General features: G+C 43.1%; 13 protein-coding genes across 24 annotated transcripts; 7 read left to right on the forward strand and 6 right to left on the reverse strand.

The window, feature by feature from the left end:
- The first annotated feature begins 9,895 nt into the window (after positions 1-9,895).
- On the forward strand, positions 9,896-15,209 carry LOC111068746 (SEC14-like protein 2). The gene is made up of 6 exons (XM_022358438.2): positions 9,896-10,551; positions 13,158-13,227; positions 13,295-13,338; positions 13,407-13,524; positions 13,591-14,385; positions 14,452-15,209. Exons 1-6 carry the CDS (start codon positions 10,363-10,365, stop codon positions 14,592-14,594), a joined length of 1,359 nt encoding a protein of 452 aa, XP_022214130.2. The 5' UTR covers positions 9,896-10,362; the 3' UTR covers positions 14,595-15,209.
- Positions 15,090-20,815, reverse strand: LOC111068745 (mediator of RNA polymerase II transcription subunit 14). 2 transcript variants are annotated; one of them, XM_022358437.2, is made up of 8 exons: positions 20,445-20,815; positions 19,811-20,376; positions 19,261-19,752; positions 18,822-19,189; positions 18,521-18,755; positions 17,807-18,409; positions 17,427-17,731; positions 15,090-17,365 (listed from the first exon to the last, which is right to left on the reverse strand). In XM_022358437.2, the coding sequence occupies exons 1-8, from the start codon at positions 20,603-20,605 to the stop codon at positions 15,485-15,487; spliced, it is 4,611 nt and encodes a 1,536-aa protein (XP_022214129.1). In that variant the 5' UTR covers positions 20,606-20,815; the 3' UTR covers positions 15,090-15,484. The 2 variants fall into 2 exon arrangements, with proteins under 2 accessions (XP_022214129.1, XP_022214127.1); XM_022358435.2 differs by having other exon boundaries at positions 17,807-18,454.
- A 3,747-nt stretch (positions 20,816-24,562) lies between these two features.
- Positions 24,563-31,338, forward strand: LOC111068752 (protein snail homolog Sna). The gene is made up of 3 exons (XM_022358452.2): positions 24,563-25,038; positions 28,734-29,126; positions 29,192-31,338. The coding sequence occupies exons 2-3, from the start codon at positions 28,750-28,752 to the stop codon at positions 30,075-30,077; spliced, it is 1,263 nt and encodes a 420-aa protein (XP_022214144.2). The 5' UTR covers positions 24,563-25,038; positions 28,734-28,749; the 3' UTR covers positions 30,078-31,338.
- A 50-nt stretch (positions 31,339-31,388) lies between these two features.
- Positions 31,389-33,181, reverse strand: LOC111068753 (probable protein phosphatase 2C T23F11.1). 2 transcript variants are annotated; one of them, XM_022358455.2, is made up of 2 exons: positions 32,992-33,181; positions 31,389-32,913 (listed from the first exon to the last, which is right to left on the reverse strand). In XM_022358455.2, exon 2 carries the CDS (start codon positions 32,905-32,907, stop codon positions 31,918-31,920), a length of 990 nt encoding a protein of 329 aa, XP_022214147.2. In that variant the 5' UTR covers positions 32,908-32,913; positions 32,992-33,181; the 3' UTR covers positions 31,389-31,917. The 2 variants fall into 2 exon arrangements, with proteins under 2 accessions (XP_022214147.2, XP_022214145.2); XM_022358453.2 differs by having other exon boundaries at positions 31,389-32,946.
- Positions 33,182-38,795: 5,614 nt separating this feature from the next.
- On the reverse strand, positions 38,796-82,123 carry LOC111068797 (homeodomain-interacting protein kinase 2). Of its 3 annotated transcripts, none has more exons than XM_022358524.2 (11): positions 81,817-82,123; positions 76,412-77,122; positions 47,000-47,283; positions 46,612-46,932; positions 45,797-46,548; positions 45,128-45,721; positions 44,818-45,062; positions 44,243-44,749; positions 42,408-43,291; positions 41,998-42,329; positions 38,796-41,889 (listed from the first exon to the last, which is right to left on the reverse strand). In XM_022358524.2, exons 2-10 carry the CDS (start codon positions 76,680-76,682, stop codon positions 42,183-42,185), a joined length of 4,005 nt encoding a protein of 1,334 aa, XP_022214216.2. In that variant the 5' UTR covers positions 76,683-77,122; positions 81,817-82,123; the 3' UTR covers positions 38,796-41,889; positions 41,998-42,182. The 3 variants fall into 3 exon arrangements, with proteins under 3 accessions (XP_022214216.2, XP_022214215.2, XP_022214217.2); XM_022358523.2 differs by lacking the exon at positions 81,817-82,123 and adding an exon at positions 78,460-78,665; XM_022358525.2 differs by lacking the exons at positions 76,412-77,122; positions 81,817-82,123 and adding an exon at positions 47,809-47,960.
- Positions 82,124-82,854: 731 nt separating this feature from the next.
- LOC111068751 (peptidyl-prolyl cis-trans isomerase-like 1) lies at positions 82,855-83,643 on the forward strand. The gene is made up of 2 exons (XM_022358451.2): positions 82,855-83,047; positions 83,121-83,643. The coding sequence occupies exons 1-2, from the start codon at positions 82,968-82,970 to the stop codon at positions 83,566-83,568; spliced, it is 528 nt and encodes a 175-aa protein (XP_022214143.1). The 5' UTR covers positions 82,855-82,967; the 3' UTR covers positions 83,569-83,643.
- On the reverse strand, positions 83,596-84,973 carry LOC111068750 (BLOC-1-related complex subunit 6). Of its 3 annotated transcripts, none has more exons than XM_022358449.2 (4): positions 84,812-84,973; positions 84,302-84,668; positions 83,781-84,237; positions 83,596-83,721 (listed from the first exon to the last, which is right to left on the reverse strand). In XM_022358449.2, the coding sequence occupies exons 2-4, from the start codon at positions 84,648-84,650 to the stop codon at positions 83,676-83,678; spliced, it is 852 nt and encodes a 283-aa protein (XP_022214141.2). In that variant the 5' UTR covers positions 84,651-84,668; positions 84,812-84,973; the 3' UTR covers positions 83,596-83,675. The 3 variants fall into 3 exon arrangements, with proteins under 3 accessions (XP_022214141.2, XP_022214142.2, XP_022214140.2); XM_022358450.2 differs by having other exon boundaries at positions 83,596-83,718; positions 84,734-84,820; XM_022358448.2 differs by having other exon boundaries at positions 84,734-84,820.
- Positions 84,974-86,097: 1,124 nt separating this feature from the next.
- Positions 86,098-221,511, forward strand: LOC111068754. Of its 5 annotated transcripts, XM_022358456.2 has the most exons (19): positions 86,098-86,889; positions 121,420-121,517; positions 128,535-129,399; positions 130,943-131,206; positions 131,266-131,430; positions 187,801-188,250; positions 198,543-198,836; positions 199,335-200,081; positions 201,568-202,275; positions 203,339-203,554; positions 207,512-207,685; positions 207,759-208,713; positions 209,043-209,184; positions 209,340-209,572; positions 209,654-210,108; positions 210,177-210,282; positions 218,425-218,600; positions 218,679-219,106; positions 219,167-221,511. In XM_022358456.2, the coding sequence occupies exons 3-19, from the start codon at positions 128,863-128,865 to the stop codon at positions 220,200-220,202; spliced, it is 7,086 nt and encodes a 2,361-aa protein (XP_022214148.2). In that variant the 5' UTR covers positions 86,098-86,889; positions 121,420-121,517; positions 128,535-128,862; the 3' UTR covers positions 220,203-221,511. The 5 variants fall into 5 exon arrangements, with proteins under 5 accessions (XP_022214148.2, XP_022214149.2, XP_022214150.2 ...); XM_022358457.2 differs by lacking the exon at positions 199,335-200,081 and having other exon boundaries at positions 86,099-86,889; XM_022358458.2 differs by lacking the exons at positions 86,098-86,889; positions 121,420-121,517; positions 128,535-129,399; ... (5 more) ...; positions 201,568-202,275; positions 203,339-203,554 and adding an exon at positions 205,320-206,514.
- Positions 102,030-102,865, reverse strand: LOC111068755. Its single transcript, XM_022358461.2, has one exon. The coding sequence runs from the start codon at positions 102,811-102,813 to the stop codon at positions 102,178-102,180; it is 636 nt and encodes a 211-aa protein (XP_022214153.2). The 5' UTR covers positions 102,814-102,865; the 3' UTR covers positions 102,030-102,177.
- LOC111068756 (eukaryotic translation initiation factor 5A-like) lies at positions 102,960-103,718 on the forward strand. 2 transcript variants are annotated; one of them, XM_022358462.2, is made up of 2 exons: positions 102,960-103,067; positions 103,155-103,718. In XM_022358462.2, the coding sequence occupies exon 2, from the start codon at positions 103,170-103,172 to the stop codon at positions 103,650-103,652; it is 483 nt and encodes a 160-aa protein (XP_022214154.2). In that variant the 5' UTR covers positions 102,960-103,067; positions 103,155-103,169; the 3' UTR covers positions 103,653-103,718. The 2 variants fall into 2 exon arrangements, with proteins under 2 accessions (XP_022214154.2, XP_022214155.2); XM_022358463.2 differs by having other exon boundaries at positions 102,974-103,067; positions 103,158-103,718.
- On the reverse strand, positions 137,744-138,175 carry LOC111068758. The gene is made up of 2 exons (XM_022358464.2): positions 138,164-138,175; positions 137,744-138,097 (listed from the first exon to the last, which is right to left on the reverse strand). The coding sequence occupies exons 1-2, from the start codon at positions 138,173-138,175 to the stop codon at positions 137,768-137,770; spliced, it is 342 nt and encodes a 113-aa protein (XP_022214156.2). The 3' UTR covers positions 137,744-137,767.
- LOC111068759 lies at positions 138,826-139,237 on the forward strand. The gene is made up of 2 exons (XM_022358465.2): positions 138,826-138,837; positions 138,904-139,237. Exons 1-2 carry the CDS (start codon positions 138,826-138,828, stop codon positions 139,234-139,236), a joined length of 345 nt encoding a protein of 114 aa, XP_022214157.2. The 3' UTR covers position 139,237.
- Positions 221,512-222,100: 589 nt separating the features above from the next.
- Positions 222,101-222,861, forward strand: LOC111068772. Its single transcript, XM_022358485.2, has one exon. It carries the CDS (start codon positions 222,318-222,320, stop codon positions 222,765-222,767), a length of 450 nt encoding a protein of 149 aa, XP_022214177.1. The 5' UTR covers positions 222,101-222,317; the 3' UTR covers positions 222,768-222,861.
- The last annotated feature ends 41,346 nt before the right edge of the window (positions 222,862-264,207 follow it).

The raw sequence follows: 264,207 nt of genomic DNA on the forward strand, positions 1-264,207 counted from the left end.
CCAAACACCCGCACACACACACACACCAATACTATCATACAGCTAGGATATGGATAATATGTATTATGATCGACGTAAGCAAATACAGCAAAAGCAACTGCTAATTATTGTACGAAAATTAAAACAAACAGAAATAAATATTAAATATTGAAAAACATTGTGGTTGACATATTGTCACTGGGCTTCAGGCTGGTCTTTTCGGCCAATATATTACAAAAAAGCGTGTAAAAGGCGTATCCTTGCAGCCCTGACGGGTTCCTTGATGGATTCAAAGGATACAGGAGACCCTTCCGCTCACTATAACATGCGTCACCTCCGGATCGGTTGAAAAATGGCCGAGTTATAAAAATTGAATCCTTAATCCTTGATGTCCTTGATGCGAAACTGATTGCAAACGATCGGGGAGATTCTCCTGATCACGAAAAGGTGTGACCCGCCCAAATCGGTTGACAAATAGGCGACATATAGCGTCACAACAAAAATACTAGTTTTTTCTTCCTTACGCTATATCTCGGCCAAATAGGGGCAAATCCTCGAAGGACCAACTTTTCTAGGATTTTTAGGATCCAAACTGTCCATCGGCTAAATTTTTCCCCCGATCACATGGAGGCGTGGCCCGCCCTGATCAAACGAAAAATGGCGAAGGAATAAAGGATTTATAACGATTCCAATATTCTTATTGTCCTTGACGTCAAACGATGGGGGACTTTCTCCCGATCACGAGAAGGCGTGGCACGCCCAGATCGGACTGGTAATGGCCGAGCTATTCGCATTTTAAATAATGCTGAATAATAAAATAATGGTAGTCCCAGATTTCGCCGTTAAAAAATGATGGAGCCACTGTGCAAATAAAAATGTTGTTGCTGCACAGTGGCGCCCCCATTAATGAACGGTGATTTCTCGAACTACCATACTTTAGTTCCATCCGTGGCCGTCGGTCATTGTGGGACGCCACTGTGCAACAACAACGTTTTAATTTGCACAGTGGCGCCCCCAGTCATTGATCCTTGGTCCTTTATAAGGACTCCACAAAATCGAGGAATTACTTCCGATCGCGAGGACACGTACGCGTAGGACACGAATGAAAAATGACAGAGAAAAGTAAGTATTTAAGACTGGGGAAAATATCCCTGATCCTTGGTCCTTTATAAGGACTCCACAAAATCGAGGATTTTCTTCCGATCACGAGGACACGTACGCGTAGGACACGAATGGAAAATGACTGAGAAAAGTAAGTATTTAAGACTGGGGGAAATATCCTAGATCCTTGGTCCTTAATAAGGATTCAAAAAAATCGAGGACTTTCTTCCGATCACGTGGACACGTAAGCGTAGGACACTAATGAAAAATTACAGAGAAAAGTAAGTATTTTAGACTGGGGGAAATATCCTTGATCCTTGGTCCTTTATAAGGATTCCACAAATTCGAGGATTTTCTTTCGATCACGAGGACACGTACGCGTAGGACACGAATGAAAATTGACAGAGAAAAGTAAGTATTTAAGACTGGGGGAAATATCCTTGATCCTTGGTGCTTTATAAGGACTCCACAAAATCGAGGAATTACTTCCGATCGCGAGGACACGTACGCGTAGGACACGAATGAAAAATGACAGAGAAAAGTAAGTATTTAAGACTGGGGAAAATATCCTTGATCCTTGGTCCTTTATAAGGACTCCACAAAATCGAGGATTTTCTTCCGATCACGAGGACACGTACGCGTAGGACACGAATGGAAAATGACAGAGAAAAGTAAGTATTTAAGACTGGGGAAAATATCCTTGATCCTTGGTCCTTTATAAGGACTCCACAAAATCGAGGATTTTCTTACGATCACGAGGACACGTACCACGTCCTGATCGGTCGATAAATAACGGAGTTATGCTTTCGGCCATTTGAGCCTTTGCACCGTGGCGCCCCCTAATCACCTACGGCCACTGATGGAACTAAAGTATGGTAGTTCCAGAAATAGCCCTTCAAAGCTGGGGGCGCCACTGTGAAATTTAAAATTTTGTTGTTGCACAGTGGCGCCCGATCGACCGATCAGGACGTGGTACGACTCCTCGTGATCGTAAGAAAATCCTCGATTTTGTGGAGTCCTTATAAAGGACCAAGGATCAAGGATATTTCCCCCAGTCTTAAATACTTACTTTTCTCTGTCATTTTTCATTCGTGTCCTACGCGTAAGTGTCCTCGTGATCGTAAGAATATCCTCGATTTTGTGGAGTCCTTATAAAGGACCAAGGATCAAGGATATTTTCCCAGTCTTAAATACTTACTTTTCTCTGTCTTTTTTTATTCGTGTCCTACGCGTACGTGTCCTCGTGATCGAAAGCAAATCCTCGATTTTGTGGAGTCCTTATAAAGGACCAAGGATAAAGGATATTTCCCCCAGTCTTAAATACTTACTTTTCTCTGACAATTTTCATTCGTGTCCTACGCGTACGTGTCCTCGTGATCGGAAGAAAATCCTCGATTTTGTGGAATCCTTATAAAGGACCAAGGATCAAGGATATTTCTCCCAGTCTTAAATATTTACTTTTCTCTGTAATTTTTCATCCGATATGGATGTGATAGGTATCCTCATAATAGGCAGGATGTCGACCATCGTTTCGCTTCAAGGACAATAAGGATATTGCCTTTAAATCGCTATAGCTCCGCTGTTTCTCGTCCGATCAGGGCGAGCGACGCCTACCCATTATCGGGAGAATATCCATAATTTCTTAGATTCCTTTTCAAGGACTTTTCCAGTCTATTCATTGTGCAGCCCGATCTGTCCTTAACGAATATTCTTGGCCTCCCGCCCACTCCAATTAAAGCACACATATAAATTGTATTTTTTAATAAATTATACAATATATATTTGATATATACATGTAGCTTTATATAATATTATAGTATAGATTCCGTCCATGTTAGGTTAGGTAGGTTAGGTTGAAGCGGCTGTCGGGATTGTCAGAGACCCGACACACCTAGGCCGGTTTCGGCCCGTTGTGATACCGCATATTACGTTCCCTTCTCCCTCGTGAGACCCTATGTTATCCATTATCCCATCCGGATGCCCTTATGAAGCCTGCGATCCGTCTGGGACTGATTGTAGACATGTCCGAAATGTCAGTTAGAAAAGGAGCGCCCAAGTATTTCAGTCTCCTTCTACTGAGAGCCGGACAGGAGCAGAACAGGTGTTCCACAGTCTCCTCCTCGTCCTCATCTCTACAGCTTCGACAGAAGTCGTTATATGGGGCGCCCAGCCTGCTTGCATGTGTGCCTATTAGCCAGTGTCCCGTGAGAGAGCGTATGACTGAGCTGCACCTACTCCTACTGAGTTTGCAAAGCTCATCGGTGCGCTTCTTATTGATATTAGGCCATGTTTGCCGAGTTATGCGACATAGTGACACGGTTTGCCATCTGTCATTTATTAATCGCTTAAAGTGTTCTTTTATTTTGAGCTTGCAGGTGGCCATTGGCATACGAATATCCTCCTTATCATGGAGAAGGGGGATTGTTGTGCCAGCTCTGGCCAGCTCGTCCGCTATGCAGTTGCCTTCAATGTCCTGATGACCCGGGACCCATATTAGGCTGATGACGAACTGATAAGCCATCTCATGAAGAGATTTGCGACAGTTTGCCACGGTGGCCGAGCTTGATGTTATCGCATTCAGCGATTTGATCGCCGCTTGGCTATCACTATAGATATTTATATGAGTTGCCGCAGGGGCTATTTCCTGAAGACAGCTCAAAGCCTCCTTGATCGCTATGACTTCTGCTTGGAAGACACTGCAGTGATCCGGGAGCCTGAAGGACTGTCTTATGTTCAGCTGTTCGGAGTAGATTCCTCCTCCGACCTTGTTGTCCAGCTTTGAGCCATCAGTAAAGATTCGAATGGCTCCCTTTGGACCAGGTGGTCCCTCAAGCCAGATGTTTCTGTGAGGGATGATTGTCTCGAAGGGGGTATCTGTATACTCCCTCGGAACGCAGTAGTCCGTTTTTGTGGGGACGATTTTGTTTCCATTTAGGATGGACGCATGACCGGTGTGATGTGACACCCATTGGTCAGAGTCTCTAAGACGGATTGCTGCCATTTCTGCCTGCTCCTTACCTGCAAGGTCAAGGCTCTGCAAGCATAGGATAGCATTTAGCGCATCCGTTGGTGTTGTGCTGAGAGCTCCACTGATGCATAGGGCTGCAGTGCGCTGCACCTTGCCCAGTTGTTTAGTGATGGTCCCCTTCGATAGGGCTGGCCACCACACTGCGACTCCGTAGAGTAGTATTGGTCTGACTATTGCCAGGTAAATCCATTGGACTATTCTTGGGTTCATGCCCCATTTGAGCCCAATGGCTTTCTTGCAAGTGTAGAGGGCTATCGTAGCCTTCTTCACTCTGTCTTTGATGCTCAGGTTCCAGCTAAGTTTTTTATCAATTACCAACCCTAAGTAACTGGCACTGTCACTGAATGAGAGCCTACATCCGTTTAGTATTGGGGGGTTGAGGGACGGGATTTTGTATTTGGTTGTAAACAATACAAGTTCCGTTTTAGAGGGATTGATTCCTAGTCCACGCGACTCTGTCCATTCTGAGAGTCGCGCGAGCTTTGCGGTCATTAGATCGCAGAGTGTTTGAGGGAATTTTCCCGAGAAAATAATGGCAACGTCGTCCGCGTATGCTACCACCTTGCAGCCCCCCCCTTCCAGGTCACACAGTATCTTATTGACTGCTATGTTCCATAGAAGGGGAGACAGGACACCACCTTGCGGGGTGCCTCTGTTGACATACCTAGACTGAGTGGACGATCCCATTGATGATGTCACTGTCCTGCATGTGAGCAATTGATCTATGAGCATCATCAAGTGACGATCCACTCCCAGGTCAGTCAGGGCCTCTGTGATGGCTCCCGGTATGACGTTGTTAAAAGCTCCCTTAATGTCTAGGAAAGCGATTAAGGAGTATTCGTTGACTTGTAGAGATTTCTCTACCGCCGAGATTACTTCATGGAGTGCCGTTTCCGTGGATTTTCCTTTTCGGTAGGCATGTTGAGCGCCTGACAGCCACTGAGGATTTATAGTTGTCCTCAGCTGCAGCCCTACTAGTCTCTCAAAGGTTTTGAGAAGAAAGGACGATAGACTTATTGGTCTGAAGTCTTTTGGGGTTGTGTGTGAGGGTTTCCCTGCTTTGGGGATAAAGACTATTTTAGCCTTTAACCAAGCTCGGGGGATTTTTCCCACTGTCAGTATCTTCCTGAAGATACTTTGCAGCCAGTTGATGGCCATATCCCCGGCTTTTTGCAACTGAGCCGGAATGACTTGGTCCGGGCCAGGCGATTTGTAGGATTTGAAGCTGTTTACTGCCCAGCTAATATTCCGTTTTGTGAGGATGTGCCCCATCGAGGTTTCCGGGCCTTCACTTGGGGTGTCTGCCGGCTCGATGGTCGTACACCCAGGAAAATGAGTATCGAGTAGAATGTGTAGGGAGTCCTCACTAGAGTTAGTCCACGTACCATCCGTTCTCTTGAGGTATCCCACCGAGGGGGATGTTTTTGACAGGATCTTGCGTAGCCTTGAGGCTTCTGACGTGTCCTCAATTTCGGAGCAAAATTTGTGCCAAGAGGCCCTTTTTGCTCTCCTTGTTTCTTTTTTGTATAGGGTTAGCTTACTTTTGTAATTTTCCCAGTGCGCTTCCTCGCTGCTGCTTTTGGCTCTGTTAAAGAGAGTCCTGCAGTCTTTCCGGAGGGTATCTATATGTTTAGACCACCAGGGGGGTTTCTTTTTCCCTCTTGGTTTGGTTGGGGTGCAAGCTGCCATGAAGGCCTTGTTGCAAGCTTCCGTGAAATTGTCCACAAGACGATTGAGATCGTCTTGAGTGTCAGGGCATTTTGGGGCTAGGGGGGGGAGTAATTCCTCCATTTTTGCACTATACATATCCCAGTTGGCTTTCCTTGGATTAGTATAGCTAGTGGGTATGGTGCTTTCGAGCGATAAGATTGTCTCGATGTACCTGTGGTCGGAGAAGGAGTGGTCCTCTAGGACTCTCCAACTTTTCATTATGTCTGACAGTTTGTGAGACAATAGAGTGAGGTCAATAACCTCTTGACGGTTTTTTATGATAAAAGTGGGGTCATTACCCCGATTACCGATAATTAGGTTGGAGTTCAGGATGAAGCTGAAAAGTGACTCACCCCTTGCATTTGTATCCGAGCTCCCCCATTGGGTGTGATGAGCGTTGGCATCGCAGCCTATTAGTAGGCTTGTATCCGACCTCTCGCTGTCTCTGGCAATCTTGCGAACGAGGTCACTGGGAGGATCGCTTTCCTCGTGAGCCATGTAGGACGACACCAGGTTTAGGCGTGTCCCTTGTAGCTCTAGGCTAGCTGCCGTATTGTCGCCATTGCTAAAATTGTGGAGCAGAAAGATATTTAGGTGCTTCCTTGCTAATATGCAGGTTCTAATTTTACCTTCAGTTTGGGCTACAATCAGCTTGTAGTCCTTCGTCGCTAATCCACAGACCCTGCCTCCTACCACCCAGGGCTCTTGGATTAGGACTATGTCCCCTCCGCTTGCGACCAAGCGGAGTATCAGGGCAGCGGATGCTGCTTTACAGTGGTGGAGATTTATCTGCAGAAGCCTCAGAGACTTCATTAGAAACGTTCTCCACCACTGTTATGTCGGCGTCAGAGTCGTCGAGTATCTCGTCCCGACACAACGCCTCAAAATCGAGCATCAGCTCCGTCTCTGAGGAGTAGCTCTCCAGGGCCGGCTCCGGCTCCGGGTCTACTTCGGGTGCCTCGATCTCCAAGGCAACGTCCTGCTCAACTGGGTTGTTGACAGAACGCGCCTCGGTCGCTGCGTCCGACTTGTAGACCTTCATGGTCACCGAGCTGAACCCGAAGTTAAGCTCTCCTCTGGCTGCCTCGATCGGGGCTAGCGATTCCTTATTTAGGACTACCACTGCCTGATTTGTGGGGCCCTTTGATGCCTCCACTTTGACCACCCTCCAGTCTGAGGTTGGCAGTGTGGGGTTGCATCTTTGCAGCATCGTGAGGATCCGCTCGGGCTCCTTGAAAGTGGCCGGTACCCATATACGGGCCCTTGGCCTACTGGGCACCTCGCTCCAGTCCACAGCGACGAGCTTTGCCCCGGCGTAGACCTCACCGATTTGCGCCACCGCAGCTTTGTATAGCTTTACGGAGCGCTCATCCTCGCAGGCTACTACCTTGATGCTCCCCTGGAACCATCCCATGTCTTTGCAGACTGGGGGTGGCCCGGGATCCTTTTCAAGAAGCTCGAAGCAGCGGTCGGCCAGTGCCGCTTCCACCCACTTCCACTGGCTTCTGGGTATTTTCCCCTCCGCGCTGCCTTTGTCGAGAACGCCTATCAGCGTCCTCTCCTTGGCAATCTGCGCGAAGGATACATTTGGTGCGACCCTGGATCGCTTCGCGACAGGTCCGGGCGTCTCTTGAGAGCGCTGCCTCTTCGGTTGGGCGGCCACCTTCTGTGGCTCCATACTGAAGTTGGGCAACACCACCGAGGCCCATTCCACTTTCTTCAGCCAGTCTGCTGTTGGACTGACTTCTTGGCTTGTGTTCTGCCGACGGAGTATGTGCCCAGCACTCCTCTTTTCGGCATAACTAAATCTTTTGGTTTGGACGCTGGTTGATGGCAAGCCATCACCCGCCGCTTCACCAGAAGGTTGAGCAGCCGCAATATTGCTTAGCTGCCCTACCATGGTATCAGTTTTGGGTGTTGTCTTTCCACCCATCCCAGGTTTGGGATGGGACCCACCCGGATTCATACCCGCGTCCTTCACCGTGCAGGTCTTTCCTGCGTCTGAGCGGATCGGGCCAGGCCTTTGGGCCGCTGCCTTCTCCCGCTTGGGATTTCTCCCTGCAGGCATTTGGGGAGTGCCTCTCTCGTTTTTGTTTTTGTTGTTGTTTATATTTTCGTTTTTATCCATATAGTTCCCACGAGCTGCAGAGAAGGGGAACGGTCCACCCCGGCAGAGCTCTGCGTTACCCGGGTAAGGCATAATTAGAACAGGGGGCTGCCAGGTCCCTGAGCTCTCCGTTCACGACTGGGCTAGTTTTTATACCGGGCCCCCAGCCAGGCTGACTCTTGGCACGGGTCGAGTGACACCTTAGTCCGACCCGGTGTGAGGTGAGTGTTGGGGCTGGGATGTGGGTAGGTGTTGTGTAGGGATGGGATTGTGTGAGCTACTTAATGAGAGGCGGCACCACAAGCGCATCGTCAGTGTTGCTGCGTCGCGAACACCCGCTGGCTGTCCGGGACTGCTTATTTCGGTACTCTCCCTCAGAGCCAACTTAGTTGATACTCTTTAGGATGCCCGCTTATTCGCAGCTGACCTACCCACTAGGGTAGGCCGTTCGCTATCCGCAACCTGCGACCCGTCCGGTGGCCTCAGCTAGGCCCCCTCTGAGCCACCTCAAAGCCCAATAGGATCATCGGATCCGTCCATGTTACTGCTAAAACAATACAAAACACTATACTATGGTATTAGTTACTGGCATACTTATATAAGTAACATCGTATTATGTACAAATGTTGATTTCCGCTTATTAATAATGCTAAAACGCACGTTTATATGTATTCACACATTTGTGAGTGTGTGGTGTGGCACCCAAATGAATCGTTAGCTTGGCGAACACCAGAGTTCATACGCAGATGAGCAATTATTTGAATTCAATCTCTCAGTCTCTCCCATCTATAATGATGTTACCGTTGGCTGGTAGGGATAATCTACAAAAGGAAAAGATGGGACGTTAAAGGAATTCCAGATGGAAGTTGTTTGTGTTTTGCGCACCTGAAGATTTCAGATCCCCCTTTCGATTGAAATTGTAGACACGTGCATTAATGACACTCAAATCGGTCTAAATGGATTCCCTGTGGAAGGAGACAGTTGTTACACATAGAAAAGATGGTACTTGGCAGTCGATAGAAATCGCAACTTACACATTGATGGCCAACCAGCACACGCGTATGCCACGTCGCACAAGAGGGCGAGGGGAGGGAAGAAGGAGGTGCCACTAGGTTTGGCGCGTGAAGCCCTGGTCCGAGGTGTGTCCCGAGTCCCTGCTGGCTTATTAAAGAGTATCCATTATTAATCCTCTACATCATGATTTTGTACATGAGTATTTTACATATTATTTACATATAGGACGAGCTTTGGTCAGCAAACAAATATCGAATGTGATTCTGACAAAAGCTGAAATGTATGAAACTACCATATACATGTTACGCTAAATAGATAATTAACATTCCTTTCCATGTAGCCGAACTGTCAAAACAAATTAAACTAATTAATTAAATTTAATTTTAACAAATATACTTTCATATACTTCTTACGATATCATGTCTAATAAATAGACCCCACGGTCATAAAATGACTTATCTTATCATTTGCAGGCAAACATATGTGTTTTTTTTTGCATTCAAAACAACTTATCAACTAACATGCAAACACTTCAATTGATTGCCAAAAATACGAGTATCAACTGGCTAAGTACCATCATAAATGGAGGTAATCCAGATAAGAGTTCTGTTAAAAAAAACCGCCCCCACAATTATATTTTGCACCAAAGGTAGGAATATTTTGAAAGATCAAATATATATATATGTATATGTACTTAAAAAACTACTGTTTTGCAGAAGAGTAAGAGATATTCACAGACAACCTGTAGCTTGGAGAGAGTATCCACAAGCGGCTGAGAGCCACTTCTCTCTGTTTCTCTTTTAATCGATTTTTCCACTCAGAGCATAGCAAGCCCATCGGAACGCAACGGAAAAAAACGGCTGAAGAGGCATACAGAGAGAGAGAGAGCGAGCAGCTGCTGGAGCATTGGAGGCAGTGGAGCTCTGGGTTGTTGGGGCATTATCAACAGCAAACCAAAACATTCTGAATCTGAACGCGAGCGCAGTTTGTTGTGAATCCATTTGCGTGCCGTAGTCGCCTAGCGTGGGTCGAAACTATCGTAATTATCGTCGGTCAGCTGAGCCCCGAGTCTCAGTGCCGCCTCTGTCTGGTCTTGGCCATCAATTCACCAAAAAAAAAAACATAAAACACACAACACAAACAAAACACATACATAAAATACTTAAATAATTGCGTTGGGAAATGTGCGGCTAAATGGCAACGTAATCATCGTAACGGCAACCAAAAACAAACGTCTAAATAATAGTAGAAAGTTTTTTATTGTTTAAAAAAGCTCTAGCCCTGCTCTGCTCAGCGGAGCAGCTGCCGAAAATCGAAACCAAAGCATCGCATCCACCGGACTTCACAGCTTGCGTTTTTGCGTGCGATAAAAAGAAAAGAAATTCGCGCTTTTGCCTTTCTTCTTCTTCTCCCCCATTGGTATATGTGTGTTGGTGTGCTGCTGTGCATCTGTGTGAAGAGCAAACAAAATTGGAACCGAATTAACGTCGCTCAGTCGATAAGCCCCCATAAAAAGATACGCAATAAATTTAGTAGTAGAAATAACAATAACAGCATCATGTCCGGCCCATTGCCCGAAATCAGCGCGGAACAGCGCGCCACACTGGAACAGGTGAGCAAGATAATATGAGACGGGATGAGAAGTATCTGTGTATCTCTATCAGCCATCTGTTGGGGAAAGATAAGAATGGGTGCGTGTTTGTTGCTGATTAAAGATAAAATTCCATGGGTATACTTAAGCACTCGAATAGAAGAATATGCTGATGGATTGATGCCCTACTATAAACGATTAGTTCATGTTTATCTATGGAACATTTTAGAATTTCCTAGACCTTAATTAGATGTTCCGAATGACCCAATGCTTCCCTTGGGAATAATTTAGTATACATTATTGCTCTTTAGTGTTTCTGTTGGCGCTCCGACCACAAATCCCCAATGATGTAACCCAATTGATTGGCTTGTATGTTCTCGATTGCGTAAAATAGCCAGTGAGGCATACAAAGCAGTAACCTGTGGAAATTAGCCATTGTTTTGCATGACTTGCTCTTCGATTAGCAGTTTCTGGACGCACTTGAACCACTGTGGCAATACGAGTAGCCGCCACAACAGCAACAACTTGTTCTGGCCATTGCTCCGATGTGGTGGGGTTTGGTCTGCAGTTGCACATGTGTCGACTCATGTGTTCTTGGCTGCTGACTATTGGCTGGCACATGAAAACAGCTTGCGAAATCGAAATGGAAACCGATGTTGTTGCTGTTGACAAGTAAACGACCCAGAATACAATTTGAATAGCCCCAAAAGTGGTTAAAAGGCATCGAACCGGTTGCCAGCAGCAGCTGGAGATTCTAGAATTTCGTTGCATGCCATCCCCTGCTGCCAGAACTGTGGTCCAGATCCCCAGACTTTGCCCTTTTTTAATTGCTGGGAGGGCAGTGCTAAGTGAGATTAGTCATTTGTTATGGCAGAATGACGCCGATTATAGGGTTTATAAATAAACATGAGTGTTGAGTGTTTGTGAACAACTAGGTGGAGAGCAATAACCCAGAACGACACTTCATCCCCTTGCAACCGGAGGGAACCTACAGCCCCGACCCTGTTATCACATAGCCCCAAGTATGTATGTACATATGCATAAATCACCAGAGCAACAGGTTTCATCGGACTAGTAGAAAACGAACACAAAAGAAGAGAAACTTTATGGAGAGTTATGAAGAGTGGAAACCACCGGAGAGATCTTCTCTCATTAAATCGCTCATTTACTTATCCCGAAGCGTTAAATTCAAAGGCAAACAACATTCGCTGCATTCGCCAATCGCCAATCGCTTATAGACATTATTCATGTTAATTCATCAATTATTCATGGGCTTCGGTTCGCCCTAGACTTGCCAAATAAAGTGTCCACTTTCGATAGCTTATCGAATATTTATCTGAGACCTGATGGCTGCGGTGGGTGCTGCTCCAAAACTAAGCTAAAGTCAGAAGCAGTGGAACAAAGCGCAGTGGCCGATAGGCAAGTACAAGCCACAACAACAACAAAAACACAATCCATGCGACGACTTACTGTTTGGATATGAGGAAGTCAAGACAAGCCGCACAGAATTCGACGCTGGTGAAAAACTAAGCCAGCCGTCACCTGGGGGCCAGTCGGCCAGTTGGCCATTCCGCCAGTCAGCACCAGCCAGCCTTCTCCACTAATAATAAAAGCCAAACAACCAGGTTTTTAGTTGCTCTACGAAAAGCGAAAACTCAAAAATAAAAGAAGCGGTTAGCGGACAAACGCAAGACGGCCTCGTTATTGAATTTCAAGTGGTTTGGCCCAGAGCCAAGATTGAATTGGGAAGGGGACGGAGACGGGGATTGAGTGGGAATGAATCAGCTATTACTAAACCAGCCAGACACCAGTCAATTTAGCGATTATTAATTGTGTTAAATGTGCATTGAATGAATGCAAACCAAGGTACGTGGTTCGAGTAGTTAGCCAATGAAATATGTGTCAAGTCAACAAGGAAAAGCTTGAGGTAGAATCGAGTAGAATGTAGTTCAATTTAAATTCTTCATGAACAGCCATTGGGACAAGGGCAACAAAAATTAACAGCAATTAATACGGCAACATTCGTATGGGTAGCCTTTTACACCACAACAAAAATATAAATTATCGCCCCTGATGGAGATAGCAAAAGCAACCGATTTAACTGCAATGAACTGCTGCTACCTGTTCCAGTCTCTTGCAAGGCCTTCTTCGACAAGTCAATCAATAAATTAAGTCCAGGGACTTGGAATGTGGTAGATTAGACTGGAAGGTGCAGGGGTGTGCAGAACTATAAAAATGTAAATATAGCAAAATCAATTTTTAGTGCAACAATATAAAGAGACATACATTTTTGTAATGCTGAAATACGGAAAAAATAGGATACAAATAAGAGCGAACTGGACAGTAGTAGTGGGATGAAACTCAGAATTTTCCAAATCGGAAGAGAAATATACCCGAGCTATAGCCACATGCAACGTTCTTGATGTTCATTCAAACGCTTTGGAACTCGGATCGTGTGTGTGGCACGACCAGATTGGACGTCTTTTTACGTCAGATATATTAAAATACCACGGCATACTTTTGGGGTGGGCTGGTATCTATTGCAAAATAGCGTGTATAAGATACAGATGGGTCTCATCACATCCTTTGGGAAACAATCACTGATCCTCTCAACTCTCAATTTATAGTTCCGCAAGCAGATGGACGATGCGCTCGTCGACACTCACGATGATTACTTCCTACTGCGCTGGCTGAGAGGTGAGTTTGCCCACGAGAATATGTATTAGACATCCTTGCTTACCATTCGAAACTTTCTCTGGAACAGCCCGCAAATGGAACTTGGAGGCAGCTGAGAAAATGCTGAGAGCTGTAAGGACATAATGGCTCAATTACTTCAATTCTATTATTATTATAATTACTTACATTTATCCATGCAGAGCCTGAAGACACGAGCCATGTGGAATGTGGACAACATCGACAAGTGGGAACCTCCAAAGGCTCTGAAGGAGTATTTGCCGTATGGCCTGATGGGCTACGACAAGGAAGGATCGCCAGGTAGGTGCACAATCATTGCTCCGGTTAAGCTATCTGGAGCTAAGATCTTTGGCCTGTTCCTTTCAGTGCTGGTGTGTCCCTTCTACAACTTCGACATCTGGGGCATGATGCACTGCGTCACACGCTTCGAGTTCCAAAAGTATCTGGTTCTGCTCCTCGAACAATTCATGAAGACCGCCTACGAGCAGAGTCTGGATCATGGCTGGAAGGCCCGTCAGCTAGTGGTATTCTTCGACATGCAGGATGTGAATCTGAAGCAATACGCCTGGCGTCCGGCGGCGGAGTGTATCATCTCCACGGTGAAGCAGTACGAGGCCAACTTCCCGGAGCTGCTCAAGATGTGCTACATCATCAATGCGCCAAAGCTTTTTTCCGTGGCCTTCAACATAGTGAAAAAGTTCCTGGACGAGAACACCACCAGCAAGATTGTCATCTACAAGTCGGGCGTGGACAAGTGGCAGCAACAGATTTTCTCGCATGTGAATCCCAAGGGGTTCCCCAAGGCCTGGGGTGGCGAACTGGTTGACAAGCTGGGAGATCCGCAGTGCAAGTCGATGATGGTCTGGGGTGGTAAGCTGCCCGAGGATCTCTTCATCGACCAGAGTAGCCAGCAGAGTGATAAGGACTTCACCGACACCCAGGTGCCTAAGGGGGACAAACTGAAGCTTCACTTTAAAGTCAATCTGGAAGAACAAAAGGTACTTTCCTGGGAATTCCGGACCATCGACTACGACATCAAGTTCGGCATCTACAGTGTGGACGAGAAGTCGGGCGAAAAGCGCAGCGAGGTCCCCTTGGGCACAGTCTACTCCAACGAAATGGACGAGATTGGCTACATTTCCACGCGACCCAACACCACCTGTGAGTACTAGCTGCTCCTCCAACTTTGACGGGAGATTTTTTAACCCAGATTCCTCCATTTTCCAGACACTGTTGTCTTTGACAACTCTGCCAGCTATCTGCGCGGCAAGAAGCTACGCTACTGGGTCGATCTGGTCTCGGACGAGGAGGAGGGCATCTCGGAGCTGACCAACCAAATGGACAACACACAGCTTGCGGCACAGCAATAGTTGGGTTGGGGAGACGGAGACCCCGGTCCGACCAGCAACTAAGCCAAATACAAAAGGGATCAGATAGATATTCGATATATATATATATATTATAGCAACAATAACTAACCTCGGGTGCATCAAAGTCACAATTCACTTGCTAGAGATCTCCTCCTGCCTCCCAGCTACCTCTCTATCTCTGGCAGTCGGGGCGGATGGCAGCATCTGGCGAAGCTGTAAAAAACCATGTGATACAATCATTAGTAACGAAGAAACAAAAGTACGACTCACACTTACCAATACACCTACACCTACACTTAAACCTACATCTAGTTAGTATTTTGATTACATACTCGTACCTAGCCGCACTTTGTATTGTTTAAATGGATCATCTTGGATGTGGATGTGTATTCAGCGGCGTATAGCACAATAAACCGTAAACACAAAATCACAATGCATTCTATTGGCCTGAATTGCTCCCAAACTGGAGCTCAAAACAACAACAAAAAAACACACAATTGGTTACATTTCTTGATAAGTATCAACATTTCCGTTCGCTTCCAAGAATCTCCAGATATCAAGGGGATCGATCCCCTTGTACATATGTAGATCTTCCTGGGAGCGAGCACAGGAAATAAATATTATTTCACGATGTGTATAAACAGTTTTCTCTTGCCACTTTACAAATATCAATATCAATTATAGATTTAAGAGTAAACGGTTTACGGTTCACGGTGTGCGGTTTGCCTAGGAGAGTGCACAATGAACTGGCCGCACTTTCTGCTTATGAAATAAGTTCTTTGTCGAATAAGTAGATGTGCAGCAGTTGGGGGATGGGATCGATCGGGTTGGTCGCCGTTTCTGGTGTCTGCTCACGGCATGAGTGAGGAGGCACGGCGCTTACGCCTTCATCACTGCGGACCGCCGGGATTCGGACCAAGCTGTGGGTAGCCGCCAGGGCCAACTTGTCCTTGGGGTCCCACTTGGGGCTGTAGCTGCTGCATTGGCATCATGGGATTGGGACTGGAGCCGACGACGCCGACGCCAACTCCCACACCGCCGACGCCGACACCCACAGGTGGTCCAATGGCCTGATTGGGCGGCGGCTGGGGCATGTCCGTGGCCAGCTGCAGATTGGTCAGCAGATCCGTGATGGCCGGGAAGAGCGAGCACTGATTCTGCTGCGAATTGAACTCGGCAAAGCGGCGCAGGAGTGTGCTGGCCGCCGTCATCATGGGCGAGGGCACCTGCTCCCTCCGCTCGGCCATTTGGGTGAGGTTCGTTGTAATGTCGTAGACGATGGGCAGCACCAGCGAGGGGCTGTCCTTCCAGTCCTTGCCATTGTACGGGATCTTGGTGATCTGCAGGAAGAACAGTATCTTCATCCTGCCCAGCACCACGCAGGCATTGCCGCTGGGCACAATGGGTACCGCCGACGGCGGCATTCGCATGCACATCTGCACCGTCCACTTGAGCTGATCCCCGCCAAACTCTGGCTTCAGCTCCAGTCGCATGATCTGCACGAAATCCTTGAGCACTTGGGCGGGCAGATTCAGCAGCCGACAGATGCTGTGCAGGGAGTTGGGGCGATAGGGCGGGGCTGCCACTCGGGTGTCGAAGTACTGCTCAATCACCAGGAGATCGTCGGGACTCAGCTGGAATGTGGGCTTGTCGGGCGGCGACGGCAGTTGTGTGATCTTCAGGTGCAGCGTTTGCATGTGCATCTGGTTGAGCATCACCTGGCACTGCAGTCCGTCCACCTTGAACAGCACCACTCCCGGTTCCGTGGAGTTGAGGGCCGTCAGCGACTCCTCGCTCTGGATGTTGCGATGCAGCTGCCGGCGCATGTAGACGCAGCCGAGGAAGCGCTCTAGCGGGCTCATGTCCGTCACATTGATATCCTTGTTCGGGTGCGGGCTAGGCCGGCACAGGGTTTCCAAGGCCTCGTGGGTGAGCAGAGTGGGCACGGCACCAGCCCAAGGTCGGTTGAGGGTGCCTCTCGATCCTCCACGATCTGGGCCACCCGCCACCACGCTGCCTCCCGTGCTCTTGTGCTCCGGACTCTGTCCGGGCCGGGGCGAGGGACGTGGCATGCTTGGGGATCCGGGCCATTGGTTGTTCGCCGGCGACATGGCTGTGAAGGGCGAGTCCTGGTGGCTCTGCATGTACAGCGTATTGGGACCGGGACTGTGTACCATGTGGGGACTCGGCTGGGGATTCAGGGGCGACGAAGGCATCAGTCCGCCCGGCGAGGGATGCGGCATATGCGGAGCTGGCGGCGAGGTCAAGTTAAAGTTTCCATGACTCTGCGCTGCACCTCCACTTCCTGCACTCGGATGGGGGCTGGCGGGCGTGTGTGGGTTCGAGCTGGACGGTGGCGTGTGCGGTGCCGGGAAGCGTAGTCCGCTGTCCCTCGGCGACTGCGGTCCCCTCATGCCAGCGCCCAGGAATGGTGACGAACCGCCCGCACTCACGCCCGTCACACTGCTGGGACCGCCATAGTTATCCTCCATTCCCATGGGCGACAGAGGATTGTCATCCTCGTGTGGCGCCCGTCCCCGGTACGCTGCCGATTCATCTACGTACTTGGACAAGAACGCCTTCAGTCCCTGTATGGGCGTGAACTCCTCTATTATGTTCCGCTCGAAGCGGCTGCTGGCTCCATCCCGAATGGACACAAGACGATTGGCCCGGAAGCGCAGCTCCAGGCAGTATACCGCCTGGTAGGTCAAACGCATTAGGCAGGGCGACTGGGCCAGCATGCAGAACGAGAGCACGGGCACCTGTGGGCGCTAGAGAGCAATACACATCAATGGTAATGGATCAGCTACGGTTCGGAATGAGTGAACTTACAGGAATTCCCAGGAAAGGCAGCACTGGCAGCTTGGCAATGGAGCTCATGGGATAGTAGGTCTCGTGCAGGATTTGTGCAATCTGTGTGAGGCTGTGATGCTGGTTCAGATGCTGCGCCAACTGGTCCCGCATCATCGAGTGGGCATTCACTGCCGACATTCCTCCCACGAAGGTCAAGCGGAAGCCGTGCGACTGCACGGACCAGTAGATGTTGCAGCTAACCTCCTTCTTGGGGCCATATCCCAGCAGTAGATTCATGTAGCTGTAGGACTTGACCACCAGCATGTCACACAGCGGAAGGCGTTCTGGAGGGAGCGCACAAGAGGGAGGCAATTAGTCAAGGGCACCACACCCTCTCCCATATCCCTCTGACTACTCACTGTTTTTCAACTGCTCCGCAAAGTCATGGACCAGCGTGTAGAGGTACACAATCTTGGACCAGTCGTTCAACAGTTCCTCAACTGTTTTCGAGAAGTCGTGATTGGCCTGCTCGTAGGTTAAGTAAACGGTGCGCCGGCTGCCCTGCTCCTTTGGATGGCAGCTCTGCAGCGGAGTGCTGTAGAAGACGAACTCCACCACCCAAATTCTCACTTGGCTGTTCTTGTTCGTCTGCGAGCGCACCGAAATGGAGAGCACACGCCGCATCAGATCGTCCCAGACATGAGGCTCGATCTTGGGGAAAGCGGAGGAGCCGCTCAGCGGCTGAGGCTTGGGCTCGCTGGCAGCACCAGAAGCAGCTCCCTGCTGCGTCTGTTGACCCGATGCTGTGGCCGATTTTCCTGGCTGTGGCAGCGCCAGAATTTTCAGCACCAACGATGTGGCATTCGCCTCCACCTGCAGGCCGCTGTGCGGAATATTGTGCTTAGACAGGGTCTGGGCCAGATTCATAAACGGTATCTTCTCGTCGCACATGGCCACCACGTGCGCCAGTTCGGGTATGAAGTACGCGGGGAATATTGTCTTTTGCTGCTTGGCTGGGGGCGCTAGAATATCGCCAGTAGATTTGCGTTTGTGTGGAGAAACCTCCGCTGCAAGGATATGCAAATGCTGTTAGTAAATCAAGGGCAGTCCCTCTGGGGGTTGCATCTGCTCACCATCCACCTCAGTGCCGGGTCCATGGGTGGCCACAAATGTGTCAAACTCGATGAGTCGCATCAGTTTAGTGAAGAATTTGGGGATATCCGATGGCGGCTGTGCCACCACGGACACCAGCTGCTTGGCAGAATCATCTATAACGTCGGCCTCATCCTTCTGGAAGGCCACAAAACCCAAGTGGAATGTGTATTCCATTTCGTTTGCCATTGTTGCCTTCTCCTTCAACTGAACCACCTGTAGGAGCAAGAGGAGGGGCGTTTTAAGATGCTACTTCCAGGAGATTGAGGGTCCATGGCTTACCAGAATTATATTGGGATGCCTGTGCAGCTTCACGTATATCTTGTGGCGACCCTGCTGCAGCAGCTCCTGCTCGGGCAGCGTGAGGAAGGTCAGCGTATCGGTGGCTGTAGCTGGAAGATGCTGCAGCGTCTTCTCGCACCGACGATGAGTGATCCAATAGCGCAGCTCCGAGAGCAGCGATGGCAGCTTACTCCGATCTGCGTTCAAGGCTTCCTGCATATCCTCCGTGATGGGGCAGTCCAAGTGCTTGGGCACGTGGCAGCGGAACATGCCCGTGTGCGTGTCAATGGTAATGTGGATTTGCTCCGCTCGCAGGCAGGGCGAGAGAACGGGCACCGTGAGGATTGCCGGAGTGCCCTGAAGGTTAACTGCAATGGAGATCATGGAGATTCAGGTTGGTTCCTTCGCTAACGCGGTAACCCCAAACATTTACACTCACAGTCAACATCCTTGAGGAAGGCCTGGAACTCCAGCTTCAAGTCGCTCAGTCTGGACACGGATCGTATGTACACCGTGTGCACAATCAGCCGCTCCATCGATAGATGCTCGGACCGGACGGCGCGATCGGCCACCTCCGCCGACTCCTTGGCACCTAGCGAGGGCACATGAACCACGGCCAGCGGACGGCCGATTTCGCTGGGATCCGACTGAACAGTGAGACGGTAGCCCAGCTCCGACTTCAGGTCCCGCCAGTATGAGACGGTCAACTTAACGCCTGGTACATACTCCTCCACGGTGATGTTGTTGTCGTCCAGCCGCTCGTAGTTCAGGCGGAGCGTTTGAGTGTAGAGCACCTCCAGCTGCAGCGACTGGCAGAAGTAGTGCAGACAATTGTAGACCTCGCTCAGGGCATTGGGATTCTCCACCAGACGCGCTTGGATCAGCTGATGGATGTAGTTCACTTGCAGTGGATGAACAAGGGATTTCCCATCTACCAACGGAGGTAAATAAGTTAGAGAAATGCAAGGGAAACCAATTAAAGAACTTACCTCCCGTCTCTTTATCTTCCACGAGTACATCAATGTCCAACAGACGCCAGGGAACATTCTGACTGTCGCCCATGACAGTGAGCGCCACACTGAACTCGTGCTTCACCTCGAAGGTGACACGACCGTTCTTGATGCGGAATTCCCGCATCTGCGGCAGCAGTTTGCCCGTCACCAGGCGATGCTGAATCACCTGGTTGAGGCGCAACAGGGTCTGCTTCTTCTCTGCCGGCGTGATGGCATCCGCGGGCACAATCCGTTCGCGTATGCAGGTCGGCAAGCGGTTGTAGGTGCCAGTGGTGAGCACCTCAACGGCAGCGGGAATGTGAAAGTTGGGCAAGCGGGCGCGCACCAGTGTCTCGCGCGACATGCGTGCCAACATGTCGGCCGTCTCCACGAACAGCATGTTCTGTTTGTCCAGGAAACTCATGATCTGCGACGATTTGTCGACTTTGGAGACCGAATTACCCCACTTTACCAGCGCATTGAGGCGAGTGAACAAGTGCCGTGTGCGGGCTGCATAATTATAGATTTCAATCTTGCGCTCCATATCTGTTTTTCTCGGCAGCCTGTGTATACAAAAGAATTCGCATTAAGCTCGCATTTCACTTTTCGCATTTCTTATGGGTGTACTTACAGTTCGGCCAGCACCGTCAATTCGTGGTAGGTGCGTTGGATGATAAAATCGATCAGCACCGACATGGACATGGTGTTGATTCTCGGTCCGCCCTCCTGGCCCGCTGGCAAGTAGCCACCAACGCCGGCCATTTGTTCCAGGGGCAGCGGTGTCGGCGCCATGTTGTGCCGCTTGTTGCCTTGATTGCGTGTTTTTCTGGCTTTATCGCCTTTTGCAATGTGTGTTTTCGATTGCTTTCAGTTCCAATCACTGTTATTCATATTTTTATGAACTTTTCCAATTGTTTTCGACACTTTTTTAACCACTTTTCGCGAAAAATCAACAATTTTCGCTTCTTGCTTTTGTCATAGCGATGGTTAGAAAACGATAGGTGCAACTATCGCACGCTCCGCATTATCACGCAATTATGAGCACTTTCGATATCGATAAGAGGATAATCGATAATATAGGCGGTAAAATCAATTAAATAAACGAAAACTGCAAGAAATATTAGAAAAATGTTATTAAATAATATGGGATAGGAAATTGTAAAATAAAAATTAAAAGAAATAAATTATATTCTGGTCAAGCCTCAAGAACTTTGTACCTATCTATGATGAGAGTATATGGTTAATATTCAGGTTAATAACTCAATTCGCTGACATGGCCAAATATAGATGGGAAAGTTCATTGACCAAAGCAAGTTTTCCATTACCATCCAAGTGATGATTTCTGTTTTAGTTTTCCCTAATGTTTTCCGCCGTTAAAAATAAAGAAAACAACAACATTTCCGCTTTTGTTTCTTTGAATTTTGACACGGTTGATGTTTCGCTTCCATTCCATTGCACTCTTCGCTCGAGGCTCGGAGCCGTCAATAAACAGCCACTGCCGCCACTTGAGGCACATGCCACGCACCCACCACCTTCCCTTCCACTCCTCCTCAACGGTGGCCCTTGCCAAGTGGCAGCCACCTACGGAATCGGTTGGCCGCTTCACTTGCTCTTCAAAAAGTTCAAATTTAGCAGCGCCGTGGATTTGGATTTGGAGTTTGAACTTCCCCTGTGCGTGAGTGTGCGCTCGTCGCCGCCTCTCCATGCATCCTCAACTCCCCTAATCCGAATCCGATTCGGAATCCGAATACGAATCAGAGTCCAGTGCTGCACCCATCCCCCCATCCGTCGGTTGTTGTCAGCCTCTGTATAAATAGAACTTTATGATGTTGCTGCAAGCCGCGGCACGATCCAAACTTCAGCTGCAACTGCAACTGCTGCTGCTGCAGCTCTGATTCCTCGCACAGGAATTACACACATATCCGGCCTGGGCCATAGCCGTGTCAGGTGCTGCCCCTCCAGAGAGACAGAGGGACAGAGAGGGAGGAAGATCCATCCAACCATTCATCCATCCGCCTCAACCCTTGAGCAAAAGTGTTGTACGAGCAAAAGGAATTCCTGTAAACAGGATGCTGCATGGAGAGAAGTGGGTGATGAAGTCACACGATGCGATATAAGTTATACCTCTCGAGTACATAATCGCAAAAGATCTGAGATCTCCACTCAAGTGGAGTCGAGTCTTTTGGCTCGTGGCATAATTCCCGAATTCACAGATTTCTCAGATCCAATCCCCGAAAAGATTATCGTTTAATTTATGGAACCGCAACCGCATCATGATCATCCCCCCGAAAGCCTTCAATTAACAATCAATTATAAAATTATTTACAAAAAAAACAGACGAGTCGAAGAAATTGCTGGCAGGCAAGAAAAAGAAATGCAAAAGAGAAGAGAAAAGAAAAGATTTCCCTCTTTCTTTACTTCTTTATTTCGCCTCTGGCTGTTGAATTTCGCATTAAGGCCGATTCCGCTTATTTATTATCTGTGTAAATAATTGGAGAACCTCCGTCTGGCATGGAATTTACGGACGTGGTTGTCGATTCTTCGACACATCGATGTGTGAACGGGGGGCTGAGGATGGTGGCCCCACACTTCTACTTTTACTTTTACTTGTACCCTTGTTGCATTTTACCTACGCAAAGAAACGATCCACCCGATGCCACGTTGCCAGAGATGCCGCAGCAGCAGCAGTTAAAAATAAAGATCCAGGGGCACTTAATAAACGGAGCACAGACGGGGAGATGGAGTTGCTGCCTGCCGCATGGCATGGCAGATCGGCCAATGCAATTGCGCAGCAAGTGAGGAGAGAGTGGAGTGGAGTGGAGCCACAGCCAGAGCCAAAGCCAAAGCCACAGCCAGGGAGCGGGATGGGGGGTGGGAAGGTGACGGTGACGGTGGCCTGGCTGGAACCAGGACGAAAATAGATTTATGGCCGCCAGTCGTTGTCGGTCTCCAGAATGGTATCTCGCTCTGCTCTGGGTGAGGCCTCGCCTCGCCTTGCCTGTCTTGGGGCTTAGTTGCTGTCTGATGGGGGCTGTTGATCAGCAGATCTACCCAGAGGTTGAATCTTGGATGGGGCTGCTTTAAGATGCCATAAGATGGTATGGGACACTTCCTTCCTTTGTCCCAGTCCCAGTCCCTCTCTCTTTCTCTCTTTCTCCTTTTCCGCCTGTCTCTGCCTTTCTTCTCTTATTAATTGCCGTGATTAAAGTCGACGCTGCTGCCACAAAGTGTCTTTAGCACATGTCACACCACACATTGGTCGGCCTCCTACCCCCCATACCCCATGCCAATCCTCATCCCCAGTGGCATTTCCTTGGTCCAAAGCTTTCTCTCTGAGGCATGGCACTGGCCCCCATCTTGACCTTACCATTCAAATTGCATTTCCATGTTGGCGCCAGACAAAGTCGCCCCACCATCCATCCTCCTCGCTGTCTTTCCCTGCCACACCCTTTGGCCGGCTGCTGCGATTTCCTTTGTCTTTCGTGAAGTGCGTGGGCTGCAACTTGTAAAGTGTGAAAATCCAAAAAAGAAGTGCGAAAACAGCACTGCAAAGGGGTGATGGGAAGGGACGGGGATGTATCTCCGCTATCCGCTCTCCGATGTCTGATGTCTCATGCCTGATCTGTAAATCTTTTGTGCAACATCAAAAACCAATTTAAACCAGAACCAACTGTCCCCGAAGCACACACATAAATCATATCGACTATAGAATATAGAAAATGAACCATAAATATGTCCGAACCGATAGCCAAACCCCCCACCCTACCCCTACCTCAACCCTCCCACCACCTGACGGGGCGACATTAAGTTCATTACGCCGGAAAAGCAGAAGGAGAAGGGAAAGCAAAGCTGAAGAAGAGAAGCGAAGACAACAACACCTGTGTGGAATTCGTTTGACTTCTTCAAAGGCCAGCCAGGGGGAGGAATAGAAAAATAGAGACAGAGAGAGAGAGAGAGCGAAAATAGTAGAGAGAGAGAGAGAGAGAGGTGGGTTAAGGGGGGTGGGTGGTATGGGGTACAGGTGAGCGGAATCTATTTTGGGTGTCCGCCGAAAGCACGAAACAAATGCCAAATTGCATTTCACTGCGTCACACGGTAAAAAGCAGAGGGAAAACCATACACAGAAGAAGCAGAAGAGCCGGCAACAGCGTGAAAACTGCCCAACCACGAAGCGCAAGAGTGAGGGAGAGAGAGAGATAGGGAGATCAGCATGGGGGCACGCAAAGGGAAAGACACACACTCAACGCAACACTCTATGAGGTTTTTGACACTGGCTCGTTAGGAGGAAAATTCTGCGCAGTGGTCCTGCCTGTCTGCTGCCTGCTGCCTGGTCTGCACTTACACAAAAAAAAAAAACATTTTTTCCATTTTCAGCAATCAGTGGGAGATACAGTCAGAGACAGAGAGAGAGAGAGAGAGAGAGAGAGAGGGTGCCGGAGCCGGAGCCGTAGCCGTAGCCGGAGCCAGAGAGAGCAGAGAGAGCAGGGGAGAGGAGGCATAATGAAAACATTTACTCGTATTTTCGATTTATTTATAAACCGCACACCGCACACACTTGTTCCGTCCGATCTGCTCCGGTCTCTCCTCTGCCGATCGCCCGAGTCGTCTCCCCAAGTTCTCTCTTCAGTCGGACGATCCTCGGGCGGCAAACAGCTGCTGGCTGTCGTCCACGTCTCTCTCGGATCGTGGATGGTGGCTCGCGGCTCGGTACCGCCGCTGATGTAAAAACTGTAAGTGGCATTCCGTTGAAGATTCAGTTCTTCCTAGGATCTCGTTGCGTTGCGTTCGCTTTTCTTTTGGACAGCGGATACTGCCCCCGTCTGTACCGTTTGTTCGACTGGTTCGATCGGTTTGACACTTGGCGAGGATCATCGAGCACATCGATCGATCAGCACCACCACCACCCACCAGAGAGCACCCCATAACACACACCACACACACACACACACACACACAAACATCGAAGCAAACACTTGACTTGTGATGAAATTTGAAATCTCGAGTCGAACGAGAGGAACAGTGAAACGCGTGTCGCTCTATGTGAATACGGTTACGGATATCTACGATATCTACGTGTGTGTTTGTGGGTCTGTAATACATTATTGATTTGGCATCGACATCTGAATCATCAGCCACCTATACCCCGCCGAGAGGAAAACAAAGAGAGAGGGCGACAAGAAGCGGAATCTGCTGCCCAGAGATATTTTCAAAAAACTGCGTGTGGGGTGAGTTGGCACAAAAAAAGCAAAGAAAATACAATTACTTTTGGTGGAAAGAAAGTGAAAGTAATTGTCGCCCCTTCGAGGGGGACTTTCTTCTAAAAGATTTTCAGCATTTTTTGCCTCGTGTTTTTCCACCTTTTTTGTGGATTACACAATACCATTGGGCACGAGAATGCATAACTATAATTTGTGGGCAGGAACAGCAGAGCCACCACCAAATCGAAGACAAAAATCTGTTTGGCAAATTGGGCCAAAAGATTCGCGTGAATGCAAAACAGTCAAAAGACTGGCAGTGCAGTGCAGACCCCCCATGCCCATCCCCATCCCCATACCCAACCACAACCACAACCACAACTCATTCCGATCCGATACGATACGATACGAAACCCAAAATGACCACCACACTTGTTAAATTAATATTATTATTTCTTTTGATATTTTGACATTTACGTGAGAAATGTTTGCATTGGCAATGAGCTTCTGTGGGGAGAGGGGCTCTCGGGCTCTTCGGCCTCTTGTGCCCCTAATTCTGTGCGATGCGATGCGAAAAATGAAGTCTTTTTCGCCCAGAAAGAAAGCAAGGAAAAGAGAAGTGACAGCTTAGAACGGGGAAATGGTTGCTATTCAACAGAGATATATCTGTATATGTGTGTATCTGCTGATATCTGGGATGATTGCCATTGTCTAGACTCTAGAGGTTGGAAAATGCGTTGTTCAGTGATCGGTAAGCGGTGGGAAAAACTGCGTAGATCTTGGAGGAAGCACAACAACTAATTTGGTCAAAAGATATATACATGCATATGTATGTATAGGGAAATTATCACAAATGATTTACAGGTGATTATACAGCTTCCTCCTTCCACCGGAACGATCCTTTGTGTCCTTTCGTTGTTTATCTCCATGGACCAGTAAACAATCCATCGAGAACTGAACTGCAGTTTGAGGCAACGATTGATGAGGGCCCGCCCCGCCTCTGGCATAAACAATCCAAACAATTCTGAAAGACTGAAAATGGGGAAGGGTGTGGGGGGATGGGATCCTCTGGTCGGGTCCGATCCTCTGCGTGGCATTGACTCTTGAGGCAGAGTCATGGATGGGCCAGACTGGCGCTGAGATTTGTTTATTATGCATTTACATTTTCAAGTTTGAACTAAAATGTAAACTATTCCCGAACCAAACATCTCTCCACCCTTGTCCATCTGTACGCGTAGTCCCGTAGTACCCGTAGTCCCTAGCAAAAAGGCATCTATAAATAGAGATCCATGGGGAGACGAAGAAAATTGTACGACGTTGTTAAGGCCACTGAGGCCACCTCCAACTCGTTGGAACGCCTCTGCACCATTGTTGCCCATTTATCCATCCATCCATCCATCCAGAATTTCTCTCTTTGGCTTTTTGTGTACATTAACAGGACTTTGAACTTTCCTCACCCATTGGCAATGAATGGACACACGGCTACGACAGACAGACGGCCAGACGGACGGACAGAGAGGCCATGCAGTGTGCGCCTTAATTTGCGCAGATCTCTTCGCTGCAGCGGTGGAAAATGGAAAAAACCACACGAAATGTTCATGGAACTCGTGGATTTTCTTTGGCATTGCCTGGGTCAGTGTGTGTGTGTGTGGGGGGGCAGGATGGATGATTCACTGATTCAATTGGAGTGCTGAGAAGTGTTTTTGGGGATCGATCGCCAGCAGTGCCTGTGGTCGCCCCGCGTGTACTTTCCGCTCGTGTCATCTGCGATTACCAATCTGGGATCTGCAATCGCTGCACGGTGTCCGAGGAATTATTAATTAACGGCCTGTCACAGAAACATGCGACATTTCGTTTGCCTCAACATCAACGATTCTGACATCGAAAATATGGCACAGACCCACAGATCGCTTAAGGGGCGAAGAGGATGAGACCAAAGACCGAAAGAAGGCACCCAGCAGCACTTGTCAGCTGTTCCCTTGGTTTTTTCTCGATTTCTTTATTTCGAGGAATGTTCACGAACATAACGCATAGGTGTTCCCATCCCCACATTCATATTTCTTGAGCACAGCACACCGTTCAATGGAATTGGTATTGAAAATGACGTGATTAGGCAGAACATTCTTAATATACAATCTATGTATGTAGATATACAAGAGAAGTGTCCGCGGCAGGCAACCACCTGGGCAGAGTGTGGATGAGGGAGAGAAATATTTGAATAAATGGGCCGCAAATTGCCAAGACACAACTTATGAGATGTCTGGCAACGGCCCACGCACAACACACAACACAACGCCCCAGGGGGGGGCTGGGACTGGGACTGGCATATTGTAGGGGTTTTCCATGGAAAACCACCTTCGCAGCGCGTAGGAGAATTCTGTTTAATTGCCGCTCAACATTTTGATGTACTCCGTCGCGGTGGCACAGCGCAAAAAAGAACACGAGAGAATTGGCAGCTAAGCATGCTCAACAGGTTGCAAAAGTCTGGCGCGGGAGGTTTGGCAGGCAGGCGGCCGGCAGCGGGCAGCGGGCAGCGGGCAGATGTTTAGCCATAGCATCACCCACACGCCCACGCAAATCACGCGGCCTGGGGGCCTCAGACGTCCTCCCTATATAGAAAAAGCAAACAAAGCCCCCGAAAACAGCAACCACAAACAGCAGCCGCGTTATTGCACATGACCTCGTCTTCAGAGCTCATTGAATGAATATCGATTATAATTATTTAGACGATTTCTAGTGGCGGTGGTGGCCTGAAAGGAGAAAAACTTTCGCCACGGATAAACAAATGAACAAGTGCGATTGGATGGGATGGGTTATACACAACAACAATTTGATGGCTTTTCCAAGCAAAACCAAAAATTTGTGGCGCAGGTCTACATTCATATGTATCTGGGTTATGACTACAGTGAAGTCTGCCACATGGTGCCTAGATGGTGATGGTGTATTCCACCTGACGCTGTGTTGCGCCAATTACGTGCGAGATTAATCAATGCCACGACAACATGAACAAATTAAGCGCATTCATTTCGACATAAATTTATATCACATGCGAGTCGAAGAGTAGCAACCCCCCATTCCGCCCAACCCTCCTGCATTCACCATTCCACGTATACGAGAAGTATGAAACACACAAAGATGCAGAACTACGGAACCCATAGAGCCCGTAGCACCCGTAGAGCCAACAAGTGCCAGCAGAATGCAATGCCGGCGATGCTCTGACGTTAATCATACGCCCCGTGTGCTGCTGTCCCGTGTGCTTCATTCCCCCATTCGCCTGACGATGATGATGATGATGCAGACGACTTTGGCTCACATCGTGGCCGTGTGGCCTCTCGGTACACGTCCTTAATTATAAATTGATGAATCTTCAAATAAACAAACAAGAATTATGGCGCTTACCCTTACCGGTAAAAACAGAGAGAGAGAAAGAGAGAGAGAGAGAGAGAGATGGAGATCTATGGCCCAAGGGGTTTCTGATAGCGGAGAGTGATAGATGTGCTCTGTGGATGCTACTACACATCTATAATATCCACAGATACATCTCTGTATATCTATATCTGGCACTCACTCGCGTTGTCGTTGGTCAATTGGGTGGGAATGACGCATGTTTGTTCGCATTTAGCAGGTTGTCTCGCAGGCCCCAGCCGCAGCCTCATCTCTACCTCTTTGCCGCCCAGCCAATGCCATTTGCATTTCATCATAGAAATTCCCTCGTTTTCTTGCAGACATAATTTCATCATCATGACAAAGGACCAGCAGGCCACTCCCATACCCGAGGAGCTGTACAATCTCACACAGCTGGCGGAGGTCACACTGGCAGCGGGTCCATTGATCACCGACGCAGAGGTTAAGCCCCACTTCTATGCCTGTTCGTCGGACGACGACTCCAATTACTACAGCCACAAGGTGTTCGATCGCAGGAAACTGCGGCGCTGCACCATCTCCGACTCGAACTCCTGCACGAGCAGCAGCAGCAGCAGCCACCAGTCAGGGGAGCCACAGGAGCAGGAGCAGCATGATCATCAGGAGCAGGCCGCGGAGGACGAGCACATCTGTCCGGAGTGCGGCAAAAAGTATTCCACATCCTCGAATCTGGCACGCCATAGACAAACCCACAGGTAAAGGAGTTGCCCACACCCCCCCAAAGATCTGCCCAAACTAATCTGTAAATCCTCTTGCGTAGGTCAATTATGGACAAGAAGGCACGCCATTGCCCCTACTGCGAGAAGGTGTACGTGTCGATGCCCGCCTACTCGATGCATGTGCGCACCCACAACCAGGGCTGCGAGTGCCTGACCTGCGGCAAACGCTTCTCCCGCCCCTGGCTGCTGCAAGGCCACATCCGCACCCACACCGGCGAGAAGCCCTTCAAGTGCAGCGTCTGCAGCAAGGCCTTTGCGGACAAGTCCAATCTGCGCGCCCACATCCAGACGCACTCGAACACCAAGCCGCACTCGTGTTCCCGCTGCGGCAAGGCCTTCGCCCTGAAGTCGTATCTGTACAAGCACGAAGAGTCCTCCTGCATGAAGAACCGCAGCGGCAGCAGCAGCGGCGGCGGCACAGGGCGACCCCCTGCATCGCCCAAACGGCAGCAGGAGGGCAGCTCCAGCTGCGGTTCCAGTTCGGGTTCGGTTTCAGGCTCCCCCTCGACGGTGACGGTGACGACGACGATATCTGCCCCTCCGGTGGACTCCGCAAAGTCCACGCTGGCCAACAAGCTGCTGCAGAAGGAGAAGGAGCGACGGCAGGCGGCACTGGCATATCAGAGCTATCCGTTGGAGGACTATGAGCACTTCAAGCGGATCAATGTGATCCAGCCAACGGCTCTGCCACATCCGAGTGTGCTCTACCAAGAGTTGCACCCGCTGCCCCTGGTCCTGCCTCTGTCGCTGCCCTACCACTACCCGCACGTGCCCAATCCACCGAACCCGCCCGCAGAGGGTGGTGGAGTGGCCAGCACTGGGGCACAGGAGCAGCCGGTGGACTTTTCGCCAAAGAACAACTTTACGCACTCGGCCAAGACAAGTCCCTTTGAGCTGACGGGCAGCCTGCGAGCGATGGTGGCATAGACTCCGGGAATCACACAAAATATATCCAAGAAAAAGACACCACAGAGAACGAAAGAACTTCAAGAAGAAGCAAGGATAGCAAAGCAAAGCAAAGCACCCACCCCCATCCCCAACCCCACCAACGTCCAAGGCCATTCATTTTCTTACTGTAGTCAACGAATATGTGATAAAAACAAAACCAAACAAAACAAAACAAAACAAAAAATGCAAAAGAGCTAACGTACCATTTAGAGAGTAGATGATTCCAAAGAGAGAGCACCAGCTGATCCACAGAGACAGATCACTCCAAACAGAGAGCGCAAAGGAGTAGCAGATGGAAGTTATATACACACAATATATACATATATGTATATAGATAGATGTATATATATACATGTAGACAGGGATCGATCCGATGGCCCCGTCTAGGGCCGCGATCGTTTGATCTTCACTTAGTTGTAATGAGACTTCTTTAGAGACTTGCCAAGAACAACGACAAAAAACCAGTATTTTTTTTTGATAGCACATACAAACAAATACGATCGATCACACATATATGTAGATCCAGAGATACAAATACCGTGCACCTGCGATCAACGCCACACACAGCAAAGCTAATTTTATACACACATTTCTTCGCCACATAATCATAGCTCTAGAATTTACACATAAACCACTGAAAAATTATATTAATCATTTCGCTATAAGGCATTGAGGATTTGGGCTTCCTGCTTCCCGCACGGAAGTCCATCCAAAACGAGAGATATCTAGTCTTTATCTTAAAATTCAGCGCACATCTTGTGGTCTCCTCCACATGTGTGCGTCACTTTATTTTAAGCACTCTTACGGCCGCATGTGGTGCAATAATTGACATAACTATATAAACACCAATTAGCCCCTGGACACACATAGCCCCTAGCTATATATACATATATATTTATACATATATCGCTTATTATTTTGTAGCACACTTTACACATTACGCGTAGTTATCATCGAGGGAAACACGAGAAGCACACTGCATTTTCAATACTCAGCCAACGACTCGGACCTACAGCTAATCGCACCAAAGATACATACATACATAATATACCTACTATATAGAACGAACATGTGCATATACTCGTATATTATATATTCGTACTTAACATATACACCCTATTCTATATCGCATATACACGTATATCTAGTTCTTAAAATTGTATTATAGATTTGCACATTTATTCGAATTAAACGAGAGATCCAACGATCCCTGAGTAATGAACACACAAATGGTTTTTCCATGGATGAAGCTTATATGTACTTCCATTTGAACAATTAATTTATTAAATATTTAACGAAGGAACTAAACAATTTTGGTTGAAAGCGGATTGAATGGCCTTTGGTCTGTATTGCTGTGGCTGAATTTTGGCAATAATCTGGCAATGTGTTTGAGAGTTGACTTGTTTTCCAAGGCTAAAGTTGATCCTTTCATTTGATGTGTATTTAATTATTAACAAAGCAACTGCCAAATTTGGAATAAAATCAATGTGTTGAGTGCGGATTGAATGGCTTTGTCCGTGTATGATCGTGAGTATCATGTGTCTCGTATATGCCACCAAATACCCTAGCGCTAATTCTTGTGGGTGATTTCTGGTTCGTTTTGGACAGTGGATTTCTAAGCATAGAGCTGAACTGTTTATTAAATTATTAAATTAACGAAACTGCAGAATTTTGAATAGCCGTGTGCAGTGAGCAGTGTGTGCTCTAGGTGTAAGATCCCGTGTACCCTACGCATCGTATATGCCAGCCCAGCCCTTGTGTGTGTGTGTGTGTGTGTGTCAGTTGTCATAGCCCCAAAAACAAACCTCATTTTGAGTGATTAGATGTCATCCAATAGGGATCTGGAAGTGCCCATAACGGTGGGGCTCTTATTGATGTCGCCCACACCATCAACGTGTTGCTTGGTGTCGCCGCAGCGTGCCACCAGGTCCTCGTATTTTTTGTCGTTTAGAAAGCAGACCAGTATGGCGGTCATGTTGTCGCCTCCTAGGCCGGTCACGTTTGAGTCGGTTGCCAGGCAGCTGTTCAACAGCTCCTCGCAAATGCACTCCGGAGACATGCCCGAGCCGATGCGCGTGCGCACAAAGTCAGCCACCTCCTGATTGGACATCACATCCCAGATGCCATCGCATGCGAGGACCACAAACTCCCAGTCCTCTGTAAGATCCGCCACTTCCACGTCGGGATAGGCGGTGACGACCTGCTCCTCCGGCCGCATATAGAGGTTCCGCTTGTACATAAAGTCGCCAAGGGCCCGGGAGAGGGCCAGACTGCCATTGACGCGATTGAGCTCGACGAAACCGCCACCGGCCAGGATGCGGCTGCTCTCCGCCTCGTCTTGGGGCTTGTGGTCCACGGAGAGTGCGCGCACCTTGCCCCCAACGCAGGCAATGGCCCGAGAGTCCCCAGCATTGGCGCAGTAGAGACGCTGATCCTTGATCAGCACCACCACGGCAGTGGAGCCGGCTGTCTTCTGTTGCCAGGATCCATTCTGCAGTATCTCCTTGTCGAAGTCGAGGAAGCCACGCTTCAGGGCCACCTCCACGTTGTTGTCAAAGTACTCCTGCCGCTTGGTAATGAACTGATGCAGATGCAAGCCCGCAAATTTGGCCACACCGGCGCCACCGTGTCCATCGTAGACTCCGAAGAACGCTGCTGTGGGATCCTCTGGCAGCGAGAGGATGTGGGTGTGGGCATCCTCCATTTCGATGCGCCAGCCCTGCATGCTGCTGGAGCCCACGCGGTAGGCACCGTTCTCGCACTCGGCCGTGTTCTTGGTGGTCACCGGCTCCGACAGAGTCTGCCCCATAATGTACTTTAGAAAGGGACACGAAGCCATAACACAAGCCTGACTATCTTTTGCGATCTGTGCTACGATAAATTCCATACTCACTCGTTGATGTCCTCTCTTCTGACCTGAACCTGATCGTTAACCACACACAAAAATTGTTTGTTCGGTGGAAAATAAATTTTGTAGGGTTTTTTTTTCAACTTTTCAGTTAGCCAGGACACAACTAATACTTTTTGGGACTACCACACGAATGCGTAGCCAGACTGTATCGACAGGGCACACTTTTCAAAGGCAATGAAACGAATCAAAAGCAAAGACTTCTATGTTTATTCACATTTTAGACGTGTCCGAGATAAAAAGCCTTTGATTTTACTGCCCCAGCGCATTAATGTCTACTTAGAATAAGAGTTTGGAAAGACATACCTTTGAAGAGTCGAAGAATCCTGGGCTACTCAAAGTAGCTGTCCAAGGGATAAGTTGAGTTGGACATCGGGCAATGAACTCCTGGAAATGGAAAAGGAGATTTTACATATAAGTAAACAACAGCGCAAGAGTAAACAAAGAATAAATTAATAATAAAAATTCTCTACAGGCAAAAAATATCAAATATTTGTATAAGAAATTTGTTTAAAGTGAGCTTCCAATATTTGAAGAATTTAGTGGGAAGCTTTACTTTTAACTTACAACCTATGTAAGGCGGATAGTCATAGGCTATAGGCTGTTCTTCCCGGATCTTCCTTTTCCCTTTTCTTATTGCACCATTGCACCCATTACATGAAAAATCCTTTTTAATTTTCTTTTGATAATTTGTTTTGTATTTGTTTTGTTATTTCTTTGGTTTTTTTTTTTTGTTTGCTTTCTTTTTCTTTTCTTTTGTATTATTTTTTTTATATAATTATGTTTCTTCTTTCAATTTGATAGCTTTTGTTGCCATATACACAAATACATATATTTATGGTATATACGACATATCGTGCATGTACATATATTCTTGTTCATTTCATATATAGACATTGATTTGTAATTGGTTTTAATGTTGCATTTGCATTTGCTGTTTGTTTGCTGTTGCCGTTGCTGTTGCACTTTGCTGTTGTAGATTACTACACGTTGTTTATCCTTTTAGGCATATGTACGAGAGTATGTTACGTTAATTATTTTATAATTTGTGGTACGGATGGCTATGCATCCGTATCTATGTTTGTGTGTAGATGAGTATAAGTGTAACTGTGTGTCCCGCTAGTGTGTCTGTATTCTGTGTGTGTGTGTTTGTGTGTGTGTGTTTGTGTGTGTGTGATGCTTAGATATAGGCATTTCTACATTCACAATTCTTAATTAAGTAATCCATTTCCTGGTTGTATATATTTTCTCTTTAAAGTGTAAAGACACTAAATTTCACAATGTTCGATTTGTTTTTCTCTATTTTGCTACAAAGAGACAAGACGAGGCCCCCCCTCCCACAGAAAACCCCACAGTGTGTGTGTGTGTGTCATGTTTTTTAGGAGGGGAGGAGGGATTTTTCCAAGCCCAGAACTAGCCGAAAATCAATTTGAGGGGAAATTCGAATTCCCATTCCCCCCCCGGGGGAAAAAACGTTTTTGGTTAGTTGTTGTTGTATCTTCTATGTGTTGAATGTTCTATGTGTTTTGGTTTTTGTTTGTTTGTGTCTTTGAGTATGTAAATAATTTACGAAAATGTCTGATTTATACTATATATATATCGTATGTATACATATATAATATCTATATAGATATAGACGTATTATAAAATCTCTAAACAGCCATAAAAGTCAAAAGTTCTTATCATATCTATTCTATCAATTATCTAGACGCGGTCACACACACTTCCACTAAGTGTTCTTTTTTTTAACTGGAGCTTACACATGGAGTGGAGTTTATTATCTCTATCTTTGAAATCGGAACTCGATTGTTATAGGTTTATTTGTTGGTTAGAGGGAGGGAGTAGGGAACTATACATAAATACAAATGTTGCTGTTCATTGCTTCGATTTGGGTTTTTGGTTTTTCTTTGGTCTCGATACAATATTATTCTCCTACGATTACTTGTATTCGATAAATTAGCCGGCGGCCTTCTCTGATCCAAAGGTACGCATATCTGATTACGATACAGACACATATACATATATATATATTTGTTTGTATATATATATATTTTTTGATTCGCATAAAACTAAACGCTAATATCGATAGCCTTATCAATTACAATGCTAAATGTATCGGTGTGCTTGGTTTTTGATATAAGTTTTTGAATTTCATGTTTATTTCCGTTTCGGTTTCCGTTTCCCTTATGCCTAAAAACAAGATGGACACCAAGTAAAAACATTCAGTACACATTCATAGAGATACGATTAGAATACGTAAAACGTCGATTAAAGTACGATTAGAGTTGTGATTCGAGTTGTGTGGTGTGTTGGTGAATATTTGTGGAGTAGATGGTTATTTCTGGGTGAATTGTTGATAAACTGTTGGTGTATTGTTGATAAAGTGTTGGTGATGTTGTCTTGTTCATGGATTTTGGAAATGATTAATTTCTAATTTAATTTCCAATTTATTCCTTCCATTCCTTAAGGATCTCTTACGCGTATCCACAGAATCTAGAACCCTGACAAAATCAATGATTCCTAATCGCAATCCTAACAAGGCTAGATATCTATAGATGCTAAAAGGAGTGTGTCCAAGAGCGAGTACTTATATGCATGGAGGAATATGACTTGGTGCCCTTGCGAAAGGAAATCCTCTATACTATTCATACTATCCATTAGTGTATGTTTGAGTGTTTAGTAGTGTCAGTGTTTCTGTGTGTGTGTGTGCGATCTTTGATTACCCGTCATTGGTTTACTTTCGAATGCAAAGCCATTGCGCTTGCGCTATAGTAGGTTATGCTAAACATATCCCGTTTTTGAGTAGAGATCTACCACTAATCGATTTCGTATATAAAAATATTTAAATTCTTTAATCTGAAACTGCGCAATCGCTACCATCGCTACAAGTACATCTATACATTAATCGTTTATTGTAGCAAATCCCATAAAAGGTGCTCCCTTCTCATTCTCTGATCGATCTATTAAAACCTATATGTATTGTTTCGATTACGTTTTGCATCACCTGCAATGCCAATACATATCTTTACATTCGCATCCGCATACTCTATATCTTTTCTCGATTTCTGCCATTTTTTTTTGGTTTCGAAATCAGCAAAAGGTACAATCATTATTTTTAAATTCAATATCTTTACCGTTTTAGCCATAGTACTCGTATGTGTGTGTATATGTATGCTTGTATATGTCCGTCTATGAGTATGATCTCAGCTCTAGCTGCTAGTTATCATATATCCGTGTATATATATATATATAACGTATGTATGTATATTGTTGTTGTTTTTTTAGGTAGGAAATATGCTAGTCTTATAAATTTCACACATCAACATTTTTCGGTTATCTTTTCCTTTTCGTTTTGTTAGGAAATAATTTTGTATTTAATAAAATATATATATATGTATGTATATATCCATTGATTTATCCATTTTGTAATATGTGTACATACGTGTTATTTTTTTCGAGTGTTTTGTTTATTAAAAAACATCTAATTTCAATCCGAACCACAAAATTTTTAAGAGAGTTTGTTGGAGAAAGTTCTTCAAGTGAAGGAAACACGAAGATTATATCATATCATATACGTATCCATCTATATATTACTGGTAGATTAAACCTAATTACGAAGCTTAAGTTATTACTAAAGCATTATGCTATAAGGAGAAGGGCCCCCGCTATTCGATTCTGCTGCTGTCCTGACTTGCCTGAATCCAGCATTCAGTTCAGGTTCAGCGCTTTAACGAAACGAAATCTAATTATGGACGGGTAATTATCAATCTTGTTTGTCAAAAACATCGTCGTACTCCAACTATTCGTATCTGATAAATCTGCTTTTTGATTTCCAGTTCGGGTTTTGTACCTCTCACTTTAAGTGTACTTTTACTGATTCCATTTATGTTGTGTGTTCTGGTAAATGCAAAACCAAAAATACGATTATTATTACTTTCCAATAAAAGCTCATCAATTGTTGGTCAATTAAGCAACATCGTGGGGCCTTTGGGGGTTGTTGTTGTTCTTCGGGGGGAGGTGTTTGTGTGCGAAATCAATCTATATAATCTGCAGAAACCTGGTTGGTCTTTCAACTAAATCCTAAATCAGCTGAAGCTTTACACTAAAACTAAACCTAAACCTAAATTGTTTGCACAATGGCATTGTTTGTTTGTTGCTTGTTTTTGGGCTTTTGCTATCGATAGTATTGCACAATATTACGATTAATTATTATTAAGTTTTTTTTTTGTTGTTTGTTTGCTAAACATTAAGATTTTTACTCCATTCGTAATTTGGTGGGATATATGTTGTATTTGTTGTTTCATCATTTGGTGTTTGGTGTTCTTCAAACGAAATGTCATGAAAAATAAAGGATAATTCAAGGAAAATAATAAAACCAAAAACAGGGATTCCATAATTGCGTTATGAATATCGGTTTATATATGTATTTTGTGGTAGGACATAAGTAAATGGTAAGCATATATATGTATATATATAATTCTGGTAATAGTAAGTAAATATTTATATATTCATATGGTTTATGTTCCATTATGCATTATATATGTAATGTATGATTGTGGACCATTATGGACCACAAAAAACATTAGGCAAAAGAAACGACACACAAAAAATAGTACAAGTCAAAATGTAAAGGTAAAGTTAAAGGTAAAGGTAAAAGTAAATTTTATGTGTAAAATGTTAAAATAGTCAGATAAAGGCAACTCATCCTATCAATGCAGATTATGATTATAAACACAAGTACATAAGAAATATTGTAGTAAACACCGTTAAGCATTAGCTTTAGCTTTATATATATATATGTATATATCATATTCATATTAATATATTCATATCGTAATCGTATTCGTATCGTTATAGTTACACATCATTTTCTACTGCTATCTCTTCATGCTGTTTTGTTTTGTTTTATTTTTTGTTTCTGTTGCTGGAAATCGAAAGGACGACGAGTACAAATATTAAGGCTACACGTTAAAACATTTTCGCATTTCTATTATATACGTATATTTAGAGTGTTTAGTGTTTCCTGGATTTGGATATCCTTCTCTTCCTATATTCCTATAACGTTTGCTCGCTTAAATGTCAAATTTATCATACAGTGTGCCACAAAAGTCTGCAGCTGTCTCGTGTATCGAGTGTGAGTTTTTTGTTGTTAAATATAAATTGAATTTTGTTTCTTTTAAATATATGTAAATTGAATTTTGTTTTCGTTAATTATCAATTTAATTTTGTTATAAATTTAATTTGTTTTGTTTGTTTTGTAAGTCTATTAACGTTTCGTTTTTGTTACATTTAAAGCGTTCTTGATTTGTTTTTTGTTTTCTTTTTCTTTATTTTCTTTAATTTCGTTTTTCATTTCTTTGTTGCTGCTCCTAAAACATTGAGTTGTTCCATTACAGATACAGATACATTATTTAATTGTAAGATATACACACACATATAAATATGAACAATATATGAACGTTTTACACACACCGATTGACAGGAAAAAAGTGCAGGACGAAAAAACACAGAATCGACAAAACTTTACGTTCTCTCACTACGAACAGGGGTTGGATACAGCATTTATGTTTATTCCTATTTTGTTGTTGTTAATTTATATTTATTTATATTTTGAATGGTCCATAAAATTTCTATAAAAAAAGAACTCATCCTATCCCGTTTTCCGTATATCTAAGAATCTTTCTGAATCTTCGTTTTACAATTACTTGAATTTTTTAATTGGTTTTTGCGTTTTTCTTCTCATTATTGTTTATGACAATCGTTAGCTGCTTGTTTATTGCCGTTTATTGTTTTTATACACAAAATATATATGCATTGTATATACCACATCTAGATCTATATAGTACTTATATATTGTATGTACTCGTATATATTCACAACACTAACGTTTTCTTAATTACCGCCCCTACACAATGCTAATTACTCGTAAATGTTCCTTCTTTCGTTTAATTATAAACTACAAAAAGTTCTGTTTTTTTTCTCTTGTTTTAAAAAGTTTGTTTAAAAAACGATTGGTTTATTTTTTGTTTATTTTGTTGTTCTGTTAACGCTATTGAATCCTGCACACTAATTAGATAACATATATTGATGCATATAGCTATATATATCCGTTTATCCATATATCCATTACGTTTGTTGTATTCATAATTTGTAGTTTAATTTCTAGACGATGACGACGACTGGCAAAACGCTCCTTTCCTTCTTCATCTCTTCTACTATATCATTATCTTTATCGGTATCTTTATCAATTTCTTTGCTTTTTGTTAAAAACTACATCACAATAATTATATGCTAGATCCTTTCAATTGGAGTTTTAACTCTCCCTAACCTTCTAATCCCGAAAATGGTGCTGTACTAGAAGGGTAGAAGGGTGGTTGGTTTTTAAAAGGGGCTTAGGGGTTGCGGTTAACTGTATCTTTTGTAACTGTATCTTCTGTATGTTTATTTAGGAAGTGCCGCCCTCTCTAAGGGATAGGAAAAAAAGATTTTGCATGCGCAACGACACGTTTAAGTTTAGGTCTAACTACAAAATACTTTAGGAAACCTATTTAACAAGATTTTTAAGTTTACAATAGTTTATATATGTATCTATATGGTATATAAGATTTAGTGGGTGTAAGTGTGTAAAGTAAGCCAGGTTTTGTACATATCAAAATTGCGTGCATTATTTACACAAAGTTGACCCAATCATGCCGTTGATCCCCTGCCTTTATAGCGGTACTAAAGCCTAACTTGAATTTAGGTTCCAGGTTTTAACTTTTCGAAAGAACATAATTTTTAAAAGAACAAATTATAAAGCCTAAAAATGTTAATCGATTATTGCTAGATTGCTTGTTATTTTTGTTTTTTTTGTTTTGTTTTTGTACTTTAGTAAAACTTTTCCCATAAGTTTATCGACTACATAATTTCAAAGGTCTTTGCTTGTGCCGTATGGGGGTGAAGGGTGAGTGCTAAGAAAACATAGTTAAAAGAAGAAAGTCTTCTTCGGATGCCGAAGCATTTGATACCCTTGCAGATCGATAATTTTAAAATAATCCGGTAGGCAGCAAAGCCAAACAAACCGAGGGGCACTGCTGCACGTATAGAAATAATTCTAATCAAGAATACATAGTACTTTAAAGGGGATAACAGATGTTTTCTTTTCTGTTTTCCAAAAACCTTTTCTTTTTTTTCAGCAAGGGGCATTCAAAAATCATTAATTATATTCTTGAGCTTTAAAAACTAATAAGGGTTATTGACATTCAATCCAAAGACTGGCTAAAAGCGCTCTGATGCGTCTGATGTGCTCAGGGCTTAAAACGTACAAAAAAAACTCTTCCATCCATCAAAGTGCTCTCTCACGCTCTAGTTACAAGATACTCTTTTCGTATTTATATATCGATATATATGTACAATTGTTCCTATAATTATTTGTGGGTTTTAACTTAATTTAGAATCTTTATTTGTTAATCGTATTTTGTATATTTTTGCATATTTATTGCGGTTATTTCTATGAGTGTGTTTACGAGTGTGTATAAAAAAACTGTCGCATTCATTGCCATCCTACTCCTACTAAGTCCTACTGCTAGATATCCTTTTTATTTCTATCAGCTATTTCCTATATATATATATTTATTTATTTTTAGGTTTTTCTTCGATTCCTAGGGTCTATTTAGTTATTCTTGCTTTGCTTTGTTGTTTGCTAGTAAGGTTTTTGCGGTATTTTCATTTGTTACTCTACAATTTGTTTACGATTTCTATAGAATTGGTTTCTTCCTATTTTTGTTTGTTTTCTCTTTTTTCGTTCTTGTTGCTTGTTTGTGTAAAAGGCAAATTGCATTAACATTGTATTGTTTGTTACTGGTTGTTGGCTGTTGCTGTTGTTGCTGTTGCATTTTGTTTTTTGCTTATTATTTTTGCTCGTATTCGTATTTCGTATTTTGAGGTACTTTCTAAGAGTCTAAGGAATTTCTAAGCATTTTGTTTGTTAGTGTCGCTGGCGTGCCATTAAATTGTTATTGTTGTTGTTGTTATTGTTTGATATTGTAGTATTCATAATTATAGTATTACATATGCGCATATGTATGTATATAATTTATAATATATGTAGAGAATATTTGTATGTATCAATAAAATATACACAACACACATAGAGAATGAAACGCTTTCGTTTTTTGTAGAAGAGGGGAAAAAAAACAATCTGAATATACAGATAAAACTACACACACATCTAATATATATATATAGATATATAGAGAATACATATGTATATATATATATATATATATATATATATATGGAGAGAGAGAGAAGTGAAGCTCTATGGGCTCTATGCATGTCTTACACTTGCGAGCGTGTAAGAATGCTTCTCTTTACATTTACAATTATAATATTATAAAACATAATAAAACTGAATAATCGTAAAGGTTAATCCAATGATGTGGAGTTGCTCTCCCCCAAATCTCCCAAATCCTCCAATCGAAACAAATAACTTTTAAATCCACAGACAACGAAAGAACTGGCGACGTGGCGATGATCTCTGTGGGTCTCTGTCTGTCTCAATGCTTGCGGCGAGCACTTCTGCAAAACATGTTAAATGCCGCTGAAGATGTTGTTGCAGCAGAAACAGAGGCTGCTGCTGTTGTTGTTAGTGCTGCTGCTGCTTCTGATGTTGTGGCTGCTGCCACTGAAGATGTGACCGAAGCTGCTGCTGATGTCTCTCCTGATGTGATGGACTCCTCGCTATCCGCTAGCAGCATGTTGCTGTTGTGTTGTATTATCGTCTGTTGCATCAGTAGCATAAACCACCAGCATTGTGTCAACTGTAGCTGCTGTTGCTGCTGCTGCTGCTGTAGCTCTGGGCTTTGGTTATCCACTCCTTCCTCAACCGAGGCCACAAACGATCTGCGAATGAATAAGGATACACAATTGAGTCAAGAATTCCCTTCCATGATGTTCCGACAATCTCAATGGTTTAAACGCCTTTTAATTGTGACGGCATTTTCGACTCACTCGAGCGCTGAATCATTTAAATGAGTTTCTTGAGCTCTCAAGATCTCAGATCATGATGACGGTGTTTGCGGTTTGCGGTTTGCTGGTGGTGTCACATCTCATCTCATCACATCTCCCTCTCTCTCTCGTCGCGTCTCGTCTCGCCTAACCCTCTGTTCGTTCGTGTCACCCACTTTCGTGGCTCCCTACTCAGCCCCATACCATATGTTGGTGGGCGCAAAGTGCGCCGCATGCTTGCCGGCGGCGGCTACCTGGGCAGGACTGAGTGGTCCAAATTGGCTATACTGCGTGGGTATCTGGATGTGAGCTGGCAACGGATGCGATGGTATCACCTACAAAGACACAAGGAAGCCCTTCATTAGACCGCAAGAATCTTCAAAGAAAGAATTAACTAATCTCCTGCCACTCACCTGACGACTGCTGCTGTTGTGTGCGGGTGGTGGCGCCACCACTGCTCTGTTGGCGTACGCATAACTGGGCGCCGCCTGCGACACAAACACCGTGGGACGGCGATAAATGTCGCCCTGCGCATAGATATCCGTTTGCAGCATGGTCGCCGCTGCCGTGGACGAGGGCGAGCCGCCCAACGGTGTCCCAGCCTGATGATGATGATGGCTGTGGCTGCTGTGATGGTGATGCGGTGCAGCTGGCGGCTGGGATAGCACACTTCCTGGCGGCGGCTGCGATGGCTGGCGGTAGACCTGAGGTGCACCCCAGGAGGCCGCTGCAGCCGCAGCACTAATCGACGACGATGACGACGACGAGCTGCTCTTCGAGTGGGCCAGGGGTGGCGCCACAGCGGGTGCCACATAGCTAATGGGCGCAGCCGAGGGTGCCTCTCGCTTTGGATGCGCCAGTGGCGGTGCAGCCGAGGAGGATGTGGGCGCCCACGAAGAGCGTTTCGTGTCCAACTGTTGCTGCTGGGGGGCATATTCCGGATAGAACTCTGCCGGTTCCTGCTTTGGCGGAATGTGCGGCAGACTGGCGGATGGCTGCGGCTGCTGCACTTGCACCTGCTGCTGCTGTTGTTGCGGCTGCGGCTGGTAGTTGCATTCGCTCTGGGCCATCGCTAGGATGCGTTTCTTTTGCGATTGTCCTGGCTCGTACTTGATGTTGGGCGGCGGCTGTTGTTGCACCTGCTGCTGCTGCTGTTGCTGTGGTGGCTGCTGCTGATGTTGATGGTGCTGCTGCTGCTGCTGCTGTTGGTGATGATGATGCTTGGGGCTTCCTGCGGCAATGGCCGCCGCTGCTGCTGCATGATGGCGTCGACGGGCATCCTCCGGATCGTGTTCACCTACGGTTACGCATGGAATTACTAGCTGGACGTGCGATGACTTATGGCTGCGACTGAGATGCTGAGGCTGAGACGTAGAGACGGATAGGGGTAGGGGTAGAGGTAGGGGCACGGGTAGTGGGACAGGGGCAAGGAGAGCAGAGGCAGAGGCAGAAGTTTGGGATTGGGAGGAAGCAGCAGAGGATGATTGGGATTGGGATTGGGACTGGTTCTGGGATTGACTATGATGGCTATGATGATGATGGTGGTGATGGTGGTGCAGATGCTGTGGCTGTGGCTGTTGCTGCTGTAGCGATGGCTGGTGATTGGAAGTGGAAGCAGAAGTGGAGGAGGATGATGTCGATGATTGATAATGTGAATGCGGCGGCTGCTGCTGCTGCTGATGCTGTTGCTGCTGCAGATGCTGCTGCTGCTGCTGCTGCTGCAGATGCTGAGGCTGAGGCAGAGTCAAAGGAGCTTGTGGCAGAGTCAAAGGCTGTGGCTGTGGCTGAGGCAGAACATGAAGCACAGGCAGTGGCTGATGCTGTTGCTGTTGCGAGCAGGAGGCGGCTGTGGCCATATCAAGGGCTGTGGCTGTAACTGTTGTTGCTGCTGCTGCTGCACCAATCCCGAATCCCGTATTTCCATTTCCATTTCCACTTCCATTCGAATGCGGCTGATTATTATGATGGTGGTGGTGGTGGCTGTTATGATGAGGATTGCTACTGTTGCTACTGTGGTGGCTACTGCTATTACTGCTATTACTACCCTTACTGCCGCTGCCACTGCCACTGCCACTGCTGCCGCTGCCGCTGCCGCTCCCCAATCTGCTCGAGGAGGAGGCCGAGGAGCTTGTTGCAGTGGAGCTTGGTGGCATGTGGCCGGAGCTGATGTTATTTGCGCTGTGGCTGTGGTGGTTTTGGTGGCTGTTGTGGCTATGGTGGTTTTGTTGGTTGTTGTTCTGGGCATTACCATAATTGATCGATTGCTGCTGCTGTTGCTGCTGCTGCTGTTGCACGTTGCTCTGGTTGGTGCTCCTCTGGCAATGCAGTGGCACAGACGACTGCTGCTGCTGCTGCTGCTGCATCAGACTGCTGCTCGTCTGCGACTGCGCATGCGCACGCTGCTTCACTGGCGCTGCTGTCGTTGCACCATTATCCCCACCCTCATCCTCGCTATCCGAAATGGTAATCACTGCCGTCGGTGAGGGCGTATCATGGATGGTGATCGTCGGCTGTTGCTTCACATGCGACTGCTGCTGCTGTTGCGGATGCTGCTGTTGCTGCTGCTGCTGCTGCGGCTGGTGCTGCTGCTGCTGTTGCGGATGTGGGGCATGTGTGAGCGGCTGCTGGTAGCCTCCATTCGCCTGACAATTGCTCACAATATGATGGCCGCCCGATGAGGCGCTATACGGCTGCTGCACATGCGCCACTGGTGCGCCATGATGATGATGCGATCCGCCCGAACTGCTGGGAATATCTACAAAACGAAACACAAACAAAAAGGTTCATTAATTCACATTATTTAATCCCGTATCAATCACTCACTGCTCGCAGAAACTCCTCCTCCTCCGGATGAGGCCACCACTGATCCACCCGTGCCACTGCCGCCACTGCCGTAGTTGCCGCCATAATTGCAATTGTGATGCGTGTGGTACTGCGGCGACACGTGAGCCGTTCGCTGATAGCGCTGCTGATGCGGCGGTGAGCTCTCCTTCACGCGCTTCTTTACGGGCGACAGCTGCTGGTGTTCCTTCTTCTCGTGACGCGGCACGCGATAAGAGTTGCCCTTGCTGCAAGTAACAGAAGAACCTTAGAGGGGTTTCACTTGGGCATGGGCAGGGGCTGCGATACTCACGCTAAATGATGAGCCGGCGATTCCTTTTTGAGATCGTTGCGTGGCAAATTGAGATGATGCTTGGGATAGATCTCCTCCACATTGAAAAGCGGCGTTGAGTCCACAATCAGCGAATGCGCTGGCGCCTGCTGCGGCCACGAGGGCACCAATGCCATCTGCCTGCCCGTCTGCGGCCATGCCACGCCGCTCGCCTGCACTCGATTCGTGAGCAGCATCCTCTGGCCCGAGGTGGGCTCCACCATCGACACGGGCACTGGCACATTCACATACTGCTGCGGTGGCACTTGCAACGGCGGCTGCATGGTGGCACTGCCCACCACGACATGCTTCGTGGGGCTGGCCATCGCCTGGTACGACGGCGGGCAGAGAATATTCGACACCAGCTGATGCTGGAAGCTGTCGGTGCGCGCCTGCGGATACTGCCGCGCGACACTTCTGCCATTGTAGATCTGATAGAGACCCTCGTAGGCCAGCGGGCGGCCATCACGCACAAGACGTTGCACCTGACTGGTCAGCTGATTGTTGATCGTAAATGTCATGTTCTCAGTGCTGCTGGGCACGAAATTGGTGACCAAAGTAGAAGCAGGTTGTACGCTGCAAAGAGAAAAGAGAAAATGTAGAATCAATCAATCAATCAATTGGAGAGAGATCTTAGAGCTATTATCTTACGTATGGAAATCCCCGCGACGACACACTTCCATCATCTGGACAGAGGCCTTCACATTGTTGCAGTAAACATAATCCACCAGATGCGTGAGCCGTGTAAATGAATGATTCAATGCCTCAGCGGGGGTCAGACGTCGCTCCTGGTCGATGGTTAGCATACGCTTCAGGAGATCTATAAACTCCCTGCGATCGGTTTTCTCGGCCAACAGCTGTCCCCCTTCCAGATCCGTGGGCACATTCACCTGCCCAATATCATCCAGACAATTGAAGATGTACTTCCTTGCCTCCTTGCTCTTCGTATTGGTCTCTGCCTCATGCTCTTCGGTGGTCTTGAGCCGCCAGAACGGATACGTCGAGTCCACATCGCGATAGAAGAACTTTGAGGTCTTCGAGGCGCTATTCAGCATATGCTCTGTGGGCAGACCCTGCGTCTGGCTGATGTACCTGATCTGATCGAACTCTGAACTGCCGGGATACAGGGGCCAGCCCAGAAAGAGCTCCGCCACCACACAGCCCAGCGACCACATGTCAATGGCCTCACAGAAGGGCAGTCCCAGTATAATCTCTGGTGCACGATAGTAGCGCGACTGCAGATACGTGTTGCACACCGTTTTGCTCACATGCGAGGCACTGCCAAAGTCTATCACCTTGACGCGATATGGCTGACGCACTGGATCCACGAGCATTATGTTCTCGGGCTTCAGATCGGCATGAATCAAACCCAATTGCTTGAGTTTCAACAGGGCCGTCAGTACCTTGAGGGAAAAGCGAGCGATAAGTCATTGATTGTTTAAAGCTATCTTTACGCTATAATTTACCTGCTCCAAAATGGGTCTTATATACTTCAAAGGCAGCGGCGAGAACTTGTTCTGCTTGAGGAAATCGTACAGATTCTGCTCGAGCATCTCGAACACCAGACATGTGTGATTCTTGTGCTGAAAGCACTCGAAGGCACGCACAAAATTGAATTCGTCGGCATTCTCCTGACTCAAGCGCGACAGAATGGACACCTCAATCTGTCCCTGACGTGCATACGACGGATGATTCTTCAGTATCTTAATGGCAACGATTTCAGAGGTGCCACGCTTCCAGCATTTGACCACCTGACCAAAGGTGCCACGTCCCAGGAACTCAAGGACCTACACAAGGGGATAAAAAGAAATGTTTAGAAAACTCCCCAAGGATGTATCGTCGCGGATTACCCACCTCATATTCCGCTGAAAGCGAATACAAGACCTCGTGCTGCACCAATTGATAGTCGCCATCGGCACCACTGCTCGACCTTTTGCTGGGGGGCTGCGTATTGGCATGGCCCCCCGATGTGGCAACCTTTGTGTGCGCCGTCTTGAGGCTGTTGCTGTGGTGTGGCACCTGCTGTTGTTGCTGCTGCTGATGGCTGCCTCCTTCCTGATGCTGCTGCTGCTGCTGTTGTTGCACTGCTGTCGGGCCGTGGCTGATGTTGTACGAATCCACGCAGCCGCAATCGCAATCTGAAATGGCAGGAGGATATATATTGAAATAGAAGTAGAGAATTCATTCGATTTAAGCTATGATCTAACTTGGGGCACAACCTTTTCTCAGCAATCTTCTAAAAACCAGGGAAATCATTTTAATCTTTTTTTTTTTGGTTCTACTTTCTTTCCCTCTGTTTTTGTTTCTATTTATTTGTCTCCTTTGTGATTGTGGAAATTCTCCTGTGGAATTTCCGTACCTCACAATCGCATTGCCTCAAAGCAACTGAAAGCCACATGCCCAGTGCCTCATTCTGCCCCCAGACATAGTCATATATAGAATAATATATATATGTATTTAATGCACTCAGCGGACAACATTCGCGACTTGTCAACGCCACCGGCACCCCCCAACAAAGAAAGAGGAAGGCAATGCCATTTAATGGGATGATTGTCATACCACGACGGGGTGGCCATGTCGCACTTCTGGCCATCTTTTGGCGTTGTCGTTGATGGGTGCGTTGCCAATGAGGAAGAAAGGTGTTGGATCTCCTGTATAATTACCCTTTATATAGATATAGAGGTATCCAATGATGGCAGGAGAATCGACAGCAGTCCAACAGCAATCAGTATATTTCTGTGCGCATACCGGAATCTGTACGCAGCGGTACATGTTAATTTTTTGTAAGGGTATGCCCACTTTTTGAAAATATACTTTGATTTGAAATTGATATGTATTTTCAATGTGGAGGGGGAGAATGTGTGTTGAAGGAAGAGTCTACGGGGTTTTCCGAGTTGGGAAATACATATGCTAGATTTCTAACAGAGTAAATGGATCTCTAGAGAAGGAAAGGACCTTCAAGCAAGACCTCAGGGCAGAATGCACAAAAATGTTTCGAAACGTTTAAGGAATCCCCAAAAGATATTTATGGCCTTTTTTAATATTAGAAAATCCTATGCAGCTATGCCAAAACCTTGCAAAGGGGAGAACTACTCTTAGTCAACCTTTCGAGTAAGTTCTCCTTGAAATTCCAAGAAGTGTACGATGCTTGTATTTCTGTATTTAGAGCATAAGTCATATCCCTTTCATTTAAGACTACCGGCAAGGAGCCATTAGTCCATGTGAATTTGATTCTTTTGTCGAGCAATTAAAAGTTTTCCATAACACTCATTCATTCATTAGGGACATTTCTGTCCAATTTTGTAGCTATTCATTCAGTCATTTAATTATTCATTCATTTCGATTGGCATTCATCCATTCGTGTGGTGATGGAAATATCTAAATTTAGAATCATTTGAGTAGCGCCCCTCCCCTGCCAAATTCCCTGGGCAACCATTCATGGCTGCTCCTTCTGCTCCCTGCCATAACCGCAATTCCCTGCCTTTCTTTCTCTCTGGCACAACAGGCAGCCCGCCTGCCTTCCCTTCCTGCCACACTCTATCCATCCTTTTGCTTGACCGACTTCCAGGATTCGCATAACTTAATTAATTTGCGTCAAAGGACATTTGATACGAAGGCGAAAGGCATAAAAATAGCACCGCACAGCAATGGTTGTGGGTTGTGGTTTGTGGTCGGAATAAAGTAGGAGAACTGGAAGGAGCAGCAGAAATTTGCAGGGAAATAGGAGAACTACACAAGAGTTGGCAAATTAAAGCAAAAGGAGAACTATAGGAACTGTAGGAAATCCACAGGAGTACCCACTCCCATAAAAGTAGGAGAAGAAGAACCACGTTGGGTTCCATCAGTAGAAGCGAACACACGCACCGCACCGCACCGCACCGATGTCGGCCAATTACAGGGTATATATACTATAAAGAGGACAACGGACTGGATTGGATTGCTGGAGGAGGTTCGTGTGGGGGAAAACCCAGAACTGGACGCAGGTCGTATAGAAGGAGGGTAACGCAATCAAAACTAAAATTAAGGACACACGCGATGCGATGGTGGAGGCGGAAACAGAAGTAGCAGCAAGAGGAGCAGTAGAGGTCGCAGAAGCGGCATGGAGAGAAGGAGGAAGAGCCGCAGGAGCAGCAGCACGAAGAGCAGGAGACGGAGAAGCAGTCGCTGGACGGCTGGTGGACTACGACGACATTTGATGTGTGTAGTGGAAATTTATGGTACAAGGACCAAGGGAGGGGCAGCATTAAATGAAAAACTAAATGCAATAAATTATGCAAAATGTGGGGGAGCCCAATGGCGGGCCAGTGGGAAAATCGAAACTGAAATAGAAATTGAAAGGCGAATGGCGAATGACGACTGTCGATTGGATTGGGGAGGTCATACCTGCGGGCAAAGTCAACGCGAAGGTCAAACCAGAGTTCGGGGGAAGGTCACACAGAGTTCGAAGAGGGGGATTAGAGGCTGGCGCAAGGTCATCCCCCCAATTGGCAGCACTACACTTTATGGGGCAGCATCCTCGTGGCAAGGACTTCTTGCACAACGCATCACGTGGCAGCTGCAGCAGGTAGCAGCAAAGCAGCATCAAAAGAAACCTCCCCTTCTGTCCATCTACCCACCACTACTGCCAAAGCAACAAGTTATATGAATGCCACACACACACACACACACATACACAAACACACAAAAGTTTGACATCATTATTCTCTGTCCCCGCCTCGCACCGTCCCGCTGCCGTTACGCTGCACACGTTACACAACACTGCAATGGGGCATGTGGCACGGGGGCAAAACAGAGAAGCCAATTTCGTTTACGCAAATCTCAGGCCACAGTCGCCACAACCACAGAGCCACACACAGCCACACAGCCAGCGGTGGGCTGTTGCTGCTGATGCTGCTGCTGCTGCTACGTCAAACAAAGCTGCAACGTGACGCAGTTTTAGCTAACAAAATGAGTTTGAATCTGAATGTGAATCCGTATTCGAATTCAAATCTGCTGCTGTTGCCTGTGGTTACCACTGCCCCGCTTCCCTCCTCCGTTTGTTGCATAAAAGATTCAACCAACTGTAAATTGAAAAGTGCATCAAAGGCCCGAGCAGGCCGCTTGATATTGAATGATTGTAATGTGGGGGATGCCCCTTGCGGCATGAGGCGTTAGATCACAATCAATCGGGATTCCCAGAATATTATTTCATTTGAATTTATTCAAACAACTTTAACACGATATTTATGCCTTAAGCTCTCAAGATGTAATGAGTCAAGAGTTAAAAAAAAAAATCTATAACTAACATTCAGGATTTTTGGGATTCGGAGATACAGATCCCATTGAGATCTTAAGAGTTTGAAGAGTTTTCCAAGAAAATGCTGTAGCTTGACAGATCCTATAGACAGCAACATACGTAGTATGTATATATTTCTTAAAAACTTTATCAAAGGTTCTTTAAATGATTTCTAAGAAAATAATAATAAATAATAATAATAATAAATAATAATAATAAATAATAATAATAAATAATAATAATAAATAATAATAATAAATAATAATAATAAATAATAATAATAAATAATAATACATACATATGTATATACTTTATATACGCTTTATAACTCTCCATGGCATAATAATATTGTCACAAATGAAACCCGCTTTGTGGTCTCTCTCTTTCTGCTTTCTGCGAACACTTGGGAATATGTGGGGCCTATGGTTTTTTTTTTCGTTGCCCAGTTATCGCCCTGTTATCGCCTAACCCCCTCGTGTTATCGGTTAATTGTGGAATTGTGGAGTTTTACATGGAAAAAGAGCTGATAAATGTTCACAGGGCGGGGACCTTTTTTGGGGGCTACGTTTGGTTTTCAGGCACACAGGCACACACAATGGATTTGTGTTCACAGATTGTTTGCTGTACGAGTAATTGCAGTAATCATATTGCACAATTGCTATATCAACTACTACGGCTACGGATTGCAGCCAATTAAAGCCTAATCCCAGTGCACACATGGCCCCCCCCCACCTCTGTGTGTGCTGCCACGTGTGTTGCGGTCATTACTCAATTTTCGATTACGAAACGGAGAACAGAGATGATATTGTGGCATGGCAATGATGGTTAGAGATTATACATGATGTAATTGATATGGTATCTACTATAAGTTTATTTATTTATTTTATGCATTGTTTTGGCATTAATTAAATTAATTTAAAACAAGAACCTATATATTTTCGAGAGAAAGTTTTGAGAACTCTATTTTATAGGGGAGTACCTCCCCCTACTACTGCACATCCCATGGATGGCTAACCGAAGCCCCTAACATTTATGGTCTCCCCCATCCCAAATATTTCCATTACCAAAAATGCAAATTTTTAGCTTTTTTTCTTTCCTGCATTTTGTTGTACCACAAAAAACAAAAACCAAAAAAAAACCTGCAGTTTAAACTCCACGGAACGGAACAACGGAAGTGGCAACAAAGGCAACAACAACAAATTATGTTTTTGTGGAAAAGAGAGACACGAAATACCAAATACTCGTACAACTCTTTTTTTGTTTTGTTCAAAACGGAAGCGGAAAGGCGCTAAATGAAAAAAGCGAAGAAAAACAAGGTAAAAAACAAATTACAATAAGTGAATAGATAGCAGATGAAGGAGATGAAGAGGGAGAAGAGTGAGTGCATGGGGAGAAGAGTAGCTGGAGAAAGAGAGAGAGGAGTACCTGGAGGAAAAGAGTGTCGAACAAATAGCTGGAGGAAGAGACCGGTAGAGTGTTCGAGAGCATACCATACAAAATCAACAGGTTAGTTGGGTTCGTAGTCGATTAAACCTGAAGTCCGGGGTACGGGGTCCATTGTATCTGGTGTCTCGGGGTCTGGGGTCTGGAGTCCGGGATCCGTGCTCTCTCTGCTGCAGTGCGTCGCCGCATATTAAATGCGCTGATTAATCGAGGCAAACAATAAACAAGGGACGGAGCGACAGACAGACAGGAGACGGAGACGGAGACAGAGACAGAGAGACAAACAGTAGAAAGACATGGAGAGACAGAGAGGTAAAAAGACAGAGCGCGATGGAGATGGTGAGGTAAAAACGGGGGCAAGACACAAGGAATGTTGGTGCTGAGGCACAGAGACATAATGGGGTATTCAGGAGGGGTTGGGGGCTCCGCAGGGGGAGCGGGTGGGGGCTGTATAAATATTTGTCGCTGCAATGAGAGCAATGCACGGGCAAGCATTTCCACTTGTCAACGCACCTGACGATGGAGCCAAAAGCAACAGCAACAACAACAGTAGCAGCAGAGGAAACAGAAAGAAAAAGAAAAACAGCAGCAGCAGACAAACACGAACATTCATGCACAAGCACACACACACACACACACGCTCATGTATACAAACAAGATATATTACATGGAAGGGTAAGGCAGAGAGTCTCGCGGTGCATGTTCTTCTGTTTGTTAAGTTGGAGCTTAACCGAAAGCAGACTTTGACTGGCCTTATCTTTCTTCTTAATATGCCCTGCACCTGCACATTGCACACACAAACAAAAACAACAAAAACAAGTTCCACAAGCAAAGAACAAGCAGAGCCGTCAATTGCTCTGCTGCGACCTCTCTCTGCCCATTACTCCTCTCGTGCTCTATCATTCTACCTCTCTACCAGTTCTCTCTCTCTTTCCTTCTCTCTCTCTCTCTGTCGCTCTCGCGGTCACGTTCCATACAATCTTGCAGAAATGGGAGCAGCAGCAGCAGCAGGCGGCACGGCAGAACGTGCAAGAACAACGGAGAAAGTTTGCGCTCAGCGAAGAAGCAGAAGATGGAGACGGCGGTAAAGGCAAAGCAATTACAGCAGCTTTCGTTCTTCTGTCCGCTGTATCTCCTCCTCCTCCTCCCCCTACCAACACTTGTTCCCTTCCTTTCTTCAGCTTCTTCGTGTCATTATTATCAACGTTGTTGTTGGCTGCTTCTGGCGTTGCATATTTTATGGCATTTTTTGTTGCATATTCAACACTTGATGCCAAAACATTTGCGTACACTCTCTCCCCCTGCACTGCCCTGCCGCTCACCCAGCCAGCTGCAGCAGGATCAAGCTATATTAAAAGGAAAGGTACAGCATTCCCAGAGAGATCAAACTCTATTTGGCAAACGAGATTTGCATAGCTATGTTGAGAGAGCGCAAAGAAAGAAAAAGAAAGACAACAGTTGGCAAACAAATTGCTACCTCACCCTCTATTTAACACACCTTGCGTTAGGCAGAACAAGTTAAGCCAAGGACCACAGCAGAAGCCACAGCTAAGCTCTCAAAGATGCAGAAAAGATTGAGACCACGACTCGAACAACAACAACAACACCGACACCGACTCAACTCACAAATGCCAAAAATGGCACTCGTGCAACAAATTGCAAACAGCATGTTGCAAGAAGAAACTAAGAAAAAGAAAAAATATATAAGATAAAAATGTCGCCATTTGCCTTTCTAAAAAGAGAAGGAGAAGGCTAACACAAAACCCACATGAATGTTTTTTTTTTGGATTGTACTTTCACAATGCAGAAAAAAATTAATAAAAAAAAAACAAATGAAATAAATACGAAAAAGATATGGAACCAGTTCAGAAAAAAAATATTCAAAAGAAAAAATATCAAGTGGCAAATGAGAGAGGGATAAAGATGCAAACATAAAGAGATCTTCAGTTGCTCTATTCATCAACACAAGCAACAAGATGTTTAAGAGCTGAGGCTCTCTCTCTCAAGATCACTCAGGGGACATCGTTAGCTCTCAAGGGATGGGTATGTACAGTGGGGAGCAAAAGTGAGTACATACTCAGTATCACCGACTTTCGTCGCCCATAACAGCTAAACGCATAAAGCAAAGCAAACCAAATATTTTTCATATATCAATTACTTTATTCTTAGAAAATAGGTAATAACAACAAAAACAGATGGGAAGCTTACATTGAGAGAAAAATAGAAAACCAAAACAACTCGCATGTACTCAGTTTTGAACTTTTTACAAACATCTAAGAAAATCAATTAAACTTAATATTTTGTCCATAGACCCTTATGAGAAATGACATTATTAATACGCTTTGGCATACTCTCTACCAAGTTCTCAATAATGTCTTTCGGAATACGATTCCATTCCATCTGTACACGGCCCCAGAGGTCGCCTAATTTAGATGGGGCTGATTCGTACTGCCCTAGCCGTCGTTTCACGATTGACCATAGGTTTTCAATCGGATTGAGGTCGGGACTTTGAGCTGGCCACTCCATCAACTTAAAACTTTGATTCCCTAGCCATTCTTGAACAATTTTCGCTGTGTGCTTCGGATCCCCATCTTGTTGAAAAGTAATTTATGCTTCGGAATAGGCACATTTTTCAAGAAAATTGGGAAGATGGGCTTGCAAAATTTGTAAATAGTCCTCTTTTCGCATGATCCCATCTATTTTTTTTAGAGGACCAACGTTCCACCATGTAAAACATCCCCATACCATGATATTGCCGCCGCCACGTTTCACGGTTTGCTTAACATGATGTCTTTGCAGTTTTTCTCCGGGCCTACGCCAACAATACTGCTTTCCATCCGATTGATAACGGTTGAATTTTGACCCATCAGACCAGATTACGCGTTTCCAGTCATCCTTCGTCCAATTTTTATGCTCCCTTGCAAATTTCAACCTTGCTTTGACATTTTTTTCCGACAATGCTGGTTTTTTTTTCTTAACGGCTGCAATGTACCCAATGTTGTGAAGCGCTCTTCTGGCTGTCGAGCGACTAACATTTTTGTTTATTGCCATAGAAGCATCTTTTGGTGTTAGTAACTTATTTTTCCTCATTTCCGAAATCATAAGTCTAGCTTCTGAGTCTGTTAACTTCTTAGGGCGGCCTTGGACTTGCTGTTTGGGGACAACATTACGCCTCTTTTGCACTCTGATCACCACCGATTGACTAATTCCATGCTTTTTAGCAATAGTACGTGTCGAACAGCCACTATTAGTAAGACACACAACACTATTTTCAATTTCAAGAAATAGTTTTCTCATTTTCAGGCACAAAGTGTAAAAAAATTTTGTAAATTCAATAAATCTGCACCGACTTTTAAGAAGCACGTCTTAAATTAAAGTATGTATGACAAGAACACAAAAAGAAGAGATTTAACTCTAAATCTTCAAGCTTTTTGCTGATAAAAAACTTGAGAGCGCGAAAAAAAGTGCAATAGACGAAAAGTTCAGAACTGAGTACATGCGAGTTGTTTTGGTTTTCTATTTTTCTCTCAATGAAAGCTTCCCATCTGTTTTTGTTGTTATTACCTATTTTCTAAGAATAAAGTAATTGATATATGAAAAATATTTGGTTTGCTTTGCTTTATGCGTTTAGCTGTTATGGGCGACGAAAGTCGATGATACTGAGTATGTACTCACTTTTGCTCCCCACTGTATGTACCTTTTTGCGACTACCATTGTGGGTGTTCGGGCAAGAGAGCTTGCCCCCATAGATCTCTAAATATATGTATGTATAGCCCATTGATTATCCCTCTGCTCTTTGTAGACCATACTTCGATTCTTCAATGATCATTTCAGGTCCTCCCACTTAATCGATAGATACCTATGTACGAGTATGTACTCCTCAGTGAAGAGTCAAGTTATACTGGTTCTTTCTACGAGAAAAGATCCCCTCCCCTGACCAATACTGCTTTGAAAATGTGGCTAATGTTGCATAGCCCCCCCACATGCAACATGTTGCCAGAGGAAACATAATTTAAATTTTGCAAATCGGAAGTTCGCGTTTTGCCCATTTTCCACGCTTGGCCAAATGGAAAATGCAATAAATCAAATGAAACAGCAGCAACAACAACAATAGCAGCAACAATAGCAACAACAACAATGCCGCTTGAGTGAATTTCTTGTTCAGCGCTTGGCAACAATATGGCGAAGAGCAGCAGCAACAGCGGCAGCAGCAACAGCAACAGCAACAACAGCAGCAAGCAATGCGCCATGTTTCGATTTGCTGCTGCACTTGTTGTTGTTGCCTTAATTGTTTCTCTGCAGCCAACGGCGCTGCCTTTGCTGCCTCCGCTGCTGCTTTGTTGTTTTAATTTTTGTAATTGCATTGCACACTTGATTGCATGCAAGAGACGTTGCGACGTCGACGTCAACGTCAACAGCAACAGCAGCAGAGACATCCCCCGTCGCCTGCAATGACGCCAATAAACAACCAGCGCCCCAGCAACAACAGAAACAACAGCAATAACAATAACCACTACAACGCCCCCCAGCGATCTCTCTTACTGGTGCTGGCTGGATCTCTTTGTCTCTCTCTCTCTCTCTCTTTTAAGTACTGACTAAACGAGTCAGCATATGATTTGCAGTAGGTGTATCTGTGATTCATACATTCCCCTGATTCCACATTATTTGCTTAATAAATCGAATGATGTTCAGTCGCTGTAAAAAGGGTTTTATCCACGTATGAGGATGAGCCTTCTCCAAGGCTCTTTTGAAGCAACCTACAACGTTTTTCCAAGTTCTTTACTTGAGCAACCTACTCGGGTTTCTTTCTTCTGCTATTGAGACAAAAAAAGACACAGAGCGAGAAGATAGATAGAGAGAGAGCTGCAGCTTCAGCACTGCACAATCCGCAGATTCAATTACAAAAACAATCAAAGTGATGGCCTTTAAAGAGTATCGTTTTGTTTTTTGCACTTTAACAATAAATAGGCGTTCGTCGACGGTGGCAGCAGAGTGAAATTTCCAAATGCAATTTAAATTTAAATTGCACGGATCTACGGCAGTATGATTTTGGGAGAGTTTTCCAAAGCAGAGAAAACACACAGCAGCAGCAAAAAGCAAAGGTGGGAGGGGGAGAAAAGTTAACATAAATGAGGTAAAAGCATCATTCACCCACACTCCTTCCCTCTCTCGCTCACCCACACACGACAGCGCGCATAGTGCCAGCTCTTTCCCACAGCCAGACAGATTGTGGAACGTATGTGGATTATTGGACTGTGTGAAAGCTTTTGAATGCCAACAACTGCCACCCGCTACAATCCTCCGCGATCCCTCCCTGCCAGTCCACCCGCCTGCACAAACGATCCGCTTTGAGCATTCATTTTGATCTCTTTTTTTTTTGTGTGGCTTTTCTCTGGTTTTTTCGGTTAAATGTTGCATGCAGTTGACAAGACGACAGGCGGCAGCAACAAAAATCATTTCAAATTAAATGTAATTCATGGCAAATGCGAAAAAAAAACGCTACAAAAAAACCCAACGAAAATAACACAAAATTAAAGGGAAATTTGTGCACCGTAAAATTTTCATTGGGTGAAAGTTTTTTTGGCTCCTCACAATGATAAGATCAGACATTTGAAATAAAATGAAATGCCATTGCCGAAAAGGCTCGAAATTGAATTGAATTGAATTGAATAATGAATGAGTGAATGAGTGCTTTAGGGACGTGAAAGCAAAAATCATGAGTGGGTCTCAAGGGAGATCTTGGAGTTCTTTCATGAAAGAACCTTCAAATGAAAGATTCAATTACGGCAGAGCCATGAATAAGTGTTTAATTAAGTGAAAGATTCTAGATTTATTTTTGTTTTCAATGAGTTGGAAATTAACACAATTGCAGAAGAAGGTTACGGATCTTTCTTCGTAAGGTTTTACGCTGATTGACGAACGTAAATGCAACTCTTTAATTTAGATCCAAATCCATTATCTATTAGAAAATAGCATGATGAAAGATTTCTCTATGTAAACTAAACATTAAGCGATCGTTATACGATCCTTTATCCAAGTACTTTCTTTGAACTTATTTATTTTCTGTAAGTCCCCCCTCTGCTCACTGTTCTCACATTCCACATTCGAGTCATGTACTACAACAATAGAGTTCTCTAGTAAATCTTGAGCATTGTAATTGAGAATTCTTTGCTGTTTTTCTCTATAGTTTTTTTTTTCATTGCGAGACGACTTTATATCGAAGTCAACAAAATGTTGACGACCGCTTAGAGGTCGCTTGGTTCCGTCTGCGGCAGCAAGAGAATGACAACAGCCAAAGCATAAACAGAGAGAACAAAAAAAAAGGGGTACGACGGTGTTGATACCCTTGCAAATGGATTTTATATAAGTTAGACACTCAAATTAATTATTAATCCGATTTGGATTATTTTAAATCGATTTTATTCCCTGAGACCATTAGCTGAGATTTCTAAAGGGTCAAAGATACCCTTTTCTCTGCATTTAAAGGGTATGTGACAAACAGTATACATAACTCTTGCAGCGAGCGGCGACGACAATGACAGGCAGCAGCAGCAGCGTCGACGTCCTTCAAGCGAGCATTAGAAGCGTAACGAAGCGCCGCAGCCGGCAGTCGGCACTCGGCAGCGACGTCAACTGCAATGACCTAAAGTAACCCACAAGGAGAGGGAGGGAGAGGAGGTGGATAAGGCTAACAACAGCAAACAAGCGGGCGAGCGAGAGGGAGAGGGAGTGAGACGGACGACCAACGAAGAGTATTGCACAATGCACCAGCGGCAAGAGGTTGTGGGAAGGGGGCAGCCGACAGCCGACGGAAATGGGCGCTTAAAGTGGGCGTGCCAAGGTGTGTGTGAGTGTGTAAGAGTGGGTGGAAAACAACTTTAGAACAAAAATAATATAAAAAAAAGAGCCAAGAAAAAGGTGAGCAATGAACGTTGCCAAGGCAAAAGAGGCTACTGCGGGGGTCTAATGGGTGAATTATACAATATTCCCATATATTCCAGGGTATTTTTATAGCTGACATGACCAGCGAAGCGGAGTTAACTTCAATTGAGGTCAAAAGCACTTGATGGACAGGGCGAGCGAGAGGGAGGCCATGTCCATGGCAGGCGACAGCAAAGCAGCCTCGAGAACAAGCTTTAGTCAAACGAAGGTAAGGCAGTTGCAGGAGAGAGAGTGCGTTCCAGAGAGTGACATACAAAGAAGGCTACCCAGACCTAAGGAGCCCCGACTGCCTGACCTTTTTCTTTTTATAACTTGCTTGAGACGCGACTTGAACAAGAACAACGACAAACATAAATAGCATCAGAGCAAACCAGGCCTCTCTCTCTTTCTCGCCGTCCTGCACTTCGCTCGCTGTCCCCCGCGCTCTACCAACGTCAGACAAACAGCATCTACCCCCCACTACCTTTGCCTGTGCCCACACTCTGCTGTGCGTCAAGTCATCATAATCATCGCCATTGTCGTCATCATCATCATCATCATCGAGTGAACTGGAACAACGACACTTTGTATGGCAACAACAACAGCAACCACATACATTTGCACATATGTATGTACATATCTGACGCATGCGAACGCAAGAGGAATGGGAAAACACATACAAAATGCAATTGCAATGGACGAGACTCATTACGGTTTATCATTTACACTACTTGCATTTATTCTGCTTGCATTTACTCTACCTTGCATTTAAACTACTTGCATTTATACTGCTTGCATTTACACTACTTGTCTCTAACTGCTTTAATTAAATGCTGGATATCATTGCCTTTAATTAAATAAAGCGAGATTCGTTTGGGTAAAAATACAATGTCAAATGAATATGATGCAAGCATGCCTCACAATCATTCACTCTGTCATGAGTCCAGTCATGCAGATTGATGAGCAGTTGCACTACGAGTAAACAGCTTTGGCTTTGGTTCTTTCTCTCCCTCAGCAATATGTAGACGAGACTCGCACATATGTAGATCTCCTCCATCATTCACTCTTGCATAATTTCATGTGACTACTTGATTATTCATCGTTTTCCCTCAACTCTTTTATTTTCTATTTCATATTCGGATCCTTTTTCTTTTGCGCCATGAGGGATCATTAACGAAAAAGGTATCAAATTTTGGCATGCCATGCCATGCCCCATGCGCCTCCTCTAGCCTCACCTCGCCTCTCTCATGGTAGTTCCAAAGTTCAAGCCAATCCCACAGTCAAAGACGGTTCCCAGCAGACCCGAAAAAAAAAACCTCAAACGATTTCAAATTTCAGTTTCCAATGTAATTTAAATGCAAATACAAAACTGCCTAAAGAAGGAAGGGAACGGAAAGGAGAAGCCAAAAGCAAATGAAGACAGCGGCGACTGGCAAGGCAGGCGACGCGACGCGACGGAGCAAAGGAAATGAGGCAAAAAAGGGAAAGCGTGTCAATTTGATTGAAAACACACACAAAATAAGCGCAAAACAACAAAAATAATGATAAAAGACACACGTAAATGAGCAGCAAATTGCAAGAGGAGCGGGTAGAGGGAGGAGCAGGCAAAAAAAGGGGTTCCAAATGAAAGGAAAAGCCAAGCGGAGCTGAAAATGAGAAATCACGAATCAACGAATTAGCAGCCACTGCGTAAGGCAGAAGCAAAAGCAATGCAAATTCAAAGATACAAAAAAAAAAATGCAATGCAAAAGCAAATGAAAATGTGCAATGGTGCAATGCAATTTAAATGAAAATACACACAAATTTAAGATTATTGATTCACATTCCATTGATTTGCTCTTGTTGTGTTTCTCTCTCTCTCTTGATTCCCCTCTCTAGCGCTCTGTCTCTTTCTGCTGTTCACAATTGAAATCGCATTAAGCTAAAAAAAAAAAAAACAGTAGGAGAGGGGCAAAGAGAACAAGCTGAAGCAAAAGCAGAAATTCGACTTTGTCCCCAACAGAAAAATCTCGGTCAAAAGCGACAGACGAAGAGGGGAAGAGATGCATGCCATGCAGCAGCAAAAGCAATTGGAAAATATTTTGCAATCTCTTAAAATGGAATTCTTTTTCAGAATTTTGTCTCAAAAAACTCAAATGCATTCCTCTTTTGGCTTGTCACTCATGGGGGCTGTGGGTTGTGGGTGGCGTGAGCTAATTCGTTATAAACTACGAAATTAGGATATGAATATTCGAGAAAATCATCATCAGTATTTATCCAATATCATTTATTAGCAAAGGAAATCCTCCTTTCTTTACATTTATTTACTATTTTATTTTATTTCATTTTTTATTATCATCTACCATTTCGTAATCTTCATCATTATCTGTTAAAATCATTCTGTACTTGTTTATCGTTCCTCTCTTCTCCTCCTTCACTATCATCATTCATGCATGTTGCAATATTTGCTATTTGTGCTGAAATTTTGTCATTTCTTGTTGTTGTTTGTATTGGTTTTGCTTCTGCTGCTGCCTTCTGCTTCTGCTTTTGCGGTTAAAGATGATGATGATGATGATGATGAGAGGAGCCGCAAGTGCATGTCCGAGTGGGAGAGTGCAATGACATTACCATACACAACATCTACCACCCGCTATGGCTCCCTGCCTCTCCAGCACAAACAACCGCTAGGTCACTTCTCATACTCTACCCGCTTTGGCTCTCTCTCTCTCTCACCACTGCATCTGTCTCACCTCCCACCAAAGTGAGAAGAGCTTTAAACGGTTGCTGTTACGGTTTTGCGTTTACTTTTTGGTTACTTTTCGCACATGGAAAATAGTGAAGGAGGGGGATCTCGAGGGTAGGAGAGTAGTGAGTGCGAGAGAGGATTGTCTGGAGAGGCAGTACATATATGTTGGATGCCAAACAGACTCATAGCACCATTCCATTGAAATTGCAATTTAATTGCAAAATGCATTCCCCTTTTGCTGATAAGAAAGGGTCGGGCAGTCATATTTTTGCAGCTGTTAATGATTTTTCTGCTTCTGCTGTCATCGCATGATAACGAAAATGAAGGCACGTTCAATTCTTATCTGTTTGAGGAGTGATAAGTAGGGGTACTCACATATATTACTCTTGTTATACTGTAGGAAACTTTTCCAGAAATTTCCCTCTTTAAAATGCTTGAAATTGGACATTTCTATGAGTTCTACGCGAAATGAGTTATGAGAGGGGCCTGTCCGCTGCCACTCAAACGACATGAATTGCATGATGAATTATTCACGTTGCTGATGGGCCTAGCCTCATTCCTGCACCTCTATCCGCCCCTATTGCACCCTGCCCTCGCTAGCGACCCTCTTCTACTCCTCATTCACCATTTTCTCTCCTTTCTCTCTTTCAATGGAATGGAAAAACAAATCAATTTCTGGCTCGTGTATCTGTTTTTCTGTTGAATATAATAAAATATGGATCAGTCGATGCAATGTTGAGGCTGAAAAACAACAAGTTGTTTTGTGAATTGTGGCGTGGTGCGGGCACAAGAGAGGAGGGTACAAGTCGATTGGTATTGCCTCATGGTCCCTGTTCTCTAATTAATATTCTAGCAATTGAAACGCTCCTCCCCCTTTGGGGTAGCACGCATTTATAATTTCCCATCGGTTTTCATATCGATTAATGGTACCAGAGTATATATTCCATCGATTCTTCTGTTTTCTTCGTTTCCGTCTGCTGATTTTCATTCATTTCCTCCCCATATTTTTTCCACATGAACTTTTATCAATTTCTAAATCTCTTAATTCCTTCTTTCTATCTCTCTGTTCTTTTAGCACCTGCTTTCATTTAATTATCCGTCTCATAAATATAAAAATATCGAACAACTACGCATGAATCGAAGGGTAAAAAAACATTCCATTAATGAGAAACCAAAAAAAAAATTTAGGAACATCACGACGTATGCGCAACGAAATTCGAAATTATTACTCATACGCCAGGGTGAACAGAACAACGCATAAAACGCACAAAATGTGTTTCATTTCAGGCAACAGTGCCATAAAAGCCAACAAAAAGAAGAAGTGAACGAACATGCGCGAAAGAGGAGACGAGGAAGAAGAGTGGAGAGGGAAGCAGTGGGGGAGAAAACATGCATCAGCAGGGGGGAAAGGCACCGAACAACTAAACGCAACATTTAATGTTACGAGCCGCAAAAACGCGAAGAGAAAAACAAGTTCAAAGACCCGAAATTGGGAGCCCCCGAATTGACAGAACTTCCCTCCTCACCTAGAACCAACAACCCCCTCCTTACAATTCCTATAAAAATGGGCGTGTAACTCCGCCCCCAGAGAAAATAGTTCAACGGAAATGGAAACTTCAAGTCCGGGGAAAATGTATAACGAAAATGAATTTGAACGAATTTTTGGGAATGGAATTATAAGCAGATGGCACACGAGGCACACGAGGCAAGGCAAGGCAAGGAGCTAGAAGGATTAACAGTAGCAGAAAGTAGGGGCAAGAAGAATAGGAACTCTAAGAAAAGCAATCCCCTAATAGAAAGGCTCCCTGCCCTGCTAAGTATGGGAAATTGAGTGGCCGGCAATCAAAATCCCATAAAAATATGTAGGAGAAAAATGCTAAAATAAATTTGAAAAATTCTTCGAAAAAATTAACATAAAAATGAAACAAAAACAAAAATAACAGTAGAAGAAGATATTCCAGATGAGGATAAGCAATGAGCAGGAGCAGCCACTAAAAGATGGAACTAAGATTGTGGTAAGGAGCGCAGGTCCTCAAGGAGCAGCGGCACTCGATAGAAATTCCTCAAGAACCAGACAAAACAAGCCCCCCCCAGAGAGAGACAAGAGGCAAACGGGCTTAGCAAGGGGAAGAGGAATGGCTAGAGAAGGGAAGATGAAGAGCACAGGAAGAGGAAACACATAAAGAAAAAACAGAAGGAAAAACCCAAACAAAAAATGAACACAAACTTTTTGCGCTGTTTGTCGAAATGGGGAAAAACTCTCAATGACATTGGTGTAGGTTAAGGGCAGGGGCCACAGAATGGGGCATAGGCAGGGGCTGCTGCTTGGGGGCGCCACAGACCAGGAGGCGTTGGGGCGTAGTGGCGTTGCGGCTATGGAAATGCCAGACTATGCTGACATCATGGTCTATAATCCATTTTTGGGGGTGGAACCACAGGCTGAGGCAGGACACAGGCGACTGGCGGCAGTATGGGTAGTTTATGTTGCAACATTTCGCTTCACTGAATGTCCAATGACTAATAGAAGAAGATGAGTGGGGGGCACAAGCAGAGGTAGAGGAAGCAGTGTAGCAGCTACAGAAACACAGACAAAACAAAAACAGAAAGCCATAAACGAGGAATAGAAAGAAGTGCCAGACTTTTGGATACCCCGTAAACCCTGAAAATAAAATGCAGCTACCAAAATTGCAATCAATGTTCCCAAAAGGGTGAAAATACATTGGGGTGACATTCCCAGAAATTCCAAGAAATAGAATATTAATCTATGTCCAAAACAAAAGCTAAAGCATAAACCCTCCTTTACAAACCGTTGGTATTGGGGCAGGGTATTTGCAACAGTTTCCGAATGGTGGTGGAGGCGGAGGCATCGACGCAGGCAGTGGACATAACAAACCATGAGTCAGAGACTCAGTCAAGTACAGCGCCAGAAGAAGCCCCTGCCCACAGACCCCACCTACCCGCCCCATCTACCGAGACAGCAGACAGCAGAAGCAGGGGCCAAGAGGGGGCAGGCGACAAGTTTCAATTGGATAAATAGAGTGGGAAGAGCAAAAAGACTGTAACAGAGAGAAGTGATTGAGGCGGAGAAGAGTGGCGACTGTGGCAGCGGAGCAAAGCGACTGTGGGAAAGAGAAGAGAACCGAGAGACTGAAGGAGAAATAAGTTGGCTCCCATTCAAAGTAAAGTTTCCACCTCCTTTCCACTCCCTGCTATAATCGCTGCCTCATCTCTCAATGCAAACCAGAAAGAGAGACAAATAAGAGATAGAGAGAAAGAAGCAGAGATACTCGCAGCTAAAGCCATTAACATAATTCATCGCACAACAAATAAGCATTCATTTAATAAATTATACAAAAATGTAAAGCATTAATTTAATAAATTATAAAATTATACAAAAATGCATAATTAATGTTGTGGTTTCTATCTCTCTCTCTCTTTTTTGCAATTACAAATTACAACAAAAGGCAGGGATAAGGAGGAGCAGAGAAGAGAGCGAAAACGTGGATTCTTGTTTTAGATTTATGGAATACTCAGCTAGAGCTGTGGAATTTCTCAGAGTGGAACGGGAAAGCGGATTAAAGATTACTGAAAGATTTATAGTGGGCAAACTATGAGAGAGAGAGAGAGAGATGAACCTTATGGCAGCCTAGCACTTGCATTCCACACTTTATCTCTTCATCGATTTCACTTGTATTATTTTAACGATGCAATACACGATGGGCATGGCATACACTACGAATATCTATAACTATATTTTTATAGTATCTTTATCATTTAATATCTGTATTTATTCCACTTTTTTATAGACTTTAATCATGAGTCAAGCCCCATAAATAATTCAAACAAGATAAGATGATGTACTTTGTTTATGAGGAACAGCGAGTAGGGCATTAAAATGCAGTGAAATATTTCTGTTTGTGTTCACTAAAGCCCAGACCCCACTTTCCTCAAACCCTTCCCAGTCCTTTCAAACGAACTTTTACTGTATTACAGTTTGCATTGTACGTATAACAGTTTGCCAAACCATCCCATTCGGTAGCGTCCAACCAGCTGTATTCCAAAATAGATTTCCAACGAATAGAAAATAAGAAAATAAAGTAAAATAAGAACATAAATGCAATCTACATCCAGGCAGGCGCCTCACAAAAGGAAAATGATAAAAATAATAATAAGAAGGAGAGACAGGAGCAGCAGAAAGCGGGCGAAGGGGGCTGTCCGGGGGGGGGCTTGGGGAGTAGAAATGGCAGCCAATTCTGTAATTAAATATGCAAAGAAATTACAACAAAAGCCACAAACACCAACAACAGCAACAGCAACAAAAACAACGATTGCCCTACTCAGCGGTCAACAACAGCAGCGACAGCAACGACGACGCCAACGTCAACGTCTCCCCCCATTGGCGCCGTTGCCCCACCTTCTCGATGGCAGCAGCAGCAGCAGCGGCAGCAGCGGCAGCGGCAGCAGCAGCGGAGAAATGCGTGCAACACACAAAAAAAGAAACTGTAAAAAGAAGAAGAATAACAAGCACAAGCACAGAGTAGAAGCAGAAGCAGCCGAAAGGGGAGCAAGCAGAGAGGAGAAGACCAGAGGAGTGGAGGCTATGTTGTGGCAGCTATAGAATATTTTCAACTTAATTACCAAAAAACCAGAACAACGGACGAACCGAACGGTAGACACGGGAGGCACCTTTCGCTCACTCGAAAAATATTGTAAAGGCGTGCCGTGCCCCATGCTCGTAAGCATTCATCCATCCATCCCCTATACCATGTACAACGGAGGCAATTTTCATTTTAAATATTTAAATTTTAGCCATTTAATAAGACAGGAATATACGAGCACATTGTGCATATGTACATATTTATGTAGGATTTATGATGAAAGATGTACGATATTCGAGGCATGCCTTAAAGCAGAGACAAAACTGACAAAACCAACAAAAGAGATGGCCGAAGCTTTGAATACCTTAGGATATAATATTAAATTGTTGAAAACTATTTAACGTTTGTATTTCTACACACACAGCGAACTTTTATGGGTTGAAAACTGCTTAAAGCAATTACTAGCATACCCTCTAAAAAAAAAAGAGTATACCAAAAAGTACAGCCAACAACCACAATGTTGGCCAACTGCAATTTTTTGTTCTTTTATTTTTTTGGTACTTTTTTGGACGAGAATGTTGTTCCCCCCTGCTCCACTGCCACTGTATGCCCTCTTGCTGTTCTTCTTTTCTGCAGTCTTTTCTTAAGTGCATCACCAAACCAGAGAGAGAGAGAGAGAGACGGTTGGGGATGGATGTCTCGAGATGGGGTAGCATTTCTGTCTCATAACTTTTGTCGTCATTCCATTGCTTTTCCCACTTTTGCCGCAAGAATTTTTGTTGCTTATTTTCATATTTTCATTCACGAAATATATTTATTTTATGCATCATTTAAGATTTAAAGATTGGGGCGTCGTTAAATTTACAAAATTTTAGTGGGAAAAATAAAATATTTTACTAGAAGATGCAGCAAAGATAAATGCTCTCTGAACATAACTCAAGGCAGAAGTAAAAGATCATAGCGGAAACCTTATTTTTTGGCATTTGAGCTGAAGTTAAACCCGTTGCCTGTAGCTCTCTCGCAGAACTTCCCCTTCCCCTTTGTTCGAGTGGGAAACCTTGAGGCAAAACCCACTGGCAATCAATCCGAGTACTGTGCAGCTGATCTGTGAAGCACATCCGATTACATGGAAATGAAATCGACAAATCTAAAGACAGCTAAGGCGACAGACGCTACCAAATCAACCTTGGCAGCCGCAGAGCAGCAAAAAGCTAGACAAATTTGTCTAATCTAAATGAATATCAAAATCCATACGACATATCCGGATAACACAACAAATAAAGCGAAATACTGTTTTTTATGGTAAAGTTATAGTGTGTGTGTGTGTGTGTGTGTGTTTGGCATAAAGATAAATGGAAAACCAAAAACCAAAAAAGCAACTTTAGAGGGTTATCCATACATCGGCAAATGTATATGATACGACGCCCAAGCGCACCACAACTGCGGTATAATAACAAAAAGTAACAATAATTAATAATAATAGCGGAGTAAAAAACAGTTGAAAACTTGTTTTTGGCTTAAAAGGCGGCAGGGTGACGGGGGTGAAAGGGAGGGGCATAAAAATAGCAACAGCAAAGGCAAACGCCAATACAGGCACAAACATCAGCCATTAGTCATCGAATTTGCAAAGCCACAAAAGGGAACTGGGGAATAAATAAACACAGCTAGCGGAAAGCGAGAGGATAGGGGGGCGTTGGGTGGCAGACACACCTGTAGAAAGCGAAAATGACAAAAACACAGAGCCACTAAAGATAGTTCGATAAGCGAAATAATTGAAAAGGAGAGCAGAGAAATAGCAAAGCAGCGAAAGAGAGTGGGCAAGGGACAGAGAGACCTTTGATTAGATCTCTAAGCTGTTAAGCCGAGTGGTAGGGAGAGAGAGAGAGAGGGAGAGAGCTTTGCACAATTAAGGTCTGGAGAATAAGAGAGAGTGTAAAAGGCGGGGGGCAAAGGCTGTAATCCTCTGTACAGTACAGTAAATTACTGCACTTAAGGCAGAGGCAGTGACAGTGGCTCCTCGATAAGTCGATGATAATCTTAATCCATCTAAATGATATTCAGTAAAATCGAAATTCCCCTAACTGCTATGTTCCTCCCCTATATTCCAACCCACAAAATATCTTCAAATACTGCAGCCATTAGCTTTTTCTTCTTTTTACCCAATTTAATATCCTCTCCAACGCTTGACTTTATCCCATTTTCTTGCTCATTCCTAACATATTTCCCTCTATTTCTATCTCTTACTTCATCAGGCTCTCTTTGCGCTTTCTTTAACTGTCACCCATTTTGTTTATCTCGTATTGCCCACAGCAGGGCAAAAGGATTTTAATAGAAACGACACCCACAGGCGACCGGCCCTCGCAGCATGCAAATGGAATTAGCAAAAAGGCAAAGGCAAACCGAAAGAGGAAGGGAGAGAGAGAGAGAGAGGTTACAGACAGATAGAGACTGAGAGAGTGAGAGGCACGTGTTGCGGTCCCTGCATCTCCATCTCTTTTGTATCCCAACGATGGTTTGCACCCAAAGCGTGGGTTTTTTTTTTTGTTTTTGGATAATAAACCCCCATCCCCACCCAATCAACAGCTTTGCACGTTGATTCCCGGCAATGGCCCAAAGGCAACGGGGTTTTCAGAGTACCCTTTCTTATGTAGAGAGGGTATTTCCTTTTTTCTGCTCAAATTTATTCTGTCTGCATGGAGATTTCACTCTCTATGTTCTCGTAGAAATTATCCACTAAAAGGTATCCAAAGCATTGTTTCCCAGCTCGCCGTTTCGCTTTTTAAGCCTATCAACAGCCGCGCAGTTTGTTTTTTTCCGGCTTTTCAATTGACTTTCTATAATTGCGTTTAATGTGTTGTGACGGGTGACGCGCGGTGGGCGGCGGGAAAGACCCCTTCCATTTGGTGGGGGGGGTAGTAATACCAATTACGCTTTGAATCATTCCCTACCCTACCCTACCCCACCACCATTAGCCACTCTCTGGGGACGTGGGTGGGTGGGTGTTGTGTAAGTTTCGAGAATTTCTATTTCTGTACTTTTATTATACAATTTATTTTTGTGTGTGTTTTTTTGTGTTTTTCTTTTCACTTATCGCACACTTTGTTGCACACACCGCCACCTCCCCACACCCCAGCCAACGGATGCCCTTGGGCTTAAGCAGCTTTTGATATTATTTAATTTGATTCTACTTTCATTTCGATTCATTCCTTTTGCACAAACATTCCCTGTGCCTGCACTGTTCCCGCTTTCTTTATCCTCTTGTTCCCTCTTTCTTTCTTCTCCTATTTCTTCTCTCTTTCCGCTTCTTTATCCGCTTTTTTTCAGGTGATTTGCGTAATCTGTGCCCCACAGGTAGGACTGCCAAAAAAAAATACAAAAAAGTCTAAAAAAAAAAACAAAAAGAGAAAAACGAACGAAATTTCATTAAAAGTTGATTGATTGAAATAGAAATTAATGAATAGAGAATGAAACCCATATGGGTATAGAAGCAGAGGATTTTGTATAGAGAATTGAGGGAGAATACGGGGATATTTAAAATAGAAATTTATGAAACGAGAGAAGGACTTTGGGACATAGAAATTTTCTGTATAGAATATAGAAGGAGAATAAGGGAAGATTATACAGAGAATTAATGAAAAATAGTTGGAGATTTTGGAGACAATTAATGAAGAATAAGGGACGATTGTTAAAAGAATTGGCGGAAAATAAGGAGAGATTGTAGACATTATGGATACCGAAAGAGTAAGAGTATCCTAGTAAGAGTATGCTCATAAGAAAATAGTGTATATGGAATGTAAGCAGAATAGGAGAATATTGCGTAGAATACAGAGATACAGAGAGATGGTCTGGGAGTGATCTCTATTTAATTTAAAAAACCTTCCCCCCTACAATTGTCTCCTTTTCATTCAAAAATATGTTTTCTTTGATCAACCGTTTTATATATGCTTTTTTCCAAAGAATCTCTCTTTCTTTTCTCTTCCAATTCTCACACTTCTGTGCTTGACAGAGATTCTCCAGTAACCGAGGGTTACTGTACTTTTCACATCAGCATTTCGCTTGCTGCTTCTCCGTTCCCACAATCATTCTTCTCTCTCTTTCTCTTTCTCTCTCTCTTTTTTTCATTCTCTCTCTCTTTCTCTCTGTTTTCTCCCCATTTCCATTCCCTTTTTGATGCAGTTTTTTTTATATTTTTGTTGTTGGTTGTGTGTTGTGGGAATTGTTCATTAACACTTGTTAACCCAATTTAGATTCAATTTCCATAGGCAACAATATCGCACACGTCCGCGTGTATCTGTATCTGCAACTGTACATTTGTATCTGTATCTTTTGTGGCTGTAAATGTATCTGGAATCGCTGTTACTGCTGCTGCTTGTTGTTAAGCGAGCGACTCAGAGGCCCTGCATTGTCACACGCACTCGAAATATACAGAAAGCAACAACAAAATAAACACAGATATAAAGATACAAAATACACACACACACACATAAAAAAGATACAGATACACAGATACAGCTAAAGCTACAGAAGAACGTATCGCAATAAAACAAGTGACGGCAGACATTGACAGCCCGCTCGACAATCGCCGCGCTGCCGCTCGACAAAATAATAATAAAAAAAAAAATAACAAACAAACAACCTCAAGGTTTACCGCTTCCCCAAACGAGGGTTAAACCAGACAACGGGGGGAACAGAGAGGGTTAACAGAGCCAAAGAGTGCAAAAGAGAGAGCCCTACATAGTGTAAAAGAGAGAGGGAGAGAGAGCTCTATCTGTAACCAATGCGAATTTTCTTTCAGCTGTTTTTTAAAGCGCGTTTTTCTGTTGGTTTTTTCTTGTGTCCGTTTTTTTTTTTTGTTTTTGGTGAATGATGAATTTCAAGTTTGACCTCCATTTGTCGCCCGTTCCATGCTTTAAGCGAAGATGCAGAGAAGCACAGAGCAACGAGAGATTGAAGTTTTATTTTCAATTAAAATACAAAAAACGAAAAATAAAAAAAAATAAAAAACTCCCCCCAACTTTGTGACTGGAAATTGTATGCTTTGTACCCAAGAAACAAGTTCTCGAAAGCCCCCGAAAACTGGTCCGATTTCTCAAAGTTGTTTCTCCAATGATGAAACGAGTGAGCGCGAGTCAGAGATCTCTCAGAAGAAACAACAAAATAAAGTGGAAATCAATGTTGCTCTCGTGCCAGTACCCAACCATAGAACATCGTGTTGCCATCCCAAGGAAATATCATATTTTGGCAAAAACTCACTTAATTACAATACAATGGAGGCAACCAACAATCCCATCAGCAATTTTCGTGGCTTACCTGCAACAACAAAAATAAAATATTTTAATAATAATCACAGAAAATTGCACAAAAATATAATCTTAGCGGGAATGCTTATATAAATATAAAAGTTGCCCTCTAATTGCTTTGTTTATATTTTTGAAACCAGATTTGAGATTACTGTATAGCTTATTCTCTCATTACGCACAGCATTTCCATTTCAGAGACCCCCATTTGCCATTAATGTCGAGTACTTTTTCTCGTTTTTCTCTGCCTCTCTCTCTCTTTCTGACGAGGCTATTTCAGAGTCACCTTCAGGGCAAAAAGCTTTCCATTCATCGTTTTGTTAAAACACACACACACACATTTGCATGCCCGTCTGTCGTCTGGACCTCGTCTAGGTTGACCCTATCAATCATATATCAACAACAATATAATACAGTGAGAGCTCCAAGACACAGATTCCATATTTTAAAGAAGTTGAAGCAAGAAAATATATATGTATATAGATTATAATGCTTCCCCCCAATGGAAGCTTTCACTGTATGTCCACTGGGGGCCCCTCCCCCTCGGAGTGCTACATAGTCGCATTTTAGCGGAATGAATTTAGGGAAAAACGCGAAAAACTAAATAAAAAAACAGAAGACAGAGATAATTTTTGGGCCTTCTGCTTTATCTGGTTTTATCTATCTTTTGCTTATTGCCTCCTCCCCATCCTCTCTCCCTTTTCCCAATCCTTTTGCTTTGGGTTTAATTGAAATGTTTGTGTATCTGCCAGATACTGCTACTGGGACAGCTGTCACTGTCCCCCTCCTCTTTCGATCGCTTTATCTTTGTATCTATCTCCCTTTGACCTTCTCTCGTGCCTAGCCAAGAGTTCGATTTCCAGTATCGATCGCCAAGAGAGAGATCCCCCCTCCACCTTGATTACCGTGAATCCCAAATGGAATGTTATTCATTATTCATTTGCAAGGCCTATGACTATATTCATTGGATTCACGCGGGTTTTGGGTCGGTCGTTGGCTCACGTTGTGCTCTACGGCACTACGACTCCGATTCGGAGTCCGAATCTGCATGGCAGTCCGAAACTGAATCTGAATTACATTTGTTTACCGTTTTGTCTGTCTTCTGTTTTCGGTGTGTGTGCTTGGAGGCCCTACGATGTGCTACGTGATTTTTGGCATGGAACTTTTCAATTTACATTTATCTCTCTGCCTCTTATCAACCTATATGCCACTGTCGCTCTTTCATGTCTCTTTCTTACCATTTACATATGTATGTATGTACATGCCAAAATGCAAGAAAACTCAAAAACAATCTTTGAAAAGCAGTTTATGTTCAAGCAGTTCGAGAAGAGGGATTCTTGAAAAAGCATTGGTAAACGGAGTAGCAAGCAGTCGTCAAAGCATACGATTGACATGTGAGCTTTGCCCTTTATCTCTCCCAATGCTCCCTCTGTCTGTCTAGTTCTCTCTCCCTCTCTTCTGCTGGCTTCTGGTGCGTGGGCTGCGACTCTGCCGCCTATAATGTCTTTGAAGAAACCTTTGCTGCTGCTGCCTTCGCTGCTGCGTCGCTGCTTCTATACTTTTGTGGCTTTTGCTTTTTGTGTGTGTCGCCGAAAGCACACGAGCGAACGCACGCACACACACGTTCACACGCACGCCCATAAACAGAAGCAGGGCCTGGGCCGCCATTAAGGTATCACATAACCAACAAAAACAACAAGAAGTCAAAGGAAAACATGGGTGGAGCGGAGAGGAGGGGGACCGGTAGGGAGAGAGCAGTCGGGAACTGCTTTAATGAGAGATGCACGCGTGTACCAATTTCCCTTTTGGGGAACCTGTGTGTGTGAGTGTGAGTGAGTGAGTGTGGAACCTGTTTGCCACCTCTTTTGAGCGGTGGAACCTGTTTCCCGAAACAGACATACTCCCAGCAATTACAGGGTGTCTTATGCTCACGCTCTCATCTCTAATATTTCACACGCCATGCTGACATCAATGGCAGGGCATACAATGAAATAACGACATCAATCAACAAGGGGCCAGCCAAGCAGAAAAGCAGCAGAAGGCGCTGAAGCCTGAAGCCAGCAGAAGGCATCGCAGCAGCGGAGGAGCTGCAGAAAGCAGTGGAACAGCATAAAGCGTAGTCACAGCAGCAGCCACCAACAAGGAGGCAAAGTGAAAGATTCTCCGTTATTAAAGCTGCCCAAAAACAACTGTAAACCAGGCTAAAAAGGAGAGCAGAGCAGGCTTCCCACCGGTTATAGATATATGTATGTGTGTGTGTGTGTGTGTGTACAGAGAGAAATTTCTAAAAAGGAACGCCTACGCGGACAGACAGACAGAGTGTGGAGCAGGAAGAGAGAGACAGAGAGGCAGACAGATGATGGCCCACCGGGTGCCTGGGTTCGGTCGCGCAGCTGTGTCTAGGCTCCTTTCACTCCCACTCAATGCGATCCACAGGAGAGGAGAGCGACAAAAGAGAGAGACGAAGGGCAAGTTATTAGCAGAAACGACAAGATTTATGAGCGAAAGTCCAACAACAAAGCAAACGTTGATCTCCAGAGAGAGAAAGAGAGCCAGAGAGAGATGGGGAAGTTGAGAATGTTAAAGCGAGAAGATAATTGGGGCAGGGAATGGTAAATATGAGGTGGTTGGAAAGAAAGAGAGAGAGAGAGAGAGAGAGCGCGCGAGTGGATAAGAGAGATCAGAGATTACCAATGAAGAAAGTAATGTACTTGATTTTAAAAGAAATCTGTTAACTGCCCTTTTGGGTTCTTTCTTTGGTTCGGTACTTGGATGATCTGTTGAGAGGGAAGTCTTGATCAAAGTTGAAGGTAAAGCTGGGAAATGCACTAAATTAGCCAATATAAAATTATTCTTGATTCGCAACTACGGATATATCTTGTAAAATTTCCTCTATCCAATGCTAATCTTAGCTTAAAATTTTCCTTCAACAAAGATTTTACGATTAAAACAAGATAAACTACAATTTCAATTACTTTTTCACTAAACTAATAATGAGATCCCACGCCCATTCGTATCTCTGTCTGAAAATAATTGCCAAACATTTCCACCCACCAACAGCGAGCGATAAGATAATGAAAATATTAATAAGATAAATGGAAAATGCGCTATAATCCACCAAACAAAAACAAATGATATATCAATTGGATAAGCGGAAAATTCGCATACAATCTAGATTCCAGAAAGATATGGGGAAATATCAACAAGATAAGCAAAATATACAATACATGAAATTGTTTTGGCACAATAATCCACGCATATTAGGGCATGACTAACTAACTGATGGATATCTCTGTCTATCTCTTGTCAAACAGTTCCCTTAGCGATAAATAAAAGATTTCCGTATCGAAATCGAATAAACATAATGAAAAATATTGGAATACGACTAAACCAAAACTACAAATCCAGATAAACAAAATCAAAAAAATTACAGAGAAAAACCCAAAAAAATGGCACTGAAAAAATTCCACCAGACTGGAAAAGCGAATGACGACAGAAATAACAACTACAGCAAATATTTTTACAAGTCGCAATAAGCTAAAAGTAAATATGTATAGGGAAAAGAAAAAGAGAGAAGAAGCAGAAAGGGAAGGAGAAGCAGCACAAACAGGAGGAGAAGAAGAAGGCAAATTTAGATTGGGAGACAATTGGGGTGGTAATTGCGTCCGCTGGAATTTTCAATGAGAAACGGAATGGAATGGGTAACAAGAGTGAAGAGACCTTCCAGCTGTACGAGTGTATGTGTGTGTGTGTGGCTGTGTTTGGGAAGCGTGTGATATATCAAACAATAAATCATTATAGTCATAAAAAACTCACAAAAAAAACAGGCGAATAAAGTAAGGCAAAAAACCAGCAGAAGGAGAGGACAGAACATTCAACAAAGTAGAAACATGAAAACATCATCATCAAAATAAAATAAAAGATAAAAGTCAAACTGCTTGGTCTGAAAGAAGATCGATCCTACCCAAGGGTGTTACATACACATGCATACATATATATATATGTACAGAGATACTACAGATATCTGTCATCCAATTTATTAAGCTACAAAAATAAACACCTTTAACTACAATTTGCTAGAGTTTTGATTGAATTATATTTAAAGCAAAACTTGTTTTTCTTACAAAAAACTTGTTTTTCGAGTGAATATAAGGATCCCATTTGGATGAAAATTTAGTAAGTGATGTAAAAATATATTAGAATTCAACTCCCAAAGTTTTATTGAGTTATCTTGAGATACAAACAAAATAAACCCAAGAAAATCAACAAGAAATACGAATTAGGTGATTGTACTGGGGGGGGTGTCAAAAGCAGCTTGGTGGGGTGTAGTGAATGGAGGGGAGTGTGTGTGTATGTCAAATGCTGAGACAGACATGTTTGAGCATGCAAACGTAATCAGAGATAGCGTGGAAGAGTAAGCCAAAAACGGAGACAAAATGAGGAGAAGTCTGGGAATGTCTCTGGGAAAGAGAGAGAGCAGAAAAGAACAGACCAAACCATGTGAGCTGATGGATGTCTCTCTCCCTCACACTGTCAAGTAACCAAGGCGTCTATTGTGATAATCAACAATGAAAAAGGGGCAGATAGGGGAGTGGAACAAGTATACAAAGCAAAAGCGATAAGAAGCAAAATAAAAAAGGAATCAGCACAGCAACAAAATAATAAATAAATACATATACTGCGGCGCTTAATAATAATATTAATACAAAACCCACTTTCGATTTGCTGCCCACAGCGCGTGTCTGATAACGATTACTCAAGCCAAATGAAACGATTGTCAGCAATCGATAAGTGCTATCAGTGGAGGAACATCCAATCCACAAAGGAAATTAAATGGAATATTCGGATTATATTCTTATAAATAGTATATTTACTTGTTCTATCTTTTTCGTCACCCAGGCTGACTCAGGCTCTCAGGGAAAAACACTTTCAAGAAGTGCCAGGACATATGCACTGCTTTCAGTACTAAATAACACTACAGTCGTCTCTGTCTTGCACACAACTCACCTGTTTGACGTTTTCGCTTGATTGTTGCTGCCGCTTCCGCTGCCGCTTCCGCTGCTGCTGCCGCTGCTGCTGCTTCTGCCGCTGCCTCTGCTTCCCTTTGCTGCTGTCTCTGCTCCTGCTCCACGACAAATGCCGTTAGATCGCTGCTGTAATACGATCCTTCGCCCAATTCCAGTCCTAGACCCAGTCCCACTCCTCCTCTCACTCCCACTCCCACGACGGCAGCGTAGTCAACGAAATCGGACGCTCTTAGCTGGTGGGACGCTCTCATTGGCGCATGCTATCCCGCTCTGACTAATGGTTTGGGTGTTCGTTTCACTCCTCTTCTTCTGTCTCTCTCTCTCTCTCTCTATCACTGTCTCTCTCTCTCTCTGTCGTCCTGCTTTTGCTCTGTTCACACTCAATGGGATCGCATTGGAGTGGTTCTTCGAGCGGGCGGTCCTTTTCTTTTTTCTTCCTTACAAATTCGTTTTGTACAAAATTTTCTTCTTGTTGTCGCGACGATTTCCTTTTGACCAAATAATTGCAAATTTTGGTATTTTCGACAACTATTCATTTCCTTTCTTTGGAATTTTTGTTGGTAACTTTCTTGTTTTCTTTTTTTTTTTGGTGGTTGATTAAAATTTGATACGAATACGAAGAATTTTAAATATATTTACAAATAACTTTTTATCCAAGACAAAGACAATTTTTAACAAATTAAAAGAGAATCTGCAAATAGACAGAAAGAGGAAATATTAGAATTAGTACACGAAATATTTCTGTGGGAAAAATGAATGAAAAATAGAATCCACCACAAATCACATATCACACACACACACACACACACAAAGTTATACACACCCTCCCCTACGCCGTCCACACCTTTGCACTTAATTTATTTCAGAAAAATTTCCATTCAAATGTTTTTGTCCAAAACAGCACCCAAAAATAAATTACTTTTTTTATATTTCTTTTTTTTGCGCTTGGGGAAGCACTAAAAAAACTACGCAAAAAGCGGACAGAATGTGGAAGGGAAGCCACTATCAAAACAAGCCAGAGAGAGGGGCAGGGGCAGGCAGCAGCAGCAGCGACGTAAGGCAAAACCGCAAACAGGCAGAAAGCAAAAACAGAAATTCTGGAAATTACGCACTTGGCCCAAAGCACACACAAACAAACACACACACACACAAACGGGGTGCTGTGGCGCCTGAGACTCTCGTTGTTTTCTACGCACTTTGATATCAATAAAATAGAATTCCCGAGAAACCCTCGATAGTTCGACAAAATCGGCAACTTTTTCATAAACAAGCCAAAAAGCAAAAGCAACAACCAATTCAAAGGCAAACAACAAAAAGCCGGTTCCAGAGTTTATTAATGCCTCCTTCTCTCTCTCCCGCTGCCTCTGCCTCTCTCTTTCTCTGCTGCATGGAAAGAAAGACTGAAAAAAGAGTAGACAGAGCCGGAGGAGACAAAAACAAACAGGCACAAACACAAACACATGCAAACAAAAACACACACGCATTTACATATTTTGTAAAGTTCTTTGCAGCGCAGCCGGCAAAGAACAAGCAGAACAATCCAGAAGCAGAAGCAGCGTACTAAGCCGAGCTTAAACAGGGATTGGGGAGAGGAAAAGCAGATCTTAAGATGTGTCTAGGCAGTTCCTAGTCAAAGCCTAAGCAGTGTCTAGACAAATCCTAAGCGTAGTTTAAACTTTAAAGCAGTGCCCCTAAGCAGAGCTTAGGCAGTAAAACACGTTCAATTTTGTTGTTTTTGCACTCTGTCGACCGACCATCTCTCTATCTATCTGTCTCTCTCTGCTTTTTTGGGTGCAACTAAATTAATATTTATATTTGTTTGTTGATTTGTTTGCGGGGGGAATTGCAAAACATAAAAGGTTTAAGTCGTAATATTTAATCACTCTCCCGCAGACACAGACACAGAAACAGAAACACACACACACTGTACACTGTACACATTGCAGAGCCAGAGAGACACCTGCCATTGGGCGACACCTTTTTGGCCGGAATTTCTGTTTATTTATGAATTTTACTTTGTTTTTGCACCTTCTTCTGCACCGACTTGCTTTTTACTGCCGCAGCAGCAGCAGCTTCCAGGCAGAGGATACACGTACACGATGATTTCGTTTCTCTCTCTTTACACAATCTCTCTGTTTTTCTTATTTCTTCTTCTTTTTCTGGTTTTGCTGCCGCATGCCGCTTGCAACGTCCGCTTGCCACGCCGTTTGCTGAAAGACTCTCGACGGTGGCTGGCGACTGAGGTTTAAGCCCCAAAGGCCCCAGAGCTCTCGCTCTCTCTCTCTCTCACTGGCTCTCTCTCTCTCTCTGTCTGGATAGGCGCCGGCGCAAGCTTCAGTTGCTGTGCTGGTTACTTTTTTAAATGCCTCTGCTGCTGCCTCTGCCACTCTGGTGCTGCCTCTGCCCGGGGGACGAATCGCGAAATCACTTCTTTTTTTTTCCTGCTGCTTACGTGGGTGCTGCCCTGCTCCGCCCTTCCCAGCGCACCGCACTGCACAGCCCAGCCACCCATCAGCGTGTGAGAGTAGCTCCATTTGACACGTAAGGATTTGCGTCGGCAGCGACGCGGACAGCGAGGCGGCAGGCAGCGGTTGGCGAGTGGATTAGGGACAGAGGCTAAGAACCGGCAAAGGGGCGGGGCAGCTTGCAAAAATAGTTGCATGGGTTAGAGGGGGCGTGAGAGCGGCCAAGGAAGGTGTGGTAGTCGTGGGCAGACTTAATTACTCACACACCCGCACACACACTCACGGGGGTGAATGTGTATGTGATTGAGTGAGTGTGGAGCATATTTTTAGACCAAAAGCAAGAAACAGTTATAGTTTCACTCTCTATGTAGCTAGAGGTAGAGAGAGAGAGAAAGAGGGAGGGAAGAAGGATGAAGAAAGAGGGTTTAAGTGGAGAAGGGAGCAGGGGGAGAATGGACGACCAACGCGGGAGCGAGCTTAGGAGCGATGCCAGGAGGGTCATAGCGGTAGAGGCAAGAGTCCTAAGGCAACGTGGAAAATCATGGGTTTTTCCCTTTAAAAGATCAAACGAAACATATGGATTCCGCCCAAGGAGAAGCCACGCACTAACTTGTTTCAATTTGGGGTTAACAATGGGGCAAAGTCATGCGGTTCCAAGGTGGGAACTGCCCAGAAGAGAGAGGTTCCACGAAGAGGGATGGGGAAAGGAAACATACAGTAGATATAGAATAAAATGAACCATTACGGAAGCTGAGATTCCGTTTAAGAGCTACTTAAGGGATATTTCCAACCTCCAAAATATCCTGGGAATAGGGGCTCTAATAGCCATCACAAATTGTAACAATACGGGAGATAATAGAAGATACAGACTTATAGATTGCCTGCAGAAACCCTCTCTCTATTTAAAGAGTAAGACATTGAATGGACCCACATTATTTATACTATTTCTCATATCACACATAATCTAGAAATCCTAATGTGGACATTTATGAACAATTTTTTTTTGGAATAAGAGACAGCAGACAAGCAGAGCCATTAGACCCTAGAGATCTCTGCACTGATTGAAAATCTCATTCAGGACAGAGAAATCTGCAGTAGTCAGCCGTAATATGATCCACAAAAATTGCTTAATGAGTAAATATCTGGACCCGACTATTTGAGTTGCATTTACCAAACAGAAACCTATACCATTTCTATATATAAAGCTAGGATTAATTGGTTTTAATTTACTTTATATGGTTCTCACTTTATCATAAGCAATCGAATTCTTCCCCATTGTTTTCTGATACGATTTCCTATAGGGTTTTCTCCGTTTATGGTGTACTTTCCCAAAGCAATACGAGTAATATGTGAAATTCTCTATAGATTTCAGAGTTTGTTTAACTCTGGTTTTGATATCCCACGATGTATTCGGATATTTGTATATTTTCCTTACTCGAAGGTTTCTCGTTTTTCTCCTGCTCTCAACAGGATTCCCTACGGTTTCCGACTTGGACCTCTAGGGGATATGCTGATAACTCGGTTACAGTTTCAGCTTAAACGGGTTTACTGCTAACGTCATCACCTCTTTCGGCTTGCCTCGCCGCCAATCTACTCCTCTGTGTGCGACAATCCATCGCCTACGCCGCAATTCAATCAACAATATGGAAGACAGCAGTGCCACAAGCAGGAGGGGGTATAGCAGTGCAAGAGGCAAGCAGTGTGTAACAAGCAGTATGATGGACAGCAGAGGGGGGGCTTCAATTACAAGCCAATAAAAGCTGGAGAACCACTATCACCCATTGCCACCCCCCCCACTCGGTCACCCACTGGTAATCTCATTTGTGGAAAACTTTCCAACAGCTGTTCAGCGCGAGTGAGGGGGCGGGGGTGTAAGAGAGATACGGTAGAAAGAACAGGGACACTCAACATATGGAAGCTCTTCAGAATGCTCCATTTTATTTTTTCTTGTGGAAAAACTAATTGACAGCTGCTAGAGTGGGTGGGGAGGGGAAATCAATGCGGGGAAAACCCACGAGCAGAAGGACCGTACTTTTCCCGCCCCCTCACCCACTCGTTAAAGTTGTGCAACAATTTCCCTTTAAATGATTTACATGTAAAAAACAAAAAAAAAAAAAGAAGGAAACCAGCGCTGTAAGCAGCGCAGTCAACGCAGGCAGTGACTGCGACTGCAAAAGAGAGAATTTCGGTATCCTTTGCATGAATGAGTGTCAGTCGACGCCGCGCTCGCTCTCTCTGGTTTTACTCTCCCTAAAAGTGTTGTTGTTGTGAGAGCAGCCGGCGGCGTTTCTTTGATGAATCGTCGACATTTGATGATGATGATTATGGTGACGCAGCGACTGCTGGAGGAGTAAGAGAGGTGGGGCGGCGGAGACTAGCCCAAAACACACACTTACTCACTCTCACTCCCATCCAGCCAACAATAATAAATCCCCAAACACACAAAATACGGCAGTAAAGTAAAGTACCAAATGTGAATGAACAAAAAAAAGTCCCGTGGCCACATGGCTAACGGTAGCTTGGGTATTTCAACACAAAAAACATCGTTCAGCAGGAAGAAGGACCCGCATGACAGAACCACACTCTTTCCATATGGCACCTATTTTTAAAGTGTTTATCTTTGCCAGATACCCTCTGTACACCATATTGTTGCTAGAAACAACAGACACAACAATTTTTCGGGGCAAAACAAGTTAAAAATGCAATTTAAAAGTATTTTGCTCTCTCCCTCTGACACGCTACGTGCGCTACTTAAGGTTCATCGTTTTCAATTCAAGAGTTTCTCTCTCGCTCGTTCTCTCACAAAACAGCAACAAAAAAAAAAACTCACACACATACACATGACAAACACACAGCACTTGCTAGCTCTCTCTTCAATCAGTTTTTGGTTTTGGAAAAATTTGTGGAAGTTTTTGCTTACTTTTTGAGGTTTCATTGAATTTCCATGTTGTGAAGAAAGTGTAGTTTTAGATTTATTTTGGATTATAAAAACACACTCGCCATATTTCCCGTCTCACTCACGCACCCGTATGTGGCACATTGAAAATTTGATATTTTCATTCGCACTCTCTCACTCACTCTTCTTGTGGTAGTATCACGCGCCCGACGCGTTCTTCGGGAATCAGTTTTCAGTTCATTAAAATTATAATATTTATTCGAATTTCTTTCACGGCGCGTCGCGTTGATATTTTGTTGGATTACGGATTTTTAGAAGCGCCTATCGCCTACCGCGCCTAGCGATGGAAATTGTATATATAATACATCGATATAAATATTACTGACAATATATATTTGTAGGCGATATTTTTTGGACTGGCGAAAACATTAATATGGATACTTTTTTGTTCTATATCATCATGAAATCTACTTTCATGCATTTTAAGTAAATCTGCATTATTGATCCGTTGTTTCACGGTGTAAGATTAGATGTAAAACAGTCTGATAATACTTATCGATTTACAGGGCTGGACAAACGGTATTTTTGTGCGATAACTGCAACTTATTAGCGTTATATTTTCAAAATATAACTTATTTTTATTTTATTTCCACCTGTACTGGTGTTCTAAATTAAGTTATGTTCATTTGTTAAATAAGTGAAGCGTCCATCCAACATCAAACAGAAACGACGACCTGAGAATCAAATCAATATGCACCCTCTCTACGTCACACACCTTGCTATTTTTTTTAGATACTGAACAAAAAATACCACAACTAAAACGTCACCTTCTTATGCCATCCTCCTACATAAACGCCACAAGCAAAACAAACGTAATAGAATAAGCTATTTTTTTTCTCGGTTTTTGAGGTTCCAGTCACACTCGACACAAAAAATCAAGTGAATTTATTTTTCCATATATATACTTTTGAAAATGACCGCCAACCTCATTTAGAGCACAAAAAATACTGACACTTTTCGCATTGACCAATTTCATATCACAAAATATCATGGTATGGCAGCCCGCAGCAACTACGAATTGCACGTGTCTGGCAACGCCACAAAACGACGTCACATTCGTAAACAATTCACGAATTTCGCGAAAATTTTGTTTGAAAACAAGAAATAATCCGAAAATGCTGGCCCTGCCTGATCCCGCTGCTGGAGCCATACCCGACAAGGCGTGGCAGCCACATTTTGTGACCTTGGAAACGAGGCAAGTCCGGGAAACTTTTTTCTGTGCAAAAATCGAATAATTTTCTTGGGGTTTTTCCCGCTTTTCCGCACAGCATGGGCGAAATTACTGTGGAACTGTACTGGAAGCATGCCCCCAACACGTGCCGCAACTTTGCCGAGCTCTCGCGCCGGGGATACTACAACAATGTGGTTTTCCATCGCATCATTCGCGATTTCATGATTCAGGGTGGCGATCCCACGGGCACTGGACGCGGCGGGACCTCCATCTATGGCGCAGAATTTGGCGATGAGCTCCATGGCGACCTCAAGCACACGGGCGCTGGCATCCTGTCGATGGCAAACAGCGGCCCAGATACGAATGGCTCACAGTTTTTCATTACTTTGGCGCCCACGCAATGGCTGGATGGTAAGCACACGATCTTTGGCCGGGTGTACACGGGCATGGAGGTAGTGAAGCGCATTGGAATGGTGGAGACGGACAAGAACGACAAGCCAGTGGATCCACTGAGGATAGTCAAGGCAAAGGTGGAGAAGCTCTGAAGAGCGAAAGGAAGGATTCTTAGGGTGTACTTTTGTAATGTTACTTTATGGAATGATTAGAATGACTAGAAAACACACACAAATCCATGGTTCTGTTTGCTTAGGGTCTACATAATGCTGTCCAGCGTATCCACCAGTCGCTTGATCTCTCTGCTGTGGGAAGGCAAAAAGTATCTCTAAGATATTTATATGCAGAATACCTAACGACTTACATTCTTTGGCCTAAACGCTCTGTGGGCTTCATGGACTTGGTTATCTCCTCCGTTTTGGCCAGCAGCTGGTACTGGCATTTGATATTCGCATCCAGCGTATCCGTCAGCTTGTTCACCGCATTCTTGTGCACTTCCACATTGTCCGCCGTGATGGAGGAGATGGAGTGCAGCAGATTGCCCAGGTTCTCCAGCAGATTATCCACCGAGGAGGCCAGATATTGTGCCTCCAGCTCAATGTCGCTGAGCACATTGCCATCCACCTCGGGGATATTCCGCGACTGGAGAAAGCGGCGCGTGAGGATGCCTTCTCCTCCACCAGGGCCCATCGATGTGGAGGGCGTCGTATGCTCCGAGGAGTAATCCAAGGGCGTGGCAGCAGCAGCCCCCTCGCGCAGCTTTTCCTCCAGATTGTGGGCCACAAAGTGTCGCATTTCACCAGACTCACCATACGGAATATCTGCTTGAAGGACACGAAACTATTATAGAAATCGATGCAAGACGAGACCAAGAATGTCACTCACTGGTCTCTGACTTGCCGCGCATCTGGAGGGGCTCGCCGGAGCTGTCTTTGGAATTGCTGTCATCGTCGTCGCCCTCTGGCGGATCCTCATCCTCGCCAGAGTCCAGATTCACGTAGCTGTCGCCGCCGCCCTGGCCGGGAAGGCTGTTCGTGTTCCCCGCCGTTGGGGTGATGTCCTGCAGGACGTGCTCGGGCACTGCACCCGGATATTGCGCCAGAAACGGAATCTCTGTGTAGGAAGAAGCGGGTGTGGCGCTGTTCGTCCGCTGTGTGTGCTCCCCCTGGTCGTTCTCCTCCTCCGTGTAGCCATAGCGCGGTCGGATGGGTATGTCCTGGCTGCGGTGTGTCATGGTGGCTGCCCCAGGATTCTGCCAGGGGCGAACAAATGGTTCAAATAAAGAAAAAAGGAAAATATTTCAGAATAAAAACAAACTTTTTGGCGCGGAGTGTGACCAGATGTGGCGACTGCGCAATTGCAGCAATATGCGGAAGAATTTGAATATTTATTTACATTGCGTTGTCCTTCGTTTTCATTCGACTGCCTTAATTAAATTTAATGTTTTGCACTTTTGTAGCTGGCTTGCACTTGTTTCCTTCCATTTTTAATGAGGGTGTGAGTGTATGTGCCTTTTGGGCTACAAGAGATAGAATATTTCTATGTTCCGCTCAAGATGGGAAAATACCATCGGTTGCTTGTCTAATATGTATCGAATATCATTCCTGATTTTGGTCGACGGAAAATTTAGCGCGTCTGAGTACTAGGCTCTAATCTGAACAATATCCGAAGAGAAGGGATAGTAATCTCGAGTTAATTAGAAACCGGTAGAATCTGCAGCCATAATCAGTAAGAGGACCAATCTAACCAAACCAAAACCAAAACAATCACATTCAAATGTTCCTCCTTAAAATCTATTGCAATCGATGTGTCGATTAAGATATGATGGATTTAGCGTAGTACTCACGTCCGAAAAAACACCTCGCGATCAGAATCAGGGTTGATATTCGTATGAAACCGATAAGACATTTTTTACGGCAAAAACTGTTTTCTAGGCTCTGTACGGAAGGCAAGTACTTAGATCAACAAAAAAAAAGGTCGGTATATACTGGAAAAGTATCTGAAGTATTTGCTTGTTTTTTTGGTATGTTTCGACCCACCTCGAAAATTATATCAATTTGATATATTTTGCCAGCAAACACGAAGCAAACATTGCAATAAGAGAACAAAAAACCAAATTAAATATTTAAATAATGAAGACAAAAATAATCTAGTTAATGCAGTATTATATGAATAACAATTATGTGGATATTATAATATATAACTTTTATTAATTTTCATGAATATAAAACATATTTTGTTTGGCACCTCTAGCTCATATTTAAACGAAAAAATGAGTAGGGAGAGCGGTTTGAGTGCTCGGGCCTCGTAAGGACCTCATCCTGGCCCGGGAGGACATGACGTGGGTGCGCGAAATCCCCCACGGTGAGTTATGTGGTGAGGTGGGTATTTTTCTTGAAACCTCTGAATTTTGTGAATACGTCACACCTCATACCCTTATCCTTTCGGCGGAAATGAGTCCGGAGAGCGTTTCAAAATTTTCTCTCTTTTCAGAAGTGAAGAGAGCGCTTTCGTGGTGACTTTTCGTGGTGTGAGCAACATGTATCTTACGGATACGTAAGAACGTAACGTCATTCCATACGCGTTCCCGTAAGATACATTTGATTTGTATCAGAAAATTTTTAGCAACATGGGCAAATGTTGTGCAGCTTGTTGTGGCACGAAATAAGCAACAAAAATTTTTAAATTTTGTTGCGCGAGGTTCGCGTCGCGCGTGTTTCCCAAACGGCCATACAAAAAATATTAATTATTAAATGGCACAAGTGTTTACACCTGCGGAAAAGTTAATAATAGAACAGCAGCATTAAACGCCAGGCCGTCAGCGGCTAAAATCGTGTTAAATGTATTTCGCGCTTTTTTGCCGCTAGCGCTTGAATGCCGCGTGCCGCAGACTGTGTTAAATGTTTTTCGAATTTAACAAACAATTCGTTTGCGAGTGTATGTGTACGTAATTGTGTGTGAGAGTAATACAACAAATGTTTAAATGTTGTGTGAAAAGTAAAGGAAGCAAAGGCAAAATTTACCCGTGTCCGCGTATGCATGTGCATGTGTTCATGTTCATGTGTGTGTGCAAGTGTTGGCGTCGCTAAAAAAAATGTGCATGTGAAAAGAGATAAAAAGAATAGTGCCACAGAAATCAGCAAAGTAGCTGAAAAATAGTCAATAAAATCCAACGAATAATTGGCAAATATCCTTGATAAGAGTGGAAAAACCATCCCCGAAGATAATAAAAACGCGCACACACACACTCAGCCAAAAGAAGAAGCAGAAGAAGAAGAGAAGCGGTGCGTTGCACACTGTGTATGTTTCTGTGTCAGTGTATTGGTGCATGTGGAAGTGAAGCAAAAAGTAAAATAAAAAATTTTGCTTTTGCAAATATTGTATTTGCCGCCGGGGTACAAATTCCAATTGAATTACGATTAATTCTCCCAGCAGCCCCACTGCGCCTGCGTGCCGTCGTCGTATCGGAAAATGTAAGATTTTTTTAATGGTCCATAAATTATGCTAAAAGTGCCATAAACTTTTATGGTAGAGCGCAAAAAAAAAAGAAGAGAACTTTTTCTAAACTCTCCAAAAAGGAGAATGTTTTTTGCCAGTGTGTGTGTGTGTGTTCTTGGTTTCCACTTTTGCTGTTGTTTCTCTTGTGCATTTGGCTTTGCTTTGATTACACTTTAAGAGGAAGGGTATGATTACTATAACAATGTTTTTGCAACTCTGAGTGAAGAAAGTCCGTGATCGAGACCAACAAGTTTATTAAACATACAAATATTCTTGAGGAGCAGTCGATCTCTCATAAAGCTGGCAACGATCCTAAAACTATTCACATTATAACGAAACTCAAAAAGCTAATTTAGACGGACGATCGGCCATAGGGTATCAAAAACTTCGACCTACTCACTTTCGTGGTTCTTTCTTCTATTTTGTTTGTTGCTGGCGGGCGCAACTCTTGTGTTCTTGACTTCTTTCCCAGTTACGCTTATTCGCTCGCTTTTGTGCTGTGCTTCTTTTGTCTGGGCATTAACGATTCTTCTCTCTCTCTCTCTCTCTCTGCTGCTGACTTCTTCTACTCTTTCTTTGACTTTAACTGCAAGAGCAAGAGAGTAATGTGTGATGCAGTCGTCAGGAAGCAGCGGCAAGTGTGTGTTGGAGGGAGTGAGCAAGATCGTCACATTTCTTGATTCTCCCACTCCACTCTACCTACCTTCAAGTGCTTTCCCCCCCGCTATCTACATTTCAATTTCATTTCATTTCTTTTGCTTTTGATTTCGTGTTGGTATTTGTGTGCTTTTGCTATCTACCGTTATGTTTCGATTGCGATTTCGTAATAAATTTTGCTGTGGGAGACGGACCGCCGACTGCGATAATATTTCGCTCGCTCTCTTACTCTCTTTATGTGTGTGTGTGTGTGTGTGCGTGTAACTGTGCATATGCGTGGGCTGCGCGATTGATGGCTTTGGAAGTGGGTGTGGAAGAAGGAGAAAGATTGTGACATAATTGCAGAAGGATTTGTTATTGCTTTTCTCCCACCCTGCATTTCCTCTCTCTTATTGCCCATTTCCACTTCATTCAGTCCTTTCTAGCAATCTCCTCTTCTCTCCACTTCCCTCTTTGTCGCTTGCACTTTTCACAAACAAAATTTGAACGATTGTTCCTCTCCTCTCTCTCTGTCTGTCTTTCAAGTGCTGTTACAGATTTGAATTGCATTCCACTTGAGAGGAGAGTATACGAGAGAGAGAGAGAGGAGTACCGTTCCAATTCCCAGAGGCGACACTTGAGCAGAGTATGTATGAAACAGAAGGTAAGGAAGTACGAAAAACACTACAGCTGAATGAGACAGTACCTTACCTTCTTTCAAATATACCCTGCATATGCTCCCGCATCCTCGCTCTGCTGCATCGCTCCCTTGCACTCATCTTATTTATTGATTTTCATGCACTTTTTCCCGTTTATGCGGAACTTGCTCTCACCCACTGGCGCACTCTACCTCCATCCCCCCTCTCTAACCTCGCGAGTGACCTGCTGACCCCAACAGACAAACGTTTCCCCCATTTCCCAGCTACCCCTCCTCCGTTTAGCCTCGTCCTCTGAGCGCCTTGGGGCGGGGTTAAGGCGATGCCTTGGAGCAGATTAAATGCGCGCGTCTTAATGCGATTTGCATTCGTCGTCGTATATTTCCTTCTCTTACTCTTTATCCATCTCCCCCCCTCCCCTCTTTCTGCCCACATTTCGTGCCTCGTTTGGGGTCAGGCGCCTGGGAAATCTAATTGAGGAAATTCATATTATTTTTCATGCGCCGCTCTTTTGCTCTTTCGTTTTGGCTGCATTTCATTTTCCCTTGCCACCGACGTCTAACCCCTACCCCGACCCCAACCTCAAAGTGTTTTTTTTTTTTCCGCCGGCTCACGTGCCGGGGGCTTGTTTGGGGGCATCACCCCTCCGACCATCCCTAGGTCGGGTCCAATCCATGTCCATATGCGTGTATAATAGACAACTCTTATGCACCCACTCTTCTATGATCTCCTTCGTTTTCTGCTGCTCTTTCTTGCTCTTTTCGTACTCCCTTTTTCCCTCCTCCTTGGCTTTTAAGATAAGCGTGTTAATGGCTCATTAGCAGTGGGGGCGGATCTTTTAGCCATAGTTTTAAGCCAAATTGCTTAGCCGAAACGAAAATTAACGAGTTTCAGCCGTCTCCCCTCGCTATATTTATTAAAGAAATATCAAAAATCATCCAAGAGGAAGTTGAACATTTATTAAAATGATTATTGAAATCTTTTCCACTTCGATTAATGGAGGAATAATGAAAGAGACCTCCTAACTGTTTTTTCCTCCTTTCCTCTGGTAAAAAATTAAGGTCAGAAAAACAGAATTTGATTCCAATAATCATTTGGAGTGTGTTTTTCTTTTCTTTTTGTATTTTTTGGGGCGAAGGAATGGGAGCGGGCACGGAATGAGAAAGAAAACTTTTGTCAGATCATCTCACAAATTTCCTAAAGATTTTGTTTGTGTTTCCTGCTTTGGAATGATTCTCCAAAAATGAAGGGAAATCGTTTAGTTTTCACTTATTTTTATTCTTTGGATATTTGGGAGTGATTTTAGTTTATTGATGAATGCTTTTTCGACGGCAAGCAGAGATAAACAGGATAAACAGGAAGATAACAATTATCAAATTGGAGTTTCCTATTTAAACTCTCTCTCTATCTCCATGCAACTTTCTCTATCGTTTCTTTGCTATGCATTTGTTTTCCCCTTCCCCTCTCATTGCTCACACTCACCCTATACGATTTTGGGGTGGTAATTCTTGTGTCCCTTTCATCCCTCTGGCTCTGTATTCGGCCTGTAACTGTTATACAGTCATGCAGTCATCTGCTCACTTAGAACCCCACTGTTATAATTACTCTTTGTGTTCCGTTCTCCTTCTTTTCCGTATAACATTCTTGATCACTGACTCATATTCCTTGGCTGAACAAATTCCCAGCATGAGATCACCCCAATCAGACATCTCTCCCTCGTTCTCTATATCTGCTTCTCCTTCGCTTTATGCTCTGCTTTCTCCTCCTCCTTCTGTTATCGCTGATGGATCTTTTCATTAACTGTTTCATGTCGTAACTCCGCCTCCTCCACTGAATAAAAAGAAGAACTTTTCACATAAACATTGCACAAAATCTGAACATTTCGTAGATTGCATAAATATTTTATTGCGGAAATCTTTCGTTCCATTAGATTCCACGCCCGCTTCTCCTTATTCTCCATCTTCCACTTCCACTTGTGCTCCCTATTCTACCCTATTCTGCCTCCCTCTCCTGCTCTCTGTCTCTCCACTTTATACGCCCTCTCCCTTCTATTAAGTGCTTGCCATTTTGCAATCCTCAAATCAAAGTGCTGCGATCTGTTCTTTATTCTGTGTACACATTTCAACTATCAAAAAAGCAGAACTGTATTTCTTCCTCTCTCTTCTACTTCCACTCCGTTCCGATTCCAATCTATTAGTTGCTTGTTCTTGTTCTTATTGCTATTCCACTTTGTGTGGCTGTGTTTGTGTGTGTGTTCTTGTGTGCCAATATTACAGTATGGATGGGAAATGACCCCGTTTTTATACCCGTACTCAAAAAAGAGTTAAGGGGTATATTAGATTTGTGGTAAAAGTGGATGTGTGTAACGCAGAGAAGGAAAATTTTCCGACCCCATAAAGTATATATATTCTTGATCAGCATCAATAGCCGAGTCGATATAGCCATGTCTGTCTGTCCGTCCGTCCGTCCGTCCGTCCGTCCGTCCGTCTTGTTGAGCGCCTGGATCTCAGAGACTATAAGAGTTAGGGTAACCAAATTTGGTTTCCAGACTCATGTGATATCACACTGCTACAAGTGTATTTCAAAATTTCGCCCCGCCTCCTTCCGCCCTCACAAAGGACGAAAATCTGTGGCAGGCACAATTTTAAAGATACGATAAAACTAAAAACGCAGTATCGTAGAGAATGCCCATATCTACCAGATTGCCAAATCTGAATCAGATCGGATCATAATTATAGCCAGAATGAAGAAATTAATTTTCTGTTGCTTTCCCTGCCCCCCCTCCAGCCAACGACAACTCAACTCATTTTCCATCTCGCTCGCACACTCTGCCGCGTTCAGTGCGCGAGCAACCCCTAGCGGAGGAGATGTAGAATCTAATTGAAACATGTACAATATACATGTTAGATGTAGAATATACATTGTATATGTAGATGTAGATAGCATATGTAGCAAAAAAATGTAAAATGTAAACAATTTTTTTTTTCTAAAATTCTTAAAAATCATAAGCTCAAAAATGTATATACTGACTGAGTACGGGTATAAGTAGAGTCGCGTCCCCAGAAGCGACTCACACGTTCCTTCTCGTTGATTGTGTTTATAAAAACAAAACAAAAAAACAGAACATAAAAAGTATTACAGCTAGGGAAGTGGAAGGAAGGGGTAAGAGTTGGTGGAAAAGAGAAGATGAGGCACCTGACCTAATGAAAGGTGTAAAATGAAAAGCGAAAAGTGTTTCCCTGCCTCGCAATCGATGTTTCCATTGTTTTGTATTTTGCTTGCCTTCAAATTTGTCCTATTTTTGGAGTGTTTGGAAATCTGTTTCTTTGCTGATGTTTTGTTGTTTGTTGATTTCTTGATCGATTCTGTTGCTGTTTTGGTTTTAATTTGATTGCATCATATTATTCAAACAGATTGATGTGTCTGAATGTATCAATCATTAATGGATTTTCCGCATTTGTTAATTAATTTTCCTTTGATCTAGATGGAATCTAATTTTTCCCCGCAGTATAACTTTTACTCTTTCCTTTATTTTTAAGATTTGTTTTTAGTGGATCTTTTTTTTGAGTGTCTAAATATTGACCTCTCCCCCGCCTCGGGACATCTCTGGCTACTCCTCCTTTTTCCATTTAATTTTTCTTAGTTTTTCTCAAAAAAAAAAAATGAAAATCTTTATTTTCCCGCCTAACGATGTCCGCATTGTTTGCAGCTCATTAATTTTCCCCAAAGGTTTTTCTCTCCCTCACTCTTTTGATTTTTTATCTGCATTTCCGCATCGGGAGTTTTTTTTGTCTTTTCGGTGTTTTTCTTGTTGTTTCTCTCATCTTCTTTGACGCACACGAAACATGCAACAAACAGTTGCATGTTTTATGGTGGCAGCAGCAGTGAGTGGGGGTGTGTTGTACGCCCCCACAAATTATGTCCAACAAATCTGTGGAGGAAAATCTCTTTTGGCCACTGTGTCAGCAGCAGCAGCAGCTGCCGGTAAGTCCATCATTAAAAGGCGGCAAATTAATTTAGAAACAGATCTTTAAATTCCACGACGGAACTCCATTTACATATAAGACTTGTGAATCTGTTGTGGTTTTTTTTGCATCTCAAATTAACCTTGAAATCTGTATAAAAATAACATTTAAGACATTCATTTGGAAAACCGGTTCACACACATTTTGTTGTTCAAATAAATAGTTTCGCATTTTTTAGCGTCTCTCCGAGCTGAGTGGAGTGGAGTTTTCGTGTTTGGGGAGTGGTCCGTCGGTCGCTGGCTGTGGGGTTTGGTGGGGATCTTGTTTGCTTTGTGTTGACTAAGCGGATTAAGATTCTCTCTACTTTTCTCTCTAGTTTCTCGACACTTTGCCATCTGCCATCTCATTAAGCCAGTAAAACGTTCATAAAAGTGGAATTTGAGACTAGCATTTGGGTAGCGTTTAGTAGAGAGTTTTAAAATGATTTTAAGTTGCTCACAGAATATCATTCTGAGACGATAATGTCTAATATTTGTGCTTCAGCTTCATTTCCTCTAGCTCGGTCTATCTGTTGCCTTATTCACGTAAAGTCCCATTATATATGACTTGTGCTATCGATTGATCCCCTGATAACCCCTCATATAAACCTTAACCCTCAATACCATTATCCATTCACACATAATTGTAATTTTCATCAATTTCCAGTGCCTCATTCTTTTCAGTCTCCTAAGGGTGAACTTCTCTTTTGCGTTACTCCTCTTTCTTCTTCTTTCAATGCCGCCATAAATGGGAAAAATTCCTGACTGTCAGAAAAGGGAAATTGCAGTAAATCAAATGATTTTTACTTGACTTTTGAGAATGGAGTATAAACGGGGAAAATATCAAGCAAAAGTGAGGATCATCGGTTGTATTTATTCCGATTACATGTCGCACATGTCGACTATTTATAGCACATCCCACTCCGCGCTCTTGTGATCCCTTCTTGTACTCCCCGTTTTCGTAGCCCTTCCTTATAGAATCTCCCCTCTCCCCACCCACTGCCATAATCGTTTCTTCTTCTCGCTTATCGCATTGTGGTTCATTAAAATCCCAAGACGCAGCGCACAGAGGCTCTGGACAATTAAACGATGGAAGGAAAATGAGGAGGAGGAGCAGAAGAAATAGAAGAAATAAAAGAAGAGAACAGAACAGAAAGAAGGAGGAGATGGATGGATGGATGGTTGAACTGCGTGCGTGCTCCCCTTGCCCTTCCACCCCCAGTATAAATTGTGGCAACTTCTTCTTCTCGTCCATCTTCGAGAGTTGATAATAAAAATTCTTCATGCTCTTCATCATTTCGAGGCGCTTCGTTTGGTGCGCGTTCTGTTTCTGTTCTTTTCTGTTGCAATCTATTCATAGAGTTAGAGTTGTTGTATCTGCTGGATGTTGTATCTGTGGATGCCTGCCTGATGCATGATGGAATGGAATGGGAATGGGCTTTGGTGGGGTTTATTTATAGATCGGTGCCACTCGGCACTCGGCAGTTGCATTTTGCCTTTGAAACGTATCTCTGGCAGATACATCTGCAAGACAGAGAGAGAGTGACAAACAAAGATACCCTTAGATACATGGATGCAAAATATATATAAAAATAACTTAAACCAAAAATAGCAACAACAACAAAAAAATACCAAAAGTACAGTGAAATATTTCCTAAGCGGATTCATTTTAATCCTTGAATCTTTGTGGATTTATGCCTCAATCTCTCTCAAGCGAAACGTTTGATTGTTCCTCTCAGACGAGTCTTCACTGTACAAAACTCCTCTGAATACTTTTGCCTCTCGCTGGATTTGGCACCTTTCCACACACAAAAACAACACGAGAATCCCCCACTGCTGCCACTTTGCGTAGCCCACAGATACTTTTGCTTGCGGCAGGCAGCATTCCTCACAAGTTAATCACCTCAATTAAGTGTCTGACTAACACAAAACACAAACACACACTCTTTACACTCTGGATTAAGAATTACACACAAAATAGTCCCATCTTAGATGTACCCAAAATATTTAGTTGTCGAAACTTTTTGGATTATCTTTTAAGCAAAAATGCAGAAATAACTGCCACCATCCATCCATATAGGGAAACCATGGGAAAAGCTTTGTTGAAGATATCCCTCTCTTTTTTTTGGTATGGGAATTCAGAGAAACTTGGTAAATTTTTGGTAAGAAAGATTGCGAATATTAGCACCAAAATATCTAAAGTTTTTCTCAGGATCTTTTTTTTTTCAAATGATTGGAATTTCAAGAAACTTTGGTAAGGAATTGGGATGAGTAAAAATACAAATAGACCAACAATGGATACAGATAAATGGTGGAAAACAGTTTAGTATTTTTATGGATAGAAATAAAACCAGAAATCAATCGCCAATCATCTAATTTCTTGCACCTTTCTCCCCGTGCGCTAATTTAAACCACAATTAATGCAGCAACAGCTCCATCTTGCAGTGAATGAATGACTCAATGACTAAATGAATCACTGAATGGAATCCATGGAATACTCCCCTCCCCGTAAATCCGTAAATTCCCCCAACGACTGTTTACACACAAAAGCACTCACACTCCTCGTTCTCCGATTGCACTCGTAATTACCGCGAAAGGAACAATTAATAACACCCAAAGAAAACTAACCAAAGCAAATGCTTTAAGCCAAAAACAACCCGAAGAAACCAAATGAGAAAATGAGAAAAGTAAAAGTCCCTCCCCCCCCGCCGCAAACGAGGCAACGACTGAAGTGACCTTTGAGGAGAGCCGCCGACGGCTCCTCCGGCCACAGAGCAAAGAAAAAACCTGGTCCAACAAAAATTTCCGAAATTCCCACACACAAAAACGGACCCAAAAGATCGCTTTTGCTGTCAACTGAAGAATTTTCTTTTTATTTTTTTGTGTTTCGTTAGCCAAGCGAAAGTCGACGGCAGGCAGGCTGGCAGGCTGGCAGGCTGGCAAGGCTCTCCCTGCTACCATTTTCATTGATTTTTCTGTGATTTAATGCGGGTCTGCGGCTTTTCCTTCTCCTCCTGGGGAAACCACCTCCACCCCCTCCAAAGATCCCGATTTGCATATCGCTATGCACTGATCATCGGCCAAATAAAAATTTATGCAATTAAGCAAATCGGATGGTGGATAACAAAAGACGAAGGATCCGTCCGTCCGTCCGTCCCTCCTGCCACCCCATCGAAAACGGGTGCCCACCGATTGCCTCCTTCTTCTTACCACCCCCTCCTATCACTCTTTCTGTGTGTCTCTTTCTATTGTTTCTCCCTTTCATGTGTGGAGCGTGTGTGCTTATCGGGGAATCATCGCTGTTGTTTGAGCATTCGATAAATGTGCCACAGTTGGGGTAGGGGCCAGAGATGGGAGCGCGCGAGCGTGACACGACGCGGCAGGAAACTGAATGTTTCCGATAACATTTTACATAATAATCCACTACTAAAAAGAGTGTATTAATCTTTTAATTTCTCTAGCAAAGACTGCATCTTTGATATATTTTTCCCACTGCCCACACCCTCTCTCACGCTCCCATCGCTAATTTGAAGCCTGAAGAGACTAGACCCTGTTTACCGTTAACCGCCTTGGACCCACCGCCGTCGCACACGAGGGCGTTACGCTTCGCCGGGCGATAGTCATCGCATAGATCGCTTTGGCTCATAAATTAAATTGGCGGAGCTGCTGCCGCCTGCCTGCCCCCCCCTTTTAGCCAGGCTTAGACCTCTGAGCAGCATTTGTTAGCCAGCTCTTTTGTCATGTGAGTGTGGGCGGGGCATGCAGATACACAGATACATAGATACATTTGTGGGTAAGGTAACACGGTGTCCATCAATTCTTCACTTTACTTTCATTTGAATTTTGTTCGCAGGAGACTTAATTTTCATGCTTTTCTCGCTATCTTTCTTTATCTTTTATTTTGGGGTGGGTGTTTGGGTGCACATTTTCTTGCGGATTTATTTATACTTTTTTCCTGCAGCCTGTTCCATGTGAAAGTTTTGTAGCTGCTGCTGCTGCATGCCACAAATTGCATAGACGTGCGAATGTTGCAACGATAGAGTGTCTGTCCGATGGCAAGGGGCAGCAGGACGGTCTGCACTGACGGTCTGGTCACCTGTCCCTCGGTTCGACATTCATATTTCATCGAGCATGGGGCATGCCTGCTGCCCCCCGAAGGCAGGACAATGAGAGTGGAGTCTCCACTCCATTCGCAGTCCATAAATCCAGCAAATGAGGCAGTCCATCTTGTGGCATAGACGATGGCTGCAGAGTAGTGCTAAAACAGGCTAAGGATAATGGGGCAGCTTTCAAGGCCTGTCGAAAGCTATTTAGCTTAAAAGTAAATTGAAATTTTACCCCCCTAATTGTGGGGCGAGGGCAGGGTTAAGATGTGTAGCAAGAGGAAGAAGTACATAAACGGAGGATTTTTTAAGGATGGGGAGAGAAAGATTGGGCATTGCTTAAACCAAATAAAAGATCTGTATGTTCTTTAGTTTATTGATAATAATTGTTAGACTATTTTTATGAATTGCCTTAAGTGGGAAATTTTGGCTCGGAAAATCAGTAAAAATATTAAAGTAATTAATTGGAGAATGAGATTAATGATACATTTTCTTTCTTTTCTTTGAGTTTTGAACGAATGATCAAAAATACTATCTCTGAAGGTGCACCTAGTTCCCCTTGACTGTTTTGTTCTATTCCAAACATATCTTTAAAACTCGTAACCATAAATTTTCCCGCCTTTTACCACTTTGCACTCCATTTTCAGCACTCCCCTTGCTAAACTCCTCTCGAACCACCGAACCACCGAACCTTCAATCATTCAATCATTTCCCATAATTCCGTTCGCGTGTACATAAATTCTACCTCCCCGTGGGACCCAACCAAACCCAACCCAAAAGCCCAACAAAACCTCCACTTAACCTCCATTTCCATATCCATATCCATTCCCCCAACGCAAAGCAAAGACATAAACATCAATTGAGATTTGGCTTCAAACATTGGCCAAGCCAACAACTTATTAAGACTGAAAAATGTTGACAATTGACGGATTGACAAGAGGTGCAAGGAACGCCGAGAGAGGAGACGGAATGGCCTAGGGAGGGGGGTAGAGTTGGGGTGCTGAGAGGGACAGAGCGCTAAAGTCTGTCAGTGGTTCAACAAGCGGTTTTTTTTTTTGCATGGCCCCTCCCGCGCTACCCCCTGCTTTTGTCTCGTGTTTCGCTGTTTTGCGGTTTATCTGTCCCTACCTCCTCTCCTCTGTTTTGGTGTCCCCCTGCCTTCATACAAATTGGTGTCTCTCCGCCTCACTCTTTTGGTGTCCCTCCTCCCTCCTCCCTTCAGCCATCCACCCCACTCAAATTGGTTTTGCTGCCATTTTCAGTGACATTAATTTACAGTTTGACAAAAAAGAGAAAAAAAAGGAACAACAAAACTCATTAAAGAAACATATTGAAAGATAAGCGAAGGCAACGACAGCAAAATGCAAAAGAACTTGGAGACTTTTATGGCAAACAATTTGTGGAGAGTTTTTGTTTTTGGTATGAAAATACTTGCAAACTAAAAATTAAGGCTACAAAAGAAAAGGGATAAATGCTTTGGCCTGACGGATCCATAGTTCCTACCGATTATATATTCTTTGTATTATCTTTGGTTGATTCTTTGGAGATGGGTTTCGTCAGATCTAAAACATCTTCGAATGAGTTTTTTCTTCCAAATGACTTAGTACTGGTAAAAATTTTATATGGTGCTTCAATCTAGACAGTTTCGGTATAAAACTGGGACGATTTTTCTTGTTTACCCTTTTGACAATTGCATGTAATTGGATGCGCACATTAGTTCCTCATCAGATCTTGAATCGATCATAAATTAGCAGGAAAATAATATTTAATGGTTCATGCAAGAAACGAAAGTTAAAATTCAATCGAAGCAGAAAATGCAGGGAGAGGGAGAAAAAGAAGTAGACGAAAGACAGAGGATAAGCATCCCGTCAGCTTTCATTCAGAGCGTCCTCTTCTGCCTGATTAAGCAAAAGGAAAGAGCAGATAAGCTCTTGCACACGCATACAGTTACAGAGACACACCTACAGAGGCCCACATTATGCAATGATCTGTCCAGTGCTTGCGCTCTGCTCTCCCACTCTCCCACTCTCCGCATCGCATTCCGTTCTGCCGCTTCCCTCTCTTTTTGCGTTCTCAGTCTGTCCCGCTTTGACTTGTGTTCAGTGAAGGAAATGAGGTGAATGCCTTCTTAGCAGGCGACAAACAAAACAGAAAACCAGCGACGAAGAGTGGCTAAAGTGGAAGCGGTGGAAGAAGAGGGCCGGGCCTGCTGCCCAAAGTCCATAAGCCATGCGAAATCGATATATTTCAGGGACACCTCATCCCACCGACTGCCCCCTCTCCACTCTACACTCTTACATTGCATTTTATTTTGTTTCCTGTCCTGTTCTTGTCCATATGCTGCCTATGCTTCTACTGCGCCTCCCATTTTCTTGAAGTGCAATGCGGTTTCAACAATTTTGTGCTCATTCAGGGTGTTGCCAAGGTACATTTAAAGAGGGTTTGACACTATGACAATAGATGCCTGTACGCTGTGACACTCTATCCATCTTTCGCTCTCTCTAACTAAAACAAGAGCCTTCTAAATAATATACCTTGGTTGCCATACTAAAGGAGGAAGGGAGAAAAGTCCAGCGTCCAGCTTAGGATTAGAGTGTGAGAGTGCCTGCTAGGAATACGAGGAAGAGATAGAGGAAGACAACTGCTAGAGGAGGGCAAGGCGCGAGTGCTGCAAAGAATGCAAAGACTGACGTAGGGGGGAGGGAGTATAAAGAGGGCGAGAGCATGACTAGTTTCGACTGCCTGTCGCCTGCCGTTTTGGTGGGGTGGGTGGGTGACTCACCCACAGAACATTTGCGGACAGCTTGCAGTTTATTTTTCTGCATTTGTTTTTGCTTGCGAGAGTGTTTACTCACGTGTGTGTTCTCTGCTCTCGTGTGTGTGTGTGTTGGTGTGTTTGCAAGTGTTCTCTTTCTTGTGGTCTGGTTTTCTGGTCTTCCATGTGGTGTGGTCCTTTTCTGACACACGTGGAAGCCACATCAATCCATCAGCCGACTTGTTTAAACGTGTCGCTTGGGGTCGCGCCTTCTTCTACGACGAGCAGATGCAGAGAGATGGATGGCAACGACTGGAGCATACCCTGCAGCGAAAGAATTGACTGATTTAGAATGGATTTGAAATGGTTTTTTCCTACTTAATACGTAAATTACTCTCTCCTTTAAGAGAGACTTTGTTCCTACTACCCTACCCTCGATTATTTCTGCATTTCTACAATCCCTAGCTTACTCTTTCAAGCTGCACAACAGCTCCATACAATAGACACAAAAAACTATGTATACTTTCACAGCAAAACAACCTCAAAGACATTGGAAAAACTTGTTCTGCCCACCGTTTTTTGTTTCTTTTTCTTTTTCAGTTATTATCTCTCATCTTTTACCGCCTTTTTCCTCATCGTTGACTTTAACTTTTCTCAAGCTTTTACACAGAGTCAGTCAGTCAGTCAGTCAGTCTCCTGCCTGCCCCTTGGGGCACTCAATTATCTGCACTTGTCACACACACAGGAATCCAGATGGTGGCTTTTGAGGCCCCCGGGATAATGATGATCACTTAGCACATGATCCATTCGGATCGGAGATCTTGCAGATCTCAGAGAGAGAGAGAGAGACAGAGAGAGAGAGAGAGGTAGTTTTCTCCCGGTGATGATGATTAGCAGGCACTTTCATACATAAATTCTGAGTTTTATCTCTGATTTAAGACTAAAAGAAAATTGCGTAACGGTTTTCTTGGCAGGTTTTTCATCCAGCTTCTTCCTCCCCCCCCCCACCACGCCGTTCCAGAAAACGCTAATTGCTGTGAGCTGCTCATAAAGTGGGAAATGTTGCAAGAGTCGTTATGGGGGAGTGGAGCAGCAGAGCAGCGGAGCAGCGTTGGTAGAGTCTCTGTGTGGGGTGGAGTGGGGTGCTGTATACCAAATTATCGTTAAAATAAATGTACGGTTTTGTTGCCTTTGGTTAATGCAAATATCCCCACCCCTCCCAACAAAAAAAGCCTCCAAAATGCTGACGAAAAATTGCAATGATTTGGGCTCCAGAAAAAAAAAGGGGGAAAGCGATCCTCCAACGATTGCCGCACCAATCCTTCTTCGGTTCCCCACTGAACCTCATTGGATTCTCCATCGATTGCTGCTCCACAGTACCCCACCAAAATCGTATCGTATCGAATCGAAATCGGTCTGATGGTCAAGCCCTTAGCCCGAGGCCCAACACTTGTTTTTATTTTATTTTGGGGCCGTTATTTTTTTGGTTTTTTTTTTTTTTGGGAAAGCATCGAATCATTGATTGCATAAGTAGGACAGCAGAAGGCGTGGCACTGGAATTTGGGTTAAAAAAACAGAAAGGGGAAGCAACAGAAGTTGGAGGAAAAAGGTGGATCCACAAGAGATGGACAAGGAAGAGGGAAAACAGAAAGGCGACCCACAAAACGAGGAACGAGGTGGTGCCTTGCTGGTGCTGGTGTGGAGAAGGAAGTGATTTATGTGGAGAACTCTTTTTGGGGAGCATAATGAATACATATCTGTGACCCATTAAACAGCACAAATCAACTCCCACATGTGGGAGGAAATAACAAATTCCCCAAACCATTTAAATGTCACGAGAATGTCACACCACAGATCGAAGTGTGGAGGCAGGCGCCTCCTTCTGTGTTCCCTAGTGAGCAAATGTGTTGGCTGTCACGCCCTCTTGCACCTATAAAATGAAATGAAATTCTTCGAGAGTTGAAAGTTGCCACCAAAGTGTTGCAATGGGAATGGTTTGTGGATTTGCTGTGGAGTCGGATTCGGATTCGCTTTGGTTTCATTTCGGTTTCGTTTTAGGTGTGGAATGACACTGTGAGATAGGGAATGTATACTGTGGAGTGGGGTCTGGGGATCGCTGAGATGGCAAATTCCTTAAGGGGAAGTCAAGATTATTTATGGACCTGGAAGAGCAGTGAATCAGTGGAAGTCCGAAAATATTTAACAGTGGATTTTCACTATAAAATTCGGCCTATAATAATCTCTAAATGTTTACCGATGATATATGAAATTTGTAAAGGAATTTTCAGCTATATTTTGCATCTCTAATGGGTTTTATGCGTGTTCTATACGGTATTCCATGGTATTATATCGATGGGGAGAGATCTTTATTGGATTTCTAGCTATGTTTTTGCTATCCCATAGTTTATACTGCATAGTTTATCTATTTTGATTCCTTTTACTTTATTTAAATCCATATGCCCTTCAAATTCATAAATCTAATTAAAAATTCTCTTTTCTTTTGCTTTTAGGTAAGTAAAAACGATGACCATTTTTCAACGCAGAAAAACCTGAAGAAAATCATGTGTACTTCCGTCTTTGTTGGAGCTCTCTCTGCATAAGAAAAAGCTGTCGCTCTTGTGGACAGGTAAACGACATAACGCTAATGTCTTCCCTTTACCATTTTCCCCCAAATGCTTTTGGAGATGGGAAGACAGACGACACATAACGTGGCCGTAGGCCGGATATAGCAATAGTAATCCATATGATAATATTATAATGATAATCGTATGTAGATTTGTATGGTCAACCACCATCTATATAGGGAGTGTAGGAAGTCATAACTTTTGATGTAATTGAGGATGTTAGCAAATAAAACTCAAAAAAATGTGTGGGAGAGATTTTTAGATATTTATACGGAATTATAGCGAATTTCCATTGAAAATAAATGGGAAAACAAATTAAACTCAAGCACTGTGGGGGAGATGGTTAAATTTATTTTATTTTTAAATATATTTCGGTGAAATTATAGCAAATCTTCATGGAAAACGAATGAAACTCCAAAAATGTGGGGGTTCCAATTGGTTCCAATTTTGTATTTTTTTTTAGAGGAATATACTTACAGCCAATTTTCATTCATCTTCTTTCATCGAATGATAAATGGACTTTGTTTTATTCAACTTTTTCTTGCCCATCAACGTCACTGGTGTCCTATACGGATCCGGGGGCAGTCGCAGTCTCCGCCGCTGTTTGACTTCTTTGGCCAGATCCTTGTACACTTTGCGCCGCTCCCTGTCCATGCGATGCCACATGTCGCGGGCCACACGTTGCAACAAAACCAAATCCTTGAAACTCAGCCTGCGATTGTGGATGGGATACTCGTCCTCCAGTAGCCCACGCTGCCATTGCTGATCCAATTTCATTTTGTAATACGATTCATACATTTCGCGTACAAAATTCTGAAACCCCGACGTTTCGCCATGGATGACAGTGTCGCGATGTGCCACATGTTGCAGGGTGGTGTGCGTGAATGCCACATGACGACTGAGGCGAGGCGCCAGAGTTGCCCACATAGAGGAGGCGGGTCCTCGTACACGAATTTGTGTCTGGGGATAGTTCCATTGGATGGTTCCAGTGTGAGGTTGGTGTGCCGGTACGGTTGGTGTTGTTGTTGGTGGATTGGCTGCCAGAGATTCATCTGATGTGCCATTAGCACGATTCACCATGGAGTCGAGCATACGCCAAGCGGAGGAAAATATGTTTGCCATTTTGCCTGAACGAGGAAAGCAAATGATGATTGAATCATCAGTGCCTACTTTGTTGCACCAAAACTCCCCCTACAAAAATATATTTTTGGATGTATTTTCCGTTTAAATCCGAGTTTACCTTGACTTTTTATTCAGTTGTTTTGGATTCGCAAAAGTAAACTCCCTTCCAGATTTAGTTTAAACATAAACACTCGTACGAACAGTTCGGGGAGCTATTAAAATATTTTTTTATTTTTTCAACAATTAAAAAAAAGGTAAATTCTTTTTTGAATTTTAAAAGAAAATTTCCTAGAAAATATTCTTTCTTTTTCTTTTTGTTTTTTTGTTTTTGTTTTGATTAGCAGTCAGTCCCTGTGATGGCTGACGAGCATGACAATCAATTTGATACGGTGGACTCGGGTGCCTCCAAGACATTTCCCATGCAGTGTTCGGGTCTGCGCAAGAACGGATACGTAATGCTGAAGGGACGTCCGTGCAAGATTGTCGAAATGTCCACCTCAAAGACGGGCAAGCATGGCCATGCCAAGGTCCATCTGGTGGGCATTGACATCTTCACACAAAAGAAGTACGAGGACATTTGCCCGTCGACACACAACATGGATGTGCCGCATGTGAGGCGCGAGGATTTCCAGTTGACGGACATTAGCGACGACGGCTATGTGACCCTGCTGTCCGACAATGGGGATCTGCGCGAGGATCTCAAAGTACCGGACGGCGATTTGGGTTGCAGCCTACGAGAGGACTTTGACGATGGCAAGGAACTGCTGTGCACTGTACTGGCAGCCTGTGGCGAGGAGTCCATCATTGGAATGAAACAGAATACCGGATTGGACAAGTAGAATATTAAACAAAAAAACCAACAAAAAATCCAGAAAAAGAAACAAGCAAAAAAAATGAAATCACTTTCGGCACGCGAAGGTGTCGAAGAGACAACTTTTCGAACTTTTGGTACACGCGGCACACTTAACATTTGGTTTGTTCTTTGTTACTAAACAAATTTCGAAATAAAATATTGTATGCCGAGATGTTTGCTCGACGAAATATTAAGATGGAATTTGTGTGTTTAAATGATCTTCTAATGAGCTAGGGCATGACCTACCATGCCCTAACGATTTACAAGTTCTCCTTAATAGTTGCCAGAAATACCAAGACTCTGTAACCAAAGTGCAATCCCCCGCTTTATCTACAGCGAAGATTTCAACTATTTATCAGACAACAAATCCATTTACCTTGCCCCAAAGTCCCACATTAAATTAATTAGAGATCATTAGAGTGCGTTGTTTTCCCCCTCCCCCTCCCCCGCCCTCTCTCTCGCTCTATCTCTCTCTTTGGTGCTCTGTTGCACTGTGATCTCTGATCTCTTAGGGCGTGTCAGGGTCGTAGTCGGTTATGAAATCGGTTTCAAATCGTTTATCAAAGTCGAATTTTGTTGGATTACATTTGATTTGTGGCTTTGATGGTGGGGTGTGTGGTTGTGTTCCCCTGGCTAGGTTATTGACCCACTAAGCCACAGAGCAAAAGTAAGCCAAAGACGTTGTCTGGACGCCAAGATGGAGTGGAGCCACCACCTGAACAAATTTTTCGTAGTTTTATTTGCAGTTTTTGTCTTTTGTGGTGTGGAATGGAGTGGAGTGTCGTTTCCCATTTGCATTTTCATTAATTTTCTTGCCAATTGTGGAATTTACCCTATCAAAGGGGGCTATTATGACTTTGATGTGAGGCTGGGAAGGTAGAAAGGTTAAGCATTTCAGAGATGTAAAGTATAGTAGATAATCCAATGAAATTTCTAGATATAAAAACAAAAACAAAAAATTAACATAATCGGATCCTATTTAAATTTCAATTATAATTTTAAATATTTTTAAAATAAATTAACGGTATCAAAAGTTTCGTTTGCCATCTCTGGACTTGCTCTCTTATTTACCTTTTGATGGCGTCGCCCAGGCGGCTCTAGGATGCTCTCTCTCTCTCTCGCTCGCTCTCTGTCTATTTGTCTCCTTCCTCGTCTCTTCTTAGAGCCTGAGCCTGAGCGTGTGGTAGGGAGGGTGGGGAGCGGCGGAGATCATTGGGGAATTGACAGCCGCCGTTCGTTTTGCTTCCTTGTTTGCCAATTGCATCGCCAAAACGACTCTTGAAATGCATTTGCATGAGGTCTCCATGCAGGAATGATAGAAGGGGTGGTGGCAGGGGGTAGAGTGGGAGGCAGCAGCAGGAGACTCTGTTGGCTAGACAGACACTCAATCAATCATTCATTCATTCATTCAGGCAGTCAGTCCGTTGTTCATTCAATCATTTGCCTTCCTGCCCTCCACTCCACTCCCCCCCCTCCCTGTTTGCTGATTCATTTATTTACCTTCCTTCCACTCTTCCCCCCTTTGGCTGCATCATTTATTCGCCTTCCTTTTCCCCCTTTTGCTGCTTCATGTATTCGCCTTCGTTTCCCCTATCGCTGCTGCTGAGCGTCTCATTCATTCAAATTTTTCGTAACTGTTTTTTATTTGTCTGTCTGGCAATTTGACATTTTCAGTTAGCTCTCCCGCTGCACTCTCCTTCGCCTCTTCCGCTTCGCTAGCCCCTCTCCTGATTTTCTATTACTCTGCTGCCCCTCTACTTGCTTCTCTCTCTCAGTCCCTCTCTCTGTTGTTCTCCCTCTCTTGTAGGTGTGTTTTTTGAGCTTTTTTTTATTTGGTGCGTGGTCTCCTCCTGCCCCCCCTCCTTTCGGAAAATGTCTTGTCATGTCTTTCGGTTTACTGCAATAAATTTGCTAAAACAATTTAATATGATTTTTCAACGTCTGTTTTCAGGATTTGTGGATTGGATTGGATTGGATTGGGGCAGTGGGCACTCCTTTCAAAACAGAAATCACTGAAATCGAAACCCTGGGAACACTCGTATCGCTGCTGAATGATGTCAGAACTTTTGTCGTGCCCCTAACCCTGTACCCGCCCTCCAAATGATCCCAAAAAAACCCCTCCTAAACCACTCTGAAAGAACGAACCCCCTCTCCTGGTACCCCTCTGACTGATCAGAAGTAACAAAAAGAAACCGAAAAACAAATTGAAAAATGGAACAAACAAATGGCGATATGTTGACAGCGCGCTCTCAATAGGTCCGCTGATGAGGGCGGAAAGCGGTAATTGGTGTTGACCAGCAGGGGGTTAAAGAGAGAGAACTAACGAAGGAAGGGGAGTAAGGAGAAGGGAAGAGAAGAGAAGTGTGTACGAATGGGATAAGCCCAACCCGCATATCGTTTGCTCGAGTTAAAAGTCACCAGAGGAAGTACAGTCACATTCTGCTTTATTCGATTGCGTGGGGTATTTATAAGAATTGCTTAAAAGATTAATGTAGGAATTATGTGAGTAATTGATGGATATAACTGGTTTCAAGTGGTTACTAAAAGATAAAATTATTTTAAATACAGAAATAAAAAGAAAACGATCGATCAAAATTTCTTTCTTATGAGTCGTTGAGAAGAATGAATCTAACGACGGTGTTAGGGAAAAAGTGTTGCTTCCAAATTAAATTCATTCAAAATGGAACACCACAATGTGGAAGGGAATTAGTTTCAAAGTTTCGAAAACTGTATAAAATTTGCGTTATATGTATATTCGCTGGGATATATTCAAATTATGGGGATTCCTCTCTGTACCTCAAAATTGTTGCAAAAGCCTTAGGAAAAAGATTTCTCAAAATTAGCAAACAATCAAAAAAGATAATAAATACATTTTGTGTTCCATATTCCCATAAAAGTTGCAACGGCCTCATTATCTGCCCCTGCCTCTGTTGCAACACCCCCTCTCTGCCGCATTGTGCGTGTTATTGGATCGCAGACTTAAGGAAGAGACTTGACTTGGCTTCGCTTTTGCCTCTCCGCGAAAGCAATCCAGAGATCACTCCCTCCGGCTCTCCCTACCTCTGACTAACCAACTGACATAATTCCCAAGGAAAATGTTAAATGCATTAACAACAACAGTTATGTCTCAATTATTGCCCCCCCAAAACCAGTTTACAGCTGCAGAAACAGAAGAAAAAAACCAGAGAGGAAAAACGTCAAAAGAAAACTTAAATTAAACTTTAAGAAGCAGCAAAACAATTTCCATTACAAAAACAACAATTACGAATGGAAGGGTAGCTTAAAGAAACGAATTGCTAGATACCCTGGCATATTTTCTATGGGAGCTAAGCTCTTCTCACAACCCATGGGATTGATTGATTGATGCTTTTTGTGTCAGTGATTTTAGGCCTTATTCGGGATAAATATTCAGAATTCTCTTTGCTTTCCAAGCATCTTCTAAAAATCGCTATACCTTCTCCATTAAAAGAGTATAGAAAAACAATAACAATTAAAGCAAACAATGTGGAAAAATGGCAACAAAAAAGGCGGAGAGGGAAAAACATACACGCAATGCAGTTTTTCCAGCTTCCCATGCCCCATGGCCCAAAAAAACCAGAAAGAAAAAAAAAACCACCATGTTAGCATTACATTTTCAATAAATTAATTTCCTTTTTGTGTAAAAGCTTGGGAAAAATCTAAGGATGCAAATTGTTTGGAAAAAAAGAAGAGGAAAAAAAGGATGTTTTAGAGATAGTTTTAATAAAAAAAGAAATGAAAATGAGGTTTAGAGAGGAGGTTTTCATAGGGTTTAGTGGCACATAGAAAGGCTGAAGAAAAATGTTTCCAAGGAGGTTTTCGGAGGTTGGTTAAAGTGGGAAAGCCTTTAACCTTAAGTTGTAGGGGGGTATTTTTTTTTTTGGTTAAAAGTGCCACTTCGTTGAAGAGTAAAGAAAAACCCACGCAACGCTGACGGCCTTAATGGAGACATTAAAAAAAGGCTTCCTTCCCCGCTGGCTTTATCTCTCTCTCTCTCTCTATTCCTCTTCATATGCTGTTGTGGCGTCTAAATTGCTTTTAATGGTCACTTGTGGCACTTTACTTCCCCGTCCTATGCCCCATCCATGGGATCCACTGCACTTTTCCATCGTTTGAAACTGTCGCAACTTTGTTAAAGTTTTTTATATTTATGTTAGGGACTCTCCTCTATTGCGGGCTTTATTTGTCGTCTCCTACTCATTGAGCACTCGCACGCACGCCCACGCTGTGTTGTGGGGCCCTTCCTCCTATGCCTCCGGCCTGCGTGTCTGCCTCTTTTTCATAGACTATTAAATGTTGCACTTTAAAGTTCTCCCTTGGCTTGAATGTATGAATGTCAGTGGAGCGTGGAATGGAGCTCTCTATACTTAGCTCTATTAATATTAATGTAGAAATGATCGAATAAAAACTAGACAAATACTAACAAGAATACTATACTATACTTATTTCTATCATCCAGGGTATATATCTTCACCCATCTCTCAAGATATCTGCACCCATCTCTCATCCACCTTCCTATACAATTTTTTCGGTGAATAAATATCTTTATAACTCCTTATCGGTGTCTATATCTCTGAAGGTCCCTCCGACCTACTGTTGTATTTATTTATTTTCTATTTCTCAACTATTTCCCTGAATTAACAAATATCTCTCATTAAATCACACAAACTAAATGAATTGCAATGCAATCTCTCCAAGCGAATCAATATTTCGATATTTAATAGTGATCTACATGGGCTCGGCCCCACCTTCCCTTCATGATAATTTCAGGGTCGTTCCGCTTATGCCGTCCGTCCGTCCAATGCTCTTGGCACGCAATTAGCATTTGAAATTGAATTGAATTTTCCTCGTATGCTTTTGAGACGTTTGTCTGTCTGGTTAGTCGCTTGGCCAACAACTCTCCGTTTTTTTTTTTTTCTGTTGTCATTTGAATATTTCATTACCAAAGTCAGGCCACGATATCTCGTACCCTACGAAGTTTTTTAATGGTTTTGGCTTTGAGCCAAAAACTATTTTTCAAATGTTTATCATCAGAAATGACTTTGATGGGGAGTCTTCTTACCAAAAAAGAGACGTGATATTGTAGGTTGATATGGTATTAAATTACTGAGTGAAACTTTAGAAAGATTTTTAGCTAAAATTTCACTTGAAAAGGTTTTGGCCAGAAAATGTGCTGAAGATTTCTCAAGAATTTTGTAGGGTCAACTCAAGTGCTTACAGACGAGTAGGTACATATGTATGTATGTATATATTTCATTTTGATGGGATACCAAATCGGACTCGGCTTTCCTTCTTCCTCTACTGGCAGCAGCAGCAGCAGCAACCTGTTCCCAAAAGTAAACCAAATCCATTCATCAACCTGACTGCCACACACTCCTTCTTCTTCGCCAGCTCACGCGTACACTTCATACGGTGGTACCTGTCTGCCCACAAGAGTTCACTCCACTCCTCAACACTCCTCAACACTCCTCAACACTCCCCATCACTCCATTTCGCTCCTCAACACTCCACTTGCCACAACGTGCGCTGCACGCACTTCCCATCAGAGATAAAATATAAAAAAAAACCAAACAAAAAATACAGCCCAAAGACCGATAATAAAAACCAACTTTCCAATTGACCCAGTTAACACCCGGGACTTGCTTAATCTGCTTGCCTTGCCGCTGCTGCGAAATGGAACACAATATTTGTGGGGGGTTAACCCTTATAGAAAGGGGGGAACCTTGTAAATCTTGCAGTAGAAAGATTTCCCCATGGACTGTAACTGGAACTGACAATTAATTAGAGAGACACGCGAGACAAATGAATAAAATTAATGAATGATAAGTTTATCAAGTGAAGATCATGCGGGGAAAGATTCGTTGGTTGCATCATTAGCACTTGACGGGGAGATTTATTTGACGGGGAAGCCTATTGTATTTTTTTTTGGGCAGTGAATAAATCAGAATTAGGTAACTGTGACAGTGAAGTTGAGTGAAGGGAATGAATTAATGTGGAAAGGGAAGCTAAGCTATGACGAGGAAGCGGAGTAGAAGCAGAGCTCTAGAAGAATACCAAATAAATACTAGAAAATGATTACTTAGCAATATGCTAGAAAATTCTAGAATAATATGTACTAAAAAAACTATAAAATTCAAGAAAATATACTAGAAACACAGTAGAGGACCAATGAATACAAAAAGAAAATCAGAAAATACATATAGCTAAGAAAATCCACCTAGAATAAGAAGCAAAGAAGAAGGAACGAAAAAGCTTTCATCCGCTGAATATTCAAAGTGCATTTGGGGAATATTTGGGTATTCCAAATAAAGTAATTAAAGTTTTGCCCCGAACCAAGCACCGCCACCATCACCTCACGCTTTATCGATTACAAATCAAATTCTAATTGAAAGCAAAGATCAGGGCGGTGGTTGCACTCGCTCTCAATCTCCCACCTATGTCTCCCCTTCTCTCTATCAGTATTATTGTTACCGTTAGGCAAACACCGATGGATGAGTGGGCATTCGTTGCATTTGAGGGAAAAAAAAACAGAGATACTCGCATGGAAAAAGGTATGCGGGGGTATCCATGACTGCATTTACACTCCCAAAATATAGCTGAGTAATGGTGTAATGCAGAGAGAGAGAGAGAGGAGACGCGGCACGCCTCGGGACCACCCTACTCCTCCCATATTAAAGCGTGTAATTAGTTTTGAATAGATATCTTGTTCCCTCTCCATCTATGAGAAATGGGGGAAAGACTCAGAGTGAGTGACGGGCGTGTGTTTGTGTGTGTGTGTGAGGTTGGGGGTCAAGTTCATGTTCATGTGGATTCCTAGACGACTGGGGGGGGGGTACTCCATTTCCATGGCAATAGATGGATAGAATACTTCAATGTTTATCCATCAGGCGAGGCAGAGTTTTCCTTCCCTTTCCCAGAGTTTACTCCAAGCTAAAATCAATAGAAATTAGTCGACACCCGACTGACAATGCAACTTCTTCCCCATCCGCAAAGGGGATACAGAGGGTGTTCTCTCAGCACTGCAGTAAAACTTTAGCCCAGCTGTCAGGTTTATGACATTTGATAGGAGGAACATTGAGGGTGGGAAATCACTAAAGAAAGAAGAGACATGCACCACGCCATGACTTTGACTTTGATTAAATGGGGAACTCCTGTGAGAGACATGTGTGTGTGTGTGTGTGTGGAAGCCATTCAAGTTTTATTTGGGAAAACTTACAATGGCCATCGGCAAATGGGAGAGGGAGGGAGGGAGGGAGAATATCCTGTTTGCAAATTCAAACAAAATTCGATAAAAACCTGCGAAGAAACTCTGTCCTCTAGGGAAATCAATTTATAGATAAATTTAATTAATTGCTAAGCATTTTCGGATCATTTCTGATCATCAGTGCAATCTTTGGCCATGTTTATCATTTGTCTGGCACTTGTCTGTGTCTGTTGTGCCTGTGGTCCCAAAGGGTCTGGCTGTGTCTCTCCTGCTGCAACAATCAACCAAATTAATTAAAATTGTTATTGCAACGGAGGCCACAGAGGTAGCTGCAGCAATGGTAGAGTGGCAGTGGCAGTGGCACTGGTACTGGCAGCGTGGCAGTTGCAGCATCACGTCATGTCGCTTAAAAACGTCATTAACATTAACATTAACCTAAAGCTCTCCTCAAACAACAGGCGGACTTTTCACCTTGGCAAACGGAGATGGAGCTGCCGAACGGAGTTCGCGACGGATGACGGGGGGAGGGATTCAGACAGCAATTTTCGCAAACGAGACAGAAATCAGACTCATTAAAGCTGCCACAGAGAGAGTCCAATGAAATGGAAATGAAAATAAGAGGCCAGGGAAAAGCAGCAGCAGCGGCAGCAGGAGGAGGATTTGCAGTCGAAAAATCAATGCGGGTGTCTGCCACACAGCTTGCGTCTCCGTGTCTCCTCCATTCACTTGTCGCTGGCTGGCGTTGAAACAGAAGCAGCAAAACCATAGAGCTGCATAGAGTGTGGCATGCAACAGCAACAGCAGCCAGCAGGCAGCAGGCAGTGGGCGATGGCTACTGTCTCCTTGTACGTCTCCGCCTCCGCTAACTCCGCCTCGTTTCAGTGAAACAAATGTGAAATGTAAATTTTCATGTCTTTTGGAAAGAAATGAAATGGAAATTTATATATCATGTAATTTGGTTGCCACCCACACTACACACACACACGCGAATTTTTTCTCTGGCGCCAGTGTGACCATGCATAAAAAAAATAAAATGCTAAAATGTCAAATTTGGACTTTGGATTTTAAGAGAAAATCGCATCGTTTTTTATCGCTCTTTCCCCCCGACATAGCCATCAATTCTGTTTGCACATTTGACTTAGATTTCCCCGCACACAACCTTAATTTCTTTTGGTGATTCTTCAATTTTCACCTGCCATGCATTTTGCTGCATTTTCCGGTCGTCTGTCTGTCTCTTCTTTTGGCCACAAATTTCACCCATCAGCCCCACAAACATAAAAAGAGTCTTGACAAATTAATAAAAAACCCACTTGTCAGGTGGCTTTCCGCGCAGGAAAAGGAACCTCGCGGCGACTCATTCACTCATTTTGGTGATGGTGCCACAGGTTGCCAAATGCAACAGACAGACAGACAAGACAGACAGACAGACAGACAGACAGACATACAGAGAGACAGACCGACCTCTCTGGTGGTTGATCTTTTGCAAATTGCATTCTTAATGGAGATTGTCCCAGCCCCCAGGGGCTGCAAGTGCGAAATGCAAATGACTTGGGCAGTGCCACATGCAGCAAATGGTTGAAAGGAGGCATTTCGAGAGTTGCTTTTTTCGCAGAAAAATAGTTTGAAATGATAGGTGCAATGTTGCCAAATTTCACAAGGAATGTTGGATCTAAAAAAAATAAATAAAAAAAGTGCAAAAAAGTTAAATGAAAATTTGCCAGCTTCCATCAAAATTAGAATGGAAAACCTGTGAAATTTCAAAGCAAATTTGTATATTTTTTCTCACTATATTCTTCTCAATTTATTTATGTTCACAAAAAGTTCGTACGTTGCCGAATTTCATTGGAAAGCATAGAAATTGAAAATTTTCCATATTTTAATACAATATTGAATGTTTTCATGAAATATATTATGCAATAATAGATTAATGATTTTCGGTTTCACTTCACTGCAGATTTTTCCCTTCATTGTTGCCCATTTTTAAAGGAATTTTGTCAATTTCTAGTGGTATGAAATGCATTTGCCAAAGGAAAGTTAAACTTTAGGGCAGTAGCATTTCCAATTCTCTCATTTGAAGCAGGCAGACTGGCATTCAACTTCCATTCCCCCATATCTCGAGTGTCATTAAGTGCAATTTGAAATACTTTCAATCGAAATACCAACCGCCCTCGCATGCAGACAGCTGCTCTCTGGCTGGAATTTTCTCTGGCTTCGTTGTTGTCTGATTTATGACCATTTAATTACCATTAAAACAAATGGCAAAAAATGAAAGATTAACAATGCAAATTGCCAGAGTGAAAGACACGAGAGACAAAAAGACAGACAGAGCAAGACAGAGCGGAGAGAGAGAGAGAGGTAAAAATCAAGTGTCTGAAACGCCATCTAACGGGCAGGTCGTTGAACGTTTGCTTTGGGGCATGCCGTGTGGTTGCACAGCCAAAAAAATATTAACAATATAACAGAAAACATTTCTATGCTCGTAATTTTCAATTTGTTCTGTAAAATAACAAAAAATGCTGAAATAGTAATCGAAAAACTGAACAATACCAGAACAATTTTGGACTTCCGAAAAATAAGAAAAAAGTCTTCAATCAATATCAAAATAATCTTTTTTTTCAATTATTTATAACTACAAAAAAATATACAAAAAATACTAAAAAAACTTGAAAAATTCTGGAAAAATACTGCAATATTTATCACCAATTTTGCATAATTATCACAGACGACTGTTGTTTGTGTTTTTAGTTGAATAATGTGTTAAATGTTTGCTATATTTATGGGTATGAGCCACGCCTCATAACCCTCATAACCCTCATCCCCATGCCCGATGCCCCACTCCGCTGATTACCAACTGGAGAGCCAGACACAAGTACCGCTAATTAAAATTCAACGTTTTAAACCCCTGCTCCCATGTCTGAGTTTAACTAATTTTCGGGGGTAACAAACAGCAGTAACAACGAGTCCAAAACAAAACAAAACAAACGTCAGTGCCGCCGCCGGCTTGCTGTAAACTTGGCTTAAACACGCGATGGCCGCGAATTTTTTGTAGCAGGGAAAAACAAGATATAGAATTGTGGCTATTGGGAAGACGAGGGTTAAGATACCCTTTAACAGAATTAAATATTTTACCTTATAGATTAATTGTTTACCAAAAACGAAGCTGCCCGTTGGATGCGTGCCGTTTCATGGCTCTTATGACTCAAGAATAAATACTCTATAGAGCATTAAATGCATGCCAAACCTAGGCTTAAAATCTTCATACCCTCTCCCTTTAAGGGTAGTTACGCTTGCATGTCAGAAGACCATAAAAAGGATAGTTCCAGCGAGGGAACTGCAAACGGGACAGGACAGGACAGAACAGGGTCTAGGCGGCAGCATTGACATTCAGGAAGGACACATGTGGGTGCCCTCTGGGGGGAGTTCTACAGAATGGAAATAGCAATATTGTTTGTCCAGCTGTTGTCCAGCTACAAAACAATAGAGCTTTCCCGGCAGACTTTGAAGGAGTGTGAAGGTGACCCAAATTGAGTGGTGACCCATGAGAAACTTCGACAGATTTCACTGAACCCCAAAATCAACTCCCAATCAACTTTAAGCCATCTGAAGTTCAGGCTCAGGTTCAGGTTCAGGTTCGCAGAGGTGTTGGAGGTGCACTCGTATTCATGTTTATGTTTATATTCATAGCTTAACCCCCCATAATCATGGTAATAATCATAAGATTATCCATTCGTAAGTTACACTTTCGACTGCTGCCCAATGGTTGTTCACTCTCTGAATGAATTGTGAAAGTGCTGAGAGTGAGATATGAATGTATCTGCTAGATACATTACATTCGTATGAATATGCACTTTTTTTTTTATTCGGCACGTACACAAAGAGAGCTACGAATTGCGTTTGCTTTTTGCCCCGCCAGCCTTGAAGATCAGACAATGAGATCTTTCTTTGTGCGGGTTTGGGAGATGGATGGGGAGGGGCTCTTGGAGGATGGAGGATTTTGTAAGACACCTGAGGCAACGTCGTCATCGTCGTCGTCGGCGGCCGTTGCATGTCATTTTCTGACGGTATCTCAATAATTCATACGCAATTGTATTGAACAATAAATTAATCACACGAACAACAAGCTGCCCCGAAAGAAAAACAAAACAAAAACCAATGCGAGAGAGCCACCACAGCAGTGCTGTGACAGCACACATGGGGAGACTCTTTTTATTCCAGCCCGGATAAACGTCATATAAAACAATAAGCGGAAAGAGGAGATGATGGCGTGACACGATGGGGATAAGGCAGAAAAGATTAGAAGGAGGAGAAGCAGGAATGATAAAAAGATTTAAATTGGGGATCTAGGGTATGGGAAAGGAAGCTGCCAATAGCAAGGAGAAAATAATAGATGGGATAATAGATCATTGAGGGCGTATCTTTTTACGTAAAATTATGATCCAGAATTGAAACTTTTAAATAGAGTATCTTCCCTTTTCGCTGTAAAATCTTTTGCTGTAATATGCAGCCAAATTAGTCGCAACGTTTTTGTCGTGCTTGCAACTCTTTCAGTTTGCTCACGCAACCATCTCTGGGGCTGTGCCACAACAAAACAGATGGACATTTGGCAGAAATGAATAAATATTTATATAGCAAACAACACACGATCGGTCCGAGAAATGTCGGTGGAAATTAAAAGAGCAATTTTCCAATCCAAAAACAAAAGAGGCAAAAGAGTGCTGCAGCTGGAGGAGGAGGATGAGGAGGTGGCATGCACCATGGCACCAAAGGAAGCAAAGATCAAACAAAGATCGAACGTGTTTTGGGTGCAAAAGTCAATTAATCATTAGAGAGAAACAAAAAGCGATTCCATGTTGCAAGTTGCAACTTGCATGTTGCATGTCTCTCGCTCTCTTTTTCGCTGTGACTGTGGCTGTTGCTGTCGCTGTTGCACTGATGAGGAGGCACACAGGAAACATTTTTGTGTGGCCAAAGTAAAAGTCCAGGCAGTCGGCAGGTCTGTGGCGCTGCTGCCTGTGACAATGGCAAAGTTGTGCATTTTCCACAATTAACGAACATTTTCCAGATGCCAGGAACACGCTCCAGGCTATCCTAGCTCCTGCGATTCTCCTCTATGTGGAAATTCCAACAAGTATCTCAATTTCAATGGTGTGTGATGGTGGTGCACCTCTGATGAGGCTCTGACTCTGTAAACTTGTTTGTTCCGCAGTGCGTTTGATGCCTTTTTAATTGCTCGACTACTTTGTGTCTCTGTGTCGCTCTATGTACGAGTATCTGTAACTCTGGCTCCCCTTTATGGCCAGCAATCAGAGCAACAACTGCAGACATATACGCATGTATCTAGGGTGCCCACATGCCACCTTTCAGAGTCTGAGAGTCGGTCAAAACCAGAGCCACAACTCACATATCAAGTCGTGAACGAATGCGGAGAGGAGTTTACATAATCGACAGCCAAGCAGCGACCTAAATGTTGAGCCTAAAAATCATAAAAGAAATAAAACTGGACATTAAGTTATGTGAGATGACGAATTTGAAGTCAAAAGATTGCTGAAAGCTTGCAAAAAAAGGCCTAAAATATAAAGTTCAGAGAGGAAAACTTTGGCGTAATAAACCATTAAAATGAGCATCCAAATAAATAAAAATGTGAAGATTATAGAGCAAAATAGCCCCCCAAATGATAGATAGAAAGAACATCCCTCCAGATATTAATCCCTGACAGATTTATTCAATCAAAATGTAGATCAAATGTCAATAAAGATCGCTTAAAATATTATCTGTAAAGGTTCAAGTTCATTTTAAGCGAATCATAACCGATTTGGAGACTTCAATCAAGCAAAGAAACAACGATCATTTGGTGTCAATAAAGTTCACCAATAAATCGAACATTTCAATAATGAAGATCACCAAGAACTAGAAGATCAAATGGAGAATAGAAAGAGTATCATTTACAGCTTTATTTCGAAGCAATGATCATTAGTTTTAACTGCAAACCGAAGATCACTTGAAGATTATCTTCCACTTGGCAAACACAACTGCCATTCAGTGTCAATGTTGTGTGTCAATTCGATTCTGTTAGACCCAATTGATTGTATCTTAATGTGAAAGATCACTTCAGATCACCGCTAACTTGATGGCCCATCTGTTTTCCATCGATAGAGTGATGTTATCGCTTTGGCTTGAAGTTCACTTCGGGGGCATCATTAAGGAGACTGCCATAAAGAGAGGACTAGAGCCCACTCGAAGATCAATCCAATCACCAATCACCAACCACTTGTGAACCTTTCACACTTTGCTTTGGAAAAGCAATTGAAAATGAAAACGAAAGTGAGGATCGATACGAGTGCTCGCAAGCAAACAAAAACCAATACAAATCTCAGCTCTAATTGTTTGGATTGTCTTTCTTTATGGCTTGTGTCGCGCAGCTTGATGTGATTTTAATTGAGTTGCGAATAAAAATAAAGCTGTAAACATATCAATTACCACAGCGCCCAAAGCATAAGTTTTGCCCCAATTGTTGGAGAAACACAGACATTACTATATACTTTGTGTGTGTGTGTGTGTGTGTGTGTGTGTCTGTATGGATTTTTCCCCCACTCTTACGCACGGGAGAGACAGTACAACGATCTGCAAGATTTATCGTCTTGCAGTTAGGTTTATCCTCTCTCTCTCTCTCTCTCTGCTTGATGCACTGCTCTGTCTCTGTGTCTCTCTCTTTCTCTGCATTGGATTCTCACTTTTTCTTTCGCTATTTCTACAACTTGTTGCTGTGGCATTTTATCAAAAACGAATCTGTGGCATTTCATTCGGAGTTGAAGTCGAGTCGAAGTCGTCGGAGTCTTTGGTGCCTGCCTCGAATGCCGAATGCCAGCAGCAGCAGCAGCCCACACATCTCCTCAGCGGCTTGACGACAGTTTTATTTTTTATTTTTAAGGCATACACTTTCTGTAGGGGCATGGCGACTTTTGCTTGGAAGTTTTTAAAGCAAAGATGAAAGTTTCAAGATTTAGATTTCCACATTTAGATCTCCAGTTGGATTATTTAATTAATTATAATCCGCCTAGGAGAAGAATATGTTCTTACAAATAAAATACAACCTCTATTGAAGGGTATATCCAGCTGCTGTCTTACCCCTAAGCCGCTTTTCCTGGTGTCTTTGAGTTTATTTTTTTTGATTTTCCTCCACCCGACCTCCCCCCTTTTCTTTACACTTTCCAGTAGCCAAAGAGACTTTTGTCATTGTTTTTAAGCCATTGAGAAGTTGCCATCGCATCGTCTCCATCGGGTCGGGGGGACTGTGGGACTCGCGTCATAGTTAAAAAAGTATTTTATCTATGGATTGTCAATGCATCTGTATCTTTGTATCTGTCATGCGTGTGTGTTTGTGTCTCTCTGTGTGTGTGTGGTTGTGCATTGTTTTTACTGCTTTGAGACGAGACTTTCGTTAAAATGTGGCTGCTGCTGCTGCTGCTGCTCTGTGACTGACTCTGAAAGTGAATCTCAAATCTCACTGGCAGAGAGGAGAAGCCAAGGATGGTTTGTGGCTCGTTTGATGTGGTGGCACCCATGGATGTCGTCGATGTACATACGTCAACAGAATTTGCTAACAAGGTCACAGAGAGAAAGACGCTGAGAGACAGAGGGAGGAGGGGGGGGGGGTTTACCTGCCCCAAACAATGTATCTTTTGAGTTGCATATCTGATAGCCAGCATCTGAGTGGAGACGGAGGAGAAGACTCTCATTTGGTATTGGGGGTTTGTTTGTTTGTTTGTTTGATGATTTTTTTCTGGAAAAGATTTCAAGACTTTTGCCAACGCATTTCACTTTCTATTGCATTTCGAATGCATTTCTCTCTCACTCTCACACCACACGTCTTTCTTCCTCTTTCACTTTCGTTTCGTTTCATTAATGAATTTCAAGAGAGAGACAAAAAAAACTGATTCTTAATTCTTTCGAGGTGGATATCACATGTTTCACCTTTTTGTTTGTGCTTATGCAACCACAACAACAGTGTGCTTGACAGAATTTCTGGTTACGCATCTCTGCCTCTTGGTGGGGCAGATTAAATTACACGAACAAAGAAATAAACAAAAGATCTTTTAAGAGGCGTTGGATAAGTAGAAAATGTGTGGAAAGCTGAGTGTGTTTGCTGTTTGTTGGTTTGAAGAAGGCTTCTAGAATTACATGTAGGTACTTATCTAATAACGAAGGAGACGCGGGAGCAGATGGAAGAGATAATGTGAGCGCAGTTGTTGCTAGACTTTGCCTAGGAATGGGTATAAGGAATGGGTAGAAGAAGGTACAGTAGGTGTTAGGTGTAGGTGCTGATTTCTCCTCCTGATGATGATATTTCTTTTATTGCTTTTTTTAGCACCATCAAATTGAACATTTTCTCTCTAATTTTTCTTCGATTAGAGCTGAAACTATTATCACTTATGGCATTCAATTGAAAAACCCACGCAATCTCTGCTCTTTGAGCAACCCTAAACCTTAAGCATAGATTTTACTCTCAAACTATTAACACTTTTTGTTGCTTCAGATGGGGTTTAAACACCCACTCGATTCCTTTGTTTTTATCACTTGTTTCTTGTGTTTCCCTCCCATCACACTTTTTGACATGTGTCAAAATCTTTTAAAGCTTCGACAAGAAAATGTTTAAATGGATTTTTTTGTTACCCATGGGGGTTTAGCAGCACTCGTACCTCCCCCAACATCCATTCCCCGTTTCTATTGGGGGTTCCACTGGGAAAGGGATCCAATTATCGCCTGGAGACGTTGTCGTCGGTCGTCATTGTTTTCTTCTCGTGTTGCTGCTGCTGGCTGCTGGCTGCTGCTGTTGTCGATCGCTGACGATCGACGTTTGTGCCCATTTCCGACTTTAACAACTTGACCACAGCGGTGCCCCCTCTGCTAAGTGTGCCTTCCCTCCCCGCTCCCTCTTGCATCTACCATCTTTTGTTGTTTGCCAAAGTAAAAACCGCGTTGTGTTTTTTGGTTTTCGGGTGGTTTTTCGTGCAAATTTTCGCCAAGTTTGCAGTTAGTTTTTGTTTGTTGCTTTTTTACAAATTGCCTGTAAATGATATTTTCACAACTCGCGCGCATCGATTGACTGCAACAGAGACCCACAGACCCCGGCACAGACCCTCCCGGCTGCCCCAGTACCCCGTTAGCCTCCCCGCCCCATCCCCCCGAATAGTTCCAGAAAAGTGAGAGAGTTCGTTGGGGTTAATGCGACCAATAAATTGTTGTTTGGCGATTTGTTGCTGATTTTACTCGGTTTTCTCAATGTTTTATGAGCCATATTTTGTCTATCTCTCTCTCTCTCTCGTTCTCTCTCTGTGGGTGAATTTTCCGTCTCTCTCTATTTGTGTCTTGATTTTTTTGATATTTTTTTTGCTTTTGTTTTTTTTTTGGGTCTTTGGGGGGAGGAATTGATGTTTTGTTGAATGTCGAAAGCCTAACGGCAAATGACGAGAAATATTGAAATTTTACACAGAAATTGTTTTCAATTTTCATCGACATTGTTCAATTTTTCATGATTTTCCAAACTTAATGGAGTGGATATGGAGTGAGAGGGGAGGTGGTGGGGTGGGGTGGTTTTTCCATCACAAATTTGAGTGCAAATATAATTAATGATAATGAATTGTTGTGTTGCTGTGCCGCAGAGACGCCCTCGGGGGAAGTAATTTTTGCTTTTGGTTTTGTTTTTGTGGTACTGAGGAGGGGGAAAATGTGTACGAAAAAATGTCGTGCATCGTTTTGAAGGAGGTTTGTGGGAGTTTTTTGTTTTTGTTTTTGGGTGATTTTCAGTTGGTGTAGCTGATTTATCACTCGAGACAGGCCTGAGAGATCTCCGGCGACTCCACGCTCCACTCTCTGCTGAGGCCTAAGGAGAGTACCACAGCGAAAGGTTGCCATAAAAACAAGAAAAGGAAGGCATGTCGTTTTGGGGGATCGAATATATTGATACCCTTTGTAGAGCGATGGTTTCTGGATAAAAAAATTGCACCGAAAGATACTAAAAAATATCTGAAAATTCTAGGAAAATTCCAGAAAAATGTATAAAATTGCCTGCGTATGCTTATTAAAATAATACCCATATCTGAATGCTTTCCTGCTGTTTGCTAATAATCATCATACCCCTAACCTCGTTTAGGGTATCCACAAAAAATGTTGCTAAGCAAATGTTGCCGAGAGTAAAAGTTGATGGTTTATTATGCCTCAGTTTTTCGCGGTTTTTGGTTTTTGTTGTTGTTGTTGTTGTTGTTGCTGTTGTTTTTGTTTTACTTCTCCTCCAACTCCAACTGCGTCTCAACTGCATTATGCAATCGCTCCCGCCAAGTGCTAATATCACAAACATTGGTAAACAATTTTCCCCCTATTTTCCACTCGACTCGACTCCACTCTCGTTGTTGCTTTTGTTGTTGTTGTCATTTGTCAAACTCCATTTCCGCTCCATTCAAAACATTTTCACATCACTTTTGCTTATTTGTTTTAACACGCATTTTCCTTCTCTTTTTCTTGTGTCTCGTTGCAGCATTTGGAACGTGCGATTCGAATGGCGCCACAAAAATCATTGATTGTCCAATGAATTTCGACTTTCGCACAATTTGCGAACATTTCACACTCGATTATGTGAGTAATTGTCTGTTAATTAAGTTTTACATTGAGATATAGTTGATATAGTAGAGAGATACTCACAGAGAGGAGTCCAGAGTCGGAGTCGGAGTGGGGAAGGGGAGTCTCTCTTGTCTCGTATGCTGTAATTCTTCTCTCTTTGTGTAGCTGTCATGCAGGAATAATAGATTTTGAGTAGCTTAACGAGCTGATGATGGGGTTCATTAGGTGGCAATGGGGGTATATGGCATTGCCATGAATGAATGGGAAGGCTTTGGATCTTGAATGGAGAATAATAGAGGAGAACTAGTAGGCACTGGAGAGAGAGAGGGCTAACTACTTTGAGGACCGTATTTAGTACTGGAAGTAGGTCAATGTCAGCGTCAAGGAAAATTAAGCGAATAGAGTGAATGATGGGTAATGGAATGGGGATTAAATGAATGGAATAGAAAGGAGTGAAATGGAATCAAAGGCATGGAACAGCAGAATAGAATGAAAGGAAATTAATCAATTGAAAGAGAAAAAGAAAATGTAAATTTTATAGGAAACAAGTGGAAGTCGACTGAGTTTTTAATATGTATCTACAATAATAACCAGCCGATTGTTGTATCGGCAGTATTAGAAATCGGAGACAGACGGCGATAGAATCAGCAACTTAAAGCAATTTAACAAACATCATTGACAACTCATTTTCATTAAATATTTAACAACAAATTCGTAATGGAAATAAGGAACTTCTTTTCCAGTTCTTACGCCTTCTTTTTGAGTGTTTTCCATTAGTTTTTCAATGCTTTAAATTTATTGTCCATTTGTTTGGATTCCGTTTCCACATTCTCCTCCTCCTTCTTTTACAGTTGCTAATTAAGTTTTTTGTTTCACTTCGAAGCCATATCATAAGTTATGTTTTCTTTTCTTTAAACCACTAATTTGCTGGCCTCTTAAATTAAGAGAAGTAGGCAGCCTGATGTTGCGGAGGGGAGGGAGTAGAGCGGAGTGGGACTATGCAACAGAGAGGTGTGGCCACAGAGTGCGGGAGGTGGTGGGTTATTTACAGCCTTGCCACCTGTCACCTGCCAGTGTTGCCTGCCGCCTGCTTTGCGATTAGGTGGGTCATAACAAACGACTTCCCTCCCTAACAAGAGGCGTGGCCAAAAATCGGGACTAGTTTTTTCTGTTTGGAGAGCCTCCCGTGTCCCCCCCCCACCCAAAAATAAAACTGATCGCAGAACATGTGGAAAACGTGTTCAAACTGCAAAAACAAAAACAAAAACAAAAAACACAGACGAAACACGAAACATTTATCATATGCGCAGGAATGCCATAGATAGAGTTGGGGTTCAACAAAAATGTTTATAAACTGTAGACAAATTTTCCAGCAATAGCAGCAGCAGTAGGTGGAGAGGGGGGGTTTGAGAGGGTGGCTGCCTCGTTGGGAGGTGGCGACACTATGTTTGCATGTTCCGTAAATTTGTCCACTCCGCCAAACTTCACGATAACTTTCGTTTTTTTTTTTTCTTTTCGCTTTGGAGCACTTCTCTAATTGCTTTTGCACCGCCGAAAAAATCTACAAAGGAAAGAAGAAGAAAAAAAAAAAGAGTTGCCTTTTGTCTTTTGTATTTTTTGGGGATGGGGGCAGCCTCGGTCCTTGGTACTCGGCTCCGTGTCCATGTTCCATGTCGCCATCTGTCGCCCTCTTTTTGCTGTTTCTGTGTTGCAGTTGTCTCCTTCCACCGTCCTTTGTGGCATGTTGCATGCACATATGTACATGTGTGAAGGAGTAGCAAGAGAAGACGGAGAAGTGGTTAAAGAAGTCAGGGGACTGGGCATCGGAGCAGAGTTCAGGACAAAGGCGAAGGAAGGTATTCCGAATGTTTTCATTTTCTGTCTGACATTTGGCACAAATGTTTGGAGCAGTAGAAGAGATGGATGGGAGGCTACCCTAAGCGAAAGAAGAATATGGGTTGGGTCTTCTGAAGAGAAGCAGCAACGGATGGAAAGCAACGAAAAAATACGATATTGGAAGGATAAATGAGTGAGAGAATGAGTGTCAAAGTAAAACTCTGTATATATCCCCTTAGACATTAATCTCCGATATCTATCTCTGCCTTCCCATCGCTAAGTCTTGCTACGCTGACCGATAAAACGTTGTTACAGGCAACACGACAGACAACCGCAACAAATTAAACAATTCATTGTCTTTGGAGTATACACCTCTACTCCATAGTCTCCTCTCCCCGTCCCCTCCACCATTCATGTCTTTTGGCCACAATTAAACTAGGCTTTGGACCACATATTGTGATTGTTTTTGTGGTCAAAACGTTGCGGTTTGCTCCAAAGTAAACTCTCCTTACAGTCTCTCTACCTAGCTCCCCTTCCTCCTCCTCTTTCCACGGATTTCTACCGCCCCTTCCATCCGCCTCCCTCCATCGATTTCTACCTCCCCTTCCATCCGCCTCCATCCTTCGGTCTTTACCTCTAAAAAGGTTTCGCTCTGTTGCTGCTGCTGCTGCTGCTGCCGTTGCTGTTTTTGTTCCTCTGTGTTGTTGGTAACAAGTCAATATGGTTATTGTCGCCAGATTGTTGTGGCCTGCCATTTGGCCATTTGGCCATTTGGCGATTTGGCCAGCATTCACGTGTGCCAAAAGTAACGCCGTCTCCTTGCCCCTTTACCCTCTCACTCGCACGCTGTGTGTGTGTCTCTGTGCAGCATGTGGCATGAAGCAGTTAACAATTCATTAGGTGTTGCAGCAGCAGCAGCCGCAGCAGCTGTTGTTGCCACTGCTGTTGCTGTTGCTGCTGCTGCTGCTGCAACTATCTTGGCAATTGTCAATTTATGGCATGTTGTCTGCCTTTGGGGGTCTCCTGCTTTATCGTCTGTTGTCCGTCGTCCGAGTGCCATGGTTCAGGCCTAACAACTTGGCTTCAATGGCCAAAACTGTGGCTCGAATGGCGATTCTTGGAAAGAATTCTGCAGCCAGCCACAAGTTGCTGGTTGCTGGTTGCCTGCTCTAAACAATATTTTAATTATGCTTTTGGTCTGTGGAATGTGGATTGTCGTTGCAGTTTGTCTGTCTGTCTGTCTGTTTTCGAACTCTTTTTAATGGTTTGGTTCTTTATTGCATTAGAGGCAAGATCCGAGACTTGTTGCCATCTCTACAGTCTCCTTTATACCATTAGAGATGAGAGGAATAAAGAAGAAGAGACTCACGCTACGAGCAGTCTTCTTGGAGTTCTTCTGCCATTTCCAGCACACTCGATCTTATCTCAGTTCATTCGTTGCTCATTCGCTCCCAAGTGAATCGATGACTAAATTAATGGCCGAAGTCGAAGTCTTATCTCTGCTTTCGGGCCAAAGATAGTGCCATTTTTTATACTATAGTATAATTGATTAGCTTTTAGTCCCACTCGAGTGTCTCCGAATCAGCGCCATCAGCGCTATCTAATCTACGCAGAGAACTCAGACTCCACACCCCAAAAACCCATGGGAGAAACGGAATACGAGTACAGTGAATGGCTTTCAATTGCTTGTGCACTTGATTTTGATTTGCTTGGCCTTTAATTGAAGCTTACCAGCGTGAGAATATACCCAAAATTTAAGTGAGTTTCACATCCGTTTTTGGTGGGGATTCTGTTCTCGTTTTTCATGGAGCTGAAAACAAAAAGCAAGGCAAATAATGTAGAGAACGGAAGTAAATGAAGATAAAAGTGTAGACAATACGAGAAATGAAATGGAAATGGGGTTTGGGCTAGAAATAGCTCTCGCTCTCTCTCTCTCTCTTCTATAAGAGATCCCCAAATAATTAAGAAATTTAAACTCCATTTCCTCACGGAAGTTTTCCCCCCATCAATGAAAGAAAAACCAGCCTGCAAAAATCGCTAACACAAAATGTAAACTGGAAATGTGCAATTTCCCAAATGAATTGGAGTTCCATGGGGTCCAAGGGGAGCCGTAGCCCCACTTCAGCACCTCTTCTTGCTGCAGACTTTCGTTTAGTCATTCGACTATTCCCCAACGATTTTACATGCAAAAAGTGTGTGGAAAATTTGCATAAAAGGGGGAGCCCTGACACATAAATCGGTTAATGCCTCTGTGGCTTCATTACATAATTATATAATTAATATGCTCAAGAGCAGCAGAAAAGCAAATAAAATATAATACGAAGATTCTTTGCTCAAAATAAAGAAGCCGATTAATGGATTTATAAACGAAAGCCCCATGAGTGCCAACATATTTAATTTACCATTGAAATACCTAACAAAAATACGAATATAAAAGGCATGATACCTAAATTTTACAACTATTTTAAGTTTGAAAAGTACATACAATATATAAAAATATTAAAAATTTCAATAAAAAAATCGAAAATGTAAGATTAAAAAAACGACCCCTTAATACTACAATAAAAAAACAGGGAAAAAACACCAAACTAAATAAAAATTGTTTTCGCCCATTATGCAAATCCCCAAATATTTAACACTTTCAACTTTAGTCCCCAGATAAAATCTCTGTTTAAATACAATTTTATTTAAAGACTTTTGTTTGGTTTGTCTTTGGTTCGGGTCTTCCTCTGCAGAGGGTCTTCTTCCAACCACACACCCCTTTAAGTGTCTTACATAAGACACCTGTAAATATTCGGTAATAACTCTTGTAGCCTCCAAAGGTTCCATAGAAAAAGAGCTCCAACCGAAGCCAAAGCACAAGCCAGCCAAAAGCAAGCATGTTCCACGTGTGGCACATAAAAGTAGCCACACAATAAGCCCACAGCAGAGCCCAGAAGAGACAGAGGCAGAGGCAGAGAGACCCTACACACAGAGACCTCAGAGACCAGAGATCGGGGGACCGTAGAGACCCCAAAGAGCAGAAGAAGCCCACCAAAGGCAATTAATAGACAAAGAAGAAGCACAAAACGCACACACAAGAGGAAGCAAAAGTAAAGAGCAGACAGAAGAGAAGACGAGACAACGAGACAGAGCTTAAAAATAGACAAATATTTTGCGTAGACAAATGAAACCAAAAATGAAGTCAACAAATATGTGGATTGTGGTGGGTTGGGGTTGGGGATCGTTGAAGTTGGGTTGGGATTGCAGGTACCATATTTTGTTATGCCAGACACGAAGTTTACGAGAAGCTCGTAAATCTGCCAAACGCCACAGAGAGGTATTATTCATTCATTCATTCATTCAGTCATCGTATCTGATTATAACACAAAAGAAGGCAGCGAATGATGACAAAAGAATCTATTTCAAGAGTCGTCAAAACTAAATCTTATTGGGTAAACAAAACTTTCGATTTCCATGGGTGGCATTGCTCCGTAAATCTTTGATCTATCAAGACTTCAACTTGGAAATGTTTGCTAAATAAAGAAGGGAGTTTAAATGAATGAAAGAACATTGTTGAAGTATTTAAATAGTGTGTTGTTTGTGATACCAATTAAACCAATATTTAATCTCAAAATCGAACTCTACAATCTCTTAAAATCAATGGGTTTAAGCTCCTTTTTTGGTAGTTTATTTTCTTGAGATTATTATTGGTGCAAAGACCTGAGATCTGAGACCGAGACCTGACTTTATTTACAGCTTTTTAGCATTGATTTGTGTTGCTGGGCACGCCCTCTGCCTCCATTCACCACCCACTTTTGTTGGCAATTTTATTTTATCATTTTTCATTTTCATTTTTTTTCCATTTGCCCCGCTGCTTTTGTCTCTCCGATCTTAGATCTCTCTGTGAGATCTGGCTGAGGCGGCTCTTAAGTGGCTAAATGAACGGCTAGCAGGCCAATTTTGGAGTTGGACAAGGTACCAGCACCGTGCAGCATGCCACCATGCCACTGCCGCCGCCTCTGTGCACTCAGTGTGTACGAGTGTGGTGCCTGCCCCCTTCTGACTGATTTGCATACGAATATGGCCCACAAGTGTTTTTGTTTTTTTGTTTTTGCGACTAATTTCGTATGAAAATTTGATTGCTTTGCTCTGCGATTAGAATCGTGTTCATTGTTTATATACTACGTACGTACCACCTCCTCCCACTGCTACTGTTGTCCGTCTGCGAGAGAGCGGCAGCAGCAGAGTCGTTGACCAAAAAGTTGCCACGAAAATTAAGTAATATTTGCATTCGTAATTATTATGATTCGAGCTTCAAGAGGTGGAAAAAGGGAAGGGGGTGGGGGGACTTGAAGCCATGTTATTATGCAGTTATACCCATTATAGAAGTTGGCTTTTAATTGCAGTTTACGGTTTCTGTTTGCTGTTTACTGTTTGCTTTTGCTGTGTGTTTCTGTTGTGGGTGTGATATGGAGATTGTAGATATATACCGACTGCAGAGAACTTAAGTTCTTGTGAGACTTAATTAATGCTAAAGTGGTTTACATGCAGAGAGGGTTCTTTCATAACCGCAAACTGTGTTGCAATATCTGATAAGAGCGGGAGCAGTTGTGGCTGTGTGTGCCCCCAGCAATGATATGGTAATGTGATATGATGTGTGCACACCGAAGCAGCAGACTGGCAGATAGAGAAATGTTTGTTAATTAAGAAATTTCAAGTTTTTGGGTTAGTAAATAATGAATGAATAAATGTAAAATATTACAAAAAATCCTTTAAACAAAACTTGTATTAAGCATTTTCCCAAACAAAACATTAACGAGCTTTAAAAAGTCTCTTAACACGAGAGTTAAATGGATTTCCTAAGAAAATATCAATCAAAGATTACACCTCTTCAAAGGGGAACAAGAAAAAGACTATAGGAAATTATTCCCATTGCCATTCGCTTTCATCTTTTTTCCACATAATAATACCAATCATTAGTAGACGAGGGAAAAATGGTAAATGAATAACTGCTGGTGGGGCAGCAATTATGCTGCAGAGAGCCCATTCACATGTGGCACCACATGCGGTGGTGCATCATAATCATCAACTGGGGGGCAATCATCATTAACAGAAGAGACCAGAGATCTATACATTCATACATCCATATCCCTAATTTTGTTGTGATTTCCTTTCCACTAATTTGCAATTTCTTCTTCTCTGTTTCGATTTCAGTGGCATTAACATACAAAAACATTTTTATCAAAATAACGAAACAAGTATTTTGCATAAAAACGAACGGGAAAGGAAATCGAAAGGAACGAAACGAAACGCGAAACTGTACCCTGCTCCTCCCCAAACCAAGGTCATTGTCATAACCAGAGAGCGGAACGCTGGCAAACGAAACGAAACAATGGGAATACGAGGAAGCCATGCAGACATGCAAATGTTGAACGAATTTTAAGCTGAAGTTTAAGCCAATTTACATAATCGCCAACACAACTAACACACACAACACATGGGAAACGCTACCAAAAAACGAGCTTAAACAGAGACCGCAACAATGGAAATGCAACACGAAATAAGGCAAGAAACAGGTGGAGAGCAAAGTATAGAAGCTGCAACGACAGAAACAGAAGCAGCAGCAGTAGCAGTGATGCCGCCTCCAATAGTAGAGGAAAGAGCATCAATAAGCAACCAAGAGACTGAAAAAGCGGCCATGATGAAGGAAGGACCCTTCGATTCATCCACAACGAAACCCATGAAATTCGATAGCAGCATTGCAACAGCAGGGATGATATTTGCAATGCCAGCCACGCCCCCAAATAGAGGGGCAACACACTTAACCACGAAATCTGCGAGCAATAGTCGCAGTAGTTCCCTCAAGAAACAGCGACGTGGAACAAAGGGAAATGGAACTGGAACGAATGGTAATGGTGGTGGTGCCACTGCCGGCCAGCCATTGAACTACTCGAAGAACAGTGGCAAACAATCACAGTCGATGACGTCACTGCAACCGAACGAAGAGGAGCATCAGGAGCATCGACGTGATGTCATTCAGGCGAAGCTCCATATGGAGCGGCCCTACAACAGCCTCAAGGTGAGTGAGCGAGCACCTGGAAGTGGGAATGGGAATGGGGGTACTGGAAGCGGCATCAGGTGGCACGCAGGTACAGCAGTTTGTGCCTGTTGTGTAGGCTGTGCCGGCTGCTTGCATAAATTTGCAATTGATCTGTGGACAGACTCAAGTGACTAAAGAGTAAGCTCTCGCTCCGTTCCGTTTCGTTCCGCACGCTAACGAGTTTCTGTTCGCTTAAAGTGACAGCGCCGCAGCCTACCGTTAGAATGAAAATGCTCTTGTTCTTGGTCGCCTTAATAGCGTGTGTGTCGCCTGTGTGTGTGTGTGTCAACGGAAATTGCTTTAATAAATTATTAATAAATTTCATTATTAGCATGAACCAAAAGCCTGTAACGGTTACGTGTGCAACAAAGTCAGTGCCAGTGGCGCCACAAACTTGCAACGCAAATTGCTGATTTATGCTGAAAACTGGAAAAATAAATGATGAAGAGTCAACTAGGCTGCCTTTAGTTAATGGAATTGGCGTTGTGATGGAAGCTTGATTCATCAGTAGATTGCATTGCACGAGAATGCCCATTAAATGTTGATATTCCAACATTCAAAAAGGGAGACTTTGAAGCAGGGAATGTCAATTAGCTTTTCACATTCGACAGTCCAAAAGCAAGGCTGTACCCTTGCTTACCCCGTAAAGTTCTTCTTCTCAGTTTAGGTTTTCATCTCTATATATAATGCACATTATATATAGAAACACTTTTGAAACACTGTTCCTAATGGCTGCATTCCCAAAGTAGGTACAGTCTACTCAAAACATAGGCTGCCTTCCCCCAGATGTCGCCGTCCGTTGCACATTCCAAATGACATTCCAGAACTCTATTAAGACCTCCCACCAGTCTGCAGTCAGTGGCTTATGCAAATCTGTGGAGTGTCGGCATTCCACACACCAAATATCAGTTCCCACAGCCCGTGCTTTGATTTACTTATAGACTTGTAGACCGCAGAAAAAACCATTTCAAGGCTGCCCCAAAGACCACCCCACGTCGCGCCATATGTCTCTGATCTTTTCTTAGTCACTGAGTGTGTGTGTGTGGGGATTGTGGACTGTGCGGATTAGGGGGCTGGGAGTTCGCATGAAATGCGAGTAGAAGAGGGGATACCAGGTGGGGTACCTGGCGCTCTGGTAGTGGTGGTGCTGCTGCTTATTCATTTAATCAATTACTCAAATCAGCAGAAAACAAGCCCCAACGATTCGGAATCTTGCTGAATGAATGACTGATTCCATGTCGGATTTCAATTTCAATTACTGCTGTGGCTTTGCTTTCTGGGACGATTGTGTAAATAAGGAATTTCCTTGCACGATTTTTCTGCGGGAAAATCAATGATTAATTAATTGCGCGCACATTGCAATTTGGAGCGCAGCCAAAACGGGTTTAAGATGGTCGGGGAGCATTATGTTTCTTCAGCCCATATTTGGAGGCTTCAAATTACTTATTTATTAACAACTTTTTTTGTCTCCAAATGCACACTACTCTACCGCTCCCTCTCTCTCTCTCTTTTCTTTCCACAGAAAAATGCACACAGTGGTGGCAAGTACGGCAACAAGATGCATCGCTATTCGTGGGGACAAAGCAGTCAAAGCAGTTCCACCAGTCTGCACAGCAGCGCCACCTTGGGGCTGGGTTCATCCGGCAAAGACGACCTCTGGGCGGCCATACAAACGAACTACAATTATATTATGGACACGAACCTGCTGGACACGTGCAAAGAGGCCAGATGTGAGATAGAGGGCGCCAGCACGGTGCTCGAGAAATCCAACGAATGTTGTTTGAAGGTAAATAAGTGCTTTGGTCGTGAAGTATGCTATGGAAATTAATTTGGAATTATTTATAGATGCTCGATGAAACCCAGCGACCGGATGGTGTTCTCTGCGAGGATCCCAAGGAGCTGCGTCGCTGGCTGCGCGAAATGGAAAACAAATTGGAGATTTCCCCCACCATCACTGAGCTGACTTTGTATGGCAATGCGGAATTGCAGCGACATTTGGCAGTACACTCGGTAAGTCCGACTGCACTTTTTTCTGTAGCATACTTTTGGTCGTGAACCACAAATAGAAAATGTAGAAGATATGTAAAGTAGTAGACGTAAAAACCGAACTTAAATTGCAAACATTAAGTAATATCGTTAAAAAAAAAGGCGTAACAAGTTTTTACTAAAAACCAATATTGAAACACATTAAAATCTGAAGGCTTAGATAGTTTTTAAATTTATTTTATCAATTAAGTGTGGCCAGGAAATGTAGAATGATAGTAAAATTGAATTTTAATTTTAAAATCAAGCGAATATCAATTTAACTAGTACAAAACTCGTTTTTTAATTAAAAATGTATTAAACTGAAATTCCACAAAATTCAAATCTTCAATTTCCGTTATTCATGGAAAGAATTTCACAATTTTTGAGGTTTTTTTTTTTAATGAATAAGTTCCAGAAAAACGTTAAACGTTTTCTGTGGTTTTTCATGAAAGTTAAGGTTGAAACTTTCAGAAAACCAAAAAAATTATACATGTATCTACTTTAGACCTCTAAGATTTTGATAACAAGCCAAAAGAAAGCGAAAAAAAGATACTAATCGCCGAGCTGGCTGGTGGTAAAAGTGTAACAAAACATGAAAAAGAAACATTGTGTCTTGTTGCAGCAGGCAACCCACAAAAATTTTACGCATTTAATTTTCATGGGTTTTCTTCAAACGCCATGACTTGCGGGTTTTTTGTTGCTGTTGTTGTTACTGTGGTTTTTCCCCCGCCCTTCAATTGCTTCCGTTAGTGCGTGTGTTTGTACCCGCTCCTACCCCCCTGCTGTGGCAATGATCGCTCCACTCTCCCTTCACCCCGTTTTGGCATAGATGTACCCCTCTTTACTGTCTTCCCTCTCCACGCTGTTTCGGAGATTGTGTAACTCTTATTTTTTGTTTTTGTTTTGGGAGACTCAAATCCGTCAGTCATTCTCATTTCCTACTCTCTTCCGCTGCTCAATTGAAGCCGTATGCCCCTTTGAAAATTCAGACAACACAAAACTTCCCTTGTTTTCTCCCAATTTTCGTTACGAAAATTTATTGAATTGAAAGTGAAAATTGCTTTGGAAATTGGAAGTCGAAGAAGAGATAACCCCAGAGCTTCCAGAGCCTCTCTTTGGCGCTGTGATGATAATTGGCATTCGGACGTTTTTTAACACCTTCAAAATTGGGGGAGTGTGCAGTTTGCAGTGTGCATTGGCGGAGTGGAGTGGAGTCTGGGCTTTGAATTGGCTTTGATTTAGGGGGATCTTTATCTCTGAACAATATTGGTTATATGCCAGACAGACAGACAGGCAGGCAGACAGACGATCGGAAGGGGAGCTGTGGCTACCCATATTATGCAATTGTGCGGGGGATCGCGCGCGTGTGTGTGTGTGTGTGTGTGCTCCGCCTTTGGCTTTGATTTATGTCGGTTTTGATTTTGATTTGAGCTTTATTGACCATGACGGGTGCCTCGCATTGCATAAGAATTGGGGAGGATATATCATGGGAAACCTTGGATTTGAAGGAGAGAAAAGCATACATTTAGTAGCAGAAATTTCCACTAAGAGCTTTCCCTTTCTTCCTGTTTTGATAACCTCCCCTTTCTGTTTAGTAGTTTCTTTCTCTTCCTGTTAAAACTTCCTTTTTAGATACGAATTTTACATTTTTTTAATCCTAATTTCCTTCCCCATTCCTGCACCCACTTGTAGAGAGACTTTTCTTTGACCCATTCCCAACACAATTGTTTTTCTTTTTTTGGCTAATTGAAAATTCCTTTTCCCAGCTTTTTTTCAATGGAATTCCAGCCACACATTTATGTAGCTCCAATCAAAAAAAAAAAACGCAGCCACTGGAGCCACGAGCCAACTGAAAGTAAAAAAAAAACAACAACAAAAAAGATTAGTTTGCAAATCGAAAAGCGATCCCCTTCGATCGATGCTGCAGCAGCTCCTTTTGCCTTACCCTGATTTACGACAATTGTTTTGTCACGTTGTCGATTGAAAAAAAGTGAAGAAAAAGAAGAGAAATAGAGTAGAAATAGAGGGGGTAAGAGAGGCGAAAAAGATTCAAAATAGAGGGGTATAAAGAGGTGCTATACCGAGTGCTATATAAAGTGGTTAGAGAGGGGCTTTCAGCGGGGGCTGCTGCACAAAATGTCAATTGCCCAAAATGGTTAAACATATTTCCAATAAGTGGTTTGGCGTTTGTCTCTGTCAATTGTTGGTAGTAGCTGCTACCGCTGTTGCCGCCGCTGCTGCTGCTACCTCTGTTGCTGCTGCTGCTGCTGCTGCAGTTACAGTTGCTGCTGGGGCTCCTCCCGGGGGCGTAGACGACACGCATTCAATGTCCAAAGTCGTAAACTAGAGTTCCATTTTCAAAAAAAGAAATACAAAAAAAAACTGATCGAAGCAATCAAGCCCCAGAGCCAGTAAAAGGAAAGGCAGGCAGTGCCCGGGAAGATTGAGATGATCTCAGTAGTTGAAAAGAAACAACAAAATTTGTCAGCTGCCGGACAATGTCGCCGGACCATAACGAGATGTAAGAGACGAGATGGAGTTCCCAGAAGCCAACAGATCCAGATCCCCCAAGGTGCTGGCTGCAATCTCCTTTTTTAATTGTACACCGAAACCCCCCCCCCCAAGCAGAGCTTAAAGCTAAGGCAATGGGAATGAGACAATGAATGGTGAAGAAACTTGAGTTATGTTTGGATTTGTAGGGGATTATAGACGGGGACGGGCAAGTAATTTGTGTAGGGCTCTGCAGATATATTTATTTCAAAGTTAGGGAAACTCTGAAAGAAAGTGAACAAAAAATACTTCTCCTTCCTCAAGTGTGTCCTTTCTTCGCAATGGCCACAAAGGGGTTAACTTTGAGTTGGGGGCAGCTGCAACAATGGGTTAAGTTTGTGAGTTAAGCACTGGCTGGTTCGCCTGTTCTGCTGCTGCAAGTGAGGCGTAAACAATCATGTTGCATGTCGCATTGCCACCGAACGAAAGGATGTCTTTGTTTTGAACCAACTAAATGGTCCAAAAATGGTCAAGACAAGACAACTGCAAACCAATGGAAAAGCCTTAAAGATAAGCAGGGGAAGCACGGGAGAGAAGAAGAAAAGCCCCACAGCAGAAAAAGTGAAGGTGGCGCAATTTAGGCTTTTTGGCTTTGGCTTTTGTCTGGAAGATTAACTAAGACCCAAGACCAAGGCCCAGAGACAGTTACGACCATAATCGCAATGACAATTTACTGTGGCCATATTGCGGGAGTGAACGGACGGACAGACAGACAGACGGACAGTCGAGGAAATGCTCCACTTTATGGCAGTCATAATTTCCATGCTTTGCAATTCGATTCGATTTTGAGGCGATTCGATTGGGTTTTTAGGATTTTTGCCTCCTCGTTGTCCGATTCTATCCGCGCGTCCGAGTCCAAGTCCGAGAGTTGTGTCCATTGTGTTTTTTGTTTGTTGCAGAGGCAATCTCTCCCTCGACCATCGAACAGATTTGCATAACAATTGGTGGCTGCATGGCTATAACCTTTCGCCCAATAAGTTAGCCAAAAGACTGGACCTGGGGTACCATATGGTCTCTGGTCTGGTCTGGTCGCCCAGCAGTTCAGTTGTTAAATGCCGCTAAATGTTGAATGCTGGACTGCTGGTTGCTGCTTGCTGCTTGCTGGTTGGCAGTGGTCGCGCTGGGCGGCAATAAAACATTTACCGAATTAGTTGGAGTGTAAAATCCACTTGAAATTCAGTTACGATTGCAGGAGACTGCCTGCCGTTTCGTTTCGTTTAGTTTAGTTTCTTCGTTTCAGTTATAGTTCAACTTTCGCGTTAAATGAACCTTTAAATAAACTTTCCATTTTATATATTTGCCATCATTCAACGAGGCTACGGCATTTTCCAAAGGTAGCATCGATTGCACTTTTCCAAGGAAACTGCAGTTCGATTGAAAATTTAATTGAATGAGAAACGTTTTGGCTGAGCTTTTGAATGAAAAAGCTACTGAAACAGGCGTGGAAAATGTCTATAAATATGCGTAGAAAACTGTTTTAGAAACTAACTAATCCGAAGGTCTTTTTAGAATACTTCTTGGAATTAAAATTAAAGTTAAATTAAATACAAAAATTTAAGCTCTATATTGAGTAGAATTTGCCATTGGTCACAGTCAAATAATTTATGGTATTTTTTTTTGTAGAGTTGAAATGTGTTTATCGAGCTATAGAAATATCAATGTCACAACTCTCGGACTTCTATTGCAACCAAAATGGAACTCTCAATCCAATATTTGACAACCTCTCCATCATAGACAGTACAAACAAAGCCACTGGCACTTCAATCTTACATGTTAAATCCTTACTTCCAGCCGACACTTCTAGCAAATCACAAAATCCGCCTTTAATCTGCTCATATCTCGTCTCTCTCGAACAATCGAATCTCCAAAAAAAAAACCTTTCTCCTACTCTTTCGATCGATTCACGCCCAAAAAACCATAAGAGAATTGAGGAGAAAAGAAAGAGCGATAGAGGAGGGAAGGAGGTAGGGGCCTCTCTACTCTCAAGTTCAATTGAGTTTCACTTTTTGTTCACTCTTCTCCGATGATTATAAAATGTTCGTGATTTAAATTAACAATTAAAGCGGATAATTAACAAAATGAAAACAAAGGCAACGAAAAGGCAACACCCCCTAAAACGAAAAAGAAAAAAAAACAAAAAAAGAAAAAACAGAAAACCGAAAGCCAAACGAAAAAAAAATATTATTATAGGCCATAGAGTGGATGTAATTTATCACAAAAAAAAAAAACAGAAAAACAGACAAATCTGTTGTCAGAGTCTCTGTTAGAGTCTCGGATGAAGTCATTACCACAGACCAATTCCACATGGAAACCTCAACAAAGGAGACTCAGACCCCTTGCATGATGTGGAAGCGGATCAAATGATTTCGTCATTAAACAGACAAACGGAATTACACACCTTTCTGACAACCTATCTCTGTCTCTTTCTCTTAATAGAGCAATAAAATTGCCGAAACTTTTAATCGAGAGATCTCTCGAAAATTTATATAGAAATAATAGTTGAGGAAAAGCATGGAAATGAAACCGAATTCAAAGCTAAAAACCAAATAAAATGTAGATGAAAAACCTTCAGTAGAAGAAATCGATTTAACAATAAATCTTTTTGGCAATAGGAAAAAAAAAAACAGAAACAAAAACCCAAAGGCAACCAAAATCACACCACAAAAATGAAGTTTTACTTTCGAACACAATTTATTTTGATTTCAAAGTATTTTTCTTTGAGTCGTTTTTCTAGCCGCAGCCCCAGAGCCGCAGAGCTCCAGACCCGAATAAAAAAACAATGAAAAATTCATGTACAAACCATTCATTCAGGTTCAATCATTAACACCAGTAGATCGAACGGGGCGCGAACGCTACTGAATCGGTGAATCGTTGAATCGCTGAAACGGGGGAAAAGGGAAAGGCATACAAGGCTTTTGAGCCAAGAGTCGAGGAGTCGGTTTTGAAGGCTTTGTCGCCACTTTAATTGGCTCAAATTAAAGACGATCCAGCGGGGAGAATGAACATCGTGATGATGATGCCAGTTGGCAGAGGCAGTGGGGCTGAGGCGTAACTTTATTTCGCTGATTAATGAAGAAATTTCCTAGCCCGCCGTCACAGTATTCGTCTTCTCCCCATATTTTGTATTTTGCCACCTTGTTAGCGGCACCACACTACTCATTTATGTGTGACTTTTTGTTTTGTTTTGCTGTTGTTTTTGTTGCAAATAACAAAATGACTTTGTGGCAAATTAAATTTAACAAAATGTCCCATAAAATGATGCGAGAGATGATGGAAACTTCGCATGCACTTTTGACATTCGCGGGTTATTAAATGTGTGAAAAAAACTATGGAGGAGATTGTATATTTGGAAAGTGATTTTCCCTCATTTCAATTTGATTTTGAATCCTACAAAAAAGAGAAGATTTTGCAGAGGATTTCATTAGCTTTATTTCAGATGAGAACTTTATTCGAAGTTCAGAGAAAGGGGCTAAAAAAATTAAATGCAAAGGAATTTACATGTATGTTATGTGTGAAGAATATTTTCAGGCAAACGAAAATCTCAAATAGAAATTAATGGCTTATGGGGAGGAAAACTTCAAGAGATTCACTTGAAGAGTGTAATAGGTGATTAGTGGAATCTTTACAGCTTTGAAGATTTTTTCTTTAGCTAAGAAATTAGTTTCTGTAGCTTTCAGATGCAGATCTTTGAGAAGATGCACAAAAAATAAAGCAGTTTCTTGGTTTTATGTTAATTGTAGATCATTTATTCATTTCAAATCGAAAGTACTTTTTAACGGTGGTAGATCTGATGGCCATAAGCAGGGACTCCATAGGAAGGCACTCCATGGGAATGAGCATACGATGGAGCATAGACTGAGGCCTGATGGACCACTGGGGAGTAGGACTTCAGCACAGGAACATGCTGCACCACGGACACATGCTTCACGACTGGGACATGCTGCACGACTGGGACATGGCTGATGACAGGCACTTGCTTGACGACGGGCACCACCTTAACCACAGGTGCAACAGCCACTCCGTAGTGGGAGTGGGCGGGTTCCAGATATCCCGGAGAAGGAGCTGCCGAAGCAATGGCTACCAGAGCAAAGATGAGAGCACACTGACAGCAGGAGAGGAATCAAATGTTAATCGATAAACCAAAGGATTGCTCCTCTAAGATACTTACAATGCGGAACATGTTGACGAATTGGTTATGGAATTTTAAGTTCTTGTAACTTGTGTGGAAGTCGAATAACTGTTGATGTTTGACCATCAGTTTAGAGTCTTTATATAGTAGAAATATCGCTTGAACAAAATAATCATAGGCGCCACGCGACAAACAAGTTTGTCCAATCACAAAAGTGTTTAAATCTGTTGTTTCCTTCCGTTTCGTTGAGCTTTGATCTGTTTTCCCCCTCCCCAAAGGTGATCTTCAACATACACTTTCCTTTGTCATGCCATTTAGGCATAATCCCCTTCCAATATCACGTCCCAATTGTCTGTGTGCGGAGTCTTTCAATAGTTATGGAAAAGGTATTGTCATTTTATAGATCGTCGGCTGTTCGAAGACGATGCTGGCCATCGAGAACCAAGGCCATGAAGACGATGGGGCGCCTACAATTTGTGAATACACCTTCAGATTGATCGACAGATAAATCTATTCGCACAATTAAACTACAGAATTAAGATACAAAATACAATTAAACTGGTTTGTGCGTGCAGCCAGAAGTCATATTTCTGGCCATATATAATCTTCGACTTGTGGCTAAATCAACAACAGTCATCAGACCTCTACAGAAGTAACAGCAGCTCCTCCGATCTTGAATTTTAAATTCCCACATCTTCAACATGTTCCGCATTGTAAGTATCTTAAGGGAGCAATCCTTTGGTTTATCGACTAACATTTGATTCCTCTCCTGCTGTCAGTGTGCTCTCATCTTTGCTCTGGTGGCCATTGCTTCGGCAGCTCCTTCTCCGGGATATCTGGAACCCTCCCACTCCCACTACGGAGTGGCTGTTGCACCTGTGGTTAAGGTGGTGCCCGCCGTCGTTAAGCAAGTGCCTGTCATCAGCCATGTCCCAGTCGTGCAGCATGATCCAGTCGTGAAGCATGTGTCCGTGGTGCAGCATGTTCCTGTGCTGAAGTCCTACTCCCCAGTGGTCCATCAGGCCTCAGTCTATGCTCCATCGTATGCTCATTCCCATGGAGTGCCTTCCTATGGAGTCCCTGCTTATGGCCATCAGATCTACCACCGTTAAAAAGTACTTTCGATTCGAAATGAATAAATGATCTACAATTAACATAAAACCAAGAAACTGCTTTATTTTTTGTGCATCTCCTCAAAGATCTGCATCTGAAAGCTACAGAAATTAATTTCTTAGCTAAAGAAAAAATCTTCAAAGCTGTAAAGATTCCACTAATCACCTATTACACTCTTCAAGGGAATCTCTTGAAGTTTACCTCCCCATAAGCCATTAATTTCTATTTGAGATTTTCGTTTGCCTGAAAATATTCTTCACACATAACATAAATGCAAAAATATCTGGCACACAAATGTGTTTTCTTGTAGCTCTAGCTCTTTGCTTTTGGGGAATGATAAAAGCCAAATGTGCCTGGCCGCTCCAGGCACCCAGCGGATGGAAAGATACATAAAACGTCAAAGATACAGATGCAACTGTTGGAAGAGGCATGGAATGGCATTTGGCAAAATCTGTTCAGAAAATGGACGCTTTGCAAGTGATTGAAAGTGATTAATGAGGGGAAGCAAAATACATACACATATTCAAAAGGAAGGAGTACGTTGAGTGCACTCTATGTGGCGTATCTATAAGATACATTTTAAACGGTAGTTAAAAATCTTCTGACCAACACGCAAAGAAGGAAAAAGAGTCGGAATCTCTGGCAAAGTGAAATGTCTGCCGTTGGCATTGAAAACAAAAAAAAAAACTATAAAATGAAAATCTCTTTTGCGCCCCCCTGCCTACCCTCTGCTGCAATTTCCCAACGTTTTGCCCCCCTGGATTTTCACTGGCTGCTGTTGCTGCTGCTGCTGCTGACCCACATTTTGGCAGACAGAAAAATTTATTTGCCTTGGCTTTGGGCTCTAAAGAATTGTTAACAACAATTTAGTAGCTCTTCCACATCCACACTCTCTTCTCTCTCTCTGTCTCTCTCGTCTGCTAAGTGTATTTTATTGTTTGCCAATTGCTGTTTCTGTTGCTGTTGCTGTTGTTGTCTTGTTAACGCTTTTTATAGCCCGCTTTTTGCTTTTCGGCCAACTCTATTTGTCGAGAGTCTTTCTCTCTGGCTATAGGCTATAGGCTACAGGCTGCTGCTGCTGCTGCTGCCTCTGTGTCTGTGTCTCTCTATGCAGATGTATCTTTCAGATACATTCATTAACTTGTTTGCAGTTACAGTTGCAATGTGCCCCTCCCCTCCTCCAATCTCTTCTGCTCCCCCCACCACGCCTCCTTCTCTTGCTAGGTGATTTATGCTTTGTCCAGCTTTTGTTTGTTGTATATTTAGACATTTCCTATATGTTGTCACCTCAATTTTTCTTTGCTTTTTGTTTTTCTTTTTCTCTCTTATTTTTTTTCACTTTATGTTGCTTTTTCTAATTTTTTTGTACGCTTTTTTGTAATGCCCCGTGCACTTGCTCAACTTTTCTGTGGATTGTGTTTGATATACCCTGTGCATTAGAGGGAATTATGATTGGGAGATGATGTTTGTTGCATTGAGATGGCTGCACATTTGATCTGATGGCAATGAGTGACGTGCTATATTCTTTAGTTCTTAGTTAGGTAGAAAGACAAGTCGTTGAGTAAAACGTTATAGAGTGCACTTAAATATGATTTTTAGAATATAGAACAAATTTATCAATGATACAGTATCATATAGGAACCATCTGCTGTAATTCTCTTTGTGGGTAAAACTTTAAACTAGCTTTAGCTTCAGCAGTTTCTTTCTTTCAGCAGTTAATTTTCTCTTAGTTGAAATTTTTCCCTTTAATAAGACATGCGCGGTCTTTCAGCAGCACCCCTCGGCTGCGACCTTCGCCTAGGTGTCTGATTGTCCCGCACTGAATCTCCTAGGGTATCCATTGCTTCGGCTAGCAATTATATTTTTCCTTCTGTTCATTTTTTTGGGTTAATTAAAAAACACAGAGGCAATTGTGCAGTTATGACTGGAGACTGGAGAGTGGACGCGGAAGAGAGTGTGGGGGGGGGCAAGCATTTTGAATGTGTGAACATGGAAGATAAACCCACTCTTCCACTCACTCACTTCCCTGCTTCCCTGCCCCTCCCATTCTCTGTGAACACCGAACATCATTTCGTTATGAACTATGAATATGCATTGGCGCTTGATGAGGATGGCTATGGCTCCAAAGAAGAAGTGGAAGGCGTGTCCCAGCAATTAGTTTGAAGCCCAGGCCCTTCGATGATGCCTGCAGGGGCATTTTGGCACGTTGTCAGAATGGACAGAGACGTAGAGAGAGAGAGAGAGAGAGAGAGAGGGAGAGGGAGAGGGAGTGGGCGGAGAAGTGGAACTTCTATCAGGGTATGGCATGGCAAAGGTGGAAAACTTGTTTTCTCCACACCCCAATGAGGGAAAACAGGGCCCTCTAACTTGGACATGGAAGAAGCTACGTGACTAGCGAAGATCCTTTTGCCATCTATTGGAACTTTCGGCTCTCTCTCTCTGATCAGCTTTTCTCTTCTTTAGTCTCTCTCTCTCTCTCTCTGATCAGCTTTTCTCTTCTTTAGTCTCTCTCTCTCTCTCTCTCTCTCTCTCTCTCTGTGGTGCTCGTGTTTTGTTTTAACAATCTAGAATATGTGTATTGGCCAAGTTTAGAGACGGCTGCCGCCACTCCATTTGGTTCTTTGTCATCCATCTGCCTGTTGCGGCTTACAAATAAGGGAAAAACTAGTCAGCCTCTGCCACAGCACCACAGCACCACAGTTTACCCCTCCCTCCCCCGAACACTGGCTTCTTGGAAAATGCAGAGGCCAACGAAAAGAATCTCTTCTATTTCCCTGGGAAATATCTGTGGCATTTGAGAGTGCGCTGAAGATTCTTCCTGCTCTCGTTTCCATCGGAGAGTCGTTGTATCTTTTTATGGCACTTTGTGATCTACTTTGTGGAGCCTCACTTTTCGAGGAGGAGACGTCTCTAGTCTCGGTGTCTTTTGAGGCACGCGTGCTAAGACCATGCCACACCACACCACACCACAAATCGATGCAGGAAATCCGATTTGTGGTAAAAGTTTTTTCTCTTTCTTTGTGGCACTCCACTCCACAGCACTCCCCCTCTCTCTTATTCTCTCTACTGCTTTTCCTCATTTAACTTTTGCTTTACTTTAGTAAGCTGTCGTTTAAAGTTGTTTGAACTAAGCGGAAAAATATGTGCAAAACGCTTCGCTTGTGTGGCTTCTAGGAAATCAAAGACCTCCATTGTAGGAAGTGGCAGGCAGCAGGCAGCAGCAGCAGCAGTGGCGAGGCTCCTCTGTGGCTAGGGCCACAAGGGTTGCCGTTGGGGTTAATCGTTGCTAAATGCCACATGAGAGGTCAGTGGCTTACCATGGGACTATAGACTGGGGATATTTGAGATGGTTTGGCCTAAGAACTAATGGAGTGATGAGAAATGTTGTTGCGGTGCGAAAATTAATGGACAAAAGTTTACAGACAAAGGAGAGAAATGCCAGTATAAGTTTTCTAAAAAATACCCTAGAATGATTAATTCCAGTGCAAGGCGAGAGAGTTTAAATATGAATAATAAAATAAATCTTTGAGGAAAAAAAAAGAAAATTCTTTAAGCACTTTTACTTGAATTATTTATCTTAATTATCTTCAAGTTATTCTATTTTTCTGATCAATGGATATTTCTTTCTATCAACAATGAGATCTTTTTGGAGATCATTCATCAGTAGGATGTTTAAACTCGGTTCTCTTTTCTCCTATATATGTATATCTCTCTTCTGCTCTGTATAAGTTCTGTCATCTCTCCTGTAGATTTGTCTTCCTTCTCATGCTCTTTTTTCTCTTTTGCAGATTTCTCAACCATCATCTTAGGCTTTCATTTATCCCATAGATCATTGTACATCCCCTCTTTCTCCTTTCGAACTGCAATCATCATTAAAGCCAAAAGCCAAAAGAGCCTCCTCCTTCGACAATCTGATCGATTTATGCAAATGATACTCTAATCTTTGGGGCCTGCTTTCCTCCACTTTCCTCTAATCTGTGGGGCCAGCATTTCTCCACTTTCCCATCAAAGAATAAATATCCATTCGTCATTATGGCAAACAAAGATCTTAGAGAGGATTCCTCTTTCGCTCATCGATCGATGGATCGTTCGTTCGTTTGAGCGTCTAATGATGTTTACCCTCATTTATCCTGACTCCTGCCGCTGTGATGCCTCTCAGAGGCAAGTTCAAGCGATCTATGATTCTTGTGCCTCACCTCGAAAGACTTCTTGTGATGCCTCCTCACACTCTACACTGCAAACTCCACACTGAACGGGGCAGAGTGGGTGGCGGGATCCTCCGTTATGTGGAGAGGCCTACAGCTGCAAGAAATTGCGGCTTCAACACTCGACTCAACGTGGCTTAATGTAAAGTGCCGCTAAAGTGTACGCGTGGGTGGGCCTCACAGACGACTCTCCTGCACTGCACTCCACTCCACTCCACTCCACTCCAGACTTTGCGCTTCATTAACACCAAAAAGACTTTTGCTTGACTTTGGGGATCTCTTTCTACTTCTTTTCTTTTCTTATTTTTTGTGAACGATTAATCTTAAACCAGAAGGAGCGCCGCCACAGAGAGAGAGAGAGATATCTCTCTGCAATAATCCGCGTTTTGTGTCTGCAATTTGCGCGCATTTTGCTTTGCATTATACCAAAAAAAAAAAAGAAATAAATAGAAAATAAAAAAAAAAGGAAAAAAGGAAAAAAGGAAAAGATTCTGGTCACAAAAGGCACAACTCATTTGCCGCTTTTCACACCCTTGAAGTGAAGTTTTCTCTCACTTTTCTCTCGGAGGAGGAGAGCCCCGTGTACCCAGCCGCGTGCTCATAAATCATTCAAGCAGTCGGTGGGGGCCTCCCCAGTGGGCGTCGTCCAACGTCCATTAGAAGTGTGCGAAGGCGCAATCGCTGTGGCAGTTGCAAATGCAGCTGTTGGCCCCAAAGTGCGCGCCATCAGCTGCAAAAGTAGAAAAAGAATTGAACGAAATCACAGGGAGTGCAATTCGAAGGATTGTAAAGAGTAGTTTTCAAAGACTATATATTGTTCAAGAGATTGTAGAGCACTGGGTCAAGTCAGTCACTCAATCAGTCAGTCACTCACTCAATCCATTCAGTCGATCATTCATTCTGTGTGCCATTCAGTGAAGTGTGAAATTCTATGGAAATTACTTTATTGTTCGCTGATTGAAATCAATTTGGCGTGCGAAAAGCATTTTAAAACCACAAAGATTGAGATCTCTAGCTATAGATATGCATATCGCTCTCTCTCTCTCTTTCTATCTCCAGATAGCTCCATAGACTTCTCTCTATGCCTCTCCACTGCATATCTAAACAGATATCTTGAATCTTGCTAATCATTCTGGTTCAAAAGTTCATTAGACTGTGGGATTATATGGCTGCGAATACGGAGGGTGGGGGCTTGGGAGTCGAGCCATTTTTGTGTGATTAAGATTGTGTAATCGAATCGAATGGAATCGCTGGGGCGGAGTCTGGGCTTGCATATCGCAGCAGAAGGTGAATGGGGATCAGTGGAGATTTTTGGCCAAACTTTTGATTATGGTCCACAGCCAATGAAGTGCCAATGAATGTTGCCTGCGGTTGGGAAATCTTTACGATTGGAATGGAAGCTAAGAGTGGCTCTTGAGATCTTTAGGATATTGGGCTAGGAATTCCTCTTAGTAATGCTGGAAGGTCTTAAAATTCGCTTGCGATGATAGGGTCAGGTATGTCCGTTATTCCATGTGGTTTCCTGTGAAGATTTATTGCTGGAAAGTTAAGGAATGCAGTGAAAGGAGCATGAATATCTGCCTGAAAAAGTGTGACCCTGTTTTCACACCGTTTTTATTTCTTTAGAGTGACCATGCTATTCTAAGATACATTCTTCCCAGATCATTCCTTCATTTCATTAGTTTTGGGTTAGGGTTAGCAAATGATTCGTCACAGATTTATTACCGCCTTTCCCACTCGTCTTTTACGAGTATTACTTCTATTTCAACTTTATTTTTATGGATGCAACACACACACACACACACTCTGCTCCACATTATGCAACACACTCGGAACGCAGAAAGCGTTGCCAATTATCAAATTACAATCGCTCTGGCCCCTCTGGCAACCACACTCTTCAGTGCACTATACTGCACTGCTCTCTCTCTCTCTCCTCCGTTCACCTTTCTGTGGGCCCAATCGATCAGCCAATGGGCAATAACTCTCCAGCCAACGCAACTGCGGCTGCACTTCGATTATTACTTTTATTGCCACAGCAGCAGCAGCAGCAGCCACTCGTTGCATGCCATTCCGCCTCTTTGGTGTTTACAGAAGTCCGTCCCATGGTCGATGACGATGATTCCCCCTTTCTATATTCTTTCCTTCAATTTTTGTTCTGCTGCTGTGAAGTTGTGAACACGCAGAGCACAAATGAACGAGAGAACGATGGAAAAATGCTCGCGAAAATGTGGAAAATTGTTTGGCCCGGCCACAAAAATTATGCCTCGAAATGGAAAATGGGAAAACGCATTTTCTGTTATCATTTGCCGCACATCTTGCCGAAAGAACATGAAAGTTGCTGCCTGTCTGTCTGTCTTAAACATTGCTTTAAAATATTTACTCTATCATTTGTGAAGAGAGTTTTGGCATTTAGAGACGGTTTTGCTTCGTACTGAGAGTGAGGATTATATAAGACCATCGACTAATGAACGTTCTAAAATTGACTACGCTATGTGGGGATGAATTTTCTATTTTTATCGATAGAAATTGAATTGCAATCGAATTTTATTCTTCGTTCTTTCAATAAAATAATAAGTTTAGTTTATTTATATTTTTTTTTTTTCAAAAATGCTCCTATTATTTATCGAGTGCTTACAGATTATTCATAGATAATTTACTGATTATTTGCAGATGAATCTAAAAATAATCAATTATTTTCTCTATTATTTATTCTCTAATCTCTCAAAATCATAAATTTCTTTCACTATAATTTCTGTTTTTATTGCTTCTGTTACTATTACTCTTCATTCAAGAGTATCTATCTCTTCGCCATGGGTTAAATACTGTTATATCCTTGTTTTCTTACCTATGTTTTCATTTTCCGAATGGCAGGCAGGCAGGCAGGCCAGGCAGGCAGGCGTGCAGAGGCCGTTCAGGCAATTCACTTTTCCGTTTATCATGAGTGGAAATTTAAGTTATAGAAAGAAGAAAGCCATCTGCAAGAATTGTAAAAGTGGCTCAGAAACAATCCTCGTTTGCTGCCTCGCAGCCGCCTTTGGAAAGTGATTGCAATCATGGTCACAAAAAAAATAAATAAATAAATAAAAATAAAAAGAAAAATATACGAAGAAGAAAAAATTCAACATTCAGCGGGGAGATTCAGCTTCAGCGTTTCGTGGGGTTCATAAAAATCGGGCATAAAAATCTTGACAATTAGACATCAAACTGGGTGGCAGTTTTCAATGGAAGTTTCCTGTGCCACAGGAGAAGGAGATACAAGATACATGGGACTCTGTGGAGTAAAGATACTTCTCTGTGTAGTAGTTACCCCACTTGAATGTATCTCTGGGATGAGTGGGTGAGTGGGTAAGTGGGTGGAGAAAGCAACTGTTTTGCGGGAGACAAAAGAGCAGCCACAAAACTGTAAATGCTGCCATCAATTAGACTTCCATCTCAATGGTTCAATGGTGCGGAGGTTGCAACTTGCAAGCGGAACGAAACGGAACGGTTGCACGGTAGAAAAGAGACGAAGAGACCGGTGACCGGAGACCAGAGACCTTGCGCTTCAAACTTCAATTAAATGCTGAAAATCGTGCATAGACAATATTTATCAATCACCATTATTCTAACTGTATCTTGTCGCTCTCTGGCCACAAGACGAACGACAACGAAATGGAATGAGAAGAGGAGAGAGGATAAGGTAGCAGAGCAGAGCGGAGACTTTGTTATGTATTTAAAAAGGAAGCTAAAGAATTGGTCACGGGGGGAATGGCAGCTTAGAAGAAGAACAACCCTAAGGAATACTAGCTTAAAAGAGGTATCTGTAAATTGGTTGGTACTATAATTTCTAGATAATTATTTGTTCTTGAACAGAAGAATAAACATTAAAATTTAAAGTGTAATATCCCTGAAACTGAAATGAAATGTTATGATTCCATTCCATTGCTTGCATTCTTCGCTTTATGCTCTGAATAATCCTGCATTTAAACATTATTCGTGCGTGTCACGCACTCATCTCTAGCACGCCCATTCGTTGCTACTGGCACCCCTTGCTTCATTCCGCTGCCGCCTCAACGCTGCCACGCTCATAACGAACGCAAAGTTCACGCTGTAGTTCAGTAGAACAGACGGCGAATGTCAGGAGCAGAGGCTACGGCAGGGGTCTATAAATGGCGGATGGAGAGGTGGGTCTCCGGTTGGAGGAAGGAGTGCTGCTGGAGGGTTAGAAGAGCATCCGAAGAGGTAAACGGTGGCTGCCACTGCTACTGCCACTCTGGGTCTCCCGGTGCATGCAACAATGAACTCTCGCAACTTTTTAACTGTTTTCATCGTCGTCGGAACCATGGTCGTCGTCTGTTTTGCGATTTGTGAAAGCTTCTGGTTCTCTACTTCTGTTTCTGTTACTGCTGCTGCTGCTGCCTTTGGAAAATGGAAAATGAGTTTGCGTTTGCGTTTGGCTTCGTCTTCGGTTTTGTGGTCGTCACGGCTCAGTGGCTGGTTGGCCGGGCCAACAGAAGAACAGCAGTTCAGGCCGCAGCAGTAGCAGCAGCAGCAGCAAAAACAATGCATAAATTGTGCGCAAGAGGCGACATTTTGGCTAGACCAAAAATCAAGAGAAAACTAGTTCAAACGATCATGGAGACAGATGCAGTGCAAAAGAGAGAAGGAGGCAGGGAGAAAGATTCACAGAGATCAAGATGTGGAGAACGGGGAGAGGCAGCGTAAAAGATATGCAAATTTTATGATAAATTCTCGTATCTACATTCTCCTCAAACACCCAAAACACCTCTCCCCTTCCCCTTCCTCTCTGTCGCTGTCTTTCTACACGCAATACGAATTCACTAATTAAATCTGGAATCTAATCTGCTAAATCTGCGACTCAATGATGATGCATTTTGGCCATGTTCCCATGTCAAATGTTGGTCTAATGAATGGCTCGAATGACCCAAATAGATATAGATATCCATCTTTAAGATGCGCTTCTAACATCCGGAATGTATAAGCCCCCCTCTTAAAGCGTTTCCTTCTCTATATGCCTGCCCCCCTCTCTATAGAGTTGTCTTCTCTATCATTTTTCGCTCGACTTCAAAAAGAGTTCAACTAATTTATGTTGTTTCCTTTTCTGTTTATTTTCAGGTAAGCAAATTGTTCCAAATGCAGCTTTTACCCACAGCTGATGATCGCAGCTCTTATAAGAGTGTGGCACGGGGCTATACGAGTATGTTATATATATATTTTATGCCACCACGTAAGTAGCACGGCCATAAATCAGGCAACATCTGGAGACGCCAGTCCAGGGCATGGGCTTTGGCTGTGGCGGAGGCCTGCGACCGTTGGAGAGAGGTCTGCCCATAAACCGAGCCTTGATGATGTCAATATTTTTATTATGCAAAACCCTTCAGCTCTACATCCGACGTTGTGATGTTGGACAGCATGTTTGAGAGAAAAAGGTGATGGAAAGAAGAAACTATCGAAAGTGAGAGGAAAGGGAATGTTGTAAGGCCTTTCTTCCGCTTATGGATTCTCTTTGATGTGGCTTGTAGGTTCTTCCAAAGAATATAGTATATCGATATAGTAGAAATAGAAAATATACAAGAGCAGGGATCCAAAGAAGTCTTCAATCCATACTCTAAAGATTCGTTCATGCATCTATCCTTTATTAGTTTTCATTTCTCCAGGATCATAGATCATCTCTCTTCTGGATGATTCTTACTCATTCTGTCGTATTCCATCGATTACCTTCGATAGTTTTAATGTTGTATCGTTGCCATCGATACAATTCGACCTTAAATCGCTTTGCTCTCTTAAATTCCTTTACTTCTCTGCCTCTCTCTCTCTCTCTGTAATTGATCGATCTTCGGAGATCTTTGGGCAATTTGCTTCGAGTCTTAGCGCACCTTTGACAAATGGCCGTAAAATGCATCAACATTTTATTGAGATTTCCCTTTTTCATGTGATAATCATTCATTGTGTTTTGTTTTTTGCGCTATAAAACTTTTGTGGGTTCGAAATGAATTTTACGCATTTTAAAAGGTAGTTTTTCGAAGGCAACGACTGAGAGATGAGACCGACCGACCGTCAGGAAATGTTTTTGTGCAATGTTTTACAGGGCATTATAAATAATTGGTCTTGTTATGAAATTAACATAAATTTTGATTACGGTTTGGTTTCGGTTATGGGCTTGGGTTTCGGGCTATCAAGGGAGATTCTTCTTTCGAGAAGGCCCCCGCGCGAGTATCCATCATTTGTCAAATCAAATTATATTCCATTTTTCGTGTATTTTTCTGGTCGTTTTTTTCGCATTTTTTGTGTGCTGTCACCGCCCGCGGCTGCTACAAAATTTGTTGGCCCTTCTCCATGAGGTCTGTGTCTTTTCTTTTTGTGGCTTATAATTGAGGGAAATTAATCAGAGGCTGGTCTGTATATCTATACATATATACTTATATATATAACTATTTGTTGCATAAGTTTATGGTTTTTTTTTGCCATGTGTGTAGTTGATTATTTTGTTATGATAATAGACGAGTTGATAGCTTGAAGATCATTAGTAAATTTGAGGGAATTAAAGAGAAGAGTTCAAGGTGTGGCAGCGGTGGGATTCCGATGGGTTTTCTTTTGTTCGGCCATCCATTGTGGAAAGGTATTTGAACTAGAGTTCAGTTTTGAACCCTCTTTTATCTTACAGTATGACTTCATAGACATCCTAATTGGTGTAAATATTCCTCAATTGTCAGGTTTCATACTTTTATTATCATTTTTCATTCTTCGTTCTTTTATTTTCATGTTACAAAGTATCTTTTTTCCTGTCTCGAACATTCTAATTGCCTTTCACACCTTGAAAAAGTCAAAGACCTTTGACGCCCGGTCCTGGGAATGCACCGCGGCATTCGATATTCGTAATATTTTTTTTCTGTTGCTTTTCCATTTTCCTGTTTTGCTAATTTGCGAAATTCTTTCCATGCCAACGTTTGGGGTGCTGGTGGGGCGGCACCCACATGCACGGCTACAGATACAGATAAAATGTTGTGGCATATTATCGAAGCTACTTCCTGAATGTGTGTTTGCACAGAGGAGCAGGGGGAGGAGGTACCCCACCCCTCAGGGTCCCATAAATACCCCAAAGTGCAGGCGAATGTCACGCAAACCCTGCCATAAAATGTGCGGGATACATCGGAACTCTAATGAAAACCCTGCAGAATGTTGTGATACATCGAGCCACATGTTGAGATACAAAAGTGTATAGATACACACTGTGTTGCAGCAATATGTTGTGCCACAAACTGCATGAAGCAAAGCGGTCGCCACGGCGAATTGAACTTACGGCGAATGTATCTTGCGGCCTCTATGGGTTTCGCTCTTTTTCTATCTCGGCTATGCTCTTTTTCTCTCTCGCTCTCTGCTGCAGACATTTGCCAGCAACATGTGGAAGGTTTAAGGCAACATTTAAGCAGAATTGGCTACAATTTGAGTACCCTAAAGAAATATAAAATTAAATTGATCCAAAAAGATCGTCCCTACAAAAAAGTCATTGATAAATTGGGCGCTTCAATGCCATTTATTGAAACGAATCATGAAAACAGAATTCTTTCCTAAATTAGTGCATAAAGGGTATTGAAATTTCCAAACACAACAATAGGTGGCACGTGCAACCGGTTCTGCCAGCAGCATGAGTACAGACTACCAGCAACATATGAGAAGAACTGCGCAACATTTGCTACCCCTGAAAAGGCGATTCGTGACGTTTGTAAACAAAAGTCGCCGGCCCAACGTATATATTGTCGATCCGAATAGCCGAGAGAGGTCTGAAACACGCGAGCGCTCACTTGGATCCGACGGATACACGGAACGCGCTGCCACCTTCATTTCTCGCACATGAGATCCAACGAGGAAAAAAAAACGCGCGCGCGTAACTCGTCTTTTTCGGGAAGATATTTCTAAATGAATTTTTTCACACGAGTCTATCCCAATATTTTCAATTAGACAAAAGTGCCAAAATGTGACAAAGTGAAATAGTAAATAATATTGCAAGAAGACGTGTATTTTTGTATGCATTTACCGGCATTTAACGATCGCTTTGCTGAATTTCCATCAACCCAATATAAATGATATTTACTTTAATATTTTTGAATGCTTGAAAAGTGCAGCTTGTGGCTGAAAATATTCTCTGTTTAAACTTTACACAGATACGCACTCATACATTGAGATATACAAACAAAAAACATTTCATATACAACAACAACAGCAACAACAACAAAAAGAAGATATATCACAATATACCGCCGCCTGCATTTTTGTACAGCGTTCCGTCCATTCTCTCGCCCTCTTCGCGCGTTTCGTATTCGTTTTGTTTCGTTTGTGTTTGTTCATTCGGTGCGGTTCTGTGTGTGTGAGTGTGTGTGCAAAAGTATCTGTGTTGCGCAGCTGTAACTGTGTGCGGGCACTAGAGTATCTGTGTGTGCATGTTGTGTGCGCAAAACACTCGGACCTAAAAGGTAAACTACCTACTTTGCCTGCTTTGTGTCGTCTGCCCCGAAGCAGCCGCAAAAGTGTACGAAAAATATACCAACAAACAAAACAAAAAAAAGCAACAAAATCAAGAAGAGAAGAGCGTGCAAAGGAACGAACGAACGAGCTATAGCGAGCGAGAGATCCTGAGAGACGACATATGGAAGATATTATACAAACACATTACTGAAATCAAAGCAGCATCATCTTCATCTCCATCTCATTCCTCTGCTTCAGTGTGTGTCGCGTTCTGTGCCCTGATTTACGGCCTCTTGTGGCACTTCCTCTTTTATCGCGGCATCTGCTTTGTGCCCTGTGCCTGTGCCAGCGCCTGCATATTCTTCAACTTCGTCTCCTTCTTCAACTTGTGGATACTTCTTCGATTACTCAACACGAATTGGATTTAACAAAAGCAGCAGCAGCAGCTACAGATACAGATACTTTGTGGTATGTCTTCATTCTGGCATCAACTCTTTTTCTTTTCATTTCTTTCCACCACGTTTTTCCCATGTTTTATTATTACTTATTCTTTGGGGCATTTAGCAGTTTTTTTTATTTCAAGCATAATAAATTAAGAATAAAATATGTGAGGCACTCGCACACAGTTTTCTTAGTCTCTCAGTTCTCTAGGGTTATAGTTTTGCTTTTGCTTTTTCGCTAATGACTGCCTTTCGTATCGTCTTGTCTCGAATCGTGAGTGTTGTTTTTCTTGCTATTTTCTCTCTGGTTTTTTACATTTTTCTATATATAAAAACCATCATGTGCGAGCAAAATTTAATTATAAAAGTGACAAAAAGCGAAAAACACCAACACAAAGATACATATGTACAGATATACGTATCTAGAAGATACATATTTGTGAGTGTCTGTGGCCGCTAGCCGGCAATTTAGGCAACATTTTTGCTGACGATCAAAAAAAGTAGAGGAAATAAATAAAAGAAAAAAAGACCCAGAGGCCAATTTATGGGTTTTTATTTGAGTATATTCTTGGCGGGGTATTCTTGTGGTTCTTCTCTTCGAGGAAGTGTCTAATTAAAGTGTAGAATGTGGAATATTAATGGGGGGAATATGGAATATTATTATACAGAAATGTGGGTTATGGGATGAGGAAAGAAAAACAGGAAGGATGCTCTCAACGAAGATTTGTTGATTTGTCCATTTGTTCTCCCATCGTAAACATAAAAGAAAGTTATCCAAAATAAAGCTCTTCCAATATTATTTTGCTTGGAAAAAGTCTGCCATTTGTTCTCGTAAATCAAAACCCTTAAAAAATACAATAGCTTAATTAAAGCTATCCTGATTTTTATACGCCATATGCTGGGCATTGATTCCTACTGTAATTCGATAAACGCTTTGGTAATTTAGCAATTTTTCAGCATAAAGGATATCCTATCCCCCAGCTTAACCCTTAACCAAGAGCTTAACCCAACAATTGCCACAGGCCGCAGCAGCAACCCCAAAAAGGGAAAAAGGCAATCCCGACAATTGTGTGTATATAATTTTTACGAGTACAAACCAACAAAATAAACTTTACTTCCCCATTGCCACGGAAACATCTGTGGTTTTTCGTCTCGTTTGAGGTTGAGGTTGAGCCGCTGTGCAACAGAAATTTGCAACATCCTGTTGCACAAAACATCCCAGAAAGTGTGGCAGAGAGAGAGAGAGAGAAAGAGGAAAGGACTCTTCCTGACAGAACGAATGACAGTTTATAGTCGTATGCTAGTAAAACTACGAGCAAAATGTTCCCCTTCTCTTGTAGGAATGGAAAGGTTTTTGCAGCTGCCTCGAATTGATGCTTTTGGTTCGGTTCGGTTCTGTTCATGATGATGATGATGATGGTTCTGTTGCGTGTTTGGTTGGGACTTGTCGGAGGGTTGAATTGGATGTCCATCCAAATCCGTTGTTGGTATTGGCACAACAATAACCGAACCGAAAGCAATTTAATTTGATGGCTCAAACCTGCCTGAATAGTGGAGGAGGTGTTCGATATATTGGTGGTTGATTCAGGGAAGATTGGAGTAGTGGGGGAGTGTGTGGGAGTGGGTATATCTTTCAACAGCTATTTCCTATTGATTATTTTATTACCACTCTTCACCACACACACACTCCATGACACTCCATCCACTTTTGTCTAGAATACTATGGCACTTTCTTCACCCTCCTTTCCTGAAGAATACTCTGGCAGCTACACTCCACCCTCTATGCCTTATACCACCTATCCTTCCTTTACTGTTGGATTTTCCTTAATTTAATTTTTTTCCTGGCGATTCTCCATTAATATCTAAACCAATTTTCGTTGTCAATGGTGCCACAAATTGTTGCCCTTTCCACCGAAAAATTTCCACTTGCTGCTCTCCTCTTTTAAATTCTGTTCAGTTTTCTCTTCTCTGTTGTCTTTTTTCTGTTCTCTTTTGAGCTCTGGATTCGGTTCTGTTCACTAATTTTCGTGGTCTACCTTTATTCTCTTTATCAGCTGCTGTTTATCGCCTTCTTTTGCCACTCTTTCGTCTCTCTGCCTCTCTGTGTGTTTCTGCTTATTGAATTTTCGGTTCTCTTCTTTTGAACGACGACAAACTCGTGCCTTGCGTCTGTTCTCAGTCTTTTTCTCCTCTCCGATGCTCCTCTCTGGAACTCCTCTTTGAACTTCGAATTGATTTTTGTTTTGAGGCCAAAACTTGTTTCGTCTTTTTGGCCAAAAACAAAACTTGTTTTAAGGATGTTCTTAAAGCTGCAGATGCAAAGTCTTGAAAGCCTTTTTTATGTCTCATTTTTGCGGAAGGGTTTCAGTGGAATCCTCCTCTTAATGGACCAACAGATGCGTTTGGGGAATGTTGTTGTATTATTATTGATGAAATCTTAAAAGAACTCGTGTCAAAGTTGCTACCAGATGCTGTACGAAATATCTGTGTTTCTTGAAGAAATTGTGATAAAAAGTACAAGTATCTGTAGCTTTAAAACACATAGAAACGAATGCTAACTGTACAATATTTGTACTTCATTTCGATGACTCTTTTCCCTCTTTTCCACTTGGCTCCCTCTTCCCTGCACACAAATTCAATTATCATCAGCAGATGTCCGTGTGTAAGCATTATCCCCCGATCTACCTCTGACATCTCTCGCCATTTCTCTGTTAATTGCAATCATCTCTCTCTCCCTCAACGTAATGACAGTTTTTCCTCATCCTCGGGTGCGCATGTGCCCAACACGTGTCCACCGACAGAAAGCACCAACAAAGAACGTTTTCCGTCATTTGCAGAAATGAAAAACATTTCCAGTTTTTCTTTCAAAAAGGGAGAAAAAGAAACTTCTTCTTTTTCCGCAACTCAAAGATATAGATAAAGCGGGTCGTGGATGCGGGGCATAAAGAATCTCCAGCAGATTCTCAGTTTTTATGACCAAACCAAGGCAAACCAGTCGACAGAGTCGACTGTTGAGAAGGAAGGAGGATGAGAGACTCTGGCGAGATTTATGAAATTTCTGCAAGGCTGACAAGTTACAGCCTTTCGGACCTTGTTGCAACGTTAATGAGATTTGGTTTATGGATCCACTGCTGTATCCTCACAGCGTGGCAGCAGCAGCAGGCAGGCAGCAGCATGCGATGCAATGTTTGTTCATTACCTCATTAACATAACAAAAGTTTTTCTCACTGTAAGAGTGAGATTTTTCATTGAAAGGGGTATGGGCTTGCCCCCGCTCTCTTCATCGTAAAAAGGGGAGTGGCCACACTTTTGACATTGAAATCTTTTTTGGGATGGAAAAACTAATTCAAGCAAATTGCCTACAATTTCCAGATTAAATTACGAATAAAACCACCTACCAAAACACAAAAAAACAAAAAAAAACAAAAGAAAAGTGAAATCTCCTAGCAAAAAAAAAAGGAAAACTCTTTTTGTTTTTCATTGGGGGGCACTGAGAAAAATGAGGGAAATTGCAGCAAGCAGCCACAAATCAAATGAATAATCATATGTCTCGAAGAGAAATATAGACGAAGCTCGTGCTTTCAATTCAAATTGACGCCCCCACAGATCGCTGGGTAGTTTCGTTTTGGGGCTCCTAAAAGACCCCAAACGAAGCGCCTCCCCATCATCCTGCTGCAGCCACATCCTCCTCTTAAAAGCCGGGTCCTCCTCCTCCTCTTAAAAACTCCTTCAACTTTGATTTGTTTTCAGTTTCGATCCAACGATCCATCCATCCATCCATCGATCGACCTGCACGTAATTTCATTTTGGTATCTAGGTTGATTTTGCGGTCAGAGCAATTTGGTATGGTCTCATTATTTTGTTAATAATCTTTTCTATATAGCAAGAGTATATGGTAGCAGAAAACTTTGTGGATTTTGTTGATTGTTTATAGCATTTTGTAGTGGCTAGCTGCATTAGGGTTTATTATATTGCCAAGTTCATGATAATGAAACGTTTGGATCATAGAAAAGGTTAAAGAATCCGTTGGCTATGCTAGGGCTTTGATTGCAGGATATGTTTAAAGAGATGTCTAGCCTATAGATCGTATAAAATGTGAATTAAATTATATAGATGTTATGGAATATTATGGCAGTGCTAATTTATATTCTTATTCAAATTCGTCGTTCTAGTTCAACGAGAATTAATCTATTTCAAAGTTGTGCCTTGTGCACTCTTTCTAGTTGCTTTTCTACCTTCTCCTACTTCTCTTCCAGCTCAAATCTATTTGTTCGAACTTCAGCTTCTCTCCCATTTTCCATTAATCATATTTTGTTCACAAAATCTTTTACAGATATTTGATTGTTTATCGCTTAACCTCTTTAACTGCTTTCAATAGCTTAAGTCTTTCATCTCTCTGTAGCTTTAAGCTTCTTCTTTAATGATTTTAAATTTCTGCTTTGACATCTACTTTAAGCCTCAAAGGCTTGGCTCTCTCCCTCACCTTCTCTGTAAGTCTCTTGGGAGTGCTTGCCTCATCAAGAATCGATTAATTGTTTAACCGATTTGTTTTGGCTTAATGTTGCCTTTGGCACTTTTTGAAATTCGATTTCTGTAATCGATTTCCATCTCCTTCCTCCTCTTGCTGCTCTGCGATCTGTCTCTATGTCTGTGGCTCTAATTAGTGCAGCTCCAACGAGGGAAAACTAGTTTCGATTGCCACACGAAATATGTTGAGAACTCTGCTGCTGGTGCACTGCAACATGTTGCAATGCTGCCACTGCCTGCCTGCTTGCCTGCCCCTGGTGGCAAGTGTGAAGATTGAGGGGGGCGCCGTCCGTCATGCGCTGTTGCTGTTGAACGCCAAAACGCGTTCTTAACGACGACCGACGACCGACGACGACGACTACGACAATTCCAAAGAAACAGCTGAAACGTGCTGAATGCAGCTGTGGCTCCTGGTTTGGGCTCTGCTCCCCTTCCCTTGCCTACCCTCCTGCACTCCCCCACCCACTGCCTCCTGCCTGCCACAGCAATGAAGTGGAGAGAATCCAATTGCAAGTTGGAGTCCGCATTCAGAGAGTCCCCAAGTCCAACTCGCGAGTCCGAGTCCAGGCCAAGGCAAAAGTGCCGGTCAGTTCTCTTCTTTCGCGGTGTTCTGTGCTCTGGATTTATTGCTGAACGACGCGACGCCGCAACGTCGCTTGGGGAATGGGGCATGCCTCTTCCTCTATATATATATAAATCTAAGGTCAATGGCTTCTTCATTGGACAACGACTGCTGCTGCGGCTGCCGCTGCTGCAGGTGGGGGAAAATGAAGCGCGAATTATTATTTTAGCTTTGGCGAAATGGAAAATGTTGTAATAATAAAGTGACGCCAACTCCATTACGTGTGGCAAGCCCAAGCCCCTTCCTGTAACTGTGGATGTGGCTGCTAGTTGATAGCTGTTGCCTGTTGGCCCAGCCTTTCAGTTCAAGCTTCAAGTTACATCATTCTTGGTGGCACAGACAAACATTTCCGTTAGAGCAGCGAAAAACACGCAATGCCCCAAACCGAACACCGAACACCGAACCTCGGAACCACTTCGAAAATGAAGTAAGAACAGACTTAAGCTTAAGCGTCGCTGCCTCCCTGCCACACTGCCACTCTGCCATCCTGCCTCGATTAGTGCCGTGCCTCTGCTTAGCCTTCGTTTTTATAGAATGGTCTGTCTGTCTGTCTGAGTGTCTTTCGATGGTTACCATGTTCTTGGAATTGGATCTGCTGTTGCTCATAGCCATCGTATAGCTGTAGAATCGTAGTCTCGCAGTCTCGCAGTTGTATAGTAATTCAATTAATTGCGAATTGTGTCTGCTGCAGTTCTGGATGGGTAAACATCACAGCTACGATGTGGATCGAGAGGTTGTAAATGTCTAAAGATGAAGATAATAGAAGGGGAAGCTCTAGATTGAGATTTACCAAAGGAAGCGGGCAAGCTTAAGATTGAGATTGAGATTGAGAGAGATTGAAGATTCAATGATTGAGATGTACAGAGGCCAAAGGCAGAGGTGCTGAAGTAGAACTGTTGTCAGTCATGAATATCATGAATATTTATTCCAAATGGAATCTCTTTTGATGGATAGCTATGATTGGTTTATGGAATCTCGGAAATTGCTGTCGGTGCTTTCAGAGTCAAAGATTCGAATGAGGATTACAGTTAAGAACTGAGAAATTTTATTGAAAGATCTTTGGAATATGAGATGAGGCTTTCCGAAGCAACAATTCATTCGATTCTGATGAGGAATATTCTGATAAAAAATAACTCCTCTTCATGAATGGTTAAAATGCCATTTGATTTAATTATAGGTTACATTCCCATTTCCCCTGGTGTTCTGTTAATTTTCCCAATTGCTTTTTATGATTTCCACACTTTATCTACATTACTTTTCCATTTTCCTGGGCCTCTTTCCATATTTGCTTTTATAATAACTCAGTTAAATTATATATAATTTTATCTAATCAGCGACGCCTCTACTTTGTTTGCACTTAATGACTCAATTAATGTTCTAACTGTCTATCTGTCTGTCTGTCTGTCTCTGGGGGTGTCTCCGCCTTTGGTTGATTGATTGGAGATTTCTTTATTATTATTTAGAGAAGTCTTCAGAGAACTTATGAAGAAAGAAAGGCAAGGGGAGAAAGATAACTAAATAGAGAATATGGGGGAACTGATAACTGAAAGCTTACATGAATCAGAAAAAAGATTTCGAGTTTTGTTTATTTTTTTTTAATATTGATTCTAATTTTTTTTTCCCCCTCTGCATCTGTCATAAAAATGTCTTAATCTTTTAAACCTTTTGGGATTTTGAAAGCGTTTGCTAATAATATGGTTAAACGTGTTTTCCGTCATGAAGCAGTGTCCCTCTGTTCAAGCACAAAAGAAAGTTCTCTCCCACTAAATTCTCAATGCAAACACAAACATCCCTTTAGGAACATGGAAGTACTTCCATTTGTATGACATTTGAGTGACACTTGGCACTGGGGAGCTGTCCAAACAAAAGATCAACGCAGAAAACCCAAACAAAAAGCCAAACAAAAATCTCTGGCCATTAGTCAGCTTTAAGCCAAAACAATCAGCATCCAAATAGTTTTACGATCTCCATGGCTGCTGTCGGGCCATAAAGAAAACTCCCCTCCACTCCCTCCCCTCAAACATATGCACTGCTCTCTGACTCACCTTTTTTTTTTATATATGCGATGTGATGTTGTGTGGGGCATAAGCTTTGACCTCTGCGAAATAAAAGAAAAAGAAAAGATTTCACTTTTTAGTCTGTTGTTTTTTGTTGTTGTTTTGTTTTTTGGTTTTTCTGAGACTGGACTGAGTTGGGGGTTGGGGGCTCGCGCGCGCGCTCTCTTGTTAATTGGTTTATCACGCAGTCGATGGGGCACTGCCGATGCACTTGCCGCCAATTGGCATGAAAAACACTTTCGTTTTCCTTACAACGAATTTTGGAGTTTTTTTTTATTCGGGGGAAACAGAAAGTCAACCAATGTTGAGTTGAGAGAGATAACAAACATATCATACAAGAGGGTCCCCCCTTTCCCCCTTGCTGTGAGTGAAGAAAGGATGAATATGTTTTTATATAAAAATGCAACCGCCTGAAGGTTGATCTGTTCGCTGGGTGCCCCTTTATTTTTCTTTTCTTTTTGTGGCATAACTCTTGAGGTAATTGATACCCTTTTACTCCCTTTTGATTATACACATCATTCGTATACACGTAAGGCAGGATATCCCACCGCAATGCAGCACTTTAAACAGTGCGTTTCATAACAACAAAAGTGGCTGCAAAGAGTGAAAGATTTATTATTGAAAGTGTCTCGGAAATTGGGTCAATTATCGAATTAAAGGAAATTTTGTGGCATAAATCATCGAAGGAAGTTGTCGGTTATCAAACTGAGACTTGAGACAATTATCGCATAAAAGTTTCTCATGTATAATTATGGGAGTAATACCCAATCAAAAGAGTTGTTAAACCATTTTCGAGTTATCATGGCTAATCTGGGGTGAGAGAAGGAGAGCGTGCACAGGTAATTTGGTTGGAGTATTTGGTGCAGTATCTGTCATAAAATATTCAAAAGTATAGGCCCCAATCCATAAATTTTTAATATTTCTTTAACTTTGTTAATTTTTCTCTTAGGTTAATCCCTTACATTTATGAACCATACTGTAGTGTGCCACATGTTGTATATAGTTGTATGATCCACGTATAAAGATATTTTTACTTCTGTCACAAGTTTCTTTTGCTTGTTTTTCTTTTTTTGGTTTACCACAAAAATCTGTGGCTTGCGATCTCCTTCGCTCGCCTCGGGCTCTGCCGCATGCCGCTTGCCTTCTGCCTTCTGCCTCTTGCCTACTACCTACTGCATCTTGCCTCATGCCTCCTGCTGTGAGCCAAAGTTTTTGCATAATTTCTTTGGGGGTCTGTAAATGAAACAAAGACATCATCGATATCAAATGCCAGCTTGAGACAGAGACAACAGAGCAAAGAGAAAAAGAGAGGGAGAAGAGAGACTTGGGTGGAAAGAGGCAGCCACAGAAGTGGGGAGAGCAGACAGCAGCAGAAGGGGACAAGATGTGGAGAAGGAGACTACTTCGAGAGAGACGGCAACAAGTTGTCTGGCTTCCCCTTTCATGTAAAAGATATATTTTTCTCAAAGCGCATGAGAAATGATTTTTCAGTTTTCAGACTTTGGTTTTTAATTGCTCATAAAAGTTGCAAGTAAATGGTATATTTAAAGAAATACGCTCCATATATGTATCTTTCCGTTATGCTTGGCCACACCCCACAGATACATTTGTATCCATTAGATACTTGAAAATTATACACCAAAACGCTTAAGCTTAAGCTTAAAATTCAGCTTGAGCCAACATTCATTCGATTAAAGTGGCGGGAGTGGGCTTTCAGTAGTCTGTGGAGTTTTTTTTACTGTCGTTTCCATTCAAATTGTTTGCAATTTTTATGCTGATATTCGATCGCTCTTTAACGGTTTTTTTCCCAGTGTGTGTGATAATATTTACTTTTTCCCCACCAAAATATTTAATAATGCAAACAAGTCTGGAGGAAAACTGCATTCAAGAGAGCGATGTGGAGAGATGTGGAGCCAGCGCAATAAAAGCGTCAATCAAAGTGGCCGACATGAACGTGAAGGCATCGGCTACTGCGGCACTTTTGATGGCCAAAATTAAATGGTTTTCAAGCGGGGTGAGGGAGAAACATTCATCAAAATGAAAGTAAAATCAAAGCCACAGCTGTTTGACATAGATCAAAAGTGGAGATGAATCCCCAAACTTGTTACTGAGAGGGCTGGTCTATAAAACTGCTTTAGATAATGGCCCGAATGGTGTCCCCTGTGATGTCTTTTATGATGTATGACATTAAAGGCTAAACAGGAAAGAGTTGCAAACAATCTTTTATGATAGGAAAAGGAAACTTAACTCTAGAGAGTCTTTCTTAATGGTATCCACTACTTTGTGCATGTACATTAAGTGTACATCCAAGAAGATAGATAATCCAGGGTTTCAAAAAAAAAAACTAATCAAATGCAGGACCTTAGAGATCTCTTGTTCGAATCTCTTATAGTTTTGCATTGAACGAAGACACTGGGAGCTAACGAATTAAAGGATGTGGAATGAAATTGATATCCCTCTGTGATGCATACCAAAAGAAGAGTTTTAAAATATTTCTAGATCGACTTTGTGACGTTTTTGTGTATTATTTCCTCTAAGAAGTCAAACAAAGATATAGGAATAGGTTAACTTTAATAGAAACACTGAATCTACTTTATAATTCATTCGCTCAAGATGAATTTAAAGATTGTTTGCCTAAAAGGTTTTGTATGCCTCTTTCCACATAGATGTGGTACAAAGATATTCAACATAAAATAGGCGCTCCTCAAATGTTTGCCTTTGATTTTAAATCATTCGACGAAGCACATTAGGATCGTGAATCATCTATTAGGGTTAACCGATCTTTACCCTATTAGAATTCGATTCAATTTGTGGGCGTTGGGCTCTCTTACTGCGACTCTCTCTGCGGCATCTCTCAGTCTCAGTCGTTTATCAAATTTGTTTTTTATTGGCTCTCTAGACTCAACGAAGCAGAGCTTTAATTTCTGTCTCTGTTTCTTGCCACTAATTAAATTAGTATAAAACTTGCGGCAGTTAAACAGCCTTTGACATCATAAAACTTCGCTTTAATTTGTGTCCAAAGTGCAGCCAAACTTTGGCCCCATATTCAGCAGCTAATTGGGGCTACCGGCTTATGGTTTTTGAGCTGTAAATGTGTGGCAGAGCCCTTGGATGTGCAGAAGGCGAAATGTGTGGCGAAGTTTAAAAGAAAAGCAAAGCAAAACTAATAAAATTCTTTCTCTTTTTTTTCTCTTTGCAGGTAAGCAAAAGTCCATCAAAAAACCACACACAGAAAAATACCCCCCCCTATATTTGTGAGTATTTCCACACTCTAATTGTTTTTTTTTTTGGCCAAGAGTCGAAGTGACTCGAGACGTTGTTCGGTTCGATTCGGGCCGTGGCCAAGCCTTTTGTTTTGTGGCAGAAACCGCAGCAGAAATGCGCACAAGAAAAATTCCATGGAAACAATTTTGTTTCTCCATGCAGCGGCAGCGTCAGCGGGCTTTTAAACGGCTATCGATACCAAAAAGTTGGGCAAAAAAATTGTGTGAGCATTATTATGTGATTTTCCAGCTGCCCAAATCAGCTTCGATTTGGAGTTGCCGACAAAGCCGACATTCCCCTCCACCACCCCCCACAGACAGCAAAGATATATTGCGGATCGTGTTGCAGCAACAAAAGCGAAAGATCTGTCATAACTGTAACTCGATTTGCGTGCCACAGATCCGGCCGTTGGAGGCTTTTCAAAAATCTAATTAGACAAAACAATGGGCCGCTCATAATGGCCATAAAAGAACAAATTCTGAGACCAACAAGAGCCGCCGTTTTAGTTGTTTTTTGGAGCCAGGAAAGTACCGCTTTGCATATGCAAAGAACAGCAATAAGAAAAAAAGTAGAAGGAATGGAAGGGTCTGGTCTGTTCTGGTTTGGTTTGGGGTCTGTGCCACAAAACGCGATCCGTTGTATGTTGTAGCAAAACCAAAAACCAAAAGCCCCGTAAATGGCTGATGAGGCCACAATACTTAATTATGCCGTTGCACAAAAAAGAGTACAGTAGCGTTGTTGCCTCTTTTGTTGCTGCCACAAGACACGGATCCGACCTTACTTCATTTGCAAATTGCGGCAAGACTTCAAAAAGGGGTGGAGCACGGAGCTTGTGGCAGCATGGCAGCAGGCAGCGTCAGCGGATACAAAGAGAGATTGTTCCAGATTTTTTTTTTTTTTTGCTTTAAAGTCAAGTTTTTGATGCTTTAATTGTCACTTACAATGCCACGGATGGGGAGACCCTTAAGGTTCGTTCGTTTGTTCATTCGTTCGGTCTCCCTGCCACATAAAGTAGCTCGTGTCAGTCATGAGGTCTTCATGGGATCACTACCCTGACAGACGGTAGTCTTTGGAGGCATTCACAGGCCACTGAGGTAAAGGGAAAGAAAGATTGGGTGAAACGGAATCACTGACAGACAGTAGTCGTAGAGGGAATGACAGAACGCATTATTATGATCTCAAGCCATGTGTCATCGTACCAGAAGGTACAGCAAATGTACCACTGAAAAATGATTTATTTTGGAGCTCTAATTAAAGTACAAAGTTTCTTTATTATTCTCCTAAAATAATCTCTTTTTCCCCACTTGTTTCTCTACCACTTGTTTCCCACTATATCATCCCTACCGCTCCCATCTTGCATTTAAGCATATTTTCCCCTATGTTTTCCATGAATTGCCCTTCAAATTGCACCCCAGGGCACATCTGTCTGTCTGTCAGTGTATCCTCCACCCCCTGCTGTAAAACAGCAGCTGTTCTACATATCGAACCACTAGTTTCTATGCCATTAACAAACTGTCACAGTACTGTTAGTAGGGAGATACATTATAGAGATATTTCAACTGAAACAAATGATTTGATTTCATCTCTCATATTACAGGATGAATTTCATGCTTCAGGGAGGAGGGAAAAGAGCTCTAATGGGGGGCATTCCACACCACACACACCCACAAAAAAACACACACTGAAAACTGGGTTAATGAGTGGGTTGCCTGAGTACCATTCGTACTCCCAGATGATATCCGTTCGTACTACGATTACTCTATTCCAAATTACTCGTAAACCATTCGTACCGTTCGCTACCCGCGTTACGCTCCAAAGTTGCAACTTTATTGCGGTTTCCGGTCGCATTATGTCTACTATTTCTTTTTTTTTTGAACTTTAACATAAATTATTTTTGGACGGGGAAAACTTAAGTGCTTGAAAAACTGCCCACTGTCCGCTGCACAGGTTTCCCTGCCTCCCCCGAATTGAGTGCATTTGCAACCCTCAATAATTCCACAAACTGGCTATCACGTCATATATCATGGCCATAATGAGATATCCCTTCGGTTCGGTTGTGGCTTATGTGACCAAAAGCAGGTGCTGTGTCTGTTTTTCCTGTCTGCAGTGCGACGTGAAATTCTGTAAATTGCCACTTAATTTGATTTGATTTCGTATCTCTACAGTTAGATAGGATTATGTTTGTTTGTTTATATAATTTACTATTGATTTTTTGATAAGTTTTTGTTACTTTGTCCAGCTGATAATGGATTGCTGCCTGATAAAAATAGGGCTAGGCTTATGAGCAATAGAAATATGATATCATGGGGAACGGTTCCTGGGGAAGTGGGTTATTCGTAGCACTCTGAAAATAGCACAATAGTTCAATGTACTTTCTAGGGGAACTAATGGGAAGTAAAGTTCGAACTGGAAATGAACTTAGAATGAAATATTTCAAGTATTCAAATTATGATATTAATTTTGTACATACAGTGTAGAGTGTAGAGAATAGCCAACCAATGCTTAAAGATATGGAATGGAGATCTAAAGAACGAAATAAACATGAGGATCATTTAATAGAGACACAAAAAAATACCATGTAATGGAGGAACAATTCAAAAGAACAAAGCTGTGCAGAATAGCCGTCCCTCAAGACATTTACATTCCTCACAACACTCCCTCCCATTCATTTAAGACTCCCCCCATTCCCTTCACAGTCCTGTTACTTGGTCTTCTGTTCTCTTCGTTAATACACATATAATATGCAGCAGTGAGTGGGGCAGAGATCGGACCCAAAACATTACACACAGCACATGCCACACACTCATTATCATGCCCATTCCACCTATGCCTGTACCCATTCCCCCCATTCCTATACCCTCATTCCTCATTCCAATTTCCATTCCATTCCTCAAATTCAGTTGCCGGAACTCAGAACACAATTCTTTCTCTCTCTCTCTCTCTCTCTCTCTGTCTCTGTCTCTCTGCAACTTTTTCTTTCGTTCCATTTGGTTGAATTTCTCCCCGGATTCTCTGGCGGTACGTACACCCTCTCCACCTCTCTTTTAGCCACCTGCCTGCAGTTTGCACCACCAACTGCAGCAAAAACAACAACAGCAATTACAGCAATCGCTCGCATAGTTTTTCCAACACACACACACACACACACCACACACGAAAAACAATTTCCTTTTATGGTTTTTCTATTGTTTTTTCCACTGTTCTGGAAATTAAATTCCAAGCTAAAGAGAGTTATGACTGGAGGGGGTGACAAGCAATTTGGTTACGACTGTACCGCCTGCACACGCTCCTTTTTTCGGACCTACCCCTCGTCCATCTGATGATGATGATGATGCAACACCCCATTCATTGATGAGGCGCCGTTTTTCCATAATTTTCTTTCGTTTTTCCTTCATGCTTTTTTTTTTTTGGCGGGGGCAAAAGTTCATTGCCGCCTTTGGGGCTGTGTCGCTGCGTTGACCAAATGTTTGGCTGCATGTTTTTCTTTCGCTTAATTACCTTTGTGGCCAAAAAGAGTCATGGCTTTTACTCCCCCCTGCCCACACTCTGGTAGCGCGTCTCCTTTCCGGGGGGGAAGGCCACGCCTGCATGGAAACGCACTTGACGTTCGTGACCTTCGCCGTTGGCGGGTTTTCCATCAGTTTTTCGATGGGAAGTTCAACGGAAGCTATTAAGGAAAAGTCAACACCAGGGAACGGGTACCGCTAGTCCCCCTGGGAGGCTCTCCATCTCTCTCTACTCCCCCTTTTGTACCTCATGGAATGAACATTACTTTTGCATTTTTGAAGATGTTTTGCCAGCGATAACCCCACCATCGCCGCCGTTGCATTGCCAAATTGCGAGAGAAGCGAATCAGAGGGGCGGGGAAAACCAGAAACAGAAAACAGAAAATCGAAGAAAAACAAAAAAAAAACCACAAGTCAGAGTTTTTCACTGTTTTTGGCGGGGGTTTTCTTATCCCCTTGGGGTCATCTCTCTCACTATGCGACGCTTGAGTGGAAAATTAATTCGGTTAACCCCTGTCTTCGACACCTCCCACTTTTGGAGGTCTTCCCCCTGCCACCACCCCTTTCCTTCCACCTGATGAAAGACGACACTGACAATTGGCTTTCACTATTCCACTATTTTGGGCTTAAGCCGTAAGCTAATTCTCCAATCAATTTCGAGTGGCCTTTCGGGGCTTTTAGTGTGCAAATGACACTGAACCTGAGCAACCCTCACACAGTCCTTAATCCTCCCTCAAGGTTCGGGTCCCATCTAATTATGCAAAAACCCTAAAGAGTCTTAAGACTTGAGAACTGACTCTTGAGTCGATGGATGGATGGTAGCCCAAAGGAAGCCCAAAAACTGCGAAACGAATCAAACTAAATGATGATGGGTGGTCTTGCCTCTATAGTTTCATTCATTCCCCCCTATTATTCCATCATTTTCTCCTTCATTTTCCCCTCCCCCAATTCGTTTGCATAATTGAGGGTGGTCTATACAAAGAAAAGCGCCTCCCGGAAATCCATCAACTGCCAAGTGAAGTTTTATTTTTGCGAAAAATTCACGCGCAAATATCTGCTGCATGCAACAGTATGTGTGTGTATGTGTGTGCCCCTGCCACCCACTTGAAATATGTGGAAAATACTGCCATGCGGAAATGCTAAAATGAAAAGCATTTTCATTTAGTGCAGAGTGTGAAAACTGTGCTTGAGAAGTTGCTTGAAACTCAAACAAAGAATGCAACAAAAATGAGGAAAAAGTGGAGTAGAAATTAGGGAAAAAGAAGGGGTAGAAATTGCGAGAAAAGAGCAACAAAAATGAAGACAGAAGGGGTTTAAAATTAAGGCAAACGAGGAGTAGAAAGGAAGTAAATTGGTAGGGGATATGTGGAAAGAAAAAGTGTCAAATAATTGAGGTAGAAGAGGACCGACCTAGCAAAGGAGAAAAGGAGAAACAGAAATGATTAAAAGACGAGCAAGAAGAGAAGTAGGTCTATAGATTTAAGACTTTAAATGTAGTCAACGATTTGGAATACGTCGAGGCGTTTAAAGTGGAAATTAACGTAAAAAAAAGTGTTAGAAAAGTATCTGAAAAGTTGCTATAGGGAAGTCACACTTAACAGGTGCTTCTAGCCAGAGAGGGGCGCCCAAAGGCGAAACCTTACAAATTGTTGGCCTCTGTCCCTCAATTGAAGTACCTGACATTTGGCCCCGAAGTGGAGTGAAGGAGCAGTTTCCAAAGAACTGACTTCGCTGCTCCACTGTTTTTCTGATGAAATTCCATTGCAAACGAAGAAGGAGGATCCCCGCCCCAGCAGAGACTTTACACCCAAAACCAGCATTTGAGTTGATTACAGCGATACCCGGGAGAACCAGATCGGATTGGATTCTCTCTTGGAGTCTCAGAGCCTGGCATTAGGCGTTCATTCATTCAACCAGAGGCGTGAATTAGTGTCTGTCCGCTCGTTCAGAGTGTAAATTAGTGTACGGCTACTGGAATTGGCACGAGAGAAAGAGTGCAGCTCCTGCTAACGAGCCGCCTTGTCTTGAGCTTTGAGTTCAGGCTTCGAGGCTTTTGGGAGTAATTTTGCGCCCGTAATGAACTCTAGGAAATGCCTGCAGCTGGAGGAGTAGGAGATAGGAGATCGAAGAGTACGTACGATGGATGATTGGCAATCTCTCTTTTGAGGGGAGACAATTGCTTCCGCTTCGAGGGGTCTCTGGGTCTCTTTCGGGCTGGTGTCATTGTGCGAGCGAGAGCAGATTGCAATAAAATTTTCACGCGCCAACAATTGCAATTTGAAGGCGTGGAAAACATAGCTGTTGAGATGTAGAGAGGTAGAGAGGGGGAAAATTACTATCCTGTCAAGTGAACACAAAAAACTATGCCACAAAGCCCAGACATCGACTTGCAGCCCCGACCCCGTGTATTAGAGCCTAGACTTGAGCTCCCAGCCACCTGCTGGCCCCATCTACCAATTGTGTTTTTTTTTCGGTAATTGAAATTCGTACCATAATTAATTTCCTTGATTTTTTCCGGTTTTCTTTTAATTGAATAAAAAATGCATCGAATGCGAACATTTAACAAAGTTTTTCATAATTAAAAGTGTATTTATTAAAGAAAAGGAAGGAAAAAAGAAAGCTTGAAAAATGGGGGAAAGTCTAGACATGGCGTGGGTGGATACTCCTGTATTTTCCGATGGGTAGAACTGGGGAAACTCCGCGTTTCTGTTTCGTAATTGTGGGCGTACGGCCATCTTATTGTTGCCAGCCCAAACTTCAACTTCCTTTTGTTTCTATCTCAAGCATCAAGTTCTAATTTCAGACTTTCTCTCAGCCCAGCATCTCTTTGTTTTGTTAATTATAACCACCCTTTCCCTTAAGTCTTATCCCAAGCCTAACATCTATTGCCATTTTTATCGCGATGCTCTTGAAAGGCGAGGCCTTTGCCTCATCCTCAATATATATATTTTTTTTTTTTTCAACTTTTGTCTCAAGTTGAAGGCGCACATAAAAATTGATTGAAGGGGAGCGGCTTTATATTTAAATTTATAATAATGTGTAATTGAAGAGAGGATCGTCAGAGGATAGGTCTTGTTAGGAGGAGTCTACTGTTTTGTAAGGGTTCCTTATGCAAGTCCATAAATATCTTGAATTAAATGAAGATTTCACTTTGGGGCTTAACCATTTCCTATATATGTTTCTATTAAGGCGGAAAGCACAAACCTCTTTTTTAAAGCCCAAACGTTTTTCCAGCAAACATTATAAACCCATCAAAACCCATCAATTCAAGACCCAATCCCCCATTCGGAACTCGAGAAATGCGCAATCGTCACGCAATCCCCACAAATGACAACGTCATGGAATGGAATTGGTATTGGTATTGGGGGAATACATACAAATATGGTAGAGTAGATGTGGCGGCATAGAGGAGCTTCTTCCAGCCTCAAAATGTTGCATGTTGTACGATTATCTGTGGGCAGATTGTTAGGTCTACCCCACCTCCTTCTCTCTATCCGCTTTACCATTTTGAGTGTTGAAAACTTTATTATGCCTGTTATCACTCTGGCAACACAAGGAGGAGCACGAGGTGGAAAGAAAGATTAATTTGTGTCTTCGACAGCTCCAGCTACAGCTTTAAAGTTAGCTCTGGGGAAACGCATTTCCAATGCTTCTTTCATACGGAAATGCTATACGTGGGTGTCCCCCCCCAGACGAAACAATAGACTGAAGGCTTGGCCTATGGTCTTGGTCTTGGCTTTGGGACTGGGACTGGGTCTGGGGTTTTTGGAAGCACATGTGTGCTCGTTCCCGTTCCCTGGAGACCGACCCTATCCTATCCGAGGCCTGTGGGATGATGTTGAACCAACAGAAATGTTGGGAAATCATTTAAAAAATAATTAAGCCTCATGTCGTTGAACACGAACACAGTACTCGTAAACATAAAAAAAAAAAAACAAAGAACCAGAGAACCAGAGAACCAGAAGTACAACCCACATATTTTTGTTGGACTTGTGAGCAAATGATTTTGTTTCAATGGGGCCTGACATGTGTTTGGCTTTTGGTAAGAGGAGGAGATATGTTGTACTCCCTAATACGTTTTTGGGGTAAACTTTGAGTGGATTGGTATGGATTTTTAGGGGGTTAACTCAAGTTCTACTCATTGCCTTGGCATGCAATTTTTTAGTTGCTTAGATAATAGTAAAAGTAAACTTTTTCCAGACTTTCATTGAAATCCATCGAGGAGTTAGGTTTTAGACAAAACACTAATGGGGTAGACTCACGAATTTAACACTTAACTCTCTTCCAATAGTGTTCTGTAGCTTCCTTCGTACAAATTGCGCCTTTCCAACTCTTTATTTTCAATGCAAAACTTTTGACAATCCTCAATTAGAAGCCTCTAAAAAATCATGGAATACCTCTAAAACAGAGTCTACATCCTAGAGTAAAAAAAATTTCAATTAAAAAAACGTTAACCACCCACTGGGGCAGCTGGTCGACTGTCATCTCCCGACTGTCAGCGTCTCCTTTTTTTCGGGCTTAAACTTTGACTCTATTTACGGATTGGCGTAATTAAAGTGGCCAGAGAAAAAGATTGAATATATTTTTTGCACCGCCAGAAGAGACGCTTCGGAGTGCAGTGGAGTGGAGTGGCATGCAACATGCTGCACAGTTGCACATTGAAAGTTGCAATTGCAAATGGGAATTGTACGGGTGGGGGGGGAGAATGGGAATTGCAGCGAATCGTGGCAATAATTTATGACTTTTAATTTGTTTGCCACTTGCCACCAAGATTTATGGCCAATGTGAAGAAATTGAAATGCAATCAGAAAAATATTATGTTAACCCCCTGACCCTGTCGTGGAAAAGCCACGAACCGAATACAGAATTGGCGAAGGAAAAAAACAATTTTCCATAGCTGTCGCATAAATCAGCGGAGGGTCTGCCTTTGCCTTTGCCTCTGCCCTTTTTCCTTAGGATTTCTCACTTTTTCCCTCGCTCTATGAAATGATTGACAAGCCATGAAATTAGTTTCAAATTTTGCTGACTATTCGAGGGATTTCCCCTTTTTTTTTGTTTTGTTTTCTTGGCTCTCAATTGAACTTTGAACTCTGATCTCACTTCTGGGGAGAGTTGTGGTGTCCTCTCGTCCTGCCCTGGCCTGCTGTGTGGAAATCACTTTTCACTGAAAGTATTTCTTATCATTTGTGTGATTCCGTGGGTCAAAGACCTTTCTTCCACCCATTCCCATAGCTCATGCATGAATGATCATCGGAGGTCTCGATCTCCCACCTCCATGTGAATGCCACCCAATGCGGGATGTCTCTGTCTCTATCCATCCTCCATCTCCAAACTATTTCCTCTTTGCGGCCTTGGCGCTGCTGCAGCCGGGAGCTTCCTCTTCTGCTTACATAAACAATTTGCATTTTCCCCTGATCAGTTTTTCGCGCGCTGTTATGCATACGAGTGCGAGTACGAGTACGGGTAGTACGTCTTTAGCCATGAGGGAATGTCTCACTCAAGTCGTCTTGTCTTGTGTTTTGTTTCTGTTTTGTGTCTCTGTTGAAGCTGCTGCTGCTACTGCTGGTGTAACAATAAATTCGTAACATTTTCAAGGAGTTTGTTTTTGCGGGCCAATGGAGCGCATCAGAGCGAAAACAAAATGCCATTCAAAAACGTGCCTGGGAGTGGACTGGACGTAAACCTATGGGAAAAGCAGCAGGTGTTAGAGAGGGCTTAACAGATAAACTTTTCAGTGTTTAGAGAGGGTTTTAGGATGGGTGCAGTGGAAGAAGGGACTGTATGATGAGAGATACCCTCAAAGAGAAGATGTTAGAAGCCTACCTGGTGAAAGACTTATGCTGCAACTCAATCTTTGCATTCCCAAAAGCAATTCCAATTTCCAATCAAATTACTGCCCCAATCGAATGGTTGCATATGACAGACAGACCTTTCATATGCCCCCAATCTTTGCCTGAACTCTGATGATTTATGCCTACCATTAGGAGAGCCCCACAACTCCCACTAAAACTCTTTATCTTATCGATTTTTTTTGTTGTTGTGTGGCAGGAAATGTGGGGCATAGTTTCACGCTGCTGTTGGTGCTATTGTTGTTGTTACTTTTTATCGATTTTTATTGAGTTACAGAGCCGACATTATTTCTGTATGGAACTTTCTATCGACAATCTGGGAAAATGCATTCCATACTGCATGAAAATTGGGCCACATGGGGGAGAGGAAGGGGCATATAAAACCGCAGGCCACACAAAACAACAACAAAAACAACTAGAAAAAAAATAACAAAAAAATCGAAATTCGTCGCGTGCCCAAGTCGCGTCGTCTGTCTGTGCCCCTATGCCCGCCACGTCACACACCCTCTACTTCCAGCGCCCTCCCACTTGGAGGCAATGCTCCACCCGCCTGCCCTCTCCAACGGCTCCACCCACGCGAATGTCACGAGCCAGAAAATTGGGTGAAAAGTTTTTCTCTCTACGCCTCAGTGGAGATACACTGAGTCGTACATAAATTTCCCATACTTGAGTGGAAAAGCTTTTCTTCGTTCGCTTTTCAATTAGCATAACAAACTACCTCCCCCCTCCAGTTCTCTTTCCCTCTTCCTTGGATTCTTTGTGTGCTTTTTCCCATAATAAAAAGAACGTCTGGGACTTTTGGGGGAGCTGTCAATTCTGTGGAGAGTGGGAAACACACACACATATTTCCATCTCCAATTTGGAAACTGGAGTAAGCCAAACAAATCATTTGTTTTGTCAGCTAAACAGAGAGAGAGTGAGAGGGAGAGATGTGTGTGTGGGGAGTCCCCTATTTAGTCATAAATTATATATTTACGAGTATAAAGGAAATCCCTTTCCGATTCTTGGGGCGTGTAGTGCTTCCATAAATTTCCCTTTTCTTTTCCATTGAAAAAGTGTTTCACTAATTCACTTTCTTCTCTTCTTTTTTCTCTTTTTAGGTAAGAATCGAAGACATATGACAGATCTGTGGCTATAGCTGATGTTCATTCAGATGTTGCGCAAGTTTTTTCCAACACCAAAAGTGGATGGCAAATTTTCCCATTGGTTTAACTTTTTGTTGTTGTTGTTGTTGTTTGTTCGTTTGATTTGTTTCCGCAATTAAGGAGCCAGCCATTTCTCATGTACGAAAACTATCAACAATATTTTCGCCTTCATTTCTGCAACTGTAAAAGGAGTTCGAGTGTGTGGCAGCAGATTTCCTTGGCTCTCCTCTTGAGGGGGTGTCTCTCTGTGTTTCACCCTCTCATAACTCTCCGCTAGTGTCTCCCCCTCCCCTCATAGCTCCTCTCATTAATTTTCCACTCCAACGTTTTGGACATTGCGTGCAAATTTTAATTTTTCATCGCAATTTAAAAAGAAATAAACGAAACGAAATGAAATGAAAGAAATACTGGTATGAAATACTGTGAGACATTTGCCAATTGCCAATTTTCGTTCAAAAATGATGATGGAACCGAGATTAAGGATTACTTCGTCTCTTGCGAAAATTGTTGAAATTTTCATTTCATAATTAACATTCGTTGGCTCATACGTTGTGGATTCGTTGATTCATGCCTGCCTTCCTTCGTTGATTCATTCATTCGTTTGCGTTATTCCCTAGCCTTTTAGTCGCTTTCTCTTGCTGATAGCTGATATTGTCCGAGTGTCATTATTTTTTAATTGTTGTCATTTACTTTTGGGGTTTTATGGCGCTCTCATATGTAATATCGATCGAATGTTGGGTAATCAATGGGAAAGGAAGAGCAGCAAGGGAACAAGTCTTGACATCATATATAGATTGATGTGGTAGGAAATCGTTTTAGGGCTTAGTAACGTCATAAATTATTGTTAAAAGATAATAAAAAAGGGCAAGAAAATATAAAAGAGATAGAAAAAGATTTTATATAGATTGAAAACTATATTGTTGGAGGGTCAACTCTAAATAAATGGCGTGGATCAGTAAATTCATTGAATGACAGAAGAAGTCAAGTATATGCTTATCATATCATAGTTATCGTTCTTCATTCTTGTTTGGTTCCTGCCTTAATTTATTTTAAGTATTGAATGACATCTAGAAGTAGCTGTATAAACTTTAGCTTAATCATTAGCCATTTGCTATACAAACCACGAGCAACAGCAGCCTGGAAATGACATGCAAATGATTGCCTTAGGTCTTTAGTTCCCTTTAATGATCATTGATTCAGCGATGTGATTATTCTCCGATCAATTGGTTGCCAAAGAAGAGGCAACCATGGGCATACCCCTCCATCCAGCCAGTCCCTATGCCATTCCACTCGTTTCAGCTGCAGAATGGGATCTCTCTTCACTTCGGAATGGGCTCTGGGAAATGCCAAGAAGCATAAACAAAGATCAAAATGGTTTCTCCCCCCTCTATATCTGTCTGTCTGTCTCTGCCTCTGCCTCTCTGAGTGCCTCACTTTCGTTTGGCTCCAACTGTCGTCTGTCCATCGGAGGCAGAGTCTGTGGACTGGACTGCTGTCAGATTGTGTATCTCTTGGGTTTGCTTTTGCTGCATTTGCTGTCTGTCAAAGGCAAAAAGTGCATTTCGATATTGGAAACAATTCGAACTTTTGTTAATGTTTGAACTTTTTCTCTGGCGCTGACTCTGCATCTATCTCGGTCTCTCTCTCTCTCTCTCTCTCACTGTCTTGGTTTTCTGTGTGTTTTTCCTGTGGACTCTCTTCCGGCAGTGCTACAATGTTTTTGTTGCATCAGTTTCTGTCTCTTGTCTCTTGGCTTTTGCTGTAGTAGTAGTTTGTTTTTTTTTTTTTGCTGTAGTTTTTCCTTTTAGTTGAAGGCTGTCAAAGAGATTTTGTCTCTTGGCGATTTGCTATGTTTGATATGCCAAAAGGTTTTTTCTTTCATTCCCCCATTCCCTCCCTCCATGCCATCACCCAGGTTTTCCACACTTTGGTTTTTTCTTTGGGTTTTTGGATTTCCTCTTGCTTTGGGTCCAAAGAGTCAACGGATTGAGTCACATCACGACTTTTGGCACCTTACCCACCGAAAAGTCTTCCCCACATTTGCATTTCTTCGCACCTGGTGCCTATCGAAGTGGGTGAAGGGGGGGGAGTTGGTTTTGGGGTCTCTCTTCCCCGTGAACTCTGCTGCTGCTGCGGCTGCTGGTGCTGTGCTGTGCTGTCAGGGTCTTCGCCGCCTAACCCTCATATTTGTTACGATCCTTACGTGACAATGGCAACGGAACGGGGCCCCCATTATCATAAAGTCAACGCCACATGAAAGCCAAAAAGGAAGGGGGCATAATTGAAATCCAGCAACAAGTGGCAGATGGTCAGACTTTCTAATATAAACAGGAGGCAGGCAGCAGCTATGTTTCTAGTGAATATTCTTATTTTAATATATTGCAAATAATGTATAGAACGGGCACACTGCAGCAGTGTACTTTTTTTGCGGGTCTGGTCACATTTCGTTTCCCAAAATAAATCAACAAAAATCTGACAAGAACAGACACTGAAAGCGGTGATTCATCCCTTTGAAGTTTATACCACAAGTGCCACAAGGTGCAGCACTGATTGTTTTTATGCCACTTGCTACTACTTCCCCCTCACAACAACAACAACAAAAAGACATTCAATCAAGTCATAGACATTTACAGACAGACAGAGTGCCACACATGGAAGGAAGGTGTGTTTCCACCTCCAACTCTGCCACATCTCCTGCCTTCCACTGCCTTCAATACCTCTCTTCTCAGCCACAGATACTTGCAACACAGAGCAGAGCAGTGCTAGTGCTGCTCCCTGAAGTCTGGCTGTGGCTCTAGCTGTGTCTCGTGGCTCGTCGTTTGGTTTCATTTTATTCAAATTGGCAAATTGGTAATAAAGTTTTTCCCAATTGCCGAATGCCGCCTGCTCATAAATATTGGTTTTTATTTCCACACACAGCCACAGCAGAGTGCCCCAAGAGTGTGGCACAGAGTTTTATGAACTTGGAAATAGAGTCCACGAGACAGTGGAAGTAGCAGAAGGAGGAGGAGGAGCAGCAGCAGCAGCAGCAGCAGGAGGAGTTGGAGGATCAGTGGCGGTGGAGGTGTTGATGTGTGAATCTGAAGGCGTCGTTTATTGCGTGCAAATTCAATTGAATTTTGAATAAGTTCGAGGTTTATTGGGGGATCTCTAAGGAAGATCTATGGCGACTTTCACTCTGCCAGAAAGCCAAAAAACGTTGACAAATGAAGCAGGGAAAGATCCATGCAAGAGAAAGTTTATTACAGGAATTGGGGGAGACCCGATTTAGATCATTCTTCTACGGATTTTCCCACAGAGTTTTCTCTTTCCGCTTGCCCATGCTATTGAACTTCAACGATTATGATCCCTGATCGACGCCCCTGTGTTAAATTATTTTATGTATTGTTTTTTGTTTTGTTTTGCGGTTAAATAATGTCGCCAAAGGTCAAAACCACAGAAGACGACAACTAAAATTTTCAAGCCTCTGTGGTAGCAAATCACGTTCCATGCAATGGGGCAGGCGAGAGATAAACATCATCCGAGCCGATCGATTGATCATCATCGAACCAAGGAAAGTGTTTCTCTGACCATAAAACGTCATCGCTGAAGCGAGGAGTGGGGGGAGGCCTCGACGAGACCTCGAGCTGAACTTTTACTTTGCGGTCGATTGAACGGTCTACACCCTTTTCCAGCAGCAGCAGCAGCATCAACAGCAGTGGCAACAGCATCCACATAGATGCTGCTGATGGGTTGGGATGTTCCCGTCGTCCACTTTTCCTTTGGGCCTTCCTTCCTTTCATGCTTTTAAAAATCAATTTTTAGCCTTTTAGCCCATCGATGCGATCCGGGCCATGATCGTGCTACGATCTACAGGTGCTGCCTCTCTCACATGTCCAAACATCATCATCATTTTGCGATCACGGCTCTGGTTCGTTTACTTTTCGGAAGTACTGGGATGTTTAGGGGCAAACCCTGTTGTTGTTTGTTGTTGTTGCCTGACCCTCCACCTCTCCCAGGAGTTATGAACTTGTTTGTGGCTTAATGAGTATTACAAAAGCAAAACACAAAAAGGGGGAAGGTCCCATTGGGGAGGAGCTGTGCCGCTTCAGGAGGAGGTTGCCCCGTGACTCTGCCACTCCGACTTGTGTGCCTTTTCATAGCTTCTGGGCATTGGACAGACCGACCCCATCGCAAATTGAGGTGTCGTAATGGCGGGAAAAAGACTCTTCGATCGGATGCCCAAACCCATATGTCTGCCCCATCTTTTTTCGATAGTGAAAGTGGAGGCTGTCTGTCTGTCGCGGATCTTCAAAAGGCTTTTCTTTTTCTTGTTTTTATTTTTTCTGGTGGGTTTTAGCCCGTGGATATCCCACAGCCCCTCCCCATAAATTTATCTCTTTCCCTCTCCCGCCTGGCAAAACAAAGAAAATGCTCGAAAATAAAATAAAATAAAATTCATTTGCAATGCTAACAAAATAGCCAAAAACATTTGTTAGCCAATTTTTCATTTGTTAAACTTTTAATTTGTTTCCTTTTTGTTGTTCCGTGTGTGTGGCCCCAAGGGATGGGGCATTGCATTTTACGATTCGACCAGAGTACACCAGAGTACGAGCGGAGTATTGTTTGTCGGTTTATCGCCAGTCGGTGATCTTTTAGAGGCAGCTGCTGCCGTGGGTAATTATGGTTAGGATTTGTCTTATTTTATGGCCCCTCAATATGGTTAAATGTCATTTGCGAATTGTTTTTGTGCCCAAACAGGGGGCTTTACCGAGTGGTTAATAGAGGATCCAGTTGTTTAAATGGTGAGGCGGATGGAGGAAGGATGGTATCTCCTCAAGTCATGCTGTAGAGTCTGATGGCAGGATGGAATAGACGGGAGACATTTTGGGAGTCACGTTAAAGAGGCATAAATACATCGAAATTCAATGTTTGAAGAGAAATTGTATAGAATATTTCCCCACTTGCATTTCTGCCAATCATTCACAATTTTCTTTAAAATAATTTATGCACCTTTCTACTCGAATGAGGATCTACAATATTCATCCCTTCATTGCCATTCAACATTTCTTCAATATCAGATCCTTTTATGGGCATTTTTATAGCCTTTGCCCAACCCTTTAATACTCCTTTGCGCAGGTTTCTTTCTTAAGATGGCTTCCAACCCTTTTTCTCAGCATTAAATTTCAATTATTACCCACACACACAAACACACACAGAGAGTAATTACCCTCCAGAAACTCCTAACCTAACCTGCTTGGGAGTATAAACCATATAACCCGCTCCCATATCATTTTCAGGTTTAGGTTCAGGTTCAGTTTGAGGTTGAGGTTCCATTACTGCTTTCAGCTTTCTATTTATTACACAATTAACAAGTCGTTAAGGATTGGGCTTTTCTTTTGGGTTTTGCTTTCTGAGATTTTAGCGGTAACTGATTTCCTTACCGTTTTCCGCCTGAAACGTTTGGTAATAATCTCATTTTAATTGCCGCCGGCATAAAACCTACCGGAGGAAAAAAAAAACAACGAGAGAAAATACGACCAAAAAATACTCACTAGTCGTTGACTGCCAAACGAAAGTCGCGTAATGAACATTTCATTTGGGCAGAGCGTCAGTTTTGGTCAATGGTCTTGCAGTAGCCCAAAAAATATGCCCCCAAACACGGAATGACCCCTAGCCAGAGAGCACCAGAGACCCAGAGGATGAGAAACTGCGGTGTGCAGACCTCTTAGCCTCAAAGAGCAAGAGGTGTGGAAACCCCAGACGACCCACTAAAAAGGGAGCGAGAGGTAGAGGTGTGGAAATGCACCAGCAGACAGCAGACGACCAGGGGCCTTGGGGCAACGGAACGATCCTCTCTACACTCGTAATTGACGCCTCAAACTTGTAACTACACATATTCATGACCTTGTCTGTGTGTTCGGCTTGAATTTGTTACTGGCCCACACAGAGCATCATCTTAATTGCACTTCAGAAGATGGTCATGAAGCCAACAAAACAAAAACAAAAACAAAAAAAAAAACAAAAAACAGTGTTAATGAGAGACAAGTTTGGTAATCGGATAGTTTTTTTTTGACCACAACATTCCTCACTCTCCACTCGAGTGGTGTCAAATTTTGATGCCCTGATATATGGGTTAACAGGTTCAGTGAACTCTCCTACATGGGAGAGTAGTAGGGTTCCCATAAAACTGGAACACACATCACTCTGCAGCACTCAATCCTCACAATAGCCAAAACTGTCAATCGAATCTCCCACTCCTACTCCACATATCCAACGCTCAATCCAAATCCAAACTCCATATATAAATCCCCAACCAATAAAACATGTCAAATGCGGCACGAGGCGAAAGTAAATCAAATATTTTGAATTATTGAGGAAAAATCAACAACAAATTGCCATTTGTTTAAAAGGCAAAGCCAACCATTTCCAGGCTAATGTTGCATGTTGGTTGGCTGGTGCCTGCTGCCTGCTGCATGCTGGAACTGCAAATCCAATACCAAATCCGATTTCGTTTACAAATCCAATTGTTAATGGCACAAACATATTTCATGATTGATTTCCCAGCACAGCATTAAGCCAGCATTCCCCCCTTGCCATCAACCCAAAAATGGTCACAAAACAAAGCGGAACGAGAAGGAACGTGTGAGTCGTTTCTGGGGACACGACTCTACTTATACCCGTACTCAGTCAGTATATACATACACTTTTGAGCTTATGATTTTTTAGAATTTTAGAAAAATTTTACATTTTACATTTTTTTGCTACATATGCTATCTACATCTACATATAAAATGTCTATTATACATCTAACATGTAGATTGTACATGTTCCATTCATATTCTACATCTCCTCCGCTAGGGGTTGCTCGCGCACTGAACGCGGCAGAGTGTGCGAGCGAGAAGGAAAATGAGTTGTGTTGTCTCGTCGGGATGGGGAGGGGAAGCAACTGAAAATTAATTTCTTCATTCTGGCTATAATTATGATCCGATCTGATTCAGATTCGGCAGTCTGGTAGATATGGTCATTCTCTACGACACTGCGTTTTTAGTTTTATCGTTCTTTAAAATTGTGCCTGCCACAGATTTTCGTCCTTTGTGGGGGCGGAAGGAGGCGGGGCGAAATTTTGAAATACACTTGTAGCAGTGTGATATCACATGAGTCTGGAAACCAAATTTGGTTGCCCTAGCTCTTATAGTCTCTGAGATCTAGGCGCTCAACAAGACAGACAGACAGACAGACAGACAGACAGACAGACGGACAGACAGACATGGCTATATCGACTCGGCTATTGATGCTGATCAAGAATATATATACTTTATGGGGTCGGAAACGTTTCCTTCTCTGCGTTACACACATCCACTTTTACCACAAATCTAATATACCCCTTAACTCTTTTTTGAGTACGGGTATAAAAAGCGAAAAAAAAAAAGGAAATGTATTTTCCATAAATACAAAACGCATTTTCTACAACAACAGCAACATTTTTGTACAGTTCACTTGGGTCACAGACATGACCACCAAATACCAAATGGACGACTAAGAAGAGGGAAAATCTGCAACCAGGTGGTTGCTGGCTTTTCTCTAGCTTTGTATGTGCCACTGAAAGTATCTTTGTATGTGTGTTGTCTCTGGTTCAATTAGAGCTGAATGGGATCCATGTGTCATCTGAATTTCTGTATATTTCTGAGTCTATAATTATGCATGCAATTAATTGGACAATTTTCGATTTGGAAAAACGATTTTCGTCGCTGAGTCGTGAAACTGATCTTAATTGCTCTCATTGCTGCAGTTCTATTCGATTTTCCAAGGTTTTCCATTGCCACAAGGGATTGTTTCACAATGGGAGTGGAGAGAGAAGGCCACCGCCATCTATAGAGATTTGTTTCGAGAGATTCTAAAACGGTCACAGGTCACACACAGCTCCACCAGTGAGATGTCTGAAAGAGGGAGAGCCGATAAGAAGGCTATAGATTCTGGATGCTAGTGGAATTAATTGGCGCTCAATGATTTAGTTAGAACTTTGAGAGATTTATGAGTGATCTTTTGTGCTTAGTGATCTTTTGAGGGTCATAAAAAACGGGGAAATGTCAGGGGAGATACTTATGTGTTCCCATAAGCGAAAGGGAACTCCCATGAACACACCATCTCATGGGAGATTTGTCTTTGAAGTTCGATTTTTTGGGCATAAATATAATGAAATTTTTACTTTGGAAAAATCATTCCCTTCGCTTTTAAAATCTTTCTCTCCTCAAATTTAAGCTCCTCTTTTTCTGACATTTTCACACCATTTTTTTGTTGTTTTGTTAATTTCATTGAAAATAATTATAGAAACAGTTAAAGTCTCTTGGCTCTTGGCAAGCAATTTCATAATCAGTTTTTCCATGTAACATGTTTCTAATGAGAGCGACCGACCACAAAAGCGATAGACACAAAAAAAAAAACTTGTTCTCTCTCTCTCTCTGGGCAAAGAACGTGATGCCAACAAAAGACCAAAACCGAGACGACCATCACATCTTCCCTGCTTCGCTCTCTCCCCGGCTGCTCTTCTCTATGCAGAGATATCGCTTTGAGAGTAGTTGAACGTGACACTCGGACGTGATTATGTCAACCGTGTTTGAGCTAAAAAAAAAAACACAGCTCCCCCCTACCAACTTAAAGCCTCCTTCTATCTGTCTGTCTTGCTGATGGTGTTATATGTGTTACTCAATAGACCATGCGGGGCTTTAACTGTGACTCCAAGAGAGAGGGGAGGAAGCAGCAGCCTCTCGACTTCACACATTTCTGTGGCAGAGTCGAGAGTCGGGGCTTCGGTGTCTCGGACTTCAAAGCGGTTTGTCCCTCCTGTCCAGGCTAATTCTCAATGCATTTGGTCACAGCACGTCGACGGCATCAATTCCACAAGAGATATTCTATGGATGGAGGTTGCAAGAGATATTCTATGTTTGAAGAGGAGAGGCTGGAGGAGAGATATTAAGTGTAAGAGGATGTTGTGGCATCTTCTGTAAAGAACTGTGAGAAGTTTTCTGGGTCATCCGCTGATTAATTGCACTTTTGGGGTCGTCTTTCCTGAGAGAGAAGAACATATACCACTGGAGAAGTCTTCACAGCAATAGAGAGAGAGAGAATTTTAGAGCTGGTTTTCCAGAGAGAGACAGAGAGATACCTCTCCATAGAGACCTCTTTTCGGCCTCTTTTTCGTACTCTTTTTCACGGAGTATCTTTTCCTTTCCGTTTGTCATTTATCTTTATCAAACTTTTCTTCTCTCTGCTGTTTCCCTATTCTCAGTCTGTCTCTCCATCTCTCTCCTTCCATTCTCTCAGGTAATTAGAGTCGTTCGACTCTATTTTTAGTCCCATTTTGGAAGTCTTCCAAATGTCGTGACTACTTTACATAGGAAAATGTTTGCAAAAACAAAGCAAAAACGAAGCCAAAATTTAATTTATTTTTTCGTTCGTGTGCTCCCAATTTATGTGACATCTTGAAAATGTTCTCAAAAAAAATTCAGACAGTTTTTTCGCTGAGGAATTTGGAGCTTGTTGTTTTGTTGTTGTTGACTTCCTGCCTTACGAAAATTGGCAATAAATTTGGATACCTTTGGGTCGTTAATTTATGGCCTAAAAGCGTGCGTTCTCGGTATGAATTTTGATGGTTGATTTTTATCGAATTTTTTACAGACATTTTTGCTAATGTTTTTGAATTTTTGGTAAATTGTTTTAGTTTTGATTCGAAATTTTAAGGATTTTGATTGGTTTTCGTTAGAAAATAAATTTAATATGGCATTTTAAGCGCTTACTCAAGAAATATTTCGGCAATAGAAGAACACTTTTAACAATAACAGAATTTGCAAAGTGATTAAGAATAATTTTTTAGTCGATTTTTAAAGCTATTTCTTTTTTATGGCTCTTAACTTTTCTGATTAATAGAGTACGAAAATTCAATTAATTTTTAAAGTTTTTTTGTGCCTTTTGGACTTCGTTTTGGGTGTGACTTTTAATCGCTTATTTTAGCAGACATTTATCATTGTCTTTTTACACAATTTTTCGTATTCATTCTTTCGAGTTCTATTCATAATCCAACAGCACAAAAGAGAACCAAAGAATGGGGTGGAAATCAGACGCTGAATCAGAAGGCGTTGCCGAAGACCCGAATAAAATGTATAGAAATACAAATTGTAAAATGTAAAAATTCGAAGGAAAAAAACGCGGTCGAGGTCACGCACTGACATTTCCGATAATGAATGTACGATCTCTCGTAGAGTCTTTTAGTAGTAGTATTTTATGCGATTGCTCAACCTCTGGTCATTCTTGTGAGTCAACGAACCTCTGGCATAACACACCACACCACACGCCGCCACACCACAGACAGACAACCGAAAGATACAGAGCTACAGATACGTGCCCCGCACAAAACAGTTGTTGTTTCTATTCGGATGTGTAAAAATAGCCGCCTCAACGCATTAGAAGAACTTAGTTTTTTTTTCGGCCTGAAGACGCGCGCGGCTAGGCGTTTGGAACATTTCGCATGAATAAACAGGGAACAGAAATGGGTAAAATAACCAGGAAAAATCCATTGGACTGTGCATGGGACACGTGTGCGTATGGTGCGTCATGAGAGCGGTGGCTAGACTATCGAGGGGATATATTTTGGTGTGTGTTTGTGTGCCCCAAAATGTGTTGCAATTTCGATGATAAAACGACCAAGAAGAAAACTAGGAAATCGCTTAAATAATTAGTCAGAATAAGTCATAAGAAAATTTAAGGAAATTTGTCTAAATTTTTGGAAAATCAAAGTGGATTTTGGGATGCAGATCGCCTAGAGCGAGGTTTTTTTAGGGAATTTTTTGATTGGAAAAATTAATGTATTTTGTATTTAAAAAAGGCAGAAATGGTTGGAAAAATTAGGGAGAGATCGTAAGTGCAAAGCTCTCCCAGAGAATGTCTTCTTTTGGTGAGTTGATTGGTTTAAACTCTATTAAGCGGATCTCCAGCCTAACGTGTTAAACTTTCACTCTATATTGCCCTTTTTGTGGGTGCTTAAAAGCACTTCTCCGACACTTGTATCATTCTACCAAACACCTGTATCTTTTAGTGTCCAATCATCACTTGAGTTTCAAGTCCTTTTTCAACACTTTCACACCACTGTACATTCACTTTTTCTGCAACATTCTCTCGCTCCGAATCTCCTCCGTGTCTCTCCTTCTTTGCTGCATCAGATTTCAATCTTCGAGAACTTTCGCAGTGACTTTGCTTTGACTTCAATTTGTTTGCCTTGATTTCTTTTATTATTTCCCGTACGCTACCCAATAATATCTTGAGACCTCTTGATTTCTAGAGCTGTATGTGTGTGTGGATCCCTGTCGTCGTTTCAGCGGCAGATTAGTCACGAACTTTGCATAAAATTCTAAATTCTCATATTTCTAGCCTTTCCCTTCTTCCGCTCCTCAGACCTCAAAAACCTCAAGTGGGTGGCACGCCACAGAGCCACAGAGCGGCTCCAGTTGGAGTTGCATTCAAAAATTGCGCTGCTTAGAGTCGTGCAAAGATTGGGAGTGGTTCCGAACCAAAAACAAAGAGAAAGGCGTTCCTCCAAAATAACAAAAACAACAACAAAAAGACACACAATGTTGCCATAGACATAGACTTTTGCCATAGGCTTTTGTCTAGAGGTTGGGTCTGGTCTGGGGTCTGAGGTTTGGTTTCGGTTTCGGCTACGGAGGTAGGTTCTCTCGGGTCTTTCATTCTGGTAATGAGCCTCCAACTATCGCAAATAGGCAAACAACCCACACCTGCCTCTTGGTTGCTTCTCCCCGCCATAGAGTGGCGGCACTCCTCCCGCCACTTTTACGAGTACTCCTCCACATTCAATTGAAGTCTTACTCACTTTGGGGGCGCCTCTTCTTCCACAGAGGCAGAGGTCTCCTCGTCTGCTATTCTATGGCAGAGAACCTCTTCTTTTGGAGTTCAGTTCTGTGGCAGAGAACCTCTTCTTTGGCGCATCTGCCAAAGCTCTATTCTCTGCCAAAAGACCTCCATACACGACTCTTTAACTGTTGGTTAAAGTTGCCTTCATTTATCTTAAGTATTTGCCCAAACAAGCGGCAGGGACAAGCCAGTGCCAAGCCCCTAAAAGCCCCCACCGAGCCCTCCCCTGCTGAATTCTTTTGTTCTCTTTGGGTCTTATAATTAGATATAATGATAAAAATCATAATGCAAAACAATTTTCATGATGCAGAAAATTGGTTGAGGCCTATAGAAAAAATATCAACGTGTAAAAAGTAAACAAAAATAGATTTTAAAATGAAAAAAAAATACTGGATGGAATTAGGGGGGAAACTGTTGTAAAAGTAGAGATTGATAGATATAAAGAACGAGGAAGTGCCTGTCTCTGAACGAAATGGAAACATGTGTGGTAATTGGAAAAGTTGTGAGATATTTCTATCCAAAATTACATGAAAAAGATACGATAGATGGGTCGAATTTTAGATAAAAGAACAGGAAGTGCCTTTCTCTGAAGAAAGGTTAAACTTTGAGTAGACTTTACATAGGAAAACGTAAGGATACAATGCCATGGATAATGTAGAAGAATATTTGCTCTAGTTTAGTATAGAACTAAGTTGAAAGAAGACTTTGCATAGAAGAAAGATACAATATTTTCAAAGCTTTCTACCAAAAAGAGTTCCACTTGAACTAATCCATATTATAATGACACTTTAGAGACTTTCAGGAGATACATTGCCACAAGTAAAAGTAAAATTGACAGCATTTCAGGCTGAAACTTCAATTGAAATTCTCTCAATATAATTAAATTTAGGCAAACAATTTTGATGGGAGTAAAAGTAACCAACGAAAATGCAGTCTGTAGTCTGTGCGGCTGCAGCCTGTCAAAACTTTCCCGCAAAAGTCAGGAGCCAGAGACAAAGTCAGGAGGCACAAGTGTCAGAGGTAGTCTCCTCGTAGTCGTAGTAGTCGAGGCAGTCGTAAGGCTTCCCCATAAATCTCTCAAGTGGCGTCGCTTTCTCGGATCATTCTTCAAACCCAAAAGTGGCAGATAGAGGTAGAGAGGAGTCTGTGTGGCAGAGAGAGAGAGAGAGGAGTCTATGTGGCAGCTGCCTCTTGAGTGTCAATTTTGGCCATTAGACAAAGTAAATCAAAGGAAAATCCGAGGAGGAAAGAAGGAAAAGCTACAGCCATAGAGCTGTCCAAAGAAATCATTTTCATAAATTTGCAAATTTCCCGAATGCGGCGCCTCAATATCTTTGACATTTCAATTTGTTTTTCAAAGAAAAGGGGACGGGGAAGGGTCTCGTCTCCCAATAAAGATCTCAAAAACAGGTGAAAATTGAAATTTATGTTTTGATTTTTGGATGGAGGAAGGAAGTAAGGGGAAGGCTTTTCCTTCGATTTGTGACTAAGGATGTGTCCGTGGGCCATAAATAACGACACTTTGAGGTGAAGAGGTGAGGTTGCGGTGTATTTATCGATTTCTAATTTCAAATTTTGTTGCACCTCCTGGGGCCATAGGCAGGCATCTATCTCTCTGTTGGTTTTTGCCTTATGCAAGAGTTCAGGCTTTGGGGTTAAACTGTTTGTATGGAGATCAATGTCCAGATACGATGGGAGTCGGTCTCTCCCTCTGTCTCCCTGTTGCTGCCACATGTGTGGGTGTCATTGGCATGGTCACGCCCCAATCTTTTGGTGGAGTCTCCTTCACCTTCCTACTCTGTGCGTCAATTGTCTTGTAATTATTTTTGTGATGTTTGATAAATTGAATATCGCTCTGCAGCGTACAGGAAAACTATTGCGAAAAATCTCTCCTCCCTCTATGATTAATCGTGGAACAATGGCTATAGCTGTGTCTGGCTTGTGGCTGGTGCCTTATGCAATGCGTGGGATTTCTACGGGTTGACCTTTGTCTGTGGTTCGAGGTTGGAGGCCCCCGGCAGCAGCTGTTAAAATGACAAATGAGCGATGGATAATCGCTGCACAGATGCAAAGGAAAATACTCTTGGGAGGTGGATGAAAAGTAGGAGGAAAGCGAAGAAATCAGAAGCAGAAAGTGGAATCTTCGAAGGTAAGCAAAGAGGCTGAGGGATCGCTACAAGCCGAAGCTTTTTACACGCGAATCCCAGGCAGAAATGCAGCCCAACCGACGGGCGATGGGCGCTGCCGCATGACGCATAAGACGCGTATTTGGTAGAAGTTTTAGGGAAGTTTATATATAGCTATGGAAGCAAAGGAAGTCTGTACGGTCTGTAATCCAATTAAAGATAATCCAGATGTCACCGCATAATCATTTAAGGAGTGAATGTTCGTTCGTTCCATTCGCATGATATTGACTACCTTTCTCCCCTTGAATGTGCATCTGTCTCTCCCCCCACTCGAATGCCTAATCAATTAGCTGTTTGGGCATATCAACCAAATGTCATGTTAACTTACTTAAACCTCAAACGTTAACCTCAATGGACACTTTTTCTCATTTCTCTTTCTCTTTGTGTGCTTCCAGGTGTTGTACCATGAAATTGTATCACACGCCCGAGTGGTAAGCTCTTGCATACGTGCCGCCGAAAAGGAACAGCAGTTGCAACTGCAACAACAGCAGCAGCAGCAGCAGCAGCAGCTACAGATCCAGCAACAGCAGCAGCAACCGGCATCACTGACCAGCAATTGCTCGAGTGAGTCGGCGGCCAGCGATTCGGCCACAAAGTCCAGCAGTTTGAGCAGTGGCTTTGCCTCTGACGCTGCCGGCAACACACCCGTCGTTGGTGACACTGCAACAGCAGCAGCAGCAGCCACAGCTGCAGCAGGAGCAACAGCAGCTCCAGCACCGCCGCCGCCAAAGAAGGGCGAAGGGAATTTGGAGAGGCTGAGGGATCGCTATCATTTGCTATATCTCAAAGCATTCGAACTGCAGTTGTGCCTCGATAATCTACTGCGCAAACGTAGCTCCACAGCGGTAAGTACTTTCTATAGATCCTCCCTACACCCCAATAATCATAAAAAAGAGAGTCATGCGTGACACTTTTTCCCTTCTTTATCGAAATACTTTGAACTTGATTTCGATATAAAAGTATAAGTTCATTTCGGTGAGGAAATGCCCTTGGAAAGAGACTTCTTCACTTTGGGATTAACTTTGAAGAGGGGGCTGATGAAATGCAGGAGGAAAAGCAATTCAATTCGTGCGCGCGAGCATACCACAGATTCTTGGAAAGAAAGAAAATGCATTTGGCGCCGCTTTCCTCGCTGTCTGATCGCCTCTGTCGTTGTTGTTGTTGGAGCCAATTGTGGAAATTTCTAATTACGTTTTTGTATAACTCCCATTCGGAGTTGATTTAATTAATTCATTTAGTGAAAATGCCGGCAATGCGACAAAAAATGTGTATCGGGAAAGCTGTACTGGCTGTATAAAGTGCAACTGCCACTGCGATTGCAAGTGCAGCAGAGTTTTCCCTCTGTGCAAAAGAAAAAGGTGTGTGCTGTGTTGTCTGTTCGATGGTTCCTGTTCGATGGGAAGAAGATTTCCAGATGACGAATGTCTAATCTAATTTGAAGAGAAAGCTCCCTGGCATCAAGAAGGGATTCATCAGAGTTTAGAGAAAGAAAAGCCATGTAAAATGTTTCTTAGCTACTGATCTACTCTTCCTCTTATGTAGCGCTTCCTTTCCCATTTCGATAGAGCGAAGGTCCACCTCTAATCTTGGGACAAGCTCTTGTAACACATTCTCCAAAGAAAAAGTCCCCTAACTACTAGTTAACTCTTCTTAATACATTTTTAATAAATTTTTGCCCGAATCTCTTTCATAATTTTGATGAAGTTTTATCCCCCATTTATAAGTAAAATTCCCTTGCTTAATTTAAATATTTAAGAAATCGCTCTCTTGATATAAGAAGTTCTGGGTTGGAATATACAGGTCAAATGATCTTCATAAATGCTTCCCTTAAAAGGCAACTAAAGGCAAAACTACGTAGTTTTGTTTAGTTCCTGTTCTATATTGCACTTCCGGTTTCCTCTCTCTCTTTCTGTTCTATATTCTCTTTTTATTCTAACTTTTACTGATTTGCTGGCCATTCCTCTTTGGGGCATGCATCCATCCCATTCCCATCCGTTTCGTGCTTTAGATCCAAGTGAAAGTCAATTGGCCTTATAGACGAACACATTGGCCCAGTTTTTGTCCGAACGATCGTTCAGTGTGGATCCTCCTCTTTTCTTGGCTCTAAACGTTTCCTGGTTACAGTTCTCTCTCCCCCTTTTTTCTCTTTCTCTCTCCCTGTTAATTGTGTGTAATTTACAGAGAAGGCAGAGTGCAAAATGCTCTGGCCTCGTGCCTTGTAAATCATTTGAGACACGCACTGGATGTGGAAGCCACAATTGAAGCAACCATCCAGCAGCTGCAGTAGCAGCTTCCTCTCTGACCCAAACACACGCTCGGCCTCGGGTCCACATCGATCCACCTTCCTCTATGGGCCACGTTCCTTCCTCTATAGGCCACCTTCCTCTTTAGACCGCCTTCCTCTGCTATAAGCCACGTTCCTCGCTGTGTACGGCGGCCCCTCTGGCTGTGGAGCAGTTCACATTTTTTTTTTTTGTAAACCGCTTCATTTGTGCCTGGCCGCCGGTGCAACGGCCACCATTTACCGCCTTCTGCTCTGCTCTGAGATTTTGGTTGTTGGCCAAGAAACAATTTCATTTTCTGCACTGCACAGCACTGCACTTTCGGCCTCTCTGATGCAATAATTTGCATCCTCCTCCTGCTCTCCGCTCTCCGCTCGCTGTACACCCGATCCCATGGATAATTTGTGGCTGCATGTGGGCGCTCCCAAAGCGGGAGATTTGCTCTACATTGGCCATGCCCCCCACTCCATGCCACTAATTTCTGTCCATAAAGGATAAGCTTCATCAGCAGCCACAACCACGGCCTCGGCTCGGTCTCGGCTAAAGACTTCAAACGAAGGCGACGACAACTCCTTAACAGCCGGAAAAAAGTGCACCAAAAACGGACCAAAGGGGACTGTGTGTGGGACATATTCGTAAATGTCATACAGTGTAGGCACACTGAGAGAAAAAGTTTTGGCATGAATGTTGGAGATTTTTTTGGGTGAAGATTTTGGAGGAGGAACCGTTAACATGTGGAATATCATCAAAAGATGGCGCAGATCTGTAAGAGATCTCTCAGAAATTTCTACAATTAATATTGTATAGTTTCTCCAAGTTTCTCTCAGTGTAGTGCTTTAATCTTGAAGAATGTATGTAAATTATAATGAAAGATAAATCCTCTATATTGTGTACCGATTTCCAAGCAGAGTTGTCACATTTCTCTCAGTGTTTCCAATTACGGGGTATATGTCTCCCCATCTTTATGCCCTGAAAATCTATCCCCCTTATACCCTTTATTAGCTGAGGGGTTTTTTTTTTAGCAGCTGCCATAAAGAAATATGTTTATATAAAAAATATAAAAATCAGAAAAGCAGTAAACAGAAAAGAAAAAAAAAAAGCACAGCTCGGGAGAGCGCGAGGGTCGAAAAGTAAAAGTGAAATTTATGCGCCCTCAACTTTAGAGTTCACGAAAGTCAACTCCGAAAAAAAAAACGGTAGACTACTCTGAAACACACAACAAAACCGACTCCAAAACCAAATGAAAGTGACCGAAATGAGCAGAGAGCAGAGCAGAGCAAATGAAAATAAACCAAATCAAATTTACGACGTGCCTGTGTCTGGACTACGAAAAAATAACTTTACTTTTAATACTTAATTTTTTCTGCAGCACACCGACTGACATTTATAGTGTTTGGTTTTTCGGTTTTCTTTTTTGGACTTAAGCAATGGAACTGCTTTTTTCCTTTGGCTCTTCCTCTGTTCCTATTCCTTCGCTGCTTCTATATTATTTGCAATTTTTATTGTTCCTCTTCTTTCTGTAGTTCTTGTGCTTGTCAGAGACAACGACCATCTTTGAGATCCAAATCAGCACCCAATACTCTCTTCAGTTTTTTTATTTCTATGAAAACTTATGATAGGATTTTGCAGAACTTTGGAAATATACTGTAGAAATATGTTAAATTATATCCTATAAAGTTTGATGGTAATCTGAAAAATATATCCCTTTCTTTATTTGCAACTTCTTGACTCTAGAGCAACGTTACTTATATGTATGTACCTGCTCTTAAGGTAAGGGTATTCCCATTCCCGAACAAGTTTTGTTAAACAAATGCAATGGAATTGCATTGAATTATGCCTCATTATTGTTATGATTATTATGATTTGTGTGGCTGCTTGCTCTCTGCTCGCTCCATTGCTGTGGCTCCACTCCACTCCCCTTCCTTCAATTATGTTGTTTATTCTTGGGAAATGTTATTTGTTTTACAGACCAAAGATTGGATGAATGGTGGTGGGGGGATTTTCTGTACGGGTTGAAGGTTAAAATAGAGTGTGGGAAACATCTGTCGATCTGTATGAAAGGGAAAAGATATCTCATTCTTTGTGGAAAGCGAAAAAAACAATACGTAGCCTTGAGGTTTTGTCATGACTTTAGCCTTGAGGAAATTCTGCTAATTGTTGGATATATCTCCACCTCCATTCCTCTCTCAGTAATTAACGTCTATCAATAGTGAATAGTGAATTTTCTTGAATATTTATACACTTAATTGGCCCATCATTTGGTTGGTTTGTTAACCCATCAAGACATCAATCAAAGAGCGGCATAAATCAATCCACAAGTCGACTATCAGTCTGCAACTCCACGCCCCAAAAAAAGTCTCGAAAGAAACCCCACAAAAAATATGCAAATTTTGAGTTTTGGGATTTTGAACCACGAAACGAGGCTTTAAAATGAGTGAATGCAAATCGCATAATAATTGACAGAGTGAGTGAGAGCGAGATACAAATGATTGTGGCGGGGGGATACCATTTAGCCTGGCTGGCAGTCACGTCGCAATCGAATCGGAACTGCAATTTATGTGCCTGTTGAATTGTTGTAATGTTTACACATGTTGCTGGCTGCACGTTGCACGTTGCATGCCGTCTCTGTCCCGGAAAGCTGCGAAAATTCAATCACAATAATTATGTTAAATAACCCCATTGAATGCAAAGCAAAGTAAAGGCGTGGCCACACCCCCAAACATTAACTGCAACACGGAAGACAAGCGGGGCAGCACACAATGAGGCTTACTTTAAATGGCAAACTAAAACTAAAACTTTGTATGTAAAGTTTTTTTTTTTGTTGGGTGGTGGAAATACTATGTGTAATTACTGCCCCTGGCTGACGTCCAGGTCTCACTTTCATTCGGGGTCCAGTTGCTACGTTGGTGAAGTAATTAGCCGCAAGCTCGTTGCAAAAAAAAAAAGATTATAATAAAAGTGGTAACAAAAAATAAATAAAAAAAGTTTTGGGCATCATGAAAAACCTCTAAAAGTTGCACAATGAAAGAAAGACTAACTTTTGATACTCTTGTAATTGGAGCTGTACCTATAGCAGCTAAAAATCATTCGATTAAGCTCATATAATAGCTGTACGAAGGAAAGCATACCTTGGATATACTGGATATTCCCTCTATATATTGTATACTTCTTCTAGTGAATATATATGCAAACGCGTGCTCCAAATGAACATACCCTCAGCATGAAGGCCCCTATAAATGGATAGCTTAAAAATGGTTTTATAATACATGTGCTACAAAAACACTCCCCCTTCTATCACTCTTGCTACCACAACACTCTCTTTCTGCCTCTAGCTCTACCCCTCCCTTCTATCTTTCTCCCTCTCTTTCATTCTCTGTGGCTTAGTCCAACTAAAAGCCACCGTTAGTTGATCTACTTTCTGGCCAAGATAATGACAGATTGCTGGACCAACAATATTCCTTTGGGGCCTGCTGCCGCCTGCCTGCCTCATGCCTGATGATCTCCTGGCTTGATCTTGTTTTTCTACCTCGGCTCTGTGTTTTTCCTACGTTTTTCAATTACCGCAGCTAATGTTGATTCCCACTTAAATGGTTCATTATTTTATGGTTCGATGGGTGGCCAATATTCCCCCCCTCCCGTCTATATATAATCGATAAGAATTGGAATTCTTGAGGCATTTTTGTCCTCTGTTTTTTTTGTTTTGTTTTTTTTTTGAGTCTATGATTTCTTTTTGTTGGCAAGTCTTTGATTTCTTTTTGTTGTGTGGATTTTTTATGGATTTCTGGACAGCTTTTGTTGGTCAACAAAATTGATTTATGATCGCCCCACAATGTGGGGAGCGCAGCGGAGCCATAAGGAAACTCTAGAATAACAATCTTGGCATCAATTGCCATGCCATGCCAGCAGCTGTTGTTTTAAACGCCGACGATTTCCTATACAGATCGAACAAAAGTTGAGAAATTACCCAGCAGGAAAGTTGGGGATAGCGAAGAAGGGGAAATTGCCCCTCCATGAGAAATGCTAACAAACGAGAGCAGAGCTATATGACTGTAGAAAAGCCAAAGCCAAAGCATGTTGCCACGCGGTGTGTCGCCGGGCGTCGTGTGGCAACATCTTTGAGACATCTTCGAATGGGGGCCGCCTGCTGGTGCTGCTGCTGCTGGTGCAGCTTTTCAGAGTCCCCTATTGACATTTCCAAATGTCAAATTGCGACTTTTGTTTACTGCCATTGTGTTTCGGCAACGCTTTTTTGATTCAACTAGCAATTGTCAATTTTTCATTTTCATTTGAATTTGAATTTCCATTTGCTTGTGGCAGTTTCTGCAATGCATGCAACCTGTGGCTATGGCCATAAATCAAAGCAACACCTTAACAAAGTTAAGAGAAGAAGGAAGCGAATCTTTGGGGTACTTTTGCGTATGAGATACCCTTTACCAATACAAAAATGTATCTCGAAGTGATTACAAACAGAACTTCCCAGGCCTAGTAGAAGTCTCCACATAAAATATCCTATTCATTTCCCAATAACAGGGTACAAAGATCTCCTACTACCCTGCCGTTTGTACCCCTCCTGCAAAGTAAAGTCCATAAACAACCTGCAAATTATGAGCAATTGCGTGGCTTAAGAATCGGGCATTAGCATCACTCTGCGTGGGCTCCGCACACAGGCGTGGGGGCAACACCCACGCCACACCAGACCCCGGACTTCACTCCACTCCACTCGACTGCAAACCATTGCCTGCCCCAAGTGTGTTGCCGGCAACATGTTGCACTGTCAACATATTAGGGTCAAAGAGGCCTTTGTGGAGAACAAGAACGATCCAAGCAAGAGCCATGGAGGCAGAGCCAATGCCCAGACGTGAAGTGAAAATATGCAAACTATGGCCAACGGCCTGCCTGTCGATGTCGCAGATGTTGCAGACAGAGATTATGGTGGCATGGGGCACAGCACCAATGAAGCGTCGGGGAGAAGCCTCTCTTTCTGTCTGCCTTTTTTCTTTTTTGCTAAATTTAGCATCTAATGCGATTTGTAATAGTTGAGCTAAATTGTGGGGACGTTGTCCAATGTTGTGGCTCTGTTGTTGCTGTACCAGGAAATGTTTTGTGCAGCCAGCACCACCAGATATCTCCAACAGCTCTCCCCCAGCAGCAGCAGCAGCAGCGGCAGCAGCAACAATGAAAGTAATAATATTGTCGCTACTACAGCGGGTGGGGATTGTGGATGTGGGGTTGGTGGTGCCTGCTGCTTGGTGCATGTTGCCCGTTTTCCATATGACTTGAAAATGTTCATGTTGCTGCATGTTGCTCATGTTGCCTGTTGCCTGTTGCCTGTGCGGGTTGTCAACGCTCCTCTGTGTTTGCTGTTATTATTGCATTTGGGTGTCTGCAATTTTTGTCGCGCCATTCGAGTGTTTTTGGAGTTTTTGTGCTGTCAAAATTCATTGAATGGTTTGTGTTGGCGAATTAAGTAATTGTTGAGAAATTATGAATGCTTTGCAGGAAGAGTGGAGTTAACCATGGAATAATGCTGGTATTTATCATATATGTATATATATGTCTGCCAAAAATGGAGAGGGAATTAGACATCCATCTATCTTCATTGCAGAACCATAAATAAGCCCCAACTGACACCAAAACAGACCCATAAATACGCTTCATTAAGTATCAACATTAATTTTTAATATCTCCAATGAAAAGTTCCACCATAAATGGAAAATAAATGCATATCTTGGCAAATGCAACTCACGTTTTTATGGCATGATAATTATAGTCATATGCTAATGAAGATTGTGCACCACGGATTCGTTCCCTCCGACAACCAATCGATGACACGAAAGCATTTAACAATAATTAATCGCTGGCGTGTGTGAGAAATGCATAATTTTCATATGAAATGAAAATGGAAGCAAACAATGAGTGGAACACACATAGACAAAAAACAGTAGCAATTGTTGTGCATTTTCTCACAGTTTTCCCCCACAAAACGTATCGATTGTTATCGCTCTAGTTTATCGCTCGCTCGGCAATGACATGAAAATTGTGACACAGCACACAGAAATTGCGTGCGTAGAGAGAGAGAGAGAGAGGAGACAGAGATCTAAATCTCTGGGAAATCTCTGAATGACAGTTCCAGGAGAGAAACTACTTTTTCGAAGCGGCCTGTAAATGAGGTGCTAAGCGATGGCCCCAAGAAACGACGACACGTTCATGGGGCACATGACGACGTGCCTTGGGGTCTAGTTTCCTCCGCCCCTGCCCCCAACTTTATATCGAAATGAAGTGGTGTTCCCTTGAACTTAATTTCCAACTAAATGCGGAACACAGAGAGAGAGAGAGAGAGAAGGAGAATGGAGAACCCTCTTCAACTGAAATAGAAATGGAACTGGAAGGCGTTACCATCTTTTGATGATCTTCTCGAGGTTGCACGCCCTTCCTACTCCTCCCAGAGATTGTTCTCCTCACTGCCTCCTAGAGCTTGTTCTCCCTTCTGCTTCTCCCTTCATCCTCCTTAGTGTTCCTCGTCTGATCTTTACATAAAAAGAACATAAATTTGTGGTAAGCCCAAACAACCACTGTGGGCAGTCGGTTCGTAGCTAAGATTGCTGGAGATTTCAGGGCCTTAACTAATCTGTTTTTGAGCTCTCATCCGTGTACCGTTTGTCAACGGAGTTTTTCCGCTTAATTTGTACTTTATTGAGATTGAAGTTGAACCAAATTGGTTGGAGATTTCGATTGAGATGAAAGCGTGAAGAGAGCGAAACAGAGAGAGATATAAATTAGAGATGCTTCGGTTGGGATCAAAGATTGCATCACACAGATGCGGGTGATATGATAATTTGGAGAAAGTCTCTAGCAAACAAGTTGGGGGGGAAGATATTAGGTTCCTGATCTAATATACAATTGGTGGGGGAAACGTTGAGTTTTTGATGGAAAGAGCTTTAGTTAAGATCTAGTATTGTAAAAGAGAGCATGTTTAAGTAAGAGTGGAACTAATTTGTCATAGATATAAGAGATCTGCATTCAATATCTGAGGGAGTCCCCAACTTATCTGCCAGTTTTATCCAAACCAAACAAAAGAGGTTCTTTAGCATTTTGATGGGAAATTCATAGACCCTGTACAGATCTTGAACTCTTTACCGATTAAATACCGATTTGCGTAGTTCACTGTTTATCCCATCATCTCCAAAGAGAGGGCGCTGTCCATCTGCCAGTCTTTTTTGTTTATTTGGGCTACATTTCACCTCTTTTGTTGGTACTAAAATTCTGTTGCCTTTTGTTGTTTCACTTATAAACAAAAACAAACGAAGAGGCGCCACAACACAAAGTGGAGGGAGGAAGAGTAGCAGCAGCAATTCCTCCTACCATAAATCATCTGGACAACTAGGTACATAATCTGTGTGTGAGGAGGAGAACAACTGCCTGTCTGCTGGCTGACCTTCGAGGAAGCCTTCAAGTGGAATTCTCAGAAACATTTCCCACCCGAAAAACTACACCAAAAACTACACAAAATTACGCAAATCCGAAAAAGTAAAAAAGGCAAAACAGCGAAACGAAAAAAAAACATAAAATTGTTGAGCCAAAAACCATCTGATGGGGCTATAAAAGCCATTTACAGTGCATACCATTCCATTCCATGCCGCAGCTGATTGCACAGATCGTTTTGAGGGATGGGGTAGATCGGAGGGAGGTCTTTTCAGGGGTTAATTGTGGAATTTCGTATTTAAATTTTAATAGAGTGTTGAGACCAGTGGTTTTACAGTGTGTAACATGGAGCTGGGGATGGAGATGGAGATGGCGATGCGAATGGTGTGCCATGAGGTAATGCTAATGCGGATAGAGCAAGGTCATTCGAGGTTAGCGCACGGTGAGGAGGGATGGGTGGGGTGGTATGGCAGACTATACTATTTCTCTTGTAAAAAGCGTACACATACATTTTTCAAATATTTACCCACCCCAAGGCCTCTTCAGACGTCTCCTACTCTCAGTGCCCACTGCCACATCATGAGTGGGTGTGCACATAAAAAGAAAAGCGAAAATTATGAAGGGAAAATGTGTGAAAACGAAGCTAGAAATGCTCTATCTTTGGAGATTAAGAAAAGGAAGGAAGCCAATGAGTATGCGAATATCAAGCAGAAAGGCAGGCAGCCGACAGACGGAAGCTGCTTTATGACGCACTACACTTCGAAGAAGAACATGAGGAGGGGGAAACAAAAAAATAAATAAGGTTCCACCTATCGATAGAAATTCCTACACTAAAAGCACTCCAAATATGTATAGGTATCCACCATGGAAATAAACTTGCAGAAAGAGTATCTATAACACATTTTGCCGCCTCTTGTCTTGGGCTTATCCCACCATCTGTCTGGGGGGCAGACAGCAGACAGCACCAAGTGGTTGGTGTTTTGGCCTGTCCACCCGCTGATCCAATCCGCAGTCCAATCCAAAATCTCTCGTCCAAGACTCTTTCGTGTGTCGACAATTGAAAGCAATTATAATTTTAGTCAACATATGGAAGAGGAAGCTCGCTCAGTCAGTGAATGGTTACGTGATGGACAAACAGGAAAAAAGCACAAAATGTGGGAAGGAGACTGTCCAGCAGCAGCAGCAGCAGCAGCAGCAGTGGTAGACTAGAGTAGAGTAAAGTTTTTCCCAGCAAAAGATGAAGATCAGAGTTTTTGCGAGAGTTTTTTGGCCAATTAAAAGTTGGCCAGACTCATATTTGTGCATACAACTTTATTGCATTGCTAGTTTTAATGAATCTCTGTCTATCCCACATGACGACAAACCCACACAACAAACTTTAACTAAAGAAGCCCAATCTAATGAAAACCCATCCATATATCTTGATATTACAGAATGGTTTGGACGACGACGACGAGGACGTGGATGAGGACGACACCGAAGACGATTCATTTGGCTACGAGGGCGAGGGCGATGCTGCCACCGAAGACGATCTGAATGAGGTCAATTCCGATCTAGATTTGGAACAGGAACAGGAACAGGATCAGGGACAGGAGAGTGAGTTTCTGGAGAACTCTCTGCCCGAGTTGATACTGCAAAGGTGCCACGTTGTTGCGGCCACCGAAATTGTCACACAGTCGTCGCACATCTCTCAGGATCAGCCACGCGATTGTCTTGCATCCCAAAAGGTAAATGATGAGTCCCCTTACACCCTTCCCACCTTCCTATGCTGCCTTGATGATTTGCATATCGTTGTTTGTTTGTTTGTTTGTATGTAGATGTTTTGTGTGTCTTGTTGTTTGTAGTACGAGCAGTTGTTGCATGCCTACTCCTCCTCCTTCTACAGTACTGTCAACTTTTTTTTTTTCGAATGCCATGAACCTAACCCACAACCCACAAGCCAAAACCCGATCCTTAGCCAAATACAGCAAACAGTTATACCCCCAAAAAAGGAAGCAAAGAATACTTAACAAATGATCTGAAGATCTTTCCAGCAAAAAAAAGTAAAAAACGAATCCCAAAAGCACAAAAAACAAAACCCAAAAAAAAAAAATACCAAGTTGGCAGCACTCTAAAGGCAGAGAGAGAGAGCATGTGTATATACCACCCTCCCTCCCCGTGTGTGTTGCATCTTCCCCCTTTGAATTTAACATCCATCCCCCCCGCTCTCTTGTTGTTGTCTGTAGCCCGGCGATGAGGCCGACGAGGAGCTAGAGGAGGAAGACGACGACGAAGACGCAAATTTGGGAGCCGATGTGGTGGATTTTTTGATTGGCAAACGCTCCGGCTGCTGGCATCCGCATCCCCATACCGCCCATACCAAGGGGGCAGCCACCTTAACCGACTTTGAGGCAGACTCCGAGAGCAGCGATCTCGAGCAGGTGCAACAGTTGAGTCGCCGCGGCCTGGGCATATGTAATCCCCGCAGGGCGCCACCCTTGATAACACACGTAGAAATGTCACAGAACGGCAACGGACTGAGCAGCAGCTCTGCCATGCTGCAGCAGCGTCATAATTTGGGCAATAAAATGCTGCCCATTCAGATAGCCAATGGCAATAATGGCAGCAACAAGTCGTCGGGGGGCAAGAGTATTGCCGTGGCCGTGATCACGCCCAATTCGCACGGCAACACCAATCACGCGCACAGTCACAGTCACGGGCATGCTGGCCATGGACATAGTCATGAGCTGAACAAATCCCCCTTGGGGCTGCGGAAGACGACCCATCGTCATAATGACACATCAAAGTTCAATAGGTCGAACCGCAAGTCGAAGAACTGCGCCATCTTCTACTTCAAGCATTTGGACACGGACAACGAGCAGTCGGCGGCAGCGGAATGCAGCGATCTACCCAGCGAAGATGATCCCTGTCTGCAGCAGCAGCAGCAGCAGCAGCAGCAGCAGCATCAGCATCAGATTGGAGGTGGAGGCGACGTAAGTGAAACCCCACACACAATCTATGGGTCTCAATCTTTGGGTGTCAGTCTTCGAGCTTTTGCTCTGTCTGTGTCTGTGTGTCGGTTATGGGTCATCATCTGATCATCACAGGAAAAAGGTGTTCCGTCACGTCTGTCTCCATCCAAATGGATGGAGTTGGAGTTCTCCCTCGTCTTCCATGGGCCCACTAATTAGCATGCTTTTCGCTGTTTCGCTTGTTTCCTTATAAGCAACTAAACAAAACTATCTATCTACAAGACTAACTTCTACTATTGTATAGTTTTTGGCATGCCTAACTAATTTCTTAATATAATTGATGTTCCATTTTACGGTAGTCTTCATTATGAAAAAAACTAAAACCAACACCAAAACGTCGCTCGAATCATTAATCATCTAACCAAAAAAAGATAATTTTTCAAAATATAATTAAAAATATCGTAAAAAAAAGACAACCTAAAGCAGAAAAGAAATCTACAAAAAACAATAATCTTTAAGCCTGAAGAACATTTCAGAGGGAGAAACAAAGTAAATTTTTGATTAGTTAAATGAGAGCCAGAGATCTTTCCGCCCATAGATGATCTGATAGCTTGAGTAACCATTTAGCTTGAAGATTTTTCTTGTGAAAATTGAGAAGTACTCGTAGATATCGTAGATCGATCAAAGCATTTTCTATAGTTATTTGCATCATTCCCTTAAAGATTCTTCGCCATTTTATTTCTATGAATTCTTTAAAGAAATATCTTTCGCAAAAATAAATTCAGAAAAAGATCATCTTTTGGATTGGATTGGATGACAATCAAAAACAAGTTTAAATAAAACCCAAGTCTGAGATCTTCATCAAGTTGAGGTCTGTTCGCCGCTTGAGGTCTATCCTAAGCTTAGGGTCTGCCCCTAACTGCGAGATATCTCCCTCTCTACACTCTTCAGCATTCAGACGTAATTTGTTTGTTCATCTGTCTGTTCTCTGACTTCGCACAGAACTCCTACTCTGTCCACAGTTCTCTCCTTCAGTCTTCACTCCTCCTACTCATCTATCTCCCCCACATCCAATGACAATGACTGACTTCTGGGGTCGTCACCATCCCAAATGGAAATAAATTGCCAGCAAAGACAAAGTCACAGACAGAGAGACAGACAGACAGAGAGAAGAGAAGAGGCGTTGCCTCATGTCCTCTCAAGTCGCTGCGGCGAGTTGCAGCTTCAAAGCTCATGTGCAGCAGCACGTTGTAAGCTGCAAGTGCGCCTGCGCCTGTGTCTCTGTCTGTGCCTCTCGTACAATTTGCCATTTTGCGCAAGTAACGCTAATTAAACTTCATTTTCTACCACTTCATCTTCAGGCTCAGCCTCAGCCTCAGCATCAGCCTCAGCTTCTTTTGCTGTTGGGTTTTTCTTTTGGTTTTCCACTGATTTTAATGTTTCATTCCGTTTCCCTTTCCCACAATGCTCCTCTCTATTCGTGTCTCTATGGATGTTGCACATATAGATACTGAAATCGGCTGATGCCTCATCGGATGACGACGACGAGGGCTGGCACTACACTGCAACTGCCACAGCTGCCACAGCAGCACTGGCAACAACTGCCACAACGATTGTCGATGGTCTGCAGTCGACGGCCGTTTCTTCAACAACTTCTTCGGGGGGTAAAGTATCGCCCAGCGACGACTCTGATAAGGAGAACAAGGAGGCTTTGGTTTCGACAACAACCATAACAGCAGCAGCAGCAGCATCAGCAGCAGCAGCAACAGTATCTGCAACAGTTGTTGCCACAACAACTGTGGCAACAAGCAGCAGCAACTACGACAGCAGCAGCGCCTGCTCCTCGTCCAACTCGAACGGCAGAAACACAGAGACCTCGGCCACCTCGCGAGTCACTCAGATGCAGCGCCCCATGGACCTGGTCATGCACCATCAACAGCAGCAGCAGCAGCAAAAGTTTCAGATGCAGATGGAGTTCCAATCCAGCGACAGACACATCATTAGCAACAACAATTGCTACAGCCACAGCCACATCCACAAAGAGTTGGATTCAGCCAACAACAATGAGGATGGGGCACACGATGTTGCAGGAGATGCAGATGCCGATGCAAATGGATATGGAGGAGCAGAGGTGGAGCTACATCGGAAAATGGGGGGCGGTGATGAGACAACTGCTGATATGGCAAATGGAAATGCCACCAAATCTACTCATCAGGTAAGTGATAAGAAGAAATTTGTTTAACCGGGTTGAAAGATAAAGATATTAGAGACCTTGTATAAAGGAAATATTCAAAGGGGTATAAGCAGGGATAGAGTTAACTTTAAAGAAAATAAATCAGCTATTAATGAGGGATTTATGAGAGTGGAAGGAAGCTAAGAGAGTGAGTAGTGGGAGGATCATCTATCCTTCGAATATTTCCGTCGATCTCCTTTCATCCACGAACGCTTTGCTCGACTCTCGGAGAACCCTCCTGAGCTCTATAATCTTGCAGTGTCCAGCCATCTCTGGCTGCCATTTATAGACCAATACAAATCGAATTCAATCCTACAGACTAGAGCCGGTTCCCACAGTCAGTCAAGTGTCTGGTCGCTGCTCAAGACTGTCGCTCTTTCGGCCATGTCTGTGTCTGTGACTTGTGTCAATAAAAGGGGAAAGGAAAGGCAAGGCAAGGAAGGGAGGCCTTTGGAGTGAAGTAAGAGAGGAGGTGGCTTACAAAAGGAGCTACATATATAGTATGTATAGCATTTTCAATAAATGGTAAACCTCGGCGAATGATTAAGCAGTTGGGTTAATGAAAGCGAATCATGCACCGACTCCTGCCATTCAAAATGGGAACAAGAGCCACTGCAGGGGATAAGAAAGGAAAGACTGGGAGACTTGGGACTGGTACTGGGACTGGGACCTGCCTCTTCGATCGATGACTACCGACATGCCATGTCGTGGTCCAGGAAAAACGTTCATTTCGGAGGCTCGGGAAATTGAAAATTGAGTTGAGCACGTCAAAAATGGGAAAGTACTCTCGTGTACTCTCCGTACAAAATTACTTGGGAAACGTGTGATTTATTTCTTCATTCAAACCAAATGAAACGAAACGAAACAAAACAAAGCCAAACAATTGAAAGGGACAGTACGAGTAGACAGGGATTTATTTAAACCCGTACTAGGGAAATTGCAAAGGAAACTGTCAATCTTTTCTTTTGGATGGAGATTGAGTCATGATTTAACATTACATTTTCCTCACTCTCACTCACACTTACTCTCTTTCCTCTCTGCACAGATGAGCAGCCAGCAGCAGCATTTCTATAGCCGTGCGGACATTTGCAACATCAGCGTGTGGCCCAGCGAGGCAGCAGCAACAACAAGTTGCACCACCAATGGCAATCGGCATTTGCCACCACGATCCCCAGCAAAGTCTGCGAAATCATCAAAGTCGCAGGCCAGCAGCAGCAATGCCACCTTGTCGGCATCCATGATGCTCTCCTCGCCAGTCAAAGTGAGTATCTGATAGAGGAAGGAAGTGGAGTGGAGTGGAGCTTCCTTTTCTTGGCGTCTAAGACGCTTTAGCATTATGGCTTTCTCTGCATTGCGGGGGAATTCCAGGGCTCTACTAGCTGGGTGGGTTTCTTCTTTTGATCTGCCAGCGGCTTCTTAGTTTACAATTTCATTTTCTGATCGATCCATCGATCATTGGCCTATCGAATGGACGCCTTCAATTCCGGTGGTCCGTCCGTCCCCACTTCAGTTGTGTGCGTGTGTGTGCTTGCGTCTCAAATTTCTCTAATCTCCTTTTGTGGTGAACGTTTTTTTTTTTTCGTGTAAATTCGCTGGTAAAACATGCACGAACATATCCCTGGCAGCCGCTGACAACTTGCTTGCCATTTAATGGAGTGTAAGCGATCATCATCTCATCTTTGAGTGTAATGCGATCTATGGCTCAGTGGAGCAGAGTCAGCAGAGTCACCAGAGTGTGGGTGTCAGTCTCTCCCACTCCCACTCCCACTGCCACTGCCACTGCCACCCCCTCCTGCTGTGTGGCCTGTGCCTTCCATCTATCATTTGTCGTCGCTGCGTTGTGCCCATCAATGTCCGTCGACCAACGTGTTTGACACTGGACACTCTCACTTTCCTTTGCCTCAGCGAACTTCCCCAACTCCAGCTCCAAACCACAACATGTTGCGCATGCTCTTGTGTATTCGCATTTGCATTTGCATTTGTCGCCGTTGCACGCAATTTTCTCTACCATCCGCTGCTGCAGGCAGCCGGAGGGCAGGCCAGTCTGTGGCAGGGGGAAGGTGAACCGAACCGAACCGAACCACACCACTGCTACGCATGCAGTGCAGTGCGTTGATTTATTGAGAGTGAAATTTTGTGCAGCTTTGATTAATTTTGACAAATTTAAAGCGAACCCCAAACCCAAAACCCAAAACCTGAACTCGTAATACATCAAGTCAAGTCAAGTCACCTTCTCTCCCCCAGAGATTGCCCCGATAAGGAAAAGTCATGCGGCAGAGCAATGACGTTAGAAATCATTAATACCAACCACAGCACTAAAAATTCAATTATCTTATCGATGGACACAAATGATTTGTGTTTTTTTTGGCAAATTAAAAAGCAGCAAAAAGAAAGAGATACAATAGACAATGAGGGAATATAAACGATTACAGTCGAGAGATATAAACATTTATTGTAGAGAGAGAGAGAGAGGCAGAGATTATAAAGACATAAAAGAATCAGAAATTTATGATATGTTGTGGAGACTCTCCCATATGTACGCGTAGTGGGAGAGATGTTTCTGCAGGGATAGTTGAAGGAGAGACCATGATGGGGGCTCCACTCTTCTTATATTGCCTCTTGTAGTCTCTCCCCCCTTCCATGGACACACGGTCACTGCTAATGGCAGTTGCTCTCAAAGATTTACCCGATTTCACATTGATTTTTGCGCTACCATTATCTTATCTAGCTGTCGCTTGTCCCGCTGTTACTACTCCCTCCCCCGCCGGTAACACCCCTAGCCCCTCTTGGGGCTATTATCAAACGCATTTCGGTTCGACAGTTTATTTTAATTCGTTTTAACTGTGCCTGAGCATGGCGCATGGGATTGGGGGGCGGCCATGTAGCTGTCGGAGTGTGAGTGCAGTAGTCCGTCTGGCAGTGCTCCACTCCTCCCTCCCTCCCATTCCAGAGCCACAAGGCAGAGCAATAGCCTCTCTCTCTCTGTCTCTCGCCCGCTTGCTCGCTTCAGTGCGATTCGCAACGTTGGAGCCAACGGACGGCAGACGAAACGGTTAGCGGACGAGAGACTCTCCCAGATACTATTCGCAGTCGCTGTGGCAGTCCTAGTCGTATTCGCATTCGCAGATGTAGCAGATGAAAGCCAACCAAACAACAAACAATTGTTAAACAAAAAACTAACAATGGAAAGCAATAAAAAACAGTAGAAAAAGTGTAGATTTGCATTAAAACAAATACAACAAAAAAAAAGAGCGCAAAACCCCAACCGCTAGATAACCCCAGTGCTTGTGCAACTGTAAATATTTCAGAGTGGCCTCAATTTTAAATAATTAACGCGATTAGATTTGCCAAAACGAAAAGTAAAAGAAACAGAAACAAAAAGAGTTGCTGTGCGTATGGCGATCCATCGACAACTACTGTCAATGCTTCACCGAGGGAGAGATACTACTGCCAGGAGTAACCAATAGAAGGAGCTGCAGATAGATGCTGACAGTTCAAGAGTCTCCTGTCTCTCTCTCTCTGTAGATACTTTCCAGTTTTGGGCCTTAATTGGTGGCTTCATGCCACAGACTCGCATTAATAATTGCCTTTAATTATCGCAGACGCCCAATCGCTGCTGTTTTGTTCCCCTCCGCTTTTCGCTCTCCGCCGAGCAGCTGAGTAACTGTGAACCGTAAACGACGGCTGTTTTCACTTGCGGACCATTCGCGCATTCGCATTAGAAAATTGTTTCCGTTTTGCCACAGAGCTCCAGTCAGTAGTAGCCAGTGGCCAGTGGCTGCCAAACATCCCTCGACGGTATTACTGCTGTTTCGCGTGCCGCTTATTGCCGCAGGAAGTTGTTAATTAAATTAAGCCCAAGATCAACATTAAACTCAAGTGTAGACAGTGTTTCAACTTCACTGAATGAGTGATAAAGATACATCAGATAGAGATAAAGATACACAAATAAAGTTGCCCACAGAAATACAACAGAAAAAAAAACACAGCCATCAACATCTGTTTTTGGGGCAATAAAACACTCTAAAAAGAAAAAACCTTCAAAATGTTCAATTGCCCCAAGCAAAAAAAAAACTAAAGTGAAATACGCCTAAAAAAAAACTATCAACAAACTACAACATTTTCGTAATCCAAATGGAATAATTAGCCATGGTTGATTGGATTTCTATTGGTGAAAAAAAAAAACAGGGAAAACTACGAGTATTTTGAATTTCGATTTTGGTAAGCAAAGTAAAGCAGATCAAATTATCGTTGGGTTTACTTTTTGGGGTTCCCAAACCAATCCTTATAAGGAATGAAGTATGTATAATGTGGAATGGGGTAGGGAAACAACCTAAAGACCATCTTGAGTGTAGAATTTAACATCTAAAATACATAGCCAAGTAATTACATTTATTCCCAAGTAATCCACTTTAAAGTCACAACATTAATAATTGTCCCTATTTCCACCTCCTTTTTCCACTTGAACATTTATTTTCCTGTCTTATATTATGTTCAGTGCCATTCCCACACACACACACACATTTCTGTGTGCAATACAAAAGACTTTTCCTGGTATTGAATCCACGACCCACTCACTTGATTGATGAGTGAGCCACCCACTAAAAAAAAAATAAAAAACGAGGAATAAATAGAACTCTAGAGGGAGATAAGAAGTCTCAGTGGAAATTGCGAATTCAAGTCTCCACTTTGCACTCCCCCATTCTCACACTCTGCGCACTCGTCTCCACTCTGTTTTGCCCCCTCTCCACTCTCCATTGAAATCCACTCTACAATAATGACGTTGAAGTGCACTATAAATGGGTGACAAAACAGCGATGAGGGGAATGAGTGAATGGTTTGGCACGATAAGAGAATGCCTCCCACCCTGATAAGGCATGGCATAGGCTCTAGCTCTCCCTCTCTCTCTTTTACTGTGCACTTCCTCTCCCTCTCCTCTCCCACTCTTCTAGTGCACTTCCTCTTTCTTGTACCCATTCACTCTCTCTCTCTCTCTCTGCCTGGGCTATAGCTATAATATATTTTCCGATATTAGTCAGCCCCATGACTCCACTGAATCAACAGGCAAAGCGGCAAAGACTCTGCGATTTGCCACGCTCATTAATTTCCGACCTCTCGACGTACTCACTCACTCCATAGCCTCTGCTGTAGCCTCTCTATGACTCTAATTTACCATCTCTATAACTCTACAACTCTACAACTCTGTGTCGCTCTTTAGGTCTCGCATGATTCAATCAAGCAGCTAGTGCTGGAAGCCGAGCATCTGGTGCGCGACGCTCAAGAGGCCGCTCTGAAGACGCCAACGAAGCAGAAACATTCCATCATCCAAATCTCGTCGACGGTCAAGAAACGAGAGGTCCACATGCCGCCGCCAATCAAGCAGCGCGTAGAGGTGAGTCCAACGAAGAAACCTTTGCTCCAGAACCCGAATCTAATGCATACTCTTTCCCGTGATCCCCTTGCAGGAGTGGCTGGAGCATCAACCATCCACACCACAGCTGCTGACACGCAGCCACACCCATGAGCTACTTCCTGGATGCAAGCCCGACGACTGCGAGGCTTCGGGAGAGGCATCCGAAACGGACTCCGTGCCACAGACAGGAGTAGGAGCCGCTGCACTCAATGGCGGCGGATCGGATACCTCGGAGGGCTTCACCGATTCCATAGCCACCTGCATGCAGACGAGCACCAATTCGTATGGCAACTCCACGGAGAGGATGGGGGGATCTGCAGAGCCCATTGGGCAGCCTGTCACGCCCCTGGGCTTCGGCAGCAGCAATCAGAGCTTGAACGTAAAGATTGTGAAGCGTCCGCAGGCACGTCGCAAGTCGGAGCGTCCCTGGTCCGTGTCCTGCCTCTCGCAGCTGACCACAGACGCCGCCGGCCACCAGCTGACGACTGCAATCGTCTCGGTGGGACAGAATGCCCCGCCGGGCCTGGCCAGCCACTCGATCAGCGAGAGCGCTTTGGACTCGCTCTCCCCGGGACCCAGGCCACGGGCGGCCTCCTCTTCGGGCACCGGCAGCAATGCGGCCCGCAAGAGCGACAGCAAGGGATCCCTGAGACGCCGAAAGGCACGCAAGAAGCGCATCTCAGCTGCCTCCGCAGGCAGGAAGTCGGATTCCGGCTCCGAGGCTGGAGGAGGGGATCTCACGCAGACTCTGATGAAGTCCTGCGAGTCCATGTCCTCGCAGCAGCTGCAGGAGTTTACAAATGCTTTGTTGAGCATCCAGAAGGGAGCTCCAGGGAGTCCCAGGGCAGAGGGTAGTCTTCTGGTTGAAGGCGATTCGGAGTCACAGCTGATGTTGCCGAAGTTCCGTGTGGGTTCCTTCACCACCGCTGGCCTAATGGCCACCGATACGAGGCTGGGCGCACTGGCAGCCCTGTCCAACTACATGAACGAGGATGAACAGCAAGCAGGTAGGAATAGGCTACGGAATACGAAATCCTCCGTTTAAGGAATAGCTTAAGGAATCACACACTTTTATCTCTCTGTCAATCTTTGTTCTCTCTAACACAAGCACCCAAGCCGGTAAAGACCAGGCCCAAAGGTACAGCCAATGCACCCCCCATAGAAATGCAAACGTTCCCTCAGTTAACCCCGATGTACAGTGGGCGCTGCATGGGCATTCATTGTACATCTGTTCACCCACCCCTTTGTACCCATCCATCACATCTGTCGCATCCATTAAATCACGCCAAAACGTAGCCAATTATTACAATTATCATATCATTGCTCGCCCGCACAGAACTCAGCACTGAGGATCATCACAGCAGCATCTCGGAGACCGCCTGGGACAACTATCAAGAGAAATACAACTCGGAGAACTATTCCGAGGGCTTTGATTCAGATGCGGCCCGTCGTCTCTTGGAATTCGGCGACGACTATCGGTGAGTGTGCATAGAGAGATGAGAGATATATGATGAGAGCTGAGAGCTGGGCGCTGAGAGCAAGATGACCTTTGAAAGCTTGCCAAGAAAACTATTTATAAACGGCTCAACGGATCCCATAAATAATCCCATCTGATGATGATCCATTCCCATAGCAATTTCATCGACTCGCAGTCGGACGGCTGCAGTTCTTTGTCGGCGGCCAACAATCTGGACTCGTTCTCACCGCCGCGAATGGACTCGCTGCAGAGGCACGAGCTGAAGCCGCTGGCCATCAATCAGGAGACCATCAGCAGCAGTGTGGATCACGCCCGCCGCCAGAGAGCCCTGGAATTGCAGTACGAGAGGCGTCGCAAGACCCTCGAAGTGAGACGCAAGTCGTGTCAAGGTGAGCAGAACAATACAGCACTCTCTCTCTCTCTCTGCGGAGACCAGCACTAACACTCCACATCTGTGCTGCTCTGCTTAGATATGGATGAAACCATTAGCAATACACAAAAGGATAAGGAGCATCAGAACCTTCAGGCACAGCCTTCGCTCTCGGCCTCTGCCACAGCCCTGATGACGCCGCCGGCGAATCAGCAGCTAAATGCGCGCACCGAATCCGTGGGACGCAAACTGGACTTTGGCGCTGGTGCCGGGGCAGGCATGAGCCATTCGGCCCAGTCCCTGCTCCGTCGCACTTCGGAGAGCGATACCTCCACCAGGAGACGCCGCACAGTGACCGCCGATGAGAGGCGTCGCTCGTCGCGGAATCTGGAGAAGTGCATCAAGCTGATTCCAGCCTCGACAGGGTCATCCAGCAGCGATGACTCCGAGGACGGGGAGCAGGAGATGCGCTCGCTGCTGCAGCAGAGTCGCGATCGCTTGGAGGACACCAGAGCTTTGAAGATCAGATGTCATCTGCTTCGACCAGAGGATTATGTAAGGAATAAGCTGAGGATAGCCTCAAGGGAACGCCCAACTAATTTCGATATCTTGTGGCCTTGCAGAATGAAATCATCAACACTTGCCGCGATAACATTCGCTGCCTGGAGGCCGTGCTACGCGGTCCGCCCGGCACAGTCCTCTCCAACCAGTGCGCTGGCCAGACAAAAGGTGAGTCCCAGCAGCAGCCTCCATCATCATCATCAACATCATCCGTGAGAAGGCGAAGGCGCCAGCCCTTGGCTGTCACACCCGAAGGGGATGCCGATGCAGAACCAATGCCCAATCCAGGTGGATTGTTAACCATCGCCGAGTGCAAGTGTGCGCCCATTACCCGCTTTGTGGCGCGACTCCTGGAGTTCGTAATGGACCTGGGCAATCTGCTGGAGCACTTTGCGCTCTACAGATTCCTGGCCGGGACTCTCAGGTCGCTCTATGCGCTGGTCAACCGGCCAATGGGGCCGCTCGAGCGGCTCTTTGGGGGCCTTAGGGGTCTGCTGTGAGCACGAATACCCCACAACATTCGCGTTGGGGGTCTTGGCCAGGCTTTAAGCATGAACCGAATCTGTATTATTTGGATGTATTATACGTGGATCCTTAAACCATTATACGATATACGATATACAATATGATATATGATATATTTAAACGAATTTTGTTGCTGCATTTGACAAAACGCATTTCGCATCGAATCCACCACACATTTTGCCTTATCTTTTCTCTGTTTAATTTTATTATTTTTATTTTTAAATAATTTTATTTTTGTTCAATTATTTTGCTGATTCTTGCGCATTTGTTTTTTTTCTTCTTTCATTTTTTTGGCAATAAAAATTACGTTTTGAGCATCGAAACACCAAAAGCAGAACTAAAAAAATTGTTATAATTCCTTGTTACCAGAGTTATTTTTCGATATTTATCGATAATTTCTTGATATTTTCTGATATTTTTGGTGTTTTGTCATACATTTGTCATCCTTCTGTTTAACTCCATGTAGAGCCGCCTAATGCCTGTGTGTTTTTGTCAAATGTCTTAACAAAATTAATTTAACTATCTAATAATAATCATCGTTAAACTGTCTGTTTAGTTTGCTTTGAGTTTAGTTTGATCATCAATCGTCGTAGAATAGCACTAATCGAAGTACGTACTTCCACAAAAAGCGGTAATGGGTCGAACCCTATATAAAAACTTGTACTCGAACAGATCTTTGTCTTAAGTTCTAGTTTTTAAGTTTTAATTTTAAGCGTTTAATTTACACTTCATTTGTATAACGACCTCTAAAGCTGTCAGTCCGCTTAAGAGCTGTAAAGGCTATCCGTTAATTGTTAATACTTCCATAACTATTGCAATTTCCTGTAAGGAACAACCCTACTCTGCACCGTCACTCCTTTACTAGATTTCCACTGCTGTATTATCAGAATCGTATGGTATTAAGGGGTCATATAATCGATCCAGCCACACCTCATTTAACAGTTTATACATTTAGCACAAGTTTACCCTATAAATTATTACGTTTTTCATTCAAAAAAAAAAAAAGAATATATAAATAGCATCAGGATATATCCTCCATAGTATAGAAAAAGTTCCACCAAAGAAAACCTTTTCTACCAACATTCTACACGAATTCTACACGCAACTTACACGTCGTCTACACAATGGTTTGAGAAGTGGCTAAAGTTTTAAAAGCATTTTCCTCATTCTTTGAAGTATTTATATAGTATTTAGATTAGTCCCATAAATCTGATTAATAGGGGGAGGGGAAAATTCTACCTAGACAGCCAGCTGCTTAATTTTGACCCCTCCCAAGAGCAAATTTATTTTTGCCCACTGACGTCATATGGTACATACAAGTCTTCTGGCAGCGCAATAATGTATAAACAAATTTGCTTGAAGAGGGAAAAATTTTAAAACAAAGAGCAAACGAGGGCTGATTGATTAATATTTTAGAGGTGTGAGAGTAAAGGAAATAAAGAGGTTTGCTTCAGAAAATGCCCAGAACTGTGGAGTTGGGAGGTGTTGTTAGCTTACTCTCAAACTGTAGCAGTAGCTTTTAAGCTAGCGCTAGATGTCGCTTTGACTAAAGTTACCAGTGAGCATCGAACTGTCGCTTAAGCTTTTGAGCTTCGATATCGTCATCACAATATCTCTCTCTCTCTCTGTCTCTCTCTGTCTCTCCATGTCTTGCTGCTGTTGTTCCTCATCTTTTTCGTTAGAAATGACGTCGTCGCTTTTGGTTTTTGCTATCGCTAAGCTGCCGAAACTAATAAGCGGACCCTCTCTCTCGCACACACACACAAAAGTTTACAGAGAGAGAGCCGAAACAAGAGCGTGTGACAAAGCCAAGTTCAAAAGTTATGTTCTCTCACGCTTTTTCCATCTGTCTGTTGCCTCTCTCCCTCTTGCCTCTCTGGACGCCACACGTCCACCACCTGAAACGCTGCTGCTGCGCCAAAAGCAATAAAAAGAAATAAGTGTAACTGTGCTGCCAGAGAGCTTTGCTGTCTGTGCCGCCGCCTCTTCTCTGCCCGGCCGTCATTCAGTTCTCGGCGCGCGATTCACGCGGTTTATTTCCCTCCCATGTCTGTCCCCACATAAAAACTTTAACTGTGCTTCCGCGACATTTTCGACATTTTACCAAGAATCTCCAAACATATCCTTCTCTTTGGCATAACTCGCGAAAATAACTGTGATACAAAGAAAAGCATTCACCAAAATCCTCGCCTGAAATCCATCCTATTCTTGCCATTCATAAAAAGTCGCGTGCTTTACCTTTTAACGCGTATAAGAGTTGTTTCGGTCGGGTTTATAAGAGTTACGTAGTGTTTCCTCGCGCCGTTAACTTTTCGAGGTCGCGTAAACAAATTTCCCAACACTTCTGCGGGGTATTCAAATAGTTTGCTGTTTGTGTGCGGAAGATTGAAAGTAAAATTGAAATGCTGCTTTCAAACACAAATTGATTACGAAAATTGATTTCAAGTGCTGTTCGAAACAAAAACAAACAAAAAGTGGGTCACACAGCAAGGAGAGGATAGCAGCAGCAGCAGCTGCAGCAGCGGAGGCCTTCGCTCCTTCTTCCTTACACTTCCTTAGGTGGGGGAGTGAAACTTTGAGAGCGAGAAATAGAAGAGAGAGAAAGCTTTTCGCCATGACGAAAGTTAGTGTGGCCGTTCAAACGGACCTCTCCGAAATGCTCTTCTCCGCCAGCTCCTCCGCCAGCAGCTCGCGCTCCTCCTCGCAACAAGGTAAACAGAAGGTGAAACCCTCGCAGAAAGAAAGACAGAAAGAGAAAAGAGTTGGCGCTCTGCTCTGTCCATAGAGATGTTGTGAAATGGAGTAGAGTAAACATAATTGGGAAACAGGTGTAAACGATGTAGGGGAATGTATGGTATCGCATAGACGATGATGAGTAGAGATCGTACACAAAAGATAAGAGCGCAAACGAGGCAGAGATAATTGAGCCACTAAAAGGGGGGAGGTGGACTGGGACTGAGACTGGGACTGAGACTGGGAGATGACGAGTCTGAAGATACTTTAGTGGAATGCGAAGAGATAAAAGAGAAACAGACATAAGTATGGCTAACTCATTAGAAGAACTTAAGTACAGGGAAAGCTGTACTACTTAGAGCAGAGCTACCATGGGCGGACAATCTATTGAGTGAAAACATTTCTTGTGGGAGAGAGGATCGAGGGAATCCGAGAAAGAAAGCTATTATACAGCTATCCTCTTATAGAGCCGCCACTGTACAACACTTGTAAAACGCTTTCACAATGCAGACTCCCATCTGCAGGCAATATTTACAGACACTCATCCCGAAAAGAGATCCACCAGCTCTGTTATGGATCATAAATCCCGCACTCGACTTGATGATATTCTCCCCTACACTCTATCCGTTCTCTCCGCTCCATCTGTTCCGCTAGCAGTTGCGTTATTCCTACTGTAATAATTCCCATGATCCAAAGAAAGCTTGCATCACTCAGACGATGATTGCCTCAGCTTCTGGCTACACCCAATGACTGCTTCAGTGGAGTGTTCTGGCAGACACATTGACCGACTTCCAGCACTTGGCCGGCCATCTATAAGCCATTTTCCATCCCATGCACAATACAAGCTGCCAAATTGGGTTGCAACTCCAACAGATACTCGCCCCTTCCCCGCCATAACAGGCATTGACTGCTAATTAAGGTTAGGTTCTGGCCATGCACTTCATGCTTTGCCGCTTTGCTGCTCCTCTGGCCACACTCATTAACGGTAAACACGAACAGGGCCACACTTTTATGGGTAAGCGTTTCGTTTCGCTTTGAAGTTTCATAAGAAGTTGTTTTTGCATTTTGGAGCTGTGGCGGGGGGGAAAAACAGGAACCGGTTGCCTCAATTAGCTCATAACTGACGTCCCAGCCTCTATATGGTGTCTGTATTGTATATCTATGTATATATATCTTTCCAAGTTCAAGTTCCCTGTTGTCATTCGATACCATTAATTATTCGGTTGTGCCCCATTTGTGGTTGACCTTCGGTTCATTAGAAAAGTGAGTTCCAACGAAATATCGAAAATCGATTCGATACCAGATCAAACTTCTCTTGTTTTGGGTTTACATTAAATAGTTCAATGCGATTCTTATGGAGGCAATGACCCTTACACACACACAGACCTTTCCATTTGCATTTTGCCATTTCCGTTTATAGATTCCTGCTCGAATCGGGAAATTTATGACTTCAGTCATGCAGAAACAGAAACCTCCACCAGACTCACATTTTCATTTCCATTCGCATCTCTATGCTAATTTTTCAGCAATACGTTTAAGATTCCCTCTCTCTTTCTCTGTCTTTCTGACTCTCTGATTCTATAATCAGCATTTAAAAATATATTTTACTAATTGTCTATAATTGTTGGTCTCTGAAAGGCAACAGAGCAACAGCGGCACAAACAGAACCACATAATTATTCAAGATTACGAGTATGTTTTTTGGCAAATATTTTGAGCTTTGACTTAGGTCAGCCACTGTTTGCACGTTCCACTGTCAGGCCCCAGTCCTCAGTCCATTCGTTTGTTCGTTTTTGAAGGTAGTTTCTCTGATTACCTCACCTTTCTGGCTTTTTGTTTGCTGTTCTATCTTAAGCCAAAATAAATACCTTTTGAGGCATTGCATTCACCGATTGAGGCGGAAAGTAGAAACTGGCACCACGCCCTTTTGTCGCATTTTGGGCAGGTCGCTGAGGCTGATGGCCCTTTGACACGCGATTGCTTAAAGCAATCAAAGAAAGGATGGGATGTATTGTATAAGGAAGTTTGAGGTAGTTAGCCAAAGGAAACTCTGTCGTTCGGATTGAAAACAGGGTCTGATAAAGGTCTATCTGATGAGCACAACTGCTGGGGAAACTTCTCTCAGGCTACTTTTAAGTCGTTTACACTTCCAGAGAGCAATAAATCGCATTTAAAAGAGTCTTGTCTTATATTACTCGTGTAATAACTGAAATATAAGTCTCGACTGAATTGCATTCGACATCGGATTGTTCTCTCATGGCGACACCTCGCTCTATAAGTACTCGTATTCCTCCCACACAACTAAATAAATTCTCATATTTGAACTGAAACTGTTGCCAGCAATTGCGGCACACGTCAACGACCTTGGTGCATCAGCCCCTCGCCCCTCCCCTTTGCGGTTTTTGCATTTTCATTTGTTTGCTGTTTTTATACCCGTACTCAAAAAAGAGTTAAGGGGTATATTAGATTTGTGGTAAAAGTGGATGAGTGCAACGCAGAGAAGGAAACGTTTCCGACCCCATAAAGTATATATATTCTTGATCAGCATCAATAGCCGAGTCTATATAGCCATGTCCGTCTGTCCGTCCGTCTGTCCGTCTGTCCGTCTGTCCGTCTGTCCGTCCGTCCGTCTTGATGAGCGCCTGGATCTCAGAGACTATAAGAGCTAGAGAAACCAAATTTGGTTTCCAGACTCATGTGATATCACACTGCTACAAGTGTATTTCAAAATTTCGCCCCGCCCCCTTCCGCCCACACAAAGGACGAAAATCTGTGGAAGGCACAGTTTTAAAGATACGATAAAACTAAAAACGCAGTATCGTAGAAAATGCCCATATCTACCAGATTGCCGAATCTGAATCAGATCGGATCATAATTATAGCCAGAATGAAGAAATTAATTTTCAGTTGCTTCCCCTCCCCCTCCCGCCAACAATAACACAACTCATTTTCCTTCTCGCTCGCACACTCTGCCGCGTTCAGTGCGCGAGCAACCCCTAGCGGAGGAGATGTAGAATCTAATTGGAACATGTAAAATATACATGTTAGATGTAGAATATACATTGTATATGTAGATGTAGATATCATATGTAGCAAAAAAATGTAAAATGTAAAATTTTTTTTTTTTCTAAAATTCTTAAAAATCATAAGCTTAAAAATGTATATACTGACTGAGTACGGGTATAAGTAGAGTCGCGTCCCCAGAAGCGACTCACACGTTCCTTCTCGTTTTTTTTTTTTTTCGTGAAAAATGTATTTTGCATGTCAGCATAGAGGCTTAAAACAGCAAAGAAGAGAGCGAGGAAAAACAACATATTTTTGATGAAATTGAAATTAGTTTCGGTTGGGTTGGGTTTTCCCTGAATATTAATTATACAAATACATACATAAACCTACACCCCCAGCCACCCATTCGAAAATCGGAAAAGTGCAATTCATTTAGTTGCTTGGATGAATGATTATCGCAAGGAGAAAGTCTCGTCGGGCCAGTCATCTCTATTTCAGCCCGGTTAATGGCTAATCAATTTTATGTGCAATTTTTTCGCACTTATTGCTGGCAGGTGCGTCCACAGCTGTGGCGGTTAGTTATCAGGGGGGGAGTATCTGGAGAGGATTACTTAATATCTTTCTGTCCGAAAGCAGGTGGAGTTGAACCCCTCCAACCGAACCCTCCCCCCACTCGAACGTGTTTGATCGCGTACCAGATTGTGTAATGCAATAAAAGTGCGTGGAGTGCGTGGAGTGCATGCTGTGGCTGTGGCTCTGTCTCATACATACATCAACCTCGAACTTCCTTTGTAGCTTCCCCTGTCTCTCTCTCTCATTCCCTTGCTATCAGCCAACCAAGTCGAACTTTGTCTGTCGAGCCTGTTTTGATCTGTCACCCAACCAGCTGGATCCCCCCGAACTGATAAAGAAGAAGAGGCTTAGCGTGCCCCAACCACCCAAACCCCAAGCAAAGTGCGTACATACATCAAAGTCGTACCCCATACATATATCCCTCCCTGTCCCTCACGATCTTGCAGTTGGTTGCGCTCGACTTGCTCTGTGGGCTGCACTGCATTGTGGGGGCTGCATGCAACGCGTGGTTGGATCTGTGGAGCTGCAACCAAGTGCAGCTTAGTCGCGTCTGCACTGAAGTTCAGTCAACTAGTTTGAGTTTGGCTGCGAACACGTTCGGTTGTGTGTTTTGTACTTTAGTACTTGGGGCAGTACTACTTGATCCCACTGGCTGGACACTCTGCCTTTGCTTATCGTAAATCAGTTAAAAAAAACACCGTTTTTGGCTGGCCTCAAGTTGAAAGTAATTTGTGCACATTACGCACTGCAATTCAATTAGCCCGAAACGCAGGCCTGGGCCAGGCACATGCACTTTTCTTTGGCTGTGGAGCAACAGCTGTTCTTTGTTTGATCTGCGCCAATCGAAGCTTAATTCCACAAGAGTCATCTGTCCCTGTCTCTGTCGCTCGCATAACGGGTGAGTGAGTGTTGTTGTTGTTGTTGCTGCTGTTCTGAGCGTTCGATGTCAAACTTGTCGGTTGGTCTGATTGCATTTAGATCAAACCAGTCCGCCCTATGTTCTGATCACATACAAAACCAACGCAACCCACGATCCACAAATTGTTCTGATCAAAGCGGAAAAGGTGGCCTGGACAGAGGGGGAAGGGGTAAACCATTCAACCAAAACTTTTGCAATTTGCTAAAATGGTTTCCAATAAGACACAAATTATTTCAACCGCAAAAGCAATTGAAAACTGTTTTTCCTGCTGCAAATAAAGAGTTTTCACTTTTCTGCAGCAATTTTCCATTTTCAAGCTTTTAAGTGGAAGGGGGGGGGGGAGTGGTTGAGTAGGGGGAAAAGCGAAAGGTATTCATTACAAAGGGCCACAAATGGAAAACTTAAATGGAAATGAGATTGGAGACCAATTAGAAGGCCTTTCTCTCTGTCTCTCCTTTCGGGTGCACTCTCTTAACCGTTAACTCTCTCTCGATGCCACCCCTAACCCACCACCACCACCACCAACCTCATCCTCAACCCCCGTCTTCTCTTGCAGATCTGCTGTCCGCCTGGGAGGATCTACTGTCGTGGAGCGAGAATGCCTCTGCCGCGCGTCGCCTCCAACAGGAGATGAGCGCCTTGAAGCAAACGCTCCAGCGATTGGGGGATAAGCCCACACCGGAGTTGCTGGACACGGAGCCCGCTATTCAGATAGCAGTGGAGGCCTTGAAGGTACCTCAACCCACACATTCAAATCTCTATGTGAGCTCTCATTTAATCCGTCTCCGTCTTTCCCTCTCTATCCCGCAGTCCGAACAGAGTCAGCTTTCCAGCTACCGCACACACATGCTACGCCTGAACGCCTCCGTCCACAGCTGGCTGACACGCCAGGAGAGGCGACTCCAAAGCGCCCTGGAGGAGCAGCACGAACAGAATCCAGCACAGGAGTCCGAACAATCAGTGAAGGAAGAGCCATCTGGCATGAAGGAGGAGCTCCCAATCGAGCCATCCACCAAGAAGGAGGAGCAGTCCGCCAAGAAAGAGCTCAATGGATCGGTGGCCATCACCGTCACCGACAGCAATGGCAACCAGGTGGAATCACTGGCCACTGGCGAGGCCTCCACGTCCACTGGCGCCTGGGATGTCCACTCGCTGATGTCCGCCGAACAGGAGTTCCACAAGCACCTCAAGAACGAGGTCAGCGACATGTACAGCGCTTGGGATGAAGCGGATGCCAGGTACGTCCTATCCACATTATATCTCCCCACAAAAATCTCTAATTATGGAATCCTTTATAGAATCAACACTCAACTGGAGATGCTTACCGCCTCATTGATTGCCTGGCGGCAGCTGGAGTCGGGCTTGAGTGAGTTCCACTTGGCTTTGGGACAGGATAGAGGCACCCTCGCGGGCCTGGAGGGAGCCCTGGACAAGGGACAGACCACGCCCGTAGAGCTCGCTCAGAACGTGAAGCTGGTGGCCAAGCTGCTCTCCGAGAAGGTGCACGTCAGCCAGGAGCAGATGATAGCTGTGCAGCAGCATCTGGACCCCAATCAGCTCTACCACATCGCAAAGTTCACGGCGTCGAATGGTTCCCTATCCGATTCGGGCATCTCTGATGGTGGCGCCACCTCCGATGGCGGTCTCTCTGAGCGGGAACGGCGTCTGGGCGTGCTGCGGCGTCTGGCCAAGCAGCTCGAACTGGCTCTTGCCCCCGGAAGCGAGGCCATGCGCTCGATTGCCGCTCGAATGGAGAGCGCCGAGGCGGAGCTGAAGCACCTACAAAACACCTGTCGGGATCTGATTGTGCGCACCGCTGCCTCCCACCAGCAAAAGCACCACCAGCAGCAGCACCAGCAGCAGCAGGTGGCCCCCAAGGCCAATGGACATGTGAAGAAGGCGAGTCCCGGCAAGGGGCAGGGGCAGGCGCAAGAGAAGCCGCAATCCCCGGGAAAACGCAGAAATGCGCGCAAAGCTCGTCAGGCACAGAAAGTAGGAGAAGATCAGACGGCAGACCATTCAGAGGAAAGCCAGAAGAAAATCCTGATCCTGACAAGTGGTGATGGCGGCGGTGACCCCTCCGACGATCCCTCGCTGCTCCTCAGCCTCGAAAGCGGGGATGAGAATGGCGCCACCGATGTGGACGAAGGAAAGGTGCCACCGCGCGGCTGGGCGTGGCGCATCGCCCGTGCGGCAGTGCCCATGCAGCTTGCGCTCATCACGTTCTTCTGCGCTGCTTGCCTCATGCAGCCCAATTGCTGCGACAACCTCAACAACCTGTCGATGAGCTTCACCCCGCAGCTGCGGTACATCCGCGGCCCGCCTCCAATTTGAGCGCCAGAAAGTCGCGTGCATCTCGTTGTAGATTATGTTACGTTATGTTAAGGCACTTAACAGTAGTAACAACTAGGAGTGGACACTGGACGGTCGCCCGCCCGCCCGTCCATCCATCCATGCATGCAACAACCGCCGCATTCGACGCGCAGCTCCAAAGATGAGCTCGCTAGCGTTTTTAAACGCCCGCCCAGCGGCAGTTGACGCGTTTTTAAACGTACTGTGGAAAACGCAGCGCTTCTCCGGAGAGGGGACAATTTTTATATGTCTAATTATAGATAGTGGTCGCGTATTGGAACTTTAGTTAACACTAAGAAAATATTGTTTGTAATTTCGGTTAATTTCGTACGCGTTTAGGTTGCGATTTTTGATGAATGATGAACGATGAACGATCTACGATCGAAATGAACGAGTGATGATGAGTGATGGAAAAGCTCAAGCAAAGCAGCAAAACAGTACTTATGAAAAACTATACTGGAGAGCCGCCACATATCGACTGCCGCATGAAAGGGAAACCCGAGAGGAATCCCAACAACCCAAGGAACCCTTAAGAATAGGTGTATCTGCCAGGAGCCAGTGGAATCGTCAAAACCACGGAGCCAACAGGAAACCCATATACACCATATATGGCGATAGATCCCCCAGTTAATATTTATATGAACAAATTTAGAGCAGTTTTTGTAGACCCTTTTTTGTTTGAAAAACACTAAAGTGCCTAAGAAATGCGAACTGTGAAAAGGAAAGCCCCCCCAATGGGGAGAGAGAGAATATCCCTAGGGAGAACAATGAAAAAGCGATGATCAAAAGAGAGCAATTATCCCAGGCAACAAAGCAAAACGGAAGCTAAATGCCACAACACTAAAAGCGAAACCGGAACCAGAAGTAGCGCTGCAACTAAAGTGGGAAACATAACTGGAAGAAAAAGTATCTCTAAAACTGGAACTGGAACCAGGAAGTATCCCCCAAACTGTTTGAAAATCGATAGTTTCTATTTTTATATGCAATGCAACCTTATACACACACACCATCCCCCACCCCCAATCGATCCCCCTAACTTTTATGTCTATTATATTAATAGGATATAGATAAACCTTATAAGATTTTGCAAAACAAAACAGAAAAAACGTTTAAAAAAAGTATAATTTCTTAAGATCGTCTTAAATTATGATTTAGTCGAGTTCTGGCAGTTAAATTGTAATCTATCTGTAAGGTTTTCTATACTCTGTGCGTTTTCAAAACTTTAATGGCAGTAAAACAAGAACAGAATAAGCAAAAGTTGATGAAAGTTCAAGAATAAAAAGTATTTAAATGAAAGAGAATTATGGATGCCTTTTGAATACCGCTATGAAATGGTCCTGGAACCTGGAATAGCAGGTCATGCGCCGATCTGAGTTCATTTGGCCGAGATATAGCTTCCCAAACTTTTGACTGCTAAATATTGCCCAAATTCTGGTTGTGTCTTTTGTCTCCCCGATCGTTTTTAATCAGTTTCGCATTAAGGATAAGTCGGCCTTTTCTCATCCGATCCGATTGATATCCTCGTGTCCCCCCTATCCGATTGAAGCCCTTAGAACCTATCCAAGGTAGTATTCAAGATAGACAGATAGGCCTAAATATACCAGCCTGAAAGTATGCTAAGCTCTTTTAATAAAGCCAACACCAAAATTATGCCATACTTGAAATAAGAAGAGATTTATGGATTTCTATTTATATTATATCATTACTTTGTTTTAAGTGCACTAGATAGGAAAGATTTGCAGCATATGAACACGTTTACCACATTTTGGATGATACAGCGACTGCAGGTTCCCCGGGACCTCCATCAGTCGGCAGGGCCGTTAAAGAAAGTGAATAAAAATTAATCAAATGAAAAACGAACCTGTACTTATGTCACGGGCTTTAACTTCAGTTTTTTTGGAGAAAATGTTTAATAAACATCCCAAATTGTATTTTTTTTCCTAGCCATTTGTGGTTTCACACAATGGTCTAAAAATTTCGGCAACTACCTTTCAAAATTCTTTGTTTTTGTGACGCTTGGTGCATCCATCTTTTCTCCCATAAAAAAATGGTCTAGGATTTGGAAATTTCGATACTCAAGTTTGCAAAGCTCAAAACATGTCGCTGAGAAACCAGAAATCCCAGACATCCATCAGCGTCGTTCAGGTGGGCCGTCAAGCAGGTCGGCGTGCCTCTGCCGGTCCGGATGAGATCCACAATGTCTACATTAAGAGGATCGTGAGCGACTGGCGGGATTCCGTGCGGGAGCGACGCTACACAACGGATTCGAGATCTTCGAGATCTTCCCGGCTGGATGTAGACAAGGGCATCGGCTTGAGAAAAAACCTGACGACTCCCAGCTTCATCCGACCGAGCATCCAGAGACCGACTCTGTCACCACCCAAAGGCAAACCTCTGGAGATCGAGTACGGACGGGGTTCCGGGGAGGCAGATCGCATAACCGTCACAGAGGGCGTCGAACTGTACATCCACCAACCCATCAAGGGATCGTTGTCCAAGCCAGCACAAACACCAACACCACCCGACGAGATTATTGTACCAGACTAATCAATCCCAAGACAGCAGGAGATACTCCAAATAAATAAAGATCTCACAAGGGAGCCACCCGAGCAGAGGCCACTTGTTTGCTTCATGGAAGGAGTCTAGGAGTCAGTCTAGTATGTTGGGAGTTTGTAGATGCGTTGAGTGGTTTACTCTACGATTGTTGGGTATTGGGTATTGTTGTGAATCGACACGGAAACGGACACAAAACACTGGCAGACAGTTCTTCAAGAGACCTTCACCTCCTCCATTATGCGCAGGTTTCTCCCGCTTTCGTAGCCACAAAACACTAGAGCTGCTGGTGTCCGTCGGAGTATGGCGATTCTTTCAAGTATGGAATCGTTAAGCCTCTGCTTAAAAATTCAATTATTTGCTGGAAACTTTAAAACTCTTAAAATTCCATCTGTGGAAACTTCAAACTTCTTACAAAATTCCTCTATCAATAATCCTTTGATTAGTTTCTGTTCATTTCGTTCCTTTAATATCCTGTTACGTACACCTATTCGTATTCTGTCACACACATCCTCCAACTGCGGACAGACGGAACAACGTCTGCTGACGATGATGGATCTGCGCAAAATGAATCGTACCTTGAAGCGCCCAAACACACCCAACAACACACACACAATAAGCAGGCAGAAGGCTTTCTTTTACATAAGAGAAACCCCAGCCAATGGGAACACCATTCAAGTATATACGATTTCCCCTTCATTTGCTAGATATAGTGCACATCTTCTAGCGCATTAAGTACTTCATATGTTCATCCCTCTCTGGCCTGGCATTGCCCTCATAGTCAGCTCTATGGTTGTCTCTGTCTATGGTTCGTCATAGCCGAGACACGAACCACTGTTAAGCGACTGTTGCCATGAAAAAAGGCAGAACAAATAATAAATTGGAGTTAGTTTCGAGTGCTGCAAGGTAGTAAATGAAGTCTAGACAGGGTTTTGATGGTAAAACATTTCTTCAATTGTAGTTACTGCTTTAGCTGTAAAGTCAATCAATTAGAGGTTCATTGTAGCTCCCCAATGAGAAATGCAATCATGAAGGTACTGCTTCAATCCTAACGTAAAGAAAGAGTTAGAAACAAAGTTAAGATAATAAATTTACATTGGAATAAGTAGATGTTGCAGATGGTAGTTACTGGTGTTTCAAGATATTTAATGTTAAATAATATATTATATATGTATAGTTAAATATATACCAAGAAAAGGCAGCTATCAAATATTTCGAAAGACTAAAAATAATTTTCCATAGATACTGGTAAAGTATAAACAAAGGCAGGCTCAGGCTCTGAACAGCTGATCCTCAACCAGCGCAAAATGAACCTGAAACTAAAGCGTGTGTCAAGTGCGCGAACAATGAAAACATAATTTTGTTTACGCCTCGAGGGTTAACACTGCCCGGGTGAAAACCAGATTCCAGAGAAGTCACCACCACCATCCGGGCACAACCCGAGAAGAGGTCTCAACAATTATAATAATATGCTTACTTACCAGCTGAAATGGGCGTGGCAAGGTGGGGGGGAGCAGAGCTCGATTCGCGTGGCCAGACGGAAGCAGTCCTGAAAATTGAATTTGCATAATTTTCGATGAGAAATTAGTTATAAAAGCAAGAAGGTTGCTTCGAAGAAGGTTAAGTGAGGCTTTAAAGGAGGGAAGAAAACTCCCTGAGAACTAGTAAGAATATCTTGAGCCCTTGAAAGAAGAAATAGTGAGTGAAATCTGCCCCACCAAACTGCCAGAATAGAAATAGAAACAATAGAAATAATATTTTTGATTTGGATTATGGAAATTTTTGGGTCCATCTCCGGTTGATTGGAGATTGTCAATAAGCTGCCGGAACAGGGGGAGAATAGTGTTTCGCCCTCAACCCTTAAGCCATTCATTAAACTTTGTGATTAAACTGACCACAGCATGAGGGGTTGAGCAGCCACACACGCGGACATCCCTGCCAGCAGCCAGGACACAGAACCCGCACCAACACCCGTTTAGTGAAGTGAATTGAGTCAAGGAAAAGCGACAAGCGACCAGCGTCGACTGCTGACAGGCTCATTAAATGGCGCATTCAGTGGTGTCCTCTGCTGGACCTTGTGCCTTCCCCCAGACTGTGTGTGCTGCGACCTGCTGGACCTTCAACCTCCCCAAAGCTGGCCACAGGCCAAAGTCAACACGTCAAATTGAATGCCCCTCACAACCTCCACATTTCCCAAAGCTTCCACATTTCCCTCAGTAGTCCTTGAAGCGGGCTAATTTTCCCCAGCTCAACCTTTAAATTCGCATTTTCCTAGAGCAAAAGAGAGAGAGAAACAGCGTGAAACCCGTCATAAATAATGCCTGGAAAATTGTAGAAAATTGCCGAAACAATTTATGTTGACATTATCTCGAGAGAGACATTTCTGTATCGCTTTCTCTGTCTCTTTCTATCTGTCTGTTCGTCTGGTGGTTTTTCCGCTTTTTCTGGATGATTAATTACCACGAAAAGAAAAATATTTGAATATGAAAAACGACGCTTGATAAGTGGTAGGCGGCGGGCGGGAATGCAGACAGTTGAGCAGGAAAAACTTTAGCTTATTGCTCCCCAGTTGGCGATAAACTTGGATGACTTTTAATGAACTGAGCATTTCATCATCTTGCTTTGAGAGCAAAGATTTCGGGAGAAGTCGGTATCTGTTACAGAATCTGGAATTACGAGGTGTTTTTTATTTGCATGTTGTCATCGAAAGGAAACAAATAAGCAAATATGATATATAGTAGACTCCTGCTTGGAGAAATGGAATTAATAGCAGTAAAATATATTTATTCATACTTCTTAAGAATCTCGATATATTTTTTTTGTTACTAAAGTATATCTTTTGTAGTTCTGTTCAATCCTTAAAGACACCTTTCCATCATTTCAAGGACTCTTTAAGGTTGTTTCCACCACAAAACGGCCTTCAAACGACGCTTTCGTCTTGCGTTCTGGTACTCCCAATGACATTAGCCATTACTTTTGGGGCTCTTGCCCTTTCCTCTACCTCGTTACGCCTCTATCCTTGGAAAACTCATTGCTGCTGCTGGAAAATTCACCTTCTTATGGCCTGTCAATAAAATTCGATTTCTCTTTGGGGGTCAGGTTCGGTGCGAGAGGCCCAAAGGCAGACCCAGAGCCAGTGTCAGTGCCAGAGGCTGCGGCAGAGTGGGAGGCGGAAAAGGTCGTGCCATTAAATGTAACAGCGCTGTAATTTGCATAATTTTCTATTCATTACATAATTCTGTCAATTTCCAATACATTATAATTTGTTAGAGCCCCGAAAAACACACACACACACACACACACACACACACAAGGGGGAGAAGAACACACGGACCAGGCGGACCACAAAGCAGCAGCAGGAAAAATATGCAAAGCAGCGGGGAAAAAATGGAACAAATTATATATAGAGGGTATTCCACTCGTCGCGTCGCCCTCTCTCCGACCAGCCTTTGTTCTGCCATCGTATTCTCGTATTTGTAATTTGTTTTCGGCTTAAAAAGATTATTTTATGGTGAAAACAACCCGAGGGTCAGAGCCGAGAGGTTGTTCAATTTTTTATGCGCAATATGCTTGAATCGAGACCGAAGAAGGTCCTGAATTAGAGCAAGGGGGAAGGACCTTCTGCTCTGCACCAGGGTAGAGAAATTAACACATTTTTCCCAAAGATGCAATCCCTGAGATAGGACAAAAGTGGCACGGAAAACAGGAGCAAGCAGCCACCGTAACCTCAGTCCTCCGTCCTCTGCGATAGCAAAAGAAACAAAAAAGAAAACCACAAAAAGGAGAAAACATTCTAATCCTCAAACAGAATCGAATCGAGAACCGAAAATCACGTAGCCATTATAAATGCAAATCAAGTGTCAATATTGCACATTTGAATATTTTCGCCTTTGCCATTTTGGGCACAAGGATTTTCGTTTGCATTTTCATTTTCATTTGCAAAATGAATGCGAATTTTCCGTGTGTTTTCGTCTTTTGCAAATCAGCAGAGCAAACATCGGAGCAGTGCGACAGGCGAAATCAATTGGAATCCCAAATGTCAACTGAGTGAATAACCCAGAAAGTTTCCAGGACATTTGCCGCCCACATCCTGACATCTGGCCAGGCATACTGATGAGTCCACGCCTGCCGTCCACTTAGTCTGTCTTCCCTTTGCTCTACTGTCGAGGGATCCGATTAGGGACAATCTTTGAAGAGGCTCCAGTTGAACAGTTTTTTGGATTATGATTTCCGCTGCTTCAGGAAGAAGGAGAATCCACGATGAAGCTGTCCAAACGAAGAGTTAACTTTCGGAGGGCTGTCCAGAAACTCTCCTTTTTGATTTTAGATTATATATAGAGCCTCGGTCTTAGAGATCTGGCACTCACTTTCCATCTATAGCTCTTGGGAATGGATAATTTTTCATGTCAGAAAGTAGTTCTTACATAACTTTCTCATGTAACTGTTCCCTACGAACCTTAACAGATAAGTCCTACGTTAAAGTGACTCTTCTCACAGCCATTTCCTGGTTCCCACTACCCATTCCAAAGTCTTTCGCTTGGATCCAAGACTCCCCTGGGCTCCCCTGAAAGTGTGAGCCTGCCAACGTTACGTGCCAAGTGGCTGTCAACTTTAGTAGCCATGATCTCTCAGCCGGCCCCACTCCCTACTCGACCGTCTCTTCTCCTCCTTTTCTACTAGCTGATTTTCCCCGCTTTTTCTACATCCCTTATCCTTCCCCTATTTTCCTTACTAATTAGCATTTGAGCTGCGGGCAAACTTTCAACTTTAGTCAACTCGGTGAAGTTTCCACCGCAGCGTACCGCAGAGCAGCGGCAGGTCGAAAGCCCAGAGGCCAAGTCATGGATACAGCCTTCGGGCTTCCCCATCCTCTCTGTCTTCTCTTACAGCCACCACACTCCCCGCCCACTGCTGCCCCTACTCTTTTAGCCAAGTTAAATAAGTTGTCATGATAATTTGGCACGAGGCCAGTGGCAGGGACAGAGACAGAGGTGGAAGCAGGCGGGAGAAATTATAAATATTTGATGCCCGTAACATGAGATTCAATATTTCCCAAGTCTTGGATCGCGGATCGGGATCCCCTATTCCCTGCCTGCCCCCCTACGACCCACACATTCATGTGCATTCGTGACTCAAAACAATGACTGAGGATTCGATAGCTCTGGGGCCCAAGAGATTCAAACAAACAAACAAAAAACAGAAAGGAAGCCAGGCTTTGGCTGCCGAAGCGTTCGATACCCTAGCAGATCGATCGTACTTGAGGAATCTTTAATATATGCACAGAAAGAAAACAAATGAAAGTATGTATAGGATGTTCAATTTTAAAATTAATATCTTCAGAAATCAGAGAGATTTTCCCATTTTGCCAAACGGAAAGGGTTTTATTACTCGTTGGGCTCTGAGAATTTTCAATTTCTGCCAGCAAACATTTACTAAAAATCGTTATACCTTCTGTACAGGGTACACTTGCAGCATACGAATGCAGCAAGACACGCGAGTCACGCGAATTAAACAAAACCCCAAAAACAAACTCAACGAAGAGGTTAAACCTGAAGGAAACTTAAGTTAAGGACGGCATGGGATGGGATGGCAGCTCCCAAACGGATGCCTCAACAGCTCATAACTCTGTCATGTCTCGGCCATGGATGGGTTTTATGGGGGATCCTACATTAGTTGACATCTTATAAAAGCGGGGGAATTATAATAGCTTTCCCCCTCCCCACTCCCTCTCTCAGAAGAGTGCCTCAAAGAGGAGGCTCTCCCCCTCTTTCCCTCTCTGTAAAGAGCAGTCGCAGGAGCTTCACTCTCGTAAGATTCTTTGGCCTAATGGAAGACAAACATTTTATGGCCTTCTGGATGACCTTCTCTCGACTGGTGGATTCGCTTACGTATTCGGTATTCATTCAATTACATTTTTGCGCACACTCAGCACTAAAGGGACCGCTCATAAAGCGTCAAAATTTTCGGCCAAATGAGCAGAAGGCCTACCGCCTCCTGCCACCTCCACCACCTCCTCCTGCTGCTGCAGTGCACTGCCCGCTTCTGTTGTCTTTCATTAGAAACTGCTCCCCGGGGCATTCGATTTGTCGATGGCCACACACATGCGACCTCCCTGTACAGTGTCCACCTCCAGGTCGAAGTCCAACTTCGAGTCAGCGTCTAATATTGAGGGACATTCAACGTCAACGCCATCAAAGTGTTCGGCCTCTATTAAAACTGACAGCTGAATGACCTCCAACCCCAGGACAATGGCACTGTTCACCCCCACGCATCCTCTGGCTCATCATCACCCAGGAGCATGAGCAGGAGCAGTAGAAGGAAGAGCAGGGGCAGAAGAAGTACCAGTTCTAAGAGGAGTACCATCATCAGAGAACCGCAGCGTAAACATTGCGGCTGCCTCAATGGCTGCCTTGCAACGCTTTCCGTGTCGTGTCCTGCGTCGTCCTGTGGCCCCTTGCTGACCAATGGATTTCCCCTGAGGACTTGCCAAACACTTTGCCACACTCAGCACTCTCCCTGCTTGCTGCTCCCCTCCTTCAGAGTCTTCTCTAGCGAAGGAATCTCATTGAACGTCCCACTTGATTGTGTGACACACATCTGCAGTGGAAACAAACGCAGTTTTAGTCCGCAATTTGAGGAAATATTTATAAGAAATTAAAGGCTGACCATAAGTTTACCTTCAGGTTAAAGTTTTAGCCAAAAATATCATCACGTTTTGGCAATTTCAAACAGGTATTAACGAATTCCTTTGGACAGCTTTTAAGCCTTTCAAAGGAGGAAAAACGCGGATCTTCTTTTGGCAAAACTTTCTTAATCTGTCTCTGCCGTTTCTCCCAAAGTTTCAACATCCTTCTCTCACTTCCAGAGAGTTACAAAAAGACTCCTTCTCTCAGCTGGGAAAAGGTAAAACGACCCGCCCACTCACGCCCTTTGTCACGCCTCGAAATTGCACTTTCCAAAAAAATAACACAAGAAATTTTTATGATTTTCCTATGCAAATTTTGTCCAACTTTATCCAAGGGGTACGAGTATTATCTAAGGTTTTTTTCACTCTTTTTTCCTTTCTTTTTTTTTGGGTTGTTGTCTTTCCTCACAGGTGACTGATTTTACGATTGTATTTTATGGACTGAGAAATGGCTTTTGCCCTCCTTTTTCTGTCCAAATTGCAGGCCCATAAATTAGAGGGAAAACTCAATTAGAATTCGCCACACAAATGGGTAAAAGGAGAGCAAACAGAATTTAGATATGAAACTTTGATTATTTAATCTGCTACGCAAATTCGATTTTCTTACAGGATGTTACTCATATTATAGCAGATTAATTATGCATATTCTTAGGAAGGAGTGGAAATACTTAACATAAAATTAGAAATGATAACACTTCCATGTTATTGTTAAGTTTTTATGCAAGAAATCTATTTAAATTCTTCCAATTCCTCTGCTTCATCTGTTTTCAATCTTGTCTCGATTTTTTCCACCTGTTCTTCAGCTTTTCTGCTTGCATTGGCGATCTCTATACTCGATATATTTTTGACCGTTTTTGCATATATTGTTCATCGTCTGTTTCTTCTTATTTCTTTCTTATTTGTGTTTCTTATAGTCCCATGTCATTATGGGACTTTCTCTCCTTCGACTTTTCTAAAACTCTTCCACAGCTTTCTGTAAATTTCCTCATCTTTTAGCCGTCTTCCAGTTTCGACAACTCTCCCCCATAACGACTTCCCAGCAATACAAATGCTCAGAGTCTCAAAAAGATAATCGCTCTGCGAGCCATAAAATATGTCATATTTTCTGGGCTAAATTACAATAAACCCATTAAGGCACGCCCTCACTCCCATATGGGATACCTTTCGGGGGAATTACAATTACACCCCAAGAAGGGGATAGAAATCATGTAATTAACCCGTTAGGCAGGGGATTTATCCTAGAAATCTGAATCTGAATCTGGCGTGAAAACATTTGCCGCACTTCCAAACACATGTGTAAATATCCTTGCCGAGAAGGATGTAGAGCCCCGCTCTCTTTTGAGTTGAGTAAACAATAAAAAAAAAAGGAGAGCCAATCCCCCCTACCCAGCCTCCTTCTAATGCCTTGCAAATTGACACTTGTCCTCTTTCTTCCACAGGAAAGGAGACTCTCCTCCCACTCCTCCTTCCCAGGAGATGAAGAAAGAGAGAGAGAGAGAAATGCGAAAGAATGACAGGACTCAAGTCCATCAGGAAAGTGATGAATGTGCAAGTTCCTGTGTGAGTCCTGCATGGGTCCTCTGTGTCCAGTGTTCAGTGTCCTGTTCCATCCATCCGGCAGTAAATTGGATTGCATATCATTACTTTGCACTTGTCTGCCCAACAAATTTTCACACTTTTCCTCTGTGCGGGAAAGCGGCGAAAAACACCAAAAGGAAAAGGATAATTTATGCGTCTTGCAGGAAGTCTCTTTGATGGACATTCCTTTCAACTGCTGGGGGTTTGAGTTTCCTTCGCCATACAGCCGAGGCAGGGCTCTCCGCCTCCCCCGTGACCATTACAATCCAATACAGGAAAATCCAATAAACCAACTCGAAACGCACTCCTCATGCGTGTACGATAATATTTGTCTGACTTTCATCGCTATATCCCCGATGTCCTTTCGATTTGGATGCTGGATGGAAGGAGTGGGGGTCTCGAGGGTTGTGCAAAACAATAAAAATCAGCATAGGAAAGCAATTTGTTAGCTAACAATGATTAATGTTTTTTATAGGTAAAGGAAAAGCTACAAACAGCACAACTTTGGGATGTTACTTTTGTGCAGATACATATGTATCTTCAAGAGGATGCACGATCAAAAGCCAAAGATAATTTGCAAATAAATACCCATCCATCCACTCTTCGAATTCATGTCTCTAACTCAAGGAAAAGCTCAATCAAATAAGGAAAAGTGGCCAAGTTTAAAGATCAATTTAAAAACTATTTTTTAAGCTATATTTTCCAGAGATTTCCTTCACTTTTCTTCCTAAAACACTTCTTATAATTCTCTTTTTTTGTTATTTCTGTGCTCTCTATTATTTTTCCCCAAAGTTATTCCAGTTAAACTCCCAATAAACTCTTCAAATTGGTCTTGTCAACTGGTTGTCATATGCCTTTTGACTTACGATTATGGAATACCCAAATGACAGTTGAACAAGGTCGTCCTGTCATAGGGGAATTCCCCTTCAGGAGCACAGTTCTTTATCCCCTGCCACCTTCAGGGGCAAAATTCTTCATCCCCTTCTCCTCATCTGCTTCTGACATTCAAAAAAATGTCAAAAATTCAATTTGTGCCCTGGAAAATATGTGAGTAAATCATACTCTCGCTCTTGGAATCTTTGAGCTCTTGTCTGTCGGATTATAAGCTCTCCAAAAGTGTGTTCCTCTCTTTTCTCTCTGTGAGACTCCTCTCTGTCTCTCTCTCTTTATGTATTCGATTTCCTTCCCTTCCCTTGTTCTCTGTGCCACACTTCTGGCTTAATTCGAAATTAAATTTATCATCAATGCAATTAGTGGCCATAAATTAAGGATTCCCATTCACATCCTTCATCCTTCTGTGCTCACTCCTCCTTCACTCTTTCTCTTGTTCTCTCTCTTCTACTGTGTCGCTTTGTGGTCACAAGTGTGAATTATGGCCAATGCCGCATAACCTTTTCTGCATATCTGTGGGGATATCCCTCATGTGTGTTGTGTGTGTTGTGTGCTGTGTGTCCTTTTTCGTGGCTGCGGTCAAATTAAATTAAATTGTCCTTTTTCATTTCGATACACTTTCGAATCCTCCAGAGAGTGAGAGAGAGTGAGGGAGTGGTGGAGGAGGCTGGGGGCCACTGTGCCGCATCCTCGTCAGCTCCATTAAGCCAATAAAGCATTCGTTTCATTGGATTACGTATGCTGATGTCAGAGGCAGGAGGCAGCAGCAGGACTGATGAGCCAGCAGCAGGAGGATGTGTGGATCCGGTTACACACACATGTGGATGGACAGTGGGGACCAGAGCTCAATTTGTGCGCTGATGAATTGGCCAAACAGGCCCAAAGGAATCACAGGAGTCACAGCGAAAGAACATCCCGGAAGAAAAAGACAACTGCTCAGAGATGTAACACAAACACTGCACAAAGAGAAAGTGCGAGATAGAGTGAGAAGTGAGAAGTATAGAGAACTACAATTTCGGGCTTGAATTTCCATTAATTTATAAACTTGGAGGAATCTTTAATTATAGAAAAAGAGAGAAGAAATATGGGAAAACAAGGATGATGAAGGGAGAAAAAAAAAACTATAATTTCGAGGAAATATTTTAGCAATTTCTGAAATTTTAAAAAATAATTATATAATTAGAAATCTGTTGGAAAATGGGAGAGGAATTTATTATCTGAGAAACTCTTCCTCGGAGCAGAGAAAAATAGAGTGAAAAGTAAAAGAAAACGAGTCCAAATAGAAGTAGTTATACAACGAAAAGTGAGCTCCAATTTCGTATAAATATTCCCATTAATGCGGATTCTTTGTGGTACAAATTTGGTCAGATATCATTTCGGAAACCCCCTGATGAGCACAGTTCCACCTAGACCACAACCACTCCTACTCCCAATGGAAACTGGTCAGGGTAATTGCTCGGACTCCCCCTATCTACTGTCTACCCCACTTCCCTGCCCCTGCTGGTCAAGTTTCTCCATTGATTAAATGCCTCTGATAATCATTTAATCCTCGAGAGCGAATCGCGCAGGGCAGGCGTTGAAATGAAGTTGTTTCATGTATTATTCATCATTTGGCTTTCATTACTTTCTCCGCTTTAATTTCTCAACCCCCAGCCACCCCTCCTTCACGAACTATTCCCCTCTTTTTGCTGCTGAATATCTAGATTTAATAAGAGAAATGCAGCGAACCTAATGAACATCCTGTTTGTGTGTGTTGTTTCCGTTTCGCTTTCCTTGAGACGCGTCACCCGTTTCCCTTCATTTCTGGCCACCATCCAAGCAGAAGAGATTTCTCTAGTTCTCTGATTCTCTCTAGCCCTTGCTCCCCTTGCTCCTGCTGATGATTGTGATGGATAAACTATTGGAGGAAAGAAAATTGCCTCGAAAGATGGAAAAATCTCTCGTTCGATTGAATGAGTTCCAATTGAAATTCACTTTTTTTGGATGCTTTTGGCATTGATGTTTCCGAGTCGATTGCATCGCGTGACACGCCCCCTAACCAGCGACAGTTGCCAAAATCAGGAACTTCAATCGAGTGACACACGAGAGCATGTTGTGGCTTTAAGTTGCAAGCGAAATATCATTCAAAATTGGCTTTTGAGAACTGAAAAGTGACTGGAATGATTGAAACATAATTTTAGTTTCCTTCCCAAAATTTTGAAGTGTCTATATTGAAGCAGATTTTTCGATCATTCTATGAAACTATGCAAACCACTTTTAGCATTCCGTTTTATCCCACTTTTTAACACTCACCTGTGACAGGAACAATTTCGTTTGTGATCCGTTTGGAAGCAGCAAATATTTGCAGCACTTCTGAAAAGAAGAAATGAATATTAAAAATTATAATTAGAGATAATCAAGAATTAATGTTATTCTTGGAATATTAAAGAAACGTTATCCTACTTCTATGAAAAGAGTCAAAAATTCCATTCTTTTCCCTTTTAGAACACGGCCATCTGACAGGCACACTTGTATGGCTGTCATTGGAATCCTTGGAGCCTTGGCTTGGACAAGATTTATGAGGCATAATTTATTGATTTGCAGACATTACGTCCGCGAAAGGGGTTTCCAAAACGGTTTCTACCATAAATCTTTCACAAAAAGAAATCTGACATTTGTCATGTGCCCAAAAAGAAGTTATGACCCTCAATCGAAAGAGGTACGCGCAAGAATTAGATAGAATACGAGATGAAAGAAAGAAAGTAATTGTGGTTTATACTTCCACTACGAATGTTGCCAGATTTTACAGCCCCATCCCTCTCCCAATTCTCAGAACCCCTTCCTCTGCCAAGCCCAATACACGTATAAGTTCGTTAGCAGAAGGCCACACAATCAGCCCACAAATTTGCAGCATTAGTGCGAAATTAAATTATTGTTTACATGCACGTAATTATGTTTTGAGAGCAGTGTCTCCCCTCTCTAGCCCACACCCCTATGCAGCCATTGAGAAACCCCTATGGCATACCGACTGCTGGTGGTGCAACCCTCAAAACTTGCCACAGAATTGTTGCATGACAATGAAAAGCCAAAACGAAGCAAGGCACGGGACTCCCTGACTTTCTGGCCACCCCTTTTTTTTGTGTGTGTGCGGCTGAAAATTCCATTTTAAAATGTTGTAGCAACAACACAGGACGACAGGACAGGGAAAAGGACAATTGGTTTCCTGGCTACGGGTGTCCTGGTCCTGGTCCTGACTTTCACAGCTCGATTAAATGAATAGAGCAGGATGGATGGGGGGATGGCGGAATCTGCTGTTGCTTCTGGGATTATTGGGCATTTGCATATGGTCCGATCCAGAGGTCAATTTCGTATTTAATCGTATTCAATTTCGAGTGGATTTCTTTTTAATCCTCCAGTAGAGCGAGTCCTTTGACAGATAAAAAGTCAAGTGAGAGAATGAAACACAGATAACAAAAGCTTAAAGCACGGTTAAATGTCAGGGACTAGCTTTAACCTCCGACTAAACTCAAGGGAGCATCTTGAACATCGGATTAAAGTCACACGAAACCCTCCCTGAAAAAAAAGGAAATGCCTCGGGGATCGATTATTACCAATCAAATTGGAATGAAACGTGCCCGAGCCACCAGAGTTGCCTTCCTTTTTGTAGAAAATTCCAATTCCACTTTGCACCATTCCCAGCTGTTTCTCATGCTGCTGGTTAATATTTCAGTGAATTTTTGCATTTAAATGTGAATAATTCAGGGAAATTCTGCACTTGAACTTCCAACAATGAATGGCACTTTGCTTTTGTGTCAGCAGGTGAATGCTCTCTTTTCTTACTCGTCAAAGGACTCAAGTGAAAGTGTTCTTTGAGGCACTCATAACGGCTTGAAGTCTTGAAGATGATGTCAGCGCCTAAGGAATGTCAGTTGCCATCTCATCTCCAGCTGCCAAGACTGCAGACTGTGTGGCGCTTTCATTACAAAATATTTGGCGTACTAAAAGTTCTATGTGCTCTAATGAAGTCATTTATATGAGGAATCATGCTTTAATATCAAGCAAAGGACATAAATGAAAGGGTGGACAGATGGACTCCGCATAAGACTGTCGCCAGTTGTCTGACCCACAAAATGCAGGCCACTTTCCATGCAAAAAGAGTTCAAGGATAAATAATCTTGAGATACACATGTATCTATGCTAGTACTCCCCAGATCAGATCTTGCCTGCAGTAATTAACATATCCTCTAGTTTCCTGGCGAGGGGTTTCCCATTTCCCGTTTTCCGTTTCAGCTTCGATGAGCAAACATTGTTCAGACACTTAAATTTGCATAATCAAAATCAAAAACATCATTTCCATTCCGATTTCCCACCCACCCCTAGCCACGTCCTTCCCTTTGGCTTGTAGTCCTGTGCGTCCTGTCAATATGCCACTTGGAAGCCGCAGAAGCAGCATTTGAAGCTTTTAAAATTATGCAAATTCAATTTTGGAGACATTTTTGCCACTGCCACAGCCACTATGACTCCCAGGTCCTGCTTCTGGCTGCTCCTGTTTCTGTGTTCAGCATTTCCTGCCTCTTTGCTCCACTCAAAAGTTGAGACATAAATTCGAGTAACTGTATTAATATAATTGGCCAGGGCCTGTTCTTACGGTTGAGGGTTAGGGGTTGCCTCTTAAAATTAGATTTAGATTTGTCCTCCTGCCAGCCCAGCCCAGCCCAGTGACTGTGGCAAACACCTCCTTCCTCCTGTGTGCCGCTGACTCTGTGGCAACTTCTCCTCCTTCCTCCTCTGATTATCTCCTTTGTTGTCTTAGGGAAAGTGGCGTAAGATCTCAAGAGCCATTATTCTGGTGGACAGGCAGGTACGAAGTTCCCCGCTCTAAGTTGTGGCTCCATTTAACTTTCTTTTGGCCATAATTTAAACTCTGGCCGTGGCTCTTCTCTCTCTCTCTCTGTATCTGCTTAGCCATATTTTGTGGCTGCAATCCTTCCGCATGAATCATGTTTAGTTTCGGGACGCAGTGCAAATCGTTTTATTATTCAAACCCAATTGCTCTGCGACTATAAATAATTAATTTAGATGGCTTCTCGGGGAGGCTCTCGCCTGTGCAGTCCCTTATTTATGTACTGTATCTCTATCTCTGTATCTGTATCCTCGAGTCCGAGTCCGAGCTTAACTGTTGCTTCCTTTTGCCCAGAGATTTGTGGTCTGGCCCATGAGTTAGGGCCATTTAGATATGAGATTACCTTTTATGGGCACCCTGTGTGTCCCCCAAACAAACAAGAAGTCAACTGGTGGAATGTTCCTCGTTCTCTCCACAAAACTCCATGGAATGGGCTGCTGTTACTCTGTAGAAAGTCGTGAGAGTAGGAGAGCATCGTCTTAAGCTTCTTTTGGTCAAAAGTGTCAAACCGGATTCCTATTAGCAGTCAAATTATCAGATAGGAACTCATTGCACTTATTCCCTCAATCACATGGATTCAGTGTTGTAAAGGCCGTTTCATTCCATGCCAAAACTCTTAGACATCACCATTCTCAAGCTGCTTAAGTGCCATTCCCATTTGAAGCATCAGATTGGCACAGATATATATTCTGCATTCTCCTTGCTCTGTTCTCCTCTTCTCTCATTGCTGGCCCCCCATTTAGTGTTGAGAAATATTTCCTGCATCATGCATGACTGTACTCCGTAACAGCCTCTTAAGCAGCCATCGATAGCAGCCATCGAATTCCATATCTTCACACCTTCTTGGCAGGAAGGACATTTTTGGGATTCCAGTGATGTCCTTTGGCCTGGCATGGATCGTAGGGATATGCCGTAATGCGTTTATGGCAGCTGCAGCCCGTTAACTGTCCATAAAAGTGCACATTATTGTAATGTTGCATTGTCCTGTGGCATGGCACTAACGGCAGGACACCGACGACGCGTCGAGTCGTTCGCTGCTAATCCGGCCAGAGCTCCAGGCTTGGCACTTTGCCCGGCAGGACATCTCCTGTGAGTGCTCCTTGCAATCCTGTGTGTGTTTGTGTGTGTTTGCTGGGGCAGTGTAAATGTTTTAGTGGATTATCGTTTGGCACGATTTTTGTCGTCGAATGGCATTCGATTGGAATGTCTTTGGGCAGTCGAAACTGCTGTCTTACCATTGCTTTGCTGCAATGCGTATTGTTTGGCCGCCAAGTGAATTGTCCATTCGAATGCTGACCCCAATTCATATCCTCATCCAAAAGGTGACCGGACCGGGGGCTGTGGCTGGACATTAGTTGAAAGACCATCATCCATTAGAGCAAAGCCCCGCAAACCGTTTCAAATCTCGTTATGCAGCAGTCGATGGTGGCTTTGCCTCCCTCCACTTTAAGGACATTCCTCTCTCTCGCTCTCGATCTCTCTATGACAGAGGGTGGTGGTCCCCGTGGTCCTGGAGTTCATATAAAGGCCCGACCCCCAACAAAAATGTCAGCAATAAAAAGATAATCATGATTTACAGCCAACTTCAATATGTGGCCTGTGGAATGTTGCTCCTTCGACGCACATTCCGCAAAAGTTTATTCCGGCAACAGGAGGGAGAATGAGGACTCTCTCGCTCTCTCTCTCTCTCTCTGGAGCTGTCAAAAGTCCTTGTTCAACTGTCATTCAGGCATTTTATTAGCATATTAATTATAGGCTCAGAGGAACAGGACTCACACTTTGCCCTCTCCTGCCATCTCGCAGCAATTAAATGGCAGCCAGGAACCATTTAAACTTTGACACCTGCCTGTCGGAATTCTCCCTGGGATTCGCGCGCGGAGCGCACAACTTTTTATTGGCATTTTCAGGCTCCGTGAAATCTCATTAATCTTTTGTTTCGAGCTCTTTCGAGGTGTGTAAAAGTAAACCGTACAACAAATCTCTTTTTTATGGTAATTGGACGACTTTTTATTGTTTTTCGTTTGCTTTTTTCTCGACTTTTTGATTTACTTTTCGTTTCCATTTGTTTTTCTGTTGGATTACTTATCGATCTCATTTAATTAGTAAGTCAAACATTCAATTCCCATTCCAATGCCTGCCTCTCCCACACTCTGCCTCTGGCTTTGGGGACTGGACTTCCCCATGTTATTCCCCGAGGGGCGTTAAACTAATTTGTATAAACTAATTGAGAGATTTGCGCGCTCTGGTCAGCCCAGCGACTGCCGCTGTAACTTTATGACGTGCTCTCTCATTAGCAATAAAAACTAAATGGAAATGGCCTGATTAGCCTCTGGATTGCTTTGCAATTGTGTACACAGACAGGGCACACATTATCCCGTGGGACGGACAGGATTACTCGCACCAGGGATGCGGAGTGTGGGAGTGTGTGGAACTAATTGCAGGAGTTCAAGAGACCTGGCAGTGGATGGAGAGAACTGTATTCAAAGTATTTCGGTTCGGTTGGGCAACGTTTCTGCATATTTCGGAGCATCTTTGGACCAACATTTCCATTTTTCCTAACTAAAATGTCTACATCTTACTAGTATTTCCTCCCAATATGGAATACTTATTTTCCAGATATCTAATCTACTGCTGGGCACTAAATTATTAATTGTTCATTGTTTAATTCTATATTTCTTGAATCTTTTCCATTTTTCCCAGCTAAAACCTCTCTCTATTTATAGTTCTTCCTCCTGAAATCCAATTCCAACTCCTAATAATCCGATTCCAGTTTTCCATAGCAAAACTTTAATCCTTTTTCACTTACAAAATTCATTCATTCATTGCCTGTCCCCTGCACATCTTCAGCCTGGATTCCGTACACAATCCTTTGGCTACCTTTGCTATCTGCCATTTATGGACTAATAGATAATGACGGCAACTTTTGGAATTGTTTCGACGCAGGCAGCCCAGGACATTGCTCCTTTGCTTGCCCTGCCTTTTCGGTGGAGCAAGAACTCATTACGGGCGTCGTTATCTGTCCCATATGAGAATATCACAACCCACCGAAAGGGGCATGTGGCGTGCGGGATGCGGCATGCGGCATGCCGAATGGGTTTATTGTAATTGTGTTGCAACATTTTGTTAAAATATGACATATTTTATGGCTCACAGTGGGAGAGTGGGAGACTCTGAGAGCTTTTATCTGGCACTCCGCATGTGTAATTTGCATTTGGAGATCCTTTGGCGGGAGCCAGGACTCTGCATGTGCGCCAAATGAATTCGAATTGGTCCCATTTGTACTTTATTAGGGTTAAGTTTTGTTATTATCGCAGATAATGAGACCAAAGACCAGAGACCAGAGATGCTAGCTGCCAGAGGACTCCTCTGTTTGCAGATGAGAGAAGGGGAGAGAATTTCATCCAGAGATGCGAGAGGATTCCGCTGTTTGAACCTCAGGTATCAAGAGAACTCTCCTCTCCACTCTCTGTGCTGTGCTCTTGTGACTGAGACGATGATGAAGCAAGGGAAGGGTCTCTCCCTGTTTTTGTGTCTCATTTCTCAAATTGCAAAATATGCGTGGAATTTCTTGTACTCGTGGATGACCGAAAAACTTACTGAAAAACTGAAATATATTTAGGTCTGTCGTTGGGGCTTTTTGTCTGAGGGTTTTGTCTGGGCACTGGACCTGGACCTTTGATTCTTTGCTTCTGGTCTTTGAATCTTTGAGTTTGAGGTCTTTCCGTTTCAATCCTTCTGGCCCGAACGAGCGACTCGCTCGCTTACCAGGAAGAGTGTATCGATAGAGGGGGCCTCAGTTGTGCAGTGTATCGCTAGAGGTTCTTCACAGCGACAGATATTCCGATAAATTAAATCAAATCGCTCAGATTGTTCACATTTCTCACATTTTTGTGCATATTTAACGCGTGCACGGAGTGAGGGCAACAAATATAATTGGCCACAGAAAATGTGAGAGTGAAAAAAAAAGGACATCTAAAGACGAAATTAGAACAGAGAACAGAGAGAACCGTGTTACCCTGCGATTCTTTCCAGTCTGGGGAAATTCAATAAAAATGCCACAAAATGTCATAAGTAAATTATTCAGAATAGAAATCCAATTGATTGACACCCACACGCGTCGTGTAGTTCCGGGGGCAAATTTGGCAGAGAAATCCACCCAAAAAAATTATATAGAGAAGGGAAATTGGTTGCCGTGAGGCGACGGCTGTGGCTGTGGCAGTGGCAGTGGCAGACACGTGTCAAAATCCATGAGACTCTATTAGGGAATCCGTAGCAGGAGGGGGGGCAGGGGGAAGGAAGCAGGGCAGGGAGTTCCATTCCATTAGTTTTTCAGACGGAATGAATATATATTTTAATAACTTGACTAAAAGTCCTCGACATTAAGTTGACAAATGTCTTAATATGCAACATTGAGGCAGAGGCACGACACCCCCCCTTCCTACTCTGATCCCCCGAGGAGTCTCTCAAGACATGCAAATCGAGTGAGAGAGCGAGAGGATGGGTAGGGGGATGCGGGGTTTCTCCTTCAAGTTCTCTCATCGCGATGGCGATGACGATGACGATGAGGCGGCCAAGTGTAAGACTATGAATAATAAAAAGGGTTAAATTAGCATTTTCACATTTATTTTGAGCGATGACATGACCCGATACCACGACGACAAGACAGCCAGAGAGACAGGACACCCCCCGCTCCATGGCCTTTGCTAGGACTTTGTCTTGGGCCTCAACGGGTTACGCTTTTTATCGCCCTGAATTGCTGGGGTAGGAGGGGTGGCTTATGGGGTTAAATCGGTCTATTGGGGTGGGGCTGGTGCTGGGGCTGGGGCTGGGGGGTTTATTAGCGGGCGCGTGCACTGGCAATCATGAGGCGTGTTAGCGATGGGCGCAATTTCCGATGACATACATGAAAAAGAGTCCTCGTCCCTTCGGGATAATCACTAATGATATGGCGTCAGTCCTGTCCGGAAGTCCAAGTAAATTTCTGACATTGAAAGAAGGCGTTTAGGCGTAGTGCGAAGAGATTAGAGGAAAAAGGATTGCGCAGATGGTGGGGGAACGGCAGATTTCAATCTGCCTTTTTGGCTATGAACTACTGATTGGTACTAAGGAGTAGAGCTACAGACACCACAATGCTAGCAAAGATATATAGAAAAGAAATGTAGTGAATCGTTGATCCAATGGACACACTCTCTCCCATCCATCACACACATCACCTCCGCCTGCAGCAGCAAATTCTGTCCTCTAATGCTGCCCCCTGGCGTTTAATTGCTGTGTAAATCAAATCCATCCACCGTCAAAACACGGATCCATTTCATTTTTGTGTGCCAGCAGCAGCGGCAGCAGCAGCAGCAGCTACCACAGAGTGCCACAGTAGTGCCTACTACAAGGATTACCCATTAAAAATGTTAATTAGTTGCACAAACAGTGAGCATCGGTGATTGCAACAGGCGAGGGATGGAGAGGAGAAAGAGAATGAGAGCAAAAACAGAGGCAAAGTCAGAGGCAGAGGCAGTGCCACAGTAGGACTCTTGCCATCGCGTGTATGCAAATTGAATCCACGGCCTGCCTGTCGTTTGGTGTCTCCTCAATTGAATGGCAATTAAGATAAATGTTCGCAGCATGTCCGCACTTAAGCGCGCAACATGCCACAAAAAGAGGCACAGCGAGGAGAGGGGCAAACAACAGACAGACAGACAGACCTGAGACTTAAGGCGGTAACTGTGAGGCGGCTCTTAAAGCGCCCAATAATTATTAACTAATTTCTTTGACACTTTGAACTTTAAAGGAAGGCAAAGAACAGAGACCCAGAGAGAGAGAGAGAGAGAGAGTTCCTGCTCTTTAAAGGACCCTTTGCTGCAGGCTCTTTTCATTTCAATTACAGATTCGCGTCACGTTTTGAGGCGTCTGGCAAAAATCGATACGGTTACGGTTACGGCTAAGGCTACTGCTACGGCTATGAAGGCGCGAGAACTGGACAAAGGCCAATGGCCAAAGGCATCGTTGCAATGGTAACAAATCAGCAGAACGAGCAGATAAACCTCCCGCTGGAAAGAACAGACTTCTCTCTGAAGAATAAACCCCTCGCCCTGCTTTTATGTAGTATACCCCACCCCTCCTGTCTTTGCAGAACAAGTGCAATGAACCGCTTGATGGAATTTCCCTTTCCTTTTTTTAGAGCGGGTTTAGTGTAGACATTTTTCCGTTCAAATCCATATCCATTAATCCAAAGCCAAAGAAAATGGGAAAAATATTTTTATAATTTCGACTTCGTTTTTTGATAAATCACAGACGAAGTGGCATCATTTGTCACAGAACATCCCCAGGCATGTCCCCCCCCCCTGCTCCTGCCACACATGTCACTTGGTCAAATATGCGACACTTTCGTCATGCAACAAAGCGGGGGCTGGAGGCAAGAGGCAGTGCAGTGGCAGTGGCAATGTGTAAGGGGCTGGACACATAACAAATGACCTTCTTCTGCCCAAAGGGGCCAAGGATGAGTTATGGTCTACTATTCCGATTCCCGTCTAATAATATGCCGGGACATGAACTCTAAAACCCTTTCCTTTCGAAATGCGCCCAGAAAACATCATCACTTGATGAAGTTTCTCCTGCTTTAAGTTCTCTTTCGTTTCTTGAAGATTCTTTGGGGAATTCTTAAAGAAACAATTGGTAAACATCCTCGGTAAACATATCCTTGCCTGCTGCTAATTGTGCCGACAGGACATCTGAAATATTGGAAAATTATGCGGAATTAATGGAGGCATCTGCTTCCAGTGCCAAAAGTCTCGGTTGGGGATGGCTTTTATCAAAAAATTAGAGCGTGAAATAAAACCCAATCCAGGGAATATCTGTATGTGTGTGCGTGTGTACGAAGGAACTTGTTCTTCTGCTCTCTCTCTCTCTCTCGATTTATTGTAGGCCATAAATCATGGAGACATAACTCCGATACGCAGACCAAGAGCGAAGAAGGAGGCAGGCGAGGAGTTACAGGAAAACTTAGAGCATGAAAAATATCTCAAGTCGAAGCTCCATTGATAGTTAAAACTCCGGGAATTGGTAACCCTGTTTCACTTAGAGTTCCATTCATGAAAAAAACCCACCAAAAAAAAAAGAGAACTTAAGAACTTAAAATTTCAATCACGTTTCGAATCTTTTGAGAATGAAACAGAATTTAAGATAGAAATAGAATTAGAGGAACCCACAAGATAAACAGCAGGAGATATCGCTGCCCCCAAGAAAAGGCAAAGTACTGAATGGAATAAATATGGTATGGTAGAGGGGTTCTTTAATTCCGAGCGCGTGCTGGAGATCCACAAAGAGAGAGAGAGAGAGGGATGTAGAGAGATTCGAATCATGGCTTCTATCAGAACAGAAACCCTCTCCCAATGATGTCTTCATTCATGAGAAATTTCGACAGGTAAAAAGACCAAAAACACACAAACTGAAAAGCAACTCCCCCGCAGCCTTGGCAGTGGCAGCGGAAATGGAACATTGAGGAAATGTCTATCAGCCTGCCACATCTCGGGATCGCGGGATCATCATGTGCTTCGGCAGGAAAGATCTCTTGGTCTGTGGCAGTACGGGGGCTGCCATAATGAAATTTAACCAAATTTGGTTTGGAAATTGCGAGACGTCTGCAAGACGTTTCCATAAATCAAGCTCAAATTCCGCGTACGATCGCATTGGCATCCATATGGAGCGACGCCAGAGCGTGGCGACTCCATCTAGGGATCGGCTCGGGATCGGCATCGGCATCGGGAGGGACTTCTAAATCTGGCAGTGGATCGATGGATGGACACGTGCCTACTCCAGTGCCACATAGGGGTCTGAGACTGTCGCTGTCTCTGCCACTGATCAGTCCTCGTCTATGTTCGTCTCTGTTCATTTGTTCAATTTACATTTTGATTTCCTTTTTAATTGCCATTCAATTAGCGGATGGATCGATCGATGGATAGATCGATGGATGGATCGATGGATGGCTTTTCCTGGGACTCTGCTGCGTTGTCAATCATCGTTGGAAAGGAAGAGATCGATTCCTACTCTCGTTTGTTTAAGCTTTTCATCAATTTCTGTTCTCTTTGGGGGGCTCTCAATTATCTGCTCTCCAGGAAACCTTCTCACTGTGGCTGGCTTTCTCTCTCTCCCTCGCTCCTTTTTTTGTTACTTCCATTTATGGCCAAAAGAACATGTTTTTCCCCCTCCTTCCATCCCGTGTAATGTGACTAATTGGAAGACTTTTTCGTTCGTTCTGCGGGTTAATTACTTCCCAATCAGAAGTCCCCCTGCCAGCATCACTCCCCTTGCTTGATGCAACCTTCCTTACAATTCCTTATCGATCGTCCTCCGCTCCACAGGTAGATCCTTTGGGCAGGTGTGCGTATGAGTGTTTCGCTGACAGTTTATGAAATTTATGACATTATTTTCTCGCTGACCTTTCTCTGGAAAGTGGCAATCACTAACTGTGCTCTCGCTTTATTTTCTGTTGAGGTGAAGCAACAATCAGGATCAGCAGGGGTCGCCCATAGTCTCGGGTTCTGGCGCTGTTCCCATCATAAATGTCAAAATATCTACCCAACCAAAAAGGGGCAAAATGCAATGTGATTATTATTGCAAGTACTCGTAGCATTCGTTAGATCATATCATTTGGGAGTGCCAAAAAGAGATCTTGAAGATTGCACCTAAATTTGGGATTGAAATTTCCATTTTTTGTGCACATTTTACCCATTGGAAAAGCCTTGCCTTTTCCTTTATCCTTTGCCATATGCTGTCCAAAATTTGTTTGCAAATTAACCATTTGAATAATTTTGCCGAAAAAAAAAAAAGAAAAGGAAAAAAGAAAACTCTCTGAATTTATGAGGAGGCTGCTGGGTCCCTGCCACACATTGCCTAGGAGTCCAGGTCTCAGCTGTGCTGCAGAGTTACGAGCAAATTGCGTGCCACATGGAGTCGCAGCAATTGCCGAAAATGAACTGAGGATTGGCAATGGCAATTGTGGAGGCACGGGCCACTCCCAAGTCCTTTGTCAACATTTTAAATGCATTTTTATTGAGATTCATATCGCGAATTCGCACAAAAAACTTGAATGCTGCCTTCGATTGACTTCAAATTCCTTAAATTATTGCCTTAACCTCCCACACCCACACCCAAACTCAGACTCAGACCCAAACGCAATCCAATCGAAAACAAGGCCCAAATGCCATCTACCACCCCATATGGGAGTCATTCGTATTGCTATTCCCCTTCTTGGATGCCCAGAAACATTGTCAAACTCTCGACTGTCGAATTTTAAAATCGTTCTCCTGGCATCTTGCACGTTTTATGCGAATTTGAACGGTAATAATCGATCCCTGCGGCATTTTAAAAAATAAATCCGTTTCGCAAATGGAAATGGAAATGAAAAGAGTCCCCCCCCCACACACACACAGCCAAAGGGGGAGGGAAAACTCTCGCTCACGATAGAGAGTGGAAAGAGTTTTTTCCTTTGAATTATGGCAGTTGCTAAGCTCTGGCACATATGGAACGGAACAAAGGAGGAGGAATGGGGCACTCCAAGGATCCCTGTGCCTGTGTTGGATTTTTATGCGTTTCTTATCTGATTTTGATTTGGCATCCGAATTGCAGTAAATTAAAAAGTGCAAACAAAACACTTTGGCAGCACAGAATGTGGCGCCGCTTCCAGTTTATGGCCAAGAGGAGAACGAAGACGTTGCCAAGGATTTGATGGGGGCTTAATTATGGTAAATGGGGGAGAAGGTGATGGCAAAATACTTCCATTGAATGGCAAAAGCTTCAGAGTTACTTTTTTCATTCAATAATTATGGGTTGAAGGGAGGAACAGTGCTTTGATAATGATAATAGATGGTATAAAATGCATGCATGCTTCCATTAAAAGGCGGGAGACTTTAGAGTTTCCATTTGAATTGAATGATTTTCCAATAAATTTCTGCGGAAGGGAGGCAAACTTAAGCATTCCATGATTTTTCAATCAGAATACACAAATAAAGTCAAAGCTAATGAATGTTTTGCCTGTCCGTAATCCCCTTTCTCTGAAATTTTCAGAGTCTGTGGCATGCAAATTTCCTTTGTTCGCATATTGACACCAAAACCCAGGACCAATCCCCTTCAAACAACCCTTTTTTACTGGTCCAAATTAAGCGTATTAGGGTTGCCCTTTCCTTTCAATGAAAAGTGTTGCCAAATATTCAAAATAATAACAGAGGGGAAAAGACAACAAAACAAAGAACAGAAGAACCCTTCAAACAGAACTGAAACCGTAACCCTTCTCTGTGGATTTTTGCATAATTACTCGCACAGCGAGTGCATAAACAATAATTAAATTTCCGAAGACTAACTCCACAAATTAGAGACAAGATTCATTGGGAAATTTAAGCCATTCCATCCCCAATCGTTTCTTAATGTTAATTCAATCAAAGGGGCATTGCATTCCACGCCTTCGATTCTGGTCGTAAATTGATGCCCGTAAGACTGTCTGTCATTAATGTCCTTTAGCTTTCGGCAATTATGAGCCAAATTATGAATATTTCGTTTGGTAAAACTACAGAATTGATCACGTTCCTGCTCTCGTTCAGGGAAAGAAAGAATTTCAGATGATTATGGGACATTGTAAATCATGATTATCATTTTATTGCCGACACATGTTTTCATTAACATTTCGAAGGATATGCTATGCCTGCTGCTGCCTCCCCTTTGAAAATCTACCATTCATCGAGCAACCACCAAACCAACTGTTCTCCTGTATGGTTCCATAGTTTCCAGGACATTTCGCCCCGAATATACGAATACGATGACAAATGATGTCCTGCAATTGCCATTTTCCATAATTCTACAATTCTGCACACTTGCTGTCCTGTCCTGCGCGTCCTGCCCAGAGGTCAACGGGGATTTACATAATTGAAGTCAGTTCACTCCCCAAACCTTATAGTGCCCCCACTTGCTGCCAATCTGCCACTCGTTCCATCAATCAAATATCACAACTGGCTGCTGGAGATGTGGATGGATGTGCGTATAGGGATTATAGATATAATTTGTTTAAATAAACTCAGTAGCTATCTCTGGAGGGTTTTAAATAAGCGAATATTGATGCAAGGCAAACTACTACATGCCCTGCACTGTTTAGTGCCAGTATTTATAGCCTTTGGGACATGCTAAATATATGAAAAAGAGATAGATCTTACTCATCGAACCCACTCTGACTGTTCGTTCCCTTCTTTGATTAAAACTTACCATTCCATATACTTTAGCTTTTTATTTCACTATTCTCTGCAGAAATATTTGATTTTATGCAAAATATATGGAAAAGAAAAAGAAGAAGTTATGTGTGCCAAGTCTTCTATTCCACTGAATTCATTCCATAATTCTGAACCTCGTTCTCCATACCCTTAAAGTACTCGCATTCGATTCTATATGGGTCCACTCAATCATCTGAAATGCACCTGAGATTCACCGTAAGGACTCATTTCCCACTTGAGCGGTTACCAACCATTTAGCCTCATTCCTCACCTCTTTTTTGGCCACTTTCTGTATGATTCCTATTGGAACTTGGTCAGACTTTGTGCATTTTGATAAGCTACACTTTGGGCATGTGTATATGTCCTTCCAAAACGAGCTGCTCCTCCTATACGTTGCGATTTCTATCATCTCAATAAGAGAGAGAGAGAGAAGGAAAAACAATTTTCGCAACAAAGAAAATGAAAATGAAAGAAAAGAAAAGCCAGCCAAGTGTCGAATGATGTCGCAAATGGAAACACGTGCAGGCAGGACACACACACACAAAATATCCTTAGCTCTATCTTCATCCCCCTCCTCCCCAGCCCTTCCCATTCCAACGTTTTTCTTTCTTCCCTTACTTCCGAAGTCGTTGCAGGGTTCAGCATTTAGAGGCAGAGCAAAGAAATTTGTTGGGTGCCAAACATTAATTTTATGTTTGTTAATTTCTTTTATTTTTTCCAACATTTTTTCTACCAATTTCCCGACAATTTCATGGACATTTGCATATTTTGTACACCTCACCCCGCACTACCTCTCTCTCTCTCTATCCACCGTATTACTCACAAATTCCAAGGCGTTTCGGAGAAGAAAAAAATGAGTCTAACAATTGTTTGAGAAATTAAAACGCGTGGAAAAAGAATTGCGTTAAATTTATCGTCTGTAAACGGTTGAAAAAAAGGACTCGAAATTAGTTCAACTAGAGGTTATATTAAAAGAAAATGTAGAGCGGGAGGACATAGGGGAAGGAGTGACCAGAATAGAGCAACCCTTTCGGGGATATGATCCAAAAAAAACAGGCCCAGGACCCGCACATATGTTGCATTCAAGCCACTTGAGAACTCCAAGAGAAAGGGAGATGAAGAGAGAGTGAGAGAAGGGAAAGGGAACCAGCAGGGAAAGGGGTATACAGGATAGGGGTTCCACGGGATTCCAGGGAATGAGAGCTACGGCAAGGATTGAGGGTTAGGATTCGCACTTGTGGCTGCCAAATAAATCTTCCATTTCGATTTAAAGTGTAGCAGAGGGAGACAGAGGCGGTGGCAGTGGCAGTAGCAGTGGCAGAGGCATAGCACAAGATTTATGACCCCATTGTCGATCTGTTCGATTACAAGACCATATAATCGAAAACCCAACCCCACAATCGAATCCTGCATCGCAGCCTGCCTCATATCCTTCGCATCCCATAGCCCTCGCAGATGATGTGGCCCATAAATCTTGGCCAATGCCATCAATATTATGACTTGTCAAATTATGTTGTACTTGTGTCTCATCTTAAAGCCTTTTGTTTTCCCATTTTCCTAGCCTACACTTTCACTGCTTTCTCTTCTGTTTTTTTTTTGTGTGGCTTTTCCTTTGTTGGCCTTATTTAAGAGGTCGTGGAAGAGCTCCCTGGTGGCCCATTCAGCGTTTGGTGGGGTCGAGTGGCGGCCAATGACCAATTAATGCTAATTTCAACAAGGCTCCCACTCCGCCTAACCCTTTTGTGCAGTCACAAACCATTTAACATTTGACACGGATGATACCCCTTACCCTCCTGCTATCCCCTCGACCGCTGCTGCTGTTCTTTCTACTGTTCTCCCGTTTAATTAGCGAATCTCAACGCTTTTTTTATGGCGACAGACATCTTGCAGTGGGAGGCGGAGGCAGCTGCTGTTTTGAGACATTTGCATCGAAATTGCTTCACCAAAATGAAAAAGGACATTTGGAATAATGGTAATGGAACAGAGGGTTTGCAAGATATTTGAAATAATGAAAAGGGAACGTAGAACCGGGAGCATTGCCTTAGAATTATCTCCTATTTTTTCATACAATGAAAAACTCTTAAAATACAGCTTCCAATCAAATGATTCGACTATACACATGCTCCAAGAATACGGGATACTCCTTCCTACTCCGCAGAAAAACACTATCAATAAGCCCCATAATCATTTGCTGGTCAGGCGTTTATTTCGAATGCATTTAATTGCTGTCTCGGTGACTGAAAGAAGTGGAAATTACTCGTAAAATCAGAGGATTTTCCACTCCCTCTGCCCCGACTCTTTCTCTGCTGTTCTCAAACCACACAGGAAGTTCGTTAGCGAGAGAAAAACCCCAAAGACAAGACAAGAGCCAAGGAAATTTCTCTTTATTAAATTTTCACTTGCTGTTGTGGCAATTTTTCGAAGGAGGAAAAATACACACAGAAACAACAGCAGCGCCAGGAAAATGAGGAAAAATGCGTGAGAGGCCGTGCAATGAATAATGCATGAGAGCGGCGTCTCTCTTTCTCTCTTTTAAATGATGCGCGGGGGGTGTGGCAGCAGGCAGGAGGCAGTGATTATCTGCGCGTGTGTGGGTGTGTGTCATTAAGTTACTCATATGAGGAACTTTTCTCCCCCCAAAAATTCTCGTATGTTTGTCCTTTGAATGGCAACAATTACCCAAACCACAAAACCCGTCGACTGTCGACAGTCGTCGTCAGCAATTTGCTGCCCAAATATGAGAGAAATTCGGTAGATTGTTTGGTCGGTCAGAAATGTGCAAAATGCTAGTGCAAATAAATGTGGAATATATAGAATTAATAGGTACATATGTATGTACGTATGTATGTATCTAGGGGTCAACGGAGGTCAGCGGGAAATTATTTGACCCGATGAAAACTGTGATTAGCTTTGTTAATAGCGAGGCCATGGAGGCTATGAAATTTCAGGTGTATTTCCGATAATTCTGATTATATAGTGGATATGTACATATGTACGTCTATGATATAAATATCCACATTTTCTATAAAATACTCTATAAATACCAAAGGGGAATCAAGTGGGAAATGAGTGAATCTAAGGGGAAATGTGATTCTGGTAAACTCCTTCATAATCCTGTTCGTTTATACCCATGTTCCTTCTGCACCTGCACCTGCACCTGCTACTGTTCTATTCCTTCTTCTAATCCTCTTCCTGCCGCTCCTGTGGCCTTCCTCCACCCACACTCCCACTTTCTTTTCCTGTTGCTCTCTTGCCTCAATTAGTCGCTGGTGCAGGTTTCCGCTCATCAACATCATCCAAAGGCCATTGCTGTTTGCACAAATTGATTGACACTGATGTTTCCTTCTCCCCCACATGCCTGCCCCATCCTCTGACTCCCGTTCACTCCTCTCTCATCAGAGACCATCCTCATCCTCCTCCTCTTTCTTCCTCTGTGTCGACTGTCAGCCAACATGACACCAGTCGAACTTCACGGACACACAGAAGCATGTTGCATGGCATGGCATGGCCCACTCGTCCACCCACATGCCCTGCCAGCTCTCTCTTTCTCTCGCTCTTCTTACATAACACACACACACACACATGCAACATGCTGCTGCCACTCATCCCTGCCCCCTTCTACATGTCCATCCATATGCTTTATTAGTTCATTCGTTCCACATGGGGGGTGGCTGTGCCTCTTGTGGTCCACACGCTAATATTAATTTATTGTCACTGCCACCCACTCCCACTCCACCCACACACACACTCCCTCTCTCCTTGCCACACACTGATATGGATCAAAATGAAAAAGGACAATTTAATTTCATTTACCGCAGGAGAAGCGGCAGGAAGATTGCTTCAGGAGTCCTCTCGTCCTCTCCTCGAAATGCCATTATTAACACTTGCTACCACAGAAATGCGGTCAAAAAGCGGCAACTTTTTCCCCCTCATATGTTGGGGCACCCAACATGAGCGGGGAGGGGAGAGGCAGGACCTCGTCCAGAGAACAGATTGGACTCTAATTAGAAAATGATGGATCTCCTTGTGGATGCCACGAGGAGGTGCCTTCGGGGGATGAGAAGGCAGCGAGCGGATTTCGGGGGTTTAATAATTCATTTTTTGAATATTTTCCGCTTATCGCAAAAGATGAGGCACAAAGATTTATGTTGCAGGCAATGTAACCCGATACTCTCTCTTTCCCACTCCTCCCCTTTGTGACCATGCCCCCGTCCCTGAGTGGTCTCCAGGCTCCTGCCTGCCTTATCCGCTTTTCTGCCCAAAATGATTTAATGCTCACTTACAGGTTACGCGACGGCAGCAGCTCCTGGACCTCCTCCTCCTTCTTTTTGCTGCCTTCCAGCTCTTACGCGCGCGACTCCTGGACCGTCTTCTGCCTCCCAGTGGCGCCATTAAATCTCATTAAAAAGTTCAACTTCTCGCAGAGAACTCTCCCAAGAGTGGAGCGGGGTGCAGATGCAAATTACAAATGTTTTCACATTTCTCTTACTCGTTGCTCAGTGTGAAAAATAGTTGCAACACAAAGGGAAAATCCAATGAGAAGTCACCTCAAGACTTATCAAAGCTAAATTTCATTTCAATCACGAATACATTTCCACTGAAGGATTCAGCAGGGGATGGATGTATTTCTAGTGTATGCAAAGTGATGAAATTCAGAGGTTGAGGTAGTAGAGGGAGGACTTTACTTACCCCTTCTGTAACTATTTCTTTGGCTTAAGTTCGATAACAATCTTCATTTTCCAGTGACAAATGCGTAGGTTTTCCATCTTTGGCATTGACGATTGATTCGGAAAATGCAAATGCAAATTCAGCAAGCGCAAAGCTGTGGATAGAAATCAGAAAAGGTCACACATCTAAAATGTATACTAAAATTAATGTTAATAGTAGAATTAATGGCAGTATAAGATTAAAGCAGTATTATTGAACTGATGACTGCATTTGGGGGACTGTATTACACTGTGAAGATTGTTTGGGTATACTGAAGTACCATATCAATTCGGTTTTAAGTATCTTCCACAAAAAACTATTAAATCCAAATAGATTATTCAGGCACATACTGCATTATAAGAAGGCCATGCTGTAAATACGTGACTTTGACTAAAAGATGTACAAATTAAGAAAAATATTCTTAACATTTTTTTGAATATTCAGCAACATTTAAAGCTTTCAAGAAATCTTTCTATATTCTATATATTACTTTCCGTAGCCTTATTGGGTTTCTCGGTTGCTAAAATTCCCCCAACTGCCAAGTGCGTCAGTCTCTGATATCCATCCACTTCCCTTTCCCATATACCCATATATGATATATCTCCATTCCATTCTTCTGATTCACTGAATGACGTTGATTCTCCAGATATTCTTTATTCTTCGTTTATTAATCATTAATAAAAATTTCGTTGTTTATTATTAAAAGCGACAACAAATAAAATCAGCATAATAAATCCACATATGCCGCTTGCTGCTTCCCGGCCCCCTTACAATGCTCCCTACTTCTACAGCAATCCCTACTTCTACCCCTCCCCCTTCATTTTCTTGTTATTCTTATCCTCATCCTGCACAGCAAAAAGAGATAGCTATAGCAATAGAGAAGAAGAGAGAGAGAGAGTGAGAAAAGCAAACAAAATTTTGGCATTAAAATTTCAGTCACATTTCAAATCGAGAAAAAAAGTTTCACAGACACACAAACAGAATGAGCGAGGGAGATACAGCTAGAAAGATAGAGAGAGAAGACAGACAAAAGTAAATAAGTAAACAGGGATAGAAAGAGAGGCAGATAGAGTGTGCAAAAGAGAGGGGAGGGTGAGAGAGCGCGTGGAGTAAGAGGAGTTTTGTTGGAGCTCTTCGTTTTACATAAGCAAATAGAATACAAATGTTTTCTGGCAGACAGAGAAGGACAGAGCTATAGCCCTCCCCCCTCCAGCTCTTATATATATCCCCGGTATATATCCATATGTATATATGTATTCCCTATATACAGATATATAGCACATACTCCCGCCCGAACACCAGTCACGTCCCGCCCATTCACTTGGAAAGTCGATGCTTGGATGTGACTGATTACTGCCTTCGATGCCCGATGCTCGATGTCCGATGTCGATGTCAATGTTTGAGGCGAATGTTGGGGCTGTTACTGTTGTTTGTTTGTGTGGAGTGGCCTGCTGTTTGTTGGGGGGACTGTTAGTGACAAACAACGTCTGCCATTTTGTACAAAAGATATAGAAAATGTGCACCCAAGAAGAGAAATACATACTCGTACTTTGAACTTTAACTGCGAGTGGAAATGGTTTTAAAAATGTGTAGGTAAGATCTATAAATGTAGCTGAATGGTCCCTAAATGTGGTGGGAAGGTCTGTACATGTGTAGGAAAGGTCAGTGGCAGTTGCTGTAACCCTAAAAGGGTGTACCTTCAATGGAAGTTCACTCTGAAACTCTTAAACAGTAGAAAGATTTAAGGAATTTTTTACATTTGCAATATTCTTTTTCTATTCTATATGTATCAGAAATATATATTAATCCTACAGAATTTCAAGAAAGCGCTAAGTTAACTTTATATATCAAATATCTAAGAACCTAATGCGAGTTTTATCCAGACCTTAGATCTTTATTAGAGAACTATTTTATTTGTTTGTAGAATTCCCAAAGATTTGTTTATTTTCTTTAAAGATTCCTCACTTTTCTCCACAATTTCTTATGATTGCTTTCTTTATTTTAAAGTTTTTCTAAAGATTTCTTTCATTTCTCCAGAATTTCCAATGATTTCTGGCGTACTTTTTAATATGTAGACAACGTAGCGAGCGAAGAGGTCTTATTCTTTATGCAGGCCTGGCCTTCATTTGAATATTTTACTTTTCAACTCCATATTGAGGTTGATTTTTCATTCGTCTTTTTTCCATTTTTTTTTTCCTCACTGTACATTTTTTTCTTGCCGGTAATTTGTCTGCGGATCAAACAGTTTTGCCGAAAAAAGGTTTATTTTATGTAAATTTCCTTCCATGATTGAAGAAGGAAACGAAACGAAACCTCAAACCTGAGTTTCCTTGAAGTTCTGCTGGTTCTGGTGATAATTCCTTGTGTTATTTATTCATCACTCACTCGACACTAATCAAGTAAAGTAACTCCTCAAAACAGAACAGAACACCGAGCATAGCATATCCTGTGGCCACAAGGAATTATGCACTTCGGAGTCGGAGTCCCAGAGTCCGGGACTCCTTGTGGCACATAAAACATTCCGTTGCATAATTGAAGAAGCTGCTGCTTCGAATTTATGGCAGCCCTTGCCTCATATGTCTTTGGAGACTTATTTGTTTGTTGCACAGAGCCTCTGCCACACGGCACTGGCATCCATCCGTAGAACAATTGTCATTTGCCTGCCTCGCTGGATCTGTGTGGAGCTGTGGGGAGCTCCATTCCATGACAATTCCTTTTGCATTAAATATTTTTATGGCCTCTATGGCTGCCTTCAACGTTTTATTGTTTTATGGCCCTCCGCACCCGCACCACCCCGCTCCACCTTGGGGGATTCATGAATATTTCAAACCAAGAAGCAGCAACTACTGTGATGATGGTGGCCTGGGCCTGGGCCTGGGCCTCGCCTCCCTCCCTCCCTCTCGCTCAAGCCTTAGAGCCTAGAAAAAGTTAATCTCTTTAAGTAAAATCTTGCTGCTGAAATTAAAGTCTGGGGAGGAGTATCTTTCGCTCAGCTCATATGTGTGTGCGTGTGTGTGTGTGTGTATCTACGAGATACGACTGCCGCCGCTACTGCCACTGCAGTCGAGAAGTCAACGACAGCGGCAGTGGCAGCGGCAGCTCCTTTGTGGCAGAGACTAACGCTCCACGCACGTGACGCGCATTTCCAATTAGATTTATGATTTTAATACTTCGTATTTTTTCATAAAGTAAAGAGAAGTCTTCTCTTCCACTGAAGTGGCAGAACGGACACGGACACGGAGACGGAGACGGATGCAGACGGTAGACGGGAGTTTTCGCTTGAAAATTATGGCATTGCAATCGGCGGCGGACTCTAAAGTTCTCTAAAGAGAAACCTTCTACCAAAAGGGGGGGACCAGAGTGAAAGCTAGGGGATAGTTTAGTGCGCATAGAGACGGAGATATAATCAACTTTGAATTGATTTGCCGGAGATATATGCAAGTCGCACCATTAAACCTCACCCCACATAAAGACATCAAAGTGGGTAATGGGACAGTGTTTCATTGTAAAGGTAATTCCAAGCAGAGACATTGTAGCCAGGAATGTATTTACGGCAGATGTGCGCTATATGCAAGTCGCGACAGTGCTTAAGGAGCGGTTCAGCGGCTGAAGAAAACAAAGTTGCAGCTTTGGATGGGCTGTAATACTTAGTGACTACAGGGAACTACCGATTACTTACAGAGCGAGTGAAATGGTATCCCTAAACACCTCTTCAATCCCAATAAATCCTCACCCCAGTCAAGGGTGAAATGTTGCGTACAAGAAACGGAAGAAAAGAAAGATTTTAAATATACATACTTGAATGATTGTGAACTACAACTTTCAACTAAAATCATACTCGATTGTTGCATGAAATTGTAACAAAACCTTGAAATGCTGCACTCCCTTCTCCCTCTCACCTTTTCCTTATGGGTTTCCCAACAAAATGTGAGAAATACTTTTGTATGTAAGTGCTTGAAAAAATGTGTGTAATTATTTTGTTTGTTTTGTCGTTTTGTCGTGAAAATTACGTGAAATGTTGTTAAAAATATTTTTACAACAAAAGTTGGGACATATAAAAAATGTGTCGACGGAACGACGAAATCTCTGATTTGTCTGCCACGAAAAAAAAGGCAATAAAAGAGAGAGAGACAGACAGACAGTAAAGACAGGGAGGGGGGAGAGATATAGAGTCGTAATGATTTCCCATTTGAGATAAGGTGGGGCATCAGGTACACTCCCCCTACCCCCCACACGCCCCCTTAAAGCCGTTTGCTTCTGTAAGCCATTAAAAACTTTAAGCCAAAACTGGAACCCGATACGATCCGAAGCCGAATCCGATCGAGACTTAAACAAAACATTGCTCTCGTTTCGTTTCGTTTTTTGCCCTGATTTTGTTTTGGTTTTTGTCGGTTTTTGTGTTTTTTTGGCTGTGAAGAATTAACAAATTTTATGGCCCATTCGATGTGACGGGGGCCAAAAGCAATTGGGAATGGGAATAGATCGGAGATATTGCTGCTCGGAATGTGCAAATATCACACGAATTGGAGGGGTTAATGGAGTCATCTAAAGGCTAAGTAGATGATATCTGTGTTGGGGATTGTAATAGAAACCGCTCTATGGGGATAGAAGTGGGGTCTTGGGAACATCTTGGGAAAAGGGGAAAATATCACCAGAACTTTCGAGATTCGCTGACTCTCTGACGCTCTGTAGACATTTTCTACCCATCTTTTCCTTTCCGAAACCTTACCGAATGCTCATTGAACTAATCTACTTAGTGGGATAAATGTCTAATAATCATCTAACATCAAATTAACATGGCCCGAGGGGATGCACTGGGTATGGGGGAGTCTGCAGACAAATTGCAGTTTTATTTAAATGAATTTGCGAAAAAGAAAATTCGAAACTCGAATAATTTACCGTGAAATTGTTGCCAAAAGGTAGAAGGAACAAAAACAGGGAGCCTTAGCAGGGTTCCCCCTCCCTCCGCACTTCAATTCGCGATTTGATAAATCTCCGACAATTTCGCACACTCGTGTAGATTTTTGTTGGCACTCTCTAGCAGTATTCCCTCCCACTGCCGGGAGAGAGACAGAAGGAGGACTCTTCCTCTTTGGAAACAGAAAGAGACCAAAAAATATAGCGAGCAAATTGGTGACAGTTGTTGTTTATTGACATTCGCCTGGAAGCCACCGTGAAAACATTTTACAATTTTTGTAAAACATAAAAACAAATCACGGGGTGCTGCTGCAGGGCGTGTCGTGTGATGGGGCGGGGGAACCAACCAAAAGGCGAAAAACCCAACTACAAATTCGCATAATATTTCACACCAACTTTTCATTTCGTTGTGTTTTTTTTTTCATTTTGATTTTTTAAGAGCTCTTGTTTTTGGTGGTTTGTTAGACTTTTTCTGTGGGCAACGGCTGTTCGATTTGTTCTACAAAAAAAGATACAGATAGAGTGGGAGATACTTTCGCAGATAAATAGATAGATGTTGATAGATAGTTTGTGTAGCATATGCCATTGATGGACGCACCCGGGAGACATCGATGTTAGATGTTAAGGGGTTTTCTTGGCCAGGAATTTTGATTTATTACTGGTATTATATTAGAGGTTTGTTTAGAGATTTTTAGAGGTTTCTTTAGCTCTGATTTATGATATATTTTAGTATTAGATAAAAGGTTGATTTAAAAATTGTTAGGAGTTCCTTTGGGATATGTTGATATTTTTATAGCATTAAATTGGCTGTAGATTTGATGGGTTTGGATAAAGAGGATTGATATTAATTATAGAAAATACACTTCCATATTCTTAAAAAAAACCACCTACGACTCCTCCTTTTCTTAAATATTTTTTTCTCTTTACTTTCCACTAAGAAATTTCCATATTAAACTTTATTTTCACCTTAATTAAAGGCTAATGGAAAAGGGAACTTTCTTAGTAATTATCTTAAAAATATTCCTTGTGGGGGAATAACATTTCAAAGGCAACGCACATTCTCCCTCCCTATCTGCACTTCGAACCCTTCTTTACTTTTTATGCAACAATTAAAAACTTTCAAGCTAATGGAAGTCGAAACTATTACTTTCTTTTGGACACTTAGACTTCCTTTCTGTTGGGTAAGAAAATGCACAAAAGACACTCATACATATGTGAGGTCTTTCAATTAGAAAATTTCCACTCGCCTCAGCACTAAAGGGACACAGGAAGGACATCATAAAGCGTCCTTCTAACCAGCAGCACTCATCAGCAACTGCGTGACGCATGAAGCAGTAAGGAGCTGCACCCAAGGGACATGCCACAAAAACTAAAACAAAAACAAACAACACAAAAGAAGCCGCTGGACTATTTTCTCCTTACCCCAAAGATGACTCCCAAATGATACGCACATTAGCATACATAATGTATAAGATCTGAGAGGATATATCCCTCCACTGATATGTAGCTTCCAGTCAAAAGTACCCTTAGATATATCCCCCATTTCCCCAACATATCTGACGCATCATATGCTGAATAATTAATTTAAATTGCCAGAATCTTTGCTGCGTCTTTATTTATGTTCAAAAAACTAAACCAAAAACGAAATCTCTGACTGAGATCTGCCTCAATCTCTCACCCGGAGATTTGTGGCTACTCTGCGGTTTCTCTTGAGAGGAGTTCTCTCTCACTCTCTCCATCTCTCGCTCTGGAAAGATGTTGGTCAAAAACAGTAGCCACAGCAGCAGTCCACTCGTCCATGACATGGAGATTGGCCATTTAGATGGTAGATTAATTTTATTGCCTCCCTCCAAAAACGTTTCAATTCTTGCAAATTGTTTGCATAATATGGAAATCGTGACTAAAGAAAGGGAATCCCAGCAGCGGATGGGAAAAAAATAATAGTTTAAATTCCCTGTAAGAAAATCGGATTCCTATTCCATCTAAAGGTATTATCCCCAGAGAAAACCCAGGGATTTCCCTGCTTTAGCTTTTCCATTTTTATTATTCCGGATTATCCACGATTATTGGCCAAAAATGTCTAGTTAAAGCTAGTTTTTTGGATCTTTGTGTGTGTATGAAATCTCCCGTCTACCAATTTGATTTCCATTTCATTTGACGTTGGTCATGACCCTTGACCCTATGCTGTGCAGAAGCCTGAGGGCCAGGCAGTGCTCTGGCGTGCAGACAAGCGGCGGTAATTCGCTTCCTTCCTTCCTGCCCATGGATGTCCTGAGGCAATATCAAAGTTAATGAAGCATTGGCGAGGCCTTCAATTTTGGGGCAGAGGCAGAGACCTGCTATTGGCATAAATCTGAAGGAAAACAGAGGGAAAGAATCAGAGAAAACTCAGGGAAAGGGAAAGAGCCAGAGGTACAGACTTTGCTCAGCGAAAAGTGAGGAAAAAACTGAGAGAAAGAGTTAAAGAAATGGAGGTAGGGCCCTTTCCTTGCAAAAATAACATTATTTCAAGAGTATTCTATTAATCAATCAGCGCTCCACGCAAGAGTGACTCAAACAGCGACTAAAAAAGCGACTGTGACTGCGACTGCGACTGTGTCTACCCCTTTGAATAAATTGGTTGACAAATTGAGTTATGTTCGAGAGCTGAAGCTCTTCATTCAGAGCTCCAGAGATACACAGATTATTTCATTAGTATTCGTAACGCTGATTGCATTTTAATTAACAAGGCGCCACTCCCCCAGATCCCATGCTTCATGCCCCATGCCCCCTCTGTTCTCGAGAGAGGGGGAGAGCGAGAAACCAGTCATTTTAATAACTCAATTAGGGTTTCCTTTAAATACTGACTGAAAATCCGATCGAATCAATCTACCACTTAAATCTTAGCGATGCTCTAGAGATTCCTAGAGACATAATACCCATAATTATAGGTGTTGTTTATTCGTAGAATATTTAACATTCTGTGAATAGTTTAGTAGCAGCGAAAATGCTTACATCTGTCGCAAGCTTCTGCTCATCTCTCGGACCCATGAAAGGGATGAAAAACGTTTATGTATCCAGGGGGTTCCTTTATTTTTCATCCACATCCACACATTTGATGACCGTACAGATGATTCGGCGGATGATTCGAATGATGATGACGAACCGAACCGAACCGTACCGTATCCAATCGATGGTCAAGCAAAAATGTTCGATTGGGGAATTTCAGAACGATCGTAAAAAAGAAGAAATTGGAAATTGCAGGGGCGTTGCTCCGTTTATTCTGCGGCTGGACATAAAAATCTTCATGAATTATTAACAGGTGAGCCAACGATAAATACTCGTATGTACGTACACATGTACAGTGTAAATATATAAACCAGAGTCCAGTTGCCAAGTTGAGGCCGAAACGGGGTGTACTTAGAAGTGGTTCAATGAACCCTTACAAAATATGGAAAGTGCACAATCGATAGTTGTATTGAACCCTTGAATAGTATAGCGAATCGATAAATCCCCCTTTACTTTTTCTTTGTTTTCCTGCACTATCGATATTACGCGACAACAACTTGCAGAAACAAATGCCACTTGATCTATTACCAAACCCGATGAGACCTGAACAATAACCTAACTTTTACTTTCCTACAGGTCTCAGACTTCTCTTTCCTTGTTTTCACTTTTCACATTCTTCTCACAGTTCTGATTGAATATGATGATAAAGAATACGGTAAAACGCCCCTATACCATCAGGCAGACAACTATAAAGAGCGCTAGAAAGAGAGGCACGCTCGTAAAAGGAAAGAGAGAGGTATATGTATATCCCATTATTATTCCTCTACTGAGAGCATGTCCTTGAACTACGTTTCAGGTGTTCCTTTTGACACTTTATGAAATTTATGACATTATTGGGTTCGACCTCTCCGTTCTCTCTCCCGCATTTCTTTCCCTAGAAAGTGAGTGTCTAACTGTAAAGGACGCCACGAAGGACCTTTATTTAAGGACCTTTTGGCAATAACTCAAGAAGCTGTCCAAATATTTCCCTTCTCTTCAGCATGAATGATATATTTCTCTATTACAACGATCTTTTGACTCTGATCTTGGGATGCTCCCTGGCCCTGATCTCTGCCCTGCCAGATCCTGGTCCCATCTTCTGCGTTCCCTTTGCCGCCAGATTCTTAGCTTCAGATTACACAGAACCAAATCTAACCAGCAGATTAAACACCAGCAGAACCCAAGCTTTCTGCGATGACAGTCCAAAATCAAAAGCACCGTCGGCACTCCGCCTTTTCTTGCCTCAAAAGGCGGCATAAATTATCTCCATCTGCGGATCTAAATTAAACAAAAACATTTGACATTGCCCGTAGCTCTGACGCTGACTTTGGCTCTGTTTTTGCCATTGTGACTTTGTGGCTCTTACTCTGGCAAATCCTTTAAAGACAAACAACCGAAAGTCGCTCTCCTCTCCCTGATCTGCTCACCATACGCGACTCCGCTGCGACTTCCCCTCCTGTACAGGTTGTGTCGTACAAGGATTCGCCATTAAAAATGTTAATTAGTTGCACAAACATTGCGATTGAGCTTCAAACTTCCACCGTGGCACTCTCTCTATGCGAGTGGGGACTATGGAACAAAAACGAGATTTTGAGGGGTGAAAATTTAATGGGGATGAATGGTAAAAATTACGTAGGAACACGGGATAAACTAAAGCCTAGGCTAAGAAGTGGAATTCCATGGAAAATAAAGGCTGGATAAATGCATGTTTTTATGGCAGAGAACTGCACCTGGAAGACTCTTTACGTACACATTCTGGAAGATCTTCAGTCAGAGATTAAATTGGGATACAGATTAAAGTTTTCGGAGATTCTGTAGGGATATTTGTGGATATTCTGAGTGCAAAAACTGATGATTTAAGACCAGAAAGAACAACAATTAGTTAAACTTTAGGCATCAAATAAACAGATCTAGCCCATTGTATCGCCACAATAACTTCTGTGACTGCTGTTACTGGGAGTCTGTGGTTGTGGCAAAGTGGAATGTGAGAACGTGGCTACCGCAATTCGCAGCATCGCAGCGGCGGCATTCCCTTCGTTTCTGTCCGTCCGTCCGTCCGTCCGTCGCGGGGGCACCATCGAGAGGCATCGCGTGAGCATGCAAATCGAAGGCTGCCGCTGCCCCAAAGATTGAACGCCAATTAGGATGAATGTTTGGGGCACGCTGCCGACGCTGCCTCCAGCTTTGAGCTCCAGCTGTAGATCCATTTCCAAGCCAGACTGCATGACGCCGCGTGCCGCATGCTGCATTGAGGCCATCAGAGAGAGAAAGAGCGAGAGAGATAGAGTTGATGCTGCTGCTGCTGCTCCTCCTCTAGTGTTTTTGGAGCCATCATCAGTTGTCAGTTAATTGCTAAAAACTGTTCACACGTTCCCAGGTGCGAGACTTTTGCATATAGCCGGTGGTTCCCTTTCCCCGAGTGCCCCCTCCAGTGCCCAGGGTGGTGGCGGGGGGAGAGACGGACAAGGACTGACCATTCCATTCACTCGCGGAATCCAGTCACGTTCTTCCATTGGGCGACGGCGGAAAAATCATTATCTAAGAAACTCAATCTTGAGACACACTTCCTTTTCCCCTTCTCCAGGCACTTCTCTCGCTCTTCCCTGACTTCTCTTTGACTTCCGCCACATCCCTTAAAGTCGCGTCTCCTTCTCTTCTTTTCTTTCTCCTAAATCGGGGGCGTCGAAAGTTATTTTTTGGTAGAAATTAAACATGTAAGAGTCGTAGCTGTAGCTGTGGGCCGTAGACCCAGTTATGCAAATCCACAAACAGAAACCTCACAAAACTCATAAATATCGATGGATTCTACGAATTGGAAGACTCCCAACTCCCAGGGTCCTCTGTCTCTGTCTGTGGCAGGTGTCCGCTTTAAATGCACGACAGCAGCTACCAAAAAAAAAAAAAAAAACACATACAAAAATCCAACTGAAACCCCCCGAAACGGATTGTAGGCAGGCCCATGGGGCACTTCTCTGTGGGCCATAAGCTCGGCTTCAGAGGAGAGCAGAGCGGAGGCCCAACCCGAGGGTCGAAATGGAATCACGCTGTGGTTTTTTCTTTACGTATGAGAGGCACGTACACCCCCAACGAAACGAAACGAAACCTCAGTTTGGGGGCTTGGAACGGATCACCGATCAGCGATCGGTCGCCTCCGTTTCGTTTAGTTTCATTTGTTTTAATTTCCATGCGAATCAATCAACAAATCCATCAATCCAGGAAGGGGAAGGTCTCTCTCTCGCTCTTTGGCACATTCTGATCCACAGATAAAACTGACTGTCAACCGATGGAATGGAGCAGAACCCCACACGCAAGGCCATAAATCAATCGTCGCATAGTTTTGTCCACTTTAAAGTTTCACAAATTAGAATCACACCGAAAATTTCATTTCAGCTTCAGAGGAAAAGCAGGGCAAAGGCAAGGGAATATTTCACAGGGAAAACTCCAAGGAAAAGCATTGGGAAAATAATCAATAGTCATTGTAGGTATTATATGATGCCT

The sequence above is a fragment of the Drosophila obscura genome, unplaced genomic scaffold, assembly GCF_018151105.1.
Source record: "Drosophila obscura isolate BZ-5 IFL unplaced genomic scaffold, ASM1815110v1 contig_30, whole genome shotgun sequence".
NCBI lineage: Eukaryota > Metazoa > Arthropoda > Insecta > Diptera > Drosophilidae > Drosophila > Drosophila obscura.

Bases quoted from the DNA above. Each gene is read 5' to 3' on its own strand.
- LOC111068746 (XM_022358438.2), top strand. From the start codon at position 10,363: ATGTGTGTTGGTGTGCTGCTGTGCATCTGTGTGAAGAGCAAACAAAAT. The intron at 13,339-13,406 runs GTAAGGACATAA...TTATCCATGCAG, and splicing joins CTGAGAAAATGCTGAGAGCT to AGCCTGAAGACACGAGCCAT. The intron at 13,525-13,590 runs GTAGGTGCACAA...TGTTCCTTTCAG, and splicing joins CGACAAGGAAGGATCGCCAG to TGCTGGTGTGTCCCTTCTAC.
- LOC111068745 (XM_022358435.2), bottom strand. From the start codon at position 20,605: ATGGCGCCGACACCGCTGCCCCTGGAACAAATGGCCGGCGTTGGTGGC. The intron at 19,753-19,810 runs GTAAGTTCTTTA...CTCCGTTGGTAG, and splicing joins GGAAGATAAAGAGACGGGAG to ATGGGAAATCCCTTGTTCAT. The intron at 18,756-18,821 runs GTAAGCCATGGA...TTGCTCCTACAG, and splicing joins GGCATCCCAATATAATTCTG to GTGGTTCAGTTGAAGGAGAA.
- LOC111068752 (XM_022358452.2), top strand. From the start codon at position 28,750: ATGACAAAGGACCAGCAGGCCACTCCCATACCCGAGGAGCTGTACAAT. The intron at 29,127-29,191 runs GTAAAGGAGTTG...CCTCTTGCGTAG, and splicing joins CGCCATAGACAAACCCACAG to GTCAATTATGGACAAGAAGG.
- LOC111068753 (XM_022358453.2), bottom strand. From the start codon at position 32,937: ATGGCTTCGTGTCCCTTTCTAAAGTACATTATGGGGCAGACTCTGTCG.
- LOC111068797 (XM_022358524.2), bottom strand. From the start codon at position 76,682: ATGAGAGCGTCCCACCAGCTAAGAGCGTCCGATTTCGTTGACTACGCT. The intron at 45,063-45,127 runs GTGAGTATCGCA...TGTTACTTGCAG, and splicing joins TCGCCGGCTCATCATTTAGC to CAAGGGCAACTCTTATCGCG. The intron at 44,750-44,817 runs GTGAGTGATTGA...TTCGTTTTGTAG, and splicing joins AGGAGGAGTTTCTGCGAGCA to ATATTCCCAGCAGTTCGGGC.
- LOC111068751 (XM_022358451.2), top strand. From the start codon at position 82,968: ATGCTGGCCCTGCCTGATCCCGCTGCTGGAGCCATACCCGACAAGGCG. The intron at 83,048-83,120 runs GCAAGTCCGGGA...TTTTCCGCACAG, and splicing joins TTTGTGACCTTGGAAACGAG to CATGGGCGAAATTACTGTGG.
- LOC111068750 (XM_022358449.2), bottom strand. From the start codon at position 84,650: ATGACACACCGCAGCCAGGACATACCCATCCGACCGCGCTATGGCTAC. The intron at 84,238-84,301 runs GTGAGTGACATT...TCCTTCAAGCAG, and splicing joins GCGCGGCAAGTCAGAGACCA to ATATTCCGTATGGTGAGTCT. The intron at 83,722-83,780 runs GTAAGTCGTTAG...GCCTTCCCACAG, and splicing joins GAGCGTTTAGGCCAAAGAAT to CAGAGAGATCAAGCGACTGG.
- LOC111068755 (XM_022358461.2), bottom strand. From the start codon at position 102,813: ATGGCAAACATATTTTCCTCCGCTTGGCGTATGCTCGACTCCATGGTG.
- LOC111068756 (XM_022358462.2), top strand. From the start codon at position 103,170: ATGGCTGACGAGCATGACAATCAATTTGATACGGTGGACTCGGGTGCC.
- LOC111068754 (XM_022358456.2), top strand. From the start codon at position 128,863: ATGGAAATGCAACACGAAATAAGGCAAGAAACAGGTGGAGAGCAAAGT. The intron at 202,276-203,338 runs GTAAGTGATAAG...CTCTCTGCACAG, and splicing joins CCACCAAATCTACTCATCAG to ATGAGCAGCCAGCAGCAGCA. The intron at 208,714-209,042 runs GTAGGAATAGGC...TCGCCCGCACAG, and splicing joins CGAGGATGAACAGCAAGCAG to AACTCAGCACTGAGGATCAT.
- LOC111068772 (XM_022358485.2), top strand. From the start codon at position 222,318: ATGTCGCTGAGAAACCAGAAATCCCAGACATCCATCAGCGTCGTTCAG.